The sequence below is a fragment of the Platichthys flesus genome, chromosome 2 (assembly GCF_949316205.1).
Source record: "Platichthys flesus chromosome 2, fPlaFle2.1, whole genome shotgun sequence".
NCBI lineage: Eukaryota > Metazoa > Chordata > Actinopteri > Pleuronectiformes > Pleuronectidae > Platichthys > Platichthys flesus.
In genome coordinates this window covers 14,333,462-14,587,936 of record NC_084946.1, presented here as the reverse complement: position 1 = coordinate 14,587,936, position 254,475 = coordinate 14,333,462, and the positions used below count along the sequence as shown (strand labels likewise).

Below are 254,475 nucleotides of genomic sequence, written 5' to 3'. Positions count from 1 at the left end.
CACAGTCTTTGTGAAATTTTAGATGTTCAAATTTCTCTTTATACTGATGTCCTGGTCTCCCCAGCTCATCCTGTATATTCTACAATTATAGTTTGACTGAAAAATGGAATTGAATATTTCCCATCTTCACAATAAAGATCTGCACTGAAAAGCTCAAGGGAAATCATAGCACAATAATTAAAACTGTATGGTGTACTTCTAAAGGTGCAGTTCTTCAAAGCACCACCAGGTAGAGACATTGTTGTGTCATATTCATATTCCCCTATCACAAAACCCTCCAAACCTATATTTTGAAGGGTGATGGGTATAGACTAAGGGTTAATAATAATATTTTACACGATTGTTCCAGTAATTAATTCACTGACTGAGTGAGAGTAGTGATGTTATTATTTTTGATCTACTCTGCACAGAAAACCCAGCAAAGAATCAGAAACAAATAGACAAACAGAGCCTCCTGCTGCTACAGACATTACAAAACATTTCTGGTACACCAAAAAGATATTCAAACAGTTGCTAACCCACTCTCTGAAAAGAGCCATATTCATCTCTATTGTCTTGTCTGTTGAAGACAACATGATGTTGTGTGAACTATTGAAGTGAAGTAATTTGAACGAGCTCCAGTGTCAGTCACTGGTTAAACTTCCTTCGCACTTAACTGAGAAAGCAGATTCCCCCTTGGCTTTAAATTTAGAACTATTGCAACCAAAGCACGGGTTGTGTCACTGTGGAACCATTGATCGTACTTAAGATAAAATCAGAAACTTATTAGAAATTCAATAGGTTTATAAAAAATTGCTTCATAGCATCAATTTGCCACTGAATAACCATCTGTGTGGATTGATTGATAGCCCATGCATTATCCTGCTTCATGTGTATTCAAATATTTGATTGCATAGTATGCAAATTCGTTTAGGATGGATATGTTTGAGACTGGGCTCATAAACTCTATGTAATGCTGTATTTTTAGGCTTAGAAATTGAACCTCTTGATGGCAGGGGCTTACAGAGATTCTACTGATTCCTGGCAAGGTTTCTGATACATACTTCAGATGCAAACTTTAAAACCTAATATTTGCACATCGGCACCGGCTGCAGTCCTTATCACCGAAAGTGTTCAGAACTCATTGTCTTTGTTTTCTTCGTGTATCTTTTTCATCCTGAGACGTTTCTGGTTTATTTATTTTTAAAATTTTGCGGTTGAAGCAGGTTTGCAGATGGCAAATACACCCTTTTCATTGATACACATTTTAGCAGGTATGAATATTTAAATTGACAATGGATGAATTCCATTCAGCATCTTTGGTATTAGGGTGCTTTTAAGGGTCCTTGGCTCGCTGGGACACCTTGAATAGGGCAGAACAAACGGTAATGTTGGTACCATGTGCTTTTAACTGTAACAAGTCAAAATATATATTTAAAACTTAAAAACTGCCATTCATTTTATAGTCTTTCATTTCTTACATAAACACTCATAATTATGAGCTCCACATTTCTTTATTGTGGAAGCTTCCAGATATAATTAAAAAAAGTATGGACCTTTTTTATATTCCTATATTTCCTATTTTCATGGATGCAAACAAAAATGCTGCCAAGCAGAATATCAACGAGTCGACTATAATAACATGTATAGGGAACGGTGTGTTTTTTTTCTGCTTACGATGCTGCGGTCTCTTGTCCGTTATTGAGACTAAAGGCATTTACCGACACTCCCTAACAATTTGCTGAGAGTCATCAATTATGCAGGGTAGCCGCACGCACTGGGAAGGAAGATAGCAGCAACAATATGGCGACAGCCGCAGTTACTCCCGACTCTTTCCTACATCTGCAGTCCACTGACAGCTGTCCGGGCCGCTGTTGATGCGAGAAAAAGTAAGTAGCCTGTGTTTTCTGCTTTGTCTGGACATTTTGGCCGTGGGATGGATCGCAGTGCTACTTTGTCGACTGACTGCATGATCCCAGTGCCGCAGAGCGGTCCCTCTCCTCTCGGCACCGTGTAGCGTCTGTGCAGCAGCAGCAGCAGCGGGAGGAGGAGGAGGAGGAGGGCTGCGTGCCAGTAGCATGGAGCAGATAGGAACATGCGAGGCCGGGAGTGCGGGGAAGATGCAGGGGTTTTCTACAGGGCGCAGGGGGAGACGTGCACTTTGCGATGCGGCGCTGTGGCGGAGGGGGGGAAAGGAGGCAGACAGCGGGTTATTTGGGGTGTTGGCCTGCGCGCCGCTGGACGGAATGACACTCCACTGTGGCAGAATGCGAAACATACGCATAGAGGATGGGGGGGAAAAGTGAGATCAGGGTAAAACTTCTCCGAGCGGCCGCTCTGGAACTACAGTGCACGCTCCCCGCAGCCGCCTCTTCATGCGTAATGCGTTGCAGTGCAGACTCATCCCCCTAGCAGTTTTCTCGCTGCCATTATTTTATAGCTATGATAGTTTTATACCCCCCACCACCCCACCCCAACATACCACCTCTGTGCACCACCTCCCTCTCGCCATGTCTTTGGAGACTGTATTGCGTGAGGAGGAAGGTGCGTCTTTAGTTTGGCACATCCTCTCACCCTTTTCCCCTGCGCTTTTCACGCATTGGAAATCAGATTTCCCCCGTCATGTTTTTGCTCTATACACCCACATCAAATATGGGGTGTCTGATACCCCCATAAACCATCATATGCGGGTGTGGTACAGCCTTAAGGCCCTTTGTATAGTTTCTCTTCTTCTTCTCTCTCTCTCTCTCTCTCTCTCTCTCTCTCTCTCTCTCTCTCTCTCTCTCTCTCTCTCTCTCTCTCTTAAATCATTTGACTGTTGTCTTTGGTGCGGGACTGGGTTGTGCTGGGATGCATTATGTGGAGGCCAGTGATGATGTGTTGTCAGGATATGGCTCGATGTGTATTCAGCTGACCTACTATGAGTTAGTTAGTTAGAGCCATAGCAGCAATAAACCACACTGCAGTATTTTCGGCTTGGCCCTATAGGCACGCCTCGGTATAAAACAGTGCACTTTTACCTACAGGCTGCAGATCCGCCTCAGTCCATTCTCATGATGTAACATATAATGTGAAGGGGAGCGGGTCTTCATCCCACACTGGGACAAAGTTGTCCCAGAGAAATAAAGGAGAAGTTGTTTATCTCCTCAGTAGCCCTGGGCTACATCATTTAATTCCTCACTCATTTTCTGTCGTCTGGGAAAATAGCTCCTAATACTATTGTAACGCATCAAAATGACCAGTAAGGTCTTAAACTGGTACTAGTGATAACTTAACTTGACCTGAAACTGACCCAGATCAGAAGGTGGCATCCACTCAGGACATGAGAGGTTGTCAGAGGCCTCTTGGACAGTACAGCCGGACTCACTTATAAGGCTTGTGGGTTGTTTTTATAAGAATATCACTGCAGGAAATGAAGGAAGTGTAAGTTCTTTTTTTTTTTTGTTGCCCATGTGACTCTGATGCAAGTGCCCTGTGCACCCCTCCCTCTCTCCCTCCTTACCTCCCTCCTTACCTCCCTCCCTCCCTCCCCCTCCTCGCTGTAGCACCGTGTCTCCGCGGTGTCCGGTGAGTCCCATCAGATGTCATCTCCCCGTCACAGAGCGAACCGCACGATACAGGATTCATTTGATATCTACATGTATCTGGACGGAGGCTTTGTGGATTCTTTTCTCTCCTGACGCAGCGTCACAGCAGTTTTGCCGTTGCGCTGCTGAACCGGGACAAGCTCCCCCCCCCCCCTCACCCCTTCTCCTCCTCCTCCCCACTGGAGGCAACTGAGACAGCGGGAGTTGTTCATTTTCTCAGTTTTTATTTATCTATATTTATATCTTTTTTTGTAATTTCCGGACTCACTTGGCTCGGATGTACCTGTGCGATGTGTTGGCCCGCGCGCTCTCATGCGTCAACAGGATCCAGTCTAATTTTTTGACTGTTTCCTTTTTTAATTAGAGTCTAGTCGTTTTTTACGCAGTGCTTTTTTTCCCATATGACCCAGTAAGTTAGTGGACTTTCCTCTGCTCTGGTCGCCTTTCAGTTCTGCTGCCTGTTTTTAAAAATTTTTTTAGGATTGTGTCCAGCTTCATGTGTCACGCATGCACTGGCCATGTTATTTCATCCTGGTGTGAATCACCTTGGCGGTAGATCAATTGAGGTGGCATTGCCGGAAGGAGACTTGGAGGTTGTGCCGAGGTTGGGTTACCTGAATCGGAATTCATTGCTCCTCTGGTTGGCTGCGCTTTTTTCCCTCTCTTGAAGATAGAAGTTGTTGGATCTCTTTCCTCCTCTCTGCCCGTGGAATTTCCTCCTGCTCACTCCTTCTTTCTGATTCAGTTCCAGGTGTGTACTCTTTTGTCATTGTTTCCTCACTTTGCCCTGAGTTGCCACTTGACTGTTAGATGGGATGTAGCAGACAGCATGGCTATCAGCCAACAGGGGGAGCCTGGAGAAATGCAGTTCATGATGTCAATAGAACCCCACTGCTTATACAATGAGTCAGAGCATCAGAGGTTGTATGACTCCCACTTAAAATTTCCAGTAATTATTTATGAAAATGTCGTGTGACAGCTTAGTCCATGGTTGTCATTGTTTAGGTCAATAGATTTGTATGATTTAAAACATCAGAATCCAGCCGGTGAGGCCTGTGTCAGGTGTGTTGTCACATAAGTGCTTTTTTATTAGGGATCAGATGAATGAGATCGTCACAGAGAACAAGAAAACAAGCAGATGTTACTGTCGGTGTGTTTTAACGACTGCTCATTATAACACCATTCTTTAAAAACTGTCAACATTTGTATTATTCTCATGCCCCACCCATTGCATTCAGCCACAAGTCTTCATTCATTTATCTGCTTCTTCTTTAAATAATATGTGAATGGATGTGATTCGTAAATGGTGGAAGCTCCTAAACAAATTTACAGCAAAGAGCCTTTGCTGCATTGTAAGCAGAAACAAATTCATAGCAGTTAATTGATAATTATTGTGATATATGTAACAGAATTAATTCTTGTAAAGACTCTCCTTAGCGAAGGTTGAGTTTTAAAATCATTTTTTTTATGAGCAGAGAATGACAAACATTTGATAAACACACATCTGAGGTAGAGAACAGTAATTTGTTATACCTCCTCACTGTGATTGAACAAGCAGATTATCGTCACATTGGACCCTTCGTCATACTGCTATCGGTGAAAATTATATCGCGATAATCATTGAAATCTTTTTATTGCCTGGTCCTTTAACTTAACATGCAGCACTAGACTCCTCGACAAAATTGCATGTCAATCAAGCTAATATAAGATTGTTTGACCCTTTGTCATGGTGCAGGATAGTGTAAAGTAACCTTTACACTATGCTATGCTGGGAACCTCTCCCCTCCATGTCAACTGGGGGGGGGGGGGGGGGAGTTGACATGGACAGTTGATTTGTTCTGGACTATAGAGACCCCCGAACCACACCAATGAGCTGATAGCTGCATAGAGCTTTTACAACTCAAACCCAGATCCTTACTGAGACCGGCGATGCTGCCCAAACATTGACATTACACAGGGTCATTGTATTCATTGATAATATCAATTATATGAAAAATATGACTCGGAACGTTGTATTCTGCATGGTTAGAGTATGGATGCAAAATAAACGTCCCTGAGAAATAAATATTGCAAAATGGTGTGTAAAGGGTCAGACATACCGTATACAGGCACGCAGTATATACACTTCACTTTGATTTTGGGGAACATAATAGTGAGAGCAGAAATGTTGTCTTTGTTGAAAACTAAAGCTGAGCTTTTTGGGTTCCAGGATCAGTGCTTTGGTCATTAACGTTGATGAAGAGAGCAGAAATAGTGCCGACTCGTCCATGTTTCATATGTTTGCACTTTTCCAGCCTCATTTTGCTTTGTTTGCATTTTGTGGCAGAACTTTAAATCTCTATACGGCTTTAAACAATATAACATGATGTAATAGGATATATTAAATCTACATGTGTATTCTGTGGAATGTTCAGTATTTTTAGTCACAGTTGTAATTATAACTCTTTTTTTTTTAAAACAGGATGAGATGTTATACAATGATTTTTCTCCTTCATTCACATGCCCTACGGCTTCTTTGCCCAGTGCCCTATGCTCACTGTTCCTCATCTCCTCACCTCCTCACTCTGTGTCCCTCTCTCTTCCCCTCAGAGCTGCATGTCTGGGATGGAAAACAAATAAAAGAGGAAATAGCTGCAGGATGAAAACATGGCCGCACCCCTTATGGCACCCCCAGGACCTGACAGCTTCAAGAAATTCACCCCAGAGTCGCTTGCGAACATCGAGAAGCGCATCAATGAAGAGAAGAACAAGAAGCCGCCCAAGCCCCGATCAGACAGTAGTCACCGTGACACATCTGACGAAAATGAGCCCAAGCCAAACAGTGACCTGGAGGCTGGGAAGAGCGTGCCGTTCATCTACGGTGACGTTCCTAGTGGAATGTTTTCCACGCCGCTGGAGGATTTGGACCCCTACTACTTGAACAAGAAAGTGAGTTAGCCCCACAGGGCACATGCACCTGCTTTTCTTCCTCTCATCATATAAACGTCCAAATGAAGAAGCTAAATATTGGTGAGAGAAATTGAAATTCTGTACAGACGATGTTTTGCAGCTGGTGTGATGAAGCCGCAAATGAGCTAAAACTTTACTCCAACTCGTGTGAAACAGCGACACTGTAAACCAACAGCACATTTCTGATATATATTATGAAACTCACTTGCATAACAGATTCAGGTCTCATACCAGTTTAGTCAAATGGAAGGTACTGTATTCAGTACAGGGATAGGGTTAGCATAATAGCAAAGATGACCTTGAAGCATTGAGGAGCTTATCACTTCTATTCAGTCACTGACGCCTCAGAGATGGTCACTGCATCATTCAGATGCACGGTGAGATCCCACAATACCTGTGAGTATATTCTTAGTGACACACAACTGGGGTAGAGTCACATTTTGTTACTCTGCTCCCGCAACACTGCAGGGCTGCTGTGGAGCAGTTTTTAGACTCAGTTACCTTCACATAACTTTCTGCAGTCTAGATTGATAGTCTGTGATAATCCATGGTGGTAACCCATCAGTGCTGTCAGATGGCAGGTGCTCTGTCCAACAAATTGTCAGAGGGAATAACATTTTCATCAGTGCAGTCGAGTAATAATTCAGCTTTAAAGTGTGTGCATGCATGTGTGAGAAAGGTGTTTAATAGGCTGCAGCCATGTTACGATAATTGACTCGCCTAATATTTCTGTCTGACCTTTTGAGTTTGGCGTTTCACTATCTGATTTTGTTTGGAGATTTAAAACAGATAAGCACATCTGAAAATGGATTGAAGGTCGGGCCAGTCGTACATCAGTATCAGTGTTTCACCTCAAATATGTCATAAAGTAGCATCATTTCTGCTGGATTAATGTAATGTTTGGCAGCTGACACAAACAGGATGCATTTCAAACATATGAAGTAGAAAAGTATAGGGGGGAAGAGAAAGCAGAATAAGAAGCAAGTACTGAACTTTAAGGAGTAATGTAAAGGCAATATCCTAAAGTAACAGAGCAAGAAGTGAAGAGCTTAGAGAATATATTAAAGAATACATAAAAAGGATCACATAAAACAGATACAAATATGTGCAGTATTTTAAAGATTGTTCAGATTATCAACATCTTAATGCTTCACTGTCACATCACTTAAACTCCAGCTTGGTCCAACCCTGCACTATCAAAAGAGGAATGGTGAGTGTATGCAGAAGATGCAGGAGGGGACAGGAAGTGGCGAGGAAAGGGCAGCAGCATGCTATAGTACCTTCGGCTGTTTCTAGCTGAGGAGGAGCCGGTCTCCTGTGTGGTGGCAGTGATAATGTGTAAGTGAACCTGCGACCTGTACGGTAGCGAGAAGCCCAGTCAGCAGGACTGCTCGTCTCTACCAGCAGCTCTCCCTCCAAGCTGGGATGAAACTATCAAGTGTATGAGCCTTTTGTGATCTATTGATCCACAGCTCTTTAGTTCAGTGGTGGCCAGAGTGAGGGTTGTATTCTCCTCTTATTATCCTCCCCCACTTTGCTTATTTCCCAATGCATACATCTTTCCCTCCCCTCACTCTCCTCTGTGGTGCCGCACTTTGGTGACTGAAGGGAAGCAGAGTTTTTCTCACACACCTCTTTGACCGGATACCTTTATATTTCAGCCAAATGTGAGCAAGACATTGTATGGTGTCAACATAAGGAGACTTTGCTGATTTCATGAAATTGTTTTAATTTTTAATTCCTGCATAGTTGATGGTTGAATGGCCGGCTGAATGTGAAATATTAAGAATTATAGTGCTGTCAAAGTGCTGTCAGGAAGTTCAAAAAAATGATTCTGTCTCAAGGCAATTTGGTGGAGTGGTTTTATTCCTGAAAAAGTTAAGTGGTGACCCCACACGGCTCAAACCAAATCTCCATCTACACATTATTACCATTCCATAGATATTTCATAGTCTCATAATATTGGGGGTGTTTAAACTTGTGAAAACCTCATGAAGTTTAAAAGCAGTGTTTCCTATGCTGACTGTAGGAAACAATGCAATGAACATTAACAAACCTTCAGACTCTCTGAATGCGCCTCTTCATTTAATGCTCTGATTATTGTAAATCACATTTGTTTCCTTAAACTCTGTAGTCACTGTGATGAACAATGAACTGTGGAGTGACCAAAGAACTAGAATTACTCTGTTAACTTAAAAAACTTACTGTAATTAAAGTTAACAGATGATTAAACCCTTAACTTGAAAATGCTATGCATCTTCACTTTGCAAATATTATTCAATTTGGTTATTCAGATTTGTTAAATTGTAATATATTTATGGTGTGGAAAAAATATACAATATAATTGTTTGAAATATTAATTTAATATTAAATTCAGTAATATAGATTTACCTACAAAATAAATGTTATATCTGAACTGCTATTGGGTGTAAATCTGTACCAGTGAACACACAAAACCTGCAGGTACCCTCAGGGATGTTGTGCCCACACACATATCTAATCTTAGGAATTTTAGGGCTGGGTTCTTGAGAAATATAAACATATAGCTCATTGGCATTTAAGAGTTTTCAAATTATTCTCATCGTGATGTTGTTAACCTTTAGATTGAAATTAAATGAAAAAAGCATTTGCAGTGTAACAGTATGGACTTAAAGGGAACGTTGTTAAGGGGCTTTTAAATGGCTGTAAGGTTTACTGGGCTTTTAGACTGCTTACCCCTTGTGTTTCTGCTTGTACGGGTTCTTGCTCCTCATTTTGCTTAGTCAAGATCTGCTGACTTCAACATATACTGCAGACCCCTGTGTTGTATCAGTTCAATGAGAGTCACGGGCTAAGACCCCATCATCCCATGCTCATCAGTCACATCAGTCATTTTCCTAATCTACTAATGTCTCTGTCCTTTATCCCGGCTGAGGAAGTCCCTTTTAGTATATTCATGGTTAATGGCCATTCCTCCTCTAGCTGTTCACGGCCTCACCTTTTCAGGCTGCTCGTCTCCTCTACTCGACCGACAGCCATCCTAATGCTCACCATAGCACTGTATGTCAATGAGTGTGTGTGTGTGTGTGTGTTTGTGCCTGTGTGAGTGTGTGCGTGAGTGTGTGAGTGTGTTACCGTCAGCTGCAGGAAACCTGATCACAGCACTCATGCATCAAAGGGAGGAAGAGGGGGCAGTGGTGAGGTAGAGAAATGCAGCGTTGCAGTTCTTGTTTTCCCCTGTGATGGGGAGAGGACTGCCTGGGCTGTTCAAATGTCTGATGTGATTAGGCAATGTTAAAGGTGCTGTAGTCACACAGGAAGAGCAGGCCGGGATGGACAGATGGATGGATGGATGGATGGATGGATGGATGGATGGAAGGAAGGCATTCTTGTGTTTTAGCTGCTGCAGCGTTTGAGTATGATATACAGTGCAATGAAATAGTGCTAAGATGATTCAGCTTGAATAGGCTGTTGTTCAACCGTATGGTGGTAAAAGGAAGTATGAACAACGAAGCAAAAGCTTCTTCCTCCTCCTGACGGAGGCATTTCGCTTCTTGTATCAGGAATGTGCAGAAAACCAGGCTGTTGTTTTCAGGCTCCTGCAGCTGTTAGCGGGTGCACCAGGGGAGCTCATGGCTAATGCAGAAGTCAAATCTGGTTCTCGGCGTGTAGCACTGCACATACCATTACATTATGTCCCCATCCCACCATCTCTGTCTCTCTGTTCCCCCCCTTCCTTTCCGGCACTCATTTTTTTTCTGGTGGTAGTAAATTAGAGCAAGGGCCAGGCTTTAGTGCTCTGTCTGAGTCCTCAGTCTATGATGACACAGCATCCTCCTGCACTGAGGCTGAATGAGGGAGGGACAGGTTGGAGGGGGTTGAGTGTGCTTTCACTGCTGGAGCCAGGTTGGTGTAAAGAATGAGGGGTGGGGAAAGCAGGGTTTTGCAGCACAACATACAGGTCGGAAAAAAAAGTGGTGATGATGCATTTATTTTCACTTAGTGTGGCATAATTTGCAGGGACATTAGTTTGCAGTGTTTTAGGTGAGACATTAGTGAACATTTCTTACTGCAGAAGGTTATACATTTATGTTTGAGGTACAGATATTAAAACTAAAGCTACTGCTATTTAGTATTTTTTACAAACCATAATTTTTGCTTTGCACCCAGTCCAAAACCAGCTGCTCATAACAAAACAGGCGGAAATCCAGCTAATCTGTGTCTAGAGTTGTCTATTGTTGTGCAAAGAGACATTTAAATCCAAATAAGATTTCATTTAAAATCATATGTTAAGATGTTATGAAGGTCATTTAAAGTGCTGCAGCCTGCTCTTGCCAGATTTCCCAGGATCACCAACCCTAGATTTAACAACTGGTCATTCATTTATTTATTGTTGATAGTGTATTTTTTAGTTCATCCACTAGTTCAAAAACATACAATATTAAATTTGCAACCATATAGGAAATCTGAGAAAAGACAGATTCTTCCTCATAAAAAAATAATCTAATCTCTTAATCAACTCATTGTTAAAACAAGTCTCCTAATAGGTCTGCAGCTTAGAATGACCAGATAGAGAGTCAGTTATGTGCAGTATCAGACCTGTGTGTGTCAGTCTGGGGTCCTGCAAGGAGTATTAGGGGAAGAGAACCCCCCCCCCCATGATTACAGCCTGTTTACCTACTTACATCTCCCTCATCATCTCATTCTCAGTTTCTCTCTCTCTCGGCTGCTGCATGCCTCCCCAGTCCTCCCACCATCCATCTCAGGTTTGGCTCCCTCCCTCTCCTCTGCAGCTCTCTGGCTCTCTGTTCTGCATCACTCCCCCTCCACCCCCTCATCTCTCTCTTCGCCTCCCTCTGCTGCTGTCCCATACCACTGCAAGCCCCTCTTCATATCAGCTGCTACTACACACACATACACACACACATACTGTCCTTGGAGCTGCATTCTGCGACCAGATTTCTTGCATATGTGCCTTTTTCTTGAAAGCTCTGTGGAGAATTAGGAACATTTCTCCTGCTTTGCAGCAAACAAGGCTTGAAGCTTGCTCTGCTGAGTTGTGTAGGTGTAGTTATAGGGAGGAGTGTAGCTGTGCATCTTTATGCACTGTGTGTGAAGGCCTTTAACATCCTTTGTGTTACATATAGAGTGTCTTGTGATCCATCAATTCAATGTGATTATATTCATGCCGTTCCTCAAAGTGAGCTTCCCAAACATGGTCGATATGCCATCGAAAGGTGTTGTGGAAATTAAGACCTTGAATTCAAAGATTTGTTGTCACCAATTCACTGTCTGTCAAACATTTTACATTGTGTCTCTGGGAGATGAATTAGTTTGGGGAAGTTATTTGTGGAAGAATGTATTAAGCAACAATATTATGTTTGATTTGTGTTCCTGTGGGTGTTTGATCATGTGATTGGAGTGAGTGGTTTTCTATACAACAGCAAAGATGCTGCTTACATCCATTACATGGAGTTTTGAGTTCATCCAAATTACAATAAGCACGTACTGCCTGCAGCTCCTCATTAATCCAACTCACTGTAGCTTCCTCTTCCATTATTCTGTTAAGTCATTCATATTTTTAGCAATATTACATCTTGTTTTAAGTTATTTTATTTACCTTATTATTAAAAAGATGCCTCCTTGTTGTTAAATTAAGAATCTTTGAGAAAAATTTAGGGAATATCCATTTGGTGAAGATAATGACCGACCTCAAAAGCCAGACTCAATAGGCACAAAGCACACATATGCAGGAATGCCATTTCTTGATCTCTGAAGTTTTTATAAACCTTTACAAATCCATATAAGGAGCTTATGACATATGTGGATACCAACATTTAGATATTAACCAGATTAAGACAATAATCAGAATAAGTGTGATGTAAACAGCTTTTTTCTTATTAACTTTACACAAATAAGAGCATACTCATAATAAGCAATAATTAAATTAAGACATGTGGAGTATTCTGACCTTGGTCTCATTAGTCTCATTATGTATGTATATCTATGTATGGGTCTTAATCACATTATGAAATCCTGTTACAGTTATCAAGAAAATGATTTTCTCTGAGCGATAGGAAAACAGGGAGAGAATATTTCAAGTAGATGCTCTTTATGCAGAAAGAAACAAAGAGGGAGGGAGAGTGAGAGGAGTCCTCTGGTGGAGAGAATACATTTTGTCTTCCCCCACATTGTGGACGCAATTTTTACTTTAATTAGATTTCAGGACACCACTTGTCTCTGGACACTGATGGTCGCCTCAACAATTCTTTCTAGTGTTTCCCGTGTTGAGAATGGCAAACTTGTGGAGTGTGTCTTTTTCTCGTTGTCATGTGCATACTAAAGACCAAATGGCTTTATTATAAGTGTGTTCTCTGCACCATCAAGTTGTCGCTCATCATTTTCAGTCAGTTGTTATTGTTTTCATTTATCAATGCTTAAATGCACATAATGCATATGTTTCTTTGTCAGTTCACAGAACATCAACATCTACACAAACTGTGTATCACTTAAAATTGAATCCAAAAGATGTAAATGCAATTTTGCATTTTAAATTCAAGGTTTTATACATTTTTGTAATACCAGATATGAATTTGATATGTCATATCAAGTGATGTTTGACATTATAACCTTAAATACAGGACATAATATCTTTTCTGTTAATACTTACTGTGTGTGAGGAGAGGATGGGGTGAGGAAGGACTCAAGCACGGATTCTCATCCAAACCACACATTTATCACCTGTCTGTGAATCAGCTTTTAACCAAGATGCTTTTAAAGAAATTGGGAGCAACAGAGGTTGTGAATGTAAAGTAACCCGCTTGTGCGTTTGTAAAATGCTTATACTTCCCATTCTGACCCTGCATTGTTTGTGTCCATAATCGTGCACAAACATCCACAAGAGCCTATAGGTGTGCACAAAGAAAACATGCTGCTGCCTCACCCCAGTGCCCAGCCTCACTTGGCCCGGCGCTGTTTATGTGTGGGGAGTGGTTGTTGAGAGCCTGAGAGTCAGCAGATCTGCCCCTGATCGATGTCAGCATTTGCGGTTCTCTTCCAGTAAGAGCCTTTAACTTGGGGAGAAGAGAGTCATTTGGCCCACGGAGAGGAGAGAGCTTCCCATGCATGTGCGCCTGTCTGCTGCTCCTGAGGCGGCTCAGGAGCAGCAGACAGGCCGAGGCAGAGGCAGAGGCTCGGTCTGATGCAAGCAGGGCAGAGGTGTTGACTGTGCTCATTAGCGACTGGCCAAACAGGAGGGAGCGATGTCTGTGTCCTTCCTTCCTCTGACTTTGTGCCCTTGTGTAATCCTCTATCTTTTTACTACTGTGCTACTCATATGTGCTGGTTTAAGGTCAGAAGTTCTTTACTCACTAGGGTCTCTTTATTAAATGGATGACAATGCCGTGAGGACTCAAGTCAAAATATAGCATTCTGATGAATTTCAGAATCACCTGTATTGTGAGAACCAGCTTTGTTATATAGCTGAAACCAATGCAGCAATGCCTCATGACTCAGAGGTGAGCTCAGGACTCACAACAGCCAATCAGCAGCCAAGTTACACTCATCTCTTCCTCTGGTTAAAATAAGGAGGCACAAAGGTTTTCAGACCATCTAAGGAACCGTATGTGACGTGTAATTGATTCTTTGAATGATCTAACTGTCTCTCTCTCTTTCTCTCTCTTTCCACAGACATTTATAGTCATAAACAAAGGGAAAACAATCTTCCGCTTCAGTGCCACGCCCTCTGTGTACATCTTAAGCCCTTTTAATCTACTTAGGCGAATAGCTATTATGATTTTGATACATTCATATCCTTTCAAGTGATCTACTTTTCTATGTTTTACTGTGAAAAATATGTTGTAGTATTTACATATTGCTTGTTATTTTCTGTTTCTATCGTGTCCAGTGAATAGTAAGTGAAGCCAATGCTCTGTCAGCACTAAGTCTTGTCTTCTCTCAGCCCTCTTCCTTAGGGCTTTACTTTAGTCTTCAATAGAGCTTGACCGGTACAGATTCCTTTTGGGGCCGATGCCGCTATTAGGGTGTTAAACATTTCTGATATGAGATATTGACCGATAAACAATGGCAGGTCTTAGATCCACCCCAGCAGATATATATATATATATATTTAGATACTTGCCAATGATTATTAAGATGTCCTTATGACACTGAAATGTAGTTGAAGTTTAAAAATTGACAGTTCAACCGTAGACTTTAGTCCAAATAACTATAAATAAAAAGAAAACACAAATAAAACGGCATTGTTTATTTTAATTTTCATATCAGCAAACATAAACACAGTTACTGCTCTTATCGACCGATATCAGCCAACTGCTAAATTGGTCGGGTTCTAGTATTAGAATTTTATTTTAGTTGTTGCTTTGTAAGAATTATTATAAATGTCAGAAAAACTGTTCATACTTTTCCTTAACTTGTCTTCTCACGTTATTCAGCATGATCATCATGTGTACGATTTTGACCAACTGTATATTCATGACATTTAGTGATCCTCCGGAGTGGTCTAAACAAGTAGAGTAAGTATACGTACATACTTCCTCCTCAGATATCTTGTGCTTGTTTAATGTGTCTGTCACTATTTACTGTCTTCTTTCTTTTTTTCAAGGTATACCTTCACAGGTATCTATACGTTTGAGTCACTCACAAAAATTGTGGCGCGAGGCTTCTGTATAGATGGGTTCACCTTCCTCAGGGACCCATGGAACTGGCTGGATTTCATGGTCATCTCAATGGCGTAAGTATTTAACCCCGTTATTAGAATGTACATAGACGCCTTTGGTCAAATGTAAAGAGCACAGCAGTCAGAGCAATAAATGAACATGACAAATACAAATATGACATTTAACACTTCATTGAGATTTAGAACAGACTAATCTCACATGCGAACTGAGCTTCCTCACTGCATAAAAACCCATGGACTCCATTTAGGTGTGTCAATAACACCTGCTGGCTTATCAGACGCATCAGTGAAACAAAGTCATCATAAAACTACTGTGACAGCTGTGCTCATACTAATATGGTGAATTAAATGATCTGCTGTCAGATGAGTCTGACGTCAAGATCACTCCCTCATTCACTCATTCACTTCTTCCTTATTATAGACAGGTCATTTTTGCATCTATTAAAAGTGCTGTGGTGCATTGTGGGATTGTTTGAGGAAATCAGAGTACATGAACACTTATTTATTCTCAGAATTCAGAAGGCAATTAATCTTCTGACATTAAACATTTTAGTAATAGTCAGTTTAGTCAGTTTAATGACTAACGTGTATATTTCATTATGGAGTGGGTATCATAACACAACTTTAAGATCAAATGTATCCCATTAGATTTAATCTTTAAGTACAAACTGCAGTGTGTTATCTGCAGTCAGCTGCGATTGTTTTAACACGTGATGGTTCTATTTGATCGGAACAAAGACAAAGACAGAAAATTACTATCGTATAGCTGCTGTGGGCAAATCTAGAGATATATACAATATATAAATGATATACAGCAACAAATATAAACGGTGAAGAGGCAACTCTGTCTTATCTCCACTCAGCAGTTGGGGGCAACTATTGACAAACTAATTTTTACCTTTGGCCCAACTTTGTGAGCTCAGATTCACTGATTTGTCACATATATTTAGGCTTTCAAGTCTCTTATCCAAATAGGCTATAAGTAAGTCCTTGTTATCACTTGCTATTAAGATCTTTGACATTTTGACTTGAGAACAGTGAATTTAATAATATGTGAAATGTTGCAAAAGCTTGGAAACACGAATTGCCCACAGCACCTTGACTCCACATCAGTTCATTAAAACCACCCTCATGATGCTCATTGAAATACCATGTAACTATCTATTCTCTCTTTCCTGTGTGTGGGACGGCTGCTGAGTAACTGTATCTGATCCACCTTGCAGGTATATAACAGAGTTTGTAAACCTAGGCAATGTGTCAGCCCTGCGTACGTTCAGGGTTCTGAGGGCTTTGAAAACAATTTCAGTTATCCCAGGTAAGACAGTCCAGGTGTTCTGTGTTTGCGGGCGGGCGATGTCACGGGGTTGATGTTGGGTGTGGTTTTGTTTCAGTCCTTCCCTCTTCCTCCTTCGCTCTCTTCCCACTGGTCGGACAGGCGCTCTCTCTCTCACCGTGGTGTCCCCTCCCGGTCTTCGATGGTGGTGCTGGTGTCGTGCTCGTGCGCGCTCTTGCGTGCGTCTGTGCGTGTCGTTACTGTGTGTGTTGTGTGTCATGGGGTTCTGTATTGTGTGTCATCCTACCTTGTTGCAGATATGTAACAGAGTTTGTGGACCTTGGGAATGTCTCGGCGCTGAGAACGTTCAGGGTTCTCCGAGCATTGAAAACAATTTCTGTCATTCCAGGTGAGACTCCCATTTAAACACTAAGGCTGAGCTTACTTTAGCTGTTAGCCGTCTTTATTACTATCACTTTCATATTGTTTTTCTTTTTTATAGACTAAGTTTCAGAATTTCTACCTTTTTACTTTTGTTTAATGGCGATCAAAAATGGTAGCAATACATTTTTGATAGGCTTAGCAGTCTATTGGTAGTGTGGGCTCGCATGACCCATGGACAGCTGGTATGTTAGACAACAACTGTCTTTCTGTACATTTCTAATCAATGTAAAGCATTAATATTATCAATGCTTTACATTGAATAGAAATATTATTTCCAAGGTGCTGACATACAGGGTGAAGTAAAACAAACGTGATCGTGAGAACGATTACAACTGGTTTGCATTCACCTTTATTTCATACACTGATCTAATTTGTCAGTTTATGACACTGCCTTCTTATTTCTTAAGACTTTAAAAATTCCTAAGACTGCCAAGCCTAATGACAACACACTGATGCTGCATGAAGCTTTGAGACAGATGCTTTTACAAGTTTGGCTTTTAAGGGGCTTTTCTCCTGGATTTTGTTTTTCTTTTAGGTGTAAAATGACTCTTTCATGACTTATTTTTCTTATATTTGAGGAGCTTTTTCCATCCTGTGAGAATAAGGGTAACATGATTAGATAAATATCATATATGAGCAAAATTCTGCTCATATATTAGTAGGATTTATAGTAAACACAGTCAAATACGTTAATACATTCGCTTGAACATTAGATAAACTCAAAATGGTTTTCTTGAAACAAGAAACATAACTTAGACAGTTGTATAGAAACTATGAAGTCACTGTAAGTCAGTACAAATACACACATGCTCACACTCAATACATAGTAGTACAGTACACGAGAGTAAAGTCACCCTCCAGCATGTAGTGCTCAGTTGTGCTCTTGGCTGAACCGGCCTGTGGGCTCGCCCAGCACGACAGAGTGAGAGAAAGTGGCGACGGGATGGGAGCGGCCCTTCATGTTAAAGCAAAGTCCCCATCATGGTTTACAGACGAGTGATGCTGACGCAGAGTCACTTCCTTCAGCCTTGGCGTTTAAATGACCTGCATGCCACCTCTCATTGCCCCTCCCGACCTCCTACTCTTCCTCGCCTGTCCTCTCTTTCTCCTCCTCACCTCCCGCTCCCTCGACTGAGCCCAGTTCTGGCTGCTTGCTGTTTGTAAGGCTGTGTGTTTGTTTGATTTGTTGGATTCAGTCAAATTAATCACTGTGGTTATAGTCAGGGATGTTTCCACAGATGGACACAGGGGTTAAAGGGGAAATCTTAATATCATGATACAGTTTATCTTCTTCGGATGGATGCTACATGCAGCTGGAGTAATAATAACTTATATAATAACTTATATAATAAGCACTTACATAAAGTCAACAATTTTCAATTTTGTGAAAATGAAAATGTATCTTTCTGATGGAAACGTCCCGAATAGCTGCAGTGTTGGTTGTGGTCTTTGTTGTGGTGTTGTAAAAATTAACTTTTGTATTGTATTTTTACAGTGACATATAGGCTACTTTCTAAAAATAATATATTCATATCATGTTGTAAAAATAGCTTTTTAGTGTCATAGGCTCAAATCTTGTCATAGGCTCAAATCTTCTTCCAAAACCTATAGAAACAAGATTTAAAATCCGTCTTGATCATGACGAATGACCAACAACAAAATTTAAAGGTATAAGGAAAGGCTCATTTTTAAAACTAATAATTCAATAATATTATTTTTTAGAAGAATTCTGGTGAAACCTCTTCCACGTCATGTTAATAAAAGAGCAAAACAGAAAGACACAACCAAACAAAGAAGTTATATTTATGTGTAGGTCCCTTAGTCCTAGTGAAACTGATTGAGAAAATAGTTTAATGGGCCCTTAAACCACAGTCTCTAGCCATGTCGGATGTCAGTGATGATCTGATCTCTATTGTTCGATTAATGCCCCAAATATCACACAATTGGTTTATGTAAGAAAACACACTAACACTATAGGAGTCCCATTTTTAGCCAGATTCAGTCTCTCACCACATTCGACTCGGACTGGGAAACCCTGCTGATGCAAAGTCCACTTTAATACCAGGAAAACAAGAGCAATTTAAGTGAGAGATGGCTGACATGTGGGTTGGTCCATGTCAGTCAATGGTAAAACTGAAAACAGACAAGTGGTGCTTACAAAAGAAAAAAGAGAAAGATAATTATATTTAGAAAATACTACTGTTGAATGTTCTAGCTTCTAAATTCTAACAATGATCTGCAGCTCTCTTTTGATCCATCCACAATCAATAAACTTTATTTTATTCACAGAGACATTTTTGACTTTCTAATGACACTAGCTATACAGTCATATTTCTTTGACTCTATTACAGTAATTAGGAAAACATAAACACAAGACAGTAGTTTAATGACATGGGAGCACTATGCATTTCAAAAAAGTAGTACTCGAGATTAGTAATATAATAAGACCTATCAAAGTAAGCTGGGAGAGAAGCAATGGAAGTCAACAGAAAGAACATCAGCAAAGGGAAGAAGAGAGAGTTTTTCCTTCCGGGAAACATGGAGATGCGCAACAACATGTTTCTCTACCTCTCAGCATGACAGCAGATATTAAGCCCTAAAGCGCACAAACACACACAAACACACACATACAGAGTTTCTTACAACCTTATAGCAATGGCCGCACTGTTATTACCCAGAGCCTATATTATTTATGTTTAGATGGCACCAAATTCCAAATACCTTTCACAGGGTTTCTTCTCTCTACTGGGGGTTTATCGTGTTACTTCGGTTCAATGGTTGTTTATGTAGCAATGACATAATCCTATAGAAATTAAAAAAAGAGGACTATAGTTTTTAAGATGCGATTTTATAGTTCAGGATACAATACAACCCAATATGATTGGATATGACATATTATGACCATCATCATTGTGACACTGCTTTCATTTTAGTCCACTGCTGTCATTTTTGTGTCTTTTTAAATAGTTCTGACTTGAGTCAGCTCCGAACTGCTGCTGTTAAACAAAACAGTTTTTCAAAATTTTGCAGTGCCACTAGTGGCCAGTCTTTTTATTGGCCTACCTCTGTGTGTGTGTGCGTGCGTGTATGTGAGTTTGCTGTTCTCATATTTGTGCATTTGTGCACATTTGTGTGTGCGTGTTTCTGTGCATGTGTTTATTGTACATTAATTGACAGGCTTGAAGACCATTGTGGGCGCTCTTGTCCAGTCTGTGAAGAAGTTGTCGGACGTGATGATCCTGACAGTATTCTGTCTCGGCGTGTTCGCGTTGATTGGATTGCAGCTGTTCATGGGTAACCTGCGAAACAAATGTGTAAACTGGCCAATCAACATGACCGAGCAGTACCTGCCAAATGGCAGCAGGGGCTTTGACTGGGGCACGTACGTCATGGATAAAAGTGAGAGATTACTTTCCCTTTTAATTAAACTAGTTTCATATAACTACATAAATGTTGTCGTATATGCTTGTGTGCAATTACTTTCCCTTTGTATGATATTGTGTGGTCTCTTTACTTCCCCGCAGAAAATTTCTACTTCCTCCACGGTCAGATCGATGCTCTAATATGTGGAAATAGTTCTGACTCAGGGTAAGCCAGTGCTTCTCTCTTACCATCTTCATGCCTCCATATGTATGGTCTGCAGGTGTCTAAAATGTTTCCGTTGGTCATTCATACACTTACGATGCACTTACACACAATACCAGTAATGTTACCATGGGTTTACAATTTTTTCAACATCAGACAAACTCGCCCAAATGACCATACAAAGGTTCATCAAGTTTCTTGTAAATCCATTCTTTAGTTTTTGCGTAATCCTATTGACAATCAAACCGAACAACTGACAAACAACAGTCCAATGGATAGAGTTGAAAACAGCAGTAAAAAAGAAAATCCCCTTACGACAATGGACCTGAGTATGCGCTTGATTTTTATGTCAACATCAATGAAAACAGTGACTATGATTTTTTGGTGTATCCTGCTAACTAACAGACAAACAAATGCAGATGATGCAGATTAAGTCATTACAGAGGCCAATATTCAGGCATGGAACATTTTAGCACATTTTGGCTTTTTTCTGGCATATAGAAAATCAAAATAATGACATTGTACTGTACTTATTACTATATTGAGACTATTTGCATAAACATACACATACACAGTGTAAGCAGTCAAACTTGCATTCATAATTTATGGGCTACACTCTCTTGCTTTTGAAAGGGTTATGAAATATTAAGGTAAGGCTTATCAATACCCTCCTACTATTAATGTACATGACCTGAAAACATGACTGCATCAGCAAAATAACAACAAAGATAAAACACACTTAGCCCTATCAAGACCCTGTTCAACCTCATTTTAATGTTACTATTTGAACTTACGTAATATGTATACATCTGTCAGTGCTGAAATGACACACCTCAGTAATTTGTTAACATACTGTGTTCCTCTCAGAAATTGCCCAGAGGGATTTACATGTATGAAAGCCGGAGTGAACCCCAACTACGGCTACACCAGCTTTGACAGCTTTGGATGGGCTTTCCTCACCCTTTTTCGACTCATGACCCAGGACTTCTGGGAAAATCTCTACATGCTGGTAAAGCTTGGTTTTCCTGAATTCGAATGTCTCTTCTCTTCAGCCTCAAATATCTCGAGGAAGCAAAATGCAAGGAGTTACTTTTATTACACTTTGACCTCTATGGATGAAGCTTTGACCTTCCTTGCACCTGTTTTAGAAAACCCCCTCTAGTCCTCCACAGCTACCCATAGATTTAAAGCACTAGCTAAGCAGTACTAACGAGTTTTGTCCCCACTTCATCATAAAAAATGTATACATCGTCACTCTAATACCTGAATGAATCAGCAGAAGCGCCCTCCAGCAGCTTCCCCCTCAGTTAATTTTCCCTTCGAATAAAAGCAAAGCAAGGGCAGCTGTTCAGACATACTGTAGCCACAACTGTTTGAGGAGCCACTAGAGCTATGTTCATATTTCATTTGCGGGGGAACTAATTGGGTCAATTGTATTGAATTAAAACATTTTCTTTTTACTATATAGTATTTATTTATTTGATATATATATATATATATATGTCATATTCTCTCTCAAATGTATTTTTAAGAGAATACTGAAACATTATCATTTATTTTAATGTCTTCTTTAACACCTAACCCTAATCCTCTCTGCACACAACACTAGCATTTCATTACTGCTACAGACCTGCACCACCACAGTATATTCACTTTATTTGGGCCAATGGCTGTTCTTGCCTCTCTTCTCTTTCTATGTATCTGTGTGTGTGAGTGTACTCGTACTTATATCTTTGTGAGGACCGTTTTGAGCATGTACCCTTTTGGACGTTTTGGAAAGTAATGACATTTGGCTGGTCCTCACATTTTCAAAGGGCTGTTTGAATGTTGAGACTACTTTAGGGTTAGAGTTAGAATTAGGTTTAGATAAGGGTTAGGATAATGCTTTGGGTCAGGTATTTAGTTATGATGGTTAGAGTAAGGGGGCAGGGAATGCATTATGCCATTGAGTGTCCTCACTAAGATAGATGTAGAAGAATGTGTGCGCGAGAGAATGACTAAGTGTGTGAAAATTGAGAATTCTAGCCTTCATTCCTGGAGATAGCAAAGAAATGGATATCGAAGGACTAGCCTTGCTTATTCAATGCACATATACATACAATCTCTGAATAATTATAAGAAATTACTGTAGATAAAAAAAGTCAGGTTTTATGGAGATGCATTGCAATTATTTTTCAGTTTGACAAATTTCTCTGTAAATCTAAATCATCCGTGTTAAGTTGCTCTAAATCTCTGATTCATGCTCATTGATTTGTCTGTTTCCTGTCAGACTCTGCGAGCCGCAGGGAAGACCTACATGATCTTCTTTGTGCTTGTCATCTTCGTGGGCTCCTTCTACCTGGTGAATCTCATCTTGGCTGTGGTGGCCATGGCTTATGAGGAGCAGAACCAGGCCACGATTGAGGAGGCGGAGCAAAAAGAGGCCGAATTCAAGGCCATGCTTGAGCAGCTGAAGAGGCAGCAGGAGGAAACACAGGTAGGTCTCGTTCTATCTAAGTCATATAAACATTTACCCAATTTTCAAAATGTATGATTGTCATGTGCCACGTTCTTTCCTCAGGCGGCTGCCATGGCGACATCTGCAGGCACTGTGTCCGAGGCTGCGCTAGAGGATGAAGGAGGGGGGCACTTGTCCCGCAGCTCCTCTGAGGTTTCCAAGCTGAGCTCCAAGAGCGCCAAGGAACGTCGCAATCGCAAAAAGAAATGGCGTCAGAAAGAGCAAGAGAAAGAGAAGGGAGACAGTGAAAAGGTTGTTAAGTCTGAGTCCGATGATGGGAGCAAGAAAAGCAGCATTCGTTTCCCTGGAAGCCGGCTGGGGAGAAAGACATCCATCATGAACCAGGTAAAATTAGCAAGAAAATTTAAAATAAATACATAACATTTGACTTAGCATGTGTAAAAACAACGATCCCTGCTCTTGGACATCTTAATAGTGATGTTCCTGGAATCCTGGAGATGCTTCTTGTCTTTCAGCATCGTAGATCCTGTCCAGGTCAGCTGTCGGCTAAATTCTCGCCTTGTCCTTCTCTCTTGAGTCATAGCCATCTTGAGGCTCTTTCTGCTGCTTCAGCGGTGTTGCCAATCGCTCTTATTCTCCTCTCTTTTTCCATGATTAGGGTGTTATGAGTTTAAGATATTGTGCTTCGAAACCCTGAATTCAAATTCTTGCAACATCCTGCCAAAAGGATGACCAGCTTCAGAAAGATCATTTGTTTGGTGGCTTCAGACCAGAGAATGATGTTTGGTCTCTCAGCTGTGATCAAAGAGTGCTGGGGGAACTTAAGCCTACGTCTCCAACATCTGCCAGTCCTTTGCATAGGCCAGGATTCCATTAGAATTTCCAAGGCTCTGAAATGAATGATAGTATGCTTGCAGGCCTTTTTGCTTCAGTCTGTATCCACACTCATAGGTTGGGAAATGATCTTCAAGATTTGGACATAAATTGTAAATCCAACGACGACATTTAATAATGAGAGGAAATTTAGAAGTTCTCAGTTACAAAATGTTTTTTTGGAGATTGTTAGGGTTGCCATCATTAAGGGTTTAAATAACCGGCCACCGATATCCTGATTTTACGGAGGAATAAGACATGCCGCCGTCGTTGGTGTTTACCTACTTCCGGTCACAGTCCTTTAAAGAATAAAGCATAGACTTCAGAATAAGGGCACATAATAATCGTTTGAATTATGCTAATTTGATATTGTCCAAAAATAATTGTGATTATGATTTCTTCCATAATCGAGCAGCCCTAATAAGATGGATGTTGAGGCGCTAAATGGGCAGTCAAAAACCTGACCTATGCTTTTTACTGGCCTCTCAGTTACAGTTGGAATCATGGGGCTTGCAGTGCTGCAGCCCAGCAGAACAACCTCTCAATCATTGGTTTCTTCTGTTTGAAAGATTAGGATATATCTGGTTTTTGAAGCTTATGTAGGTCTGTCCCAACAGCCTCTCGAGTCCCTGCAGAATTAAGGTGCAGCCTGTTATGGGATCTTGAGTGGCTGTCAGGTCCCCAGTAAAACTCCACAAGCTTGTTCATTGCCACAGAGAACAAGGTGTCATTGATGGTGCACCCAGTTATAATGTTGACCTTGATCTTGAACCAGAGTGGTGAAATAAATCAAGAGGCAAGTTCATTCTTAAGCTGGACTCAGCAATTACGCCTTTGGCTCTGCGGATGACACGGTTTTTGTTCAGTGAAACTGGACGAGCTTGTGCGGCATTGAGCTCAAAGCATTCACCTGTGGTTCCCTGATAAGTTGTTACCCTACACGTCTTGGAATCTCTGCATTCTCAACTTGAAATTGGTGGTTAATATCCTCCTCCAAGCCTGCCAGCGTACAGCTGCACTCGTGTCCCAGCAGCTCCTAGGTAAAGTGGCGATGGTAGTGGTAAAGGAAACTTCTTTCTTTTTCTGTTGGATCTGGGGAGCTGCTCACTTTCAGCCTCCTCCTTTTGAATATGGTGAGGTTGATCAGGCCTTAGATTGAGTCTAGATGGTAGGTTTGTTGTGTCAGTCCAATGGCTGTCTTCCCTTGAGTCACAGCTCCTTTTGCTGCATATTTGATGTCTTGAATGGCTCCTCTAGTCCTTCCTCACTCAACGCTCACAATGTTGCACACTTTAGACACTGTTACACATGTTGGGCTGCAGCTTTGCTGTCTCGCTGCCTTGCCTGCCCTCACTTTCCGGCCGCTAGAACATTGCTCTCATGATAAGGAAAATAATACATTTATAAAATCCTTAGAATTTCAATTCTGTTTCATTAAAATGTTTCTATATATATATATATATATAACTTATATTGTTAATATAAGTTAAAATTATATTTTACTTAGTTAAAAGATAATGACATTTAAATTGACTGTTTTTTCTGCCATTATGTGACATATTTTCATATTTACACGACAATGAACTTCTGTTGTTTGTAGTAACTCCTTCTTCTCTTTCTCTGCACCCATCTCTCTCACTTCAGTCACTACTGAGCATCCCAGGCTCGCCCTTCATGTCACGCCACAACAGCCGCAGCAGCATCTTCAGCTTCAAAGGCCGTTCCAAGGACATGGGCTCAGAGAACGAGTTTGCGGATGATGAGCATAGTACAGTTGAGGAGAGCGAAGACCGTCGGGGCTCCCTATTTATCCCTTACCGCCGCAACAGCTATAGTGGTTTCAGTCAAGGCTCATCGCGCATCCACCCACTGGCACCCCACACTGGAGGGAAGAGGAACAGCACAGTGGACTGCAATGGCGTGGTGTCTCTCATAGGACCTGGGCCCGGAAGACGGCTTCTGCCTGAGGTGAAAATAGATAAGGCAGCCACTGATGACAGTGTAAGGACGTCCATGGGACACCAATACAGTATAGGCATGATGGTGGTGGCCCTGGTCTCTGCAGCTTTTCCTTCACAACCTCCTGTTCCGCTTTCCCCTAGACTCTGTAACTCCCTTCTCCTACCCGATATCCAAATTCTTCATATTTTATCTAAAGCTCACACTTCAACCTTGACTCTAATTCCCTGTGTGTGCTGCTCCTTCAGCACTAAGCAGCTGAAACACTATCCACAAACTCACTGCCTCACTAGCATCATGATTATCAGTTCTTGATTAATATCTTATAATAATGCAATATGATTCCAACCTACCTTATCAATCCTGTCACTAGACTATTGAACATTTTACAGGAATAAATACTCACTACTTAGTTCTACCTTTTCCACTCTTAGTGACTTTCCATACTCTTTCAATCTTTTTCTACTTTTTTATTTTCTTATTTCTTTTCTTCTTTTACTTTAACTCCCTTCTTGCCTCCCTATCTTCCCTTCCTGGCCAAATTTATCCCCTTGCTCCTGAGCCCTTGGACGGTGCAGCAACAAATATGAAACTTTTTTATTTTATTTCTATAACAATATTTCTCCTCATTGCAGCTAGCATGGTATATCCCTCTTTAATCCTCAACCAATAAACCTGCTTTTATCTTTTTTACCTCTTAAAATGTAGCATGGTGTAGCGGCAAATTATGTTTTATAGTTCCCTCTGTTTTTGGCATGCATGCCTATGCATGCAATTTAGTGTTGCAGTTATCTTAAAGAGTAAACCATGCAGGGTTTGAAAAGTATATTGTGAATTCTCAAATAAAAGCCAAAATATGTTTAATGTTAATACAATAACAAAAAAAAAATGTAATTTTAATTTGAAAAATGTCTGATCTCAAATATTAGAATTTAGTAAAGAACTCACGAGTGGTACATTAAGGCATCTCTTTGAGAATTTGCAGTATGAGGTTGAAACGTTACACGCACTTTAGAGCTAAAATAGGTGAGATCAGCTGATACGAAGAGCTGTGTTTATCATACAAGGTTTTTTATTTTCTGAGTAAACCAAGGGCATTATCTAACATTTAGAAACCCGGCGAGCATGAGTTTAATGCGTTTTGGTTGAGTTTGTTTTAGTTATGTGAGTACTATCTCTGACTGACAACATGTCTTTCTCTGAGTACAGACTACAGACGTGGAGATTAAGAAGAAGCAGTCTGGCTCTCTCATGGTCTCTGTGGATCAGCTCAACTGCTCGTTCAAAGGAAAGGACCGGGCCAACAGTCAGATGAGTGTGGTCACCAACACACTATTAGAGGGTACATGTTTTCCTTTTCTTCTCTCAACTTTTGTCTGCTTCTTGTTGGTGGATTTATACAAGTTATACGAGTTATCGCAGCTCAGTCAAGCTGAGGTTTTGAGAACACAGTACTTCTTACTGTAAATTCCAACATTTTCTTTATGCAGACAAGACATCCGAGTATAGATCGTGTCTGCCAATCACTAGAAAACATAGGGACACATCTAGAATAGCACTCAGTGAGTGCATACCTCCACAAAGGTCCAATGGTCGCCTTTTGAAACCACACTTAAATTCACGGGAATTTATATGTGGTTTAAATTTTATTTTAGTTGGATCAAATTGTATCCATTTTTTCATATCAAATCAAGATTAAGATGAAATATTCTCCACAAAATCAATGACAACTTTTAAAGACATGCTATCTCACAATGTTAAAGAAAGTGGACAAAATATCCCGGATCCGTCCCCTGATCCGCACACAAGTTTAATGGGTTTGGTCCTCCAAGTTTCCGTTGCATAGTTTTTGTGTAAACAAAGCCACCAACAATCAGACAGGGGGGAAAACATGTCCTCCTTTGATGGAGGTAAAAAAACTAGACAAATATTTTTAATTTGTGACTGTAGAGACTAGCTCAAATTGTTATTTGGTTTTCTCATTCATTTTGGTTTCCTTTCTTCTTCATCTCCTCCTGCAGAGTTGGAGGAATCTCAGAGGAAGTGTCCTCCCTGTTGGTACAAGTTCGCCAACACCTTCCTCATCTGGGAGTGCTTTCCCATGTGGCTGAAGATCAAGCACATCACCTACTTGATTGTCATGGACCCATTTGTGGACCTGGCCATCACCATCTGCATTGTCCTCAATACCCTCTTTATGGCCATGGAGCACTACCCCATGACTGAACAGTTTGAGGGGGTTCTGTCTGTTGGTAACCTGGTGAGAATCCAAAGCTCCTGTTTTGTCGCTCACTGCACCACTGCTGTTGTTTTCGTAAACTTCCATGCCTTGAAGCTCATCATCTCTCTCAGGAGTTACAGAGGCATTGCAGGTTCAGTTAGCCCCACCTACATAACCTCAAACGAATCCATCAATGCATCATTCGGTATGTGCACTTAAGTATACGCACACATAGTGGATATAGGACTCTGATGGGGTCTCATTAAAGATTTAGTTCCATTTCAATGCAGCCAGCCAGCCTGCTCCCCAAACTCCCATCGTCCCTACTCAGGTCAATGTGCTGCTTCCGTTGCATCCCGCTTGCCTCCAGTCAACTGAACTCTTTCCAAATGATGAACACACACGCACACAAAAACATAGCGGTGATGTTAATCAGGTTGGTCCCTGACTGCACAGGACTGTTTTGGCGAGGTACATATTAACCAGATGTGCAGCGGCCATTTGGCTCCACCCTCGCTGTCACACATCTGTGTAGCACAGCTGCCTGAGGTCAGCAGTATTGGCCCAGTGTCAGTGCTGAGACAGGAAATGAGATCACCGATATTGGCATGTAGTCAGGGGTGAACAGGAACTGAAGTCAGAGGAATGATTAGGTGGACAATATGGGAAACGATCACAGCACGACAGCTCCATACAAGCTCTGCTGGAACACGATGCCATTGCTCTGTGACCTTGCACTGTCAAAGGGGCTTTCAGTCAAATCTTTTGTCCTTAATCAGTACTACATCAAACAAAATGCAGCGCAAGCAAACCGCTTTTTGCAATTCCTCCTTTAGAATATTTTTTTATTTTTTATTCTCAGGTTCCTCTATGTTTGTCTTTAGGGCCATTATGCCAGTATTATTGGAAATCTTTATCTTGTCTAGAAGCAATAACGAATTCCAAGGCCCAATATAATCACATTGTTTTGGATAGTTTGTTCTGGTACAGTGTTTATGGGGCTGGAATAATATCATAGGTCTGCAGGGTGGTCCACACTGGATGTACTAGGGGCATGAGAAGGGGCTGGAAATGTTGCCTTGGTCCACATGCAGGGAAGGTGGGGAGTGGGTTATTTGCCAGCCTCCTGCCTTCCTTGGATGTGGTCGCCGTTTCTAAGACTCCCTCTCTAGAAACTGACCCTTGTTACCTGTGCTCACCATGGTCGGCACAAACTGCTCCATCAAAAGTTGGTGGGGTAGAAATTCAAGTGAGATGTCGCCACCGCGAGGTCCAGCAGCTGGTTCAAGTTTATATTCAGTCACAGAGCAGCTGTCACATAATTTCCTTAGATGTTTCATTAGATTGAATTATGTGGGAAAATTTCTAATTGAACCCAAATTGTGGAATTCCACTCAAACTCAATGGGAACTTCTGTGTGGGTCTACAGGTTTTCACAGGCATCTTTGCTGCCGAGATGTTTGCCAAACTGATTGCCATGGATCCTTACTACTACTTTCAAGAAGGCTGGAACTGCTTTGATGGCTTCATCGTGACCCTGAGTTTAGTGGAGCTGGGACTGGCGGATGTGGAAGGTCTGTCAGTGCTCAGGTCCTTCCGATTGGTAAGTGAGAAAGCTTAGAGACAGAATGTTAACATCAGATTACCTATAATATCTGTTAGGCACAGGACATATAATAAATAAGAAATGAAAGCCTCGGCTTTAAAAAAATTAGCATTGTCTATATATATATATATATATATATATTTCTGTGGAAGAGCTCTCATAGCATGTTAACCATCATGAGATTTTTTTGTTTTTCAGTATTTCCCATTAATTATCTAGAATGTTGTGACCCGCCATCTTCTAATTTGACCTGCCACAGTTTCTAAAGTGAACCAAAACGTCTTTTTACACTTCTCATAATAACATAAGAGATTCCTGGACCTGTCCTTTTGTCGGGATCTATGGCCAGATGTAATGTTTTCTCTCCTGGTCCAGGTCCCATTCTCTTACTATGTCCCATGGAAATCCCCCAAAATACAAAAAAATATATAGACAGAGGGAAAAACATAACTTCCTTGTCAGAGATGCTGAAATCAAAGCATTTTGAGTCAATACATAGTCACATAATGTTTGTCGCTTTTCTAATATGAATAACTTTGTAATACTCATGTTTCCTATTTCTGTCATAGTTACGAGTGTTCAAATTGGCCAAATCGTGGCCCACCCTCAACATGCTGATCAAGATCATCGGTAACTCTGTGGGTGCTCTGGGTAATCTGACCCTGGTGCTGGCCATCATCGTCTTCATCTTTGCCGTGGTGGGCATGCAGCTCTTTGGCAAAAGTTACAAGGACTGTGTGTGTAAGATCGCGGAGGACTGTAAGCTGCCTCGCTGGCACATGCATGACTTCTTCCACTCCTTCCTGATTGTGTTCAGAGTGTTGTGTGGGGAGTGGATTGAGACCATGTGGGACTGTATGGAGGTGGCAGGACAGACCATGTGTCTCACTGTCTTCATGATGGTCATGGTCATCGGAAACCTGGTGGTAAGAAAAGACAAATACTTCTAGTAAATTACAGTGTCCCAATTGTGAACCATCTATTTACAGCAACGACTTTATATGAAGATGGACGACAGGGCTCCACTTTCTCCCTTTGTAAAAAAATGAAGCTAAAATATCTTTGATACGGGTGGCGATCGAGTCGCTTTGGCTTCATTTTGGAAGAGCTGTCATGTCGTCCATCTTCAAACTACGAGTGTTTCAGCTTGTTTGGTGGTTTTCCCCAAGGTACTGAACCTGTTCCTGGCCTTGCTGCTGAGTTCATTCAGTGCCGACAACCTCGCCGCTACGGATGATGACGGGGAGCCCAACAACCTCCAGCTCGCAGTCGCCCGCATTAAGATAGGGATTGCCTGGTTCAAGGTCAACATGCGTGTCTTTGTGGCCACAGTGCTTAAGAAGGTACGATATAAGCAAACCTCTTTATGCATAATTCTGTTTTTAAACAAACGTGTCTTTATCAGATAGTGTAGCTCTGTGATGACATTCATGTTTTCTAATGGCCTTTTTTTTTCCCATCACAGCCCATAGAGGATGAACAGAAGCCTCTGGATGACATGTATGAAAAGAAGCTCAACTGCATCGCAAACCACACTGTGGACATCAACCGTGAACTGGACTATGCCAAAAACGGCAATGGCACCACCAGCGGCATTGGAAGCAGCGTGGGGAAGTATATGATTGATGAGGACTACATGTCCTTCATCCACAACCCCAACCTTACTGTTTGTGTTCCCATCGCGGTCGGGGAGTCGGACTTTGAAAATCTGAACACAGAAGACTTCAGCAGTGAATCAGACGTGGAGAACAGCAAAGATGTGAGTAGAAGGACTGGACTGAAGAGTGTGAGAATGGAGGAGAGACGGCAGCAGCGATGTCCTTACTTTAGTGTGGAAGAAGATTGTGGAGTAGGCTGTTTGGACATTGTTTATAGGAGATCTCAGGCAATTCAGAGATGCAACAAACGTGTGGTAATTTAAACATTAAGCTTCAAAATCTGTTTACAGTTATTAGTGTTGATCATTGAGAGGTTCACAACCCCCATGCAAGCTATTGCCTAGCCTCAATCTGCAGCTGTCACTCTGAAAATATTCCGTTTACTTGACATTTCAGAACATCCACTTAGACATGACAGCTTTAACAATTCTGCAAAGTGCTGACCCTGCAGACAGACATAAACCAAAAGTCTGTCCCTCTGAGGGAAACATGTTGTTCGCTGTACAATATGAATGTAGGAGAAAGGATAGCCAGACGCAGAAGCCTGAAGAAGCGTCGGTCACCTTGACCTGGTTTTCAGTAGGAAGAAAGGGGATGAGGCAGCAGCAGCTTCACGACTGCACCTGCACCAGGTTCATACTCCACTGGGCTCCCTCAGCCAACCACAACACTTCCCCCCCTGCACCACAGCCAGCCATGGGCTCCTCTGCAGGGAGAAGACACAGACAGAGCTGCTAACAGCCAATCAGAGAAGCAGGGATCCATCTGGTCTGGTCGAGAGAAAGAGAAAAGGGGGGGAGAGGAAGAGAGTGCAGTCCTTTGCTGACGACTTAAGATTACAAAGTGCAGTATCATTCTCGAGTGAATTGAGTTGGCTGAGTTTCTGTTTGTGTGTGAATGTGTGTGTACTAAATGTGTATAGTTAATTACAACAACACAAGGTTTTGCTGGTGTTTCACTAGTCTGCCCTGAGTCACCTTGACCCATCGTAAAGATATGACTTGATTTATTTGTACAGTTGAACTTAAAGACCTACTGTGAGAGCCCTGTTCAGAGCAATTCTTACTTCTATAGTGTTAATAAACTGTAGGTGTCAACAGAAATTCTATTTTTCATCGCGGCAGATTTTCTTTTGACCCTTTTTATGAATCTGCACATACATGCATTTGTTTCAATACCAAGTAATCTATATTTTTGTATCTATAACCATGATCATCATTACCAGTGTAATCGACCACTGGCAAGTTTAATTAATTCCTTGTGAATCTTTTCATAGCTCTTTTCCTAGCTCTGCAGAGGAGGCAGAGGGAGAATTAGCTGCACTACATGGCTGCAACATACCTGGAGCAATAAATCATGTCATGCATATAAACCCAAAGGGGCGTTAATTTAATGGCTGCAGTGGAACTGTGCCGCATCCGTATGGTATGGCCGTCTCATTGCTGAGCCTATGTTCACGGACACATCGAGGAGGCTCGACTGATCTGGGGGCTCCCCTTGTTTGTCTTAACAGGATGACACCAGTTCGTCGGAGGGCAGCACAATAGACATCAAGCCTGACGTGGAGGAGGTGGCGGTCGTGGAGGTGGTGGAGGAGTACCTTGACCCAGATGCCTGCTGGACAGATGGTAGGCGGTGTTTATTACTATGACTTTGTGGTAGGCGATAACAATGATTACACAGATGTTGTTATTAATGGTGTATGTACATTGCTATGTTAAAGCTGCAGATGTTTCATCGAGCACAGAGGGTCCCCGCATGTTTGATGGCGTTCGTTGTCAGATTCTTTTTGGGATATTTAAATCGTCCCTTTTTTTGGTTGCTTTGCAGTGAAGGCAGTTGTTGCCAAGTCCATTTCCTTTAGGACTCTCCATCATGGATATAGAACAGGCTTACCACCAAAGGGACGTGCACATGGAGCTGCTTAGTAGAACAGCCAATTGCAGTGGCATCTCTCTGAACTGTCCTGTGATTGGTCAAAGTCCCCCATCCCAAGCCAGATTTCCCCAAGGCAGGAAACAGAGTCTAGCGGAAGTGCAGTGGTCTAGTTTTCTCCCAGATCACTTGATTTAAAATAAGCTTTACAGTACAATAATGATACAAAATGTGTGACTTATCCCAGGTTTAAGGCCACCGAGATACATTGTGTTTGTTGGTCTCTATCAACAGTCTTGTTTATGTTTGTCACACAGAATGTGTGGCCAAATACAAGTGCTGTGATGTCCCCATCACTTTCGGCTGGGGGAAACACTGGTGGTTCCTGAGAAAGACCTGCTACCTGATCGTAGAACACAACTGGTTTGAAACCCTCATCATCTTCATGATCCTGCTCAGCAGCGGCGCATTGGTAAGAGTTCACAGACACAGGCTTAACTGCATTTGTTCAAAAACATCATAATACTTCCAATTGTTATTAGGACGCATACACAAAGATACACATTGATGTGCCCTATCTCAATAAATTTAAGAGATGTGAAGAACAAGTGAGGGGGAGATTGACAGAATAATTAAAACAACAGTGGGTCATTCATTTAGAGACAGTGATTCTCATTTCCTTATAAGGATGTGAGCAAGCAAGATCACCTCCTGCTTTTCTTCTGCTGCTTCTCTTGATATGATTGTTGCTAATGGACAGCAAAGTGCTGTAATGCACCAACCTTTCAACCGGCAGAATCCAGCTTAGGTTTGCAGCTTTCTGGAGGGGAAAGGCCTGAGGCAAATCAAAAACACTTATGTGCTTAGGAACAGATACAGACAATACAGAAAAAAAAGAGAGGTTGCAGTTTGACTTGGTGAAAAATTTACTTTGTCAACCAGTTTTTGCTTTTCTCATTCAAATAAAAACCCACAATGGTGAAAAATGGTAAAAACAATTAAAATTAAAAATTAAATAAAAAAATGATCAGAAAGGCGGCCATTCTTTTTATAAATTAAAGACCATATATAAATATGTGCGATGGGTCTCCACTCTCTCTCTCTCTCCTGAAATTAAGTTGAAATATACTGGATATGAATGCTGACATCTTGAGCATTTGGAGTCTGTGCAGCAGACTCCAAATGCAGCTCAACCAATCTGATTTAATCCTAACTTAGTGGAATAATGTGTGAAGTGTTACTGGCCTCATTTATTTTTTCACATATTTCCAGGATCAACATGTGTAATGTATCAGTCATGAAGTGGTAAGTCATGTGTGCTGCTCCTCTGCTGCCCTGTAGGCCTTCGAGGATGTGTACATCGAGCAGAGGAAGACGGTCAAAATCATTCTGGAGTACGCTGATCGTGTTTTCACCTACATCTTCATTCTGGAGATGTTGCTCAAATGGGTGGCCTACGGCTTCGTCAAGTACTTCACTAATGCCTGGTGTTGGTTGGACTTCTTCATTGTGGATGTAAGTACATTTGCACATAGTTTTGTTTTATACCCAATGGTCTAATAATGTAATTTCTTGTGGTTTAACTTCTCATGATGATATTTCTGGACATGTAAGGAACCCATGGATCCGAGAGATCAACGTCACTGGTCAACTCAAACATTAAATAGGATCGATGAATTTCTCTAAGCAACAAAAGTATTCTTTACATTCATGTTACACAAAATTCTAATAATATCTTTTTATCACAATGATGGCCCTTACACTTTGAATACTGTTTATTGTATTATACCGAATACATAGGTAAGAATTCGACTGAGAAAATTAGGATGAATCTTTTTCTTCATACTGCAGAAAATGATCAAATTGTGCTGTTTCTTAAAGTCATGGTTTATTTCTTGACATAAACCTAATGTGTACTTTTCACTACTTCTTGAGTAAATATTATATTTCAATTGTATCTTGTGTAACAAAACAGCTTGAGAGACACATGTGATTTATTGTGTGTGAAATCCAGGCTTGGCTGTAGTGCATAGGGGACCACATTCAGTCTGCAATGGGCTGCAGCTTTAAATACTACCGTTGTGGGGAGCTCAGAATTGGGTATCCATAAGATACACCAGTGTGTACAGAAATATAGACTTTGAAACTCTGCATTTAATGTGATATTACAAGGGAAGGGTGCTGCGTTTTCCTCACAGCGCTCTTCATCATTGTTGTAGTATGCAAATTAATCAGAACATGTCCCTTGTTATCTGAACTTTCTATATAGTCCCCTAACCCCGCTTCTTTGCATTCACGTAATTGATGATGTGTTTTACAGAGTGTCGTGGCTTAAATCATTCAACAACCACCAGTTTTGTGTGAGGTGCTCATCTGTCCACGTTTCAATATTAATATTCTTACCATGTGACGTCGGCACATACTGTCACATGATGAGGATCTATCAATTTATGATGTGCTCCTGCTGTTTATCTAACATCATCGGGCTTATACCACAGTTGGTTGTATTTGGGAGTTATCAAGTGTCTACTTGTGTAATGAATCTCTGGTTGCTGTCCTAGAGCCCAAGTGCACATTAATACCACAAGAATGTGAAAGATCTGATTGATTTCTTTTTCATCTAATGGAACAAATATGTTGAAGCATCCATCATCGACTGTATACTGCTTACCAGTTGAGGATGATTGGGAGCTGGAGGCAAACCCAGCTGATACTGGACGAGAAGCAGGAGACACCCTGGACGGATCATCAGCCCATGCAACCAAATATTTATAATAAATTATTTACTCTTTTACAATGTCAGGCAATATATTTGTAACAATAAGTCCAATTGAGAATGATATATATTTTACCAGATAACTTGGTAATAACATTCTGCCATGATTGTGAAGAATAATGACAATTGGCTGTTGTCACTGGATCCAGCATGTCCCAAACTTAGGTTGTAATCATTACTTATTTCGATCCTAAAAGAGAATTATGTGATCGTGGTGGATCCTGATCAGGATGGCAGCTGTTCTGGGACTATGATTACTACAAGACTACTTGATATACAATATGCCTACTCACATATTCTGCCAATACTGCCAATAACTCCTCAATTCATTTGTCATTGCTGCTCCCTTTATCTCTAGCAGACATTTTCTAATGTATAAATAATTAAAGAGGGACACACTTCTCCATTATGTTACAAGCTGTTTTTTCTAATCAATGTTGTAGATATTTGTATTTTCTTGGTGCGTTCCACTTCACACGGCAGCTATTGCACTTCTGTCCATCCTGGGAGAGGGATCCCTCACATGATGTCCGCCTGCATTTGCGTATGTGACCCTTACCTGACTTTGCTGGGGCCAGACATTGACATTGTCAGTAGTCCGGCCTTTACCTCCATATTATTGCAAAGTGTTCCAGTAGATTCAGAAACAGTGTTTGCAGATCTCTTACATAAACAAAACCCCTTTAACTCACTGGAGGATGGAAATAGGAAAACTGGAATAACATCATATGTCTTCTTATATTCACCAGGGGTGTAGTTTCCCTGGCTCTCCAGATTATGAGATCGGACCCGGTGCCTAATTCTCCAGTATAAAACCTTGCATAAAAGCCAGTATATTCTGAAGTGGCCCACGTGTTATGAAGATGACTTATCCCTAGTTCCATGCAAACCTCTACACTAACAATGACCTGTCCTCTCTCTCACAGCAGGTGCCTCTAACTGTGTCTCTCTTTAAGTTAAGAGAGACGTTGTGCAGCTGTTGGGGGGTCGACGGAATGGTCGGTGTTTAAGGGTCAAGGGTAAGGTTTGTGTGCTGTGTTGGGACTCCTACTTTCACAGGTTATCCTTTCTCTTCTAACCCTGAAAGTTGTCCTCAACCTTCTGCGTTCTTCTCTCCCCCAACCCTCTTTCTATGAGTATACGGTGCTCTCTGGTGTGGAAACTGTGCTGTTGTGTACCGTGGACTTCGTGTATATTATTGTGTCACATTGATTTTGTGTTTGTGAATACATCTCTCCTCTGATTTTTTCCCCTTCGTTTGACTCTTTATCTTCTCTCCCTTTCACTGTGTCAACCACAAGTTTCTTTCCAGGTGTGGTCACTGTGCTGTTAAAGCTGGTTGTCATGCCAGACTGGCTTGCCAAACTAAACCAAACATAAGCCAACTAACACACTGAAAAAGAACCCCCTGCCTACCCTCATGTTATAAAGACACCGACTTGCACATAGAAACTATATATATATGGATGTATATCTGTTTATAACCATTCAGCCATCCTTACAGTATATATAGGGTCCATCTTTCTCTCTATATCTCCTATAACTATGTGGCTCCTCTCTTCTTTTGCCTCTGTCTTTCCCACTCCTTCTGTCCCTATCTGTGTAGGTGTCTATAGTCAGCCTTATAGCTAATGCGTTGGGCTACTCCGATCTAGGCCCGATTAAATCACTAAGGACACTGAGGGCCTTGAGACCCCTCAGGGCCCTGTCACGTTTTGAAGGGATGAGGGTAAGACATAAGATACCAGGCAGCTGGTCCTTCTGCATGCCGATTAAATAAAAGCATCAACGCATGCTAGAGATGGCAATTCAGAAATTCCTTGAACATGTCTCCTGAGGGGACTTTTTTTTGTTGGAGGTAACCCCCCTTTTATCGAAGAGAAGCTTTTTGCATGGATGCAGATCATCTCAGATGGTCATTAATACATTCGATTTGATTTGTCACATTCCATTTTCACATGTTATAAATTGAGTGCTATGAAAAAAAAAGAATTGCAATGAGCTCTGCATTAAAACTAGCAACAAAACATTCTTACGAAAGACTGGACCACAATAGGGATTTTGACCTGAATAATGCAACACATTATTATACTCACTCAGCTCTGAAATGTTAAATATCAGCCGAGAGAACAATAAGAGGTTGATATGAATAATCACAGAGTTAATGTAGTTAATGTAATTCATGCAATCCGAGCATGCAAACCAATTCTTGTTTCTGAGCTACAGAGCCACCCAGACGTCATGTGAAGGGCAAATAAATTGGCTAGGTGCACATTTGTCCCTGAAATGGTGCACTAATTTGTTTATTAGTTTTATATTGTGCACACAATTGATTCATCTGTCCTTAATTGTGTGTAACAGATTCCGCATCAATAGCTCTGAGAACATGTGACCCCCGGAGGGCTCTGTGCAGCATGAGAAAGCTGTCATTTTCTTTGGGGTTCTTCTGATCATCAGTTTAATGTGTGATTGGTTGGACCAGCCTCTGGTTGTTGCTGGGCAGAAGGAAAACTTGTGTCCGTGTGTAGGCTCGGCATCCTCTAACTGTCGCTCTGCCTCAAGTGTCCTGTTATCTGATCTTATCACAGTTTGGCTTTGGCATTGTCACACTGGAAGACCGACAAACTTCTGGTTGCATACCCCCCCTTCCTCGCCATCCTTGCTCACCACCCCCCAGTGAATTTCATCGCCATGATTGTCATGATCACCATTTTGCAGTTTTTTGCAATTATTTATTTATTCATAGTATGTTATGACATTAAGCAGAACACTAGAGTGAAACGAATGTGTTGATGTTTGCCTATCCAGTGTCCTTTTGGTTAATTTGGCTTTGTGTTATCATGCGTGTCGGTAAATGCACATTCATACAGTCCTCCTCCTGAAGTTGTATCTTCTTCCACACAGCCAATCTGCTTTGGTGCAGTAAAGTTGTAAACTCACACTCATATTCCTTTGTACATTTGTAACACTGTACAATGTAATCCTGTGTCAGTAACACGCAGTCATTGTTTACAGTTTCTTATTATTATATTCACAAATCCAACTCAACATAAATACACAGAGTGATTAGCTGGTGACATGTTGGAACATATAGTGTTATACATGAATAATGTAATCTGGAAAATTAGATAAATTATATGATTCTAAGGAGGTGTAACAATAATTCATGCCACAGTAAAATACAATATATTAGTATGCATATGGAGCTGAAAATGGATTGCAAATATTGTATAACAAAATGCCAGAGGGGGCAGTAACATCTCTTGTCATATAGCTATAAATAGTGAAGACATTTAAATCTGGCATCTTGCTAACTTAGGTGGAGAATTTTAGTCCAATCAAATTCAGGCTTTACTCAGACATCTGTCTAAGTATGCTGTTCTTTTTCTCCTTTATTTTTCAGTTAAGTTTTGTGGAGATTATAGTCCTAATTTCTCTTAATCACTAATTTCACCAAAACACAAGAGACATTTTTTTTTAATTACATTCTTATCAGGCAAAACATATATTTGAGTGATTGGAACTATAGGCTGAAAGTATTGTTACACCCCCTGCTATTATTGTTCAGGGCTTCAGCTTTCGCCAATCAGAAAATACAGCTAACATTTTTTTTAATGGAGGAAAAAATGTGCATTTCGGTGTATGTTTGTGTTGATGTTTTTTATGTGTAAACATCTCCATGTAGCTGCTGTGTGACTGCAGCGGCTGCGTTTCCTTGCTCTCCTCTTCAGGTGGTGGTGAACGCCCTGGTGGGTGCGATCCCCTCCATCATGAACGTGCTGCTGGTCTGTCTCATCTTCTGGCTCATCTTTAGCATCATGGGCGTCAACCTGTTCGCTGGGAAGTATTACTACTGTTTCAATGACACAGAGGAGGCGTACTTCCACCCCAATGAAGTTAACAACAAATCAGAGTGCTTTGCCCTTATTGAAGCAAACTTCACGGAAGTCAGATGGAAAAACGTCAAGATCAATTTTGACAATGTGGGTGCTGGATACCTGGCGCTCCTGCAAGTGGTGAGAAACGTTTGCTTGACACGTCTTGTTTCTGTCTTGTTTAATCAGTTTGCTCACACAATGTTTCTGCACACTTTACAGGCAACATTCAAAGGCTGGATGGACATTATGTACGCAGCAATAGATTCTAGAAAGGTACCATTTTTATAGTTTTTTAAGTCTCACATCCACATCAACGTGCCGGAGCATTTCTTCCATATTTTCACTTTTTTAACACTTCACAGGTGGGGCAACAGCCCCTCTACGAGGACAACTTATACATGTACATCTACTTTGTCATCTTCATCATCTTCGGCTCCTTCTTCACACTGAACCTCTTCATCGGTGTCATCATCGACAACTTCAACCAGCAGAAGAAAAAGATAAGATTTATTTTTTTCTATTCTCGGAACATGCTGCCTTGAAGATGACTTGAGGATAAGTTAGCTGTCGATCACAACGTTTGAGCCAACAAACTTAATTAAGACCAAACTTACTGGAAAAAAGAACACTTGGACAAACATCAGTGTGATTAGAACTCAGAAATTAGAGAAACTATCTTTGAGAAAACCTTCCCTTGACTTGGATTTTGACTGTTAAGTTTATTCAATGTCCCCTCCACTAAGATGATTTATGACCCAGAGTGAATCCATCAACCACCATCAAGTGGTAATTGAAAGACTTTGGCTTCACTTTTAAGGGAGCTGTTAAATTTTTCATCCTTAAACAGTCAATGGTCAGAATAGCCAAATGAGATTTTATGCGGAAAGTTTTATTTGAATTAGAATTTGAATAAAGGTTGAAATCCCTGCAGGTTGTAACCAAACTATTGTTGTCCCTTTACTTTGGAGGTCAGGATATCTTCATGACAGAAGAGCAGAAGAAATACTACAATGCCATGAAGAAACTAGGGTCAAAGAAACCACAAAAACCGATACCCAGGCCTCAGGTAAGTAATTGTTTTTCTCTCTTCAAGCTCACCACCATGCAGGTTTGTAACCATACAGTGCTAAGCAACAAGAAAAGTGAATCTTAATATCTATTGCTCTTTCCCTTTCTCCTCAGAACAAAATCCAGGGCATGGTGTTCGACTTTGTGACGCAGCAGGTGTTTGACATCTCCATCATGATGCTCATCTGCCTCAACATGGTCACCATGATGGTGGAAACGGACGATCAATCCGATGAGACTGAGCTTGTGCTCTACTGGGTCAACTTCATCTTCATTGTGGTCTTCACAATCGAGTTTGTACTCAAGCTCTTTGCACTGCGTCACTACTACTTCACCAATGGCTGGAACATCTTTGACGTGGTTGTGGTCATCCTTTCCATTGTGGGCAAGTATTCCAAAGGGTTATTTACGCATGTGTAGCAGTTTGACTGGAAATGGGTCGGATCCTCCTGCCCATATTAACATGTGGAGGGAAGCCAGGCCTTCTATTTTGGTGTAAGTTTCTCACAGGGCAACACATCAAAATTAATGTATAATAATACATTAATCTCTCGATTAATGTATTATTTCTTTAATAAGACAAATGGTTAACTTTGTCTTAAAAACTCAAGAGCTGGGAATAAAATGAGCTGATGAAAGATTAATAGAAATGTAATACTTATTACTTCAACATTTGATGTAATCATTTGAGGTAAAGGAAACATTTTTACCATATTCAAAGAGTACTTGGACCACTTTAAGGTGAACAAGGAGGAAATGTTTGGTAGTGGTGAACTATGAGGTTATCATTGGTTACATCTGTGTGATATTTACCAAGAAACTGTTTAAAATGTTAGATCCAGAAGTAGTGAAACCTCTGGAAACCTTCGTTCTCCTCGTTGCTAATTCCTTACAAAAATATTTTTTTCTGTAATATTATAAAAAGTTTTTTATAAATTATGAATTTATTCTTTTAGTATGTCTACTCAATTACAACTGTATCCTTCTCAGGTTTTTTCTTCAATGTGGCTTGAATATTCACTTGTACAATACATTTCTGTCTTCTATTATTTGACATAATTATCTACAGAATATACTGTATAGAAAAACATAGAATACAACAGACTGTGAATTATTTTGATTACATTACACCAGAATTTTTTTTATTTGCTATGAAAACGGTAACCGTGTCCTGATTTCTTAAAAAATGTACACAAACCTAAAACACAAAAGCAGACAGAGATAAGAGTTTGAATAATATCACCTAAAGCTTAACCAAACATATGTTCTATCTCTTTTTGTCTCTCTTTTAACCTCAGGAATGTTTCTGGCTGACATTATCGAGAAGTACTTTGTGTCGCCGACACTGTTCAGGGTGATTCGTCTGGCTCGTATTGGCAGAATCCTGCGTCTCATCAAGGGCGCCAAGGGAATCAGAACTCTTCTGTTTGCCCTCATGATGTCGCTCCCTGCTTTGTTCAACATCGGCCTGCTACTTTTCCTGGTTATGTTTATCTTCTCCATATTCGGCATGTCCAACTTTGGCTATGTGAGGCACGGGGCTGGAATCGATGACATGTACAACTTCGAGACTTTCGGAAACAGCATGATCATCCTGTTTATGATCACCACGTCAGCTGGCTGGGATGGCCTGCTGCTGCCCATTCTGAACTACCCTCCCGACTGTAACCCGAAATTAGAGAATCCTGGCACGCCCGCTACAGGAGACTGCGGGAACCCATCTGTGGGCATCTTCTTCTTTGTTATGTACATAATCATTTCTTTCCTAATTGTGGTCAACATGTACATCGCCATCATCCTGGAGAACTTCAGTGTAGCCACAGAGGAGAGTGCGGACCCGCTCAGTGAGGACGACTTTGAGACCTTTTATGAGATTTGGGAGAAGTTCGATCCCGATGCCTCTCAGTTCATCACCTATTCCAAGCTTTCTGACTTTGCCGATGCACTTGAACATCCGTTGCGAATCCCCAACCCTAACACCATTGAACTGATCGCCATGGATATGCCAATGGTGAGCGGCGACCGCATCCACTGCCTGGACATCCTGTTCGCCTTCACCAAGCGCGTGCTGGGTGACAGTGGCGAGCTGGACATGTTACGACAGCAAATGGAGGAGCGTTTTGTGGCGGCCAATCCCTCCAAGGTCTCTTACGAGCCCATCACCACCACTCTGAGGCGCAAGCAGGAGGACATGTCCGCCAGAATCATTCAAAGGGCCTACCGCTCCTACCTGGCCAGGCGGGGCTTTATCTGCAAGCGTAGACCAGCCAACAACAAAGTAGAGAATGGCGGAAAGAATGAAGAACAGGAAAAAAAGGAGAGCACACCTTCCACTGCCTCCCTACCCTCTTATGATAGTGTAACCAAACCTGATAAGGAAAAACAGGATGACGACAACAACGAGGGCAAGGGGGGTAGGAAAGAGAAGGGAAGAAACCAAAAAGACATCAGGGAATCTAAATGTTAAGAGTATCGGATTAATAATCACAGTAATGACAATACAAATTATAATGATTTAACTTCAAGCAGAGGAAACTCACCTACACAGATGTACAGATTATTTCATTTGCAAGTCAGAAAAAAAAAAAATATTCAGTAATTTTGTTTACAGACTTCATTCTTATATCGATGCAGAGGGAAGCCGCTTGGTCAGTTCCAGCTTGAAGACTCTTGAACTTCAGTCAAAACCAAACATAATCAGCATACTGTGTGACATTGTTGTATCTACACTACTGATCTTAACAAAAAGGGAATGGAAAAACAGACACGGAACACGTGTGTTGCTCACTTACCACAGGTCTACAGATAAGACTAAGAACTCTACGCCAGGAGGTATAGAGCAGGATGGAGGAAAAAAACACTAAAGGAGTCCGACGCCTGGATGCAAGTCATGGATTCCTCTGGAAGACGGTGTCATAAAGGAAAAAACAAGGAGGCCGCTCGATTCCGAAGGATTGTTCTCTTAAAGCAGCCGACGAGTGGTTCTGTGTCATTAAGAATGAATTGAATTGTAATAGATGAGGAAATGACACTCTCTCTCTTTAAGAGCAAACAGAGGGATGACTGGTGAGTGAAAGACACAAATGACGGAGAGCGTTTGGACGTACTTTTTTTCTTTTATCAAAGCTAGATATTGTTAATTTGAGCAACAAAAATGCAAACAAGATATAAAAAAAGAACAATATTCAACATTTTGCCCATGTCACTTAACTCTTCTACTCATTTTATCTTTGTTATACCCACATAAAAAAAAAAAAAAAAAAAAAAAATACTTTTTTTTTTACATGGGCTTTCACACCAATTGGTTAAGGGGTCTGTTTATTATGGGGTCAACTCGGGCCAAGGGCTTACATTTACTCCGAAAGATTTCCAAACAAATACATTAATAATTGTGCTTGTTCAATGCATAGAAATGACTTGCATGATGGCATGTTTTGATCAGAAATCTTGCATGAATTATCATAGTCCACAAGACACTAATACTCAGACCACAGCGGTGGCTCGACTGTACGATCGAGGCATTGTCAAAATTTGAAAGTTCAGAGATACGAGTAATTTGTTTAACAAAGATATAAGTGATATGGGGGTTGATATAATCTAAAAAAGGTTCCGATGACTTATCTCATTACGCAACACATTTCAGATGACTATGTTTGAACCGTTGCCTCTATAGACAGAAGAATGGTTTTACAACACCACCATGGTGGATCGATGGGTGAAATCCAAACAATTATTTGCTGCTCTGGAGATTTTGAGTGTGTACGATGTAGAAGTGGATGTCTGCGTGTTACCATGGGATTTGAAAATGTTCCGTCATTTGGACTGAAATGTTTTCAAGGGCACAACACTTTGCAATTTAAAGCTTATATTTATCATTTGTACGCACCTATGTAATGTTCCATACCATCTGCCTTTAGTTGTGCGTGAGCGGGCATTTTTTGGGGGTCCTACTGTTGGTTAGAAGTGGTTTTGGGGTAATTTCACAGGTTTGGCAAACTCCTTCATATTTCTGAGTTTTCTCTATGGTTGAGAAGAGTTCTGATTATTGCTCAGTTTACACCATTTGATCCCATGTTTTTAAATGTGTGTTCATTTATTTATTTTCCCCGATGTAAATTTCATGTTTTGGTAAACTTATATTTTACAGTTTTCTACACCACATGTTGATATGATGCCGAGGGAAGAGGTCTCGGGCTGGAACACGTTCGTCGGGTGTTAGCTATGTCCTATTTAAACCAGAAGCAGAAAATGATGAACGGGTGATGATAACATTGTGTGTGGAGAAGCCAAAGAGATCTGCCTTGTTATCCCTTGTTGCCCTTTTGTCAATGGAGTGGGATTGGGTGAAGTGTGCCCTGCCCATTCTGTTTTTTTTCCCGCTGTCATTACTAGACAGAGAGACCCTAGAAATGTATGCAATGCTTGAAAAAAATCATCTGTTTTCTCAGGAGATAATATAGATGTACTATTGTGAGCTCTGCAAACAAAATGCAAGTGAATGTGATGGGAGTATTAATGAAATTATGTTTTACTCTTTTTCTGTTTCATGCCATGTCGATGGACAATGATCTGGGCGGGGCCGCCTAGTCGCGGCAACCGCCCGGTCAGGGGCCACGTTAGCGCTTCCTGCTTATGATGCCTAGAATTATAGGGCTAGATGCATCTCAGTGAAACAGCAACATTTTGCTCGCTTGTAATGACGGATTTATATTGTTAGTGGATTACATTTGTTGTCAGGAATAAAATGTAGTCTGGTCTCAATTAACGTCAGTAAGCAAAATAAAAATAATACAATTGTTCACCCCGATAGCAATCACAGAAACAGGAACCACTGTGAGGAGAGTGTCATGGGAGGGAATTTGGATATGTTGGTTTGAGCGAAACACAGAAGTGGTGACCCTCAGCGGATCGGCCCCATGTTTCATTCGCCACTTTTCTCCACATCGCTCTACTGCATAACAAATACCAAATACCCATCAGGGCACTGGATGCTCTCTTATGGTAGTGTGAGCTTAAGCACCAAACCAGAGCTTTTGCACTTCCTGTTGTGCAGTGATGTCACTTCCTGTTTATGAATAACCTCCGTCATCCGTTTCTCGAGTCCTATACACGGTCCAGCTGCTGCATGAGATCTCCAAAATCAGTGTGGTTGTTAACTTGAACCAAATAAAACTCTGAATGATAAAAGCATAAAAGCTACTGCCGTCCATTTTCTCCGAGATCACCATGGATACCCAGAATGACGCCTAAAAAAAGTAGACACACATTCATACATTTGGGGGGGAAATAAAATAAGTACACTTGTTGTATACGGCACAAACTGCAAAAGCTAAGAATGGACTTTTTAAGAAACTATAAATAATGTAATATATTATTTTTTTTCAACGGCATGTGTAGTTTTTGTAAATACAGGATTACTTAAAAACTACAGCTATTAATCTATCACTAAATATTAATACCTATAAATAGAATGGCTTCCAGCTGACGCCCCTTGTCACACTTGTTAGGCTGTGACACATTTGTTAGATGGAGTAGATTTTTCCTTTATTTTGAGTCACCTGTCATGAAAAAAGAGGGGAGAAAGCTAAAAGAATCTATGTTTAAAAAGCAGAAATTGTATTTAAAAGTGTATAAATTAATACGTATGAATATGGAGCGATATCACATATATATTATATATATTGTTTCATATATATATAGTATATATACATTAGAGCAATGTCTATAACGCAACTCTCCTGTCCACTCCTTGCATTGAGGTGAAACCCGAACCACCGAGTTTGAACTGATCATGCTTTTTGTTTCTTCGTGTGGTATGTTCAGAGAATAACCAAATCTCTGGCCTGCCCAGGATTTCCTGCGTACACCGGGTACCAGCGTACAATGCATGGTGTTGTACCGGCTGCTTTTGAGAATTTTGGAGCCTGCTTTTGGAGAGAGGATTGCACTACCAGCATACCCTTTTGTACATGTGTGACAATGTCTTGCCCCCTAGTTTCCTATATTGTACACAAAGATATACAGATGCAGACACACACATACACACACATGGCATTTTGCAGGCATCGGCTGGTCACCCAGCCTGCCCCAGTACGAGCCACAGCTCCACTTTTGTGTGACAAATGTTTGCTCGTTTCCGCTCTAACCCTGCGCTCCATCTTTCCACTTAACACACTGCTGCAGTCTGGAGTTGATCTTTACTTTGTCGCTGTCACTTTCAGTAAGGGTTAGGTGTATTAACTGTCTGTGTGTTTGTTTATGGTGCAATATCTCTTAACGGCACGTGCCTTTTTAGCTTCCTATATTAGTCTGTCGATAAAATCAGCTACGAGGATCTCGAAAACCCACGGGAGTGAGTCGAAGAAAAACGGGAGCACGATAGAAACGATGTATTGGGTTCAAAAATTAACTTGTAAACCGAAAACTCACCACGTAGATTAGTCTGGACTAACATCTTGTAGAGTCATGTAGTACAAGTGCTCTCTCTCTGTGTGTGCGCGTTCTGTTTTTCCAAACGTTGGTTTTAATAATCGGTATATGAGGCCATTCTTTTGTAGCATGACTGAGATCAATTTCTTTTCTTTGCTGAAAATAGGCAAACTGAGAAATAATAAAGAAATTCAAAAAAAACAAAACAACACCATATGACTGTCATTATCTCCTGCCACAGTCAGAGAGAGAACGTATGTGCACAACCACATGGGACAATGAAATGAGAATCAGTGAAAGAATGTCTTCATTTGAGCACGAATCTATTTCCAAACAATAAAGCAGCCTTCCAGTTACACCTCTGACTGGTGTCGTTTTTATGTATAGAATGAAAGACTGGAATTTCACAATGGATGGTTTAGATGTTGTTGGTCACCCTTATGTATTGTGACGGACATGAGTAAACGATCCTCAGTGATAGGGTTCACTTTGATGCTCTGAAGAAGGAGATTCAGTTTGTGTTTTAAGCTAATCATCATTACCAGAGAGCGTACACATCCACCAAGGACCAACAGTCCCCTTATGAAACCAAGTTTAAATTCACTAGATGCTGATTTTTATTTGGATCTGCACCAAATTTCACACAGATAGATGTCAGTCCCCTAAACATGTTAGATTTGTCTCATCAAAATCAATTATTAATCTCAGAAATCTATGAAAATGTTGAATAACACACCCTCTAATCAGGATCCGCACCCAAATGTAATGGGTTCTCCTGATCCATATCCTTCACCCTGGTTACATGTTAATCCATTAAACACTTTTTGTGTTATCACGCTAACTAACAGACGGACGGACAAACACTTCACCTCCTTTGCGGGGGTAGAAATTGCATAAGTCACAACCATAGAAGAAGAGAACATGTTTGAAGCCCACAGAGGACAGGGAGGAACAGAAAGACCGAGTCTGTCTGAAATCTGTCTGCTCAGTCTTGCAAACAACAACACAGTAGCCTACACTGTTATTTGTTATTTGTACATTACATCACACGCTACACTGGTTTGACAATACTTGAATTACTGAGTTAACGTGGTTGGGTGTGTTATGGTGCAAACAGCACTGAGAGGACTATAAACGTGTGTCTCTCTGTGTGTGTGTGTGTGTGTGTCTGTGTGTGTAGAGAGAGTAAGGTGGCGCTCTGAAAGAGGGAAAGGGGGGCAGGTTGTTGGGAGGAGGTGGGGGAGGGGAGGGGGGGTGTTAGCAGGCAGAGACAGCACTGCAGTGCAGATAGATGGATGCAGTGGCCTGGGCTGAGTCAGCAGCATGCTCCCAACAGGCTCAGACTGTACGGTGCACTGTAGAGCAGCTTCCTGCGAGGGAGCGAGAGAATGAGCCACAGCAAGAAGATGAAGAGTGAACGAGAAACAAAGGGAAACGGGCTCACATGGTAAAAAGCCAGTGTTTGGCTCTGGATTCATCCTTCACCTGCTACCAGCACTGCATGAGATGGAGGTGCAGCATGTAGTTTGAACAGTGTGTTCCTGCATCTTACAGTACACTCACATTACATTTCTAAATGAGGGCAGGATTCTACTGTACTTATATAACATAATGTGTAATAATATTGAATCTGTTGACAATTTTAACTACTGTAAATATCGGGCATTGAATTCTTATGACGTTCACATGTATCTGTTAGACAGTTTGTGTAGAAAAATGTCTGTACACTATCTCTGAATGTGTTTCCTCTATAAACACCATTGAAATGTGTATGTGTTGCACTACATGAGTATGCTGCACCATACACATGCTCCATCTTGTTCCTCCCTCTGTAGGTTTCTGTCCTTGCATCCATATCTGAACAGCAGGATTTAGTTGCAGAGGTGGGACGTGGATTAAGTGGGACGTGTGTGTGTGTGTGTGTGCACGTGCGTGTGTGTGTGGGTGTGTAAAGAATACAGGGGGGAGATTGTATGTCTTTAAGGAATCAATAACATGTAATCCGCAGTATTGCTGAGATCATGTATCTGGATGAGGTCGTGGTTTTCTTTTTCTGGGTCAAGTGTGTTCCATCATGCAGGAGACATCATGAGGGTAAAGGGTGCACTGATCTACACTTTCTCTATTTAGGTGAATGGGATCTCAGAGATCACGCCACATGGTCTCAGTTTTGATAAGGAAGTGCATGAGGCCGGGAAAGACGTGTGTCTGTCTTGGGTTCAACCTCTTCCCTCCTTTTCACAAAGTCCCTCACATAGCTGGAGAGGAATCGCCTGGTTTTCCCTTCTCTGCATGATGATCATTACCCCTTAGATCTGTTGGGCTTCTGTCCACTTCTGTCTCTGAGACTGCCTGATGATAGCAAAGCTGTATGTGGACTGCAACCTCTCCAACAGTGGAGTTCCTCAAATGGCCTCTTAAAGCTATCTAGCACCCTCTATTGGGCCTAAAGGAAACAGCACAACCACGTGGCTTCCGTAAATTAAAGGGATAGGCCACTCTTTTGAAATAAAGTAGTGTGGGTTGTGTTTGTTAATCCACCGGTTTTGGTTCTCCTCTAAAGCCAGCAGCAGGTAACTGGAGTGATTACAAACGTTTTCTGTGGTTTCACAGAGAACACATTGTTTTTATATTAGTTTTAAAGTGGAACATTTGGAAATGATGCAGGATTCCTCATAAAAATGAAGCTTACATTAATCAACAGCATTCTCACCTATAAAAATCTAATTTAACAAGCAGAGTAATTGTAAAACACGGACACAGACCAAAGATTAGTCAACTCTTGGAAAGAAAATAAACCATGATTTTACTTAAAAATCTTATTCAGGCATGTTAAATGTGAAAATATGTATAATTTCAAAAGTTTGTACTACTGAACACAAGATGTCTCCAACATTCATGAAAAACTTCAATTCACCAGATCTCACTGGTTTAAGTTACCTTTTGGAGCAGGGTTGTTTTCCAAACCACAAAAATGATTGAACATAGATGAGAACAGAAACAGAAACTCAACTTATAGTAAAGGAATTTGATGAGCTACATCTAGTGTCAACCTTTAAACATACATCATTATGTACAGTCAAGGTCAATTACAAAGGGAAGTGAGTTAATATGAGTAAGTAAGAAGTACATGTCAAAATAAACACTCAACCGACTCTGGCTTTGCTGCTTGCATCATAATATTTTAAACTTTTATTTGTTATTGTTTTGCGCAGTTACCAAAGAATATGGATAATTGTGATAATAATTGATGTATTGTAACAGTTGTCCTTTTAATGAAAGAAAAATAGACTAAGTAGTTTTTTTTCAGCCTCTTAACTGCTGATTTTATGTATATTAAATATGATATTTTGATATTTTGGAGAGTTTGACTGTTTTCTGACATTTAAGACCAATTGAATAATTAGTTATTGTGCAAAGAAGTGACAGATTAACCTTTAATTAAAGCACATCAATGCTTGTTTCACGTCTTCCTTTCCCCCCCACAAGAGCTGCTACCCACAGTCAGTTGATCCGTTTTTGACTCAAGATCGCGTGGAAATAAATTGCCCTCAGTCAACTCTCCTCTCAGCCCGAAGGAAACCCTCTGCAGAACATATCTATTACCAGTACAACGTCACCACCACTGGACATGGACCTGAAAAAAAACAGTGAGATGCTACAATGAAGTGAACGGAAATATGAAGTACAAAAGTTACAGTGCTATGTTTTTTTACCAGTCTAGAATTAACAAGATGAAAACTGAAAGTTAACGATATAAACTGAGAAATCTTTCTCTACTGTAATGTGTTTTAACCACATACTGAAGATTAAACTAATTTATACTCCATCAGAAGCCCTATGATTTTAGCATTTGTATTCATGCTAGTACTTTTTTTTAAATTTTTGTAAATAATACGTGACACAAGTCTTCACCCTATGCATAATTATTATCAGTTATTCAATAAAATAATGTACTTCTCAAGACAAGCCTGTAGGTGTCACTGCTACATTCTGTATGTCACACTGCTGCTTGAGCTTTGAAAGAGTTTTAAAGGGGCAAAGACACAGCAATAAGAGATTAAGTTATTTATGAAGTTTATGAAGATAAAAACTGAGAGGCTCCTGATGAGGTCAGCATTTAGGAATAGAGGCTCAACATTGTTTTTGATAATTTGGCTGGTCTGATGTTTGATGCCACATTATTTGAGGTGTGCGCAGAACACCCGAAAAGATAGAGATAAATTGAATGTAAAAGTGGGTTTTGCTGTGACCTTTGCATGTCGCTGAGGGGTGAGAGTTACTGTGACTGAAAACACCTCAGTTTCAGATGTGTGTCTCATGCCAGCACACGCCCTAGGCCCTCCGGACAATGAGGCTGTGGTCAGGGGCCTCCAGAGGAAGAGGGTCAGAATCTTCTCCACTCATCCAGACCTTTTATTCTATATGCTTCTAGCTGGCTCTTCGGCCAACATGATATAAGTGACTCTGTGGTTCCTGAACAATTTCACAAGTGAAAATAACTAAATAAAACTTATTCAAAAGATCACTGAATTATCAGAGTGTTTTCACCGCCACTGTTGAAGTCGTTTTCACCAGTGTTTGTATCTGTTAGTATTTAGGTATCTTAATGGCAAAAAGTCAAACATGTTGAGGGGACTGATATTCATTGTGTGTGTACTTTGGTGCAGTGAATTTCAATGTGGTTTCATAAATGGACTGTGCCAGATGTGTGTACGCTACTCAGTGCTTTTATGGTTTCTTCATAATGTCTAGTGAGAGCATCATAATCATAAAGTGACTGCATTCTTAGATTAGTTTAAAGGCACTGGTTGATTTCTAGAGTAATTATTCACATAAAATATATGTTTAGAAAAATTATTCAACTCTACAATTACAAGTTCATTTACTCTATGAACTAATTAGAAGCGTTCCCTCCAGCAGACTTTATAATTATTATTAATATGTGGAATAAGTAAGGGTACAGTCATGATTTAAAGTTTGCCATTAAAAAAACATACCTCAGGATTGTCACAGAGGAGCAGAGTAAATACAAATATTTGCAGGTGATTTAAAGTGCGGTAAACTGCTTTGTTAGTGTCATGGTGATGTTGTAATATCAAGTGAAGTAGAGGGAAGACTTGTATTTCCTCAGAGCTGACATTCATATAATCCTCGTCACTTCTCCAGAGAAATACAGGCCTGTCAAACTGCAGAATGGACCTGGAGAGTGTGTTTGTGAGGAAACGGCAGCAGTGAAACAAACGTCAGGGTCTCGTTATACCTGAGTGTATTTCAGTGAAAATTCAAACACTCAAGGATTTCACAGACAAAAAGACAAAGTCAGATTATTTTTTTGGTATATCTTCATTTCCATGACACAACAGTCTTTAGTGAGGTAGACTAGAACAGGTCAAGTATTCGAAACATTGCTCCTTAAAACTGGTTAGTGAAATGACATGAAATAAATATTTCAATGTTCGTCTTCAGAATGAGGTAGAAGTGGTTACAGAAAATGAACAAGATACAACAAAAGAACAACTGAATCACAAAAGTCATAACACTGAAATCCCATTTCTTGATCTTGTGGACAAACTCAACTCCACATACTTCCATGAATAAACAGTGAATAGTCCATCGTCTGTCGCAGCGTGTGGGTTAATGTAGAGCAAATTCTCTGTGTGGTATTGAAGAGCATTCAATTGTTGAAGCTAAGCGCTTAAACACTTTTAAAATCTTGGGGTAAGAATACACCATTAAATGCTTTACATCAATTTATTCATTTTCTTCCTCAGCATAATTTGAAGCAAAATCAGTTTAACCCTCTGATTAAGTTTACATTTTTTTAATGAATGTGCTTTTTTTCCCCAAAAAGAGGCATTAAAGTACTTGTTTGGCCACACTGGATTTCAGACTAAAATCTGAAGTTGCATCTTGGCCTAAAAAAATCTTACTATTAAAAGGGGATCATGCGTTTAGGCAGGAGTTTGGTTTTGTTTCAGCCTCCAAGCGGCTTCTCTTTGCACAAAATACAACGGTATGGCACAATTCATGATGGGATGAAACATCACAGCCGCAAAAAAAGGATTTAAAGTTGTGACTGTACTTTTTACAGTGCACATCCGTCACAATTCACTTGGTGTCAATTCATGTTAAAGCTAAGTTCCAGCTGATTGACCGGTGACGTGCCGTGAAGTAGTTTTGCAATACTGACATGGGAAATGGAAGCTGGACACTGTATTAAGACAATTAATGAAAATACCTGTTATGGAGCATGGTACATACTGTGTGTCTTGATATGTCGAATGTCATCTATCAGGAGTGCTTTGCTTTGACTTTTTATTTTTGTCCACAAAACCGTTGCCCCACTGCTAACTACACTAACACTTAACATGTCATTCATTGCTCCATCACAAACCTAGAAGAGAATTACATCTATTCAAGAAGAAAATATGTTTCATATATCTAAAAACATAAATCGATGTACATTATGGCATGTATTGTCCTTTTTAAAAAAAATATCTGAATTACATTCAACATTTCAGGCCTTGGTACAAAAACCTCAAGTTTAATTCCCCCAGAGCTAAGAAGCAGCGTGTGCGTGTGCATGTGTTTGTGTGTGTATATATGTCTGTGTGTGTATATGTGTGTGTCTGTGTGTGTGTATTCTACGGTTTGTATCAAAGGCCTTGTGAGTTCATTATTTCCCTGAAGTGTTCAGAGTATCTTTTTCTCTTTGACAAAGCCATGGCTCCATTTTCATCTTGCTCCATAAAGCTCCTTACAAACACCCAAAGGTAATAACATACATTCTTTTTTTTTTTTTATCATTCTGAGGTAACAATATTCTTCCTGAGTATTCAATAACACAACTATAAATCATCCTTTCAGAGGCAAAGGTAAAGACAATGCATATTTAGAAAAAAGAAGAAGCAAATCCTAGAGGACAAGCAGGTCTTCATAAAGAAATTTATGTTGACGTTGTTGGATGTTCTCACCCAGACGCATTTATAGAAATCTGCAGGTCACTCATTCACTGGTCTGTGCATCCAAACAGGCTCATTCACCTTCAACAAGTTGGCTCTGCGTGAATTTGAGCAGAAAGAAAACTCAAGCGTGGTAATTACCTCCACCAAGAAGATTACATTTTCCCCTTTGTCTGCTTGTTGGCTTATTTGTTAGCAGGATTATGCAAAAACTGCTAAATCGATGGGATTGGTGAAGATATGGATTAAAGCCAGGTTTGGTGATTTGTTCCTGAAACAACAAAGTTTGCTAGCTTTTCCAGGATTACCACCTGAGCTTTAAGACATTTTTTTCCTTACCGCTTCCTTTTTTCTTTTTATATTTCTACTAGAGGAACAAGACAATCGTGTGTGTACAGCGTGCCCTATTTGTTTGTTTTTTGGTTAAGTAGATGCATAAACTGGAACAGGTATTATCATTGAGACAACACACGGTCTGCATAAATCTGTATAATGTCATTTTGTGAATGCAAAAAAAAAAAAAACGTTTTAAATGAACATTTACATTTAGATTATTTCTCCACACTTTCCTGAGGTGAAAACATTCTGAAGGGCGGCTTCATGTATACTATCATGTGATCGTTTGATTAGCAGCTTGGTGTGCTTGAACTGGAAACAGACAAAAGCCGCTGAGGCGGCAAAACAGAGAAGAAAGAAAGGTTAAGAATATGTTCACGGGAAAAAGCAGGGAAACATTCATTTCTCGAGTGACACAGGTTGTGTAGTGAGCTGTGTAAAGTAGCAGTGATTGTGCTGAAGAAGTGTGGCAATCTCACCGTTTCAGTTATTGCTCTCCTTACTTTTTTTGGTCAGTAATGATTTTTGTTTTCTGTGGTGTGGTAGAACATATTGCAGTCAAAGGCCTGTCACACACAGAACGGCCACAAATAATTACACTGACTTCAAACAACTGCAACATTGCAGTGCTGTTACCACAGCAGCAGAAAGGAAATAAATAGGATCCTGAGAGAAACAGACACTCAAACATATAGACTGTCTTAATAATATCCATATAAGAATGCCTCGACCTCACCCCTAAGACTTACCTCCACCTTACGGGGGCTAAAGGCCCCTGTGAATCTTTGGAAAAAACATGAGTGATGAAAAAAAAAGACGCACGGAAAATACCAGTCTTGTGCCATCTTGTGTTTGTAGTGAAATTAAATCTTTCGGTGATAAATCTAATACCATTCCCCCAAATCTGCCTGGATTAAAAACTCTGGTTGCTTCATAAGAGCGAGGGAATCCTCTCCATTAGTGGCAGAGAGTGTCAGCGGCCTCCAGCTGGGTCCTCAGACCGTGTTTGCGGGGCAGGTATCTTCATGGACATTCTCTGCTGCTGCTGCTGAGGAAAGTTGTGCTCCCCTGATACACTCTCTCCTGAAAGGCCCGATTGTGGGCTGTATTCCCCTGCCCCGCCATACGGGGGCGACATCAGAGGCTTTCCAGATTTATAGGCATGTGGATCTGGGGCAGGGCAGCCAATATCATAGCCGTTGGCGTGCAGGTTGCCGTGGCTCTTGCTATGACTGTTTCCGTTGCCGTACTTTCTGTAGCGTGATCCCTCCACCTCAGCTCCCTCTTGTCCTTCCTCCACCATCTCGAAAGCCTTGCGTTTCAGTGGCGCCCCTGCCTCGGAGCTCCCCCCAAGACTGTGAGAAACATAGCTGTAACTCCCCCCCAACATGGTGGGCCGAGGGGCCAGAGGAGTCGGGGCACTAATGCCAGAGGGCAGGTAGGAGGCACTTGGGTGGCTGTATCCAGAGGACAGGCTGGTTTGGGGGTAGCACCCAGGAGGGTAGTTGTAGACAGGAGTGCTTGCGCTGTAGCTGGGCACTAGAGTGGGTGTGGCCTGCAGCGAGTGTAGCGTGGAGGGGGGAAGTGCTGCGCTTGGCTGAGGGCAGTATCCTGAGGACAGGTAGGTGCTGTTGTAGGCAGGAGGGTATTCCTGAGCTGACGGGGCATTACAGGAGCTAGCGTTACTGTAGCTGGGCTCAGACGCCAAGTGGCTACTTATGACTGTTACACTTCCTGTGGCTGGGATGCCCCCAGAGGCAGAACCCGACTTGGTGCCAGTTAATGCCTCTAGTCCAGGGTAACACTCCATGCTCTGACCCAGAGCCCAGACCTCGGGCTCTGTTTTCAGGAAAGGTCCAGGCTCTGAGTAGGCTCCAGCAGGGGGGCGGTCGTAGGACAGCTCCAGGCCAGAGTATTTATCTGCATAGCGTTTCAGCAGAGAAGAAGCAGTGAGGGCTGATATGTCATCACTGGCCCAGGGGTAACCCGTTGGGCCAAAGCCACGGCGAGCAGCGGTAGAGTAGGGGTCGTGTTTGTGGGCAGACGGGGGCGAGGTGGTGGAGGTGACATCAAGGTGCTGCTCAGGCCACTGAGATAAGGGGGCAGCGTGCTCCGGAGACCAGTGCATCTTCAACAGACCTAAGGAAAAGACCAAAGTATTATTATACCATCAAACCATAACATGATGGTTGGAATGTTCTAAATGACATGTTTGCACCATTTTGTCTTTTCAATTAGCGATATTTTGCCTCCTCCTTCTTCCAAAACTCAACCAAGCTATAAGTCTGCCTTCATGAATATTTGCCCTCATAATCACCTTGACAAACTGACTCTCTCCCGGAATCATGTCAGCGCTTAGCCAGTGCTCTTCCCCACAGTCTCATCCAGGCGGGGGGGCAACTGTTCTAATCTTTATACGAAGCCGCCAACATAGCCCATAGCCTGGTCTCCACGGCGATAAGCCTCTATCAGCCAGCACACTGCCCTCTGCCTTTGCCTCGCTCACATTGGGGCCATTGTTGTCTCTCTATGAGACTCTTAGTCCACAAAGCCACCCCCACCGAGCGTGTGATCTAATTCGGCCGAAACCTCAGGGGTCTGCTGGACAGGGGGAATGGGGGGGCGGGGTCGCTGTGTAGAGGGTGGAGGGGGGCTGGGGTGGGTGGGAGTAGTTGTTTGAAAATCTTACACACAGACACTGGACTGACGCAGGAACACTATTACAAGTGAACCGATTAAAAAAAAGGGTCTGATTTTGTGATTCTACATGCACATTTACACAGGCAGGGTAATCCACTGGTTTAGTGGTAGTGGGCTTGTCTTTTTGAACTGGCATTAGGCTGACATTCCAGGCATTGCAGAGTATTATTAAACTGTCTTGACCCCAGGCCTGAGCCAGAGGAAGAAACCACGGCCTCGATTTCACCAGAAATGGTAGATAAATAATTCCAATGGAAGGATATATTAAGACATGGTACTGATACATAATGATTTATTCTCTCCGTAGTTGGGTGGTAAACTTATCCTTCTGTTTTAACAGACAAACGGTTTGATTAATGATTAATTCAATTAATTAAATCTTTTTTGGGGGGAAATTATCTTTTAGGAATGTTTTTCATCTTATTTTAAACAGATAAAAGGATGTATAATTGAAGATCATGACAAAAATGCGATTGCTTTATGAGTTTAGCTATGATTCAGAACAACTATTTATTTTCATTATAAACAAGAATGACTCTCAGTAGAGCACACACCTCCATCAAGGCCCAACTGATGAGTTTTTAATGATCTGCACCAAATTGTCCACATTTTTAAAAAATCTGCCTCTAAACATTCCTGTATTTATTTTCATCAGATCAAAATCCATGAATTGTTCAACGAAAATGTTTGATGGTAAAAATAATTTCTGGATCCGCATCAAAATATATTGGGTTCTTTCCTGACCCATACCACATCCTTCCACCAGGTTTCAGGGAAATTGGTTGTGTAGTTCTTGCTAGTTCTGCTAACTGAGGTATAAATAAATACATTAATAAAAAAACATGAACTGGAGGAGGTAGAAGTAATGAATTCAGCAATTGGTTTATTGATTGGTATGATAGTTAATTGACATTGCAGTGGAATATGCCCACTAACTTAATCCTGGAAATCAGAGTGTTTTATTTTATCCACTTTACTATCTACTTACTCGACTCAATTCAAGACCCTAATGATGATAGTTCTATTTATCCGTCCAGAAAAAAAACAGCAAACTATTAGCAGCGGAGGGAGGTGTTGGGATTTATTCCATTATCCCACATATGCACACTTGACTACTCACACGTCTGCTCTGAAACTGTCTATATGTGGATTATTATCAGGTCACAAGTCCACTTGGACCACCAGATGGGCCTCTAAACGGTCCACATGTTGATCCCTAAATTAAATGATCCTTCAGCCCAATAATCCCGCTCATCCAATCCAGGGATCGCAGCGCTCGTGACCGCCACCGGCTCCACCAAGGATCTGAGAAATCCCTGCGCTCTGGGGAATTCTACCCGATCGCGGTGCCCAGCCCGCAAGAGGAAACACTTTGTAGCACAGACATGGAGATTGGATTTACAATATATATTTCCACCACACTCATATTAGATTACAAAATATTATCTAGAGTATTTTATGGAACCCTGACAGGGGGTGTTGATGGATGCATTAAGCTGCTCACTTCTTACTGGAAGGTTTAATGGTTCAGTCATTCATGTCAATTTCAGAGCCCCTAAAAACTGAGGTCCAACTGGATGTGTTGGGAGACCTGTACCGAGCAGCCCCTAGTAAACCAGTCTGTCCATATACAAGACAGACATGAAAACAAAGGAAGAAACACTGATGACGTGAAAAGATGAATTCACAAAAAAAATTCGATTTTAGTTTTATCCTACGAAATGCAGACATTCAAATGATTCGGGGTAAACTGGTTGCTATGGATACTCTTACAGGTACACTATGATGCAGAATTGGCGTATGGATATCACTTGAGCAATTTTCTGCTGTAACAGTGAAAACGTGGATGATACAAACAAAGAAATAGGAGTCGAGCTGCATCTTTTTTGTCAGATCTATAGTTTTTTTTCAAAGTATATAACTATGATCCAATTGGACCAGGATAAGGTTTTAGTTTTGGTTTTGACAATATTGTGAATTAGAACGTTTAGAAGTTGTGTTCATCTGATGTTTGTTTTCCACTTTCTACAAACTGAATTATGCGTCCCTGTATCGAGGCTCCAAATATAGAGGATTTTGTTTTTTGGATCACATCGAAAAAGGCAAACGTGTGACCTGTCATTAGGCGCTATATAGTTAACTCAGTACATTAAACTCAGTACTGAAGATCAGCTTTTCTGCAACAACATAGTGTATCTGTGAGCATAATTTTAAGTTCAATGATTCACCCTTTGATATTCTTGATATAGAAATTAGAATCATTACTTTTAGCCTTTTGAAATTGTTGCTTTTTTCTGCCTGTGCAGTTCTACAAATTTTTCAGATCAATACGAAACATACAATCATACCATTTCTCTACCCGGCATGATACACAAGTCTTTCACCCACTGGTTGGCTGCAATAACAACACTGACAGATCTGAACATTAATCAGTATCTGAAGAATCAAACAGTGTTACACAATCCTCTGGCTTGTGGCCGTATTTGCACATCCAATGAAATCTAGGTGTCGTACACACACACGCACACAGACTCGATACTCAGGGTCATCAGAGTGATACTCACTGGTCATGCTGATTGTAGGCATGAGCCAATCGCTTGGCGCTTTACCTTTAATCTACTCCTCACACCCCAGATGGTCTCTAATCTATCCGAGACATATTTGTTGGCAGGAATCTAATGCATCTTGAATCCTCATCAAAACTCAGTGCAGGAATGTGAAAAAAAAAGACCCTGAGTAGGATCACTCTGAGATCAGATGGCGGAGGAGTGAAGCAGGGTCTGGATGGTTTAAGTACCAGACTGAGAAAACCAGACTAATGAAGGATTAGAGCACACGGGACTTATGGGAGTGTCAGTGCTTGGTGACAATCTGACAAGAATTAAAGAAGCATCACTGCCCATTCTTACTTCTTATCCCTCCAGTAAGCCTGTAGCGTTCAGGAAGCCTGTATTCCAAGATGATCTTACAACTTCATAAAAAAGAAACCTTTCTTGATCATTATTGTCCAATAACCTAAGAAAATAAAAGTCAAACCATTGCAAATATATGGCTACAGATATATTTGTTTCAATACCAGCAACGGAAATACCTCCGATACTGACAAAAAATGTCAGGTCAGGCATCAGCGAGTACGCAAATCTATGTAAAAACAGCTATTTTGTTTTGCAGGAAATCCCTTATTCCTCACTACTCCAAAACAGCTGTTATTTTGTACTGCCATAGGTGAGTACTGCTTTTAGAGTGGTGAGTAAGTTTATCGTTAGTCGCACAAGTAAAATGACAGACTTCAGTTTCTGAGCTATTTGAAGTTAGTAATTGCTGTGTTTTCATAGATTTTTGCATTAGTGTTCTAAATACTTTAAAAAGTTGGTTTATGTTTATGTTTATTTCTGTTTAAAGGTTTTAACCTAAAACAGCTCATGCAACAATGACAGCAATCCTCACTGTACATAGTTAGTAGCTTACAGCTGTTAAAATATTTATTAATAAAATATATATTTGTTTAATGCAATGGTTTCAGATCTGTATTCGATATCGAGCAATACGCAAAGTCTTAATCGGGGAAATGGTATTGGAAAATCTCTTCCAATGCCTATGGAATTAATATCCAGATTTTGGAGTTGGTATTTTTGTGATTTATTTTCTAGGATTAAGTCACTTAATCCATTTGTCAATCTGTCACTTGTCAACTCTGTATCACAAAGTCTCGGAATCAGTATCAGCAAGTAAAAAGGGTTTAGGAACATCTCTCATTTAGAGTCAATAGTGACTGGTTTGTTGTGCTGATGATGGTTTGACACCTCCGGTCAAACCATCACCTTGTCTCTTTTTTTAAAGTAAAAATAACACCCCGCTAAAATATATAGGTACATCTACTTCATATTATTATTATGATTCAAAATAATAAATGACTTGAGTGGAGAAAAGTATGGTTTCTAACATAATTTCTCTCTTCTAGATCTGAAAATTCCTGATGTGTTTTCACGCTCCGTACACAGTAGCATAGTCTTAGTTCCAATTTTATAGCATTACAGTTTTGATTCCATTGTGCTATTTTCAAGGAGATGTCCATTTCTGGGATTTTGGGGGATGATTAAAACCTCTTATGGCTCCTGAGCGCTGCAGCGTCAGACATCTGTGTTGAAATGAGGATATTAGGGAGCAGGGTTTGGGTCTTAAGAAGGATGACCGAGGGAGCCCCTAACCCTAATCTAGAATCTCATGTTGGCTTGGGGCTTGAAAACACCCCTTCATTCTTGGCCGTGCTTGGCTTACCAAGAGACAAAGATGAGCACTAAGCCGGCTTGCAACTATGACAGTTTTCCTTAATCATTGTGATTATCATTCTGCCGAGCAGTAAACCAGTAGCTCCTTTGGTTCTGTCCTCCAGCAGTTTGGCTACTGGACACCATGGAAAGATAAAACCATGGAAACGGGAATATGAAAGGAGGTCAAACCCTTGAGACCACTCGGCTTACAGAATATCAGCAATCGAGAACAAACATATTACATATGCTGTGTTGTTGCAACGCTGTTCCTACACATGTCTGTTTAAGTCCTTCATCTCCCTGTTTTCAACTCAAAAATGACGTCACCTCTAATGCTCAGTGACCAATGTGATTAAGACTCAATTATTGTTGAATGCGTCGGTGATGTGTTGCTACATATAATTGCAGAACGTTCACAAACAGGGCTTTCTTTGCAGTCCAGACAAGCAGGAAAGTAATTTAAAGTCACATTCCTCACATTCTCCAGTCATACACAAGAATCACCCTTCTCGGACATCCTCCACCACTCCAACATTCCCGTCGCTTTACATTTAATACCGTTTTACTTCCACTGAGCGTCTGCATATTAAGCCTGGGGTACGGCTTTACCCACTTTGTATTACTCCTCTATCCAGCACTTTGGCATAGAATATATCTGATATTATTGTATGTTGTCTATATCTTAATTTAGTGCTTTTTCCAGACAGGAGAAGCCATCAAACCAGAGATCAAACCACCGCATTTAGAATTAGTGGACAACTGCTGTGGCCTCACCCAGTTTAGACGAGCCTGACACATCAATCTTTTATTTCGATGATATCCTTAAAGTTAGCTGTAAATGCTGTTTATTATTTAAATTGACAGGGCAACATGATGACATATTTGTTGTTATCTACTCCTATGCTCATTAAGTTCCGATCATAATCTCAATCACATTGATCTATTACTTTCAGACAACCAGTAATAGAAGCAGGGTATCTTGGGAAAACAGATGCCTGACGGTTCAATCTTTTTCTCTTTGAAATGAATAATATTATTGTATATGTTATATATTATTATTTCTTCAGGACCCTAAAGTGACCGCCCAGTAGAAAGCAGCCAGTGTGAAGGTGTCCCTGAATGTTTATCTCACATTGATTTCATCACACTGACCAGTAACAATTGTGGTGTAGGGAATGTCTGAAGTGCAAATGGCCTCACCATCACGTAATTGAAAAGAGCAAGATTACATAAGAGGAGTAGATGGAAGGGAAGGAAACGAGAAAATCTGGAGCAGACTAATCAGAATCTTTTACAAGTGCATGTTTTTAATGGCCAAACCAGTTACACAGATATAGTTACATATTTGAAGAGGTGCAAATAAGCCAATCTCTTGACCAATCTGACCAGAGCAGGAGGCTACATTTAATTACAGCGATAAACACAGCTCTTTTTCCTCTCCTGGCCATTTCAAGACTGAAACCTACATACAACATGGAAACGAGGGTGACCATTCAGCAAGATACACACTACATATGCGTGTGTGTGCATCTGTGTGTAAAGCAGGGAGTAGGGTGCTTGTAAACAGCAGCCGGTTCAATCCAGTAAAGAGATGGACAATATGTGCCCCCCCCCCCAGCTCTCGATCAGGCCGACAACAGCTTCCTCTAAAACCCGTTTCAGCGCTAGAGTTTTCCTTCTTCATCAGTTACAAAACACGTATCTTGTCTAAATAATAAATAATAAATTATATATTATATATTATATATTATATATTATATATTATATATTATATATTATATATTATATATTATATATTATATATTATATATTGCCTTGCCTGACCATGTTGTGGTTTGCTTTCAAGAAAACACAATGATGCCAAGTCATGGCTGTTTTCTGTGCATCAGTGGAGGCTGGTCCGACTCGTGGTCCACTGCATGGTCAGTATGAGTAATTAGAGGTTAATTAGATGAAAGTACATGTGGGGGAAGGGGCTGCCTGGAATGGGATTTGGGGGTTGTGAAGCATCAGAGCTGCTGCCTGGCCGGACGGCTGGTTTGGTTGGGGAGTGGAAACAAAACTCGCCCTTACTGAGAGCTCCTCTGTTAGTGCTTTTACTCCACTCACAATAAACAAAAGGCTTACATTTCCTGAGGACGGACAGACTCACAACCACACACACACACACACACCTAGATGCACTCCTGCGTTGCGGGTTTACGGTGCAGCAGGCCAACAGGCTGAGGGACTTCTTGGTCATCTATCGGATGAGTCAGGTTGCTGGAATGCCAGGAATCTAACCTGAGATCTATTTACAAAGCACATATCCTCTCCATACGCTACACACACACACTGTCCACTCCCAGGCTGAAGGAAGACAGGGAGAAGAGGGAGAGAGAGAGTGTGCTTTCTTACAATGCTGATAAATGAATCCTCTCAGCTGTTTGCACATTACAGGCTAATTTGTATTAGTCAAGAGTTAGTTCACACCAGTGACCTGAAGATCAATACAGAACACATCAGAACAGAAATGGTGTGTTAGCCTGTCACGGCTCCTGTTGCACTGAACGATGGACTACACACACACAAATCAACCAGCTATCTCTGTGCTTCTAGTGTACAGAGTAAATGAGGGTCAGATTGTTATGTAAGCAGAGACCACAGTCCGAAGCATGAAGGAGGAGCCCCCCCCCCTCGCCACACACACACAATTTCCCCCTTCCCCCTTATCCCCAACAGGCCTGCACGCCTCACCAGGCCACGCTGCTGACAGCCAATCAGCTACTGTACCATATCTGAATGAACTTCCACACTTATCCCTTCTTACACGAGTAGTTTCTGACAACAAATCACAGGGCGGTGACACATGGCAATGAGTGTGCAAATGGATTTTTTCCGCGCCACTCACATCCAATTGATTTATCTCTGAAGCAGCGCTGAGAAATGAGTCCGCTTTAGAATTATGCTGCTCGTCTTGTTTCACTTTTCTTTCCCTCTGATTGTAGCCACAGTCTTCCCCTTGTGCTTCACTCTGTCTTTTACTGCTGTAGTAAAAGACAGGGCCGTGTGTTCGACCCTGTGTGGTCAGTTGTCCCCCTCCCCCACTCTTTCAGCTCACACACATGTGGCAGAGGCTGGCCTGGCCCCCTCTCTGCTTATTGTGTCCACTCATATATCAGGCTGCAGCTGACCAGTCCCCTCGGCGCGTCCTCTCCATCTGCCCTTCACTTTGCTCTTTCTCTGTCCGTCCTTGTCCACCCCCAGCACCAGCGCAGCTCTTTATTATGACACCTAATGAGAATCTGAGGTGTGCTGCAATTTGCCTAACAAGCTTTCATGATTACTGTGGCGGACTAATGAGCGTGTGTGTGTGTGTGTGTGTGTAAAGGTGGAGGGCGATGTGTTTTTATGAGTCACTCAATGCGGGACTAATGAGAGGCTGTTGACACCAGGTTACTAAGAATCTGGCTTTTATTCACAGGATGGCTTCACCCTGGAGACTGACAAGTGAGAAATGAGCAGAAACTGCTCATTCCCTTTCTTCCTGTCACACACTGCCGTCATTATGGACAGAGCCTATAATGAGATGTCGCTAACTGTGATTACTTGTTTGTGTTTGGTAAGTAATGTGTGAGACCTGACAAGAAAATGTTGTAATTAAAGGCCAGTGTAGTACTCAGTCCCAGTTTCCATGGGGAGAAATCTAAAGTGACACCGACTGAGACTTTTTGAGGGAGGAATGTGACACGCGCACGCTACTAAAACTTCTGTCTTCTCCAAAAACTCTCATTCTCACGTCGACCATTTTGTCTCTGTCTCTCGTTGTGTTGCCCTTTGGAATACAAAATGCACGTAGAAGAAAATCCCTGTTGCATTATTCCAATCATGTTAGCGTTGTAATCCTGTTAAAGCTCGGCCTAATCAATAAGCCCAGGCAATCAATATAAGCATATTCATCAGCCTGGAAAGCAACCTCTCATGATTAGCATATATACAAACTGACACCGTTTTCTCGATGTGTCAATGAGATCTATGTGATTTCATCCTCAGAACATATTGAGGTCTGCCAAGTGAGATAACACTCAGTCAAACACTCAACACAAAACGTTGCTAAGTTGTTGAGGTCATTGCTGAAGGAAAAAATCTGACAGTTCATGTAAGCAGTTTTTATGAATAATTAGAAATATAAACAGGCTTTTAGTTTGAGAATTGAGTCATTGCTCATCTTACATGAAGATGTAATACAGGTGTGACTGTGCATTTGTTGTTATAAACAACATTGTATGCATCCCGAGTTCTTAAAGAAAAGCTTGAACTACACAGGCGGCTCCTCTGAGCTCATTCAAAATGTTTTTCATAAAGGCTGTAGGTGTCTAATCGCAATTTTCTTTTAATATTCATATGGACACGCTGGAAAAACAGACAATTTCTGTTAAATTCCTCATTGCAAAGCCTGGAGCTTCAGCTGCTAAGGCCATTAGCATATCTGCCTTCTCAACATGACTTCTGGAGGACACCCCCCCTCCCTTCAGCCCCTTGCTTCCCTCTACACAGCCACAGGAGATGAGTCCTGGACAAAAGAGGGGTCAAAAGATAAAGTTGTGCAGGAAAACACACTCAAGTCAAGCTGGGACACAGGATTCAATAAAATCAGTGCAAACTTACTGTATGGGGTGACAGGACTGAGCATTCTGCAGCCCTGGCCCCCAGGTGAAGAGGAGAGGACCGGGTCCACTTGGTGCTATTGAGAGCCCAGCTGCATGCTCCGGGGCCGATCTGTGCTACTGCTTCTCCTGCTGCTGGTGGTTGTGAGGCTGCTGCTGGCTCGGCTAGTGACTGGCCTCCTGCACCCCTCCATGGTTCATCTCACACTTCAACACTGCCCCAACACGCTGCCACCTGAAGAACGCACACATGTCAGCGTCAGGGCCAACAGACACCACAAGTATGACTTGGTTGAATATTTGGATTGACGTCACTCAAAGCGAGCCTCTTTGGACATTGAAGCAGTGTACAAGATAATAAAAAATGCACTTTATTTTAATAATTCCTCGTGACACATGCTTTGGGGAATTACTTGCAGAAAGCATCTAATATTGACCTGATTGTTTCTCATGCACTCTGAGTGATCTTGCTTTTGCTTTTTCCTTCCCATGTGTCTATCTGTACATGCACATTTGCATGTGTGAGGGGGGGGGGGGGGGGGGGGTATTTACCCTCTGACCACTAAACCGCACGGCCAGCGGAGACAAGTTTCTAATTCTTTGAAGCCACACACGTTTCAACACAAACACCACAAACCACAACAGCCAAAAAGAACTTTGTACTCTGTTCAGGACATGGGGGTTCTCCAACACGAGGAAACAACATGAAGAATGAATGTGTGAGGTAACGTGTGGAGGACTACCTGATGAGAATGTCATGCGCGTGTGAAGAGAGAATAAACTATAGCATGTAGAATGGGAAAATACATAGAAGAGGTCATACATTAGGAAGAGAGAATGGAGAGCAGTGGAAAAAGACAGGAATGTGCAAGAAGCAGCAGAATCATTGTCATTACTCCTGAACGGAGATAAACACAATCTTTTTTTAACAAGTGAGTAAATGGTTACTGACCTGATCATGCTTGGATCTACTCAGTGAGTGGCTCAGTTTGGAAAGTAATCCACTACTATTCCACAAAGTAAAACAGAGGGAGCTGACATGAGCGTCTCTGTGAGTGTGTGTATGTGTGTGTGAGGCTCCTACTCTCTTCTGGGACCCTATCCTTTGCTCCTACACTCCCTCGCTCGCCCTCCAGCTCCCTTCTCCCTCCCCCCTCTCGCTCTCTCTCCGGCCTAGTGACAACAGAGCAGCACACACATCCCCTCCCCCAACCACGCCACCCCTCCCCCTGCCTTCTCCCTCTCTTTTGTTAAAACTATTTCAGCAGGAAGGGAGAGAGAGGGAAAAAGTGACCTATCATGCAGTGTCAGAGAAGAGCCTGTATCCCCCTGCTCTCTGTGTGTGTGCATGGAATTCTGCATGCGTGCTCCTGAATGCATTTGTGTATGATCTTATTTGCACGGGTTTTTGACTGTTTACTTTCAGTGGGCTGAACGAGCGTGCAGGACACGTGCGTGTGCAAAACGGGGAATTTTCTCCTTCAGTGATCACATGAGAAGTTCAGTTATTATCAATGACTTGTATTGATCTGGTACATTGATCTTAGTGTTTTTTGGGAGGGTGGGGTTGAAACGACCAATTCCTTTGGTACCCCATCCCCCTACCTACACACACATGCAAACACACACACACACACACACCAGCCTGCACACATGCATGGGCAGCAGCCAATGACCTCCACATTGGCCTCCAACCTTAAGTGGGTTAATTTCTTTACCTGTGATTTATCAATCAATCTATTAATAACTTTTATTCAATCACATGCTGCTTTCCTTTCCTTAAATACGCCATTAAATGTGCAGCGTATTTAACATCTTCCCTCAAGCACCTATTTTTTCCTCCAACCCGGGTCCCTCGTATGTATAGAAACACAGCTGTGGTTCTGCATTTAGAGTTATGGTGTAGGCGGGACAAGCTGATCTGCTCCTCATGTTACTCTGCTGTAAACACTCAAGGCAATGCAGCACACACACACACACACACACGCACGCACACACACGCACACACACACACACACACACACACACACACACACACACACACACACACACACACACACACACACACACACACACACACACACACACACACACACACACACACACACACACACACACACACACGTTTGACACTTGCTCAGAAAGTGGTTGTTCCCAGGACGAACTGCCTTTAATTTAGTCTTATTAGCCAATAATAACACCACTGTGATTACACAGCACAGTTTGAACAGAAACGACCACCTCCCTGCTCCGTTCACTGTACAGCACTGTGTAGTTGAGACAAAGCTCACCTGAGCCCCCAGTGAACTATTATTATTGAGCGCTATAAGTACAAATGTTTGCTAATAAGGGAGGTGCAGGCTTGCTGAAAGAACTTCCATCAGGTGACTCAGAGGAGAAATGGCTAATGCAGCTCTCAGCTCTTTCACCCCAACATGCTTTGCTGACGGACACTGAAAAAAGAAAACAGCCACGCTGTTATTTTGCAGGCGAGGAAACAATACATCTAAACAATCCCAAATGTGCTGCGGGGGGCTGTTCTTTTTTCAGCGTGGAAAAAAAGGTAGGCTGCTTGATACGCTCTCATTGCAGAGTCCGAGCCCCCCAGATGTGGTCTCTTGTTATGTCAGAAACACCTCTGCATGTAAAAGCAGGTCAATGGGACAAGCGGAGGGACAAAGGGCAGCGTGTGTGTTAATGACAGTCGGACAGAGAGGTGCGGCTATTAGCAGGTTGGAGCGCACGTTTCCTGGCAGAGACCCAAATTTCCTTTACAAGTCAACTACTGGAAAAGACGTAGCACAAATACACACAGGAAGGCGAATTTACACACACACACACACAAACACGCACCAATGGATACGCTGGAAATTGGACATGGTAACTCTAAGCCTGGGTCCCTGTGGCCCTGTGGGTGGGATGGGTCACATGATAGCACCCCAGAGAAGCTCAGCTGTTTGTCACTCTAATTCTGTCTCAAGCAGCTGAGCACTGGCCACGCTGCTCCACTGAACTGTCCCAGTACCCGTGTGTGTGTGTGTGTGTACGTGCATGAGTGGGCCGGAACAGAGATTGGGTTAAATTATGGAAAAAAAGTGCATATCTTAAAGAGAGAAATAGCTGGAATACAAATCAAATTCCCACAAGCCCCAGCATGTTCACGAATGATTTGAGGTATGAATGAGACGGAGAGAGAAACATACATACAGAGGGAGAGAGAGAGAGAGAGAGAGAGAGAGAGAGAGAGAGAGAGAGTAGGGACAAAACAGGAACAGGAAATCTTTGGAAAAAGCAGAGGAAACATGGGTATTGTCTCTCACAGGCAATGTCAGTGTCAGTGCTCTACTGTGTTTGTATTTAAAGGATGAGGCTGGAGATGTCCTGTATTTTTCTTTTTGTCAAATAATCCCATTTAAAGATAGTGTAGTCTGTGAATCATTACCGGGATATAGCTTATTCTTATCATTTGTGCCAACGAGCTCCATAGAGATGTCCCATAAAAAAGGTGCCATAGTTGCACTGGATGGCGTGTTACTGTTTTATAATGAACATGGTTACTAGTTTAATTTTATTTAGTCCAAAATACACATATGTGCTAGCTGGGACACCAAATGTGCATTAATCCAGAGCTGAAGGTGTAGTCGTCAACACACTTGATTAAGAAACACTCACTCACAAGTGCACAGTTCATCTGGGAAATGACAGAAGCTTTATAAAATATATATATGGGTGAGTCATTTTTTAATGATTAACATTTTCTGAAGGAACCAGTAGGTCTGTGGCTGACACGCTTACTCAAGCAACTCATGCATTGTTGGTATCAGTTAACATTTTCTTTGTGTGATTCTTAAAATTCATTAGTGTACTGGAGACAAGCTAATGCTATAGTGAATTAATATTCATCATGATGATTATTTTGTATTTTCATGGTCGTCTTCTCTGCGAAACGATATTCACTCCAATTCACCAGCTTTATTCAATCAATAAAGAGCAGTAGAATAGCACATTGGTACACACACACACGTGTATGTACGCTAACTCCTGTGTTTACATCTCATCAAGTGCAGAACGTCAATTAGCCAGCCTCACATTCAGAATACCGTGTCTCTTCAAGGTTGAATGGCAGCTTCGTCCCAGTGCTTTCCAATGACAGCAGAGGGTCAATGTCCACAAGAGGCTCTAACTGTTGAAAGTAAAACAAGTAAAACAAGAGAGTGTATAACACTGAGCAGACATTGTTTTCTATGTAATGAATGAAACAGTTGAAACCACTACACGCACACACACGCACGCATGCACTCTCCCACTAACAAACACACACACATGATTGCACACCACACACATAGAGCGCAGTGCTCCATGTTGGAGTGGCTTATTGTTCTCTCTGGTATAGAGGACACAATATCCAAGTCTGCTAATAGAGGTTAGATTAATTGCTGACAAATCTGTATTCAGCAGTTCCCTTTCTCTCTGCTTGACAGATTTATGACAGAGATGGATGGAGGGGAGGGAAGAGCCGAGAGCCGTCTGTGTTCGGTGAGAAAAGAGGACAACAGCTCACCGAGTCAAAGAGAAACGAAGAAAACAAAAAAGGAGAGAATAAAAGACCAACAGGGATTGTTGTGGTTGGATCTTGCGCACATCCAACAATTTTGTCTTTGAGCTTGTAGGAGGGAGACACACTCATATTCCATGCTGTTTTATCTAGAGTAAATAGCTCCAAAAAACTGTTGGAGATTTACTCTTTAAGAGAAATAGGCTTTTTTCACGGCAGACATTTTGACCAAGTGCTAAAACACTGTCTCTTTTACGACATTTTTATATCATTATTTATTGTTTGATTTACTTCCATCTGCATACTTGTATTGTAGTCGTCTCAACTCGTGTAAGCGCATGCATTGTTACTTGCATTAAATATAAAATCCTATTTTTCTATTTGTTGGTAAAGCGTATAAGAGTTGAAAAAAAAGGAAAAGCACTGGTTTCCTTAATAATGGCCAAATTTAGAAAAATGGGACCCTGACACAGAAGCAGCTAAATGGAATTAAGCCAACGTTCAAATTATTATTTACAACTGAGTCTGTTTGAATATCTTTTGTGAAAGTGCATGATTGGGCGTCAACATTATCTTGAGCTGAACAAAGGGAAACCACAAGCTTCTAGTGTTTTGCCTTTTAGCCCCAATTAGCACAAGGACTAGCTCTTGGATATGAACAGTTAAAAGGCTTCAGTAGAGAATGTGTTTCCTAGACCAAGCTAATCTAAGCTAAAGTGCAGCTAACATTACTGTGTTTACAGATGAAACACAAGAACATAGATCTTCTCATCAAAGTCTAAACTATCGTGTTACTTTAGGACAGATGTTTACATTATTGTGCATGCAACTAATAACACAACTCTCCTAACCAGTTGATGGGCTAAAAGGTGTTTACTTAAATCCTGCAGCTCTTTGTAAACAACACTATCAAAGCTAGATGTGCAGTGAACACAAAATGCCTGTAAATACATTGACATTTTATTGTTTTTATTTTTTGATAAAAATAAAAGCTAAAAATAAGAATGCAGCATATTTGTGCCTAAACGTGTTACCAATAATTGTATCAGCACATCTTGAAGACACAACACGAAGAACACTCACATTTCCTCTCGCGGACCCTCGTAGGAGCAGGTTTTTGACCCAAAGTTTCGTCACGTGACTGTTGGTGTCACCTGACTTCATTTCGCTCGTTGCGTCTAGAAGGATGTTTCTCTCTTTCTAACGGATTCTGGACGGTGCAAAGTTTACAACACAATTTAGATGAGAAATGTAGAACAGAGTGATCTGAAGAAATATCAAACTTTTGACTCTTTTCACTTATTTCAGGCGGAAGCGTGCGCTACTCATGACGGGTTCAAGGACTGTTGGAAAGGTGAAACTACATTCTTCTGTTTTGATGAGTTGGAAATTTCGGGGGGGCACTAATAATGACTGCACTCCATTTCGGGTGGGTCACCTGCTGGTGCATGTATGAAACAGATCACATCATTGATATGCATTCAAATGATTATCGGTAAACAATATTTGGCCTTATAAGGTAATCTCTTACACAGATCAAGTACTACCACGTGGTTGTGGATTAAACTCAGATAGTAGACGAATAATAAAATTAATGGACACATCTTTAATGCTGGCTAATGATAAAAAAAAATGAATTGTTTTATTCATTCAGACGTTTGTAGCGGGTCTAAGAAATCAACCAGCTACAGTTTGATGATAAACCCTGCTTCACAAAAAGCACAGGACCTTCACATGAGCACAAACGATTTCTTTGAGTGTTTGAATCTAAGACATTGGGGCCAGTGTTCCTCCTCAGATGATTGGACCTTAATGCCACTGGACCCACACAAGCACAAAGTGAAAATGAGGCATAGATTGACAGTAGAAAAACATTCAATCATCTATTGGGAATCAAATGCAGATTAATGGAGCTGTCTGCAGATTGGAGAATATCTTTTAATAATTTTCCTCTTTATTAATATAAATAAAATACTATATATATTGAAAATTTTTAATTTCTTACCAGCTGGTATATTTTGAATGCTTTTTGTTTAGTAGAACGTCAAATTGAATCAACTTATTATCTGAACTTCCTGCTAATTAAAGCAAAACACGACGATTTTGATTAACAAATAATATATTTAGCTATTTTAATTAAATTAATCACTTTTGTCTTCCTCTGTCAATCTTCAATTAATCTTTGCTCAGTAATAACTTTATTAACAGAGCAGGTTTAAACACAGATTACAAAGTGCTGCTCAACAAGAAAACAAATGGTTGAAATACAGATGGAACTACATAAATAGTAATGATAATCATCATCATCATCAGTCATCATCATCATCATAGAGACCAAACAACACATTTGCCCCAAACAAGACAAAAACATCGTCAATATATGCAAGTAAAAAACATATAAGTCTTAACAAGGTCCCTAAAATGTCCTGTCAACCTTCCCCTCTTCCACATGATGTCACGGCCCCCAGCTCACCTGATTGGTTGATTCCACAGCCTTCCAGCTGTTTGTAATCAGGAGCATTTTTGGGGAGTAAGGGTCACATGACACCCTCAGGGCACGCACACACACATGCACACATACATGTATACACACACACACACAGAGCGCAGTGCATCTTTAACCTCACTCCCCTTCCCACAGGCTACCCCTTTGCAGCCAGGATCACCTCCAGATGTGCCCACTGTGTTTTCACCTCAGGATAAAGAGCTGGGGGAGGGGGTGCAGCACAAATACAAATGGAAACAGAATCAAGATGCTGGGAGGACAGTAGAGGAGTTGATGTATATATGTTCTTGTGCGGTTACCTCTCAGGTCGAGGCATGTGGTATATCTGCCTTCAAATGATGAAACCATTAGATAAATACCAGGAGGCCACACTTAAGATTGGGACTCTGCTGCCTCCTAGTGGGGCAACTCATAACAAACATCAACATACATGATGCACATAACAACAAGTAATCTATCACTTACGACTTTAACATTAAAAAATATCCAAACAATATGACGTTGTATTAGCAATCCTAGTGTCTAAGCTTTATGCTATAAATCTCTAACTTATTCATTTTCCTACAAGGTAAATTATCTTTTATTATTTACCCTTTACCCCATTCATTTACAATCTCTGAGTGACACACTTGTGAAAGCACCAACGTCCAAGGACACCACCACCAAAATACTATTTCTGTACTCAGTGTTGACAATGCATGACTCGGTGTGAGACAATGTGTGACCCATCTAGCAGCTACAGATTACTGACCTTCTTTACTTTGCTCATTTCCACTGCTCATGTACGTGATGTGTTGTGAATCCGTCTGCAGCAGCTGAAATTGAAAGTCACCAAGACTTCGACTGTCGATCCAAAGAAAATGTCCACCAATATATAATAAATAAATGAAACAGTCATTTTCATTTAAACAGTATAGTTATTTATTTTTCCATTAATCAAAACTTAAATGTCACATACATATAAAACATGTATAATTCTTTTGAGCTGGTCTTGTCGTTCAGTGGTTGGTCGAACCTTTGCTCTTGCTATGGCTCCAAGACTGTAGGAATCAGTTTACAGCAGTCCAGATGTTCTTCTTCACCCGGACATAACATCTGCTCTCTCTCGCTCTCTCTCTCTCTCTCTCTCTCTCTCTCTCTCTCTCTCTCTCTCTCTCTCTCTCTCTCTCACAGATACAGGTTTTAGTTCATTGGGACACAGCCTCACACAATGCACAATTTTCAGTTATATCAACACATAAAAATGAAGTAGGCAGGTGAGGAGGACATTTGCAACACAGGTGTCTTGCTTAATTTGGTGTAACAAAGACATTTGTCCAAAATGAGACACAGTAAGTATTCAAAGTTCTTTTCCCCGACAGCATGTGCCTCATTACTGACGTTTCAAATGTCTGTTTTTGGTGAGATGTAAGGTCAAAGGTTAAAATTATCAGCACTACAGGAAATGGTTACGTTTTCTGCGACAGGCACACATGTACAGCACATATATGTAAACCCACATATGTCTAACTGTATGACTGCTTGTGGTCACGTGTAGATACTGAAGGCATTTTACTGTATTTTTATCATACATTCACGTATAGATTAATGAGTTGAAACACAACGTTAAGACACATGTTGCTCATTATTTTAACAATCCCTAAATAGATGATGTATTCTATTACAGCACATTCATGGTCATAGACACGAGATGTTACGTTTTTTTTTTTTTTACAATTTGGTCAACTCCATTGTCGTTGATTTCAGTTAATTCCTCAATTTACAGTATTTGCAGTATTTTAGGCTTTGTATGTATATTTACACAATGGATAATATTTAGTCATGCTGTTTAGTGATGGGTCCTCAGACACATGATGAGCATTCACATTCAGAACTCTGTCAGAGTCAAAGCACATGTGTGACAGCAAACACACTGTATGAAACTTTCATTCATGTATTGGTCAAGGTTTTACTGCACATTGCTTGAAAGTCCCTTGAATGGAAATGATGGGGACTATATTTGGAAGCCTTGAGAATGATTACATTGTAAACAAAACAATTCACTAATTGATATCTCACTAGACAGTACAACAAGGACATTAAAGATTTGAAACATGAGTTAATATTGCTAGCAGTGGTGGATAGGATTTTTCGTAATCAGGGACCATGGAGGGGCCACAGTCTACAGAGGGGACAATTATATGTGAACATCTATGTAGATTTTCTGATTCAGTAAGATAGACTTTTATGTCATTCCTTGTTAACTGTTAAATGATTCCTTGTTTAAGAACAATTTGTTCTTATAGTAAGTTTATTTAAAAATGACTACTGAGAGGATGGGGCACTTCAGGGGCCAATTATACTTCAGCTGGGGCCAGCGGCCCTATTACTTTTTAGAATTATTGAAAATTTAGTTGAAAGTTTGATTTTAAGGGGATTTTCTTTTAGTTTCATGTTATTTCAAAGTAAACTATGTAATCTCTATAAGAAAAAACAAATTGATTTCGTTGTGAATTGAGAAATTGTGGAATTCATTAGCAATAAAACAAACTGTTAGAAGTGAACAGCCTCACTTGGTCTTGAATGTTGAGTGAAAGCAAACCCTTTGATAGACATTACTGTGTAACTAACAGTCTACGATAATTCTTTAAAACTTATGCAATTGTTAATAATCAATTTAGTTTATTAAATTGTTAAAATCATGTAATTGTTTTATGATCAGCTCCTGGATTCTCCAGTTCCTCCATCAACAATAAAATGATGTGACAATCACTTTATTAGACAAACTACTCCTGTCTGCCTGGCTCTCCATGTAAGATCAACCTGTGGTGGTTCATTCCTATTATTTGTGTGCTGCATTCTTCAGCGTCTCCCTCAGCTCCCTTTGCTCATTACAGTATATTCAGAAAGTGAAGAGGACATGACATTTTGAATATCGAAAAATAAATAACTATAATAAATTATTGTAAAATCCTTTCATTGCTTAACATATCTTTGGAAAATAAAATATATCACAAAGTCTTTATCTACAGAAAGTGCTACTGCAAATAAAGTTATTTTAATTATGAGGATCATTCTCTCTGCTCCCTTTAGCTCCACACCGAACTAAATCAATACAGAACAACTGTCATGTGATGCTGATAGTAGAAAATTAGAACGCATTAGGGTGAAACCTTATGCTGAGACATTTGGACGCATAAGGGATAATGTCAAAATATCACTTTTCAGTAGTGTGTAATTTTCGGCAAACATAAGTAAAGTGATAATTTTTTTGTTACAAATATCACATTTTCCTGAACAGACATTATTCCACCCAGGGATGGATAAACAAGGTTACACTTAAGAAAAGGACCCGGATAATAAAAAGAAAGACATGTTGTAAGGTCAATATATAGGTTTTCTGTGGGGGAAATTATTGCTTGAAAGAAAATGCTCTACCATCCCACACTTAAAGGCACACACGCACACACACACGCACACACACACACACACAAACACAAGTTGGCGTCATCAACAGTGCCTTGCATTAGCATTCACGACCTTGTCTGAGGTAAAGAAATAAGAGCCACTTTACTAAAACATGACAAACATTTGGCTGGACAACCTCCATCCTACACAATCAAGATCCATAAATGAACCTTAAAAAAACCACATCATTATTATTGATGCCACTGCTTCAACTGAAGTGGTTCTTCTAACATTTACAGATTTCAGTTTACACCATCACACAATACTGACAACAGAGTTTTACGCCCCAAAATGAGGATTTTTCTACTGAACCTGCAATGTTTTCATAAAAGCTACTAAATATCTGATCGTATCACTATTTAAAAAAAGTGAAGAACATACGCATGTCCCATGAAATAAATAGGCTAGTAGATTTAAGAAATGGTGACTGGTAGACCTACTACATTATTAAAAAGAACTTGGTTTTTATTTGAAGGAGCATTTGCACTCTGTTATGAAGCCCAGCTAAATGTACAGTCGAGAGGAGGAACCTGGGTAGAGGTTGAGGTGTGTGCATGTGTGTGTCTGTTTGTGTGTGTGTGTGTGTGTGTGTGTGTGTGTGTGTGCCTGCAGGCTCTTATATCTTTGCGAGGACCAAAAATGAAAATACTGATATCATCATAAACATCATAAGCTTCGCCGCCAGTTTATTAGCAACACCTAAATAAATCTAACCAGTATTTGGTCTGTTCCCATCACACAAATAGGCTACACAAAATATAAGGAACGCTTCTATCAATGCAGCTCAACAGCATCACAAACTACATCCTCCATATATATTTGAAGAAAAACAGAAAATTAGAAACTTCCTCAAGGTATGATCAGGGCTATTGAATTGGATTTTTGTGTTGTTAGACTGGATCCGTTTTAGCTTGGTATATACTCAGTCCTCACAAAGGTAAAAGAATGTGAATGTCTCTCTGGACGCAAGTGTAATGCACCCGTTTCTCCGAGTGTTTGTTGTCTGTGTTGCAGGAGGCTGGTACGAATCATTGAGACCTGCTTCTCTAAGCACTGAAGGGGCCGACGGTCAATGCAGCCAAATCGCAGCAGCATCCTGATGTCCAGAACTACAGTCAAGTGACACAGTCAAGCCTGTCAGGACTCTGGACATCCTTTAATCATCTATGAACGTGATCCCTTCAATCCTGCAGCGGAAAAATACAGACAAATACAACAGGTAAGAGAACAAAGAGGACAGTTTCCAACACAAATCAATCTGGAGAACGACGCTTCTCCATTTCCTCCAAATATTCAGAAATTAGGCCAAAAAAGAGACTGTGTGATCAGGGATGGAGCAGCAGTAGCATACATACATACATCAGTCTCAGCTGTCAACCATTATGCTTCACCCTAAAACTAAACGTCATCAGTGTGATAACAACTACCTAAAATGGTAGAAACGATCTTTGAGAAAAATCTATTTAAGGTGCTAGCTTGCTGGATGTCCCATCCACTAACGCTGAGGAGGCTCGGTTTATGACCAGCATACAGCCAGCTCGAGAAACTTTGGATTGACTTTTGGGGAGCCGTCATGTTGTCCATCTTTTAATAAATCCATGCACTGCAACAACTGGAAACAAAACATGGTCCAAAGCAAGGGTGATGCGGAGGAGAGAGAGAGAGAGAGAGAGAGGGTGTGGCCTTGCCTTCTTAGCAGCCACAGGACGAGAGTCCCTTGGATTGGAGTTGAGGGATTTCCACACGGTGGTTTTAGACATTTCGTCGGATATATTAATTTCAGAGGGGTCACACCTGAGGAGCGGGGAGATGGATGGAAAAATCAGAGAGCAGAGAGGGGAGGAAGGAGGGTGAGGTGGGGTTTAGGGAGAGCTCTCAGGGTGTTAGTAATCACAGGGGAAGGGGAAGGAAGCATTTCTCTATTCCTACCATCATCTGGTGCAAGCGCTGTCCATTTCATTCTGTGTAGGTGTGCATGTACTTTGTGTGTACTCACCTGGGGTCATGTGCTTTTATGGTCTGGTCAGACTTGGTGCTCTCCATTGGAATCTGAACTGGAGCTGCATCTTCCGGGTTTGTAGTGAGCATCACCTGCGATTCCTGAGAGACACACATGCAATAAAAAAGTGAAGTCATTATGTGCATATTTGTATTTCAGGATTTTGAAAAGATTTCCACTACCTCGTCTATCTTTTTGGAGGCATCGTCAAGATTCTTTTTTTTCCATTCGGGCATTAAATCATCCAGGTAACTCAGCTCTCGCTTAGAGAAGCACAAGTCCAGCAGTTTGCGAATAAAAACCAGCGCCAGCACCTGGAGGAGAAGCGGTGAAAAAAAACTGTTATTTAGATGTAAGAGATGGGGAGGGAGCAGTGAATTGAAACAGGATGTTGGTGGCGGTCAGCTCGCCATCATGGGGAAGACGATAGCAGCGGGCGAAGTCTTGATGAACCAGAGCAGCCCCAGACAGGTGAGCTGGGTGATCGTGAACAGGTGAACCTTCCTCAGGGGGACGTGGCGCAGGTAGATAAAGTCTGGCTGGTGCTTTGCCGGCATGCCGAACAGCTTCAGGCGGTCAAAGAGCTGAGAGGTGAAGAAGGCGAAGGCAGGTGGGGGGGATTTGGAGAGAGGGAGAGGGTAAGGAGAGAAATGTATTAAAAGGAACAGAGCCAGCAGAGAGGCAGATGGTGAATATGGCAAGAAAAAGGAAGTGATTATGAATGACAGATTAATTTAAATAGTTCGGACAATTAACTGTGAGGCCTCATTGAATTGCAACAGAATTAATGAGATAAAAAAAGAGCTTAACAGAGACAGACAAAGTAGTAAGAAGCTGGGATAGAGAGAACAGCTCAGAACATTTTGGGTTTGAATTAATCCCAGCTGAAGTAATAGGTATAAATAGAAATATAATAAAAGTCTATAATATACATACACACATCCCCACTTCTATGCCAAATGTAAACATGTACGTCTCAAATATAATGTTACCTGGATGCCTTTTAATGAAGAGACTCCCATGTAGAGGAAAACCCCGTACAACACTGGCATAGGAATGAACTGAAAAAAAGAGCAAAACACATCAGTAGACTTCAGCACCATTTCATGCTCTCTAAATGTCCCATCCAGACGGGGCAGCGTTGCACAGCTTGTCTGGACTAACCTGCAGGGCTCCGGTAAAGAACACAGAGCAGCCCATGAGCAGGAAGATGAGGAGGCCTGTGAGTCTCTGCTCTCTAATGCCCAGGAAACGAGGCTGCTCCCCGGGAGCCGAGCTCTCCGACTCCAGCTTCAGGCTGTTGACGTGAGAAATGGACAGGACGGTGGCCGCTACAAACCAGGGCAAGCCCATGATGGAGCACACTGCCAGCATCACCCCCACAATCGTCAGGTCCAGGTGGTACCCACAGCCCTTCTACAAAACACAAGGACAGGTTCAGGTTCACAGGTCAGCTACACTCAACCTGGAAATAAAAGCCAAAGAATATACACTTTCAAAAGGTTCCTTGCCACTAGTTTGTGCTCTTTGCGGTTGATGATGACAGCAGTGATCTGCTGGTCCATGAAGATGAGGATGGTGCAAAGGAGAGCAGGAATGAAAGCAGCCAGGACCGTCCACCATGGGTTACTTCCTATTGGATTAATCAGCCAACCTCGATCATCTCTGGTGGGCTTGAGGGACACATCACAGAGGAGTCAGGCCATGACTCCACAGAGTATTTACATTACATAAACGTTATCCTAAGTTTTTCTGTATACCTGGAATTTGCTGGGAACATTCAACTTCTGGGACGGTATTCCAATGAAATAGTCAAGCAGAACCATGAAGACAATGGTGAGGAACACTGCAAAGTCACTGATCATGGACCGCACCTGGGCACAAGTTATAACAACAATCACAAATCAGTGGTGGCTAATGTGGCATGTCAGTATTTGTAGAGATCAGAAAGAGTTTAATTACCTTGGTGGGGAAATAACGACTTGTCTTGAATTGTTTGAGAAAGGCCGACATGAGGAAGGTTGAGAAGAACAAAATGGTGGACCAGAAGAGAACATCTGGGGTGTAGGGGCCATGGTGGCCACACGCTGTCCCAACAAAGTGACCCTGCAGATTGCTACACTCCTGTAGGGATTCACAAAGATAATTTTAGAAGAAAGATGCACCAGATGAATCAAAAGAAAATAGATTGTATATCTTATCGATCAGGAAGGTCTATAAATAGTGGAAACACATAATGGCTGACAAATAAATAAAACCAGACCAGCCCTGTGTGTACTCAGTTATACACAGCAGCAAACAGTTAATTGATTGAATGCCACAGTTTTTGTTTGCAAAGGCCCTAAAGAGAGGGAAGCTGCTCAAAGGAAGGAGGGGGGTCAGTTAAATGTTAACTATCTGGTGAATGCTAGCATGTGTATGTTATACAGACATTAGGTGTCCTAAGGAGCGTGTTTGTTTCCACATAGTTAGGTTACCGTGACAGTGAGGTTGGCCCAAGGTACAGCAGACGACGTGATGTTTTTCTCACTCCACAGCTCTAATGTTCTATTACTGGGATTATCAGGTTCGGCACACCTACAGCTACAGAGACAGAGACACATACAGAGAGAATTCAGTGCAATGGTTTTATCCCTTAAATTATGCCAGACATACTGGGGAACACCATGCTAAAATATGAACTTAGAAGAGAGGACAGAGACAGAACTAAAATAATGAAAGAATGTAGTGCAGTTTCAGTATACATTTTTCAGCGTCACCTTTGAACACTGAATCGTAATATATATAAAATGCTCAAGAAGCCAAAATCTAGAGGCCCAAAACATGTTTTGTGAGGCCACCTTGACTTTGACCACCAAAATCGAGCCAATCGTTGATGAGTTGAGTCCATGTGAATGTTTGTGCCAAATTTGAAGAGGTCGAAGTCTTCCTGAGATGATGAGCTCACAAGATCAAAAACATGTTTTGTAAGGTCACAGCATCTTGGCGGTTGGCTGCCAAATTCACAAAAAATCATAATTGAGTCCCAGTTAATGTTTGTACCAAATTAAAAGGATTTTGTTCCTTAGATATCATGTAACCCTAAACACGCCAAATAATGTGTTTATGACGTTGCCGCGATCTTGACCTTTGAACTATGACCACCAAAATATAATCACTATCCTCAAGAAGTTTGTGAGATATCATGTATGGGACATGTATGGGACAAACGAACAGAAACCCGAAAACCTAATGCCTCCTGTCTGTTTCACAGAGGCATACAAGTCTACCATGCTAACATTCGGGGGGGAGCAGGAGGGAACCAGCCGAGCAAAACATGAAGCTACTCACTATGCCAGTGTGAGTTGGTCCAGATCGCTGTGTGTGTTGAATGGGTAGACTTCTCCCAGGTGGACTAGCTTCTCCAAGGCTTCGTAGATGAAGATTAGGCAGATGAGGGCGGCGAAGGCCTCCTCTGTGAAACGAGTGATGTAGCACACCAGAGAGCTAGCATCCGTGGCAACCAACGTCAAGCACATCAGGGCCGTCCACAGGCCGATACAGGTCCTCAGTGACAGATAGGACAGATGGTAGTCCCTGAATTGACGACACAAGATGAGACAAGATATAACTGTTAAGCAGAATAAATCTCAAGGAGGGTGGTGATTAAAAAGGTTGTCAGGTTGTTGCAATAGTGAACATACTTGCAGAACTTGTAGAGGATTTTCTCAAACACCAGTACCGGACCTGTGCTGCCCAGAATGGTGAGAGGCTGACCAGCAAACAATGAGTAGGCCACTCCAGTCATAGATGCACCAAGTAAGGATTCTATTGCACTCTATAAGAGAAATAATGGAAATACAGTAAGTGGGTCCTGTTTGCTCTACAGGATTAAATACCAAACAATGAATAGGGTGTGTTCATGATGCTCTTATCACACTACAGAATGGGAGTGCAGTATTCCATAGTGATTGTACTCTTACAATGCGTCCCTCTGTCGCCTCCCCCAACAGTCCTCCAAAGGTGATCACAGGAGACATGCAGGCACAGTAGAGGAAGAGAAAAGAGGCCACACACTGGAGGTTCAGTCCATCCCAATAGTCGCTCAGGTAGAAAGGAGCTTTTCTCTTGATGTCCAGGATCAGACCGCCAAACAACCTGGCCACACCAAACGAGTAACAAAGAGGTAACTAGTGAGTTACATAGAGCACAACTATTAGATCAGTTAAAAAGACTTAGAAGTCATTAAAAATAAGCTATATCTATCTCTAATATTCAGTGAGCAAATTTCAGAAAATAAGCAGATAAAGATTCTAAACAGAGTTTGGTGCATTTGTTACAGCAACAGCTCTTCAGGTCCAGTAAGCTGCGGATCATGGCTAATATCCACCATTAGGTTGTGCTTCAGTTCAGTGAGACAACACGCAGACAGAGCTCCACGCAAACGCACTGACAGGCTTTGTTTATTCTCTACATGAAAACCTCTTTATCGCTCACACACGGAGCCAACCAGAATGAATCACAACATTTGGCTGCAGAGGGCGCTGTTGCTCGGTTAAACCTACATTGTGTTGCTTTAAAGAAGTAATCTTTAGAGAATTACTTTATTGTTTTTGTGGTTATGTTGACTTTTTAAGATTACTGTTGCATTAAGGTGTGTCACCTAATATTACCAAGTATTAACTGCTCCTCTGTGTGGGTGTGTTTGATTGACATCTCCCTTACCTCATTTGGTATCTGTTTTATGATCTATTTAATTCCTGGTATATCTACACCTCCTTCAACCTGATTGCAGGTGTAATTTGCCCAAATACATAAAACACATGCACATATTAACAGGGTCTTTAAAAAGTAACTTAACAGGATGGAATGACCTGTTTCACTGTTGCCTTTAGCTGAGAGTTTCAAAACTGTTGACCACTGAGCGTCAGTATGAACTGGAGATTCTTTTGAGGCTGTTACAGAAACCTACTCTTATAGGAATCTTTAAGAAATGAAAAAACATTTCCGAGCTGTCACACTTGTGTGCTGTGGTGGTTGTCACCTGCTTGTCCCAGCTTATCTCTTGACAAATCCAAATTAAAATTGTATGGCCCTGAGCAACTGGCAAATGTGCTGTGTGCCCTTCAGAAGCCCAAAGCCTCCGCAAAGTTTTTTACAGTGGCTCTTTTTATGATGCGTATCCTGGTATTTTATAACCAATTGTGGAATTTTGCATTCTCAAATCGACTGATGTGTTTTTTCTTTAAATAAATTTGTAACCACTGAGGCAAAAACCCTGTGCAAACCCAAATGTCAGTTTACCTTCCAGTTCTCTGCAGCTCTGGCCCATGCTGCTCAGCATGTAGTTCTTCATCTTCCTGGCAGGCTGAACCGTTAGGGACTCCTGGCATCTTTCTCTTCTCCTGCAGACACAAAGTCCAGCACAGTCCAGTAGCAGACACAAATCAGACACTTTACCTGTTGGCCTTCACTGCTAATCAAAGTTGTAGCAAGACTTGATAAGCGAATATCTGTGACATCGTAGCTGCATACCTGAGAGGGGACATTCTTAGGTGGTTCGATGCGGATAGTGGGGTCCCACTCTCCTGGCGGCAGGACAGTCGACTGGTCCAGGAACTCGTCTATCCCAGCAAGCAGGTCTTCTCTGTCCTTCGCCTTGAACGCTACTTGGTGGAAGATCTGAAGCAGAGAGAATTGAAGGATAAAGGAAACATAAGTCCCCCTTTGCACGACAGATGTTGATATTCAACTTGTACTCTGGAGGTTTCTGAAGCTACATCTTATTTGACAGAGCTCTGACCTCGTCTGTCATGATGGTCGCCATTGAGCGTCCAATTTCATGGTATTGCTGAGCCTTTCCCTCCGGGCCCAGGAGAATGAAGAGGAACCTGTTTTTTGTCAGCAGAAAATACACAGTATGTAAATGGTTTCTGGATAAATAAATTTACATAATTACAACTTTCACATTTGTGGCTTTCTACCTGGTAGCTATGGGCACCTCAGTGAGGCCGTTGAGCAGCACAGCAGGAGAGAGGCGGACAAAGGCCACGATGGACCTCTCGAGGTATTCCAGCTCTCCCACCAACACATTGGAGGCCTCTGCCCCCACTGGGATCTTCTTCATGAAGTGCATGTCCACCTGGTGATGAGACAAGGCAGAAGTTACCATTGAGTAAGATTACAAAAACTGTCCCTCACTGAATTACCTAAGTCTTCAGTCTAATAGTTGTAGGTAAACCTCTACCACTACAGGTGCAGCCTAATGCCAGAGAATCTTGCTTTTCAGTGTGAGGTACATAATTGCACATGGATGCGCTTGTATTCCCAGATGGAAGTTAACATTTGGTTTAAATAGAAGCTTTCATCTGTGCTCTGAGGTGGAGCACAGACGATGAAGAAGATGCAGTTCCCCTGTCGTTTCCTAGGGGGCAGACTATGACCTAGTTGATTCTGTAGACAAATATTGACAACACATCTGAACTGAGTGCAACAGCTTCATGTGTAAAGCTGATTGCTCTGTACAACCAAAACACTTCTTCCACTACTATTGTTTGATGTCTTGCCCTCATTAAAATCTAAAACTCTATTTTGATTCTCATACTGTATTGTAGCCTGCACAGCATCAACGTATACACGTGGACAGTGTGCACGGATAAACTGCCCAAGTCTCTGTTTGCTCACCTTGCTGAGGGGGACCGGTTGAGCGCTGTCGTGTCCAGCTGTGTTCTTAGCTGGTTCTGCAGCTGGAGTTGGCTGTGGAGACGTGGCTGTGAAAGCACCGACAGAAAAAAACAAGTCAGTATAGACTTTTTATGCCAACTTGAGAAATTATAAAGGTCGGTAATTGTCAATTCATACTTACAATTATATGATTTGACACTGATTTTATGTATCGAACACACTTAAGATTAAAATTTATAACACTGGTTTGAAATATATATCTTTAGAAATTATTACTGGAATGTAATAGAGTGAAGATTAAAGATGTCATGTGGCTTATTTGGAGACAGAGTCTGTGCAGTAGTGATCAGGTGATGGCTTGGCTTGACTTTCAGGGAGCTTTGTCGCATCTACAAACATGGAGGATTATTGAGATGGAGATTAAGGTGTATGTATATTAGGAAACCCACCTGTCAGCTGGGGCTCTGACTGTTTGCGGGTTCCCTCTGTGATGGCGCGAACGCTAGGAATCATGTTCTTCTTCTTATCGCTCTGGTGGTGGTGTTTCTTCAGCAGAGCCTCACGCACCTTTATTCTAACGCTTTCATCCAGCTCGTGGGAGGCTTCCTGGTGGTCCAGCACCATGTCTGCAACATACACCACAAAAACCGACCATATAAACTGACATCAGAGTATATTCAGAATGTGTAATTTCAGTGGATTCAGACTGAAATTTTGGCTCTGACTGGAGCTTTAATCCATTTATAATAAAATAACCTACATCCATAAAAAAAAAACAATACAACAACAATAAAACCTCCCTTGCTCTATGAAATACATATTTTCCGTTCATTTAAGATGAATTTTCAATATCTGCTCAGACGCTTAATGTAAAAAGCTCAGTGCAGAACAGTTTAAGTCAATATGTGTCCAGCATATCAGCTCATGTGGGACTGCAGAGGGTAATCTGCATCTCTCTGTCACCACCCCCTGCTCTCCTCCTTCCCCCACTCGCTTCCTTTTTGTACCGACTTGCTGAGTCAGCACTAGATCTTTACCTCTTTCCTCCCTTTCCTCCATGACAGTCAATCAGACACACACATACACATACAGACACACAAAAACATGCACACTGCAGTGGCTGCGTGCATTCCAGACTCTCTTCAAGGCCATGCAGCACTGATGTACTGAGCTTGGTATAAGTATAATCAGACATTTTAACTGGGACAGAGACAAAAAGGAGCCCGAAACTGAATTGAAACGCAAAAATGTAAATGTGATGTAGCCTCAAGTCTTCAAATGGATCCAATTATTTATAGTTTGATTCTCTGACAGCAGCTCGGTCTCCTCCACACTCTCATCTGACAGATCACCATTAGTTACTCATTTCGAAGCAAGACCCATTTATTAATATAATTTCATGCTCAACGAGCCGGTGTACGCAGTCATTGTTTTTCACACACACACTTTGTTGTTTTTAATTAACAATTAATGGAACTTTGAGTCTAGTTTCATTATAGTAGAACTGTATTAGTCAGACGTGATAGGAGCATGCTGCATGCTATTGAATTGTTAGGACACAAGGTGGACATATAGAACAGGGTGAGCCAACTTCCACCACAGAATAAATTAAATGTATATATTCTATCATATTCCTTTATCCCAAAATATGGACATTTTGGAATAAACTAGATTTGATTAAATTAGACTGGTAATCAAACCTCGTTTGAGGCTACGAGGCTCATTCTTGTGTTTAAATTTCAAGGTTTTGTTCATATAATGTGGATGATAAAGATCAGAAAATATTCTCTTTGGGTAAGTTTAATTAATCTCCAATCACAAACAAAATACAAATAAATAGACAACCAAATAAAAACATAAATAAAATCTTTGCTCTTGTTTTCTAACCATGTTGATTTACCAGGTGGTGCTGGCAGGAGTCACATGGAGAAGAGAGGGAAGAGGGTGTGTGTGTGTGCGTGTGTGTATGTGTGTGTGTGTGTGTGTGTGTGTGTGTGTGTGTGCGTGTGTGTCCAGGCTGTGGTCATTTTAGCATGCATGGTCGTGCACAGACAGGGCTTATCCAGTCATGTGCTTGCATGCAAATTCAAGGGTGTAGTGTTCTTTCAAACAAATGATTCTGCCCTTTATCTAATTGTCGATTTTATGCAAATCGACTTCAACAGATGTTCAGCAAAGGTTTAGTCCCATTATTCAACGAGTGTAAAGACACACAACTATAAGGTTTGTTCACCTTCACAGTGCAAGCAGACCCTAAACATAAGGCAACAGTGTGTTAACAATTAAAATGGTTGTTGTACAATGTTAACATCACAAGAGATGATCAAATACTCAGTGAGAAGGTTTCTGTAAGTTTTTGTGTGTCTGTGTTTTTGAATCTGTCCCATTGATGATGCCCCCCCCCCCCCCCCGGGCCTGTTTAGTATGTGTGTTTTTTCTCTGAGGAGGTTAAATGGATTTGTAATAGACATCTAAGGGGAGATGCAGCTAAGATATTGGGTCTGTTTTATATCATGAATTTAAATTCAAAGACAGGAGCAAGAAATGACTGGAGAGAGCAAGAGAGCAAGAGAGCAAGAGCCAGGAAAATAAATTGTTTAAATACTGTAAGGAGCGACACCAGGCTCTTACACAATGAGAGAAACTAATTTCTTGCAAGTTTGATTAATTATTGGGAACTTTCCATCACAAATGTGAGCAATGAAATCCTGGGATTCTGAGGTCCCTTTCTTTTTCCGCTAACACACGCTCCTCAGCACGCTGGTACTGAGACGTTTACTACGTTAACGGCACAAATACTCACCGGCGATCTCCTCGATGCAGTCGGCATGCATGTCAAGCAACACGGTGCCTTTGGCGAGGCAACTGCGGAGCTCTAACAGGCTGTGGAAGGGCAGAGTCGCGACATGGGGCTTGCTCCACCTCTCGCCGCCGTCCTCCACGTCTTCCTCAAACTTCAGCCACCTGCAAGACATCGGTGTACGTCAGACTTGTCACACTGGATGTTGGAACTAACATGGAGTGCTATTACATTTAATTTTCATCTACTGGTAAATAATAATAATAGAAATAAAGAAAGGCTGCAGAATTGATATTTAAACATGTTTGTTTTTGAAATATAAAAATAAAAGCGAGCTCTCAATTGTTTTTTTTAAAGTTTAAAGTTTTAAGTTAAGTTTTTTAAGCTTTTATTTTTGATGTTGTGAATTTAATGCTTTCGATGGAATTGATTGTATGGATTGGGTTTAGTTATGTACCAGTAGAGACAGAGGTGAACTCAGACAACCTCTGAGCTATAGTGAAAAAGTAGCATTGATCATAATTAATAAAAAATAAATAAGGAATGATGCAGAATTCAAGGGGTTTCGTCATTGGATTATTTAATAGGATGTTACACTTTTATTTTTAACAATTATTTTTTTAATTTGTCTTTTTGCAATCTTCTGCTAAACCCTCTTAAGTATATGTTTTCTCTGATGTGCCTCGTCCAATCTGAATTTATTTCCTGCTCCACCTTAAGTTCTTTGTCTCTAGTCCAATCAAATTGACTGTTCTCAAAGTCCTTGCATGACATTAATCATGTGCTCGCTTGAGTCGTGCTTAAAATGTTACACCTACACTTCAGTGGGTTGCACAACTCTTCCACTTCTGCTCTACATCTCTAGATTAAATATTGGTCTTAGAAATATGACTGACGCAGGCTCAGATCAGCTCAGCACACATTGGAACTGTGGAGCACTGAACTTGAAACAGAAATAGTTTTTTATACACACATAAATCCTTGGGGTTTAGATCGTCAGAAATGTGACGTTTGAGGGACATGAACGAGGTCACAGCAGCTTTTTCTTTTTCGAAGTCTTTGAAGCTTTTTGCCTTAAGCAAATCCAATCCACAGAAACCATCCCCTTAGCTCCTCTAAAATGTAACTCTATTACAGTATATACACTGTGAAATCCCTACTTTCTTATCAGAGCAACGGTGGAGCCGCCCGGTTGACAGGAACTTTATTGACAAACAATGTGGCTAACTGCTCCCAGAGGAGGGCCTGACCTGGCTGTTTCATTCCAGTCGGTTTCCTTGCCATCCCTCACGCTGATCTCATCCAGCTCGGTGAACAGTTCGTGAGCCACATGTTCAGGGTCCTCCTCTGTGCCCAGGATGAACTGGACCCTCTGGGACGGTGTGTCTGATGAAGCCAGACGGTGTAAGGGAGGGATGGAGGGAGGAAGGAAGGAGAGGTAAAGTGGGGGCGTCAGATTGTTACAAACAAAATGCCGCCCCCTTTATATGCCTTTTACATGTCTCCTAGTTTCAGACAAGGCCAAGCAAACATGCACACACTCTCACACAAACAAACACACACATACACACACACACATACACACACACACACACACACACACACACATGCAATATGCTGACTAGTTCCTGCTCTTCGGTAGCTAATTAGTGTGCATGTCAATTTGCGCATGGAGAGCTGTCTGTGTGCTGGTGCATGTGGGAGGGGCCTGCAATATTGATGAAATTTGTGTAACGACCAATAACTCCCATGTGGGAGCTGGATGAGCTAATACGCATGTTCTGCCCATGCAAATGTTTCTCTCTGATGAATAAATGACTGTATGAGACTCAATTTGAAAAGTAAATGAGACTTTCGGTATATTCCTGTCTGTGTCCAGTACCATAGCTGGACGGGGGTGTATCAGATTCCTGGCTTTGCTGGTTTGAGCTAGTTCCTGCCCGTCTTTCTTTCCTTCGGTGGCGGGATCCATGGGTCTTGTGGTGACGATGGCTCTGCTTGGGCATCCGCACCCCCACAAACAGGGTCCTGTGGCCTGGAAAAGAAAAGAGAGGAGTCATTTACTTGTATTATACACTCGTGGTCATCTTCATGATTCTGTCACAATTTATTATAGTGAATTGGGGTGATCTGGGACACTTTTTGCAATTTTTACTTCTGTGACTTTTTTCCGATTTCTGTTTTAAACATTAGGTCAACATATTGTTCCCTTCTGCAATCCTAATGGTGTTTACTAAAGTTTTGGTCTGAAGCTCCACAGGGAGAATTTGGGAATAACACTCTGCTTTCTGTCTCACATTGACCTCAACCACGGCTATCTGCAATTATCATTAGTGAATTCAAACTGGAAGGCAACATGCTGCAAAAACAAGAGGCTGAATCTCAAAGAAGAAGCTTTTAGAATGAACCGTTGAAAATCTGACGTGTGTGGCACAACTGATCTGCAGTGTTCCGACACTAAACATGTTATTATCCCTGCAGGAAAGCAAAATGGTCCAAGTCACACACATACACACCTGTTACCCGACTGTATTATATATAAATATACTGGAAATGGGTTAGGGTTAGGGATTAGTGAAAACTTTCCTCCATCACGTTTGGTTTCATGAATTATTAACAAAATCTTAAGTGGTCCTGGGAGAGGGACTGAAGGCTGTCAGGGCAGGTCACCTGTGGCGTAAGATAATTAGATGGAATACAGTATATCGAAGTACAGCTTTTAAGAAAATGTATATCCATTCGTTTTCAGCATACTTCTACTCAATTACAGTTCAGAATAATATGATGCCTCTTTTTATTTCACTTTTTTCAAGTAAAAGGTCTTACATGCAAAACATCTGCCGAGCTCATTAAGAACCATTCATGATTAGAGTGTGAGGTGCTATTGTGAAGAATGCAGGAGTGAAGGTCATTGGCTGAAGATTGCACTGAGTGCAACGTGCACAATTCATTATACACATGTTGTTACCAAGACACTGTTTGTAATAAATGAAGTGCAATTTGTCAAAGCTGAAAATCTGAGTTATCACTGCTGGTTCATTTGGTAAAGGAGACAAATACCAACAGAGAACATAGTTAAAGTAAACCAAACTGCACAGTCGTTAAGAAGCACACCCCTTCTCCAGCCATCCAGAATGACTAACTGATCATCAGTAACGATAACAGCACATAGAGCACAATAATTGAATATATATATATATATATATTGAATATATTTATTCAATAAGCGGTTTTAGGGAAAGATTTCTGTCTAATAGAAGTGATTCAGAAAATGTCTACTTGGATAAAGACTTATAGAATAAAGAATACTACAATATACACTATAATAGTTTAGTATTTTAATTTATCATTCTATAAATAGCATAGAATAATCACGTATTCAAGGGCAACATTTCCTTAAGCTGTAAATAGTGAAACATCTGCAGTTACATCACTAATTTAGCCAGATGTGAAGCAAGGCAAAGCAGCAGCTTCAGTGATGATGAATTATGATTTGAGGTAATAGGTTTGTCCCGGCAGTCGCTCCCTTTCATTTTCTGTGCGGCAGGGACAGTAAACAGCATCATTCAGCACCAAGAAACACGTCTTCAATGTAAAGTGAATTAATGGAAGAATGTGAGCAAACAATAAAACAGGGAAAATGCACAAAAAATGTATTATTCTGCCTATAAAACAACCGTTATAGAAAATGTAAAAAGGACCCATTCTTCAAAAGTGAAAATTAAAATGAATGCCGGCATAAGAATGAAAGAAGACCTATATTGATAATGTGATTAAGCAGCATGGGATCATGGGAGTTGTTGTGTTTACCACGATTAGATCAAATGTCCCGTGCCTGGAATAATATTGTGGATTTCTCAGGGTTTTGGATTGTTGTAAACATTTTGGATAATGCAAGTGCACAAGTCAACAAGATATAAAACCTTTTGAGACATTTCAATGAAGAATTGTTACAAATCTTTAAGTAAAAGCTTCGACTACGTTTTCCAGCTGTGCAGGTTACTCACTTTCTATTTCCTCCCTCTCGTAGTGGAAGTTCAGCACAGAGCTCGTTCCTCCCTGGTCGAGCACCACCTCCTCATCCGGCCTCTGACAAACACACACAGAAAAAGACATGTGTAAGGAAAAGGTCACTGCTCTTGCTAGAGAAAGCCACTGCAGACAGCCCAGCTATTTCAATGGCCTCACATTTGTTTTTAATGAAAAGTTCACCTCTGTAGGACACCTCCAGCCCTTCAGGATCACCCCGAGAAACAAAACATGAAAGGCTGTTTGGTCCTGAGGTCTCCCGCTTCCGACAAATCATGCCACTGTAATAGAGCTGCTAATTGGCCGAACCGACAAGAGCTTCTCAACAATGAGCTTCAAATTCCAGACAGTCTATTCTCAGTCTGTCTGGCACAGATGCAGAGAGGAGGACACACACAGCCGGAGGTAAGTAAACACAGTATCTGACAGTTGGAGGACGTGCTAGGCTGTCCTATCCCGGGGAAATCAAATCAAATCAAATTAGCAGAGCGCCACATCCATCAGTGGTGCTGCTATTGGCACGCTGATGCAGGATATTACCAGGTGTTGGTGTCACTGTATCCGGAAACAAGGCTTTCTAGCTGTTCGCTCATGTGCAGCAGTGTATAATATTCACGGCCATCTATCAGTCCTGTGATAATGAGGGAAGAGGACTGCAGGAACCTCCACTGTGGCACTGGAATCACTGTGCTGCTGCTCTGTCTCTGTTAAGCTCTCTTCCTCAGCAGGAATTCACACAAGAGTAAAGAGTCTTTAGTTTCTAATTCCTAAGAGCCTCCCACATGCTGATAGGAACAATGAGCAAAAACCACCACTGCAGCAAAAATAAAAACAAGTTCATTTCGCCCGTGGTTTTTGGACAGAAATGTAATCTCTAGGTAGGATAATGGGCACACTGCTGTATGCTACATATGTGAGCGTGTAGGAAGCCAGTTAGAGCTGCTTCAAAAAAATAAGTTGCTAAAATGTATAAATAAATGCAAACAGTTGAGGGTTCCTGCCTCCCAGCAACATGCAATACACTGGCTAACCTTTACCTGCACACAAACATGCACACACAGACATAAATGCAGCTTCCTACATGATAGATGCCTCCGCCCACTCATATGATCTGTGTGTATTACATATGTTTCTTTGAGGGTTTGAGGGAGCGTGGATGCAGAAATGGCTCGTATACATCTTGGTTAAACTGGCGCCCACTCTTTATAAAAAAGACACACAGCGTACAATGTTGAGAAGAAATCCGTTTTGGAGTTTGAATATGTGACACGCCTAAAGTGACTGATAAAGAAACACGGCACAGAAGAGAAGCACATTAATAGAGTTGCTTAGTCATATTAGTTCTTAAGTAACTCAGTTAAAGCGTATTTAGTGCCTCACTTCATCGGGAGTGACTTCAATTGGAAGAGGAACAAATTCTATTGCCTTTCACAATAAGAGAAGAAAGAGATGTAACATGAACGAGAATGTGTTTGGGTGTTCAGAGCCCTCCTTGAGGTTGGGGGGGGGGGGGGGGGTCTACACACTGGTGGTGGTTGACAGGGTGTAGAGAATGTAAGGGATCTGAATGACTTGAGTGGACACTGGAGACTGGAGGTGACTGGGGAGGTGGATGGCCCTAGAGCATCACTGAAATGACAGCTGACAGCGACAGAGAGGAGGACAGATTTAAGGTTGATTGGATTACCATGAAAACCCAACACTTGGCTGATTAGGGGAGGCGGGGGGTGTGAGCGAGAATTATGAATGAATGGAACATAGAGAAAGTCTTTCTGATTGAACTTAAGCTAAGCTTCATTTAACATGATATTTCTCCGTGTGTTCAACTAAAGATGTATGATTGAATGACAACCGGCCAATATAGGGTGAAAAACTCTACAGTAATTGTTCTTTCCAATGTCCAGTGGCTGCAGCACGCACTGAGGCTCGGGCTGCTACATGACGACTACACAGAGGAAAAAAAGAAGTAATTGAAATTCTTCTTCCTGAAGCGCTGCTGCAAAGAGTTGAAAGTTGTATTCGGTGGAGTGGAAATGAAAAGGGCTCGGTCTGTCAGAGCGGCTGGGAGGAGTGAGATCATCATTGTTTATCTTTTGAGAAACATAAAACTATATATTTGCTATTAATGAAAAGGACTGGTCCCTTTATTGAGGCTTTTCAGAACATAAAACTGCATTAAAGAACCCTGTGTATATAACTGTGTGTATGACTGTATATCAAGTTGTGTGTATAATAGTTCTCCCGGGGTCAGGCTGTTTAAACAACACTTTTATTGACATAAAGAAATCCCACTTTTGAATCAGGCTGGTTTCTCAATGCAGTTAGGAAATGTGATCAATTGTGATAGTAGTGTGTGTGTACAAGAGTGTGTATCCCTATCAGACTGTATTTACGTGCACCCTGAAGACCCTAAGCTGTATTCTCATCTTCTGTCTACTGCCCCTCGCGCTGCTACAAACTGAGCAGCTAAGCATATTAGCGCAAGATTGTGATAAGCAAAGACTCATTAACATGCAGTACAGCGAGATAAATTACTTACCTGATTAAATTCAAAAGTTCAAATCCAACTCTGAAAGGCTTTATTTTTTATTTGCATGCCACTCCTGATATTGGCACCGAAAAGCCACTTACGATTTACACAATAGCTGAATAACGGACATCCCAAGACATCCACTTAAGTCACAGGTGTGGGTGGCCTGGCACTGCTTCCCTTGCTCTCCTTTCACCCTCTCTCCAACACCGATTCAGTGCCGAGGGATTCCTCTCTGTCTCCATGACTGAGCACGTCTTTCTCCCAAGACACTTCTGTCCGTTTGAAGAATAAGGCCACTTAATTTGGAAGTCATGCTTGGGCCGAGTACTGAATGTGACTCATGGTTTTATAATTACGTTTGTATAGAGGGTGAAAGTGTGGGGAGAACTAAACGTCTTGAGACTATGTGAAGACTATGTCCCCCCGAGCAAGGCACTAAACCAGTGTCAGTGGTTGTTACCTAGTCAGTTTTACCGTGGGAGATTGAGAGCAATTAAACATCAAAAGCAGCTGTGGATTTGTGCAATGATAACAATATAATCTTAAGCATACATATATATATATATATATATAAGAATGTTTCCTATTTAAAAAATTACTCACATTTATTTATTAATGACAATGGATCACGTAAGATGACAGACCAACCACCACAGTGTCCAAGACATTACTATAGACACAAGTCTTCATGTTGTGTCAAAAGTGCTGACAGCAATGTGTCAGTTGTCCAGGGGTGCAAGATGTTTTATGTCAAAAAGGGAAATTAATATTTGTTTAATATTGTGAAGAAATAACTTGCAAAGGTTCAAGGCAATTTAAACTCAAACTTCAGAGAATTCAGCTCTGAGACCTTGAACGTTCCTGCAGTTCCTCTATTTGGACTCCATGGACACTTCAGCATGTGGACTGGAGGATGCTGATGTGTCAGTGGAGTGTGTGTGTCCTTGGAGTCCAAATACAGCCGGGGATCAAACCATCAACCACCTGGTTATTGAGGACAAACCTGCTCTACCCCCTGAACCACAGCTGCCTCTCGATAGATGACAGGTGTCTGCAGAACTGATCGGTAGAGCCCAGTAACTTTGAAAACCCCATGCAGAATTGTTCCGTAGACCCCGTGTTGAACTTGCTTTGCCTCCACTCTGGCCAAAACAATTTATTTTGTGATTTGCCTCACTATAAATTAAGTTGTGAGAACAATTTAAAAAAAGTAAGTTGAAACTAATACTTTGCTAAGTTTACAAAGACATGAAATACTCTGTATTCACAGCAAATGCCCACTGGCCTCTACAATCTCATGATACACACACACACACACACACACACACACACACACACACACTCAGTGTTATCAGTCAGTGCAGCTGTGGCCTCGGTGCAGTGTGTGGGTTTGGGCCCAGGCTGGAGGCGGTCGGATCCATTAGAGCTGGAGCTTTACGACACACGCAGGCACACACACAAACACACACACAATGGAGGAATGGAGGAGAGAGAGGGAGAGGAAGAGGGAGAGAGAAAGCTCTTTGCTCCGGTAGACCATCAGATCATCAATTAGTTTTCATCCATTTGATGCACACATACACACACACTTAGAGAGAGAGAGAGAGAGAGAGAGAGAGAGAGAGAGAGAGAGAGAGAGAGAGAGAGAGAGAGAGAACTCAATAATCATAGAGTGGGTGAAATTGTGTTTCAGAGAATGTCATGATGAGAAAAGAATCTTCTTTTTGTGTCATCTATTGTGGGCGAGATCAGATTACCATACTGTGTGCCACCACAGCCATGATCATGATGTTCTCTGTCCTGAGTGCCCATCTCCATAACTCCATGTGACTCAGCCAGTAGTCTCCCTGATCACAGTTAGCTCAGGACCTGCTCTTATGGCAAATTCAAGCAGGTATGTTTTTTTACAACCGGTAAATGGTTCCCTGTCATTCACAACTCACTTCCCGTGAGCCACATTAAGTGCCTCTGCTCATTAAAAAGCTCACACGGCACTGGCAGTTTTCTCTGTGGGTGAGCACATCTGTGACCCTTAACGCGTGCACGTGATCTGGGTGATTTTCCACTGACAGGGCGAACCATTCGTTTTTTTGCCGCGTGCGTCTACATCCTGGCACAGTCCCTCGTTAACTCTCGTCCTCTGAACAGCTTCGAATCCGTCACAGCGCTGGGAAGGGTTTATGACTCATAAATAATGTTGCCGCGCAGATTACTGCCTCCACACTAGAGAAGCGGTTCATTGCTAGCCCCAAAATGGCTGCCTGTCCTTGAGTTTCTGTCCTTTACTAGCAGATTAGTGGTATGAAAGAAGAAGCACATAATTGATGCCAAATCGAGGATACCGTCTGCTATATGAATTCAAACAGGTTTGACTCATATTAACTGGCACAGAACAAAGACAGAGCTCAACTGTGTGGTTCTGGAGGTAAAAATCCTGTTCATTTTCTAAATCGGGACTTGGATTATCAGCAATAATGTAACCATCCAAGCCGTCCAACCCATCACAAGAAGCAAGATTGTGAAACAATGTTGTATGTTTGTTTAATTGCAATTTCAAGTTGGAGTACTACACTACCCACAATCCTCAGGTGCAAAAGCAATGTCTGTGCTTGGCAGAGCTCGTTGTCACCGTGGAAATGTTCACCACAACCTCGAAAATCACGTCTGCTACTATCAGATTGTTCTAAATTACGCAACCAGTCTTTCTGACTTGCCGCAGTTTTTCAGAAATAAGGAAAAGAGGCTTAAAACTCTTTTTTAATGGATTTTCTGTAACATCAATGGAGAAGATGGACGGGTGCCTTACTTCCAGAATCAGAGCCAGACGTTCCCTCTCATTCTCTACTTGCAGACCACAACTGTTTGTTCTCAAGATTATCCCAACGTGATGTTGCTGAATGTTCTGTGCATAATGAAGTTTTCTATTTTTATTTTGCTATTGACAGTTAAGTCGCCTTACATAAAGTAATCCCTCGATTTTTTTGGCAGTTCTTCTTCTTCGCAGAGTCACACAATGATGACTTGAGACACCCTTGTCTGGTGTCTCAGCATGTGATAGCCTAAAATAGAGAGACGCTATCGCTCGCCTACGTTTGAGCATTAAATAAAATACAAATGCAAGTGGTTGCTGGCAGTGCAGGTTGTCCCAGAAAGATGTGAGATTCCCAGAGCAGAGCGGAACGGTTCAGTTTCACAGTGTCCTACTTGTGATGCTGATAAACCTCCCTCTGATGCAGAACATTTGCAAAAGGGAATAATCATACATCAGGCTGCGGCTTTACCACCACATCAATTTCTTTCCTGCAGTGAAGGATTAATGTCCCTTCCTTCACTCGCTGAGTTCAGGACTTGGGCGACCAGGAAGCCAATCAAGGGTGTGTTGTTAGTGAGAGGTTAGAGGGGTTTTGTTATTCTTGCACTTGGAGATAAAACAAGTTTACTAGGGCAACAACTCCGAAATCAGAAGGTATTATCAAAAGTGAATCCCCAGTGAAAATCATTGAGCTGATCGCCGTCCCGAACAAATAGAGCAGCAATGATTTCAATCCCAGCCTCCCTACTGAGCGGGCCAATCAATGCGCTTCGCCAAAATGCCCTCTGACTCCATCAGGACTGTGAGTGTGGCTTCAGAGGAGCGAGGCCTGCTGGTTACTGGAAAGAGGCTCTGAAATCCAGGGGGGATCGCTGAGAACTAAACACATCACAGACACTTTTCTTTGTGTGGAAGCACATGTTGTTGATATAGAGCAAGTTTATCACGGGAGACCTGCGCTCTGTGTGAATATAATAATCACCAGTGATAAAGTCTGGTGGATTCATAGAGGTGCGTCCGTGATTCAGCATCACAGCGTGGGCTTTCAGGTCTTATGATATCTCTCACACTGCTGACTTGATTCAATGACGTCTCCCTTGAACCAAACACTTGTTGAACATTTCTCTTGAGACGACTTATTCCTCTTCTTTTATCTGCCTACAACGCCACCATTCCCCCCCTCTGTCTGTCCTCTCCAATAGGAGCACCCTGACCTGACAGCAGGGACACAGACAACTATGGGCCTGTCACCTCCAGACTGTCCGTGAGCCGGGTCTGATCACAGCCACAGCCGAACACTGCCCCCTCATAGCATCACAACGCCACTAATCTTTTGTAGAAACGCCAGAGACGGTGCTTCAGTCAAATGAGGGGTCGACATGAATGGTTCTAAGGATGAGTGAAGAAGTGAGAAGGAGAGGAGAGAGCTGAGGGAGAGGGGTTGAGAGTAGAGGGGTGGCTGCCTGGATGGCTTCAGCCCACGGGTAGCATGAGTCACAAACACCTTCTTCAACAGCACACACATAAATATGCCTCTCCACAGGCGTCCCGGTCTAATTGTTTTCTGTCTAGGAAGAATACTGTGGCATGAGCTGGCTTTGTGGGTAAAAGTGACATATATTGTAATTGAAACGTGTGAGAAATTATTGTGATTATAAAATCATATGGCCAATGTGACTGTGTGTGTTGAGATGATTCCCAGTGTTCGTAGAAGAGGATCTGAACCTGCTGTTGCTTGAGGTATTTCTGCCACTCACTCATTCTGCTGATTTTGGGGGATTTAATTAAATGAATCCCATTATGTGACTTTGGGTTCACTGCGTTCCTGTAACAGTTCTCAAACAAGATGTGGTACATTGAGTACTTTTCACAGGTCAGAGCTTTTCTTTCGATTGGTGCAGAAGTGTCATTCTTTAATATATTCCTTCACTCGCCAGCTCGGTGGCTGTGGGTTGTGCTCACTTACGGGACTCTGCCGCCAAGCTGATAGAAGTGAAAGGTCGGGAGGGAGGCCAGTAGCTGGAAAGGGGCAAATGTGACCGACGTGTGTTCATGGTACATAAAGCTGCGTCATAGATTTATGATGCAGACTGGCATAAATTATACCACAACTACAGCCACAGGCTTAGCGCTGATTGAAAGTTGCGGTTCGAGTGCAATAATATTTTTTCGCATCAGTCTGTTTTTGACAGCAACATTTACACAGGAAGCTCTTCACACTTGATTAGTTTGGTTCAGTGACAGGATGTCATGCATTGTATGTGACTTTATTGTGCGCTTAGTTCTGTCGCCTGTTTTACCAGAGGTCATTGATCTCCAAGCATCCCCACATGGCCCTAAACATGAAGAGAAATATGTGGTATTGATATTCCATCAATAAAGGGCTTTTCTGTCACCCAGTTATCAATCCAAAGCATTATATTGACTGTTGGCTACATGGTGGAGCACTTTAGCCTTAGATGTATAATCGTTATTTCTCTTTGGTTTTGTTTAACATCCTCAGATTTCATAAATGAAACAACAGCATAGTGTTCTCATCCCGTAGCTTTAAATTTACTTATTAAAGTGTGTTTTCTTTCAACAGGGCTTTCAGTCACTCAGATGCCAACTTTATAAAGTTGTATTACTATGATATTTGAATTAAATTTCAAATATAAATTCCACACTTTTGCCACTACATCTACAGTATCCCTGCATGTACAAGCATAGATGCAAGACATATAATTTACCCAGAAAGTTGAGCGTCTGTTTACCAGTATATAATGTAATAGAGTTGAAACAGCCAACAGAACAGTGGCAAATATTTATGATTAACAATACATATATTTCCTAGCAAAAAGGCCTAACATAGTTTAGTTTCCAGCTTCTAAGTTGTGTGGATTTTATCTTTATCTTAATATCATGCAATTGAAAATGTTTATTTTGGGGGGGCTCTAGAAATGTGAGAGGGGCATTTCACATTTAACAGCTCAAACACAATATCGTGCATATATCTCAACTTCTGTAACTTACATTTCCCTAACTTTTCAAAAAACATAGAATGCAGAGACTTTCTCTCAGCTAACTGAGACCCTGAAAACCTCTTTGAATGCGTGAGACACTTGCTCTGGTAAACATTCAAGCAGATAACAAACAGCGAGAATAACTGGCCACATTGCCACAGATAATTGGGGGGGGGGGGGGGGGGGGGGGGTTCGTGACAGGAAACCGGTATGAGTAACTATGTTTGAGGAATAAGGTTCCTGGGCAATTTCCCCCGCCATGAGTGCAAGCTGTCTAATCATATCAGAGACTTCCCAGCTCACCTCTGGTCCTCCTCCATCTGTCTCCTGAACTCAGATGCTAGAATTCACCATGGTGGCATGAGTGTGTTAGGGTAAAGTCATGTCATCTAAACTGCACACCGTGGTTGCTTTAGTCAAACTACGTGTAAAAACATTGCTAAACTCTGTTGTGTCCAAGGCTCCAATTGTCCTGACTGCTCTCCTCGTTCAGCTCAGTGTCATCAGCTGACCCAGACTCCAATGGATCAACCATCAACAGCACAACAAGCATCAACCTTGCAGACCTTGCAGACACACACGTAGCCAGGATTGCCTATAATGAAAAACACGTATAGACTTGCCCAGCACTGAATGCTGCATGGCGTCAAGGTCGTTTGAGGGTAACAGAGGAAATAACGCATCTTCTTAGCGGGGCTGAAAAACACATCAAACCTCCACAGTCATGTTGCACACACCTCACTGCAAACCTCAGGGGAAGCAGCAGGCGTTTTGATGAGCGACTTTAAAATGTGTCAACAATCTCACAATAATCGACGTGCGCAAGAGGAACACTCTCAATAACCAACATCCTTCAGTGCACTGTGATGTGACGTCCCCACCGGAATGGCTGCACGTGTTTGTACCTCAGAATAACAGTATCAACAACAGTCTGCACACAGCAGCAGCAGCATCCTGCAGAGTAGGAACCCTAACACAACTCAGTATCACTCACCGAATCCTATCCTTAAAATGTGCACACACACTGTTGTATTTTACGCAAGGTCTGCACGGAGAACTACAACTGTGCCGATCCTCCCCTGACATCAGACCGTGCTCAACTATCAAAGTGTTATTCCTGCAGCAGATGACGAGTTTCTAGTCAAGCAAAGAAGGTCTCACAGTTGTTGGAGCTTGTGAATAGCCTGGTCTGTTCCTTGCGCGCCACAGCAGCGCGCCATGGATGAGGTATTGAAAGCACGCTTTACCTGGTAGCTCAATTTGCTCTCTGGATCGTCGACGGGCATGCTGGTGGTCTCCGGGTTAACGGGCTCGGTCTCTGCGGGGTGTAAAGGTGAGGACATGGTGTGATCCGGCTCTTTGCTTCGCTGAGGACGTTTCTCTTTCAGAAGAAGCGGTCACGAGTTGGCCACAGCAGCTCCTTCTGTTCCTGTGAACATGTTGAAGGTAAACATCTTATTCCAGCTGGGGACAGACGGTGACAGGGCTAATTATGGACGCCTGTGTTATCATGATTTCTCGGCCGCACTTGCAGCTCCTCTCCCTCCCTCCCTCCTCCTGTCCTGGCTGTGGGAGCAGGATGCAGAGAGCATCACTGCAGCCTCAGCCAATCAGAGCGCAGAGGTACACGACGCACTGCTGCTGCTGCTATCCAGCACAACAGAGCCAAGACCATCCGGATCTGATAGACATACTGAATGTCCACTTTGGTAGCTTTTCACATTTCTGCAGCTGGACTGTGAACTTTGTCCTCAGAAATTAGTCCAGTTCATTTTCTCACAATAAACACAAAACTATGTGTTGTAGTAATATCACCATTCAAAAATACTCAATTCCAGTCCTGCATTGTTTTGCTAGAGACTGGGCGTATTAAATACATATCTTAATCACACATACAAATATGTAATTCGCATATAATCACACATTAATGCAGTAATGAAGTTATGAGGGGTTTATATATATGTATATATAAAATATAATATACTGATACTTTAAATGTTTAGTATTTAGATAATGCTATGGTTTTTATTACAAAAAATCTGTAAATTTAGTCAAAAAATGTATGTACCAGAGAAAAAAAGTAAATTTTGTCTTTGTATAAAGTGAATCAGGAGGTTATATGTATGAAGCAATTATAGTTTCTGTTTCCCACATTATCAAGGTCTACGCTATCATATACAGAAATTTGTATCTATCTATGCCCACTGACACTGTCTTTAAAGCAAACTTACAACAAGGAATCCTTTTCTGAATGATTCCTTTGAAGTGTTCATTTATAGCAGAGGTGTCCAAGCTACGGCCCGCGGGCCAACTGCAGCCCGCCATTTATTTTTAATTGGAACGCATCAAAGTCTAAAATTATAATATATAAAAAAAAATGTTTTCTGTATGTAGCCCTTAGGACAAAAATTACCCTGATTTATATAAAGCCTGAGTGGAATTAAAAGAGAGTCACAACCAAGTGTTATTCTTTCAGCATTCAGTATTTCAGGTAATTAATTTGTTTTTAATCAACACAAATTCCAATTTAAATTTGTCCTTCTTTACTTTTTGAATAAAATCTTGTATCGGTGATCCTCTTAATCCTCAACATGGTTCAAATATTATTTGTATTTATTTCCTGTGTTATTTCATGCATGAGTGTTTCTTTGCTTTATGTTTGAAATAAATGAAATTAATTAAATGTCCAATTGTGCAGTAATTTACTAAATAAGGTTTTCAATAAAAAAAATCTGACTACAACAGTAAGTCTATGACAGTGCTCAGTACTCTCCACACTGATTTTACATTAATTCAGTTTAGACGTATGAGCGGCTTCAAAAGACAAACTCTGCTTATGGCTCTTACTGTATCAAGGTGAAACTGAGTTATTATTGACATATCGAAACGTAGAAATTTGACGCCACATCACTAACACAGTGTTCGATCAAAACTCACAATTTCCACAAGACTTTATCATCAATGTCTTGTCGCCCTTCTGACAAAGTTTGACATGGTTGTGGTTAATGGACGAGGAGGAGTACGTCGAAGAGTTAAACTTGCAAATAACGAGACATTTTCTGTTGCCACCAGGGCGCTCTGTGATGTAGGCGTCCCCAGGCAGGGTCTTCTCATACATGTCCGGTTTGGAGTAAATTGGACCATGCAAGCCTGAGATACAACAACCTTGTGTTTTGATGGTGCTTCATCACAATTTTAAGTAATGCCAAGATCACGCCGTGTGACAAAAACCCACAATTCCAGTATGGTTTAATCTCTAGCTTGTTAAGATGATCCTAACCTAATTTGAAGTTTCATCTGCTGCAAGCTCTAGAAGAAGTATGTTAAAATACACAACATGTAAAACGACCAAATAGCCACAAAATCCAAAATGGCCGACTTCCTGTTGCCTTAACTTTTTTTCCCGTCTGGTCATGATATGATTTATATTTACAGTCTATGATCACGATACAGGGGTGTACCAATTTTTTTGATGATCGGTTAAACCAGATGGAAAAACTGCGTTTTAGGGGGTGGCCATGTTGCCACAACCATTTCCAAATAGGCCTACTCCAGAATAAATACATTTTCATCAGGTCTGACGGGCCGCAAAGTTTGGTGAGTTTTTTAGGTATGTCGGTGCTCGGGTCCTGACAGGACATGGATGTAAATGTGTTTAGTGGTTTAACGTGAAGATGTAGTCAGTAGGGAGCTCATAGGTTGAAAGAGAAAACAAGGACACAGTAACATGATGGATCCGATTGATCCTGCAGCACGATATTAGAAGGCCTTGGACGCCATCTGGTGGAAAGATAAGACATTGCACATAGTGTGATATATTTGAACGTTGAATATAATCCAAACACACACACTAACAAACCTACACGTACACAAACACACACTTACAAACACGCACGCACGCACACACACACGAACACACACACATACACACGTGGCTGCAGGTTAAATTGTTCTTGTGCATGTCGCGTGCACGCGTTTAAGCCTCACTGCAGCTGATGGCGTCAGGTTACTGATCCACTTTCCTCAGCGCATCGGTCCAGTGTGGTGGATTTGAAATCCCCCTGCTTGGCGTCCTGTTTCTCCTAGGTACAGTCGTTATGGCAACTATAAACATCATGGGGGAGCATGCGTGGTTGTTATGGAAACTTTCTGCGGGTACGTGAAGGAAGCGAGGACCGAGGGAATGGACAGAGGGGACAGGTCTCTGCACAGGGAATTGACACCATTAGGTTTGTGTATGTCAGTATTTCATGTGAACTATCAGCTGCTTTATAGCTGTTATTGCTGACCACTGTTATAGATAGAGAGATGATCAAATCAGCTCCATGTTTGTGTATGTATACGTGCACTGCCTGCGCGTGTGAGTGCATGCACGCATCTGTGCGCATGGGTATGTGTGTATAAGTCGCTGTAGTGTGACAGTCAGCTCTGTCCAGATTTAGAGACCTGCTTGACCCTACTTATCTACTTCCTCTGTTGTGACAAAGTGGGCTCCACCTTAACTTTCTATCAATCTACCTATCTGTCTGTCTATCTATTTATTTATTTATTTATTTATTTATTTATCTATCTATCTATCTATCTATCTATCTATCTATCTATCTATCTATCTATCTATCTATCTATCTATCTATCTATCTATCTATCTATCTATCTATCTATCTATCTTTCTATCTATCTATCTATCTATCTATCTATCTATCTATCTATCTATCTATCTATCTATCATAATAGTATTATAATAATAACAATGAACTGAACCTATTGCACTGATTACCTGAGACATACAGACAAGGTGCAATGCAAGAAATGCCAGGTGAGATCAAATGGACCTCTGAATATTCACATATATAAAAACATTTTTGGACACATTCATATATTTATTTAAATGTTTTTATCAGTCTTTCAGTCCAGTGTGCCTCAAGTGGAGGGGAGGTTAAGCCGCAGTGTTCCCAGCCTGCCTGCGATCAGACTTGACAGGTTGAAAACCGCTAAGGCATTGGCTGAGAAAGCAGTCAAGGTGATTATATTTACAAATCAGATTTCACTCAGAATAATTGTCCCATTTCTCTATGGATTTAATCTACACGCTTCCTAAATTTCCAATTTTACTAGTTGAGAAAAGTGTTTTCAGTGCAAGGGCCCTATCCTGTGATCCGTGCTGCCTTGTGGGCCAGAGGGTGGGTGGAACGTGGTCTGCCTCCTCAAGTTCAGAGAGCATCTCATTGCCATGGCGATGAGGAGGAGGATGGAGATGATGCTGATGTTACTGGTGAGACATTGAGTTAAGGAGAAAGACAGTTTCTGGATCGAGCAAACATAGCAAATTATAAAGCCTCTAATTAGTATCCTTACCAGTTACAATTAAATATTTATTTGAATCATCCACATTCAGTTTGTTTGTCTGTTCAATAATGTTAAATTTGTCTAAAAGAAAGGTCAGTATGTTCTTGTGTAGCTTCTAAAGTTCAAAGTGCAGAAGTAACCAACAGAGTTTGTAATTGGAGCACGAGTTACCCACTCACCTGTTAAATGATACAATGGTTACCATATTAAATAGACCGCTGCCCTTTACACACACACACACACACACACACACACACACACACACACACACACACACAAACACACACACACACACAAACACACACACACACACACTTCTTTACTTATCTGTTTTCAGAGAGAGTTGATGGAGGGGAGAAAGAGGAGAACCTTGATGACACGTATGACCTCATGGTAAGAGTCATACAAACTACTTGACACTGACATTGCACCACTGAAAGCAGTCGAACATGCGTTACATGTCTTACCTCCATGTAACTTATCCTAGTCTCGCCTGGTCCGAAACGAAACAGCACATTTCTACTGGACAACACGACGGGATTGCATCGACCGCCGCTCCCTGCGGAATGACCAAATGACCAATCACTTTGCAAATGCGGGAACTTTCACCACGAAGGTCTCATTCTTCAAGAGTTTCTAATGATTTACTGACAAAAATACAAAGTTACCGAACTTTTCGCCAAAGGTAACTTGTTCTGCTCGTCTCCTCCCATGTGTATGATGTTTCTTTCAGGTGGGGCTCTGTCTGAACCTGCGAAACCTTCAGTGGTTTGATAAAGCAGATCCTGACACCTTCTTTCCAAGATGCTACATGCTTGGAGCAGAGGATGAGAAGCACTCATTTATAGGTTTGCTTCATGACATCCATTAATATGAAGCCAAAAAGGCCTTTTGTGTGTTTCAGTGTACATGGAACATGGATTTTCTTTTTTTACTTACCCGATGAATGGAATAGCATGTGTAAATGTCCCTGCATGTCCCATCTGTCTCTCGCTCTGCGCTGTGAAAACCAAGAGGACTTTAGGAGGACCGCCTGCACCAGTTTGCTGCAGCATGTGGTCGAAACAAAGGGACGGAGGAGAGTGGGAGCAGAGGTCGGGGACCAAAAAGCCAGAAACAGCATCTCTGAAAGTAAAACTAATAAAAGCACAGGGGAAACTTAATGATATGAAATGCAGGACAAGGATAGTGTAACAAATCATTCTTACTTTTTTAAGAGTCAGATAACGTGGAGCATCGATCCGTGGGTCCGGAGACGATCGACACAGCCTTACACGTGTGTGAAGAGTTTCTCAGTGTTTTAGAGCACGGCGACATTGATGTGAAACCCCCCCCGGCAGTGGAGGAGCAGCAGTGGGCAGAGTTCCTGCAAGACTACTACATGGTTGTGCAGTGAGTATGTTTTTTTTCTCAGAGCCTCTAGTGTGTGCCGGCAAAACCCCTCTATACCCTCCTGATGGCAATTTGGTCTAAGCAACTTAAAGAGGACCAAAAAAAACAAAGATACAGACATGCAATGATAAATCTATTAAGTCAATAGCACACTGTAAAATATCTGCTCATTTGAGTATAGCTATGTAATTAGTTTAAATATAACAATAAGTTGTAATAAATAAAAAGCTTCAAACTGCAGATTCGCATTTAAGAGCATGAGCAGTTCATATCAGATTAAATGTAATGTGTAGCACAGTAAATCTCAACATGATATGTGTGTGAGTTCTTGTCAGGTAAGTTACAGTTGATGTCCTAGAGGTCATGTTAGGACTCAGGTTAAATATAGTGTCAAAGTTAAATGGTACAGTATGTTCCAGTTCCTTAATAGTAGGCACATACCTCCGTCAAGGCCCAACAGTCCCCGTATGAAACCACATTTAGATTCACTAGATCCAGATAATTTGTTTAATCTGCACTATATTGCCGATAGTTATAAATATCTGTCCCTTAAACTTCCCTGATTCCTTTTATCAAGATCCACTTGTTATTATCTGAGAAATCAAGGAAACTGTTGCAATGTTAAAGAAAGTGAAAAAAATCTGCCCAATATTGAGTGAGTTCTTCCCTGACCCACATCCCTCCACTAATTTGTAATCCATCCTACAAACATCCTACAAACCAAGAAAGTAAAGTAGAAGTACAGTAAAAAAAAAACTAAAATAATAACATTCAATGACCCTTTTAGTTAATAAATTCCATCTGCTCTTCTAATAAAATGTTTGTCTGCAGTGAAGGTGCACTGATCAGGGGTAGCGGTGTGTTAGTGGAGCGCTGCCAGGCCATGTTGACCCGTCTGCAGGCGGCTTGTCCTCAGCTCGACACAGACGGACTCAATAACATCTGGATCATCAAACCAGGAGCCATGTCTAGAGGACGAGGTGAGGCTCTCTGTCTCACCAGCATAACATAGAGTCACAGAGTGATGCTAAAATGTAATCATTAACTTCTGCTTCATTAAGGGGGCACAATACTTACATGTTGAAAATAACAATTCTTACTCTCTTTCTTATTAATGTTACGGAAAGTGACATGTAGATGTTACTATTGCTTTGTTTTCGTTTATCTGATTGGAACAAAGGGGATGATAAGGATGAAATGAAAATAGGAATAGGGAAAACTGACCTGCAATCCTATACACAACCACAATACTGGTAGTTAGATTTAAAGGCTATTGTTTTATTGGCTTTCTTTTCTTTTCCATGTTATTTACCAACCACCACCATGCAGGCATTATGTGTATGAACCGGCTAGAAGAGATTTTGGCCCACGTGGACACAAACAGAATCTTTACCAGGGGGAGTAAGTGGGTGGTGCAGAAATACCTGGAACGTCCTCTGCTGGTCCACGGCACCAAATTCGACCTCCGCCAGTGGTTCCTGGTGACCGACTGGAACCCTCTGACCGTGTGGTTTTACAGAGAGTGCTACCTGCGGTTCTCCACTCAGCCCTACACAACAAACACTCTGGACAGGTCAGACAGGATCGCACAAACAAAATGAAACAATCATATACTTGTGGTTTGGCTAAATGTAGCTGCAGTTACTTTCAGGGACAAACCTTATTCAATTTCCTCAGCTCAATCCACCTGTGCAACAACTCTATCCAGAAGCACTTCCAGCCATCTCATGATCGCCATCCAGGCGTGCCCCCGGACAACATGTGGTCCTGCTCCCAGTTCAAGGCTTTTCTGCAGCAGCAGGGCTGTGGGGCGCAGTGGGAGATGGTGGTGGTCCCCGGCATGCAGCAGGCAGTGATTCATGCCCTGCAGACTGCCCAGGACCTGGTGGAGCCCCGCAAGGCGAGCTTTGAGCTCTACGGAGCCGACTTCATGTTGGGCCGAGATCTGAGGCCCTGGCTCCTGGAGATCAATGCCAGTCCGACCATGTCCTGTTCCACTGCTGTGACCGCCCGCCTCTGCCCCGCTGTGCAACTGGACACACTCAGGGTCGTGCTGGACTGGCGCTCTGATTCCAGTGCTTACACAGGAGGCTTCAAGCTAATCTACAAACAGGTGGGAAAACTGTATATGTGAACGCGATGGTTGGGGAATAATAGTTGCTATACTAAAATAATTAATCTGTTTGAATCTTTCTCGCCCCCCCAGGCTGCAGTAGATGTTCCTCACTATGTTGGCATGAACCTGTTGGTGGAAGGAACCGCAGTTAGGCAACTCAGACCTCTCCTACAGAGGCAATGTTTTATTTCTAATGCTCCTCTCTCTACCCAGCCCCCGTCGGACCACTCATCTTCAGAGGAGGCTGAAACATCACATAGTAATCCATCACCTCACAAGCCCCACATGATTTCTGCTTTTCGCCGTTCAGACAAAGAGAACAGCGCTATTGAAGAGAAAAAGAGGCAGCTGACGTCCACAACCCCAAAGAGGGTACGTGAGGCGAGAACAGACATTCAGAATACCCAGAATGCCTCCTGTGTTCGCGGGTTCTGCCAAAGTCTGGGGTCTGAACAGCCTTTAACGGCACACACCAAACGTCAGAGGAAAGTGCAACGTTTGGGTTTGCGTCTTGGTGCCATCGGTCCAGCTCTTGTCCCACGGAGTGTCTCTTTTTCGCTGAGCCCTCCTCACGACACGCTACATGGTAAATCTCAGCCCATTCGAGGCCACGGATCACACATCTCTAGATCCTTCCTTCCCCAGACAGCTATGGAGCCCCAGCACCAGGCGTCCACCCGGGTCTTACCGTCACTCCAGGTTCCTCTCCCTACCCTGGAGGTCTTCAGCTTGCGGCCAAACATTGTGGCAGGAGCTGTTGGCTTTCATAATACAAATTCTGGCATCCACAGGCATCACTCATTCCTCCGTCCCCATAGACAAACCAGGCCCAAATATATTGGAGACTGTGGAGGGAAACATTAACACTAATGCTGCTATGAAGAGAAATGATGATGAATATTATTACTAATTGTTATTCATTTCTATAAGAATTTACTCCCTGATAAATATTATGTTACTTTCTGGTATCAGGGATTAAACATTAGAGCGTCTATGTGTTTATAATTTGTAAGTGATTATAGCATTATATTCATGGTAAGATAGTAAGATTCTACTTGTTGAGGGGATTACCTTGAAAAAAAGGGATTTTAAAATGCAACATCAAGATAAATATGAGTAAATTGTTACACATACATTATTCTTGAGTAATGTTTTATTTTGAAATTTAAATTATCATTATGGTTAGATATATTTAATCAATATGATACTAGGAACTATGCTTTTGCCCACTCAATACTCATATACAACATGATGTTATGTGGCGTTGTTACAAAAAAATACCTTCATGGGACAAATTTAATTTTATTTACAAATACGAGTTATATTTTGTGATATCGCTGATGGTGTCAAACCATCATCCACAGGGTTTGACATACATGGGGTATAATGGTTACGATTGGAGTCTTGACAACTGATCGGAGAGGTACATATTAAAAATAGATGGACAGTATTAATGGGTCATATTCATCTTTCGGGGGAACTAACAGTTTGCTCAAAATTGGATGTAGGTGTTACATGTCTCCAGCAGGTGGCAGTAGATTCCCAATAATCCAGTAGTATGTTTATGTTAAAGCCTTGATCGAAGAGAGAATAAAAGGTCTTCGATCTTTATTTTGAAGTTGGTTTTTCAACATTTATCAGATATTTCGCCCCTTTTCATAAATACAAAGTCCAAATAAAGGTAAAATATCTTTTTCAACTTAAAAAATCTTTCCTGTCACAGTCGGATCATGAAAAGTTGCCCTTTGATAGATCAACAGACCTTTCCAGACACCAGTATGAATGTAACTGCCACATGTTTGTTGGATCTGCACCAAATTGTTCACACTAAAAAATACATGAAAAGATTGAAAAACGCAATCCTGGATTTTCCACTTGATCCAGATCCTCACCAAAACCGATGGGCTCTTCCTCGGGTCAAGCCCCACCCCTCAACAAAATTACATAGAAATCGGATGCGAGTTGTTTTTGCGTTATCCTGCCAACTAACAGACACACAAATAAACTAAAGTAGACAAAAACATAAGTTGGAGGTAATAAACCTAAGGATTCCCGACAGATTAACGGAGAATAAAAGATGAGGAGGGAGCAGCGGGTATGACGTGCAGCAAAGGTCAAACTTGAGATGTTGTTACATGGTGTGCATCTTCACCTTGAGTCTTTCAGGATACAAGCACTGAGAGATCTATAAGGACTTATTCAACTATAATAAGCAGTTAAACAGGCAGATATAATAGGCATCACTAAAAATCAGATTGCAAATTTCATTTCATTAAAGCAATAAAAACATGCAACCATCTTCAACAAGTGCTTCTAATCTGTGCTTAGAAGGAGCCAATTAGTCTGTGTTAGGCCTCAGACTGTGGTTAGCAGCAACTTACATTATGTGTAGCAGGACAGGCACGTGCACAGATCGACCCCTAGTGGTGCTGAAGCACTGGCCCTTTTGCCCTGGATGAGAAAAGTGCCCTTCTGCTGGAGCCGAATTTTCTCTTCACTCAACAATATTTAAGAATAAAAATTACTCTCTCTGTCATCAATTGATGATTGCTGGTTGTACATCAAATTGCCCTTGAAGGATATTAAAGATTTTCTTTTATGGACAACTTTGGTTAATCACAAGCTGCACTAACCAAGCTAGAGCAGCAGAGGAACCCAGCAGCCAGCAGGGGGCAGCCTCAGGACATCACAGCAGACTGATTCTTGTAAGGCGTCTGAAGACAAGGTTGGAAAACGTACTGGGTTATTCTCTAACAATAGGTTTTTAAAGTATGTTAAATCATCCAGTATCTAAAAGCCAAAAATATAAAAGTAACTTTTAAGGAAGGCTGTCAAACATATGTCGTAAAGTAGAAAATATTTTCTCCGAATTTTTTACTGTGCTTAATTCCTTGTGATGTTCAGGCGGTGTGGCCTAGTTGGCAGTGGGTCCGCCCTCCAACAATAGAGACCAGGTTCAAATCCCACTCCTTCCCACATTCTAGCTGGCAACATACTGAAATCTTAAGATTGGCAGGATTTCCTCTAATAATTGCAAAATATATTACACTATGTAAAACATTAACATATTATTTGGTTATTTGATATGGCCTTGTTTTGTCTGTTATACATGTATTTATTCAAATTGATAATTTGAGTTAGTTCACAAAAATAAATATATAAGTAGAAAATATCCCACTGTGTTTTGTATTTATTTATTATTATTACTTTTAATTTCATAAACAATTTTGGCGATGGGTGCCCTTTTTTGGGTTTGAGCACCTGCCCCCCAAAATGTCTGTGCACGTGCCTGTAACAGGACAACATTCATACAGCTCAGAGACAACAACAATGTGTTTGAAGAGTTTATGATGTTGAGCAGCAGATGCTGGTGTTAAAATGCAACTGTGTTGATAATTGCAACAGGAGATGAGGCTATATCTGTACACACTCTGACAGCTTAGAAATATGATTGCACAACACAGATCGTGGTGATATGTAGCGTACGTGCTTTTGATCCACTGTCTGCAGCCTGTAGAGTGCAGAGCAGAGAACCCTTCTGGGGTTTTGTACAACTAGTATAGGAATCATGGAAAAGTCTCCCTGTCATGCAGATGGATCCTGATTATTTCCTCAAGAGATGAATTGAAACTGTTTACATTCATGTGTTTGCTTGTTTTAGCGGACACAGACGGTTCAGCAGCAGGAGGGCCCGGCTGCAGCTCCGCCATTACGTAAGGGTTCCCTGTGACATGAATGTTTTGGTGCCGCATAAGAACACAATCTGGACAGATTACAATAATTCCAGCCTGGCTGTTTCTCTCTCTCTCTCTCTCTCTCTCTCTCTCTCTCTCTCTCTCTCTCTCTCTCTCTCTCTCTCTCTCTCTCTCTCTCTCTCTCTCTCTCTCTCTCTCTCTCTCTCTCTCTCTCTCTCTCTCTCTCTCTCTCTCTCTCTCTCTCTCTCTCTCTCTCTCTCTCTCACACACACACACACACACACGTTTGTACTTTTATCTTAGTGAGGACATTCATTATCCATTCCCTATCCCCTTGCCATGACTTCAACCATCCAAAGTAAATGCCTAACCCTAAACTAATTTTAACTCTTATCCTAAAGCCAAGTCTTAACCCTCAAACAGCCCTTTCAAAAGGTATATGCATAAAATGGTCCTGACAAAGATAAAACTACAGGAACACAAGCAGCCGACTTACATGGACTTCCCTAGATACTCCTTTAAACATGTCTTCAGCTTAAAATGGAATGATTTACATTATGGGGACTTGCTGTTTTTGTACCCTTAAGGAGGACGAGTAAACCGATTTAGTACCCCATAGCACGAGTAATACCTGGACCACTCACACACACGTGCACACAGTTTCCTTTCATACACACAGAGTCAAAGCAAATTTCCACGGGAAAAAAAATACTTTATTAATACACTTATATAATGTATATCAACATTTATAGACAAAATATGTACATCAAACATCTTTCGTGTAGGTCCCAAAATATAAAATCTCAAGTACCTCTTTCTATAGAAAACTAGTCCTCTGGTAAAACGTGTACATTCACTTCTCTCCTCCTCGCTCATTTGGACTCCAGTATTCATACTATGCAGTACAGAGAATGAACATCTGAGATTTATCAGCTTTTTCACAAGTAAAAGGCAACAGCAAGAACAAACACCAGGTTTGACTTGAGCGGAAACAGATGTTGAGTATGCAGACCTGGTCCAGCACAGTGCTACAGTATGTACACAGTTTCTGAGTACACCACGTACAATTGTCCACACACAGCTCCTCCCCCCCTCCTGTCTGGCAAGAGTGCGTGAACAGGTGTCAAAAAACAGAAATGTACACAAAGTATATGAACAGTAATTTACAGAAACTCCATCTCAACGGTCTGCTTGTCAATGAGAAACAAGTCGGCTCATTCGGTGTGGTCACGTGGCGACCATCCCTTCGTCCGTGAAGTGGGTGCAGCCGCGAGCTCGTCTGTACACACGGAAAGGAAACCCTCGGATCTACGCCACCTTCTCGTCACAATGTGTGGTACAAAGGGCTTTTTTCCTCTTTGAGAATGGTGACTTACAGGACACGGGCGACAAACTTTGGGTGTTGTTTTGGTGCAAGGATTTCTAGATGGCATGTCTCTACCGCAACGGCTACAAGTGAAATGCATCAGTGTCATCGGCATTTGTACTTCAACAGCAGCATCTAAAACATTTCTCTCTTTACATTCAACCAAGTGTGTGTGTGTGTGTGTGTGTGTGTGTGTGTGCAGGGCAGGTCCAGTTTATACGATACATTTGCACTGAGTTATATCACTGAGCATTTAACATTCAACCAGAGCTCTGCGTCCTCCATGTGTGGACGGATGCAGCTCCGCCCTCCCCCTCTACTTGATCATTTCAACAAGTCCTCTCGTTTGCTGTTTGACCTCCCGGCTGAGGAGCGGAGGGGAGGAATGAGGATGAATTGGATAATGGAACAGCTCAGTTTCCCTCTGCTTCCGACTACTGTCTCTGCTCCAGGGGTCACCGCAAAACAGGATTTCTCAGTCTTTGGTTTCAAAGTTGATGGGTGGTACCTGCTTTAACGCCTGAAGGAGGGCAGGGGAGTCCATGGGGGTCTGAGATATGGCTGGGGCTGGAGAGCCTCCCCTGGGAGACATCACTAACTGAGGTGGTGACAGTCTTTCGCTGGACATGGCTGGTGCGGAGGCTCCCACGCCAGGGTAGAGCATGGGCACGGCCCCGGGGTACCAGCATTTCTCCAGCATTGGCAGGTAGGCTGCAGCGGAGGGTGGAATGAGGTAGAAAGGCATGCAGAGGGGATGTGGATGGGGTGGTGGATGGTTGGGGGAGACGCTCATGTAGCTACTGTAGCCACTTGAGGACGATGAAGTTGTGGACTCCCCACCCGAGAGCAGCTCATCTTCCGACGACTCCACCCGGGGCCGTTTGTGACGCGGCTCGTCATCCTCCTGCTTGATGCCGGAGCTCTGCCTCTCCGCCAGCGCTCGCTTCAGCTGGCTCTCGTGGCCGTAGTTCTTCTCCAGCTCTCCCCCATAGCCGCTGTCTGTGTCGGTATCGCTGCCACTCTGCTCGCTGCTCGTCGGAGCGTATGCTCGCTGGATGACAGGCACACAGTTCCTCCCGTAGCCCTCACTGGGTTTGGGCGGTAGGCTGGTGTGCATCTCCTTGTGAGGTTGGTGCTGGTGGTAGGTGGGGATCTCCTCGCGGCGGGGGCTGACGGGGGTCCGGGGTCGGCTTGGACCTTGCAGCACCTCTGCAGCCAACTTGTGAAGATGATTGATCACATGAGATGGCGTGAAGTCTCCATCGGTCTCGTGGTTGGCTAGAAACTGAAGAATCTCCTTGGCACACATGTGGAAACCGGAGCAGAACATCTCCTCTGACTTCTCCTGGCTGACAGAAGGCTGCTCTGTAAACACAGAAAGGAAAACCACACAGTGAGAAACTCTGTAACTTGACATTTGCTATTGTTTTTGCCTTGTTTCCAACAGCCATGGCTATATCTGAATTTACTCATTTGCCTTCAACTCCAGCGTATTCCTTTCATTATGTGTTCTGCAGCCTGTCCTGTAAAAACATCTTGTTCTATATGTGCATATTTGCTTGTGTTTGTGATCCGCCGCTCACCGATTTGCATGCCATTCTGCAGAGCGAGGATCTTCTGCTGCTGCTGCTCCAGAAGAGACGTGAGTGCTTTCACATGCTTGAGGGTGAGCTCCAAAACCACAGCCTTCTCCAGATGTCCCAGAGTCTGCAGGAGACACACACAGTCAGCACATCCTCGCGTTTTACATAACACACAGCAACCAATGCATTTCACCCTTCTTATGCATGATCTCTAAAAATTCTCATGAACAGCAGAAGCACAATTTATGATTACCATATGTTTGTAACGATACAGAATAATATACATTTCATAACTAAACATTATAATTGGGTTTGAGCTGATTTTGGATGAAAAGAATGAAACATGTCAGGAGACACCCTGCACTGATGACGCACAGAGGATGCACTGCCCCTGATCAGCCACTCGGTGGTGCATGCCCCACAGTGCAAGTGAATCCCATCAACCCTCCCCAGCTCCCGCATGAACTCACCGTGAGCTTCAGGTGCTCCGGTAATAAATCTTTCAGCTGCGCGATGCACTCGTTTATCCGATCACGTCTCTTCTTCTCGATGAGTCTGTGCGGCAGCTTGTAGGTTTCCTGCGGGAACAAACAGCTTGGTTTAGAGGGGAACTTCAGCTGATCAGCCGCCAGATCCTCCTGGCCAGAGGCAGGCGCGAGGGAGGGAGGTCTCCAGCAGTTATGTCATAGCAGAAATGAGGTCAGCCGTTTATGGGAATATGCAGGACTTCTTCTAGCAGACAGTTATTTCCGCGGCACAGGGTTCAATAAAAGCGCAGCAGTTAACGATTCACTCGTTACGTTTGGCAATAAAAAGATAAAAACGAACCTTGCTATCCTCTCCTCTCTTCATCCCCCGCCTGGGTTTATAAACATACATCGGGAAGTCCATCCTGAATGGGAGAAAAGGGGAACAGGACATAATGAGACGTGCGCGCATGGTTTGGCTCAGTGTTTGAGACACATTGGATATTAAACATTAAAATCAAACATGTTTAAAAGTGTGACTTACCCTTGCATGTCTGACAGCTCAGCCTGGTGTTTGGACAGAGGTGGTGGCTGCGCGCTTGGAATTCGCTCCATTCTGTTTTACTCCCAATTACGCACAGTCAACGGTTCTTTTCCAAAACAAGTCACAAACAAACACGCGTGTATTGTCGCGCTTCAAAAAAAAACGCTGAACAGCGGTTTGTGAAATGCACCACAAGGATTTAAGTTGCAATTATTCAACAAGAGTCTAACTCGTGTAAATGTTGGTCTGGGTGTGGAAGTCTTCTCTGAAGTTAGTCCTGGCGGCGCAGGAGCAAGGCAGCCGTGTTGGTGGCGCGTTGGGAAAGTGGGGGAGGACGAAGCGACGAGTTAAATAAACCCTCTGACTCCGCGCAGCCTGACCTACCTCCGTCACATGAGGCTCACGTGTTAAACGGCGCTGTATCCTCGGCGGAGGGACGGCCCACTTGTCTGCCGATAACGAGCCTCAGTGGGCGGAAGGGCTGCGTACGTCAGCGAGGAGGGAGGCGCTTGTCGTGTCCCGTGTACCACCATGCTGAAGTGTATGGAAACAAGCCTGCTGCGCGCGCCCCGTGCGCAACGGCGCGGGGAACGTGCAGCCACCTGAGCGGAGCGGTGCAGTGGCTGGGATGGCCTGATGGTGCACGAGAGCTGATGGCAATGAAAGCGAAAATCTACTGCTGATGACAACATGTATAATAACACAGTTAAAGCAAAATAGGGATTCATTTGAACCTGCAGGATTATTAGGCTGCACAGTTTGGGCACAGGTTTGGCATTTGAGTTGCTAGTTAGTGTTTATAAAGAGTGTTTGTTATGTGGAGGTAGGTACGTTTTAGATACATAAGCTCGTCACTAAGAGGAAAACATTTTGCAGCTGCTTTTATACTTTAACGTTTTATATTAAAAGTGCAGTAACCGTGCCAAATTAGTCCAAATGAAACAAATATGATCTAAATAGAGTTATTATACATCTTATTAATAATAATAACAATAACAACAACGATACTGATGATGACGATAATGTTGATGAACAGTATTCTATTCTATTATATGGATTTATATGTCTGCAGCATGCAGGTCCAGTGGCCCCAATATAAACAGTAGTGCCACAGCGGGAGAACCACGTGCACTTGTGCGTGGATGACTGTGTGGAGCCCGCGCTTGTCGTTAGGAGGCGGTGCCGCCTGTCACGTTGATCTCCTCATGGCCCCGGGAGCCCGCTGAGCGCACAGGGCACATCCAGCACATCCATCCAGCTCAGCCTGCACACGGCGGCTGCACCTGTCTGCTGCAGGGCCACGACCACAGATCACAACAGTGCACCAGTCTGAAAGCGCAGACTTACAGGAAACATGTGTCCTGGTGCAATAACAGCTGTGTTCAAATGTCCTTTGTTATGATCATGATTTATTTAATCTGAGCCTACGAGATAATATAAAATAACAGTAAATCAATGTAAAAGCACAAAGACTTATTTATCTCCTATGGGGTTTGAACCCTAATGTATTAATGTTAACACAGCGATCACAGTGGAAATTATGATGTGATGAGAGGAACACTTTTCCTATTCAGCCTCATGATCCTCAGGACTTTCATATGGAAATCACTTTCACCAAAATTCTCCCAATCACATGAAGTTTTGTTTGGGATACATATGTATTCATTGGGATTCTCAATCTTTCTCTGATAAAAATAAGGTCAGAAAGTAGCAGCTGTCACACTTGCTTTTATCATCAACCTTGAAACTCTGACGGTCCAAACACAAATTATTAGGAAACCTGATTAACATAACTTGTGTTAAGAACTGTGGTCATTCCTCCTGAAAGCTTCAAAAGGTTCATGTCATTGGCCTTAAGTGACAGGAGGAAATTCCTCGAGTGTAGAAAATTGAATAGAAGTGGCTACAAGAGACAATGATACGAGATGACCATAACAGAGGCCACAGTGATTTAGATTTTATTAAATAACCCCAGCAATGATGGAAAGCCCCATAATGGGGGCAAATTAACTTTGAATTATACTTAATTAGATTTTATTAGATTTTCTTAATTCCCTGACAAGTCCCCTCAGTTCAGTTGTAGATCATATAGCTTCATGCAGAACATCGAGTATAAAACATGTTAAATATTTTAGAAAGAATTCTTGGCTAAGTTAATAACGTTGTAACGGATGCTGTTAGATTGGTTTAAACTATTTAAGTATTGCATTAATTTATGTGATACATACATCCACCGACAAGTGGAGGGATGTTTGTTTGGGCTATATTTATAATAATCTGAGTAAAAAGAACAGTATAGATCTTAAAAAACATACATGCATGTTTAAAGACTTACAATTGCATTGAATTAAAACTAAATATGGTCACCTCTGTACGCAGCGTATTAAAATACTCCGTTTCCTCATACAACATGGCTACAAGATATGTGCACTTCCTCATATGTAGAGGATCCCTGTTCATCTGAAATGTAATTGTCAAAATTACTTCCTATTTATTAATCTGTCTGCTGCACTTTAGATAAATGGCTTCCAAACTTGAATTAGTTACACAGGTAACAGGATACACACATAGATATGAACAATGTGATAATTTATTTTCTCATCTGCTCTTTGTCCAGTGCCGTTAAACACACACAGTAATATAGTTGTTTTTACACACTTGTTTATTTAAATATATACTCCAAGTATGGAATGTACAATTCAGACACAGTTCGGTCAGGCAACACTTCAAATGACATATTTGAGACTTCATCTTACACACACACACACACACACACACACACACACACACACACACACACACACACACACACACACACACACACACACACACACACACACACACACACACACACACACACACACACACACACACACACACACACACACACACACACACACACACACACACACACACACACACACACGTGACCAACTGAAAAGTAACAGTTGTGTGTGCTACAGAAAACATCAGTGCTTCAGGACTAAATGAAATAAAGGAGGAGTAAATAATTTAGTGCACAAAGTAATAATAATCAACCTAATTCACCGTTGGCTCCCAAAAATCCTTTAAGTTTGGTTTTATGCTTCTACTGTGACTCCAACGGCATTGACCTGCAGACCCTCTACTTCCCACCAGTATGTTCATATAGGTCATTATTCAAAAATCACAGTTAAAAAAATAGTGTCCTGGTAAAAGTAGAACCTTCATTTTAGATTATAGAAATATTACGAAAGTAAATTGTTGTCTTCATGAACTAGCAACACTGTAGAAACATTGGAAAATGAGTTGAATTCTTCAGTTTGTACAGAGGAGCTGTCTCCTTATTCTAAATGTATGATGTTATAATTTCATTTATTTAGTTAGACTTTGCATATTATTGTTTTCTTCTGCTGTCAGCCCCCCCCAAAAAATCTCCAAAAATGCGTTGTAGAGTTCAAACAAACCGTCAAATCCACGTGACCTGAGTTTGGTGGTGCAACGCTGAGGATTGAAACCTCAGCACAAGGCCACTCGAGAGGAAGACTCCCTCGGGAACAATGGCTGGACTTTGGCATGCAGTCAGTGTGGTACAACGCAGAAGGCATCCAGGGTAGTAAAGCTCAAGTCAGTGTTTTCATCTCCTAAAACCTACAAGACCGGCTTCTCGGGTCCCAAGGCACATGGTGCACATACTCCACCCACACATCTGCCCTTGAGGGCAGATGTGTAACATACGAGTAACATACTCAGATAACTTTCACTTCATAGACATTCAGAAACACTTATTGTAGGAATGTCTGCCGAAGCGTACGGTCGGACATAAGTACATTCAGTGCTGGAGAAAGACACATCTTTTGGCATTCTCCATTTTTTGCACTTGGCACCCAATCAGGAGCACTCAGGCACTAGTGACCCCCGGGGAATCCTCAGGCAGGCTGCTGGGGGTTGATGTTCATGTGAGGGGGATGCCCCAGGAGGCCGATTCGCTGCTTCTGCTTCCTCTGCTCCGTCATCTGTGAGGAAACAAGGATCTATTTATACCCCATGGAGTTTTTAAACCAATAGTATTGCTAAAATCTAATTGTAAGTGGTGGTATTGTATTGACTCAAAAGAGTATAAGCATGCACTCGCTATCCAACTGTGGCAATGGAGGAATGAAATACTGTGCCAACGCGGGTAAGGAAAAAGTAGACCTTGATGTAAACAAGGCATGACTTAAAATAGATGAAAACTAGTGTGTAAAATGACCAGTTGTTTAAACGTGTGCACTTTTTCTAACTCCAGGAAGTTACCGTGCCAGACCATAGCAATATTATGACTCACAATTACCATAAACAGCCTGTAAAAACTGGAGGATAGGAGAGCTGTCCTTCTCAAATGGAGGCAGATGAGTAAGAAACTACAATGACACTCAGTGGACCTCCACCAAGGCTCAACGTTCCCCTAATGGAACTACATTTAAATTCAATAGATCCAGATTTTTTATTTGGATCTGCACTAAATTGCACACTCACAAATATTAGTCCTCCATGATCCATCAATCAATAAAAATGTATACAATTTTAAAGAAAGCAATGTTTGAGAAAGTGAAAGTCTTGGATCCGGCCCCTGATCCGGATCTGATAATTAGGTGGGTTTTTTCCTTGGACCCCGCCCCTCAACAAAATTTCATGGAAATCAGCTGTTTAGTTGTTGCAAAATCCTTCTAAAAAAAAAAAAACATCCTTGGAGGAGGCCATCAAAGGCTATGTTCTACCAAAGCAGAGCGAGTGCACGATGCACAGTCGCAGTCTACCTGCTCCTTGAGCTCAGTCAGCTGTCCGGACAGGTTGGCCACCAGCCTCATGGTCGACTCCAGCTTCTCCTGCAGGTTCCTGATTTCGTTCTGCTCGCCCTCCGCGTCGCTGCTCACCAGCGACATGGCGCGCATCCGTGGAAACCAGTCCAGGTTGTGCTCCTGTGGTCGAACAAGAACATCATCCTCTGACTCATTTTATGAAAACTTTTGAAGTAGATTTACTAGGGGTTAATAAACTAAAGGTTTTAATGTTTGGCAATACTGTTATTAATTGTGAAGTCTACGTGACACTCGTCTATAATCAGTTTTTCAGAGGAACAAGCTGAGACGGCATTATTGCCGCACAACAAGAACAAACCATACCAGAAATAGAAAAACCCTGTGAACGGACCAGTTATTTCTTATCATGCTTTAACCTGTTTAGTTGGAGTACGTGACTGCAGCTCGTGTCTCGTTCCACTGACTTCCTGTTTATCTGTTTGTACCACTGAATGTGCATGACTGGTATGACTGTCAGATGAAATCAGAATAGAGGAACAGATTACTAATGTGTGTGCGACTGGTTCAGTGACCGCGGCTGATGAAGCTGCACAACCCGATGGACTCTGCTCGATCATAGCGAACATGTTACAACGTGAACATGTAAAGTAAATGGGAAATGATGAAGGTTAAGAGCAAGAGAGAAACAGTCATTAAGCAGCGAAGTAACTTTCTCTGAACAATACATTTCCCTTTATGTTCCATTTAGCAGCTCAGCGATGTCATGCACCGTGCGCTTGTCTTCAGGGTGTGGCCGCGCGTGTTGTTTACCTTGATCATCTCAGCCACGTAGCTCTCAGGGCCCGTGTACTCAGTGGAATCTTTCACTTTCACCAGTACAATAAAGAACAGGTAGTGCCACATGTTGTGCTCCTCTTTGATGTGCTCCTCGAAGGTCACCGTTTTGTTGTCAAACTTGTCCCGCTCCAGACCTGGATACAAACAAAAAAAAAGAGGAAGTTTTATTTTAATTCAAACTTCCTGATTCAACAGTTTTGCATCAATGGGCATTTGGGGGAAACATTTTAACCAAAAAACTGAAACTTGTCCTCCAAAGAATGGAAAACATCTCCTTGAACAAATGAATTAATTGAAAAGTAGCGATGTAATGGGAAATAGATCACTAAGTAAGATAGGCTTCATTTATTTTGTCAGGAAAGATCATAAAGTCAGGCAAGGAATGAGTGTTTCTGCAAACCAGGCCTTCCCAGTTCAGAGCAGGAATGGAGAATTTATACAGCTAATATGTCCTGTGGTCTCATTTGGAATTATTGCATTTTAACTATTTGGTTAAATGAAGATAGAAAATAAAAGTAAGTAATGGTGTATTTAACATCCACAATGCATGAAAGCAGATTATATTGTGCTCTGACAGCACATATATACTAATAATGCCTAATCTCCTTTCTCTTAAAATGGTTCTTCCTTTGCCCATATCACGCACTTACACCAATCTTCAATAAACTCAGTTCAGTAGTTTAACAGACAGGCAAACAGCAGTGACAACACAACCTCCTCTGTGGTATATTAGAACCAAATACAGGTCTAGAAAGAGTCACTTCCCCTATAAGAGAGGCGATCAGACGAGTGGTGCTCATGTTGTGGGGGTGAAACAGCACAGGGGAGTTTTTTAGGTGGATTTCCAAAGAAAAATAAATGCTTAATGGGGCCTGACCGCTACAGTTCAGAAACTGGAGCGGTGTTTTCTTTACACATTGAAAGTGAACTCTAAATTCATATAAAATCAAAGAAAAATAATTGTTATATTGCAATATTATAGATGATATATATCTATTAAAAACAGAACTTTAGCTCTCCACTAATTTCAAGTCATCAATAAACATGCACATTTCTGAAAAGACCCGGGGATAGAACCTTCCTGGGCTTGTATTAAACAAGCAGAGGCTGACTCAATATTCAGACCCATGTCACAGTATACCAACAGTAGGACAATCAAAATAGCACAGTAAATTATTAGCAAGATTAAGCAAGGATGACATGTTTGTTGATCCAAAAATGATTTCTTAATATATACCGACAAGAAGAGAGAATATCAACTAAGCTCTAATTTGACTTTTTCCTCAGAGGATGTGGCGGATGCTGTTTTACTGTGGGATTGATCCTGATGCACAGAATGAAAATAAATTCAACCACAGGTATGGATCCTGTGCAGGAAGATCCTGACGTACATCAATCAATGTCGTCGGACCCCCAAGATCTCAAAACTAATCTGAATGCTGCGGGAAAGAAAGATTGGTGGCTTATTAAACCGAGCTGGAGGATGGAGAGCCACTTAAGCCTGTTGAGATCGGATCCTAATCTCCGCATCTTCTGTTCCCTCGGGGTCCTGCTGGAAACCATAGAGACGGCAGCTCCCCCTGTGGCCTGGCCTTATTTAATATGAGTGAGTCAGAGCTGACGGCTGCCTGGGCGACATATACTGTTCTCATTCCATATGCTTACCAGCCGCCCACACTGCATGACCCAAGCCGACCCAACACACACACACACACACACACACACACACACACACACACACACACACACACACACACACACACACACACACACACACACACACACACACACACACACACACACACACACACACACACACACACACACACACACACACACACACACACACACACACACACACACACACACAATATGATGCTGAAGCACCTAGCAAACCCACACATTTAGAAACATGCCCTGTAGTTATTTAGGCACTCACACACATAATTTACAGAAGAAAGAAAAAGGGGGTTGTCCATGAAGTTGCACAAAACATATGTTATGAAAATCAAGTGCGTATGATTAAGTGTGTGTCTGTCCTCTGTGTGTCTGTGTGTGTGTGCGTGTGTGTATGTGAGTGGGAGAAATTATCCGTACGTGCGAGACAGACATGAACTATGGAGGCGAGCACAGCGGTGGCAGGAAGCCCTCATGACTCAGCCTTCTCTGGAACGACAGCGAAGTGAGAGAAGGGGGGAGGAGGAGAAGAAGGGGAGTGCAACTAAGTAAATACACCTTCACAGAAATATTTTTTACCGGAAACCACAACCACGCAGAGAAATCAGAGGTTTCATGAGTATTGACTAAGAGGAAGAGACCCTCTTTGACTCACAGACCCCGTCCTGCCCAGATTATTAGAGGTCATACCGTCACTGGAAAGCTAGAGCTTTGATCCCATGATAATATCCTTAGGAAAATATTTCATCATGTGTTAACTGAGCAGGGAAGGGAGAAAAAAAAACACCACATCTGGGAGACTTCAACTTTTCCAACAAGTGATCAGCTGAGTAGTCTCACCACAGATGAAGCAGGTCGTCTTCAGCACCTCTTCTTTCTTCTGCTTTTCACTCCTCAGGTCAGCGAAGGTGTCGATGATGACACCAAAGATGAGGTTGAGGACAATGATGATGACCATGAAGAAGAACAGCAAGTCGTAAATGACTCTGGCAGCAAACAGCGGCTCCTGCGAAAGGAACAGGAAACAGAGTTAAATGTAGACGAGGGTCGGCACCAAATCTTGTGTAGTTGTGCCGCTGCTTATTTAGAGCTAGAGACAAGAAAAGTATTCGATTTAATAGTAATTATTAACTTTAATAAGGCAACAAAATATGTATATGATTTCATATTGAGGGGGACTGATGCTCTCTGTACATGTACGACCCGAAGGGCAGGTGTTTACGTAAGCATGTGCTGGGGACGATGTGATGGGTCGAAAAAACCAGGTCAACCTTGGTCATCATGGATGTTAATGGTAACTCAAGCCCACGGGGGTAACCTGCCAGATGCTTCAGTAACAGAGACAGCAGAGGGCCGGTCAACCCATGCAGCCTGTGTTTAGCACATTGCATGCACAGATAGGTAGATTCAAGGGGCCGTACAACAGGGACATACAAATAAACAACACAGAGACAAATGAAAAGGAAACAATTCAAATCTGAAAGCTCAGTTTCAAACAATTTTTGAGTAAAATGAAAGAGTAGAGTAAAAGTTAAACATAATAAAAGAGAAAATAATAAAAGAGAAAATAAAATGAAGAACAATGATGCTATGACCTTTTATAATAGCTTATGACTAAAAAAGGTCAAGCTGTTTCTCCGTGTGTAGATTTGACCCTGGGCACCACTAGCAGACCACTGCCCAGTGATCTCAGAGGTCTTGCAGGCTTGTATTGGACCAACATGTCTATTGTGTGTTTGGGAGCAGCTTCATTAAAAGATTCAGGAGATATTTCACTTTATAAACCGATTGCTCTCTGCTGTGGACCTCAGTTCTTATTCTTTGGTGATTTTACATTAAGATGTTAGTTAATCCTCTTCAAAAGTTATGGAGTGAGCCTGAAGGGATTTACCCTGGATGGGTCAGCAGCTTCAAGCAGTCACACACTCACAATGGTTTAGGCCCAGCTTGTTCCGCACGACATCTTGCCTAACGTGCACTGTGTTGAAAACATGTGTGGGAGACATTAACATCCTCTTTTGACATCATTAGTGGCCTAGCCTGAATTCAGTGGAAATCTATTTTGAGGTTTGATTCTCAAACAAGGCGGGGGGAGGGCTGACGCAGCTGTAAGACCGTAAATACTGTGCAACCTCCACGCTGGTGAGACAAAAACAAGTTCAATGCACGGCGGGCTCACAGCCAGCTCACATGACCCACGCCTGCAGCTGCCGGTGCCTCACCCTCTCAGCCCTCGCACACTTTCACAGGCCTGATCACAGCTGCACGAACCTCTTTGGAAGGCTTGCGGAGAACGTCCCCGACACCCCCACCGCTCCGCAGGCCGTGACTCAGCACGGTGACGATGCACATGAGCAAAGAGTCGCAGGTCCGCTCCTTATTGCTTTGCTCCTCACTGCCATTGCCAAAGTCTGTGGAAGCACAAAGGAATGGGAAGATGTCATCTGAGTTGATTGGGCACAGTCGATTTAGCTCTAGCAGGTGCATTTGTCTACGGACGTGGAAACTGCAATGAAAAGTGTCAAATACTGATGTCACTGCTGCATCAGAAGTCCCCATGACCCTGGTGTAGGAGGAAAAAGAGTTCCTATTCATTTTACTTTATGTAACATTAGGAAACCACTGTGAATGAATATTATTAAATCCACTTATGAGCCTGACTACTCACAATATGCAGATACATTTTCATATTCCATCTTTTTAGCGTGATAACATATTTGATGCACAGCTTCAGAAGTGCTCAGTCTCACAGATCAAACTTCACATCCTGTGAGAAAGTTAATTGTGGCGAACTTGTGGTGACCTGCGATATGTGCTTTGCGTTTGAGTGTGTAACCAAAACCTTTACATTAAGACATTATTACTGTGACTGTGTGACACATACAAACACACATTTAGTGTTGTGATGTCCTGTTGTAACGTTTTTCGTCAGTGTTAGCACAAAAACCATGCAACAAATTTCCACTTAACTGGGTGGAGGAAGTGGTGCGGATCAGGGAAGAAGCATTTCTTCACATTCTTTAACATTTGGTCAATGAAGGTTTTTTATCCGTGGATTTTCTCAGAAAATAATTCGATGATCTTGATTTAAAAAAATCAGCCATATAGGGACTGCTTTTTATGAGGGTGTGTCATTAAGTGCAGATCATGAGAAAAATTCAGATCTAGTAAATTAAGAGTGGTTTCATCAGGGCACTGTTGGGCCTTGGCAGAGGTATGAACTTGTGTTACAATGAACTTTCTTATGCCAACATTCAACTGAGTTATGATAACAAACAACACAAGTATTGCCTTGCTTTTAAACATCTCCCTTGATAATAATAAAGAACCACAAGTAATCGGTATGAGAGCAGGGCTGTGAGTTGCTATCTGCTGTTTGGTCCTAAATATCCTTGGTTTTGTTACAAAACTGGATATCTGCTAAAACCTTGTTCACATGTTTGGGCTCGCAGTGTGAAAGCGGTTAGTCAAAGCAACAAGTGTTATTGTTTAGATGGATTGTGGCCGTGGCTTTGGTTACACTTACACATAAATATGAACATTTCTGAATAGTTTATCCAGTCTGGTAGAGGTTATAGGTCCTGACCGGCACAGTAGCTAAGTCTGTACACAGTCAACTGATAGAAGCTACAGTATCATGAGTCCCGAACTGAATGTGTTAGTTCTTCGTATTATTTTATACTAAATTTTAGAACAAATGGAACAAAAAGAACCACACAACCGGACTGAGAGGAAGTTCCCCTGCATTAAACTGTTTTTTTAGGGCGTGCATTTGGGACGGTCTCATGTTTCTGTCACATGATGGGGCGATGAGGTCACATGGGAGATATTCTGGTCAACAGGCCGTCGACTTGAGTCACATGAATGAAATGTGAAATGAATTAGAGTTAAATTGCAGAACAAAAAAAGAAACAGTGCACTTTATTGACAAATATATCAAACAGTCTCACTTATGTGGTTGGAAAAAGGACATGGGTGATTTCCCAGGATTTTAAACAGCTTCTACATAAAATAATTTGAACTTGTTGGATTTCATAATAAATCTTTTCTTTTTGCATATATATTTAGTCTTCCTCAATCCTCATCAACTTAAAAATTAGTTTTAAAGCCAAGTGTTGGTCCCGACAATTTCCACAGTTTCAAACCTCTCACAAAAATTAACCACATTACAAATTAAACTTGTTATTAAGATAGATTCACACTTTCCAAAGGTTTAGTTCGTGAAATGAAACTCACATAAGAACAGTGAATATTTAAGTACTACTCAACTGTTCTTAATGATTCAAATATCTAACAAAATTTGGATTTCTCCAGCTAAATCCAGGTGAAAACCAAGTGAAGTTGGAAACATTACCTTCCTGCAGAGTCCCTGTGGTGCAGTTCTCATCAGTCCCTCCGTGACACATTCCCTCAGACAGAAACTCGCCGGCCAGACTGGCTCCACTTTCTAGAGAGTACAAACAGGTAGTTCATGCATGGTCATTTGTAAACGAAGCCCCCCATGGTGTGTAATTGTGTGAGCGTCTCCTCACTCATGGTGGTGTTGGGAATCCGATCCACCTCCAGGATGAAGTCGTCTTTGAAAAAAATGTAGCCAACGATGGAGAACAGGTAGACGAGGATGAGCGCCAGCACGGCGGTGAGCACGATGGAGCGGCCGTTACGTGTCACACTCTTGATCACGTTCAGCAAGGTCTCTTCTCTGTAGACCAAGTCAAACAGCTGCAGAGAGGCAACACATTTAGAAGACCAAAGACGTGCCATGAAATTCATTGTAAAATGACTTAATGCTTCTCAAAACACAAACTAAGAAACTGACAATTCAGTATTAAGTGTATTTGAGCTAACATACAGTTATCATAGCATAGTGACTAGGAAATGTTTAATGTGAAGCTACAAAAACGAATAATTGCTTTAAATGTTTCCTTCTTGAATCCAAAGTGTCCTTCAGTATTTTTTTGGATGAAGTGAAAAAAATAAGGAAACATGTCGAGTGAAAGTAAAACATCTTCAAATGCTGACATATTAAATCTGACATGTTGTAAAGCAAACCTGAGGCACCAGCACATAGCACTTCATATAACAACAACAACAACACCACAGCAGCAACGAATAAGGTGATTTGTGTGTTGCCACCAGGACACGTCCTCAGATGCACCCAAAGAAAAAGGAAAGGAAAATCTCGGGCTCCATTCAGAGAGAGCAAAAGTATTTTCCACATGCTCTCACTCAAAAAACCTGCAGACATCACATTTCAGCCTACACCTATGTCTGGAGGAGGTGTGTGTAAAGGGCTTCACTCACCAACAGACTGTAGAAGAAGACGTGGACAAACACCCCCAGGGAGCAGATGATGAGGTACATGAGGTGGTAGAGGAACTCAAAGTCCAGCACCATGACTTGGTATCCTCTCGTGAAGGTTCCTCGATTCCCCACAAAACTTATGAGGAAGATGATTTTATTACAAACCTGGAAGACAAAGTTGATCGCTTTAATAATGATAATAAATAAAGATACAAGCATTTGCTTTTGCTGGGGACTGTGTGGCAGAAACTGCCGGAGTTGGGCGATTTTTACGACAAATGAGGACACATTAATTGTGTTCACGTGTCATGTCATGCAAATGTGAAACCAGGGTGCAGGGATGAACTGAAACCCAGCTCGGTCATGTACACGCTGAACCGAGTCTCGTGGGGTTTTAACAAGAGCAACTGTTACAGACATTTCACTGTATCAGCAGTGGGGAGGGATGAATGGGAAGGTCATCAGCAGTGCATCCTTTTATTGTGAAGTTTAAGAATGAAACTGATGCAAAAAACAAGTCACTTTTGAGTTAAACCAATTTTCAGCGGTTAATTGAACACTTGGTTCGAAAATGTCGAAACACATTCAGCGAGACAGTCGACCTCTGCTCAGCTGTGGGTAAACTAGATTTTGAAGTAACCCGGTTACTGCAGTCCAGGGTTACACGTTCTCAGGTTTCGTGCCTTAACCTGATTTCTCTCAATAACCTGGTTTTTGTGTTTGTGTGTGTGTACATGTGAACGCAGCACACTGAGGGGAGAGGGGAGACCACAGCGGTGCGTGCAACACTCTATTTTGCGTGTGTGTATAATGAGTCGAAAGAGCACATCTAGTTTCCCTCTCTCAAGGGTCCAGTGACGCACTTCACACCCCATAACCCAGCCAGGCGCTGGCAGGCAGAGCTGCGTTGGGCAGCGATCTGCCAAGTGGGCATGAGTGTGAGGGAGAGTTGACAAAAGAACTGGAACTAGTGAGGCAGTGGTTTCTGAGGTTACAGTAGTAATGTGTTATTGACCGGGTTGGTCACCCAAACAATGAAAAAAAGGAAAGTGGGATGCGTCCATGCAGAGAGTAGATTATTCCATATTTGTGTTGCATTTATCTTAGATTTCTGCCTTTACTCAGACACAATGCAGGTAAATAAATGATTTGAGGAGCTAATGCACTCTCTGCAGGCATCATAGGGACAATCACAAACTGTTTATATAGTAACTTCATCTGTGGATTGAACATAATAACATTGATGATTTTTTTCTGAAATACTTGGAGCACAACAAACAACATTCTCACACAGCAACTGACAATTTTTCATTGTCATTTAATCTGCAGATTTAGTTGATTAATTGTTTAGTCAAAGAAATAAAAGAAACAAACCATCATGATTTCCTGGAGCCCAATCTGACATCTTCAATCTGATCACTTAATCCAATCAACGTTTAAAAACCCTAGAACGCTTATTTCAAATAATGAACTCACATTAGAGAAATATATGCTTGAAAACCCCAGAAATAATGTATAATCAAAGTGGTATAATCTTGCTTACAAGCAAACATACAAACCAATGCCTAGGGCTGAAAACATAACGTCTTTGGTTGAGGTAACTAACTTCCTAAATGGACACCCGACTTGTGATTTGACTCTTTAAGGTGGACCACTCACATTGAAGGCACCCAGAAGGAAGAGGGTGGGCTCCAGGCCGACAGAGAAGATGAGGCGGAGGATTGTGACAATGACCAGGGCGCGGATGCCCAGCGGTTGTGGCATGATGATCACGATGGCCAGTGTCGCCAAGACCCCCATCCACAGCAGCGCCGACAGGTGGGAGTCGAGCATTCCTGCAGCAACAAACACACAAAAGGAGAGCAGCTGCATTACCGCACTGGTAAGATTTACTGATTAACTGTTATATAATGAATGACATTTATTCCAGCTCAACCAAAACAAAAAAAAGGAAGTCATGTCATTGGTTCAAAGGCTCAGAGAGAGAAATTGAACTCAAAACCAAATATACTCAAGCTCAACTTGAGCAAACAAGCACCAAACTTGACTGAATTTGAATTTGAAGGCTCATGTCCACTAAGTCATAAAAACTGCTTTTCATCGTTTGAAGAACATCGGCAAAGTGAGGCCACTTCTAAAGCAGGCTTTTATAACTAGACGACTGTGACGCTCTCCTCTCTGGTTGACCAAAGAACAAAATCCATCAGTGGCAATTCATTCTGCTGCATGAGTGTTGACTAAGACCAAAAGGAGAACAAACATAACACTGGTTACGGGGCCACAATTCACACAGGGGGGCCGATAACATTATATGTCCAACATAACTTACAAATGATTTACTGTTAGCTCTATAACTTTGAGCAAAGCCACACATTAATTGATATATTTTGAAAAATGTCACATGCTCAAGCACATTGTGTACTTCAAAAAACATTTGAAAAAAAAAGTTATTTGTATTGTTAGAGTGGCTTGTAAGTGACTTCAGAGGTGCCCCACTGGCCCCACCCCTGGAGCCATCCCTGTATCACACATATTAAAAAATCTTAACACTGCTTACCTGATGGTTAATAATTCTGTTATTAGTTCATAAATCTCGAAATAGCACCAGATTACTTTTCAGAAATGCTTGTGGTATATGACGTGGGAGAGGCCCTAAGGTCCTCTGGTTATTTTTGTCTAGCAGAACCAGTTCCAGATGATCTGAGAGCAGCTGACAATACCGACATTTTTAAACATAAACCCAGCTATTAGGTCTTAATTTGATGCATAAATACAGATTGATGGATGGATAGATGGAATATGGAGTCAAAAATGCCAAAAGGATGACGGTGCAGTTTGCAGTTGGACGAGGGACTTTTTAACAGGCTTCCACTAACTTCTGCCTCTCAGGGATGCCGTGGGCCTTCATTAGTGAGACTTTGAACTCAGAGAGAGCCACTTACGTAACACAAACTATTTAACATACTTTCTGTGTGTGCACACACTGAGCTTCAGTAGAAGCCTACCTGACGCTTGTCCTGTTTCTGGGGTAAATCCAGGATTAGTGTCCTTGTCAGGGGGCTTCATGTGATAACGTGTTACTCGGGGGTAAAAGCCTTGACCAGGTTTGACCAGGAAAAAAAGAACTAGTCAACACCCGACCTGCTGCCTGTGTAACTCCCCCACACACCTTTTTGTAAAGCAAAGGACTAAAGTTGTAGTGTTTGTTGTCAATGAGGACTGGACACAGAGTGATTTCACAACTGTGTTGCTGCTAAAGACATCAAGGGAAAACAGTTTAGGTGAAAGAGAAAGAAAAAGCAAAATAGGGGCAGAATGTCAAGGATATTAAAAAAAACGAGGGAATTGTGTGAAATGAAATAGCAGAAGGGGAGCACTGGGGGTAAGTGAGGCCTCCTGCCCTCCCCTCCCCTCCTTCCTTCCTTTCCTCCCACCTCGCCTCCCTCCGTCTCCTTCCCTCTCTCCCTCCCAATCCCTGTGGAGATCACATGACAGGTGCCACTTACATAACAACCGCCTCTAAAAATACCTCAGCTGAAAGATTCATGAGGAGCGAGCGGGGAGAAGCAACACACACACACACACACACACACACACACACACAAAGACACACACACAGACACACACATACACACACAAGTAATAGAATGAAGGCAGCGACCCAAAGCCATAAAACTTCCTGTTTAAGCAGGCCAAAGGTTTGCTAGAGTCTCACGTGACTAAGTCTGTCACACAAAACAACTTCCAGAGAACAGTACATTTAGTTCTCACTCAGACCGTGAGCTCATTTTCATTTGTACAATCATCACCGACACACAAAATGGAATTTTTTGTTTTGTCACTAAGTTAAGACAATGATTAACTATTTAAAAAATGGATAATTATTTCAAAGCACCATCTTTATCTTTCTGTAATGCACTACAAAATTAAAATAGTGCATTTGTTGTTACTTCAGTCATTGATGAATATCTTGTTATCCTAACAGATGATTTAAGAAGATGTAACACAACTATACGATGAATGTGAGCTTATAGTTTAGCACAAATTTATTTAATCATTCATTTTAAAGTTTTGATTATAAATAACTGACACATAAGAAACTTGAAATTGGATTGTTCACTTATTTTTTGGGTTGTTCTTGGTTTAATTCTGTGAATAAATGTAAATTCATTGTCACCACAGCCAAGGAAGTAACAATGACTTCACATTTATTATCATCACAGTTTGTCAGTTTGTTAGTTAACTGGATTACACAAACACCAACTGACTGATTTCTTTAACAAAGCAAGATAGGGCGGCAGCTTTAGCGAAGGTATGTGTATCTTTGTGTTCCCTTCTAATTATTTGGTTGTTCTCCCTTTTGATTACCAAGTACTCATCTGATTCTGAGCAACCGGACATTAGGACTGAAAACTGAACCACTGACAGAATAAACCAAAGTAACCAACAACAGTAAGAGGGAATTGGCCAACTGAACAGGTCACAGTGTTTGAAAAGTAGGGCATGATGTAGGACTTGTTTTGATCACCTGTGCTGTCATGAATGTTCACATGTGTGTGGGCCCACGCAAGCTGAGTTTACGGGACTCATGAATTGCACAAGGCCTTCCTGTGTTGTCTGTTGTCTCCATAGTACTAAAAGTCAGACATGAGTTCCCGCTCCAAGGCGTGGGTGGAAGTCAGTCTGTGTTTGTGTGTGTGTGTGAGGGTGTGTCCTGCTCCTAATCCCAGTCAGGCGATAACAAGTCAGGAGATCAGAGCATTGTGGTAATAAGGAGATCAGTGTGTCAGCGGCGAGGACTTGAAGAAGGATCGGTGTCGGCTCTTCAAAGTCTATCTGTCTGTGGGTGGTTGCACCATATCGCAGGTTGAAGTCCAGGTTAAGCCACGGTGCAACTTGCCTCAGCACGTGAAGTGAATGTCTAATTCGCCTTCTACCTCGCACTCTTTGTGTATTAATATACCAGTGTCTGTATCAACTATATGAACGGTATCAGTCGAGAAACGGATGTAAATAAGCATTCTTGCTAACTTCGGCATATATCCATCTAGCATTTGATGGTAATTTTCATTAATTGGCTCTGTCTGCATCAAATAAACAAATACATAAAATAAAATTCACTCTATTCACATTAATTTAACACATGCTTCATTTGTAAAAGGTTGTAAAGTGTAAGAAGAGCAGTTTGTAGCAGAAACTCTTGTGTCCTTCTTGCTTTGCATATTCAAGCACTTTACCTTTGCCTGACCCCCGTTTCCGGGTCAGACTGAACACAGGAACAGTAACACACACAATTATGCATGAAAGAATTCACAGTAGAAGGAGCTGTAACAGGAACAGCCTCACCACAACTGTTACAACACAGCTCGTGAGAGACAAAACAGTAGTAACATAAACCAGGTGTTTTTGCTAAAAATGCCAAAAGTTATTTATTTACAAGAATAATTATTTCCAATAAATCTTACGACAAAACAGGGTGATGAAAGGGGGTGCTGCTAAAATAAAATAAATATTTATACAGTATAACCGAAAGAGGACTCTTAAATACGAGCTAAAATTCTTGACTAATTAAAAACAAAAAATGGAACATCAGAAAGCCCTCAAAATTTAAAGTAGTCTATTAAAATAGAAGAAACAGCATCCCTTACTAATGCGCTAAACAACATAATTCTGAGTGTATGTGTGTGTCCTCAAGCTACTTCACAACGAAATGTGTAAAATAATTCTCACATTACAATCAATGAGTGACTGGAAATGTAAAGTGAGACTTTATAGTAATATTAGAGACAGGACAAGAGTGAAGGGCCAGGCACATCACTTATTATTTGAAACGCTGTTCTCACTCTCGGGTGTCGACTCGTGTGTGACTGACCTGCGTGCACCCCCTCCAGGGGGTAGAAGAAGCAGACCAGCAGGTTCATGAGCACAGCCAGGTTGAAGGAGACGTTACTCCACACCGACATGTTTCTGGAGCACCAGTACAGCACCTGCTGGGCTGGAGGGAGACACTCACAGTAAGACATTGCACATCTTCACATCTACCTGCCCTGGAGGCTATGTTCTCCCCTGTATCTGTTGGTGGGCTTGTTCATTTGTTTGAGGAAAGTTAATGGAGGGATGAAATATGGGCAGTAGCCAGAGGAAAACCCATTAAATTATGGTGCAGATTTGTTAACAGGAGCAGAGCAAGTTTTTTCAATAACTTTTTTAATTTAAATTTTTCTCCTTTCTACACAGTGAGAGACATTTTTCAACATTTGTGTTAATTTCTCAGGAAATAATGGACAAAGACTTTATGTGAACACCAATATTCTGACTATTGACCTTATGTGTTGCTAATATAATATTCCATTCATGTTTCAGCTTGATGTAGATTTTGACGGATTGAAATTAAAAAAAGGTAAAATGCTTTGCTTAAACCAAGCTCTTGAGGTCTAAACAGCTAAAAGATATTCAATTAAAATCATACAAAATAAAGGAAAGCAGACATAATCTGGATTTTGATTTATTATTTTCTGTTCCTGAAGCAGAGGAACATAACAAAACACAAGACAGACGCAGGGACTTTTCTCTGTCCATTCACTTCTCTGACTGAGAGAAGAAAAATGGCTGTGTGTGGGTACGCAGTCTTGTTTGTGTCTGAGCAAGTGTGTTCTCAGTTGTGATTCATATGGTAACTGTACAAATGTTTCACGGCCCAGAGAACGTGGAAAGCCCCTGTCTGCTTTTAGACAGTGGAAACACACACACACACACACACACACACACACACACACACACACACACACACACACACACACACACACACACACACACACACACACACACACACACACACACACACACACACACACACACACACACACACACACACACACACACACACACACACACACACACACACACACACACACACACACACACACACACACACACACACACACACACACACGATACCACAATTAGCTCTGCTGTTGAGTAGGGGACACGCATCATTCATTTTTTGCATGTCTGCTCGTCCTGCTGAGGTTTGGAAGTCTATCCCAGCATGCACAGGACATAGAGCAGGTTTTACTGGTAACATTAATAAAACCTCTGATCAGATCATGACTATGTCACACTGACCCGGCCAGTTACAAAAAAAGACACCATGTAGTGCACACAATCAGATCAGCTGATCAGCTTGACAAATCAAGCAATTTTCTTGTGAGGGCGATTCTTTTTAAAGGTTTTATTATGACATTTTTTAAGAAAAAAAAACACCGGTCTGCCTATTCAAATACAAAATAAAAAATGTCAATGGTCTGGATCCTATATCCCTGGTGTGATAAAATCTAAGTGTCATGTGTCTTATTGGGTCCAATGTGTTGACGTTCTGTGTCACAGTGAAAAATGGTCTGGTCAAATAGGCAGTGTTTGACCAGACCATTTTTGTTTTTACCAAATATTGGCAAGGAAATCATTTTGCGTATGACTAATAAAAAAGGGGAACAGAAAGGCATGCTACATGTTATGGTTCTGTTCTTCACAGCAATAGTTACCATTGGACGGGTTGTCGCCCCTTCTTCTATCAGGTTTATAACCATTTCTATTTGCATGAGTGGCCCCTGTCATATCTGATAAAACTTAAAAAAATATACATCAGTCATGTGTATTGAAATGTGAGCATGCTACTTCCTGACCGTACCTCTGAGTTTCTTCTGCCAGTTCATCTCGTTGAAGAGGTCCTCTGCTCGCAGGAAGAAGTCGTTGATCTTGCTGCCCTGCTCGTCTCTCTCGGTGGTGTAGTAGATCCGCAGCTTGGACTCCGAGGTCAGGAACTCGCAGATGTTGGGCACGGGGAACACGATCTCCTCCATTGTTCGGTCATGACGCACAATCTGAGCAGAGGAACACGCAGTCACCTCAAAAGTTCTCCAAGGAGCCCAAACGTGTTGACCCCTGCTGGCCCATATGGACTTATTTACATAAAACATCCTCTTTTATGGATCATTCCTTTACTTTGTTTTACTTGGGATATTCTATTACGAAAGATGTTGATATTATGTGACAAGGGTTATATGACCTCTATCTGAGCCGTGTGTTTGGCGTAGAACTCCAAGGCCTCATCTCCCTCTCCGCCGGCCCCTCCTGGCCGCAACATCATGGACAGCTCCTTGTTATGACGCGCCAACTGCATTGAGGACACAGCCAACAAGTGAGCTTGTCAGAGAAAAAACAACACATGGATGTGTTTCTCATCACATTGGAGCCGAGAAAGGAGCTCTTCTTCCATTATTTTTCCCGTTACACAATATTGTGCGTCATGCTGTGCATCAACATGCGGGTCTGCACAAAATGTTGCAGGGATGAGGAGCAGACCTGGTGAGCTAAAATGTAAATGTTGTGTCCAACGTTTCTGGGGGAGGCGGCATCATGTTCCTCCTCTTCCTCGTTTTCCTCCTCCTCCTTTGCGTCCTCGAACTCCACCTCTCCCTGCAGATAGGCCTTCTTTATCACCTCCACCTACACGCACACATACAGCCAAAGCTCAGAAGGTCTTTCACTGTAGATGTTAAAAGGAATGACGAAAGAAAAGGTGAACGCCATCTTCTCACCAGCTCTTTGGGTCTCATGTTGTACAGGATCCTCTCAGCATTCTCGCTGTCATGGCGGCTCTCCATGATGGCGAGCAGCAGCTTGGATGCATTGTTCTGCGAAGAGAAAAGGGAGGCAGAGGAGAAGAGCGCTCTGAGATAAGAACTTCAGCTCCGCCAGTTTCTTTGTCCAAGGAAAACATCCAGAAACCCTGGTGCTTTAGGAAAATGCACTCGTCTGCTATTTGTCTTGGCAGAGCTGCACAAACGCAAACTCAGCTCAGACGCATGAATGTCCTGCTCTTACGCTTGTAGCCTGTTAGTCAAGTTTCCATCCGGCTGTGAAGGGAAACTACAGCAATTTTTGTGTTTTTGTGGGTTTGAGAATCCAGATTTAAACCATTATCAAAAAGTGTAAGTTCCTTCCTCAACTCCACTTACAAAAGGCCCAGCCAACTCACCTTGAGCTCCAGCACCAGGTCCATTCGCTTTTTCCCAAGTGGGTTGATGTCATTGAGGATCAGAGCGATGATGATATCAATACCATTCGACTCATGGGTGGCAATGCAATTCTGAATGAACGGGAGAATAGAACATTTATAAGAGAGGCCAGAGGTGACTTAGTCCTGGATTTCACCAGTGGCATAGTGGCCCGTTTACCTGATTTTCATGGCAGGGGCCCTGGCAGTACTCTGTAAGGCTCTCCAGAGTTTGGTTGATGAGGGCCACGTTCTTCTCATTGATGTAGAGTCCCAGCAGGCCGAGGCCCCCCGTGGTGCTGCCACAGATACAGTCTAAGAACTGCAGAGTCTCACACACAAGATTGTAGTTGTTCTTGTTGTTCTGACAGCGAAGGAAGTTCTGGGAAGGTAAAAAGATTGGGGTCGTATGAGTGTGATAAGTCTCAATGGAGTGAACTAGATATAAGCGACGAGTAATCAACCATTCAAAACTACACATAAACAAGTACAGAGCATTAAAGGAATAGTTTGCCTGAACAGCAATGGAGAAGCCAAGCCCAAGAGAAAATGAGCCGACCCAATCCGTACATGAATTCTGTTTTGTCTGAACCTGACCAGAGCCCGATGTTTCATAAACTGAGATCCTTCAGTCTTCATATGAAAGTTAGCCCAGGAGACCAAGAGATACAGCTCAAATAACCAGATCACAATCAGCTGTCTGATTACAAAATGCACTATTGCATAATTTCCTTATCCAGTAAAACATCTGCAGGCGTCACTCTAAGGTTTGCACAACACTCTTAATGCAGCGGTTTTCTCTCTGAAGTTGATCCTAAGTAACTGAAAGTCACTCTTCCCAGGTTCAGTGAAACAGAGGAAACAGGCTGTGTGAACACAATACTAAAGAAGAGAAGTTGTTACCTTCATGTCTCTATAAATAAAGACGTCAAGTCGGGGATGACCCCTCATGCAAAAGTTGATCAAGGAATTTGCATTTTGTTATAAAACTGACTAGAGCCTGATGTAAAGAAGCTGGAGACCCTTTCCACCAAAAAGACTGAACCAATGTCTCAGTCTTTGTTACATTGTTTAAATTCGAGTTGCTTAGTTTTGTGTCACATTGTAATTTAGGGACCAGACATGTAACTCGTCCAAATGAGCTTAATTTTCGTCCTCGTCGGAGGTGAACACTGCAAATCCTTCGAGTTGCTTCTGCTTCTAATGGTTCTTTAATTGTTTAATGCTCAACTTCCTGCAATTGGTCAGAAAGTCTGAGCTATCCCAAAAGGCTGCAAATCAACCAAACAGGGGTTCAGCTCCATCTGGACCAACACCACCTCTTTCGATCAGACTACATTTCAGTCCTTTGGCCTGAGGCACCTTTCTCACCTGTTATTTTCAGTTTGGATTAAACAGAAAAGTCAAAAGGTCCGGCCCAAAAAAGCTCCTACATCTATCATCAGTCAGAGGAATACAGATCCAGTTGCAAACTGTGATCCACTGTAATAGGTGTCTATAAAACCAGCAGTGTGTGATGCTCAGTCTGTGTCACCTGCAGGTCACGGTTGTGATTCTCACACAGAAGCTGGAGGAAGCGGAGTATCGGCTGCATGATGACGATGACGAAGCTCATCTCTCCGTCGTCCTGGTTCTTGTCTCCTGTGCTGGCTTGGCCGTCTGCTGAGGTGAAGTGTTCATCGGCGTCGGCCTCGCGCCGGTAGGAGGTGAAGGCCTTCTTGGTGGCGGACGAGGCCTCTATTAGCTGCTCTCTCACATCCTCCGTCATGACCACGCTGGAGTCTCTGGCTACACAGACAGAAGAACAGACTGAGGACCCGGTGCAATCCCTCATTACGTGCGATCCATAAATCCTCTTTCTGTTCTGCCTGAATCGCTTGCCTTAGTAATTTGCGCTGTCAACACCTTTATAAAGACAATACATTTGGTTTGACAGGTGACCTCTGACCTTTTTTGCGAACAGGGACGTCTTTATCTTGGCTTTCATCGTCCCTCTTCCTGTTCCCCAGGTCGCTGGTATTTACCGACACAGTGGCTTTGATTTCCAGCTGGGCCAATTTCATACGATCGTAGAAAACCCGGAAGAACTTTTCAGATTTCTTGTCCTCCGTCAGGCGGCAAAAGAAGGAATGCTGGATACACAGGAGGAGGAAAGAAAGGAGGGATATCATTTATTTATTCTTTAAAAGATATTTCAAGCATGAAATGGTGAGAGAGACTGGGCGATGACAAGCAGCAAAGGGCTGGGTCAGAACCAATCCTGCAGCCGCTGCAGGATAACTCAATCCTACGTATGTGAATGGAGAACACTGGATTTGTAAAATGGCAAATACTATGAAGGCAATCATGTGATGCTATACGGCAAACACTTGAATAATCAATATCCACAATATTAATCATCATTTCACTCCCTTTCCAAGAATGGTTGTAGCTTTTCAAATATTGGAATTTGCTGCTTTCTATATGTTAAGTAATTAAGATTTCCATAGTGTTGGTTTTGAGACTGTTTGTCAAGTTGAAAAAAAAAACATCACTCAGGTAACTGGAAAACTATGGAAGGAATTTCTTGGAAATCTTATTTTTTAATTTTAATTTTTATACACAAAACAAGGGTTAGGGTTAATTTAATTCATGGCCTAGTGTTCAGCTCTGTAAGACAAACATGCAACACGCCTGCCACATGTGCAACAAAGTAAGAACTTTATGTTCCCAAGCCAAGATTGTATTATGCAACTGTTTACTTGTTGAGTGCAGTGAGCTGAGGGTGAAACCAGGAAACATGAGGACATGGACTTGGCCTTAAATGGCTCAACCGATCCAGCTTCAAGATCTAGTTTTAAATTGTTCCTACGCTTATAAATTCCATAAAATCTTTACTCTGAATGTTCCCAGCCGACTGGTAAAACATTAATCTTCACCCGATATAAACAAATTGGTCTCGACTGGAGCCACACAAACATTATATAACTAAGTCTGGATTTACTGTGATGTGAGAGGCTTAAACGCTGCAGTTATGGCTGTGGATTGGGGTCATGAGGTATTAGAACATTTTCGAGCCCGCAAGAAAAATGCATACATGGTGTCCCGTCCCACAGGCCTGTTGTGATTGTGTAAGAGCTGTTATCTGCTGCAGCCTATAGAAAGACTTTGACCAGCCGGGGCTGCCTCACAAAAAATGACGGGAGAGGGAGAAGCCCGGCCTCCTTACAGAGACACATAGGGACGGGGATGGCAGGGAGTGGAGAGAGAAAAGCAATAGGGCCGTTAGACAGACAACAAAGAGAGATTAAGGGAGTAAACGGGAGAAAAGTGAAATGATTGAGGGAGGTGAAACACGAGTAAGAGATAGGGCGGGACAGATTTTTATCAGTCAGTATCTAGGCCACTTCTCTTCTGTTACATAACATTCTGTCTTTGCAGATTAGATGTAAAACTAGGCTACTAGAGGAAACAAATAAATGATAGTCACAAGGAAATTCGTACGCAAAATGGACAAAAAAAGCCTTGTTTTTCCTGCTCAAAGGAGACTGTTTAAGGGTGTATTTTCCAAATGCTTTACATGGATTGGCATTTAGGGTGAAAGCACAGCTAAGTCTTTTCATCGAAAACAAAAAAATCTTGACCAACCAATTAAGTTGTCAAAAACCAGAGCGAGAGAGAGCGTGCAGCATAACTCGGAGGCCAAGTTTCTTCCAGAGAGACAATGACATAACTGCACCCTGAAGCAGAATTCCAGAGCACTTGTGCCGTACCCCAGTCCTCCACCACTGAGCAGCAGCCCTCCAGCACGTACACACTCTGCCAACGCTCAGGGACGAGGAGATAGCGAGGGTGAGGAGGGGCCGCCGCAGGGCAAGGCCATCACGCAATAAACATGATGACAGAGAGAAGAGGGCAAGGGAGAGAGGATAAGCTGTAACCACACTCACAACTCACAGAGTGCTTGAGATGGGGAGGGACAGGGGGGGGTAGCAATGGTCATGCCTGTCTGTGCTCACAGAAGTCTGTCCTGAAGCGAGGGCCCACAGAGAGGGAGGGAGGGGGCGCAGGAGGTGAGGCGTGAGGCCCAGGGCCAGGATAACACACGTCAATGAGACCAGAGCAAACAGAGAGAGGAGCTTTTACCATCACACTCCCCCACCCTGTACCATTACATAACTTGCGCACACACAAAGACAGATAGACACACAGACACACACACGCACACACGCACTTCACTTACAGTCCTAGCACGTGAAAGCCAGAGAGTTCAGACGGTCACACACCCAATGACTTTTTACACTCACAAAACTGGGTCAGCAATCTCCAGCATAGGCACATGCCAATTTGGAGAGGACACACCCACATGCTCCGCAATAGGGTATTCTCTCCAAAACTCTGAGTTTGCCAACTTTATTCTTATGTAATCATCCATTTCCCAGAGCCTCTCCTTTTTAATAATGTCGTATCCCCCCTTTCTGGGATATCCCGGGGTTAGAGGTACTGCGCTGTGGTCTCAGGGTGCAGTCAAGCTCAGGGTGCAGGGCCGGGCAGGACCGAGCACCGACGGCTGTATTTCATCTCATGGATCGGCGTTAGCTGCAGCAGGTATTATATTTCACTGTGGTAGAGGTAAGTTGCTTGATTGATGGTGTGTGAAGGGGAACTCATCGGTCATGTTGGAGTTATTCATGATTTATTCCTGCAGGGAAAGTTCTCACTTGCAGCAGCAGACTGAACGTGTCATTTCATTTTACAGCCCGTTTCTAAGAACTGGGCTGAGCGGAGTGGGTCGAGCATGTCACTGAAACCAAGCCCGTGTATAAAGAAGAAAAAACACTGCAGCACACTTTCATTGTGTTGTATAGCTGCGTCTTACCGACATTGAATCAGAGGCAAAACAACAAAACGTTCATGTCTAACCCTGCCTATGCCTCAGCAGTGTTTCGGAGCTGCTCTATACACACTCTGCTGTCGCATCGAGACACCATCTGTGTTTTGACCGCACTTGAAAAGCAAGGGCGCGACTGGCACGATGAGGGATGACTCTACGGATGGCGTGTCGACACGGTGGTCAAGGAGAGAACGGAGTGATAGTAGCAGCGGAGGAAGGAGGAGGGAGGTGGGAGAGGGAGAAGCATCGCACGGGCTCCCTGCAGGTTTGGGTAAACACAGAGCCCTGTCTGTATCCATGGAGACGAGCCCTGAGTGGAATGAGACGGGATGAGGTGGGGGCGGACAACACAGAAAAACAAGGTCATAGCGCTTTCCCTTCTCTTCTTCCGTTCTGCCACTTGGCATCAACAAAGGGATGTTATGCAACAGCTATTTATACCCTGGCTCCCTCTCACCCTCCCTCTCAGGCCGGGCAGCACCACATGCAAACCAAATGGAGCTGCTGCTCTGCTCCGAGTCGCTTTCCCCTCATCGCTCCGCCTGCTCCTCGTCTCTCAGACCAGACACTTCTCTTGCCATTTTTCCAACTTTATACGAATGCTGTTTTCTTTTTCTTTTTTTACAATACCGATTGTTTGCAGCTGCAGCGCATGTGTGTTCCGGAGGCAAACAGGAGAGCACGCCACACGGTTGCACGCCAGATGGATGAGGAGTGAAAAGTCACAAGTCGCCATGTCACAACACAATTTACAGCTGCCTGAGGTCTTCCACAGAGAAAGGAATGTGACAGGGATGAAGGAGAGTGGTGGCGGCTGAGCGAGCTGCAAATACACTGACTGTCAAATGTCTGAGTTCCTAGAACATGCATGTTATTGCTTCGCATGGCAGCAACGGCAGAGTGCGTGTGTACGTGTGTGAGGGAGTAAGTGTGCATGCAATCTTCAGTAATTCTGTGTGGTATGTGGGTCATGAGTCAATAGTTAACTGTGTTACACGAGAACAAGATCAAACAGGTGCTCGGCTTCACATGACAAATAAAAGATGCTCGTATTATTCCTGAAGAGGCAAGTAAAAGTGCTCAATCCGGTGTTTAGGAATTGAAGCCAAGCTAATTAAAAAGTCCCGAAAACAAAATGTGCAGATGACTGTGATGAAAGCCAGGATTTGTTCACACGCAAACAGGAAGTCACATTTGAACACAAATATTTGCACTATATGCTAAATTTCTAGCGCTGCATGCAGAGTAGGACCCTCACGGTTCCAGAAGAAACTTAAGAATGCTGGGGTTGAGAGGAGCTCCAGTTTCCCTTCAATCCCCTCTGTGCCCCCCCCCCCCCCCCCCCCCCCCCCCCCCCCCGTCCCTCTACCCTCTCTCTCCCCACTGCCCCAGTTCCGGAGGCCCAGCATGACCCAGTTTGGGCCGAGCGAGAGAGCGAGAGGAGCGGTAGGGAGGCTGGAATGTTTTGAAGGCTGAGACATTCCTCATTGTTCATTCACACAGGCCTTATGTAACTCGGGCTGACGATCACGTGACGTGGCTCTGCAGCAGCCGTGGGAAGCCAAAGTATTATCACCACAGTGGTTTCCTAGCTGTGGTCTGATTACGCAAGCTTCGTGCTTACACAACAACCTACAGATGGACGGATGGACGGACAGAAAGACGGAGGAGTCGACAGACAGAAGACACATGAAAAAGACAATCAGAGAGACAGAGAGACAGAGAGAGAGCTAGAGACAGACAGGTTGATTAGCTAACGTTAAAGCAAAGAAGGAAATGCATAAAATTGTGTTCGCTGATTCGCACCCAAAATAAGAAATACGTAAAAACATGTTTATAATAAATCGATCATAGCACTGATGATATCATTAGCAGCTGCCCTCTGAGCCACATGATGACCTGGTAGATATGAGGGGAAGAAGAGACGCCGTGGCTCACTGACCTATATACTGTAGATCCTCTAGTAATGAGAACCTGCATCCATGACACCGTGTGTTGTTTTCAGTGATCATATTGGAGCAGGTCATCTACAGATTCTCTGACGGGTAAGCTGACCCTCTAAACAGATAACAGGCCATTCAATTAAAACTCTGCAGATCAGTTGCAGTTTCCCTGGGAGAAATTTAGTCTTAACTGACCTGAATGGTGGTGTTTCCACCTTCCAGCAACGCTATGGCCAGGAGGATGCTTTCCTGGAAGACTCGGTCACTGGTGGTGTTCATGATGAGGTCAATAACCAGGTCAGACGCTCCTTCTTTGTCCAGGTGACACTGCACCTCCGCCAGGCTCATTTCAGCACGACTCAGGCCCCCGGGGCCCCCTAAGGCTGCATGACAGAGACAAATCAGAAGCCAGTATTTAAGGTTTATGACATAGATGAACACTTTTAAATATGTATTCCAGTCTTGGCAAATTTAATCAAAATTGTAAAAAAAAAAAAGAAAAATTAAATAAAAACAGCACTATACAAAGTAAATTGCAGGTGATCAGCAATGACCATGTCCAAAGGAAACATGACAGCAAGAAAAAACTGGAAACAGTAACTATCGCCTCCTCTTACAATATCCTTGAATGCAGTCTCGTAAACTTTTCTATTTATCTGGACATTATAGAAGTCTGTTATTTTGATTCTCAGTTTTAAATTGGGATACCTTCATTTCAAGATATCGTTCCTTTCATTATTTAGAGCCGGACATTCCCTGACTCAGGTTGACGTACTTTATTATTACAATGATCCACTTAAACAGACCCCAGGCTCAGTGACTGTGACACTGGGCCCGTGCTGGCCAGTTTAACTGCACACTTGTGTAATTAAGATTAAGATTAAGATTAAGATGAAACATTTATTTATACCAAATACATGCAAGACACACTCATGCAATGGTAGGTAAATTTATCCTCTGCATTTAACCCATCTGGTGCAGGACACACAGAGCAGTGAGCAGCCATGTCCAGCGCCCGGGGAGCAGATGTGTTGGGAGAGTAAGGTGCCTTGCTCAGGGGCACTAGACAGGGTAAGGAGAATTCTCTTGGATTTTTGGACAGATCAATCCAGGTTCATCTTTTGTTGTCTCTCCGTGGAGTCGAACCAGAGACGAACCAGAGACCTTTTCTGCCCATAGTCCAAGTTTCTGCCACTAGACCACCGCCTTCATTGTACATGACTCTGCCTGCACGTCCCCCCGAGACCCCAGCTTCTGGGTACATATGGAATTCTAAGCTCGGCTCTTGTTTCGGCAACAGGTGCAAAGGCTGTTTCCACAGGAAGTAGCAGCCTGTCACCTAGCAACAGTGAAAAGTGGATCACGCAGGGGAGGGGTATACTTCCTGTGGTCTGGACTTTTGCCAACATCTCGGTGCACATAGAAGAGAAGGTGACCTGAAGGAACAAGGGGGGGCTTCTCTCTGTGTTTTTGATTTCAGAAGAAATACTGTTTGAACTTGACAACATCTGGGCCATTTACCACAACTGTATAATATACATAATAAATACATTATGGTGTCACAGCCATGTTACAGGGATAGAACAATTTGTGCGGGAGCATACAGAAGTCATTCTTGTTACTAGGTCAGTACTAAGTTGGCAGCACTCAATTTATATTCAAAAACAAACAACCACGAATGGCACCAATATGTCGCACGACCACTGAACAGATACGTCGCTTCAGTATTTTGACTGTAGATAGAAACACAATGACCATGTTATCAGGTGGTGATAAGCGTGTTGTGCTCTGCGTGCTCAAAGGGCAGCGCGCAGCACAACTCTGATAACCGGCTCAGGGCCAGACAGAGGCCCGTCCTTATGTAACTCCATCTGAGAGGAGCCTTGCTCTGCTGCGACTTCAGGGTCAGGGTTTCCTTCCCCTTGTTGAGGGAAAGGGCAAAGGATGTCGCACCCTGTTAAGCCCTATCAGACAAATTGTGACTGTGAATATGGGACCAAATAAATTTGGATTGATTGATTTTTTGATTAACAAAAAGTAAAGTTGTAGACTTTGCCCCCCGATGGTAGCTCGAGTCAGTGCTGGCACCAGAGTCATGCCTCTCTCTGTCAGAGGCTGCTGGTTAATGTTTCTCTGAAGCATCAGCTCACACAGAGATGCTGTGTTCATGGCCTCGTGTGAACCGGCTCAGCTGCACTTCCTGCTGGAAAAGAAATGAACGGCAAACTTCTGTGATCTGTGTCGGAGATGCGCAACAACTGTCACGCTGTCCCACCTGATTGGCTTTTGCTCGGTCCTACCGGACTGAGGGGGCCATTCGCGAATGACGTCAGGCTGTCCCTCCGCCCACCACTCCGATGGAAGTTGCCATAGTAACGGTTCACCAGAATCTGTCTCAGCGCTTCGCCCTAAGAGAGGAGAAGAAATGGAGGGATGTGATGACGTTATGTCAGCAGCGGGGAGAGAGGGGTTGTTGTATAACAGGGAGACATTCATCCTCAGTGATACACTGCGTATTTTAGATTTCTTTAAAGACACCTAAACACACAATGATAGCCTGCCATCACGGCCACGCTCTGTAATCCACAGGAACGGAGCGTGAACACAAACTTTCCGATTTAAATATTTAATTAAAAGACTTCCTAAATTTCTTTGCATTAAAAAGAGTCAACTGAAGTATATGTCATTTAACACCCACGCAGCCGCTGTTATCACCAGCAGCAGGGACTCTGTGCAGCGACACTGTGAGGTCCTGGTTTTCACCTAGACAGACCTGGGGCCAGCCCTCCCACACCGTGACTCATCCTCTGTCGAGCAGCCAGCGGCACGACTTTGACGTTGTTATGGCAACCGCAGCCCAAAGCTACCTGAGAGACCTCCCATGGGATCAAGTGAAAGAAATGAGAGAGAATGGGGGCTTTTTGTGTGCGTGCGTGTGTTTTTTTTTGCGTTATTATGTGAAAATCATTGTCAACTGTGGGTGGTCCTTGATAGACGACAGTGGCTTTATGTAAGCTCTGCTGCCGTAGTTATGCTCTGGAGGTCAGGATTGGTTTAAGTGGGAGGTGTGATGAACATTATTCTCATCTTTTATTGGCAGGAAGGAAAAGGAGAGTAACAGCAAGGGCACGATCAGCTGTAGTCACAAGACGACCCCCTGGTGTCATTGCTCTTTTTCATGAGCCGAACCCTCGTGCTCTCCTGTCTGGATGCTATCTATCTGTCCTCACAAGACCCACACATCTCATCAACAGCTGAATAGTTGCAGAAAATACCTGCTTACAAATTACTTCTCTTCTATCAGAGATCTTGATCTGTGATCAATATTGCTTGTGTGGAAGATATATAAATCTGAGAGCCCGTCTCTTTAATAGATCCACCTGAGGCTGGTAAACACCATTGGAGAAAATATAGTGCCCGAAGGTTATGTCATGCATTGTTAACCTAGGCCTGTGTATGTGTGTGTGTTTGTGTGTGTTTGTGTGTGTGACAGTTTGGGATTGAGAGTCAGGTGGTTTGATCTTACTACATTCGAACCAGTGAAGAGTGACCAGAAACACAAAAAGCGGGGAGAGAAAATACATTTTGTGTATTGTGTTAGTTTGAATCTTGATATCTCAACTTGAACCTCTATAGAATTAGAGGTTCAATAAGCCGCCATGCTGTTGTAAGTACCTACCCGCTTCTGATCCTCCAACAGCTTCTCCGGCTGGTTCTGATCCAGCTGCTGGGTGCAGTGAGGCAAGTGAGCACAGCCGTCCAACAGATACAAACACAAGGTTAGTATTCATGCAGCACGGAGTTAAAAGGCAGTTCTCAGGTTAATAACAGCATCTCGTGTCTACTCAGCAGTTTACCATGCAGCCATGCAAAAGGAAATTCCTGAAGGTGAGTTGTCATGCAGTCACTGCCATGTTTAGAAACTAAGAAAATATAATGGTTGTTGAGGGATAAGAGAGCAGAGACAGGGGATGTGCACAGTGTTGACTATTAATACTAATAAAAAAAATGTTAAAAGACATGTCCAGGGTGAGTTGATAATTTTCTGAATTCCCTTAAACTTACATAAAAGCTTTTTTATTTCATTATGACCTAATCTATTTGCTCTCATTTCAATATAATTTAAATGATCAAGTTGTTGTTTTAAAGGAGTAGCGAGACATCTTGGGAACAGGCTGATTTGTTTAAGTATAAAGTATGAAAAGACTTTGATATACATAGACTGTAGATAAAGATGGACGACATGACAGCTCTCTCAAAGTGAAGCCATGACCGTGACCTTTGACCACTCAGTGCTAGTCAGGTCATCTCTGAGTCCAAGTGAATGTTTGTGCCAAATGTAATGAAGTTCCTTTTGGCTGTTCATGACATATCACGTCAGGTGGAGATGGACTGGCACTTAGTTAAAAAAAGACAGATGTCAAGTGGGACACTTTCTGCTCGTGGTTCGGCTTTTTAAGTTAATGTACTCGCATGGTTGTTGGTGTTCTGGGTTTTTACCCTCATAGTTGAATGCACTTATTGTAAGTTGCCTAGGATAAAAGCGTCCGCTAAATGAAATGTAATTTAATGTACTTCTCTTAGCATGAGTGAGACCAGAACGGTCCGTCTCATGGCATTTACTTTTTTCATTGCAGACAATTGCAGGAAATCCCCAGGTTTTTCAATACAATTTTGACTGAGATCTTTCTTTCAGCTGAAACTGTAATTAGATAAAACTATAATGAAGTGGCGTGTGACATGTGTAAGACAGAAGATGAAATTCCTCACATCCTATATGGAGAGAAATAAACCCTGATTTCTCTTCTGTATTAATCACCACATTAGAAACATAAAATAAGACACATGAAATAACACAACATAAACAAACAGATACACTGCCAGTGGTTATATAGCTTCACACAATTATATATATATCTATATATCTATATATAAAATCATAAAATGGAAATCACACTGGAGTTGCCATTTAAAGTCAAGGATGAATAATAGGAGCGGTTCACACTTTGAGCAACTAGATGAAACGCATACAAATCAAATGTGGACAAATGACACATGACCCACGTTAGGTTTTTTGTGCCCCGAGAAGCTTTTTACGGTATTTAAATACAGTACGTGTATGTACAGTGTGTGCACATATCGAGGTGAAAGGAAACAGGTAAAAGATACATCAATTGTTATGTAAAAGACACACAAGGAGGGGCAGGAGTGGGGAGGGGAGAGGGGTGATGGGGTTAGAGTTATATAATCACCCCTAAAGGAACCAGGCCAGTAAACCAGGGACCCAGAGCTGTTTACAGTGGCCATCTGTCACCAAAACACACTGAGGGCAAGAGAGGGAGAAGAGAGGAACACACACACACACACACACACACACACACACACACACACACACACACACACACACACACACACACACACACACACACACACACACACACACACACACACACACACACACACACACACACACACACACACACACACACAAACACAAACACACACACACACACAAACACACACACACACACACACACACACACACACACACACACACACCTATGTTTCAAGATACTGTGTTCACCAAATATATTATGATACCAGGTGCTATCCTGGCTTCACATCTCGATCAAGCCTCCATGATGACGCTGATTAAACATGATGATGGCGGTTTCTCCTTTAAGTCTGTCCTACACAACAGAAGCTTAGTTACAAGCTCCATCCGAGAACAGAGTATCAGTAGCTTCACGTAAAGTAGACACAGGATGTCCTTGCACTAAAGAAAACTGTAGAAAACCAAAAGTTTCCAAACATTTACCCTCAACTTACAGTTAAAGTTATTGTCAAAGAGATCTTTTAAAATAGAGATACAAATAACATTAACTGAATAATCCTGTAAATATCTGTTATTTCCAACTAAGTACATTTTATAGTTTTATTGTATGGTTAATATAAACATTTTTTATTAGTTGTTATTCCATGAAATACCTTTTTTTTAACCTTTGGGATTATATATAGTTGTTTTCAGCTTGTGACCACACTTTTTCCAATCCTAAACAGAACTTAAGTCAATTTATTCATTTGTAAGATTATTTGGTATGGCATCTTTCACAGATGCAAGGTGCAAAAATTAATATATATCAGAACTAAAACTAAAAGATTTTTGCTTCTTTGGCATTAAAAAGTATGGGAATGATTTTCGAGGGGATAGAATGAGACAGAAAACGAAAGAGAATGCGACAGACAGACAGATGTGAAAGAAGAAAACAGAAAGCAGAGAATATAGTCATACAAATACTTTGTGGTACACAAAGTGCAAATGATGTCATTTAACTTTATTATTTAAAGGCTACACTATGTCTGCCACAGCCCATGTGCACCGGGTACTCTGTGATTATTCTTGTATTGTACTTGTGCTTTTTAATTTGCATTTCAAACTCACTTTTGACAAACTGAAGACGACACAGTGAGGCACAGTTCAGGAAAAGGTCAGGGTGGGGCTGAGCAGCATCTTCCACTAGTCTGTGGACACTGCCTCACCGTCGCCACAACAAACCGAGGGACCGCAGAGACATGCTGCTGATGATCAGTGAGGATATGTGCAGCCATTCGCCCCCCCACGCCTGACCACAGACACCACGGAGCAACCCATCACAACTGCCACATCCGCCCTGAAGACAGCGCATTCCACCAAACTGGAAACTCCCGGGGGCAAACCCCTGATCTCACATCTCTTGCTTCGACAATAAAGGAAATGATTTTGCGCACGCAGGGTTCATTCTACTCCAGGCTTCGGGAGTTTTTTAGAGTGAGTAAATAAACATGTCTATACAGACTGAAACTCAGTCATGTTAGCGGTGAATGACCTTTAACCACTCGCCAGAAAAGCAGACTGACTGTCAAATCAATCCTGTCTTGACCATACATGAGGGTGGGAGAACATTTTTGAAGAAATAAAATATAAAAAAGAACCAGATGCTGATCTGGAAATCTAACAGTGGAGAGGAATATTTTTTTTCTTCCTCATCCGTCTACTCAGAGAGTTGCCAAGTGAGCAAACAGGGAGGTAAGAGGGATGACTTTTTCCATCACGGAGGGCTTGCATAACTGCTTGGACCAGACCACACGCACACGAGACGCCAGGTATCAGAGAGGAGAACCCGGGAGCGAACGGCTTTGTATCCTGAACTGCTCCGGCTCTAAAATAACTCTGATCAACGAAAAGCAGCGAATCGGGCCGATAATCAACGCTGACATTTAGCAGAGCCCACGTCAGGGAAGGTCAAAATCCACCTCATGCTGTAAAGCTGCCTCGCCTGTTGTGCAGAACACTACAGTATAAAACCGCACACCTCTCGTGACCCTTATAAGTTATTCTGCTGAGTTCAGCAGAGGACACAAGAGCCTCTAGACTATAAAACTAGAACTAACACTCACTGACAACTTGATTAAGCAAGCTGACGTGTGCATGTGCTTGTTTGCAGCCAGGTGAGAAATAATGGGTGTGAGTGGAAGTGGTGAGTATTTGTCATGCAGCCAGATGACGGATTGTGTCACAATATTTTAATTGGGCCTAAAAGGAAGACAAAGAGAGAGAGAGAGGACAACAAATACGAAGACTGGCACGCGGTGGCGAGGAGCAGGTTTCCCCCCCGAGCGCCACTCTTACATCAGAGCTGCTTTTCGTGTGTGGACGGACAGAGATACAACACTTAACAGGTGCGTGCAGGGATCATGTCTCTCTCACGCGCTCGTGCAAATAGCCCCTCGCCACACACACAGACACACACACACACACACACACACACACACACACACACACAAAGCAGTGTGGGTAAACAGCTCCTCTACACAGTGCGCTCAACAATTTTATTGGCAATTATGGCTGAAGGTCACACATCAGAGGAGGGGCTGAGTTCCAGGAAAAAAAGCCTGGTTCTTATGTAACCTCAGCCCGGGATTGGCAGGGGCCCAGGAATCGTGCAGTTTGCAGGCAAGGGAAACTAGGACACAGCCTCAATGAATGCCACAGCCCCACACCTTCATTTTAAATTCTCTAACACACTGACAGCCCACACACAGCCACAGTGCCCCCTATTGGTGTCGAAAGGAGATACAGGGGAAACACCCTTGGAAAAGAGCTGCACATTGCCAGACACACTATAAAACCTGCATGAGAGAACAAAGGCGATTTTATGGCTTTATTATCTTGATGTTTTTTTTTTTTATCAAACCATGCATAGATATGGAACACCGACCTGTCATTGATATTGTGATAGCTACTTTCTGATATTTGTATTTGTATGGTTATTACGGTCTCTCCTTCATCCTGTTTGCAACCATGTTTTCTTTTATTTAAAAACATATGATCTGGGTCACCTGCACTGACCTTTTTATTTTATGTTTTATACCGGCCTCTGCTTGTTGCATCTTTTCAGATCTGGGATCTGTTTGAATTCAGCTTGTGAGTTTCAAACAAAACGCCAAATCGATTTCTGACCCGAATAAATGTTATTGTATGTCCCGACGTGACTTTTACTTGATCTGCTGAGCACAGAAGTAGGGCATGTAAATATCCGGCGTGAGGACAGCGAGCAGACACACGCAGCACTGGCAGCCGGCCCAGACTGTGAGTGAATCACCTTGGGAACTTGGAAAACCACATCTCTGTAGAGCAATATGTAGGAAAGCCACAGCACCAGCACACATCCCCCCCTTCTATCTCCTCGCCTCTCTGCCTCTTACCCTTTTTAATTCATCCCCACTGCCTGTTTTACAGCAGACTGTGCAGCAGGTGTGGAAGGGAGAACCAGCCTACTACTACTTGTTACCAGCTGTGCCTAGAGCCCCTGCTAACTACAACAAGAGGCCACGGCAGCTGCTACAACACGAGACAAATACTAGTGCAGCTACGAGTGTTACACAGACATAACAGACAGGAGCTCAAGGGAACAAGGGCATAAATACAAGAAAAGGAGAAACAACCTTAGGCAAATCCATCTCATCATCAAAGGCCCTGAGCTGAAAGAGAGCACAGGGTTTAGAGGGTTAGATAACTTCACAAGGAGGAAGATTCAGTATGTAAGTTCAGTGAGTTCCGCCTGTGGATGTACTTATTTATTTCCAGAGTTAAGTATAAATAGGACTTATGAATGGAGTGAGCAGAGTTAGTGCATTCTCATACAGTGGTGACGGTGGCTGGAAGCATCTCAAAGAAGTGACTGCAGAGGAGAAAGGGAATGTATCTATATGTGCCTGTGTGTGTGTGTGTGTGTGTGTGTGTGTGTGTGTGTGTGTGTGTGTTCTAGCGCCTATAAAACGACATTATTAAATAGACACTATTAAATGTTGCTGTTTTTGTGTTAAGATGTTATCATCACAAATTGATGGGCATATTTCATTTATAGTTCCTTAACGGTTTACATCGTTCCCTTTATGGAACATATGTCTCATATAGTATAATCAGTTAGAAACAAATATACCATGTCAAGGTTACTCGAGTGTATCATCCCACTGGAGGAATACCGAGATGTCTGCACTTGGCAGCTCCTCCTACCTTCTCTCCATAACCTCGGTCTTTAGTCATCATCTCTCGCAGCGTCTGCAGAACTTTGATGCACAGTCGCTCCTCGTTTTCCTCCAGCAGCTGCTTGGTATGTTTGATCAGTCTGTGCAAGCACATTAGTTCATTAGGCCTCATTTCTAGGTACATTTACATACAATCAAGGACATATTTGTGTGTTGTGCCCCTTACTTGCATATGAAACCCCCGCTCTCACACTTCTTGCGCGAGTCTGTGTTTTCGGGGAAGAGCAGCTCTGGCCTGTGCAGCACGTCCACCAGAACCGACAACTCAGCCTGGACCAGCGGGCGCAGACGGTCCTCCAGAGCCGACACAATGTCCTAGAGCGCGGACGAAGAAACACACCTAATGCTTGCATGAATGTTAAAATCGTGCATGAGTCATGACGCACAAACACGCATACACACACATGCATAGTGTACCTGCAGCCTCTCGATGATGTTCCTGTAGTCCCGTGAGGCCGTCACCACAGAGTCTCTGCGTGTGGCGTTGCGAGCAGAAAGTCTCCAGCTCATGGCGGTCTTCTGCACGATGTTGTTGGACTTGACAAACAGATTGTTCACTTGATTGTCCAGGTCCACTGGGATGGCTATAGCTCTGCCTTTCGCTGTAGGTACACGCACATACACACACAGTGATTCAGATTAGTATGTGCTTGTGAGATTTGTAAAGTTGCATTTGGGTAGTGTGTTGTTCTTACCAACATCAGAGAGCACCTTTATACAGTTCTCCACAGAGCCCTTCTGGACTGGGACCAGCCAGTTACAGTGGTAGACCCGGAACACAGCCTGCAACAGCTGCACAAAGACTGGCTGCCTGGTCTGAGAGGACGATGAGAGAAAAAGGCAGAGGGGATGTAGATTCTTATTTTTTTTAACATTATTAACATTATTATTTGTCATTACATTTATCTGACTGGAAGTAACTTATCTAATCAGAAAAGACAGAACGTATGTGTGTGTGTGTGTGTGTGTGTGTGTGTTACAGGTGACAGCACCTGCAGTGTGAGAAACAGTGGGGCTTTGTTACTTTTTTACAGAGACCCATCAATCCCCAAGCAGGCATGTGCCCCAATCCCCCCCAGTGTAGAAATCTATAACACCCTGCTAGATTAAATCACAATAAATACCTGAAATATTTTCCCCAGAGACGCCTCCGGCAGAGGAAGCAAGCAGTGAGAAAATGAAACATGCACAGGAAATAATCAATACGCCGCTTCATGCACATACTTCCAGAAACATTCCGATGCATTTCAGAGACTAAACATGCCTCTGCAGTGACTGACAGCGTAATGACTGTTAGAGCAAATGATAGATTATATCACCAGAGCACTGAAAATACTTTACATAAGCAAACGACTAGAAGTTTGCTTATGTAACGAAGAGGGGCATTTTTATGCATCGAGAAAGGAGCAAACAATCATAATCAACTACAGGACTTAAATTGTTAGTAGCTCTATTACTGGATCATTAGAGACACAACTCTGATCAATACAAATGGGAAAAGCGGGGGGGATGGTTAATAAGGAAGGAGGTCACATGCAGATATTAGGAGTAATGAGCCCCTGATTTTCAACCATCTATCCTCTGTCTTGTGTCCCAATTCTTCCTAACACCCTAATTAATTTACTCTTAAATTATATACATTTCAAGGTATATTCTAAGAAAGACGACCTTTTACCAAGAGAGTAAACTGGCCATATTAGACACGGGGCAAACTTGTGAGTCAAGACAGACGAGGAGTTGGTTCAGAGTTCACAGCAACATGTTGAGTTGAACGCCTGTTTTTACAGACAAACACTAAACACAACTCTTTTCTGTTGTATCGAAACAAAACTATTTTTCAATGCAAACATGCAACAGGCACTTTTTGTAGTAAATACATCTGCTGTGAATGAACAGCACTTGTCACAAATTTACTTCAGGTGCAATTAGCCACAAAGTATTTACACTGCAAATTCTCTTTTACACTCTTCTAGTTTAAACTCCATCACACACACACACACACACACACCGCAGGTAATATCCTATCTACCCTGTGACTTTTTGACTGCATACTTAAATGTTGTGTGCCTATGTGTTGCCTGTGTACTTGTATACTGTGTTACTTATATGTTGTGTACTTATATCTCTAAATATGTGTTTGCACCAGGGATTAGATAGAGACTGCATTTCAATCAATGTGAACTGTGTATTTGGCAGAATTGACAATAAAGTTGACTTTGAGATATGGTTTGTGTCTTGGAGGCTTGTTCTTATATTTAATTTGATTTTAGTCTCTTCTAATCTATCCTCCTTTACCTGTATTTATTCTGTACCTGGTCTACAATAATATCCAGTTTTCCCCCGAGGGGATAGATGGAGGATTGTCTTATATTTCCATTATATTTAGCACATTCAGAGTTACTGCACATGCTTTTAAACTCTCTTGTCTATTATCTCATACAGCAGTTGTTCCTGTCATGTAGTTGCAGTTATCTACCTGCAGGCTGGTGCTCTGGTCCGAAAAAGGCGAGCTGAAAAATGTTGTCACGATGCTCATGATGGTCTCCGTCACATAGCTCTCCAGAACCGTGTCCGCATGTTTACGATCGCTTGTATTGTTGCAGACCTGGAAAAAGCCCAAAACACAACCGATATTAGCGTTATTACAATTTCCTGCATGGTGTCATTGTTTCCATAGAAAGCCCACTTGTTCCTTACCCTGCAAATGTCAACCAGGAAGTTCTCAAAGAGTTTCCACATGTGGTTTGAGGTGTAGATCTCCTTCATTTCCACCTCAGTGTCCACGTAGCAGTGGTTCAGGAAGTTGATGTAGGCGATCTTCACCTGAAACGTAGTAAAGAGGGTTTAAATGAAAACATGGTTCCAGTACAGGATTGTTGATGTTCAAATGGCTAAGGAAGTAAAATAAGTTGAAGAATCTATCATTTCAATAGTGCTTTATCAATACAACTCTTGCACAGTGCAGAAGTTTAAAGAGAAAGAGGACAAAACAGCGGATCAGGGGGCGGGATCCAGGATTTAAATGTTGTGTGCCAGGATTTAGTTTTCTAACCATCTTAAACATTGAGAGACTGTGTTTTTCCACAATTTCGTTGATTTCTCAGAGAATAATTCATTGATGTTGATGAAAACAAAATCTGACAGGTTTAAATATTTATATCTGGTTTAATAAGGGAACTGATGGGCCTTGGCAGAGGTATAAATTTGTAGTTACCGTTCTTAAACTGAGATACAACAAGAACCTCTTTGAAGGCCTCTTATCACTGCTAAACTCCTCATCATATCTTTGTCCGCGGTTGCTCTCACCTCAGGGATGCAGTCCTCGTGCGTCACCACACGCACTATGTCATCCAGTGGTAACAGAGAGTTACACTTGATCTCTGTGTAGACGTTTTTGCCCTCGGTGCAGACGGCCAAGAGCTCCACCAGGTGAATGTGGTACATCAAAGGACTGTTCTCATCCATGCGGTCACGCTCAGACCGCATCATCTGGACCAATGTGTGGAAGGAGGCACGGTCATTGTAGAAGACCAACACGTCTTCGCCGGCATTCACCAGCTGTAGGGAAGAAACATGGACCATTGCATCAGGCTGAAACTGCAGCACAGACATACAGGTAGAAATGAAGTGTGGAAACCCGAGATGACCTCTGCCATGACGATGTCCTGGCACTTCTTGATGAACTTGTTCTCTGCTTTGACAATAGTCTGCAGGAATTTGAGATACTGGACGTTGCGGCCGTGTGTCTCGATGCAGTGGACAAAATGCTGCACCACGCGCTCGTTGATCTCACTACACAGCTGGAAGTTGTTCATGAAGATGTGCTGCATGGTGATGGCTTCCAAAATCTGGTCAAAAGGAAAAGGGGAGAAGCTTCAGAACAGATAAGCTGCTGAGTAAAGTCAAGACCAGTGATTACGAGTATCTATTGGTGCATGACCGAGCATGACCTCTCACCCCTGGGTTGAGGAACAGATTGATGTGCTTGTGCAGCAGGGCTTGGTTCTGCTGGTTTCCTGCACAGAAGTTCTGCAGGAACTGATGGGCGAGCTTCATGATGTCCTGCATACGTAAATCTTCTCCCTGGAGGTGAACAAGGCCGATGTGAATATATTTCCTAAAAAGCACATCAGAGAGCATCGTTTCCCTGAAAGCTGCTCACATACCTTCTCATAGGGGATCTGTAGGAGCTCTAGGACCACGGCATGAGCTCCCATGTTCCTCAAAAGTCTCTGCTGCTGTTTCCTGCTCTTCCTACCTGACAGACCTTCTTGGACACACAACCTGCTGAGCCGCAGCAGGATCTGAGCAGGAAATAAGGAGCCAAACAAAATGTAAGGAGGTGAAATGAAATAAACATAATGTGCGACTCCTGCAGATTGAAGCTTGTCAGATGAAGTAAGACAGTGACCTCTTTCACCACCCTGTAGTTGTAACTGCTCGTGCTTTCTGGTTTCTTCGGTTTGTCTGTGCCCCCAGAGTCTCCCTACGGAAAATCAGAAGCTGTGTTAAGAGTTTTTACTGTCGCGGATATTCTGCAGTATAGTTTGAAATTTCTGACATAGAGCATACTGAACCTTTTTATTTTGTGACTCAGCGGACAGTCCCTCTCCTGTGTCCATGCCTTCATCAGGCCCCTGCCTCTTGTACACCCACAGCTCAGACTTCTCTACGATGGAGCGCAGCTGGTCCAGGTCCGACTTTATTTGCTTGTAATTTTCCACATCTTGGCTGGTGACCAACAACTGGACCTATTAACACAAACACTCAGCTACCAGGCTTTTCAGGCAACACCTGCTAAAACTAATGTGGTCTAGTAAAAAAAGGGCTGCAATAAATCCTCCCTTTATAAAGGTGACACTTTCAGTTCAGTTGGTTCTGTTAATGCTTTAAGGCTTTTCTACGTCAATGAGCATTTACACCACTGTTTATGAGGGATGGCTCCATCCCCTTTATAGTTTACAAGCTTATTCTGCGAGTCTTGTGTTTTAAAAAGAATCAAAACCACCTTAAGCAATAACAAATGGTATTCTCCGTGTATATGAGGTGTCAGGATACCTGCTTGAACGCCTGCAGAACCTCCTGCCGTTGGCTGAAGTGCCTGAAGAGCAGATGGAGAGCTCTGGACACCAGAGGAGGATAATCATGCATGGTTAAATGGAGGAGGACCCTCAGGAAGGTCCGACCACCGTGATCGTCAAGGTCCAGCGGGGTGTTCTCTTCACTGAAATCACACAAAAAAGAAACACGCTAACAATGAAAACATGTCATCTTTTGTGTATTTTGTGATTCTTTCTGAATAGACTCTGTGATACCTTCCACCAAAAATCCCCTCTGCCTGCTCCTCTATGTGTTCGAAATCCAAAGCACCTGGAATCAAAGTGACTTTTGTAACTTGCACAGTTCTTCTTATTAGCCACATCATTTGTGTAAAACACAGCTGTACATGAATCTGACCTGGCATGTTGCTTGGTCCCTCCACTGCTCCAGTTACAGATAATTCACTCTGAGTGTTACTCTCATCAAACTCCCTCTTAAATATGGACAGCAGACAGGAGATCCTGTAGTCCAGACGGACATTCAGGATAAACTACAGGACAGGACAGAAAATAACAGAGAAGTGAATATACATTTTTATAGTATATGCTTGTACCTGCATCTAAGTATACTTGGGTGTCCTTTAACCTGCAGGATCTCTATGATTTTAAGTTTGGTGTCCATGACCAGTATGTCCTGCTTCTCTGGCTCAGTCTGAGTCTTGACTGTGTCTCCATTCGAGGTATTGGCGGACGTTGCTGGAAGGAAGCCTCCTCCTCTCAGAACTACTTGGGACATCAGCTCCCCGACTCCATGAATAGACCTCATCACATTACTGCCTAGAAACACACAATCACACACACACAAACACAGCTCAACTTCATGTCCATTGAACGTTTGCTCCTCCAGCAGCCACCAAGGGCGTTCATACCTTTACCCTCATCTCCTTTGTCCAGTTTGTTGAAAGGGAAACTGGTGCTGACGTGGACACAGTCTAGAATAGCCAGCAGGATCTTTGTTAGTCTCAACAGGTCACTAAAGTTGTAGAAACCAAAATAAATCAGGTTCCTGGCCAGATTCACCACCTGAACGAGACAGATACATGTGTTAAACTGATGTGCGACATGTCTATGTTGTGTGTGAATATACAAACAGATTGTGTGTGACTCACCTCGAATGTGAGCTTGTTCTTTTCCTTATCTGCAAACGGGAAGCTCTGATCCACGACATCCCGCAGGTAGTTCTCAACAAACTCCATCGTCTGCGAGAATCTCTCTTTGATTTCATCTTTAGATGTTCCATCATTGTCATAGCTGCAACACAACATAACAACCACACATTTATCAACAACTAATTTCAAAGAGAAATATCCTAAAATGAACATCGCCTAAATTGGCTCACTCGTCAATGGCGATCTCTGATGGGATCTCCGACCAGAGTCGTGCGTATTTGACAGGCGTGACCTGCTCCTGAGGGTCACGGTCCACGTGCATGTGCAGCATCATGCGACAGAAGGAGGCCCGCAGGTCATAGGGCAGGTCCTCGTCCGACATGCATCGTAAGATCAGGTCCACGTCCAGCTGGCCCGAGATCTTGTTGATGGCTAAATACTGACGGTCCAAACACATCCTGGCAAACAGGTTCAGCTGGTACCTGCAGTGGATATACACACAGTCTTAGACTCACTTTAAAAACTGGGAAATGATGATCACACAGTCATCATCGGCTCAACCTCAAGTCAGATAGTCAGATCCTGTGTCTACCTGTAGTAGCTGATCACCTCCTGGTCCTCCTTCTGGCCCTCCTTGGCATCCTGCGCCAGCTCCCTGATGCTTTTACTGCGGATCTCTTTAATGCTGTCCTTCCAGAACAACCACACCTCCTCCTCATCTTCCTCCGACTCCACAGAGCTCTCCCCGAGAGGCGCACCCTCGATCTCAAATCTGGACAGGACCAGTCTGCAGAGAGAGCGGGTAATGGAGACAAATATGACATATCAGTTTTTAATATGCTGATAAGAGCATTAGGATTAGATACAACGACTTGCTACATCGTTATAACTTGTTGGAAAGGATGTGATGAGTCTAATATTCACACTGTCAGAAGAGAGCAATGAAGATAAATTAAAAGACTTACTTAACAAAACAGTGTATATCTATATGACTAAGTACAGTAGTTGTAGCACACAATTTTATTTTTGGATTGTAAATTGATTAGTGAGATAATTGATATAAATTACATTTTACACCTGCTGTAGACGTTGTTTTTAGAAGTGAAGAGGAGAAGACAGGCATAGAGGAAGGTGGAGGGAGGAGCACTCACTTGGTTTCTATGAGGATGTCTGCGTTAGCTGGGTCCAGCACCGCGTTACAGATGAGCTCCTGTGTCACAGGGATGGACTTATTCATTGACACACACAAGTCTGACAGGTAGTCCAGGAACCTGGACACACACGCACATACACACACACACAACACACATATTCAAAATTCAACAAGGATTTCAAGAAATATACTAAAGTATTCTTAAGATTTGAAGTTAAAATCAAATGCTGAATACTCTTATTGGTCAGTTACTGGTGATGGTAGTTCCCTGCGATGTGTGCACAGCTTGCATTGGATTACAAAGATTGTGTACATTCATGTTAAGAGGATATACTGTGTGATCATACTCAGATTACGATCAGGGTATAAATTTGCACTTTTGGATTTTTTGCAAACAAAAGAGAGAGAGAGACAACTGAGAACATATCAGACCAGAACTAGAATCCCTTTACTGGTTGCTAATAACATAGAGAGCTCCTTTTTAAAGCCAAAAATGTCTTACACCATCTTCAAATCAAGATTTTTCTATTCAATTGTGCTCCCATGTGCTCTTGTAGGTCACTTAGTGTTAGCTGGCTGAAGGTGCCAAACTACAAAAATGTAATATACTTTTACTGTAGTCTTACACGTTTTTTTTGTTTTAACATCTTTTACTGTCTTAAAATGTTCTGTTTTTAAGCTCATTTGTGCAAATGATCAATCATGATTTAATCATTTCCTCTTTGAGTCTGTCATGTGGATCGCCCTGTACGTGGTGCACAGACGGGCGGACGCACACACAAACCTTGGCTCTCGGTTCTTGCGGACCAGACTAACAAATGTGTCTATCTCTGCAGCCGTGATGTGTTTCTCCAGCAGCTTGCGGTTGTTGTGGAGCAGAGCCGTGATCGTGTCCTCGGCCAGGACGTCATAGCCGATCTGTTTCTGCATGAAGCGGAACTGTTTGGCGATATACTCCTGCAGGAACAAAGACACCACCGGTCAGAACATATGTGCACCAACTAAAGCCGGATTTAGGCTGTAATGTGGTTAAGGAGAAATAGACTGTTCCTAGAAAAGGGGAATGTGGTATTTCACAATAATGCTCATTTGTCAAAGCTTGAGGTTGTATCACACTGTGGTTCTCTGTCCTCTTATCTGTAGACAATTTAAATGTTCTTATACAGCACAGCAAATTAGATTTAGAGTATTTTTTTGTTTTTGTCAGTCAGTCTTTCGACTTCTATTCAATTTACTGAAAGAAATGTGGAATGCAGCTTTATACGAACTCCATGAGCACGAACGCCCACCTCACACTGTGCCAGGACTGACAAGCCGTACCTGGTTCTTGCGGTAGTCCTGCTGAGAGTGACGCAAAACCCGGTAGCACAGGCGGCAGATATGTCTGAAGGGGGCATGACGCTGGTCAGCCAGCTCCTCCAGTCGCAGCATGGGCCCATCGCCACTGTCTGTGAAGGGAGCCTGCAGCAGCTTAAAGATCTGAATAGACAAGTGAGGTTGAGAGAATCGTATAACCACACTGAAGTAAAGGCGGAAAAGACTTTCACACAGGCAGATGGCCGGACAACCCTGCCACTCCGGGTTACGATACAGAGGAAGTGGGGAGTGTGTGTTTAAAATGAATTCTGTATTCACACATCACCTGTTTGAGAATGTTCTGTTCCCTCATGAGTTTCTGTCGCTCTCTGTTCGGTTTGTTGACCATGATCTCTAGGACATCCTGTCCGTTGTTGGGAATGTCCACAACGAAGAACACCAGATCCTCCAGGAGCTTAGTGACCGCTCTGGTTTTATATAAAAAAAAAAAAAAAAAAAAAAACACACAAAGAAGTTACTCTTCACCATCTTGTTCCTGTTTAATAAAAGTTCACAGAGTGGAACCACCGTGCAATTTATACCTCCTCTCATTCTGGGTGATGGTGCCTTTTTCCAGCTTTCCAGCAATAGAGGCCAACACTTTACTGGCATCGTTGGCAAAGTCCAGGTCTCTCACCTCAGCCGGAGAGACGGGCACAATGGCAAATGCCTCTTTGTCCTCTTTCAGTGAAGATGTGCCAATCTTGAATTTAAAACAGAAATGCACAACAGAGACATATGTGGTATTTTTGTTAATTATATTATTCCCCCTGAAAAAACCCACTAAATATTGTGTAAAAAAAACATGTGCATAGACGCAGCAACTTGCACATGATATTCAGAATATTCTAGAACCCTTCCATCAGGTTGGAGGGGCAGCAGGGAGGCTTTTTATCTGGCAACAGTTGGTTTAGATTTTTACTACCAGTGACTCATGAAATCATAAAATCCCAGACAGCATTTCACTTCAGCACCGTGAGGGTGAGAGTCGAGACAAAAGCTGTGTACTGGTGATATACACATGAGGGCAAATGACTTGTCACTTACACGCAGCATGACGGGTTTCTCCTCCTCCTTATCGATTGGTTGGTTGGTGCTGTGAACCCACGTGTTGGTGCACAGGTGTCTGAGGCGCACATACGAGTTCCTGCAGACAGATTTTTATACAGATATTTATGTTTGCATGTTGGGTTAATACGTAGACTACACAAACACATACTCATTTATTAAATACACAGATGCCTTGCTACAACTCTTTGGACACAACTGATTCAAATATAAAGCAAAAACATAAATTATGTGTTGTGGGGTAGGTGGCGGCAGAATAAGCATTTAGATCTCCTATTCAAGTAACAGCACTCATATTCTTTAACAAGTACAAATCTAAATTTGACTAGGAATTTAAGTAAAAGGTTTAATAGAAAGATTCATGTATTATTATTGTATATTTCATATCATTGGATTCTTCAATCATGAATACAGTAAGCAGTCCTCTATGCTGTAACTGTATAAAGAAGAGATGTGTTTCTGGCAGGGTAAACTTATTGTGATTATTTCATGGCAGAGGATTATCTTATCATTTATAAAAAGAGACAACTTTAGTTAAAATAACGACAATTATTATAAATCGTTATCTTTGTGACCCATTGATATAGTAAAGGTTCTCAGTTACACAAGCAGCACAACAGCAACATGTTAAAGCTGCAACAGGACCAAACCTACGTGCTGACATAAACTTCACGTCAACAAACAGCTTCCTCTTCTAGGGAAAGTCTGGTGAAAGTATTTCTAGTGAAATTCAGTGAGTCTGTGGTTTTCTTCATTTGTAACAGATACTAAAGAAATCCTCCTACGCCACACACACACACATGCACACATACAGGCACACACGCACACAATTATTTCTTACTTCTCCTTACTACACAGGACAATGATAATTCATGTTGGAAGTCCCCTGTTTCTAACGTGTATGCTGTATGGTTTTCAGTGGAAAGAGCGACAGACCAGACAACTGACAGTTCCTGCTTTTCTACACATTCATATCTGCAGTAACACGGGTACGAGCTGGTTGGAAGCACTTCACAACGTTATTACCCAGTTTCCTTATGGTCTTCTTACCTTGGTACGAGCGAGTCTCCCCCTCTCAAGGTGGTGGGGTCCAGTTCAAATATGGAGGAAATGTCATTTCCATCAGGAACGGACACGAGAGTGTACATGACTTTGTCCTGGACGTTTCTCAAACGGGCTCTCAAGGCTTCTTGATCTGAGTCCAGCTAAAGAGTTAGGGTTAGGGTTAGAACTGAGAAGTCACGTATTATAACAACACAATCAGCGACTGAGGTTATCTGAGATGTGAGTCAAAACCAAGAAAAGTTAAAAGATGTATTTTTTCTTCATTAGTGGATTTTTCCAAATATAATGTCACAATTGTCTTGATGACAGGATTACACAAAATCCAATGAAGTGATTTCCATGAAACCCAGTGGAGGGATGGGACATAGACCAAGAAAGAACTGATTTTGGGGCAGGGTGTTTTGATACTTTCCCAGAAACTAAAGCATAGATCTTGATTTTTAAAAGTCGGCCATATTTAGGGAGCTGATATCTCTGAGTGTGTGCAACCTGGTGCAGCTTGACTGAAATCAAGGGGCCTTGACGGAGGTGCGTGATCTACTGAGAGCCATCCTACATCCTAAGAGAGGCACAATGACTTACCTCAACCAAGTCACAGCTATATTTTCGATTAAATTGGTTGGATCAGATTATTTTTCCAATTTTTGCGTCATATCTGCAAAAGGATTCACGATTAACGAACATTTTCTTAATCTCAATGCCGTTTTCTTTTCTTTTTGCAGATGTGAACACCTTCATGTTGAAAGTCACAGCCGCTTCATTGAGTGCTGTGGCAGAGAGACACATTCACAATGCAAGGCTGCCACCTGCTGTTTACTGGCATGTACTACCTCAGCAAGAGTTGGTTTATGAGAAGTTCTATTCTCAGTTTATTGCATCAATGAGTTCACCTGTAAAATTGTGTTAAGTCTCCGTATTGAACAGCATTGTCGTCGTATTTGAGATAATGAATGAATTGAAAATAATAAACTGTGATTTATTGGTGACTGTAACAGTAATAATCTGCAGAGCAGTCTATCAACATGATTTACTTACTGAGGAGCGGGACTCCAGGCACTCCTCTTCATAGTCTGGATTCACCTGCAGAAATACAGTAGAGTGGTTCAGCAGCTGGAAGCGGAAGCAAGTGTAGATACCATCATTTAGTCTAAATCACTACTTTATAGGTCTTTAAAGCTGTGTCCCAGTTAGGTAACTAAGTGAAAAGTGTAAAAGAATATTTTACTCTACAACTGCTGCTATTTACTACATCCTGTGGATGTGCATTACTTCCCTTGAAGTATTTTTGCACTCTCAATAAATTTTTGCACTATTCCGATTTGCACTGCTCTTATCCTATCCACCGTGTGCGTTATGAATGCATACTATGTGGTACTGTGTTTTGAGTACATAGTAAGTTGCATACTTATATGTTCTGTCTACTTATACGTTCACTTTTGGGATCAGAGAGAAAACAGCATTTGAACCCTGTCTATGTCCTGTACATGTGGCAGAATTGACACTAAAGTTGACTTGACTTATTCTTTTGTGCCAATGTTTTTTCTGAAAATACGACCATAATATGTCAATATAGTAACGTAAAGGGTCCTTTATTATTTAAATTCAGTGGAAATTCCGTGCTTTGTTCTTATCCCAGTAAACATAGTGTCCGTGGTGGACAGACCTCGGCAGCCAGGTAGTGTCCGGTGGCCAGGTGTTTGAACCTGAACAGGCTGTTCCAGTAGCCTGCCCCCCCTCTGCACGGGTCATGCTGCACAACCTATAACCGGAGCAAAAAGTAGTAATAACTAAACCATACAATCCAAAGAATTCAAAGAGCCAGACTCAAAAGTCTGGGTTTATATTAACTGCTGGCATTGAGAAAACAGCTAAACTACCAAAACACAATTAGCAAAACCAACTCTAAAAATACACTCCCTCACCTCGATCTCCCACAGGGCTTTGCTGCTGGTTGCCGAGGTAGCTGACTGCCGTCCAGTAGTGCGTAGGAAGACATATTGTTTTCTTCTGTGATCATCACATGTGAGGAATTTCTCTTGCTCTGCATGAAATAACCGAACCACATCTCCCTGGACAGAAGACAAATATTTGTTACCGTCAAAAGAATTTAGCCTAAATTTAAAACGTATTACAGTGTTCATATCCAGGATATTTCTGGATAGTGGGAGGAAGTGGAGCCACATTGTCCATCTTTATGGACAGTTTCATTTCTAATTTACATCCACTCAGCTCTTAGGATGGAAATAATTTAAAAGGAAAAAAAACAAAAAAACAAGTTCTAAGCATATCTGAGAAAAAGCTATACTTATTTAGTAACTGGTATAAAATATGTTTTGTCCTGAAGCCCTAATAAACAATTTGTGGGGAAAAAACTTAATGACATGCGTTTGTTTGTTAGCTGCTGTGAGACAAACCCCTTTTAGGATGATCTCCTGATTGTCACCCCACTTCATGAACAAGACAATCTTCCAGCTGGTGTTACAGTTGACCGAGTTAACCTGAAAAAAACAACACACACAGTTTGAATATAGCTGTAATGTCGTGTAGGGCTAGTTGGTCATGACTTTTTTTAGTTATCTGATAAAAGCATCAAGATATCCATTCAACCAATTGATAATTTGACAATTTAATACAGCAAATTTAAATATATATTTATCATATTTATAAAACACATTCCTTAAAATATGAGTTTTTACATGTACCACAGTCAAGGAAGCAGAAATACTTCAACATTCAATTGTGGTGCTTATCCAGATCAGGGGACGGATCCATCAAATGTTTATTCAAAAATGAGGCATGTTCTGGGAACTAATATTAAGGAATGTGTTCACTGTACTAAATATCGGGCTATAGCTAATTTAAATGTGGTTTTAGGTTTGTGCTCTACTGAGTGTCATTCTACTTCACAGATATACATTTTTTTTATAGCATCTCAAAGCAAAACTGAAATCGTCTTCCTTACTCTGGTAACCGTCATTTGCACTTTAATTCTCAGAATGTCGCACATCTCTGAGCTTCTTGCTGACTCATAAATAAGGACTAATTGAGTTTGTTTCTCTCTTGGTAAACAGGAAAAAAATCTGGCCCTGAAGCTTAAACTGTCTGAGGGATCTGATGAATCAACAGAGGAAACGTTCAGTCGAGCGTAACAAGAGAGAAACGGCCCAGCCCTCCGAGTGCTCAGCTAGCGGACGCCTACGGCTTCACTGTTCTGAATCAGGAGGAACAATCCTGCACTGTTTCACGTCAGGCAGCTAATAACCGAGTAGCGGTTATGAGGAAAAGGCTAATATTAGACTCAGAGGAGCAGAAACTCCCACAGAAACATCTGAGGAGGGAAGATGAGGCGCAGCGGCTCAACCAGACCTCGTTGCATCCTGGATTATCCACAAGCTGGTGTGTGCTGGCATGCAGCGGCTGGCCAGCGTTCACAGGGTTCAGAACCACTTTGTCCCCGATCACCACCTGCAGTCACACAAACAGCACACACACAATAAAATGCAAAAACGGGAAATTATAAAACAAATAAAAGGTAATATATTCAAATCCTTGCTGCCAAAGAATCTAGATTCTAGGCATTTCAGAAGGTGTAAATCGATGTTTCATCCAAACACTCGTCATGATGTACATACTGAGCTCGTTCTGGGCTCCACAAATTTAAAAACTTTATTTGATGAGGTTTAACTCAAAAGGTATGATTAAGTCCAGGAGGATTTCCTGCACTCTGCAACACAAAAGGAGTTTATATTACTTAACCTTTAATCTCCAACATGCAAAGATAAGAGCGCCTCACTCTCCATTTGCATGTCATTGTATTCGTACTACTATTTTCAGCAGGCATGGACTATTTCCAACTTTCTTTTTGTCCACGGCATGCTGCTGCTGCTGCTTAGGCCTTGAGCCATGTCTACTTAAAGAGGAGCTTAGCAGAGAGGACCGGGGACTCTGCCGTGGCCCATTTTGTCCTTGGGCATGAGTCCGCTCACTTCCTGCTGCAGGAAAGAAGAGTGGCTGCCAAACAGAGCTTTGTGATCAGGCAAACACCAATTAGTCTCTGGCACAGGTCCACACAGGGTGAGATGTGATGGGACTGATCGAGTACTAGGATGGTTAATCAGACCTGTGGCCGTGAGGTTGATTCTGCAGTCTTGGCCTTATAATAGCAATTTATGTGCAAGTAATTAACTCCATTATCAACCATTAAAGTTTTGAGTATTAGAGAAGAGCATTTCCAAAAACTGATAGAAGCGATGACTCACAGTGTCCCCTATGGAGCGTAGTTTGTAGAAAGGTTGTATATAAAACCAGGAGCCCTCATTTCCTGCCGTGTCTAGCATCACCCTCATGGCGTTCTTCTCTAACAGCGCAGGCAGACGCTTGTTCACCGTCAGGTACTTGTTGCTCTTCAGGTGGAGGAGCTGTGCGGAGGCAATAAACAGAAAGACACCAGACATGATGATATGTGATGTGAGGAAGAAGTGGTGCTAACGGTGAACGTTAGCACTGCCCTTACTGCCAACTTTTTCAGAAATTACAACAGGTAAGAATTAGGTCGAATTCTAGTCTCTAAAGAATCTTTCGGGTCTAACTGCTCAGGAGCTAGAGATGGTCATCCACTAACCAGAAGGTCGGTAGTTTGAGCCCCAGCAGCTCCAGTCTGCATAGTTAAGTGTCTTTGGGCAAGATATTGAACCGCAGTTTTACCCTGATGGCTGTGCCAACAATGTATGAATGGAGTGTAATAGAAAAAGCTGCATGGATGCTTGCGTGACTGAACAAAGCGACTTGTATTGTAAAGTGTTTTGATTGATAAATACAGTCTTTTTACCATTTTTCATAGCTACACTGAAGATTGTCTTCTTACCATAAACTTATTTAAACAAATGGATTTTTGTTCTTTATATGATGATTTGTATGTGTATAGACTAGCTAAAGGTTTAAGCATCTGATGTGTATTTTATGTATTAAACGGGCTATATAAATGTTATTATTATCATACATGTATTATGTGTGGGTATAATATTAAGTCTGGCTGTTTTTGTTTAATTATCCGGGACCTCTGTTCAGGATGAATTCAATAATATGCTTTATTTTAGAATTTTTCTGTTTGACTTCATTTTTGATGATGGAAATTGAAACTGATGATTTGTTTATTATTGAAGTGGTTATTCATTAATCAAATTCAAGATAGGAAGCTTTGGGCAATCATCTCTATTGCTGGCATGCAAGGGCAATTTCAGTTTGATCAAAAGTTTGTGGAAGTCTCAACAAAGTTGATCTGAATAACATCAAGCAGATGATTTGTCTTTGTGGAGAACAAACCTGAATAACGTTCCCATACTGAATTACAGTTCCAAGAAGTTTTTTGTTTTCAGAGTCATTCTGCTTCTTCTCCAGGTCGGCTGCATGCTGGCAGAGAACACAGAAAATAAGAGTGAAAATCACACACACTCACACAGAGTCATTCTGTAACAAGTTATCTCATTGGTTAGCTGATGGGCAAAGAGTTGCAATACAAATGTTGTTGGGCAAAAAATGTTCACTTTTGCAGAGGGGCTTTAACCTTAAACTCACAACTCCAGAGAAACAACCGTGAGATTGTAATCTTCTGTTTTATGACTGTGTCGCGAGATAGCATATTGCTTTAAATGGTATTGTAACACAGTAAGACAGAAGCTTGTAGAGGGCAGAAAGGTAGGACAGTAGGAGTGAAAGGCTTCGGAAATGTCTATAAAAGGAGTTTAAAGGTCTAACTCAGCAAATCTCCTTTGAAACTGCTCTTATACTCTGGTTTGTGAATATTCAGTGAGCTGCCTGGCTTTCAAGTTTCATCCAAATCCCAAATAAAGTTTGCCTTGTGTAACTCTTGTTCTCTCTCTGTGTGCTGTGAGCCCCTGCGGACAGGTCTGTGTGTGTGTTGCACTGGTGTGTGGTGAGGACGGCCGGGGGCTGAACATGTTGTCACTTCACTCACATGGAGCTTGTTGAGCAGCACTGTGTCCGTGTTCCCTCCAGGCTTCGCTGCTTTCCAGAACTGCTTCTGGGCCGAGTAGCGGTTCATAGGACACAGTCTGAAGAGACAGTCTGCACAGAGCGAGAGAGAGAGAGAGAGAGAGAGAGAGAGAGAGAGAGAGAGAGAGGGAGAAAGACAAAGATTTAACTGTAATGGGGAGATATGGTCAGAGACAGAAAAATACAAGTACAGGCTGTCATGTTCATATAAATCTGAGCATGCAGAAACAGACTTATTTGGATCATCTACAGGGACAAATAAGGAGGATGACAACCATGTTTATGGGTAAGAAAGGGACATGGATTTACAAATAAGAGAATACAATGAGTGACAGAGGTCAGCACTGCTGTGTGGGAAACGGGTCCGAGCTAAACACAAGTTAGACATAAACCAACCGAGGCTGAAAAACCTTAGTCACTGAAACAAGTGGAAACAAAACGTACAATAACACAGCATGAAATAAAACAAATGATATTGAAATAACATCAGGCTCAGGCTCATAAACACCTTTTGGAAATGTCTGGTGAAATATTCAGAGAAAAAAACATTATAGACTCATTTTTTAAAGGTTCAGTGTGTACAAGTTAGGTAAAGGGGATCTATTGGCAGGAAGTGAATATAAAATAATCCTTTTTATCAAAAGTATAGTCCACCACAGGTTGTATTTCATGTTTAGAAAGGAGAGGTGAGGTTTGGGGTGTTCAACTGCAACACGCAATTTCACCACTAGATCTCACTAAATTCTGCAGACTGAACCTTAAACCCACTCTGTGATCACACCCTTGCACGTGTGTGTGTTTGTGTCTGTGCTTGGGTCTTGAGTCTCTTTCTAAAGTAAAATTAGGTTGAGGTTCAGGTTAGGTCAAGAGTTAGGCAAGCATGCAGTTGTAACTAAGGTTTGAGTGAATTTTCAGTAAATCATTATATGTCAATGTAATGTTCTCCGTGTGTGTGCCTATGACTGTATGTGCATGCAAGTGTGTATGTGTAGTGTTCCATATACATTTCCTCCTCTAATCCATTTGGAGAATGCTGCTGTTTTGAATCAGTTTGTCCCAAATTGTGTGTTTGTTATGTGACACAGAAACAAGTTGAGGTCAGAGTCGGCGCACGTAACCACAGCAACGGTGAGATGCTGCTGTCGTCAGCAGACCCTGATGTGCTGCTCATTTTCATAGATACTGCACAAGCTCACGAGGAGGAAAAAACGGGCCCTTGATTTGCATGCTGACAAGATTGTAGCATAACAGAGTTCCTCTTTTGTCCCAGAAGAGTTCCTCTTCTCAAACGAGCAGCACAACGACTGATGCTGAGAGGCAGACGGGCTGAAAGCTGTCGAGTTTGACAGCTTTAGTTTGAAGTTGTACAATACACACAAGCTGGGGTTTCTCTGACAGAGTTGAACTTCTGTCCACAAGCGACTTCTTCCTCTGTGTGCTGGATTCACTCTGATTTCACCTCTCCTCAGACCAAAGCTCTCTTCTGAGAAAGCGAAAAAAAAGAGTACAATCTGTCCATCCTTCCCCCTTCTCCCTCTCTTTCTCTTGCTCTCCTCCGGCTATAGCTGCAGTAACATGACCAAATAAGGCCAGTGAAGAGAAGGGGAGTGGGACGACAGAGGGAGAGAGAGGAGGGTGGGGACTCCTTCTCTCCCCCCCCCCAGATATTCTAACATCCCTCCTTTCTGAATTCCTCTAACCATGTCATTCTCTCCTTCGAAGTTAATGGCCTCTATCTTCCAAAAAAATCTTCCTCCCACCCCACCTCCCTCTCACACCCCAGATCAGAAATGGTTTACTTAAGCTTGACCCAAAATACAGTTGGAAAAACTAAGAAAAGGAAGTGAAAGAGAAATGGGGAAGACAGGAAGAGAGTGAAAGAATGTGAAACAGAGAAAGAGAGCACAGAGAGAGAGAGAGGGTGAGACCTGGAGCTATCCCGTGCTGTGAATTGAGTAAATGTGTATTTGTTACGCTCATGGGTTCACACAACGTAGATAAAAACAGAAGACCTTGTTCTCGCCGGAACTGCATCAAGATAGAAAGTGTGAAAGACAAATGAAGACTGACACTGGAGGCTCCTCTGTGACGAGTGAGCTGCAGCATAACTTGACACAGCCATTTTGATCATAATCTACAAACACACACACACACACACACAATTGCAGCATGTGATATATGATCAGCTCAACACTCGACATTTGCCGTTTAAAAACTCAGTCCGCTGGGAAACATGTCCCGTCTGTAATGCTGGGGTGTGAGGTGAGAATTCCTGTAGGGTTCAGTGCACAGGGGAAGTTGTGGGACTGGTCCGGAGGGCAGAAAACTCAGGGATTCATTAACGTCCCTGCAACCTAACACAAGAGTTTACTACTGGCCCTGCCACCCCATAAACCTGACTGCATTTACCACGGACACATCAATTTTCAGGCCATAAACAAAGCTGTGTTCTCTGCTGGCTGTCCCCTGTGCACTGCATACATGATAACCTACTATTATAGCTGCATGCTGATTAGAAAAGATAAACATACACAAGCCTTTATTTGCAAACTGTAAACCCATATAAATTGTTTCAGTGTGTTTATAGTAATTTCAGTACGAAGATCAAGTCCTTTCATTAAAGCCTCGAATGAAGAGGCACGAAACAATAGTTAAAAAGAATAGCACCCATCATTTCAACAATCATTTTAAACACTCATAAGATCCTCCCACTTTGATCAAGATCCATGAATTATTCGCTGTGGGAAGTGGAGAAAAACTTCCTACGATGTTAAAGAAATTGATAAATCCTGGATCTGCTCCCCGATCTTTTACCAGCTCCTACATTAAATTTGTTCTTTAATGACCCATACCAAATCCTTCCACCAAGATCCATGGTAATCCACTCAGGAGGTTTTGCACAATCGTGCATACAAACAAACAAACAAACGCAGAGGGGTGAAAACATAACCTCCTTGGTGGGGGTAATAAAGACTGACAACACTCCATCTGTGTAATTCACAATGGCACACAAGTATGGTGGTCATGGTTTCTTCTGGGCAGAATTAGTTGAGACTATAAAACTTAAATTTCCAATTCTTCTCCTGTGTCATTAAAGCAGCTGGAGCACATCATGTGAGAGAAATCCTTACATGTCCACATCACAAAGAAGTCTTCAGTGTTCAGACACAGGCAGTGAGGACGGCTTGTGCCTCTGGAACCGATCTGACCAACTCGTCCCTGCAGTAACACTGTGGAGCCATAAACACATTATACTGCCCCTATTCTGTTTTAAATCAACAATATCTCCAGTGACCTGGTTTGCACAAAGTCCTAGGTTATTTATCATGTTGGAAAAATTGTACAGGAAGCAACTAATCACTTGTAGTACATCTAAGACAATAAATGGCTCTACCAACAACATGTTCTCCTGATTGTTTCCTGCCAGAGCCCTCGTCACTCTGAAGACAGGAAAGCAATACATGTCGCTATAAGCAGAGGAAGGGACTGAAGACAGAACTGTCTCTGGTGTTTATCTAACATGAACCACCCAGCTAGTCTGCAGTGTGTCTGACAGTAACAGTGGTTGGGGCGGACAGCAGGTAGGTGGTGGCAATGCTGCAGAGCGAGGCATAGTTTCAGTATGAATCTGCACTTAAAGAAACATCTGAGGGGGGCAAACAACCCAATAGTTGCAGATAAGTGAGGACTGGACTATAATGGTTTTCATGTGCTACTGGTTTGGCAATGATAACAATCTGATCTTGATGTTGTAACCATCAGATGAGAAAACTGTTCCCACATTCAATCGCCTAAGAGATACAAGTATAAACTAGAAGGCCTAGGAGTTTAAATTCACTATTTACCACATTTAAATTCACTATGATTTGGTTTTACACCAAATTACACACACTCATAAGTATCAGCCCCTAAACTTTTTTTTTTAATCAAGATCAAAGAATTATTCTGTGAGACATCGAGAAAAATGTCAGAAAAACAATGTTATAGAAAGGGGAAGAAAATATGCTGGATCTGCACCCTGATCTGCACCAGGATTTAAAGGCTCTTATCCTTGAGTCATGCTGCACCCCTCCACCAACTTTCACCGGGATCTGTTTGGTAGTTTTTGCAACATCCTGCTCATACAAGCAAACAGACAGGGGGTGAAAACATAACCTCCTTGGCAGAAGTAGTGACAGACTGTGATGAAAGGGACTGAAAGCAGTGTGCTTCCCCTGCCTCGTGCTCAGCCTCCAGCTCGGAGTGCTCTGCTGAACTGTGCGGAGGTGTGCAATGGTATTTCAAATGCAGTCTGGGGATAGACACTAAGCAAAGCGTCCTGATGTCTCAGCGTGTGCTCTCGAGCGTGAGTGCGATTGTGTGGAGGGTGCTTGTGTTTACATTGGGAGGAAATGTTATGCATACCTCAGCAGTGACAGTATAAGAAGCGGTGGACATGGCTATAGTCTGGCCTTGTGCCCTTACAGCGTCCACTTAGCGGTATTATCTCTGCACAACTGTCGCAGCTGAGGAGCCTCCCCAAGGAGGAGGGACAGGAGAGCTTTTGTGCTGCCAGAGGTTACTCAGTGTCCTCCAATCAGAAGTTCCAAAAGAAGTTTTAAGAAAGAAATACGTATAGATATCTAAGAACAAAGCACACGCAACTGTTTGCAGCTACTTAACCAGGGTAAAACCTGCCTCTTGTTTGGTTTAACAGCGTTTCACACTCCTTCAGACTTATCTATGACAACATCATGTTCTATTCCATACTGATTCTAAGCAGGTCTCTGATATGTCCAGAACAGCAGAGGGTAAATGATGAAATTAGGTGTCTTCAATATGCGTCACAAAAAAAGAAACCTCACTTTTGAGTATGTCGTTGATAGAGGCCGTTGTTCTACATTGCATAAAGGACAGGGGGGGGGGGGGGGGGGGGGGCTACTTTAAAAAGAAAGGTTAAGTTGTTTAAAACCAATGTCTAAAAGTCCTCATTTGATTTACATGTATGTCATTGTTTCCTGTTAGTATGAATCTATTGTCATGTTTTCTTGAATACTAATTGTAAAACAGCACCGATACATTTTCGTTCATGACATTTTGGCATAAAAAGCACAGATTTCACTAAAAAGGGCACAGACAGCGCACACCTCTGCCAAGTCTGATTGGCCACTCAGTGTATCTATTGAAACCAGACACATATTATATCACGTACACAGAAGTTTCCTGCAAGCGTTAAATGCAGGCACAATATCCATTCTCTGATATAGCTGAGAGGAATATTTGTTACTGTATCCGCCTGATTCTTTTCAAAGAGATATCTTCTTTTTTCCTTTATCTATGCAAACAGACAAACAGCAACAACAACCATCACCTCCTTTGCAAAGATAATAATATTAACCATGGCTTCCATTCAAAATAATCACTGCCATTGCAAAAGGGTGCTACAGCATTTAACATCCATGCATGACGCTGTATAGGTCTATAGAGATTTAGAAGAATATGGGTGGAAGCAGGAGCAGCAGGGGCTGAGACATCCCAACTTTGTATAGAACCATCTTCACCTCTTACTGCCTCTTCTAGTCAGGAGCAGCTGACACGTGTGAAGCCACTTCAGCAGTGTGCTGTGTGTTCAAGTGTGCTGTTGAGTCAGCATCGCTTGGACTCAAAGCTTCAGCCACGGCTTCATGTTTTCATGATCATGTTTTGTATATGGATATTGAAAAAAGGTTCAAAAGGTTAAAATGTCTGCTGAATGCAATTATGTGTCATAAAGGAACATTGAGGGGAAGTCATTCGGTGGGTCCGATTGAGAGCAGGACATCTGAGGGGTGAAGATGGAAGAGTACAGGAGGCAAAGCGATTAGTGAAAGTATTTTAATCTGGCTATAAATTGAGCAAGTAGGCAACTCCCTCACTACCTTCACATGTCTGCTGCCAAAATATAGTCCTGCAAAGAATTAAAATCAAATTTACAAACAGTTCTGATGAATGACTTAAACTTAAAGCTAAAACTGCTTTGTTTCTCAATGGTCCTGTATCTTACAGGACAATTCAAAGCTTGGTGACTAGAGCATGAACGATATGTCTGTTTTCTGATATTATCGGCCATTATGATTGTCTTTAACAGGCAGCAAAGTGTGGGACTATACTTCTCTAAAGATGGTGATGCAGTTTCTGCAATACCTGCACAGCAAAATGAAGCAGGGATCTATATCATATCAGCATCTGCGTTTGGGTTTGCAGATAAAAAACATATTTTATTTTGCGCTATAGTTTTTAATTTGACTGAATAAACCACACAGAAAAGATTTGCATTTACATCAAAAATAATTCTCCTGCCCCCAAATATCTATACAGGTCGGGCTCGTCTGTTGATAGCGGAGAGATATGAGCAAACTGATGATGAGTAGACTACAAAAAATACTTCTACGGTTATTGGACAAGTACAAACAATGCTACAATGTTTTTTTGCCATCAGTGAATAAGCTTGACAGTCCTTGAAAGCTACAGTAACAGAGATAGAGACTCATGTTTCATGTTGCTGCAGGCGTGGAGGTATCAGTCTGCACTCTGTGTTTACTGTACTGACAGTAATCGTCTCTGGGGGAAGATAACCTGTCCTGGGACACCAGAGACCCAGTGAAGAGTGAGAAGTGTGGGTCACCGCTCCCATCAAAAGCGTTCTACTTTCTAAATACAGAGTGAACTCCTTTATACCTTTGAAACAGCAGTTAGACGCAGATAATGTTCAAGAGGCCAAAAACTGTTTTTATGAGGCCATTGTGACCTTGACCTTTGACCTTGGGTAACCCACATCTAATCAATTAATCGGTGAGATTAAGTGGACATTTGTGCCAAATTTGAAAGGATTCCCAGCAGTTGTCCCTAATATATCATGGTCACAAGGCAAAAAATATCAGAGCGTCACAGCGACATTGGCCTTTGACAACAAAAATGTAATCAGTTCATCTTTGAGTCCAACGGAGCCTTTGCACCAAATCGGAAGAAATTGACTCAAAGTGTTCTTGAGATATCGTGTTCACAAGAATGACTGCATGGAAAACCCCAAAACATAGCTCCCCCAGCCACTGGCTGTCACCAGCACAGAGGGATGACGACCTGAATGTCCTATAAATAAATCGTAATAGTTAATAATCTTTCTTTCTTCTTGTCAAATGACAAATCGATTATTCAACTAGTTGTTTCAGTTCTTAACTTCTTGAACAAGTTAGTTTATTAAGATCTTAAACTAGTCAAGTTGTTAAAACTATGAAACATAATTGATCTGAAAACATACAAAAATTTTAATTTTGGAAAGAACCTGTAAATAGCAGCATCGTGCTTTTTCTATTTCAAGAACCTGTGACATTTCCCAGATGCACTCAATAGACTATTTTGACACTATACTCTGTGCACAATGTGGAGCGAGGCCTCTCCCCAGAGATATAAACCTCTAGCCTGAGAACTGAGGGTCATGGGTTCTACTTCCTGTATAAGAGCTAATAATAGCGGGTTCACCCGCAGAAGCGTCTCAAGGTTTTGTTTGGGAAGCGGCTTTTTGTGTGTTGTTTTCCATCAAACCAACATCAGAGCTGATTCTCTCCATCTGCCTCTACGTGTACAGGCAAGCACACATACACACAGCCTGGAGGCAGAGGCACACAAACACACACAGACACACACACAAACACAGAACCCATCAACATAGTCAAAGGCAGCCCCTGTTTGAAACACATTCAGCAGTGTCTCTCACGGACCCCACAGTATAAACACAGCAGTCAGAGTGATGAGATCAGGCCTCTGGAGGATGAGGGGGGTCTACTCTCTCCATCTCTTACCTCTGAACTTCTTTGGAGGGTTGTTGAGGTCCCCTGCATCGGGCTGGACGACGCAGCGGTCATCCACCAAGCTGTGGAGATGAACACAGAAAATCACTATTAACTACACCCCCGGCCACCAGTCAGTTCGGGCTCTGGGTTTTGGACATCTCTAACTATATCTGTGCACATTGTTTTGTATAGATTGCGGTGAATCTTTTTCCAAGTACATTAAGTCGATTTCATTTTCTGACAGATTAAAGCCAGTCACTGACGACACATTCAGCTGACAGGTTTTTTAACATTAAAGTACTCTAGGGCTGCATTAATAAATAATGATTACCATTATTTGTTATTTATTCTGGAGCTGAAATGGTACAGAGATAATCAATCATTAAATCAACATAAAATGAATCTATAACCGTTGATCATTTCATTGATTTGATCAAATATATTTTTTTATAATAAATCAGTTGATACAGCCTCAGAAATGTGAGTTTGTTGTTTTCCTTCATCATCCATGATGGTAAACTGAAAATATGTGCGGATTGTTTGTCAGACAAAACCCAAATCTGATTATTCATTAGTGAAAATACTCAAAATAATAGATACAGCTGATTCCTGTCTGTATTAGTTTGTGCATATAGGCAACTGGAATTGCTTGTTTTGTCGCCTATGTACACGTGTACAACTCCAGAAGATAACATGACCTGGATGACCCATAATCTTCACATGAATGTGGCAGAAACTTCAATTTTTGTTCAATCATGAATACGTTTAAAATTAAGAAATATAAAACCAGTAAAGTAATATAAGAAAGCAGCAACACTTGCATTTCCTGTTTGTTAATTAAGAGCTCTGAACTCTGCCTCTCAGTAATTAGTAATTAAATAAATCTGGATTACGTGACCTGTGGGCAAACTGGAATTTCTGGTTACAAATTTAGCTTTAACTGGCTCAGAATAACACTGAGTTGGACTCCGGCCAAATCCCACATCCACTTCAAGCCTTTTTCCCGGGGAATGTCTACAGTTGTCCAAACAGACCTGTCTGCTGCTCCTCTCCGTGCACCTCACAGAGCCGAGCTGCAGACTCAGTTAAAAGCTCAGGCAATATGCGGGGGGAGGAAGAACTTGTACAGTACATGTTTGATGCCCCTGATCCCTGTCAGAGCTGTCGTTGAAGGACAAAAGCTTAATATTGACACATTTGAACAAACTGGACAAGTCATTCTTTGGGATCACTATACAGTTTCTTACATATTTAACCTTTGATTTGCTCAGAGGCCTCTCTCTCTGGGGACCCCAACAGGAGCTGGGAATGCTGCTCATCAGGATGAGTTCATAAGCTCAGAAAGTTATCCTCCTTTTCTTTCCACGCGGTTTCTTTCCGTAATCTAAGATTTGGAGAATGCTGCTGGGTTGGTGGTTGTGTGAGGCTCAAAAGCCAAATACATTTCGTACTCTTGTATAAATTTGTGGGCACCAAAGTGTGTGTGCACGTGTGTGTGTGTTTGTGTGTGGGATACACTGGAGCTCGAGAAAGGCCCCAATGTCTCAATGGTGACTCAGTCTTTGTTGTAGGTCATTCCATTTTTCATGAGCAAGGGGGGGGGAGGAGGAGGCTCTGGACACTGAGCTAAGATGCTGATATCACATACAGCACCTTGTTATATTAATATCTGATGGTTTTTCTACTAGCAAAAATATTATTGCAAGAGAAAAGTGTGAACTGTTTTGGCACTCAGCAGAGCACATACATTCGCCAGGGCCCAACAGTCCCTTTAAATTCAATTAAGCAATTACACAACAGTGAAAAAAAAAGATTTATCCTGCAATGTAAAATAATGTTCTAAAAACATTCATAGATCAGCACCCGAATTTAACCGATTCTTCCCTGTCCCAGACCACATCTCTACACCAAGTTGCACGGTCATTTGTCAAGTAGTTGTTGCGTGATCTTGTTCACAAGCACACAAAATAACCAGCAGAGACATAACCTTCTTGGTGGAGGTAATAGTAACTGCACATCTGATATTTTAGTGATACCATAACACCATTATAATGATATTTGGAGATCATAATCAATGTGCCTCTTTCTTCTAGAAAATCTGGTCTAGAAGAGCAGGTCTGTTGTGTTTCCGGTGTGATGTACACGGAGGGAAACAACACAATTCGGCTGCTACTGTGCAGGTGAATGAATGGCTTTTGAATAGAGTTTTACCATTAGTGTCTAACTCTGCCCTTCACACCAACACCTGCCATGCCATCACAAACACACACACACACTTAATCATTAACTCTGCATTTTCCACCGCATTTCCGTTTCTCACGGCACTGTTAGTGATGTTGTGATCAAAAGCACCTCTTCAGAGGTCGACCCCTATTTTCACTTCAAATTTGCATCCATTAATCTCTTAGTTAATCCCGTTCTGCCACTGACTGTGGGAACAGATGTCTGGGTGATGCATGCTGAATAATGTTCATCAGAAATCACACCGATAAGACCCGGAGGAATAGCTTGCACCAAAAATCTGTGTCTGACTAAAATTTGTTTTTCTAACTTTGCAAAATCTCTGACTTCCTTTCCCTCTGAGTACCGCTCAGCTTGCAGGGAAGTGTAAAGTGGGCCCTCACACACACACAGACACACACACTGTGTGGACGTACCCCAGTGTGCTGATGAAACCGTTGGTGGATCCCTCTGCATACATGGAGCAGATGTCCCCGATGTGAAGGAAGCTGGACATCTTATCCGACATGGTGGACATACACACACACACGGGAACACCTGCAGCAGAGGACAGAAGGGAAAACACGATAAAATATCTCACATCGTGCTCTGCATCCTAAACATGTTACTACCACAACATGCATTCATTCATTCTGTTTATATTGGTCCACATGTTCAATTTCCACAAGAAATTTGGTACAAAATGCAAAGCAAGGCAAATATGTACAGGAAGATCAAAAAAGATGGAGGCTGAAGCAACAGCTTATTGTGCATACCCTTCATACACAGAATGAATTAGGTCGGCTGTCCTATAGAGTCTGAAGCTTAGGATAGGTCAGTAAAGATACAACATTTCTTTTTTGTTTTTAAATGCAATCATCCCAGTTTTGTTAGTTTATCACCGTATCTTAATTTTTTTTAGACTTTGCTGTAGTTCCTTGTCATATTTACTCCGACAATGTACCAGAGACAAATTGAGTTTTTCTTTAAATTTTTCCTTATCCTTGTTTTCACACTCATCAATATGAGTTCAGTACAACGTGTGGCACTTCGACTCTGATGTTGTGTAATATTGAAATGTTGTTAACCACAATGCACTTGCAGGTATGACAGTAATTCTCTTGTGTGGCTGCAGAGCGCCCATGTTATGGGTGGCAGCGCAGGTTTAGAAGAAAGGGTTCCCTGACACTACTGACACTACTGACCCTGTCCTGCTGTGTGGATTTGCATAGCTGCAGGTACTCTCTTCCTCTGTCTGAAGTAACTGTGACCTGGGTGTCCTGTACTGAGGGTTTAGGAGTGTAAGGGTTATGAGCCACAAGCCACAGGAGCTGCTGTGTGATGTGGCCACTGCAGGTTCACCTCACCCCGGTTTATCCTCCTGCTTTTTTTTCAATGTTTTACGCACCGCCTCACACTGGAGCGGTGCGTAAAACACTTTCAAAAACTAATGTTTAGCTTTGACTGCAGTTTGGAAAATAATATTGACCGGTGAGGCTGTTAGAGCAAGACAACATGTGCATCTTCCTCACGGGCCTGCTTAACCTCTAAAACAAACATTTGAAACTTGAGTAAGCAGAGCAGCAGGCTTGGCTGTCAATTTTTTGGGGTTTGTTTGAAAAGTGCATCCGCAATCACGCTGTTCCCAACAGTCCGACATTATGACGCTTATAATAAAGGTGACTATTATGATGAGTGGTCTCGTTGTTTTTTCCCCACACGAGCGATCAGTCAACCATGTAAGGAGAAGTAAGGAGAGAGGAGGATGGCGAACAAGTTGTGCGCTCAACTTTACCTCGGCGGTGGAAGAAGCTCGGCGCTGCGGCTCCTTAGGACAACATGACCGCGGCTCCTCTCTGCGATCACAGCGGCTCTGCGGTTGTTTTGATTTCCTCCTGACAGCTCCGCCACCTCCTCTCACCGCCTGCTGTCGGTGCTCCGCGGCCGTGTTTCACCTCACCGAGGCGGGGAAGCGGCTCACACACTGGCTGCTGAGCTGCTGGGCTGCCTGGCTCACTGCCTGCTACTCCTCCTCCTCCTCCTCCTCTTCCTCTTCTTCCTCTTCTTCTGCTGCAGCTTCTTCTTCTTCCTCTTCTTCTCATGAGGTCCCAGTGTTGAGTGCTGGGAAATGATGTCCATGTGCATGTGGGCCCATCCTGTAGCACCGAGGAGAAAAGAGCTGGTATCACTCCCACTGCAGGGCCTGGCTTTAAGAGCAGCACAAGTAGAAAAGTCACATTTCTGAAATACTATCAGTGTTTTTTTTTGATTGGCATCTGTAAGAAAGTGAGTTATTTTTTTCTTAAAAAGTGGAATCTTATATATTTAGAAGCTTTACTCATCATTTGTGAATGTGTGTGGGTTACAAAAAGTATGCACCGGTGCGTTCACGTGGTGTCAGGATAATCGGAAAAAATATCTTTCGACTTTCAACCTTTCAATTAAATCAAATATACATTTAAAAAAAAATCATATCAGAGAACACATTTGAAGTAACATAAGAATATGTTAAAATGACTTTTACAAGAAAAGGAAATAGAAAAGAAATAAAACAAATTTTCTGCAAATTTTGGTAAGAATAATTTATAATATATAATAATTATAATAATCCTTACAGTTTCAAGGATTATTGTCTGTCTGTCAGTGTCTGTCAGTGCCCGGGCCCTAACAAAATAAATTAAATTAAATTAAATTAAATCAATCCTGTGCAGTCCGCTTCTGCGCAGGAGGCAAATATTTTCTTTTTAAATTACATTAAAAACAAATAAAAAATGTATAATAACAATAAGACAATTCATCTGCCTGTAAAAAATTATAATAATCCTGACAATTTCGATAGGGCCTAACTGTCTGTCAGTGCCTGTCAGTGCTCGGTCCCTAATTAAACATCACTCAAATTAAATGAAATAATAGTCAAAGATAAAAGACAGATAAACAGTTGTATTACCCAAGATCATACATGTGCAATACGCCTACTGTATTACTGTTTATGTCTTGTTAGCATTGTACATGTGTATCTTTTATAATTCCTTGTACTTTTTACTTATTTATTGCATTTCTTGTGTGTGTACTATCTCATCTTATCCTATAAACAAATTAATATGATTTTATAATCAGATCTAAATAGTCGTGATGTGAACTTGTCAAATGCAACCTCTTTGTGACTTGCAAACTGTCCAGCTCTCACAAACACTTTTCGCCAATACAGATGTCTTTATGATAAATCTGCACCTGTTTCAAATCACTGATATACCTGTCAGATTGTTGTGTAAACGCTCTGGACAAATACATACAACACTATTTATTTTGTTTACAGCCTCCATGTTTTTTCTCCATTGAACTTCACAACTCTGGATCTTCCGAGCAGCACCTGAACGCGCAGTGACTACAGTCAGCTGACTGACCATGTGACTTTTGCGGAAGTAAGACCGTCGACAACATGAGTGCATGTTGAGTCGATGTTTAGCAACAATGACGCGCTGCTTCACTTTGTTGCTTCTTGTCTCCGGATGTGTGACCAGAGTCCCGTGGGCTCTGGGGTCGTGCGGGGCAGAGCGAGACCTCAGTGCCGCGCAGGGAGCACCGAGCTGCGGCTGTGAGAACCTGAGGAGAGCCGCTGCTGCTGTGCAGCCTGTGCAGGAGAGGACGTCTTCACCAGCAGACAAGTACTCCAGAGGAGCCAATGAGGAGCCGTCCGAGGCTCGGGGACACGAGAGGGACACGCTGAGTCAGGTAAACCACGTCACGTGACAACACGGCAGCCTCCAGTTCTGCATCTATTGGACAGACTAGATGAGAGAAGGAACTATTGAGTCACTGGGATTTATTTATAAGTAACTTTCTTTACTTGACCTGAAAGATCAAAACTGAATCAGTGTCATGGTTTGTTAAAGCCTGTCAGTGATGTGACTCATTAGATAGTTGCTGAAGTGCCTTTAAGCAAGACATTGCATCCTACTGGCAAAGTGTACAGATCAGATAAGGGCCAACATTTTAGATGCACTTTACCCAAATCCTCCATCTTTAGTTTGGTGCACAACAATCTGCCTGTGGCTCGTGGGTTGAATGTAACATGTAACCTGTTTTTGCAAAACTTGTTCTTCTGCAATGGGGATTATGCTTTCATGGGTTTGTGGGCTCAGCCATTAGGCTTGAGTGAATGTAAAGGTGTCTGTTGGGCCTTGGTGGAGTTATGCACTTACTGAGTGTCATTCAAGTATTTTATTCATTTTTCTTTTAATGTGTTTTCAGCTTTTTGTTGAAGAGGATGTCGTATCTTATTGTACTAATGTCCTCTGTCTGTTTTGTTCAGCCTATTGGTCGGACATCTTGAAAATAGTTAGAATACTTAAATGTGAGGAAGTTTCATGTTTTAAAAACTTTTTTCTTTTTAATTTGTTAACTTCCTCCCCAAGTGTAAGGGGATACAAATAAAAATTCACTCATTATCTACTCACTTCTATGTTGAACACTTCACCCACCTCTCCATCAGCATAGTGTTGGTTAGATAATGAGTGAATATACATTTTTGGGTGAACTATCCCTTTAAGAGATTGCTGTTCACAGCTTATCTGCTCTCACATGCAGATGGTGCTGATTTCTGGAGGAGAGTTCCTGATGGGAACAGACGACCCAGGCATCCCTGCAGATGGAGAGAGCCCTCCGAGGCGGGTGCACCTGGATTCCTTCTACATGGAGATCCAGGAAGTCACCAGCAGGCAGTTCCAGAGTTTTGTCGGTGCCACAGGATATGTCACTGAGGTACGGGATTACATTCAATTTGACAGTGATAATTTAAATATTTGAGGCTTTACGGGCATCAGCTAATGTTCCTTCCCCTTTTCATTTTTCTTTACTTTTAGGCAGAAAAATTTGGAGACTCATTTGTATTTGAGGGAGTTTTGAGTGAGACACTCAAAAACCAGATTACCCAAGCAGTAAGTACTATTAATAAACAGGTCGGTCTGTCTGTCTGTCTGTCTGTCTGTCCTTCCGTCACAGTCCGTCCTTCCTTCCTTCCTTCCTTCCTTCCTATCTGTCTATTGGATGGCTAGGTCGCTGTTGAATTAAATTTTCCACAGATGTGGTCGGGATATATAGCACTGTTTTTTAAGAGTCTTGTCGGGGTTCATAGTTTGGTTGTACAAGGCCTGAGGCCTGACAAAAACCAGACATCAGGGAATGTGCACATGACAGCTTCATCTCTGTGTGCAGCCCCATCCTGTGGCATGTGTGCCCATTAGAGCAGCAATGGTATAAACCATTAGAACCATCACAGTGCACTAAAGGCCATTTTAGATGAATACTGAAGATGGAATGTAAGAGAAACTTTGAACAAGAGTATCAGAGAAGCAGAATATGTGTGTAGCAACTGTTTACTTTTACTTTGTTATTAGGTGGCTGCTGCCCCCTGGTGGCTTCCAGTCAAAGGTGCCAGCTGGAGGCATCCTGAGGGTCCAGACTCAAACATCACTGAAAGGTAGAAACACTATTTGCTTCATATTCTAAAATCAATATGGTGAATGTTGTTTCATTAATGTGACACCTGAAACAGGATTTCAGTGATTCACTTTAAAGCTGTTATTTGTAGACTGGACCATCCAGTTCTACATGTGTCCTGGGCAGATGCTGGCGCCTACTGCTCCTGGGCAAACAGGAGACTTCCTACAGAGGCAGAATGGGAGTACGCCTGCAGGAGCGGCCTGAAAGACAGGTGTGATGCTTACTCATTAGGGGGTACATCAATTATATTGAAACGCCGAAGCATTATCATACAATGTGTCCTTCGTCAATTTCCTCATATGCCTGCTCCTGCTTGCAGACTTTATCCATGGGGAAACAAGTTGACCCCAAAAGGAAAACACTACGCCAACCTGTGGCAGGGGGATTTCCCCAACCATAACTCTGGAGAGGATGGATACATCACAACTTCACCAGTAAGTCAACAAAGAAAGATGGAGAAATGTTTGGGTTTGTTACAAATGTCTTTATTTTGTGGTCAGGGAGAAGAAGGAGTAACTCATGAGTCATGAGCTACTGTTGGAACTGGAAACCGCTTTATAAGGCAGCCACTGCCAATGAAATTGAAAATGCTGAGATAATGGCTAATTTCAGAGGTTGGATAAAGTTATCTTGCAACTTCCAAAAATATAATGAATAACAACATTAGAAATACCAATCATCTAGGTATTCAAATTAATATCCATTACTTTTCTACTAATATGTCTGAATAATATTCTTTAACTAGATTATTTTTTTCTCCCTACCTTCAGGTGATGTCCTTTCCTGCCAATGGCTTTGGTCTGTATGACATGGTGGGGAATGCATGGGAGTGGACATCAGACTGGTGGACTGTGCATCATACCACAGACGAGCAGCACAACCCAGTAAGAAGACATTATTACCTCAAAGCATTTTTAATTTTCAAAAGTTTATTGTGGTGCTGACATTTCCTCATCCTCCTCCCTCTCTATCAGAACGGTCCTCCATCAGGTTCAGACAAGGTGAAGAAGGGAGGATCATACATGTGCCACAAGGTAATTAAATTAAATTAAATTATTTAAATTAAATTAAATAAAAGCTTATTTCTATATATTCTGCAGGGTCTTAAAAAGTCCAAAAGAAGATGAAGGTTTAGATGAAGAAACTGTCGGGCTACAATCTATTCTAATCTCTTTTTTCTGGATGTAGCTTCAAGAAAATTGAAAGATGTCAAATCTGTAGAGTACAAGAGAACTCATACAAACACTTATGGTGCATTTACTTAATCTGCCACAACATCTGAGCCGCCCACTGGGGACTATTAGAGTTTGTCTGCCGCTAGCATTAGTTGCCATGGGAATGCAGCTATTTTCATACAATGAAGGCACAGAGGACTTACACATGTTGGTGTATGTGCTCAAACAAGGAGAAATATAGGATTATTTTCTTTTCTAAGTAACCGTTTCATAAAAGCATTAAGAAGTTAGAGATAATGTTTTGGCTAAAATAAACAGTGTATTTTTTAAACAGAGTACTTTGTCAAACCATTTTCCATTGATAAGAAAATGATTCCACTGAATTTTCTTTCTCCTTCCTCAAGTCTTACTGTTACAGATACAGATGTGCAGCCCGTAGCCAGAACACTCCCGACAGCTCGGCTTCTAATCTTGGGTTTCGCTGCGTCTCTGAGGAGCAACAGTGACCTGATCTGCTTATCTTCAACACACAGTCCCTTATTCCATCTGCTCTCTAACCCCAGTGTTGGAAGTAAAGTCCATGAAAGCGGCATTTGTATTTCAATAGAGAGGCTATTTATCGGAAGATGATTTAAAAGAAAAAGGAAGACAGGGCCTCAAACTGTTTGCAGTGGAGAATGTCCTAAAGGCTTTTTATTTTATTTTAACCATTTTCTTTTTTGTAATTGATTCTAAAACTCTGATGGTTTCTATTTTCCAAGCACAAGTAGCACATTCAATAGCCAAGATCAGTGAGGTCCTGTAAATGTGAAAATAAGTTTTATCAGTTGTCATTATAAGCAAAGATCTGGTTGGAATAAAGGCTGAAATGTATTTCTTTATGTGTAATGACTCTGACATGTTGTAAAATTTATGTAAAATATTTTTGTATAATGTTTTGGGAAGCATAGATTAATTTGTGACAAAAGGGAACCCACAATAATCAATTATTGTCTTGTCTTTCTGTGTGTGACTTGATTGTATGTTTGTGTGTCAGTGTGTGTACATATTTTATCTGATTAGATTCATTTTTTTGCTTTGTAATTCCTCTGTCTGAAATTGACACAATTTTTCCTAAATGACCATAAAGAACGGAAAAGCAAACCAAATGTTGTGTTAATCTATGATAATTTCATCTCATTATGCAAAATCTCTCAGTTTTACTCTGCTATTATTCCTTCCCACTGGTTATTGCCCCACATGATTTTCCAAAGCTTTGTTATGTAGTTTTCCACCAGAGGGCAGTAAAGCCTCAAATATTTGTCCGTCTGTCACTGTAAATAGCACATTCTCATATTTAGATATTAAGCTGACAAAGTAATAGCTCAGTTTGTAAGGATTGTTCAGCAATGAGCTTTGTGATGGTGTAAAATGATGAGATTGTGAGTCGACACAGAACTGTCTGCCTAAATTGAAAGGATTGAATGACCGGTTTGGAATAGGGATTAAAAAAATACCATACATCTGTAAAAGAACCCAAAATCATTTATTTTGACTTTTTAATTATACATATTTAATGTGAAAATAAGCTAAGCACTTAGCAATCAAAACTCTAGCAAAATAAGCAAGTTAATAGGGACAGAGTCAAAACATTTCTAGTGCACCTTAGTTTTAAAAAAAAAAATCAAGATATTTCAAACATTTGTATTTCTAGCATTAACACCATATTTATCAGTAAACTAAAACCCTAGCGTCTTACAAATTAAATCAGAAAGGTCAAAGGTATAGTTGATACAACATTACTGCACAATTGCTAACATTCAGTAGACAGTATAACAAGTCTAAACCCCGCTGTCAGCTTTTATTTGTTTCTATCAGTGCCCAACAGATTACCTGTTTTACAAAACAGAGAAAGAAACACTGATCTCTAGAAGACCGCCAGTCCCAACTGCTAGATTATCAACCCAAACGAAAGTGAGTCAAAAAAGCACCAAGGAACAGAGCATAGCATCTAAGACGACCTGGAAGCTAAATACAGCTGCCATCGAGAGTCCAAAACGTGTAAGAGATAGAAAGAATCAAACAAAGGCGATACGCTATACTAATATAAATCCTGTCCTTAATCACTCTGCCTCTTATCAGCAAAGCTGTGAATACGAAAAACAACATTTTGCAACTTTATTCTACTTTTGCACCAAAATGGCAAAAGTGTGTCTTTTTGTGCTACTGGAGAGGCGGCCAGGCCTCCTCACCAAAACCTCACCACATGTAATAACTGCGTGTGGTGTCCACGGGAGAGGGTTTCCCCTCTGTGCTACCATCTTTGTCCTTTTCACCGTCCGTCTCCCACAGGTTGATGAGGGGAGGGTAGAGCTCGTTAAGGGGGATGGAGGTCTTCAGCATGTACTTCTTCAGAGAGTGGTGGTAGTTTTTTCTCTTCCATCTGCGGGCCATGTAGATGCCTACAGTTGCCAGGCTGATGAAGGCCAGCATGGTTGCCATGACAGCAAGCACCGCCACACTCGGATGCTGCTCTGACAGGTCCAGGGCAAAGGTGGCGCTACGTGTTGTCACATTAACGCAAGACTTGTGCGTCTGCAGGTGGACGTTGGAGACTGTGAGGCACACCTCATACTCAGTGGCAGGCTGAAGGTGTGTGAGGTTGTACTCGTGAACGTCTACAGGGACGCGGGCCGTGTAGGTGATGTGCGGGTTGTCGATCTTCATGGTGGCTGAGGCCCACTTTAGATTGGAGGACATAACATTTGAGTTGACTTTCCAGGAAACCAAGATCGAGTGGGATTCAGTCTGCTTGACAAAGATTTTCATCACTTGCTCGCCGTCAAGAAGGGTGCCGTTTATACGGATGGTGGCGACCCTCGTGTCCGCCCCCTCGGTGTTCTGGGCCACACAGGTGTAACGTCCTGAATCTTCCACCTGCACGTGAGTCAACCGCAAGGTCCCTTCACGGCTCAAGTGGTAACGCTCTGACACTGTGTCTATAGTGATTTTAGTCCCAAGAGGAGTCACCCAGTAGATCTCTGGTTCCGGCTCAGCCATGGCCCTGCAATCAAGACTCACACTCATGCCCAGCTCAAGGTTCAAGTGGCTGGGGAAGGTGTCGTGGGATATGAGGGGGAGGCACTGCTCCAAGGACTCCAAGAGCCTCGCCTCTCGAACCAGTTGGCCCCTTAGTTCAGTTGGGGAGCTGCACAGCATGGCCAGAGGCTCCATGAAGCGTACTGTGGTCCTATTAGAACTCATCCACTCAGTGACACAATCGCAGCGCAATGGGTTGCTGTGCAGACTGATCTCCCGCAGATTAGGCAGCACCTCCACAGTGTGCTGGTAAAGGGCAGTGAGAGCATTGTTGTTTAGCATCAGGCTCTCTAGGGAAGGCATGTCCCTAAAGGCCAGCCTGTGGATATAAGACAGTTTAGGGTTGTTTGTGGCTTCCAGCTTTGTCAGTTCTGGTAGGTTGTCAAGAGCATAGCGGTCAATAGACACTAGCTCCATCATGTTGTTGATGCCCAACTCCTTCAGACGCAGCATGTTCCTGAAGTCTCCTTCCTGGATCTTGTGAACTGGATTTTTGTTTAAATCCAAGAACTTCAGATTGGGGACTTTCTGAAGTGCCAGTTGAGGGATTCTGACCAGTTTGTTGTCATAGAAGGAAATACTTTCCAGGGTATCCAAACCTACAAATGCATTAGCTGGCACATCAATGAGGTCCATGCCAGCCAGAACCAGACTCCTCAGGCTTCCTAGAGGCTTGAAGTTCATGTCCAGGAGGCCAATCACTGGGTTCTCCCCAATCATGAGGATCTCGAGGTTAGGTGTTTCTTCAAACCAGCGGTTGTCTATGACATGCAGTTTGTTGGAGTTAAGATGAAGGCGAAGTAAGCTGTGCAGGCCTGCAAATGCCCGAGGAGAGATGGAATTAATCTGGTTGTGGTTGATGTAGAGCTCCTGGAGATTGGAAAGGTTTCCCAGGCAGTGGTCTGGCAGCTGAATGATCTGGTTCTCCTCTAGATGGAGAGTGGTCAGGTGGTTCATGCTTGTGAGGCCCACTGCTTCCACAGTGCTAAAGTTGTTCTGAGATAGGTCCAACTCTGTCAGGTTTAGCAGTACTTCCAGCTCTCCGTTGGTGTGCGAGATAGCGTTACTTTGAAGCAGCAACACCTGGGTATCTGTTGACAGGTTGGTGGGGATGTGCGTGAGCCTCAAGTCATTGCAGTCCACTGTAATTGCCTCCTTGTAGGTCGACTGGGGGGTGAACCAAGGGCGGATCTCACACACGCACAAACAAGGACATTCTTTGCCATGTATGGACGACAGGAAGCCAAGAATCAATCCCAGGCACAGCCAGAAAAGAGGAGGCCGATGCTGAGAGCTGAGCGCCATTTTTCGGTGCTCTCAACTCACAGAAGTCGTTCGAGGAGAGGCAGTGTTCAGGATGAGGCAATGAAGGGAAGGTTTGTGGGCATTAGTCTTCTTGACTGCTAGCTAGCTGCTGTAGGACCTTTAGCAGGTAACTTCTAATCCAGAATGAGGCAGTATACTCAAAGAACATCTGGTCCAAACTTCACCACCACACCTCACTCCAACGCCTTGAGGATTAAACCTAAAATAACAGACAGAACAAGGCAGTTAGATCAAATAATATTTTGACATTTTGGATTGTGTTTGTAAAAAAACTAAATGATAAGAAAGCCGTACAGCAATGACTATCAAAACAGCAGATAAGAGACAGTGTGATGCGTACATGATATAGTCAGCAAAGACCCCCCCCCCCCCCCCCCCGCCAGCTTTTTAGGGAGACTATGATGACAGGTCTAATGGGAAATTATCCGACCTTGTAGCCCTACAGTTGCTGACAAATACACAGCCCTACACATACCTTTACTTACTTCACCACTGTGGTATTTATGTTGTTATTCTAATGGTTTAAGTCTCATGAGTGAAGGAAACATGTATTGTTGTTTTACATGCAAAAATATTATCTTCCTAACGATTGGTTACCACTCAAAGGGTCTGGGACTTCCATAAAGACATTCTATCAAAGCGAGAGTTTCCTTAAATGGGTTGGTGTCATGTGGCAGTGACAGAAATGTGCTTCACAATAAAGAGAATTGTACAAAGTGGTCGTTCCATCACCAAAAAGTATTTTACTTCAGCATATGAAGACAGAAGGGTACGGCCCGGTACAGTAAGAGCTCTGTTTATCAGTAGCTAAGAAGACGGGGCTGATATTAGCTCTGCTTCCCCGAGTGTTGCATATCTGTCTCCTCAGAGATTACCATCATGTTTTTCTCTCTGGGCTGGGTAGATTATCTGCATGCCAGCTTGATATCAGCGATGCTCTTGAACGACTGTGTGGGGTGGGCACAGCCGGAAACTCTGGCTGAGAGCCCATTACACAACAGGCTTAATACACGGGGATTGTGTGCTCTTCACTGTTAATCATTCACTACTTATGATACAGTCCCATGGGAAGCAGTCATCATGCACACTTCAAGTGAATTCAGCAGTTTTTTTTGAAGAGCCAGCGCTGTGGCTGCAGACCTGAGACACTCATCCGTGTTCGGTAAAGCCAAGACAAGCAGAGATAGACCGAAGTACTGACAGGCAGAGTCGTCAAAGGAAAAGTAATATTTTGCGCCGTTGCTCTAATCCGTCTATTTCATGACTCCATTTTTCAATGTCTGTGTGGATGACACGTGCAGGCTCAATTTCCACAAGCAGATTAGGCAACGTGAGCAATGGAGATGAAGAAGCTGTCACCAGTTTCCAGAAAACGTATCCAAGTATACTAAACTCTTATGTGCTCATGTGTTTTTGCTTTAAGTAAATAGCTATCTTTTGGACATGTTTTGTATTGTGTGAAATGTCCGTGTTAGTATTTGTTTGTGTATCTAAGATGAGTCTTGTGTGTATTCAGGTTTGGGGGGAAGCAAAAGTGACAGCCAAAATAAATAATAAGCTTATATGATAATTTACTTATTCAGGAGAGAGAAAAAACTCACTGTTGAGTTTCACTCACTAAAACTTAACACCACAATGTCGGCTTCTAGTCTGACAGAAGCTCAAATTTATTCTCCTAAAGTGTGTGTGTGTGTGTGTGTGTGTGTGTGTGTTTGTTTGTGTGTGCAACACAAAGAGATTGATGAGTGTATTTTGTTTGACATCAAAACTCTTCCAAGTTCTTCCAATATTAACATAAAACAGACACAGATCGTTTTCTCACTCCTTTCATGTGTTGTTCTGTCTGTTGACACCTTTTCACAGATCTTCTTCCACATTCACATGTAGAATAGTATAAAAGAAACTTAGCAAAATACTAAATGGAACACTAACTATGCAGAAAAACAGCATTATACTGTTGTTTGTAGAAATGTAAACAAGTGTCACTTAAAAGTACATAATCAAATTCAAGGTATGTGCGGTGAAAAGTTCAAGTGACAGAGTTTGAGTGGGAACACATGTGGTGCCTGGTATCAGGTGGCCGGTCTCTACAAGATCTTCCCTCAGTCCCTCAGTGTGACTGAAGTGTGCCAGCAGCGACTTGCACCTTTTCCTGTCTCTATTTATAGATCTGAGGAATAACTGCCAAACATGCTCTACTTCCTCTTGCCCTCAACAATCAATAAGTCTCTGAACAATGAATTGATGTGTCTGACACTTGCTCATCAGTATATTGAGAAATGTTAAGTGTGGTATTAGGTTTGTCTGTCCTCTCTCCTCCTCTGTGTTGTTGGGTATTAAATCGGAGGAGACAGGCGGAGTAATCGCTGCTTTCATGCTGAGGCCATAAAACTCAGACACCTGGCACCAGGTTTCTGGCAGCCTGGCAGCACTATGGGGGTCTGCATCCGTTCCCACCTATGTCTCACTGTGTGTGTGTGTTGACCTTATCGACCCAAAAAAAGCTCTGGTGAGCGTGTATGCTTTTTCACAGATGGCCTGCTTCATAATCACAGTAGTGCCCAAGTTCATACTTGGAAGCTGCCCGCTAAGCCCACATGATACCTTCATAGACACACACTGAATTAAGCATGTCCTTAAAGACACCTTTAAGTTTTAGCGATAAGTCAAACCCATGATCCCTCACTGGCTTCCCACTGAGCAACGACAAACTTTCCTAGAGTTGGTATATTAACACAATATTAAAATATCTGATAAAACTGCACAACAAAATGTTCTTTTTATCTGCTTTCTTTTATTGGTTGGAAATCCCATCCATCCACTATCTATAACAGTTATTCTTTAAGGATCATAGGGGAGCTGGAGCCAATCCCAGCTGACATTGGCCAAAAGGCAGGTACACCCTGGACAGGGACAAACAATCCTTCACACTCAGTTTGGAGTCTCAAATTAACCTGACCCTAATCTCACTGTTTGGGATTGTGAGAAGAAGTCGAAGCGCCTGGAGAGAAAAACCCAAGCAAACCTGGGAAGAGCGAGCCAACTCCACACACAAAGGCCCTGATCAATGCAGTTCTAACCACTGCACTACTGCCCTGGATAGAAAACATGACAACAACTCCATCAGAGGAGAACTGCAGCCCACAGGTTTGATGGGATGATGCCGTACAGAAGCACTTTGTAAAGCTTTCTTCTCTGGAATACGACAGAGATCAGATCTGAGATGAATTCTCTCAGTAGCAGGGCAGGAGCAATTGTGTACCAGCACCTGTATCCTGGAAATCTATTACTAATCTCTTGGCAGATGCAGCAACGATCAACGACACCGGAGGGATCGTAATTAAAAATGCATGCATACAGATGTACCTACACTGCACTCATTTCCACACTGTCACTAAACACACACTCAGTTCTCCCCACTCTTACTTGACTCACACAGTGTGACGTGCCCGCACACACAGACTGGAAGGAGGCAGAGAAATCCCTCAACAGCTTGGCATTCTCCGTCCGACTGTCGGAACTGAAGCCTCCAGCAGGAGGGATTTACTCTCTTTGCTTTGCCATTTAATTTAAGTACACATGGCACGTATAAAAACACACACATCTAAAGATATTCATTTACAGCCACTGATATTGGCACAGGGTTCCTGTAAAGCTCCGGAGCATCCCTGGCCCTCCGGTTCAAAGCAAGACCATCATATTTAATTGCGGAACATAATCAGCTTTGTCTGCTTCATTCTAAGGCCTCATGAATGCCTTTATAAGACAGGGGTGCTGGACAATACAGGGAGCAATGAAGATAAAGAGAACGACTAAGGAAACACAGACCTGCAGTCAGACGCAGGCGGATGTTTCTTTAGATCTAAGCAGTGCAGGGTTTGAGTCGCTGTTTTCGGTGGATGAAGTTAATAGAGACCTCAATTCATTTTATTCTCCACCCTTAGAGTTGAGGTGCAATGGACCTAATACAACAAACGCTGTTGTGTGTCTGTGGTGCAGCCAGGTAGAATCTCACTTGATAGCATGGTGCATCAGTTTCTGAGGAGCCTTTTCACCGGGTGCAAAATGTAAGCGTTTCTAAATCAGGGTCCGCACAACAGTCTCACAGACAAGCCATCGCCATAGCAACGGCTATGCCACAGGCCGTCTGTTTCATGACCAAGTGAAAACATTAGAAGACGGCTATTAGTGACATCGCAGGAGTAACTGTTACAGTATATAATAGAAAGACGGTGCCGCCATCAAATCAGGCACTTATATTCCAATGTTTGAGTCTTCTCCACAGTGGCTTATACAATAATGCATTGCCAGAGGTTTTATCTTTAAAAAAAGAAACCTAAGTAGGGCTTCCTGATGTTTCCTCCATGCCGTCCCTGTGCTGCCCTGCCTGACACACAGCCGGCTCCGACTCCATTAGTATGCAAGCGTCTCCCTTCAGATCACACAAGGCTTTGATGCAGCTGCTGATGGCAGAGGTGTAGAGCAGAGGGGAAGAAGAAGGATGCATGTCCACTCGGTCAGAGAGGGAGGAGTAGGATGAAGGGCTCTGCCACAGGGACAAATGACAAACACAGATAATCCAATACTAAATGGAACTAAAGGAAAGTGTGTTTTTTATTTTTTTTAAACTCAATTAGGATTTAAAAGCCACCGCACGGCAAATTGTCACTGTATTTCTATTTACTGCGAATCGATGTGGTGACTTTATTTCCCCGCGGAACTGAGATGGATCTTGACGCAATTTTTCTCCTCTGACTCTTATTTTTTCGCTGTCGCTCACTCTCTCTCCCTCCACTTCACTTTCCCCTTACAGTTGCAGTATTGGGGAGAAGCCAATATGTTATCACTGGAGCTTCGATCCATCCCTCTGACACTGCCAAAGTCTCCAGTCTCACGGGACCCCCTATTTTAAAACAATGCAGAGGGCAAGGAGGATGAAGCTGCACAGTTCAAATTGACCTCTACACTGACAAAACTGAGCCAAAAATATTGCTTTTAGAAAGGATCTTTACAAACAGGCTGTTAGGTCTCTTTTCCAGATGTTTGAATTCAACTTCAACTGTGCTTTTAGGTTTCATTTGATATAACTCCTGCCTAATTGCAGTTCAAAATGCTTGAACTAACTTTTTTTGAGGTACTACACAGAGTTTCAATTGTATATGGTTACATTTAAATGCATTAACGTCTTATACCACTGTGAAGAGCAAACAACGCAAATTCATTTTCAGTTCATAACAAAGGAGGGGAAAACAGCTGACTCAGTAACAACAAAGCTCACAAAGGGAGAGGGTCAAGCTGTTGCGCCCCTGTCTCCCCACCACATGCTGCAGAGTATAGGCCCTGTATAGATCACAATGGCTCCTCCCCAAACACACACGCGCACACACACACACACTCTAAGAAAAGTCTTTGTTTCAGCATGTTCTCACACTCCATATCACTATAGCTGAGGAGATAAGCCACTGTGCATTGTAGGGTTATGGGAAAGGGCCACAATCGGCTGTACTGTCATCTCATTGGCTCATTAGGTGACATCATGGATCAATTGTCTCCATTCGTCTCTGAGACAAAGTAAAGAACACAAAGTTGCGTGGTTAAAGTTTCTGTGTTGCAAATAATTGACGGCCTGATTTCCCTCCTGCCCTCATCAAAAGAGCAACCTAACTTCCATGCGTTTTGGTTCAAAGTGACTTCCTTTGTGCTGTGACCTCAGTAACAGGTGTGTTATGCAGCCGCTGAAACAAAAGAGCCCACTTGGCAAAGGTGACCCCCAAAGCACACACTTATCCCTGCTCTCTCAAACCCCTGTGGCTGGTGTGTCACGCTCATCTGTGTCTTCACCTCAGACATCTGCCGACCCCCTGACCCTCAGGCATGCAGATATGTTGAACAGGGTATCCCATAATCAGTTTTTTTGAGCTGCACTCTGCTGCTTGCCAGTGATGCTGCAGGTTATGTAAATGTTACACTACATTTCTGGTCGAACCCACTGTCACAGTGCAGTGAATTGTCAGGGCTGCAGCTTGTGACACTGACATAAGTATTTATCAAAGGAAAACCTGAATATTGCAATAAGGTTTTGAATAGTGCACGGATTTGTCTCGTGTTTTTTTCTTTGTTTGCCTCCCTCTAGCTGGTCAGTTCATATTTATACACTTGAGATTGGTTCACAAAAATCATATACTGTGCATATACACTGACTGCAGAGCGCAGTGCCCTTGCAAATCTAATAGCCTACTATATTTTGATAAGATTAACCCAACGCATACGCTGCAGATAGACGCTGAGGAGACAACGATGGGGACAATTTCCAGGATCTATTTTCCGTCTAAATCAGATCTTGAAGCCATAAAAACAGTATTTTATCTTTATAGTCTGTAACACGCGCTGCACGGGGACCCCCAGCAGAGGAGGAATAACATGTTTTTGTTTCATTCCATCTTCAGTGCATATCTAAAAACACACAAAACATGGAATCATCTTTACGACTTTATCCATGCATCGGAACGAAACATATCGATGCAAAAAGGAACAGAGATTATATACAGTGGCTATCAACATTTCAGAACATGCATTGAATAAACACACTGCTCTCACCTATACGAGCACGCGCGGCTGCTGCGGGCTGACCCGGTGTCCGCAGCTCCAAAGACGACGCGCGAGGGGCTTGCACGCGGTGTTTTTAAAGAATAAAAACAATCAGACTCATCAAGCAGAGTAAATCCTGTCAATCTGTAGCAATCGCCCCTCGGTGGGCTGTGACACGCGCTCCGCTCCGGGGCTGCGGGAGGAGGAACAGGGTGCTGCAGCGGCGCACAGGCTCCAGTGAGCAGCAGCTGCCTGGTGCAGGTCAGCTCCACACTGACTCTGACAGCGGTGCAACCTCCCCATCTGTCATCAGCACCATGGGAACTGAAGTCCCACCCCGAGCGACCCACCAGCCACGAGCTGTTAGTTGTGGTGGAGCCGGATACGTATTTTTATTTTATTTGTTATATTTTAATCAAGTGTCTCCATCGTAACTCGTCAGTTTATCCAACATTAGTTAAAAAAGCTGAAAAAAAGAAGCTGGCAAGTCTCTTTAAAGGAGAAGATGTACAAAGACACTTGGGTGCCACATGGACTTAGAGTTGATATAAATTTAATGACTAGATAATAAATAATTCATGATAATTATGAAATGCAATGGGCTTTAAAGTGGATCATAAGAGACTCTCTCTCTCTCTCTCTACCCCCCCCTCCATCTCTGTATATCTATCAAACACAGACACACACACATACACAAACACAAAGTCATCTCTCCATTACTTCAGAAGACTTTACATTAACTTAGTTTGATTCCCTTGAGACTACACCCCTAACCCTAACCCAAACCTAACCCTAACCCTCAACTAACCCTAACCCCAACCCTAGCCCCCTGTACCATAGTTACCATTTGCCTAACCCTTAACCTAGAGGACATTTAGGCTAAAAACACGGTGTAAATGACACATTTTCAAGTTGCATTTTATGTCGGGACTTACAGACACTTGGATGACACCACAGGAGCAGTATGGATGAATTTTACGTTTGTTTTTCTCATGTTGTTTTTTAAGTTTGAAGAAGTAGTCCCCACATACTTCAATTGTATTGGATTTGGCTGCAAATGCTGTTTATCCCTGCAACTCCAAACCTCCCGGACACTTTGAGGACTCAAACACTTCACCCACCCCTCCATCGGCATATAGGGGCGAGTGGATTTGTGTGAACTATCCCTTCAACCAAACCTTAAAACATGTCTTCATCTTAAGATTTAATGATTTATATTATGGGGACTTTCTTTTTGTCCCCATAGGCAAGACAATTCCTTTAATGTAACCCCTAACCCTAGCATAGCCAAAACCTCATGCTTAACCCTATGACCAATTCATGCCTAACCCTAATGTTAACCTAACCACAATTCACATCTTATTACTTATAGGGCGGCTGTGGCTGAGGGGTAGAATGGTCGTCCTCCAACCTGAAGGTCGGCGGTTCGATCCCCAGTCTGAACAATCTGCATGCCGAAGTGTCCTTGGGCAAGATACTGAACCCTGAATGCCCCCCCCCCCCCCCCATTGAATAACAAAGTGCTGGGATAGATGCACTGTATGAATGTGTGTGTGATTGGGTGAATGTGAAACTGTAGTGTAAAGCGCTTTGAGTGGTCATCAAGACTAGAAAAGTGCTTTACAAATCCATTTACAATTTTGTTACCATTTACTAACCTTAACCAGGGCCTTGGAAATTATGCTTTGCCTCAGAACCACGCTTCAGTCCCCATGAGGTCTACTGGTCATTAATTGTTCTGGAAATATCCTTAAGAGGAGACAAAAACAAGAACACGCATACACGCACACACACACACACAAACAACACTTCTAGAGAGCAGTCTTTGTGAGAGAGAGAGAGAAGTATTTTTTCTCTGTCATGTCTTTACATTCTTCCTCTTCTTCTTCCTCTTCCTCTTCCTCTTCCTCTTCCTCTTCCTCTTCCTCTTCCTCTTCCTCCTCCTCCTCCTCCTCCCTAAGGGGCAGTAGTGAAAATGACAACGTTTCATCACTTGTTGTTTGAGCTGCCGCTTTGGGAGTTGTCTGGCTGCTTCTTCATTCACGCTGCAGCTACAGAGAAGAAACGTGCCTCGTCTCTGTGTTGAGACAACAAAGTGGGAGCCAGACAGGCAGATGTCATGTGCAGGTTATAAGTCACAGATGTTCGTACGTTTTTTCCTGAGGATCCACACAGGTCTGACTTAGTCTGTTTGCAATGCAATATTTAAAGTTCAACAATGCAGAATTTCATATGACTGGATCGATAATGTATATAAGTGCCTCAGACTATTTTGAAACTATAGGTAAATGCAGTATGTATTGCATCACCTTGGTGTGATGAGGTCTTTAGGGACCTGCACTCTACACTGAAAGAATATGAGATGATGGGCCCCCGGGGACGGATGCGTCTCCTTCCAGCAGAGCCAGAGAGACCCATGTTGCATGCTGTTAAATATGGAGCAGAGGCCTAACTGTCCTCAGGAAGGCCACAAGGCACATACATTCCCTCTGAGGGGGATTGTTGGAAGTCTTCAACATGAACATTTAGGTTGTTTGTTGTCTTAGTCTTTCCAAAAGACTTGAGCTGCCTTCACACCAGCCCTAGACTATAGGTCAATCTCTATGGTTAAGTTTCCAGTGGGCTGTCTGTGAAGAAAACAAATGACCGATCTAGAAAACACAATACATTTTTTCCTACCAGCCCACTAATAAAAAAATGAACATCTGGATGTGCGAAAACAGCAGGAGATTATCTGAAGAAATTAACCCAAACTGAAAAAATGACGATATTATGTTGTTATCACTTACATCCAACAAGAGCAAAATTCTGCAGGTTGATGAAAAGCACTTGCAGCTTTCGTAACGTCTGCATCAAAGCAGCCTCCCCTGAATCACTACCTCCTTTTCTCACAGAGGTGACAGTGCCAAGCCTCGTACGCGTGGGGCTGCCGCACTAATCATCAACTTGTGTGGGAGTGAAGTCGAGCCATCCGTCCTCCACTGCACCGAGTCTCCTCTAACACGGAGACTCAGTCTTGGAGACCTTCAACCTTTGTCTTGTTGGATCAATCAGGGATTCTCCCACGCTGCTGCTGTGTGTGACTCATGCTACTGTATAGACAGCACAGATGTTAGGGTAACCTTCTACACACGGCAGCCTGAAACTTTTTCATAACAGAGCACACACAGAGTCCAAAGCTTTAGTCGTCCTTAAAAACCACCAGCAAAGTGCTTGTTTACTATTTGAGTTATTTCGAGGCCTTATCCCCGTAGCCGGAAAAGTGATTTTAGAATAACTTGTAACAAGTGTTGAGTAAAACCTCTCAAAATACAAATTTATCAGTGAGGTTTAATTCGTTTTAGCCAAGGGCCAACTGGATCCTGTTTAATGGCCTGTGTGGTGTTTAAAAGCTGCTCTGTGGGAACCGCTAGTATCTTCCCCCCACCACGGAGAGCTGAAGGTTTATTCAGCAGTCACCCTGTGTGTGTTGGTTGCATCCAGCAAATCATAATTTCCCACCATTAACCTGCAGTGCTTGTGGTGCGGTTGCCATGGCAACAGTTCCCTCCCAGGAAAGGCGCTGCAGCATATCCACCGGTTTATTAGATCTCTGATCACACAGCTCCCTCCACATGGCCATCTGGGAGAACCAGTAACATGCCCCCCGCTTTACCTTTCGCAGGTCTTCTCATCATTCTGCCGCATTACACTGAGCCGAGGAGGAGGCAAGGTGTCATTTTTCTTGTCAGCGCTTGTTTTCGGTCATAGATGGGTCGAATCTTAAATACAAAGTGTCAAGGAGTGATGGGATGAAGGTTTGCGGAAAATAAAGTGGATGCTGAGAAGACACACACAAACACACACAGACAAGAGATCACTGCAAGTGAACGGCTAATGCCTCACAAGCCTTTGTCACAGATTTTTAACACAGGAGGGACAGACAGTTTCATTTGTGAGATAAATGTATAAGTACCTCAGATTTTCTCGATTACACCTGATCTCGAGGAGAACAGCTTGATGCCTTCCTTAGCTGTAACTGGAACAGATGCCTGCCTCTAAACATTTAACACAGTTGCCACCTTGTTGTGACATAATGTCACCATCACACCATTGTCATGCCAAGATCACAAATGTGTGTGTACATGCAAATGCATAAGAAAAACACTATCACTTTTCAGGGAAAAGTGCTAATTCAACTAATACTGATAATTCACACATTTATAGGTACAAGGTACATTTTGAGAAATACACTTATTTCCTTTCTTGCCAAGAGATACAAGATTGATACCACTCTCACATCTATATCGTTTATCATACCGTCTATCATCTGTATCCTGCATAGAACCAAGAGACAAAGACTAGCCTCTATATCTACAAAGTCTGTATTAGAATAATGATTGGCCAACGCATCTCCACTTCCTCTCCCTATTTATTTCTCGACCAAATATCAAAAGCACGATCACTTCCCCTCTACTTTAACTGTCCTTCACTCGCTGCCGGTGTTTTTTTAATTGATTTCAAAATATTGCTCTTGACTAGCGAGGCACTGCATGGTTTTGCACCGAGCTACTTGACTGAGCTTCTAAATCAGTACCCACCAGCCCGTTGCCTGAGATCTTCTGATAAGGACCTGTTTGCTTATTCCTTATTCAAGGCTGAGGGGGCCCTGTCCCGAGGGCCTCTGCTGTTAGGAACCAAACCCTCTGGTTTACTTTACCTGATAATAATGAGTATTCAATTTTAATATAACTGTAATTATTATTGTTGTTTTTGATGTTGTTGTTATTGTCATATTATTGTCAAGGTTATAATAACATACTGTCTGAATGAGCTTACTTCACCAGGGCAGTTTAGATGTGACAATAACTCACTAAGTGATATGATAACAGAAATAGAAACTAAACTACAGTTAACCTTGTTGTTGCTTGTGTTCTAAAATAGAATTATAAATGGATATTCAGCTGCAGAAGTTAGATAATGTGACACAAAGATAAATTGAAACACACAGAGACAGTTTAAGCTACTGGCCAGGTTTAGACAGTTGGAACTCAAGGCTGTATATTGCATACTGCATGTGTGACATAAAATCTACACGTCAGACATTTCTGGAGTGGTGTGCAGTGTTGTTTTCATGCTGTCTACAAACTATTCCACTCTGTAGAAACGTAGGACAGTCCTCTTCCAGCGCTGGCAATGAATGTTTACGCCCACCTTTATAGCCAAGGCTCAAGGTGAGCGCCAGTGTGAAACGCCTCATCGGAATCGGTCTTAATAGCCACTGAGGTGATGAGGTCCTGTCTCCCGTTACACATGTCACTTTGCATTAGTGTCCACATTAGTGCCTGCCACTCCTCAACCAATAAGAGACACTTAACAACAAAATCAACAGATCCCTTTATAATTGCTCCTGAGCAAAGCAATTTAGCCGAGGCTCTGGAGGATTGACTTTCATTTGGGTTTGTCAAACACAGGCCCTGCTTGATTTGTTTTGGCCCAATGGAAAAATTTAAATAGTTTCTGAAGAGTGTGCATGTGTGTGAGTGTGTGTGTGTGATAGCTGTTTGCATTAATTTGCTTTATGCAAAAAATTATTAATTAAGGAAATTGTTCGTGGGCGCGCTGCATTGTGATAGAATATAATAGTGTAGTAGAATAATACCTTCATGTTAATTGATTTTATTTATCATCTTTATAATTCCTGTCAGAGAAAAATATTAACCAGCCGTTTTTTTTTTCTTCCACTTAATCCATCCCAACAAAATAAAACACATTAATATTTAATTGGCATGTGGCATCGCCATCTTTTACATCACTGATGTTTTTCCAAGGAGGAGAAAACTGCTTTGACTACTGAAAGCTGACATTTTGGAAACGTCACATTTTAGAATCAGCAGGGAAAGTGCAATCAAGTATTTCTGAGTAAATTCTCGTCCTTGAGATCCATTGCAAAGTCAGACAGCTCAGAGTTAAAGATGTCTGCCATCTGCCTCTCATCATTAAATGATGATCTACAGTATGTTAAGATCATGATACCACACAGGCTGTGTTGTGTCTCCAGAGATGAGCAAGAAACTGTTCTGATTCAAAAAAGCAATATGTTTACTTTGTGAGGTCTCTGTAGGTCACAACCAAACAGCTTGTCCTTGTACTACACACAGCACAGATGAGGTGACCTACAGCCTTTTCACAGGATTGTGGGGCAGGGTGGGATCATGCTGGTTGTTGTTTTCAACACCATTTCTTGTCCAAACAGACGAAGCATTAAACCGCAAAGAGTAATCCAGATCCATTACGACTGACCAATACAAACAATTGGGGGAAAAAAAATCCATATAAATAGTAAGGATACCATTTTTTAATCCTATTGCTTTTAGTGAAATTGGGAGATTTCTCTCAACGCTCTCAACACGTCAGTCAGCTGTTCTGTCATGGGACAGATGCACTGGGGCGAAACTCTAAAGAGCAACAAAAGCCCTTGTTATGGCTGAGGAGTGAGGACAAGCGGTGGGGGTCCAATGAATAAGAAAGGGCAGCTGAAGGGGGTGACAGGGAGATGTCCCTGCCACTGCTCCGTCACCAGGAGATGTTCTGAGGTACGAAGGAGCCAAGCATCAGTGACCAGTGGATCCCAGCTGATGAACCTGCACCTGAACCCCATGGGGCCGTGGAAAGCATAACAGGCAGGTAATTACATCGACCTGTGCAGTCTCAAAGCTCGAAGCACCGCAGCTTCAGAGAACTGCTAACTATGTACTCTGGCGAAACCCAGCGGACTGGCGGACATAAAAATCATAAATCCGCCTTTAGCTGTGTCCCGATTCAGGGTTAGGGTTTAAGGCGTGGCCTCCACAGACCAAGTACTCCACGAAGGCTGTCACTGGTATCCAATGAATCATGGGATAGTCGGGCCCAATTAAGATCCACCCGTTGGATCATTACTTGCTCAGGGGATGAAATGGAGCCTTCGAAGGATGCGACCCCTGAATTGAAACACAGTTTTTGTCTTATTTAAAAACATTTATTGCTTTAGGCTGAACTGGACATGTGCTATGTATCCTTGAACACAATAGGATGTTGAGTATATTACATAATATGATACTCTGTACTGTTAGCATTATTTGTTGTCTGTCAGGCATATTGTTCCAGTAATTTTTGAAGAACATGCAGTCCAGGACTCCAGGGCTCAGGGGGTAGAGTTTTGCATGTGTGTGCAGAAATGTTGCATCTGGGCTCTTTGTGTGTTCACACTGAGAAAAGGGAAAGTCGCTGTCTCTCCCCATCCTCCATCCTCATCCCTCCTTGTTCACCCCTCCCTCTCCTGAGCCAGCTGAACAAAGACAACTGCTCTTTGTTAGCTACATGGCCCGTCTGAGATCTGGAGTCAGAAATGAGTCTTTCCACAGATGCTGGTGGCAGCGATAGTGGCACTGGTGCTAATGTGTGCATATCTATGAGCAGCAGGGATGGAGGAGGGACGGAGGAAATATTCCTGAAGATAATATTAGTCCTTGTGCCCACTAGGTCTCAGTTTAGAGCATCAGCTTTTTTCAGAGGTTTTTCAATAGAGCTGGGAGAGTGTGTGAAGAGCTGAGCAGCTGCCTCTGTGAAAGCACTCTACCCAGCACCTTTTCTTGCTCAAAACATTCCACCTCTTTGTCCTGCTGCTCTGGATGCTTCAACTTGAGGAAAATCTCAGCTTTTCAAAGGAGCGATGCACTTTTCCTGTCAAGAGGATGAGGTGTTGTCAATGATACAGCAACCACACTCAACACTTCTTATTCTCCCTCACCACACCAAGACACTTTATTCAAGCGGCCAGCCAATGCAAAGGTTTTGGCTTTAAATGACAGGCCTGGCTGTCCCGCTTGAGAAGAGGTAAGGTGAATAAAAACCTAGCAGAGTGATTAAGACCAGAGGGGGTGAGGATTTGCATGAGGAGGAGAAGTGGAAGGGAGTGATGGAATTTTCTATCCCCACTGCCTCACCCACTTTTGTCCATATATGGCAGCAGGGATGTGCTGGAGGCTGATGAAGTGCTTTACCCGTCTGCTCGGTGAGGGTATTATTTGGGTGAGGTGGTGGGGAGAGATGGGGGTTGGGACGCCTCATTTGCTCCTCGGTTGTCTGTGAAATATGAAATACTTCTTTGTCTGCCTCTCCCCTCTATTTCTCACCTTATCCTCGCCTATCACCACCCTCACATATCTCTCCTCTTATCTGGAGAGCGCTGACATTCTCTCAGTGTTTATGCGTTTGTGTTTATTTACACCACATTCTGCAGGAAGAGAAACAGCTCAATCGTAGTCGCATATTATCATGTAGCATAATTAATGTGCATAAGCATTTGTCGGAGGCAACTGACGATCTGTCAGTTTCTGTGTGCACACTGCAGAACGGTTACAGTGAGCAGGAGTCTCTCTTGGAGGGTAAATCCTATGGACTGTTAAAGTCAGCCGCTGAATGGGATAATTTAGCTCCATTTCCTGGCTGGCTAATATCAATGGATGGAGAGTTAAAGAGCGTGGAGAAAGTGGGCAGTTATTAGCCTATATAAATCATGCAGTAAGAGAGAGGGAGGGAGAACTGGATAGCGGGGAGGAAATGGTGGGGGCGGTGTTGCCAAGGACAAGAAGACTCCAAAAAAATACTTTAACTCATAATGAGAAACTTTCTCATACGCGGAGTGGTTATGGAAACAACCTGAGACACGAGAAGGTGTTCATTACTTAATCAATATAACTCTGCTCTCATCCACGCAAAGATGCCTCAAGCCGTTTCCTTAAAGGAAAAAACCTTATCAGATCGAATGTTCTAATGTGTTAGTATATATGTTGAGCTCCACCTCCGCAGATGATCCCCGCACATCTCCAAACTGTGGCTCTAATTAAAGCTGCTGTAAGAGTGGAAAGCTTTTTTTAAGAGCTTCATTAGGTAAAATCAATAAAAACTGCTCTTCAAAGAAGCTCAGGGAAGCAGGGCTGAAGCCTCATTAGATTGGAATAATTATTAAATATAATCTGGAGTAAACACACAAATTGGCCCTGCCTCTATAACTTTCAGTTTTGCATATTTTCATGTAACTTTTCATAACAACCCTGCACATATTTACTGTTAATCTGTCAGGAAATGTATTGTTCACTCAGTTGAACAAATGCTGATGCTTTAAAAAACTTGAAAAACTATTATTAACCCCCTGCAGGTACAAGCTTCTAGCTGCTTCAGTCCACGACTCATATTAGGTCGCCATGACCTTTGACCACCGAAATCGAATCAGCTGCTGTTTGAGTCCAAGTGAACATTTGTACAAAATTTGATGAAATTCACTCCAGGTGTATCTGAGATGTTAGGTTCACAATAGTAAATCATGTCATCTAATGTCCATAATCCAAAAACATTATGCCACTGGCTACTCACTATCAGAAACTGGTCAGTGAGAGGCAGCTATCCTTCATGTTTTTTCATTGGTGTCATTTAGGACCATTCATTATGTTTGTGTAACTACAGAGGAGCACACACTTCATTTAAACCCACTCAAAAATCAATAAAGTTTTATTTGTATAGCCCATTTTCATAAATTAAAAAGGTCTCATAGGGCTTAACAAAGTGTGTCACCCTCTTTCCCTTAACCCTCAACAAGAGTCAGGGTAAAACCACGCAGAAACCTCAGAGAGAGCCTCATGTGAGGAATCCCTCTCCCAGGACGGACAGAAGTGCAATAGATGCCGGATGTAACTGATAAAAATCTACAAAATTACAATATTTGCAGCACTGATTACACTGTTTTCAGAGTAATAGAAAGGTATGTCAATGTTTAAAGTATTTATACATTAAAAATGTCTGATGGAAGGAAGCAGCAATGACAATTGAAAAGGAGGAGTTATTGCCAGTGATGTGCTTGTGTGGTGTATTCTTCTGTTCCTTGCTCTGTAACCATGCTGTCCATCACTTACTAGAATACTATTATGCAGACTGCAGCAGTATTCCCTGGTGCCATCTTTTTTGTGGCACCCACTTCAGAGCTAGTCAAATTGATTTCCTCTGTCGGTGCTGTCATATGGTGTTTACTTGTTGTCAGATATCGTTTTACACCAGCCAATGGGTGATTCCAGTTAATCATTGTTCTCAACACGTAATATTCCCCGGAAATACTAACGCAAATACAACACAATGGATTTTGTAGGTGTCACCAGTCCTTGTTCTTCGGGGGTATGTCCAACAATCCCACTAATGGCCTTGTCAGTCCAGTGCTGCTTCCACCATATCCAACAGCACAGGTACAGCAGAACTACATCACTCACCTCCGCCAAGCTCCATCAGTCCCCTTAAATTCAATCAAGCTGCTCCAAAACACACACACTCAAAGATGAAAGTTATCTAAATGAGACAGATTTTTTTGTGAACATTTTGATGGGTTCTTTCTTGAACCATACTGCATCCTTCCAGCAGGTTTCATGGAAATCCATCCATTATATTTTGCAGCATCTTGTTTACAAACCAGCAACCGAACACACAGCGGTGACAACATAAATTTGTCACAGGTGAGATTTATTTGTTCCAGCTTCCAACCAGTGAAACTCTTGTGACCCAGCCCCGGCTGCCACAGTTCTGTCACCCATCTTCCTCCCTCTCTGCACATTTCGAATCGTATCCAGACAAACATGGAACCTTTTAATATTAAACAGCTGCTCAGACAAGAAACGACACACACTCTGGGACAGCCAGACAGATGGTTGCGGTGGAAACCAGCTCAGGGAAACTCTGTACATCTACAGTGGTCAACCCACTCAACTCATTAGAGACTGTGGTGTGATTGGAGTTGTAAATTGGATAATGAGAATTCCATAAATTGGCGCACACGGATGACTGTCAGATATGAAAATCTTGGACCCTCAGGAGGATGAAGAGATTCCTCAGCGTACAAATCAAAGAATCCAGGTCCACACATTTAACTGAATAATTGATGGGGTTTTTGGCTTACATAAATGTGATGAGGTTGGCTTACAAACATGTCCTGGTTTGATCATAGTGGAGTTAACCAGAGCCGTCCACGGCTCATAATAACTCCTTATAAGCTGGAGGAGGAGGCATGAGGGTTTCTCTAAGGGCCTTAGAAATGCTGAACAAGCAGAAAGTCACGACTGAGAGTTTTCCTTCAGATGTGAAACGTTGAGTTCACATCAGGGTTGCAGTATCATTAGATCCCTCTGCTATCATCCTCCTCAGGCGGAGACATCTCTCTTCGTTTGACCCAGAGCCAAAGGCAATGCAGTAATGCCAGAAGTCATTTTTTAGGACCGCTGCATAATGCTGCTCTCCCACTGTCTACCAGTGGCATCTCGCTTCCATCATGGAAATGAGCCAGTGTGTTCAAACATGCCTGTCGTCCCCCGATGGAGAGGTTGGTTCCATTTGGTATTTAAATGGGTCAAACTGTAGTGATTTATTCATGCCCAGAGTCTTTAGAGCCACTCAGCCTGACAGGAAAGCTCCAGGCTGACTCCCTGGGAACACAACATATCTTTTACCACACATCTATGTACAGTTCGTATTCGATAAACTGTCTTTAAAGGTATTTTTTTCTTTTATATGTTAACGTGTAAATTCATTTCAAACGTGTTAATGCAGAACTTAAGCTACATATCAATACACAATAAACATAAACTATTTTATTACTACACCCATTGCAAAGTTTTCTGGGCACATTTAAAGCCCTTCCAAAACATATTTAACTTATAATGAATCAAATAATAATTTATAGTTACTGCTTAAATAAAAACCAATACAATAATTTCCAATATGGTGCAGACAAGATGGGTCACTATTTGAGTACAAACGGAAAATAAAATTAGTAATTATTTTAATTATTTATTAATTGTTTCCGTCACTTTATATTATTAATTAAATGCCTATACCTTCTGGTTTTTATAGTAGTATTATTGTTTTCATTCTGGTATTTCGGTCTTATTTATGCTCATTTTGGGTTTGGGGATTTTTGCACTAGTGATCTGTGAAGGATAATATTTTTTACTGTAGCTTGTCATTTATAGAACAAAAAATGAACTGTTTAACCCAGAATTTTATGTAGACTATTAATAAATAAAGAAAATAAAGACTAATAATTGTTTTCTGTAGCTCCAATATAATGTGCTGGACATATCCTTTGGAATATTAACAAAAAAGATATAATCTAACATATCTAAATATGATGTTGATTCTGCAGCTTTGATTCTTACGGAGCACTTAGATCGTGATGGAAAGAGAACATCACTACACCTCCTCTTATTCCACCTTAGCTCAGTGTGTGTATGTGCTACATCAACAAGCTTTCATTCAGCACCGTGTCAGATGAGACAGGTATCCAAGCCCCCCAATCTCCCCTTGAAATCTGCAGAATGCTGCTTCTGCTTTCACTGACTCCTGGTCACCTTTATCCGAGAGCAGCACAAAAGAATATCTGCATTGTTCACTGCACTCACACTTTGATTTCAGTTCAGACAAACACAGGCACTGACACACATGGAGATGCATTTTGGCTGCTCACTCCTGGGAGGTGTGAAGGATGGAGAAAGGGAGAGCGGAGAGCGGAATGACAGCGAGAGGTGGTTGGCCTCTGAGAGTGCTCACAGAGACACACTCACATGGTGACAAACAGGATGAGATCCTTATCAAGGTCACTAGGCGGCTGCACTCGATTCAATTTCTTACACATGCATAGCCTATAGAAAGGTCATGTCGCACAAAAGGTGTGAAGCTGCACACATTAAAAGACACACAGGATTCTGTCCGTGCTAAATGGGCTTTGTCTTTTAGGCATGGTCTCATTTTTGTGATTTTGCTTTCTGTTATCTGTATTCGGCAATAAATAAATATAGTGCCAAATAACAACATGAGTTACCTTCTTGGTTGAGCTCATACAAAGTTATGAAGCAGCCCGACAGTTCCCACAGTGAGTAAACACTTGGCGACTGTGGAGAGAAAAAACCTCTCAGAATCGGACTCAGTGTGGGCGGCCATCTGCCTCGGCCGGATGGGGTGAGGGGATAAAAATAGGGGTGAGAGGAGCGGGGGGTGGTAAAGAGGGAAGAAAGAAGAGAAAGAGAGAGACCAGGAAGAGTTCTGTAACAGAGGAGGGGTGACGTAAGTAACAAAAGGGAGAAGAGATGAACTGCAACAAATGTCCTCAACCAGATTCCTTCAGTAAACAGCAGAAATATTAGAATGGCATCGATTAGAGAAGCCTTTACCTCCGCCAAAGCCCAACAGTCCCCTTATGAAACAACATTTAGATTCACTAGATCAGGATTTTTATTTGTAACTGCAGAAAATCACACACACTGTGTAAAGTGTGTGTGTGTGTGTGTGGGGGGGGGGGGAATCCTTGATCCACCCCCTCATCCAGAAAATTGAATCTTCTTTGAGTTCTCCCCCACCCCTCTACAAAAAAATTAATGGAGATTGGTTGTGTCGTTTCTTCACAATCCTGCACACAAACAAAGAAATGAAGAATAAATCATAACCTCCCTTGAGAATTATCTTGACAGTATCATGATTATTGTTTTCAATGAAAATTACGTTTAATTACAACATGTCAGCTCAGTAATACTGTGAGCACATTATCAACAGTAGGGGTTTAAGCTTTAATGAAATTGGTCATACCCCTCTATAACTAGATTACTGAATCGTCAGTTAATTTCTCTAAATGTGGGAATTATGAGCCTTTTTCTTCTTAGTTCCAGTTTACTCTAAACCACCTGGCAATGCTGGGTGCACGGGGGGACCAAACAAGTACTGCCACTGTTTTTCAGGCCTGGGAAATCCACAGCAAATTGCACTAATACGGCACCGTCTCAGCAGGCTCATTTGTTCAGTGTCCAATAGAGCCGACCAGATGGTCCCCTGGGCCTGCTGTTCCTACATATTCATGAGCTGAGGTTTGACCCCACCACCTCTGAAGGGCTGACCTCTAACCTGCACTCTTTGGGACATTAATGGGATATGGAAGAGGGCAGAGGGAGAAGCATCACACCAGGCTCGCCAACCCCCCACCTACAGTCCCATGGGTGAGTGCCCAACCCCTTTGCGTGAAGGCATTAGGCACCACAGTGAGGCCGAGCTGGAGAGGCAAGCCTTCACACAAGTTCCCAGGCTCTGACGGGCTGTCGTCTCTGGTAGGGAACATCTGCCCCAGCCACCGGCGGTCCTATACACTGAGAGAAGGTGGACTGGGGTGCAAAGACAAAGCCAGGGGCTCAGACGGATGATGTCAGCAATGCTCAACAGCTTGGCAGTGGACTCTGACCTTCCTGTAGCAGGTTTTCAGGAGCATGCCCAACCTCTAGGAACTGTCAGAGGGATTGTCAGTCAAAGAGAATGATAACCTGTAAATCGATGGATTGCTTGATCAATGAATGACAAAGCTGGTGTGATAAAAGTCTCAGAGGAGACCAATTGATAAGGTCCATTTCCACTCTTTCACGTTCTATGCTATTTTGAAAGACTTTATTTTCAATCAAACTCTGGTTCTGTCTGAACTCACAGTAAGTACCTAAAAGTTAGGGAGTTTTCTTTTGCTGCAGCACTTTCACAGTTCTAAAATCTGTCCCCTGAATTCCCCCAATGTTATAAATTTGTAATATGCTACTAGATCGCTTGAGTACCCCTTTAAGATATGCTTTCTAGGATGTTCTCCTTTTATACCACGTGTGTATGTGAAATTCTTTACTAAATCTTGAAGTCGAGGTACCAGATAAAAAAGTATGTATTTTTTACCACAGTGTGAAAGAAAGAGTGTGGCGTGTCTAGAGGCAGTTTATTGCCTATTCAATAATGTTCCGGTTTTGAATAGTATTAAGTGATAAGATAAAATGAGAGTATATAAGGCATCGCGCAACGGTTACTTTTGCTTTTTCTTCTTTAGCTGCTGTGATAGCAGAAACATCGCCGTGGTTGTTCTTTATTACTGATCCTATCTGGGCCCTGTATTCAACCACAGCAGTTTACACAGGGCCAGTGGGCCTGTGTGGTGAAGATGAACCAGAGTGGAGATAACGCTGCACATCCATCTGACTAATTGGCTGTTCAGTGCAGGCGGAGGAAATACAGCTCTGATTTATAAGGCTCGAGGATGCAGATTCCGACTTAAATATGCATCCTACTCTATTAGCTTACAATCAGGTCTGTGTTTAGAGCGTATTTACCAATGATAAAAAGAACTGGTCCATGATCTCATTGAGGACGTTCTTCCTGTAACGTCCAATTAGTACACGATAGAGACATCTAATGTTTGAGCTCACTGTTGCTTGCTGAGTGTGCATTGTTAGGCGACCACCTCTTGCTAGAGACGGCTGGAACAAGAGATTCCTACATATGAGCCGGTTATTCTCCCTCCAGACACGATCATGTTGCATTCAACTCTGGGTGGCCATGAATTATGCACCAATTATGTTCATAATTTCATTCATAATTTGCAGCCTCTCTCTGTTCTTGTCCCGACATTCGACACAGGCTTTAGCGGGGACATCGGTTAGTTTTAGCGTCTCTTTCACACAACTGTGCCTCTGGGGGGGGGGGGATGTCACAGACAGTGGTGACATATTATCTCATGGCCCGAGATAGACAGTCCTGTCTGAGGCTGTCACATCCCTCTGCACTGCCGGCGTGGATACATGTTGCTGTTTCCGCCATCGCTCTTGTCACAGGGATTCCTGCCACTGTCTAGCCAATCCTTGTCACGGCAGATACAGAAAGCAACACTACTTCCCACAGATTTGTGGGAAGTAAAATTTGATAGCAGTGATGTATGTTTGCCAGCGAGGGGACAAGATCCTGTAACACTTAACTGTGTTCATCACATGAATCAGAGGGAAAAACAACAAGAATATGTGTACATCTATGTAAACATATACAAACATATACCTTATTATTGAGGGAAAAAAACACTTCTTTCATGACCTTGTCCATCTGTCTTTTATAGAGCTGAGACGTGAGCCTCGCAGTGAGCAACAAGCTGTTTCCAGAGAGAACTTCAGACAAACGATGCTTTAGCCGTGAAGTAGGCAGCTGTAGTGGCACATAATATTGTTATATCCTGAACACACAGCATGACAAACGTTTATTGTATAACAGTAGGAAGGATGATTTTTTTTGTGTGTACAGGTTTACACAATTCAGCAACTGTCCCTCATCTTCTCAACATGTACTTTCACATAAAACTTTATTTGACTTGGACATTTGGACTTTTCAGTGTAGAGCAAATCAAAATCAAAGCTGTGGAAGGTGCCTCAGACTATGTTGTTGGAGCAATGGACCAACATCAAGTCTGATCAAATCAGGTGGTCCGGGTCCAGATCAAACGTAACCATAGCTCGGTTCGTTTGCAGTGTGAAATTATTTTTATTTTGGTGGAGACTTCTAACCAATTGCAGGAATGCGAGACATCATTACACAACAGAAGAAGAAGAAGAGGAAGCGGAAGCAGCTCACCAGATTAATGTAGATGGATCTTCATTGTGTTAGCAGTAATAAATAATACAGTGGCAAGGAAATGTACGTAGTAAGTGGGTTCATTCATTTTCTTCATCCAAATGGAAAAACTATTTTCCATTCACTTATTCAAACGATTTTTTTGAATACAACTGACAAAATTAACAGCACACTGACTTTTGAAGCACGGCCACCTACAAAGCAATCAATTTCAAGTAATAAGAAAGTCTTAACTGCATTCCCAAAATTACAAAGTAATACTTCATACATTTTGACGGTCACAGGGGACCTGGAGGAATCCCAGCTGACATTGAGTACGAGGCAGGGTACATGTATATCCTGGTCAGGTAAACAATACATCACAGGGCCGATACAGAGAGGTACTCACATTATGTAACAGCTGTAGCAAAGTGTCTACCGATAGTTCTAAATCTCACAGGTAAACATAGCATGCCTTGGGTTTTCATTCACACAAAACAATGTAAAGACGACCAGCTGTGACTAGTTTAATTTAACTGTGAACAATACATTGTTTTCACACTCTACAGATTGAACAAGCAAGATAGACAATGTTTATAGATGACTTATAGAGGTGCTAAATTGGTGATTTGGAATGTCCAATTTTTCAGCCATTCTCTGATGTCTGTTTCTGATGTCTACATTTGAATTGCAGCTTGCAATGCAACTATGGCTGTTGGTCATTATATTACATTACATGACATTTAGCTGATGCTTTTATACAAAGCCACTTACAATGAGTGCATCTTTGGGAGCCATTACTGGGGTTCAGCATCCTGCCCATGGCCACTTGAGCATGGGCTGAGATTCAAGCTGCCGACCAACTGGTTGGAGGACAACTGCTCCACCCCGTCAGCCACAGCTGCCCATCCTCCTCAAGCACCAGGGCAGAATCAGTAAATTCAGCCTCCTCCAGGAGCAGCTATCTACCTCAGCCCCCTAATGATGAGCCCTTGAACTCACCGTGACTCTACAGTAATGCAATAAGGTGAGGGTGTCCGTGCAGACACTTCAGCTCTGACTAAGACTCACTTCCCTCTTGCAGGGATCAAGGACTGCACAGTCAATATCCCACAGATGGTGGGGGAACAACATGAGCCGAGCAGCCATTGGAGCCTCTTGACTCATTACTAGGAAGGGGAGGCCTGGGGTATATGGGGAGAAGCACAAGGTAAAGAGGTGGTAAATGATCCCAGGGCTGCAGGAACAGGAAACGCTGCATTAGGCCAGTAATGACGCACTGAGAGGTTACAGCCGGTGGGAAGCTTCTCATTTCAGAGGCAGGTTACAGCCGAGGGGACGGCGTGGAGAGCGACACTGAAAAATCAACGCAGTGTCAGCGCTGTGCACTATCAAGGATATGTTGCTTTAGGGTAATTCAATCATTAGGTCAATACGAAATTTTGACCCTTGAACTCACCTAATAGATTCCATCAATTCCTCTGCCATCTGACTGGCACGCCTCATTGAGCTCTGGAGGTAGCTTAATCAGTTTAATGACAGGGAAACCATTACAGAAAATACATGTGCTTGTTCTGTGTGTAAATTATCATCCCGGCAAACATCCCATTGTGATGCCGTTAGTTTATCAGAGTAGATGCATTAATTACATTTTTTTTAGCACAGCTTCAAATATACCAGCACATCTCCTCAGTGCAAAGTTACAAGTGTTTCAAATGCATCTGAGACAAGGGCGGACTCTGGGGTGGGACCAGGGGGACACTGGCCACAACTGAAACATGATGGGCCCCTGAGGTGCTACTGTCCTCTCAGTAGTTTTTTTTTTTTTTTTAATCAAGTCACTTACAAAACAATATTAACAATAAATATGAAAACTTTATCTAAAGAACACAATGCTTGAACAAGGAACAGTTTTCCAAATATAGTCAATGATGTTAGGCTTCGAATCAAAGCCAAAGAGCAGTAAAGAAAAAATGACTTAGATTGGAATCTTACTGAATCAGTAATCATGCTTGTGATGATGACCGTGACCATCGCGTTGTGACACCGTGCACACGTCTCGCAAGCCTAACAAAAGTCCTCCCTGTCTCATGCTTCAAAATAAGAGCCTTGGGCCTTGAACGGGATCGTTTATCTACAATAAGTCGCTTTGGAATCTGGACACAGCTTAGAAACATCGGTATTAAGCATCCCATCCCTGCTCATGTTGTGTATGATCATTTCCCTCACTTTTAACTTTCTGGTATGATACTCCAAAATTTCCCATCTGGCAGCGCTGACACACAAACCCTGAGGTGGTACTGTAACAGAACCGATGGACCTGTCTGCCAATCATGGGCCTGCTCTGTGATGATTGATAGGCTCCACTCAATGCCCCCTACTATCAGTCAGAGGGAGGAGAAGCTGTCTTCATCAATATTCATTTTCTTCTCATCTGTATTTATCTCCTCATTCATATTCATCTCATGGCTACACGGAGCAGATTAGGCAGCTCTGTGTGTGTTTCTGCAGATCATCGTGTGAGATGATGAGGCTGAGGACGCCCATGGTCCAGGTGACACTGACAATGACACGCTGCGTCTACAGGCTACATCAATTTGATCCTGAATCGAAACTGGACAAAAATAACTCCAGGGATTTTAATATAACTAATATTGATAGTTTATGTAAACAACAACAAACAGTACAACAGAACATTTTCTTGTTTCAACATTGATCTTGTGATCAACGCTAACGTGCTGCTATTCAGTAGGTTTACAATTTGGCACATGGATCTTGCATCATAGTTTAGCACATTAGCATGCTAACATTTGTTCATTAGCTCACAGACCAAAGTACAGCTGGCTGTCTAATGTACATTTCTACGTAAAGGACTGAATGAATTTTAGAGTGATAATCCAAAGGATGAGACATCGATGTTCGCCCCTGAGGGCCTTGTCTGGATTCCTCTCTTCGGCTCAGAGCCAATAATGTGAAACACTAGTGAACCAGAGTTACGTAACCGCAGCCTCTCGCCTGCAGTCCTAATCAATCCCATTCAAACCTGCACAAAGTCTGGTGTTGACAGAACAGAAGACTGCTCCTTCTTTCCAATCTGGTATCGCTTATATGTAAATATTACATGTGCCCCCCTAGGCTGAATTTCTTCAAGCATCACATTAATAACAAGGGTTTTCATGTTGCTTTAGATGACGTGTTTAAAAACAGAATGTTCTCAGTATTGGATTTTAATATTTCATTTGACCAATTAAAAAAGCAGAACTCATCTTTGATTATATTACGTAAACCCAATTACAGAGATTCATCACACACACTGGTTCTTAAAACCAGACATCTGTCCCTAACCTTCACAAGGTGCAGACATGTTGGTGCAAAACAAACCTGTTGTCAGTGAACAATTTATTCAAAATTGTGTTTTCACTGAATACGTCACTGAATACTACAGATCTTCTTGATATCAATAACAAATTCAAATCAATCACAATTATTTTTCCCACAATGTGTCGGGCTTTTATTGTTTTGCATTTTAAGGTGCATAGACACGGTTGGTTGCTCATTAGTTTCGCTGGTCTTTGGTCCACAATATGGACAAAATCCGTTTTGACATGGATGTCTGTGCCAAATGTCATGGTAAATCATACAAAAGTTCTTAATATAACTTATACTATGATATCATATACATCATACTACATATACAATATAATGATATTTCACTAAAAGGGCAAACATTGTGGTAGTTTTAATGTCAGGGGAACAACAGTAACAAGTAAATATTGTCTATGGAACATGAGTGTCTGCCATGCATGTATTTGCCAGTTCATCAAATCGTTATCGCTGAGAAATTTCTGGATTAAAGTGGTGGATCAAGCTAAAATGGCACAGAGGAAAAACCATTCACTCAAGACCAGACACACGCTCCCTCATTATTCATTATCTCTCCCAGAGAATAATTCACCCAGCTGTTTGACTATGATTAACAACACCACAGCCGCGTAGAAAGAAAGATCTGGATTCTTTAAAGATTGTCCCATTAATTTCCCCCTCTCCGGTGTGCATGTGCGTGTGTGTGCACGTGTCGTTTTCTTGGCTGTTCCTACATGTTCCTAATCATCGTCGTCTCTTCCCTTCTCTTTCTTCCCCATCATCTGACAACCTGTCCTCTGATTTCCCCACGTTTCCTCCACCTGTACTGTTCATCTTCCTGCAGTCAGCCTCTAATTGGCTGCTACATATGTGAAAGATGGAGGTAGAGCAGTGTGTTGTACACGCACTCACGTCAACAGACACGGGAAATGGTGGAAAAGAATCAGCAGCATGGCTGTGGTAAAGCTTGTTAGTGTGGGCTCACGACTTGTTTCCTCTCTGCACATGCTTTGCAAGTTGCTCTGTTGTAGCCCATGTCATTTGTTTAACATGCCTCTCCTGCTGCAGTACATGCTCTGCTTGTGTGGGTCCTTATTGTGTTTTTGTGTGTGTGTGTGTGTTTATTCAGGTGTCAAATGTTTTTTTCCATTGACAGTAGATCTAATGAGACAACTGAATAAGTCTTGTGTCCTTTCGTCTTTCTCAGCTACACCTCCCCCTGTAAATGCTACAATGAATATAAGGCTGGGCTATAAAACAAAAACTATATCAATTACTATTGCAATATAACTTTCATCAACAGCAATGTAACAAAGGTTCAATAAATCAATATGTTGCTTAATTGCTCAACCTTTCTGTTTAAATCATGCCATTCATTGCCCATAGAGTTTATAACAACTGTTTATGAACACAACATTCACTCAGGAGAGAAAAATCTTTCTTTATACAAAATGAAATGATAACAAATAATAACAGATTTTTATTGTGATGTTATCTTTTGGGGTAGCATAAAATGACAATATTTCTAAGCTTTCGAGCGTAATCATCAGTTACATCTGCGTGACATTCAAAAGGGTTTCGTAGTTTCTCCCAAAAAAATGAGATTAGTTAAAGAATTTGGATCCAGAAGGAAACTCTCGCGACCAAAGGATATTTCCTTAAGAAAATATTTAATTTTAATTATATATCTATGTTTTGTTTTCTTGTTAAACTACAGCGTTATTTTCTAAATCTCTATATTTTCTTCCTTCAATATGTTTCTAACACTTTTATATCAAAATGTTTTTCATTGTCTTCTCATATAAAGCCCTTTGTTCTCCTATTGGTGCAGCTGAACGAGACAAAGAGGAATCACTGCTCGGGCAGCAGGTGAGAGAAGCAGCTCACGTGCTCTACAGACATGAACAGTACACGATACAGCGCTGGGAACAGGCTCCTCCTCTGAGGCTGTCATATCCTTTTCTCTGGTTTCATATGTACTAACCTTCATGAGAAAAGTCAAGTTTGTTCAAGATACTAAATAATTATAAAGAAGAACAAATGTGACCATGTTTCTGCAGTTTCAGTTGACCAGTAATGGCTTTCACTTCATGCTGCATATTTTTCACATAAAGTAGAAGATTAGCTTGCCCTGCCAGTCTTCAAAATCTTGTAACCTCAATATTCATTTGCATGCAATAAGCGCTCTGCAGACATTTCTTCACTTTTAAGAGCTTAGAAATCCTCTGGAAAAAAAAGAGCCTCTTTATTTTTATATAAACTCCCACCTGCTGACAAGGAAGCTCTACTCAAATCCAGAATTAAACCCATTTATTCAAGCTGTCTTAAAAGAGTGTGCATAACTTTCTAAATTCAAGGGGATTAAACTGTCTCTCTGGTGCAGTTAGAGTTAGCATAGCATAGTCTCTTATAGCCTCAGTAAATCCTTATAATAATATATCAGTCAGAGTTTTGTATTGGGACCATTTTTCACCAGCCATTTACCTCTTCACAAGGGAAAAGTTGGACCCCACAAAAGCTTCTGGCGCCTGAACAGCTTTCTTCACACTCTTTAAACAAAATAACCAGAAAAATGTAAAATTGGACAGAGTGACAAACCTAAACTGACAGAAACTATCTTTGAGAAGTGTTGTTGAACTGGACTTTTTATTTAGTTCCATCTCCCATCCACTGACGTGAAGAATGCAGGATTCCTAGAATGAATTTATCATTACAGATAATTGTACAGCATGTCAGTCGTCCTCTAAATACCTTCTCAGAATAGGTTTGAATAACATTATATTACACAAATACAGGCTGTTGAGTCAACTGAACAAAATGAGCCATTAGTTTATTACACAAGAAATCTTATTATAATGATCAATGTGGTGTTGTGGAGTAACACTGCACCTTTACTTTTGAATGTGCTTAAACAGAAAAACACTGCAAATGCATTAAAATGATAAAAGTCTCTTTCTGCTGGTACATGGGTTTCTTTCTACCTAAAAATCCTTTTCTGCAGAAACACAGTAATAACACTGAGAAATAATTCCATTTAGAGTTCTTTCTCATATACTTTCATCAAGACAAAACAATATACTGGGATTTCACTGCGTCCTTGGAGAGAGAGAGAAATTGTTAGTGCTTGCTCAGCATCTTTTTGCTTTTTTCCCCTCTTAACTCTTGTTTGCTCTGCAGCAGGAAAGGATCTGATTAAAAAACACAATCAGCACGACGGCAGGGCCTGTGTCTTCTAATCAAACCATAATGGGGGTTTACCATGCATTATCTCTGACTTGGATTTAATGAGACTTTAGCATGCATTATCTCAAAGTGAAATTTAATAGCAGCAGCCGGGGGGGCATTCGCAATTCCATCTGTAACTCTTTGCCAAAGTCGGAGTCGGAGAGGAACAACAGCAGGAAAAGGTGAGGGAAGTCTCATCCTGTGCTCCAGAGTGAGTTTGGAAGCATCCCTGCAACAGATGCTCAGCCTCTGTTTGCTCTCGGCCCTGCGATGACTTTCCATCTGGTTGCTTTGCCCTTGTATGTTTGTTTGGGACATGAACATGGAGAGGTGCACGAAAAGCGAATCCTTCATCACCCAGCAAGAACCCCCCCCGCTGTCGTGTCCTTGAACAAAACTATGATTCCTGTGCAGCTGCAGGGACGCAGTAAAGTAACTGAAGGGTAAAAAAAAAAGACCTCTCTTTGCTGATGATTGATTTTCCTAAGCACAATAATATTATCTACAGAAATACATTTAGCAAGCTCTCCTCTCATATTATTAACAGTATTATTATCTTTAGATTATCACTTTTTTTTAGTTCAAATACAATGACAGAAGAAAGACGTAAAGCCTTTTATGATCTTACTGACTTAGTTAGCTATTGACAACAGGAAATGTTTCAAAAACACTGACCTGTTATACTGTACATGCAAAACAACATCGTTATGAAAGCACATGTCATCCCATGTTGCACCCAGTGTGCAGGAGACACATTGTTGACGATGAGGAGGAAAAAGGCCACATGTTGGACACATGTGACAAAGTGACCTCTGGAGGCAAGAGCCTCACTGTGTGCTGGTGCTTGGCTGCTCTGGTCAGAGCTGCGGTGGAAAAATGGATGAATAATGATTTTACTCTAATGGGTGCATTTGTGCTGTGTGTGTTTGTGTGTGTGTGTGTGTGGGTTTGTATGTATGTGTGTGTGTGTGTGAGAGAGAGCGAGAGAGAGAGAGAGAGAGAGAGAGAGAGAGAGAGAGAGAGAGAGAGAGAGAGAGAGTGTGGCCCAGGTATTACGCATGTTGTGGGGGACCTTGGGTCAAATTGCCCCACACGTCCCCGTAATGTAAATCATTAAATACTAAGGTGAAATCATGTTTTAAGGTTAGAGTTAGGTTGGGGTAAGGGTTAGTTACAGCTGGTCAAATACAAGTAACTATGGTTACGGTTAGAGTAAGTCTCGAGGAAATCAATGTAAGTCAATATAATGTCCTGTGAAGTCATGAGCTGAAGGTTTTATATCTCAGTAGTGATATTCACTATACTTTGCGTGACATTTCGAAAATAATTTCTTATGTCTTTGCTTATTTAATATTTAATTGGAGTCATACCATGAAAAATGAAGGGAATGACCCCACCCCCCCCACCCTATCCCAACCCGCCCACCTCAAGTCCATGACTCTCTGCCGCGTATTGAGTTAAGACAGGAGGAGTCATCACCTCAGCGTGTCAGCCTGTCCATAGGTTCACTGCTGACATTATTCCTGCAAACCTAATTAAAAACATCAGCCGCAATCCCTTGCACGCATGACAAGCAGCCAGGAGGGGGGGGGGGGGGGGGGGGTATTAATATTTATGGCTCCATTCAGTAGTGAACAGACAAATGGTGTAAATTAGCAAGTCTAATGCTTTGCGATGCTGTAATCCTCTGCGAGGGGAGAAAATGTATCCCATGCACCGTCCAGATCAGTGGTGGAGAGCTGCCATCGGAGCTGATTTAGAGCTGAGAGCTGTTGTTTTTGTCCTGTTAACTTTGTGCTGCGCAGAGAATGGAATGGGTCTTATGAACCTATAAACAATAAGTATGATTAGGTCCCCTGCATTATATGGCGTTCATCTCATTCTCTCCACCTCATCCCCCTGATTTGATTTAATGACGTGCCAACAACCTTGGGTAGAGCCGAGCTTTGGACTTTGTAACAGACGCACCATGCAGTGAATACAGGATTAAAGCTCTCAGAGTAAGTTTTTATCTCATTCTAAGCCCTGTGTAATTGGCAGGGATGTGGAGTCTCATTTGGCACGTGGTTAAAAGGGGAAACTTTTATATTAGCATTCTGTTGTCAAATTTTGTTCTTGCAACTTCCCAGGAGTCAGAGATTCTCAAAGGAACCAAAGACGTCTGTGAAGATAGAGAGGAGCAATGGTGACGTCTGAAGAGGGAACAGAGGGACCAGTCACAGAGAGAATTACAGATCTTTTCCTGGCGCCATATATAGTTGTGGTATTAAGCATATTATCTCTCTTATCTCACATAAGGTAAATGTATCTCCTCTGCCAAGGAGGTAATGTGGGTTGGTTTCTTTTTCAGCAGGATTAAGCAAAAACTACTTATTGCAACAATTTTTTTTGGTGGAAGGATGCGACAGAGGCAAAGAAAGAACCCAGTAAATTTTGTCCAAACAAAAGACTGGATCAAAAATTTATAAAACTGATATGAGTAGTTTTGTCTGTCACACTACAGTTAAAGTTAAAGTTAAAGTTAAAGTAGCTTTATTGTCAATTTCTTACATGTTCAGAACATACAAGGAATCGATACAACGTTTCCCACTCTCCCACAGTGAGACATATAAAGTGCACAGGCACAACAGATAACACAAGACATTTCCTAATACTATGTAAACATACAGAATTTTTTAAGTACAGCAGCATAAGGTTCTCTAAAACTGTAAACGTAGTGATTTAAGTGATAAAGTGCAAACAGTACAAGAGACTACTAGTGCCACTCTAGTATTATTTATTTGATTTTTGTTTTCAGAGGTCCATAATCAAGAGTTGAAAGGAGATAAATTATCTGCTCCAATAAAATATCTCACAAATTATTATTTTTTTTTTTTTTGTCAGGATAAAATATGCCCACTTCAATTATCTGGACTAGTGTTGCAAGATTTTCATTGGTTTGATTTATTCACTCATCACAGCGACATGTGAACCAATGTGTACTGATATATATTTTTCATTTACATAAAAGAAATGAAAATCAAGAACAGTTAAACACATTCGAGTAGTCTGGCACCATATATTTTTGAAATCATTGAACAGACAGTGATCCAATCACAAGTGGTCACGAGTTCAGATCTGAATGCATCTGAATCATATTGATTTTCAACTTGGTACAATATTTCCTGATAGTAGATGAGGAAGTGATCACATGTGGTCTCAGGATCCATTTTAATACCAAACAAACCTAACGCTGTCCGGTTGGGATAGGATCTCTCAATATTCTGGATTTTACTTGAACGCCTCCTGCCTGTTTCTTGGTTTTTGCCCCTTTTTTTTAATTGTTTGTCCCTCATACCCTAAGCATCTTAGAAACCCCTCAAAAGATGTTAATATCAGGTGTGAACGGATTGAATAGACATACTCATCCAACTGGTGCAGAGCATCTTCACTGGGTTGGATGAGTCATCAGTTCTTGACAAGCTATTGCCTTAACTTCACACTTGACAGAGCAGTCCCTGTTAGGCCATAGGCCGGTGTGCTGGGTGCTGCCTTTCCACCAGTAATGAGCTTCTTTAGCAAAGCAGCTCTAAGTGCACGTTGTCATTGGGACACACACGCACACCCACACACGAAAAAACACACACAGGGAAGGAAAGTTGGCATGATCTCCCCGCCCTTGATCTGTGTCATACTCTCAGCAGTTGATATGAGCTCTCATTAGTGTGTGTGTGTGTGTGTGTGGGTGTGTGTGTGTGTCACTTTGCTTCTGGAGCTCTAGAAATGTGGCTTCTCTGTTGTGAGATTCCTCCGGTATAATGATTCAGTGACAAGCAGCAGCGCTGGAAGCGTCGCAGCTTTGAATAATAGGAGAGAGACTAATGTTGCAATATATAGGAACCTGTCAAAAAGCAGACTCCATCGATTTTTCCATTTGTATTGCTCACTGTAATTACACCATAATGCATTTTGGTCACCATCCCCCACATCGGCTTGTATCCACTGTTGTTTTTCCCAGGTAGATAAAACCTTTTAGATAAAGAGGTAAAACTAGAGAGTTATAAAAAATGGTCCATAAAACTCTTACGTTTAACTTTTACTGCGCCTCATTAAAACCAATAAAGCACAAAAATGAAGTGATAAAATTGCATGGTAATTGCTTAATTTAATGATCAGTACATGTGTCTGCATATGGAGAGTTAATGTCTTTTTGTTACAACCTCACCAGCATAAAATGGAGTTGAAAGAATAGACTGGCAGTTCAGTGAATAGCAGGTGATTTGATTCAGACTTCAACCACAACCTCCATCAACCAGAACACTATGTGCTTCCATACATTCTTTTTCCAGACTCTTGTTATTGTTCACTGACAAGAAATTTAATGAAACCGATTTAGTGTTTCTTGTGAAAGATGAAATGTCACTAATTTACATGTACAATTATAGCTGATAATTATATAGTTATAAAAAAAGGTATTCTTCATGTACCGTGACGTCACAGTAAACTTGTCCTTTGACCTTAGACTAATGAGTTCTTTGAGTACAAGTGAATGTGTGTGTGTTGGATGCTTATGAAGCTGCCTTCAAGTGTCGACATTATGTCATCATGGCCATTGACCTTTAAACCATCATATCTAATCAACGAGTCCAAGTGACAACTGGTCAAAATCTGAAGACATTTTCTTAAGTCAGACTAAATATATCATGTTCAAGAAGCAAAAACATACATCTGAAGGCCACTGTCACGTTGACATTTGACCTCAAAATCCTAATCAGTATATTCATGAGTCCAAGTGAACATTTTCACCCAATATGAAAACATTCCCTCGAGGCTTTCTTGACATTTTGCATGGCTGGGTGTACCTTCAACTTGAAAACATAATCCCTCTGCCCACTGACTGTAACAGAGGCAAAGCAATTAGTTTTTCTGATAAATTGGTATGTGGTGTACTAGGGAGAAAAGGGTAGACTGTGAAATGCTTGTGCTATTCATGTTCAGTTTGAAGTTAATTTGCGGACTTAAAAAGTCAGTTCTTACAAAACTGTCCTTACTTTCTGTCAAACAGTTTTAAACAGATCAATCCGCATTTAATTTGGCTTTTGCTGATTTTTGGAGATCCTGTATGTAGCTCCACTCAGCCCTCCAGCCCCTCCACCAGACACTGACCTCTCAGGTGAAGACTTCACAAAATGGCTGCCATGAGTAAATCAATTCCCCGAGCCACATAACTTAGAGACAACCAATCTCGTCCGGTTAAGGGCACATCACCCCTCATGGTCAGCCTTGGCGTCTCTGCATGGGACCCTGAGCAATGGGGCAAATGGAGCAAATGCATCCTTGAGGTTTTACTCTGTAGCTCTTATATCTTTAAAGCGTCTCATATGAAATACTGTCATGGTAAAAATCTGGATGTAGGCAGGCATAATAATAAACCCTGATGTGAACAAGACATTCTTCAGGGGCTGTGTTTTCTGCCGTAAGCTGCAAATGAACAGCCCTCCTTTGGATCAATAAAGATGTCTGAATCTGAAGGACGCCCTTTAACACTGACTTTGGCCTTTAATTGTATCTTAGCTGATCTTATCACTTATCAACACAAAACAGGCACAAAGGAGGTGGGCCGCGAAAACACCACAGAAACAGATCAAAATGAGACCATCTGGTCTACGTAGGTTAACTGAGATTTACTTGTCCCGTCCTTACTATTGCCGCCTAGCAACAATCTGCCGTTGGACACCACGTGAGACTTTGAATGAACTTTGGGTTTTTAACATGTGGACGTTCAGCTGTTTGTTTCACTTGAAGCCTGATACAATGAATTTACAGGCCACCACAACCAACTGGACAAAAGTCATTAGATGATATGTGGAACAAGTTTGTGTTTGTTTGTAAGCACTGTGGAAGCCCACCTGCTGCAGAGGGGACAGTAGTAATGAGGGCGGAGGATTCAGATGAAGAAATGATAAAAAGTTAACAAAACCATCAGAGAAATGTGCCGTCCATAGAGAAAAGTAAGTGGATTTTGTGGATTGAAAACATATTCTTGACACTTTATGTATTGCCCTTTCATCTACTCATTCACTGTCAAATGAGCTAACCCTTCTCTCCACCCTCTCCTCCTCTGAGACCCTTCATCTGTCTCTCTCAGTCCCATTCCCTCAAACGGGAACCACTCCTCCCTTATTCACCCAGCGGAGAGATTACAGGCCAGAACAGATGAGATGAAGAACACAGCAGAGCAGAAATATGGACGTGCGGTGCTCATCAGACGGAGAGGAGGGGACAACAGCACTGTCTTTATGGGACATGAGCAGAAATCTAAGTGAAGCGTGTCACAATTTTATGTTCACCACTCATTTAAGATTACATACATTTACATGGAAAACAGGATGGTCGTAACAGAGATTATTAAAACTGTTAAAATAGTTTAAAAAAACCAAACAACAAGCCAGAGTAGTGTCCTTGCTGCCATGTTCTTGTGTGTGTGTGTGTGTGCATTTGCGTGTGCGTGTGCGTGCAGCCAAACCAGCTGATTAATGATCCAGGAGAAAGAACCACACACAAAGGCAAGCAGACACTTTGGGAATCAATTCATCACACTTTATTTTGTGTGACCCCAGCTGATGTAGTGGCTTGAGAGCAGCAGCACAATACACTCTCAGCACAAATCTATGAATGTGGCATAGAACGCGTGCTGACACACACAACACACACACACACACACACACACACACACACACACACACACACACACACACACACACACACACACACACACACACACACACACACACACACACACACACACACACACACACACACACACACACACACACACACACACACACACACACACACACACACACACACACACACACACACACACAAATACAAACACGATAGCCTGACCAGACGACAAGGCCACAGCTAGGATCTAAAATCAATCATCTCTGCCAGAGCTTTATTGGTGAGGGTAAGGAAAGATTGGGGGGAAAGTAAGGAAGGAAGGGAGAAAGGAAAAAGATAACTAGAGTTGAGAGTATGCACACATTTTGGGGATCCTGTCTAATTATGAGAAGAGTTTCAAAAATTATTTACACTGGATGCAACTGAATTATAAAAAAAACACCATGCTCCAGTACAAAGGGTGAAGGACGTGTTCATTGTTTTTCCATGCTAAGCTATGTTTGGACATATATTGAGTATGCTTTATGAAGGGGGTGCTAGTGAGGTCACTAGGCCATCCCCCTAAAGCCTTGGAGGCACTGGTTGAACTGGTCAGCACTTTCTCTGGCTGTAAGAAGCTGCTTTTCGCACCACTGAACCAGAGCCTGCTGCAGCATCTGCACACGGGCCGCTTCATACCTCGCAATCTGGGGGACGCACACATCACATGCATGTTAATTCATATACACAGTAGAGCATGTCACCAAACTGGATGCTACACAATTACTTGAGGTGCGAAGGCAGGTGAGACATGTGGGAACTGAGGATTCCAGTTTGAAATCAATGTTTTACCTCCTGTTTAGCAACTCCACAAATGTGATTGAACTCCGTCTCTGCTGCTTTCTTCACCTCCTCCATCTGATGAACATGAAGACCATGAAATTGTCATTATATACTTGTTGTCCATCAGCCTAAACATATTATCTGTATCTAGCATCAGGTTTTTGTCTCAGTGGTCGATCCCCTGACACTGAGAAATATCAGCAGGACGTTAATGACATCTGCTGGTGACAAGAAAGAATGCACATTGCTCCAGGAGTGATACATGGGCACAGACACTCACAGCAGCCTTCTTCACGGGTTTGGCCTTCTCTGCGTTCCTCCTCGCAGCCTCCAACTCTGCCAGTTTACAGGTTCTCCTGAACAGCATTTCCTGCGTTGGACAAATGAATCATGTTACACTTGGTCATATTAATCTCATGGTTCACCCCATAGATAGACTGGGTATAAAGATGGGTAACTTGTCCCCAACTCAACCCATTTAACTAAAATGAAACCGAAATATCCCGGTCAAGGGTTCCGCCATCTTGTGCTTTTTACGTCATTTGGAATAGAAATATTGACCAGGGTGTGATATTGCAGTATGGAGGTCTTGTGGATACATGTGCTTGATCGAGTCAGTCTCAACTGTCAATCATGACATTTTACCCTGTTCAGCTAACTAACTAAAACCAAACTTACTGTAAAAAAATGAGAGAACAACCTTAATTGAAAGAAACCATGACTTATCCATTATTATTATCACCATTATTGTTATTCACTTTATTGTTATTACAAACGTATTGAGCACTTATAAAGTTATAAAGTGCTCTATAAAGTCAGAATGACAAAAGGAATTACAGGTTAATTGTGACGCTATAAATCAATCTTCTTTATATAAGGTCTTAGGTTCACGCTGACTGAAAGCTGAGATTCACAATAGATGTAGTGACGATGGACATGAGATGAAAGCACTCACCTTCTCTGCCTCCTGGTAGCGTGACTCCAGGTCGAGGCCGAGCCCGAGAGTGCTCACATTGTTCTCTGCAGTGCTCATCATGTTTTTCTGCCCACACAGCAGAACATTACGTGTGGATTATTTGGTAAATCAATCAACCCATTAAAATGTGACAACAACAACAACAACAGCAACTTACCTTAATGGATTCAAAGACTTCTGATAATTTCACACAAATACTGTAAGAAAAAGAGGTGATTGTTGACATTTTTAATCAAATGAATAGAATCTGACTTGTGTTCGGAGGTATTAGCTTTAAGTAAATGTGCTATGGACCTAGGACCAACTCTATTATCGTCTCACCTTGAAAAAGCCTGTTTGTCCGGATCCTCCCCAGCTTCCACACAGAGATGCAGAGCAGCGGAGAAGTGCCCACAGGCCACTGCTATTTCTACAAACAAATATATCATCAAACACAGAGTAGCAACAGACCGGGAACAGATTGAATAGTTACTATTTTGGGAATGAATATAAATACACTGCACAGCCTCGTAAAACCTTAATCATTCAATCTGAATACACAAATAAAAGCGAATTGAATCTGATGACTCCTTCGTTCTTATACACTCATTAGTAATGGCTCAGATATAGACTGTACATATAGATGGACAACACATCTTCACTTCCTGCCACTATCCTGAAGTTAAGCTAAAATAACCTGGGGACAACCTCCACCATCTTTGAGTCTGTGGTCCTGTTAACCAATCGTGAAGTCAGTCTCAGCTGTCAATCTCGATGTTTCACCCTGTTTTTGTAGCATCTAATAACTTATTAACACTAAACTTATCAGAAAAATGAACACTTGAAAAACAGCAGAGTGATAAGAATTACCAAAATTGACAAAAAACATCTTTGTGAAAAAATGTGTTTGGTCCACGTCTAATCATCTAACATGGAGGAGGTGGGATTTTTGACCTATTCTGCAGCACACCACCACTTTGACCTCACTTCTGAGGAGCAGTCATGTCGTTCTGTATTTACAGTCTATGGGCTCACACTGCAGCATCACTACTGCTGAATGTCATGGTTTTAAATGTGTACAGATTTAGAAACTTATGACACACTATCATTTGACTGACTGATGGAACCTCACTGAGTTTCTGGTACATTAATCATTGCTTCTGCTTGATTCAGGCTCAGCATCTGCAAGGGCTTTGATGTGCGTGCAAATGTCTTGTTTGTACTTTTACAAGTGAAGCTCTTTTCTTACTTTGCTCAGTTAGCACCACATCCAGGAATCTCTGCAGGAAAAACAAAAGTTCAAAAAGTCCAACAGGGCAGTTTGTATCTGACTATGTGAGCAAAGAACGAAGGGAGGAAAACAAAACAAGTAAGAGATTCGCCCCACCTCTGTCGCGCTCTTGGTGTAGCCGGTTATAATGAGATTCTGGTCCCGAGCCGCTTGAAAGTACTCATCCACATCCTGTTGATACAAATCCTGGGTGTAAGAACTTCACATGCATGTTTAGAGTCTGTGGATTCTGTCTGTCTGGGTCCAGGTCGTTACCTTGCCTTCTTTCCTCATCTCTCCCACAGCCTGACTCAGCCGGTTGAAAATGTTCTTCCTCACTCTTTGTCGACCTGGAGGCTGCACACATACGCTCGAATAACTTCAAGGTCAATTTGTTTTAATTAAATCACAGTATAGCATGACTACGCAAGAAAGATACAAAACTAAAGATATCTGGTATGAAATTGATGGATATTGTCTCAGCATTAATTAGAGATGAACTTATCCCACCAGTGCTTGCTGATGTGTTGAAAAGTGTGAGTACACAATGTTAAAATATCCTCACACCAGTTGTTTCGAATGCAAATGTCCTCTATCCACAGAAATCATAGATGGACACGTACTATCATAGTATTCCTGTGTCACTTCAGAACTGCCTCAGCTCGACATGCAGCATTCCTGACCCGATGAGGCTGATGCAGTCAAACAGGAAATAAAAGAGTCATCAACGGGACTTAAAAACACGCCCAACGCTGACTCACACACTTTGATTTCAACACAGCAAAGAATATCCAAATGCGTTTTTGAAATGGCCTCTGACCAAATCTCACAGTGCTTGGCTAACAATGTGCAATACACTAAATAACTTAAAAAACATGGTGGTCCCTTTAAAAAAGGGGACTATGTCGAATTCTTTTGCAATTCCAAGCCCCTCCACCAATTATTATGTAAATACCCAAAAATTAAAGTCGAAAGTCTGCACTTTAGTAGCATCCCGATTAATTAATTTTGAATCGATTGTGGTAGCTTACAGGTCCAAATTGATGTCGCTTTCCAAATATCCGAACCTCTATATATGTAGAAGGTGAAGGTAAACTATTTTTCCATATGAATCTCTCCTCTTCAGAGACACGACAGTGAAAGTTTAACCATTTACTATCGTTAGCTGTCATAAAAAAACGATCACGTTGCGTTCTAACATCTTTCTCTTTACTCTGACCAGAGAGAAAGCCTTTTTGTGTCCACTTACATCTGCACTGGTGAGGAAGGTCTCCACAGCTTTACTCTTCTTCAGCACGCTGTGTGAAGCAACCTGCCGCAGGAAGGACTCCAGTGCTTTACAGTACGGCTGCCACTCTCCCAAACCAAGGAAACCTGCAGGAACACATTCAGCCCTTTGGTGAGGACACAGAATAGACCGTTTTTTTTTCTTCATTTATTTGATCAAGTATATTATTGTGCAGAGGTGGTCTTCGGGTTTACTCACCAAGCTGTTTCATAACCTTGGCAGATGCATTCACCTGAGGTTTTGCAGGAATAGGAGGAAACTTGAAGAAAGAAAAGAAAGTATGATTCTATTCAAGCCAGTATTGTTTTTAACAAACTTTGTAACTGTATCAGTAGAGGAAGAAGAGGAGGAAGCATTTGAAGATAAACAAAGTGCCGAACATAACTTGGACGCCATCCCCTTTATAGTCTGTGTAGGAAACATTCTAGTTTTTGATCTTAACCATCACAAAAGCACTGTGTTACAACAACATAAGGTTTTAAGTTATCGCTTGTAGTTTTCTGAGAAGCCATTTCCACCATGAAAACAGATAAGATATATCTTAACAGTAAAAGCCGCCAACAGCTTCACAATCTTCACTGACAGAGCAACTGTCAGTGAAGATCTGACAGTTTAGTCAAATAAATGCTTCAGCGCGGATGAAAAGTACTCACTATGACCCCCTGTATCCCGGGCACGTCCTCCTGAGAGAACAGGTGGTGCTGCAGCCATTCCAAATCCTCATAGATCCGGTACACATGGTACTCCCCCGTCCCAGAAAGCTGGCACACAGAGACCACCATTTTTTAAAGCACATCAACTGAATGATCTTTCAGGTATTCATTTAGATTTACTCAAGTATTAAAGTACATGAATCACTTCTCACCTTTTGAGAAACTATCAGAAAGGTGAGTGTGTCCCCTTCTATCACCACCTCTGTCACCTTGATGTTATGACCATGGACACTAGGAGCAGAAGCCCCTTCTTGCACCTCTTCCTGTGTTAAGAATGTAGCTGTTAATACTATCAATACAAAGGGCAGTGAAATCTAGTACGCATTCAAACTTACAAAACTTCACATTACGCACACTGCCTGGAGTAAAAAGCTGTCACATGATACCCAGAGATAAAAACAACATTTTCAGACACACTTACCATCATCGTCAAAGCCTGATAGTTTTCTGTCTCCTGTTTTTGGCTTGTAGAAATCTTAAATCTCTATAAAAGTGCTGAAAGTCCCAAAGCTCTTTCTGTCTTGTGTCGGCTTTGGAGCGCTTACGTTCCAACTGCTGAGACAGCACAGGATATCCTCCGGGTCAAGGTGCACGCTGAGTCCTGAGAGAAATTGGGTAAAAAAACAGTGCAAAATCTAAAGTGCTGATGCAGGGAAAGATAAGTAAATGGTGCGTTAGTCAGTAACTCTGTGCCCTAGACACACCCACACAGGGAGTAAAAATGTCTTTAACCGTCCAATCAGTGACTCAGCTGTTGGCCTTATGACCTCAGAAAATCCACAAACATTAAAAACAACCACTGAACTCAGAAGCCAACCCATAAAAGACGCAGAATACAGGGCAAGGATAAGAATAAACAATTTAATATGGAGACTTTGTTATCAATAAACGAAAACACATTAAAACGTAACAGTCATACACAGGACAGAGATCTCAGACTACATAGTAGTAGTCGTCCTCCTCATTTTCTTCCATATCCTCGAATAAAAAATGGAAGCCTGCAGGTCCCTCAAAGCTGGGATGTTCAAATGGACCATTCTCGTCTTCCCAGTCCTGAGGAAAGGTCCAGACGAACTGGGGCTCCTCCTCCCCAAAGGGACTACCATTGAAGTCATGGAAGGAGTCGGAGAAACTGAAGTGTGCACCTGTGTCATCCTCAGCGTCAGTAAACACCTGATTCTCCAGATACATCTCATGGCCCAGGCTGTCGTAGAGTCTCCTCTTCTCCTTGTTGGAGAGCACGGAGTAGGCTGGAGGAGGGGGGGACAAAGCTGGTACTTTAACTTCAGGGAATCTACAATTAGGTACAAATTCATTAGATACACCAAGTTAAAACAATCAATCGATAGATAAAATGATAAGTAGATTCCTTTATTGTCATTGCAAAGAGTAAAATGGAATGTGTGGCAATCTACAGGCGCACTAACACAGAGTAGACAATGGTTAAAAGAGCTCAAGTGATTGTTAAAATGCATTTTCCAAATAAAATTTTTTTTAAGAGGTTGAAACTAATTGAAACACCTCATGGTGTAATGCATAGAAAGTACACAAAGATGCACCACTCTTCTCCATTCCCTCCCACTATTCAGGAATTAACCCATAATATCCTGCCTCATTTTATAGCCTCAAATGAGGATAATAGTGAGATGGACACTTGAACAAACATCTCTGGGATAAGAACTAACTAAAATGACAGAAATCCTCTTTGAGAAAAACGTGCAAATTAACTTTCTTGTATGGTTCATGTTCCATTTATTAACATGGAGGCAGGGTTTATGACCTATACTGCAGCCAGCCACCAGGTGGCGATCAAGGCACTTTGACTTCACTTTTGTGTACCTGTCACCTGTAAGTGAATATTCAGCTTTGGGTGAACTATCCTTGTAACTGACCCTCGACAGAGTGACACAAGGTTTTCCTTTTGTTTCTAGACACACTGGAACAAATGCACGCATGTGTTTTAACAACAACCTAATAACCTTAGATTTGTGAGCTGCTATGATTGTCTTTATATGTTGTTGTTTGTATTCTATTTTTATATATAGATATGGACCTTTTGTGTCTGTACTTATATTTAATTAGATAATAAGCAGTTGTAGTGCAGCGTGTTTTACCTTCTACAATCTCTCTGAAGGTCTTCTCTGCATCTGCAGTCTTGCTCTTATCAGGGTGGTACTTTAACGCCAGTTTGCGGAAAGCCTTCTTTATCTGACCGTCGGTGGTTGTCGGCTCCACACTTAGGGTGTCATAGTAACTTCGGTCCCTCTCAGAGGAGGCGGCTGCAGATAAACAGAGCAGCAGGACCACGAAGGCTTGAATCCTCCCCAGGTGGTGGTGGACACCTTGCACGGCCATGATGATGAACAGCCACCACAAACCCTCACGGAGTAGTTTATCTGGAAGTTTGATGAGGAACTGGCACCATAAACCCTCACAGGTTAGTTTATCTGGACTTGTGATGAAGAATAGCCACTATAGAACCTCACATGGTAGTTTATCTGAAAGTTTGATGAGGAACAGCCACAACAGACCCTCACATAATAGTTTATCTAGAAGTGTAATGAAGAACAGCCACTACAGACCCTCACATAATAGTTTATCTGGAAGTCTGATGAAGAACAGCAAATACAGAACCTGACAGAGTAGATTATCTAGAAGTGTGATGAAGAAAAGCCACTACAGACCCTCACATAATAGTTTATCTGGAAGTCTGATGAAGAACAGCAAATACAGACCCTCACAGAGTAGATTATCTAGAAGTGTGATGAAGAAAAGCCACTACAGACCATCACAGAGTAGTTTATCTGGAAGTTTGATGTAGAACAGCCACTACAGACCCTCACAGAGTAGTTTATCCAGAAGTGTGATGAAGAACAGCCAATACAGACCCTCACAGAGTAGTTTATCTAGAAGTGGGATGAAGAACAGCCACTACAGACCCTCACAGAGTAGTTTATCTTGAAGTGTGATGAAGATATGCCACTACAGACCCTCACAGGTTAGTTTATCTAGAGGTGTGATGAAGAACAGCCACTACAGACCCTCACAGAGTAGTTTATCTAGAAGTGGGATGAAGAACAGCCACTACAGACCCTCACAGAGTAGTTTATCCAGAAGCGTGATGAAGAACAGCCAATACAGACCCTGACAGGGAGGTTTATCTGGAAGTTTGATGAAGAACAGCCACTACAGACCCTCACAGGTTAGTTTATCTAGAAGTGTGATGAAGAACAGCCACTACAGACCCTCACAGAGTAGTTTATCTAGAAGTGGGATGAAGAACAGACACTACAGACCCTCACAGAGTAGTTTATCTTGAAGTGTGATGAAGAACAGCCACTACAGACCCTCACAGAGTAGATTATCTAGAAGTGTGATGAAGAAAAGCCACTACAGACCCTCACAGAGTAGTTTATCTTGAAGTGTGATGAAGAATAGCCACTACAGACCCTCACAGAGTAGTTTATCTAGAAGTGGGATGAAGAACAGCCACTACAGACCCTCACAGAGTAGATTATCTAGAAGTGTGATGACGAAAATCCACTACAGACCATCACAGAGTAGTTTATCTGGACGTTTGTGTAGAACAGCCACTACAGACCCTGACAGGGAAGTTTATCTGGAAGTTTGATGAAGAACAGCCACTACAGACCCTCACAGAGTAGTTTATCTTGAAGTGTGATGAAGAACAGCCACTACAGACCCTCACAGGTTAGTTTATCTAGAAGTGTGATGAAGATATGCCACTACAGACCATCACAGAGCAGTTTATCTAGACTCTCAGTTTCCACAGGTTTATCCCCACACCTATGACTGCCCGCTGGCTTCTCCACACGTCAGCAACAACACCCACCGGGGCGGAAGGCTTTGAAACCCCCAGGTGCACTTATTTTAGGATGTTACGCACAGGTTCAGACAAACAAGCTAAACTCAGCTTCAACTCACCGTGTCGTAACGCCACTGCAGCTCCTGCGCTCACGTGAACGTCTCAATTATTTCCTCATAAACAAGACAACGAAACCCAACTTCAGACTCACTTCCCAAATTCGCTACTCTCGCCGCAAGATGGCACCCGAACAACTCGAGGAAAAGCGAACGAAGAAGAGCGCCTTCTTCTTCGTCGGTCGTGAGAGGTAGATGAGGAAATGTGGTAAACACACAGGGTAAACATCGCCGGGGGGGCCCGACATTAACAACAAGGGCCTGGTTGGTGTCGTAGACAGACATACCTGTCGATACTTCGGTGAATCGGAACGAGGTGTTCCGTGGCTCGGCTGGATCCTGCCCCTGGTTTCTGTTGGTGAGACAACGTTAGCATTTAGCCAGTTAGCTAAGTCACCTCTGCTAGCTGGTGTTAGCTCCAGAGTCCGACGGGGGATTATTTAGGAACATGCAACAACAATGTGGGCTTTAGTTCCCCTCAGTCAACGCGTGTGTGCATTGTAAATGTCATGCGTTGTGAATATTATAGTGATTTTATTAAAACCTTGCCTGCGGTTTGTTCTCCGCTAACAACAACATCAGCAGCTGTTGTCACACGTTAACACTGTGACACTGTACGTTTCATGTTTAACGTAACGTCACTGGCATCTGTCATGTCGGTCATATATTTCACTAACATGTATTCACCTGGGCTTTGTGTTTGTGTTTCTCCTGCAGGACATTAAACAGCAGATTTCACTACCACAAGGATAAAAACATGCATGATTTCTCTGCCTGTGTGTGTGAATGTTTCCCAGGTCACGTCAGCCCCCTTCAGACACATGAGTGCTACTTTCTCCTCGAGCTGGGCCGAGCAACATGCCTGACCGGGACAGCTCCTACCGGTCAGGTGGCGGTGGTGGTAGTCTAAGTGAGGAAGGGTCCGGTCTGCCAGGGGGCTCTGGAGAGGGCAGAGGGGGCTCAGGAGGAAGCATTGGAGGCAACGTCTCTGGTTCTGGGAGCATGGGGGGTGGAGGCGCGCTTGGAAACGGTTGTGGGAACGGGGCAGGTGGAGGCCAAGGTGCAGGCCTGGTGGATGGTGTCTGCAGGGACTTCATACGCAATGTCTGCAAGAGGGGGAAACGCTGCCGCTTCAGACACCCAGACTTCAATGAGGTACCAGACCTGGGAGTTCAGAAGAACGAGTTTGTCTTTTGTCATGACTACCAGAATAAGGAGTGTATGCGCGCCAACTGCCGCTTTGTCCACGGATCTAAAGAGGATGAGGACTATTACAAGAAAACAGGAGAGCTGCCTCTCAGGCTAAGAGGGAACGTTGCAGCACGACTGGGCCTGTCCCCCATGGATCTCCCCCATAGCCGTGGGGAGGTCCCCATCTGCAGGGACTTCCTGACTGGAGAGTGCCAGAGGGGCAACAAATGTAAATTTCGCCATGTCAAAAAAGACTTTGAATATGAGACTTCCAGGGTTGGAGTGGGGGGTGTTATGGGGCCAGGTGCCAGTGGAATGGTGACTGCAGGCGGAGGGATAGGTGTTGGAGGAGGAGTCACCTGTGGAGGAATGCAAGGACTTGTGGGAGGCGGAGGTGTGAGTAACATGATGGGGATAGGATGTCCCAGCCTGGGGGGTTGCAGAGACCCAGGTATCTCAGGAGTCGGGGGAGTAGGTGTAGGTGGGATGAGTGGTTGTCTGTCCATCAGTTCTGCAGGACAGCGGCGGTTTGACAGGAGTTCTTGCTCGTTATATGATCCTCTGCTTGAGAATGGTCTGTTTGACGCCGGCTCCCTGGAGGCTTCAATGGACCACACTGCTCTTCAGCTGAAGAGGCGGCGGTTGGAGGGGCTGCGCCTGGCAGACGGGAGCATAGCTGGACACTATGAGCTGGGGATCCAAGCCGCCCTGCCACCACGTCCTCTTGAGTACAGATTCCTGGAGGAAGAAAACTGCTTGCTGAGGAAGAGAGTGGAAGAGTTAAAGAAGCAGGTTAGAATGAGAGACGAATAAACCAGCATTATTCTAGACCTTGGACAAAACTAAATGTTTAGCTCTCTAATGCAGCATTTCCCACATCAATAGTAGCTTATGTACTGAAATATTAGTACAACATTCAGATGTTAACATGTTTGTATTTATAAAAAGACTTGGACGGCAGTATTTTCTTGTAGGAATTACCTTTCTGGTGAATATGTAATATATTATATATTTCCACACTTTTTCACAAAAGGAATAATAGACTGTTGGAAGATTGAGGTAAAATAACCAGTACAAAATAAAGTTGTATGGTGGACCGTCAATTCTTAAAAAAGGTTTTGAAATGATGGCTGTCTGACAAATAATTGTTTTTTTCTCTGCTAACCCATTTCTCGTGTGTTTCTCAGGTTTCAAATCTCATCGCCACAAATGAGGTTCTTCTGGACCAGAACGCCCAGTTCCGGAACCAGGCCAAGGTGATGACACTCTCCACTCCTGCGCACACTGAGCAGTCTTTGGTTCCCCCTGTGGGTTCAGTGAGTTCCTACAATCACAGCATTGCACAGACTCACACCACCCTGAGCAGCGCTGGAATGCAGCCTCGGCCTGTCACTCAGCAGGACCTGGTGGTGTCCACCTGTGCCTCTGTAGTGCCCCAAACCAATTCAGCCCAACCTTCGGCTCCTCCACCTCACCTCAACCCCGACATCACCCCCCTCTCGGCTGCCCTTGTACAGACCATTGCCCAAGGAATGGCACCGCCTGTTTCCATGGCTTCGGTGGCTGTATCTGTGGCACCCGTGTCAGTGTCCATGTCTATGGCGCAGCCTCTGCCCTGCATTACCATGAGTCATGCCACCAGCCCGATGGTGGCGTATCCCATCGTAAGTCAAAGCATGAGGATCAACACTCTCCCTCACTAACTGGTTTATGGACAAGACTGCAACTCACAAAGGTCCGACTGTAGCGTGAGGATTTTTATCAGAGAACTTCAGGACAAATGACAGAACAGTGAAAAGAAAAGTTTCTGCTTTTCTCCACCAGAGGGCAGGATAAAGACTCGTCTGTTCCGCCTCCCTCACGCTGTCCTGTGGCACTGCAGGGACATGTTTCATACTGACTGACTGACCTGTGAACTCTGGCCTGAGTTGTGTAAAGGATTTTTTCAAACATAGGCACTTAACATGTGAGGTTATCCATAGTGTTTAAAGCGTTTCTGCAAGACTGCTCTGCCATCCTTGGAGACTTTCCAGTTAGTTTGTGTCCATATTTTTGTGGTTTGCTCTTGTACAAATTAAGTTTGGTACTTTGCAAATAAAAAAAAAAGACAAAAATGCATCTTGTGATATCTCTTCCTTGTTTACGGCTGATTTGTTCTGTTCACAGTGATATAAACACAGGCAGGTGAAGTCATGCTGAGAAAGATTTGTACTGGTAAATGCTCATGTTACCGTCCCATTGCTTGAGCTGTCTGGGTGGGGTCATATTGTGTAAACTTAAGTATAATCGCTTGTCTCTACAGTAGCTTCACATCCGTGTGACTCTTCAAACAAGTGGAGCATTTGGTGTTTGTTTGCCACAAGCACTGGGTATGATTTCATCCTGCAGGGGCCTGTTCGCTCACACCGGATTAAGGGAGAGAGGAGAGTGCACACTCTGCTGTTTTCAAGACGACTGAGGCAGCAGAACAAGTTTGACCAAGCAGTAGCTACATGGCTATTTCACAGTATTGTCCCATCCGAATAAAGCTGTTCTGCGCACCACCAGACAGGTAAATGTACCTTTTGATAGACAATGACATCCACATTTGAAGTTGGAAATTCTTATATTGCAGTGTGAACGCTGTAGTGCTTTGTTGAGTCATGTTGAAAATGCATGAAAGCTTTGCCTGAGACAGCTGAGCATAAATTGAATTTGCAGAAAATAAGAATATGTGGTTGCTTGCTTGCGTCAAGAAGCACATTGTGTGAAAGAGAACACATTTCTTTTTTGTGTGTGTGAGGTGAAAGATGTGTGAGAGAAAAGAGAAGTACAAATATTTGCTGAAAAGCAGAGCAGATGATACCTTATTAGAACAGAAAATATGAGTGGAAAAAGCTAAACATTTTAGCTACAATTATTTCAAAATCAGTTTGATATCAAAATAGTTGGATAATATTTGAGGGGTTTTGGGACTTTTAAAAGGGACTTTGTGTTTCTACCACAACGTATGAAGAGGATAAATGAGCAGAGTATGATATTTTTTTTAATTGCATTTATTGCAAAAAATTTGAAATACTCCAGTTTTCCCACTGTGAGAAAAGTGGGTACTCCTTCCATCGCTATAGCTGAGGGGAAGTTTGCAGCCATCTCCATGTGTTTGTTTCTTTGTCTGCAGGATCACACAAAATCTGCAGAAAGAACTCCCACGGAACTCGGTGGAAGGACGTGTCGAGCACCAAGAAAGAACCCACTCAAGTTTGACATGGATCCAGTAATTTTTTGTATCACTTTCATAACACTGAAAGATAAGTTTTCTAAATGCCTTTTCTTTTTTACTAGTTTGGGATTTTGAGTTGAACACTTTCCACAGTCATTTTGAATGAGTGAAAGATCACAGGAGAAGTTGCTCTGAACAACATTTTGATAGTGCAATGGTAGATGTAGTTTATGTATGGGGGAGTTGCAGAGGACAGGGTTAGCAATGTTCAGGAACAAATGTATTTCTTGCAGAGAATACATGATGAATCCACATGATGAATGTTGGGTTTAACAACATCCAGCCTTATAAAGCCCCCTCGCAGTGGAACATCAGAGTACAGTCATGCTGCGGTGGATCGTCTCAGGCTATTGGATGACTTGCCTCAGCAGTGAAAGAGTCAAAGATGCAGCTATTTTAGTGGCAGTGGGCGTGTTCTCATCAGATAACGGGACAGGCTGAGGAGACTCGAGCTGGGATCAGTCTGTGAAAACTACCGAAACTCACAACAACAATAAAACCACTTCTAAACCCCGTTAGAAGAAGATGCGACTCGCGGGGGCGGTGATCTGAGTTACCGGGAGAACTCGTGTTCCTACGGTGGGTGGCCGACGTTAGGGATGTGACGGTGGAGTGAGCGTAAAGTCCGCTTTTTAAAGTCAGGATTCACAACAACACAGAAGCGCTTTCGTTAGGTTCGGGGGTTTCTTAATTTTTTTAATCCATAATGCAAAGCGACAAACCAGAGTCGAGCGAACCCAAGGGCGCCGAGGGTCCGAGCCACACCGAGGAGAAGGCACCGAGCACGGTTGCCACGCTCGACGCTCCGGCTTCGAAGGGGATCAGCGCCGTCGCGGTTCTCTGGACCTTCGGGAAATGCCTCGGGGCCCTGCTGCCCGTCTACCTGGCCGGGTACTACCGGGTCAGCACCAGCCTGCTGGTGTTCGGCATGATGGTCTACACCGGGTGGAAGCACGCCCGAGAGGCCAAGGAGGCGCGCCTGAAGTGCGCCATCCAGCTGCAGGACCACGAGCAGGAGTACACGTCCATGAAAGTGTCCAGGATCAAGAGGGACCTCCCTGCGTGGGTGAGACACGAGCACACAACAACAGAGTGTTTTTAACCTGACAGCACAGCCACCACCCTGAGCCAACCGTGACCCGACCCCACCTCACATAAACACCCTTAAACCACAGCGTCACAGACACATGTGCCTGATCAACATAGGTTCCCAGTGGATTCTCAGCCAAGGGCCCCCAGGAGATAGAAAACAATCTAGGGACCCCCCTAATGTGCGTCCCTTGGAATAATTAGACATAACTTGTTCTTACACTTCTACTTAGTTGTGTGTAAGTACAATATAATAGAAAATATTTTCAACTTGTCAAAACAGAAGTGGAAATCGCCGGGTAACTCTTGATATGATACAATACATGGCCCGCGATCAAGAATTTATAACGATACATCTGCTCAGCAATAATTGACATATTATAAGACAATAATATAACAATGCATCTTGATATCCATCTAACTGAAGTAGTATACAAAATGCCCCTTCAGAGGTAAAGTGCATTGGAAGATATATCGTCCCACTCCTAATCCTGATCATTTCAATAGAATTCTCCAAGGGCCCCTAATTGAGAACAACTATGATAAAGAATGGTTTCCAGTAACTCAGCTATTTTTAGCTGCTATGGAATCACATAATTGTCCAGGGTCTCCAGAGAAAACAGTAACATCCTTAAATAACATCCCCACATACAGTGAGATTCAGTCTTTCAGAAATGCTCTTCCTGCTGGAATTTAGGTCCTCATTCAAACGTGCACACACGCAGTAGTTCCTTTTTGTCACATAGTACTTTGTTCTCCCAGGATTTCCTCTAATACGTGAGTGTGAGTGTGTATTTTGTGACTAAACTTCTCTAAAAGTAAATTGGAGCAGTTCAGGGACAATTAAAGGATCAAATTCTTTTTAATTAAAGATCGCTGGAAAATTAGTAAGACATGCACCAATCATGGAAATGCTGGAACCCACATGGGTCTGCTTTTCACTCTGTGTTATGGCCACACCCAAACAAGGTTCCTGTGTTGGTTCAGTAATTGCTTACATAACCAGACAGCATGCACACTCAGTCAATTATGAAAAATGGGTCCTCTCCATGTTGTTGTCCAGTACTGCACAACAAATGCCCTCTGTTAGCATTATGAATAAAATATAAAAAGAGATTGGAAGCACTCATACTGGAGAAGTGACTTGCAAAGATAAACAATGTAATAGCACCTCCATCATTCAAAGAGATGTTTAAAATGACAGATGCTGCACCTCTTCGCTTTTTCCTATTGGAAATATTTACACCTGGTGCACAAGGCAATGGGCTCTTGATAACTTTCCAGATGTGCATCAGGTATCGCTGAATCATTTCCTGAAAGTGTTGTGATGGTAATGATTATCATGCTCTATTCTTAATGGTTGTATCCTCTTTGTATGTCTTCCTGTTACTGTAGGTCAACTTCCCAGACGTTGAGAAAGTTGAGTGGCTGAATAAGGTAAAATATTATCAGTTTCCTATTTCACGACATCTTTTTAGCCAATGACGTTACACAAAGATAATGTTTATCCCTCCTTTGTTAAGCCTACAGCACAGACACACGTCTGCCCATTCGATAGCTCAGCTGTCGTGCTGAATGACATGAGGTAGTGTGTGTTTGGTTAATAGCTGATGCTAGCTGAGGGTAGCGTTCCCTCTGTTGCTTCCACATTCCCAGAAAAAAGGCCCATCCCCCCTGATTCGTGTAGCCATTCTGTCTGTGCTGCAGAGAGAAGGCCCAGTGCCAGGGCGCCCTCTCAACATTTCCATTTCATTACAGACTAGCATACAGGAAGGGGGAGGAGCTGCCCAGTCCCTGTAAAACTAAATAAAACCTGCAGCTATTGTTCCTGCCTCCAACCTTCTCGATCTCTCAGACAGACAAGGGTGATGTAGAGATTCAGAGATATACGTTTTCGTGGTGACAGGACCACGAGATCTGACTAGATGAAGCAGAGGTTTGAGACTTTTCCCTGGAGGGGGAGGTCAGCAGATTCCACTGTTGCTCAGGCTTCGTCCTACTCAGGAGCAGGCGGCTGATGACTCACTCTCTGCTTATGCCAGACAGTAACCAACTCTGCTTTTTTATTTTTTCCACAGTCACACAAGCACCCAAACTAAACACTGTCCCTGCTTTGTTCTATCCCCTGTAGAAATGGAAAATAGCAGCTTCATTCAGATAGCATCATTAATATCTTGCACACACATTTGCACATTAGAAGACAAACAGCTGAGGAAACTCAACTGGCCACAGCTGTCTCTGTCTTTCCTCTGTTATTGCCTGAGGAAGCCAAAGTCTCTGACAATTAGTTTTGTTGCAACGTACATGGCTAAAATTACTAAGTGTACTTACTGGTTGAAAACAACAGGGATGTATATTATATATCTTCTCTCTTACAACCTTGTGCTTGGCGACCTGACCAGGTGCTGCAGCAGGTGTGGCCTTTCGTCGGCCAGTACCTGGAGAAGCTGCTGGTGGAAACCATCGCTCCATCCATCCGGGCTTCAAGCTCCCACCTGCAGACCCTCAGCTTCACAAAAGTGGACATGGGAGACAAGGTGAGAGCTTTACTATAATATGAGGCAGACTTAAGATTCACACAAATGCTGCATGTTCTTTACAGCACTTAATGTGCAAACAAATGTTCTCTCTGTCTTCTGCAGGCCATGAAGGTTGTAGGGATCAAGGCACACACAGAGAACGACAAGGGTCAAGTCCTGCTAGATCTGTATATCAGGTGAAGGGTCATGCTTTGCTCTTTGTGTTTGTCTGACCCCAGTCAGAACTGAAATTATCTGACTTGCTACAGTCTCACAATTAATCAATATCATTTTGTTTGTGGTTACACACATACACAATCACACACACACACACACACACACACACACACACACACACACACACACACACACAAACACACTCAAATACCCAAGGACAATAGATACATCTGTAAAATCAGACTTGGTTAAAACATTATTATACACAAATTAAATACCTGCTTATTTACATATAGAGCGGGGAAGTGAGATCCTGGAGACACATTCAGGTCGATTTTAAAACCACACGTTGTTAGAGCTGATCACTTGTGATTGGATCTCTCAGAGTGGTTTACAATATCAGGTCTGAACAGGGCCTTAGTCACCGTCTCTCCTGTTTTACAGCTTCCAGAAGGTTCTACGATATGTGACACTTTGCTTCTTTTATCTTCAGCTATGTTGGTAATGTGGAGATCAATGTTGAGGTGAAAAGATACTTCTGCAAGGCTGGAGTCAAAGGAATACAGGTATGTCTTATTGAGCTGTATTATTATTTAAGAAGATGTTCACATAAAGCTCATGGGTTTACTTAGCAGACATTTCAAAAGCATCTTCTCCGCCTCTAGCTTCATGGGATGATGAGGGTGATTCTGGAGCCTCTGATTGGAGATGTGCCCATAGTGGGCGCCGTCACCATGTTTTTCATCCGCAGACCCGTAAGTCCATTTTACAAGCACCTCTATGTGTACTTTTCTTGTTGTGGACTTAAACCCAGATTCCTGTCCCCATCACATTTCTCAGTTTAGCCTCATATACATTTCCTGCCATTGATTTCTTATCAGTCGTGATTGATTTGCTGCAGAGTCAATCCTTCTGTCTAAATCTCTTCCTAGAAACTGGACATTAATTGGACGGGAATGACTAATTTGTTGGACGTCCCTGGACTGAAGTGAGTCATGCTGAAAAAACGTAACTTAGGTTTACACATTAGTAACTTAACAGTAAGTATTTGATTTCCCTGTGGATTGTATTACACAGGGATGAATAAATTATGCAGGCAGTTTTCATTGACACTACTTCCTCCTTGGTCTCAGTGTCATGTCAGACAGCATGATTATGGATGCCATTGCCTCCTTCTTGGTTTTGCCCAACCGCCTGGTTGTCCCCCTGGTTCCTGGCCTGCATGTGGCCCAACTACGCTCTCCTTTACCAAGGGTAAAGCCTGAACGTGCACCTTTGAGATATAGATTTTATTTCACATCTCAGCAACACCAATATATTATACTTTACACCCTCTTTTTCTTTCTCAGGGTGTGGTACGCATCCACCTGGTGGAGGCACAGAATCTCGCAGCAAAGGACAACTATGTGAAAGGGGTCATGGCCGGCTTGTCTGACCCTTACGCCATATTGAGAGTCGGCCCTCAGACCTTTACCTCCCCTCACGTTGACAACACAGACTCTCCCAAGTGGGGGGAGATGTATGAGGTAAGGAGAATGAAGAGTTTTAATTAGGAAAGGCTGGAATCTGTGTTGGTATTATTCTGCGCACACAGGGGTGGAAATATTCTTAGTTTTTCATGGATTTCATGTGTCATTTCACCTTGTTCTGTATTTGAGTTTTGAGACTGTTCATTTACATTCATTAGGCCGTAGCCAGCATCCACTCAGTCCGTTCTGTGCGTCTTCATGTCCTTATGTGTGTCTGGTGCATCAGGTTATTGTCCATGAAGTGCCTGGTCAAGAGTTGGAGGTGGAGGTATATGACAAAGACCCAGACCAGGATGATTTCCTGGGCAGGTACATATACATCGTTCATGTCTTCTGTGCGCCAATGTTGAATCTGACATTGCCACATTTCATCTGCCACTTTTCATGGTCAATGGGGAAATGTTTAATTTTGTAACAATCAATTAATTTATAAAAATGTATGCTATGATCATTGTGTCTTCAGCATAACATTTGTCTTTTAGTAATTCCGCCTTACACTCTTCCTTCATACAGGGCCAAACTGGATTTGGGGATTGTGAAGAAATCCATATTTGTTGATGATGTGAGTAAAGAAGGTTTTCATATCGTTCACAATATTCTTTTGTATAAGCAAAGTCTTGAAATGTATTTATTAGTAGTTCGTTTAATATAGAGAAACATAGTAACAGGTTGCAGGTGCAGGATAAACATGATTTCTAGCTCAGGCTAATTCGCAATCCCTGTCCCTTGTTAGGCTTTTCTTATGTAGGAAGATCACAACGCATGGTTATAATAGAATTATTTATTAATCTAATACACACACACACACACGCACACAGAGAAAGGGACATGATCAAATGGGCAAAGTAATTATATCAAATTACAAAAACATAAAACATAAGCATAGCTGCATGAACAGTGATTGCTGTTTTGGTTTGGTTTTAGCATCGCGATCAAATATCTTCAGATTAGCTAGTTTTTTTTTATATTTCTGTAGGTAAGAATTCTAAAAATGTTTTCTCACTACTAAAAAAGATGAGGGACTGAAAGTGTTTTTTTTGCTGTGCCACGCTGAATTTACTGTGTGGATAGTAAATGTGTGTCTGTGTCTGTTTCCCCAGTGGTTCACTCTGAAGGACACCACGTCAGGACGGGTTCATTTCCGACTCGAGTGGTTGACCTTGTTGCCCAGCAGCGAACGACTAGAGCAGGTTTGAGTCACTTCTTTCCAGTGATACTGTTAATTCCCCTTAGGTGATTACCCTCTGTACCCACAGTGGATCTTTGTATGCCACTCATCCCCTCTTTTATTTTCTCACACAATTACACTTTATACAAATCTCTGTTCAATTCCCTCCCAGATCCTAAAGAGAAACGAGAGTGTGACTAGTAAGACTGCCGATCCACCGTCTTCTGCCATCTTGGTTGTGTATCTGGACAAGGCTGAGGCACTTCCTGTGAGTCAAATGTCTCTGTGTGTGCCACCGTGTGCATGCTCAGCTCTGAGCGGCTTCCTGTGTGTGGTCACACTTGAAGCAGTGCAGTAACTGCCATCTGTTAAACATTCCACATTGTTGGTGCCTTGTCCTCTAACCCTGTTCCCCTCCAGTGCAGTGCGGAGTGGGGCTAACTTTATCCAGGACTGTCGAACACATAGTTCCTGCTGTGCTCATTTCTGCATTCATATCTCATACTAAAGGCAGAAGCATTGACTGAATCCTCGGAATGTAGCTCACGCTTTGTGGTTTCTCTCGGGGCAAATCTTTACTTCCTGATTATGCCAAGCAGCACGGGGCTCTTATTATTACTGCTGTTACTATGGCAGCCTGTGAAACACTATTATTCACATAAATCATGTGTTGTCAGAAGGGCTGAGGTCATTTTAGCTCTGCTCTTGGAAACAGAGGAAGTCTTTGTTCACATGCCTCACTGTGTTTTCATATTTGTCTATTAAGAGATGTTCTGGTACCATTTCCCCCTTTTAAATACAGATTCTGATACCTGGACATATCAGCCAATACCGAGTATCAGTCAGATACAGGTGCATTAAAAAACATATATAATGCATTTTAACCGCTCAAGGATAATAACACTGTATAGAAGTGATGGTTGCTATCATTGTATTGCCTAGCCCAGGAGAATGAATGTCATTGGATGTATTTTATTTTCTAGGTTTACAGTCAGAACTGGAAAAAAAACAGGAATACATAATAAATTCCTTTAAATAGTAATAGTTAAGGGGAAGCCAGAGTTAATAGACATTAAAGACAATAAATTAACAGTAGGATACAGAGTAACTCCAACTTATACTTAATAAATCTAGAAATAAATTGGCTACACACTAGTGCCACCCCTTGCATACGGGGTAGTATTGCATATGGTTCTTGTCGCCTTTTTACTTGCTAGACTTCTGACATTATAGTTAGCTGTGGCTAATGCTACACGGCCTACTCCAGTGGCAGAACAGTGCAAATGCCGATTTGAAGCAGCAAACAAGAAGTGATTTCCTGGCAAAAAAATCTGCACTTTAACCTGATTGGGGGAAAAAATGTATTTAAAGATGAGGTTTTGGATTGGTATATAGATGTGTGAGCTCTATCAGTATATATCAATATCAGAGGAATATCTGATGCTGGTGACTGTAAAGGAACATTTCTATGTCTAATACTGTGCATCTTTTAGATGAAGAAGGGAAATAAAGAGCCCAATCCCATGGTGCAGTTGTCTGTGGAGGATGTCACGAGAGAGAGCAAGGTATTTCTAATGAGAAAATACAATTGTGCTGTTTTTATTTTGATTTGATGTGAATCTTGAACGTCTAATTATAATCCCCCCTACGGTCTCTTCCTGCCTTTAGACTTGTTACACAACTGTTAATCCAGATTGGGAGGAAGCGTTTACCTTCTTCATCCACAATCCACTCAAGCAGGACATAGACATTCAGGTAACAGCTCAAAAGCTCACTAACTGATCTGGAATAAACTTTTAAGTCAGGCATTCTGATAGACATACTGGTTGTTGTCTTATTTTGGATTTTCTCTTCATTTAAAATGCACCAGGTGAAGGACGCCGACCGTGTGCAGACCTTGGGGAGTCTGACCATCCCTTTGTCCCGTTTGCTGTCCAACGCCAATCTTTCTCTGGACCAGTGGTTCCAGTTGGACAATTCTGGATCAGCCAGTCGCATCTATATCAATACAGTTCTCAGGGTAAATCACAAATAGACCAAATGACCAATCCTTCACTGCATTACACGAAGAAATTAAGAAAGTAAATACACAAAAGTGAAAGCACAAAGTAGAAGTGTTAACTGGGGTCACAACTGGAAATGAATTCTGTGATTTTAGTCGCACTTTATCTCTTATTTTTTCCACTGCACAATAGCTCCTGTGGTTTGATGAGGAACATATTGGAGCAGATGTGTCATCTGGTCTGGCAGCTGGACTTTCCAAACAGCTGCCACAACAGAGCTCCCCTCATCCGAGCTTTGCCACAGAGGTAACAGATGACAGTGTATATATGTACATGTTGGAACAGTCTATTGCACATGTACATATTTTAAAGTTGGTCATTGTTTTCAGGGAGTGCTCAGGATTCACCTGTTGGCAGGTCAGAATCTTGTTCCGAAAGACAACCTGATGGGAGGAATGGTGAAAGGGAAAAGTGATCCTTACGTCAAGATCAACGTTGGGGGCGAAACCTTCACGAGTCATGTCATCAAGGGCAATCTGAACCCCACATGGAATGAGATGTACGAGGTAAATCACGGGAAGTCATGGAAAGAAAATAGATTTAACGCTCCACTTAATGTTGATTGCTGGGAAAATGTAGTGTTTGCATGCATTTAAAAATGTGTTGTATACTTTGGTTTGAAAGATTGTGACTGTGTTCTCCCTTCAGGTGGTTCTAACACAACTGCCAGGCCAGGACCTGGTTGTGGAAATGTTTGATAAAGACATGGACATGAAGGATGACTTCATGGGAAGGTAGCTGCGTATTATTAATGTGTCACATGCGTTAATTAGATTCAGGAAGATGCATTCATACAGTATGTCATATGTCTTGACACACAGGTTGAAGATTGGTCTGAAGGACATCATTGATTCCCAGTACACTGATCAGGTGAGATACTTCAAACACACCGTTGATGGTTTTAGTCATGTGGTTAGAATGAGGGAAAAGCAGCACAGCAAGTGGACATTGAACCGAAAGTAAACAAAGATTGGTCAGAGACATTTCGAGTTCTAGAAAAACGGGGAAATAACTAGCACAGAGGTGGAATAAAAATAATGTTTAAATCAATGATCTTAACTCAGGCCTTAAAAGGTCTTGAATATGTTAAAGTATTATGTACTAGCGCTTAAAAATATTTAGGTATAGTTCTTTATTATGTTCACATTCATTAAACTTATCTGTCGCTCTTTAAAATTAGTTGTTTTTATAATAAATGTTTTGGTAATATGCAGAGATTCTATTGTTCTGTGTTGCAGTTCTCTCTTAATGATACATATATAAGCATACGGTAATAAAACTGCTCACATGACCAACATAGACACATACTGTAGTTTGTTATGAGCATATCCACGGTTATTCTCCATGTGCCTACTTCTTCAAAAAGGTCTCAGATGAAACTTGTTGAAACCTGCAGAAACTTGATAAGCCACATTAACACGGTTCCTCTTTGTTTCTCAGTGGTACACTCTCAGTGACGTGAAATCTGGTCGACTCCACCTGGTGCTGGAATGGGTGCCAACATCCTCAGAGTCCGACAGGTTGGACCAGGTCAGTACTTTCAGATCAAGTCATTGATGGATTCTCTGTGTTTTGCTCGATTCACATTCACTCTTCTCTTGCCTGTGTCTTCAGGTTCTTCAGTTCCGTTCCAGACAGTCCTACCAGAACAAAGCCGTTCCCTCAGCCGGTCTCCTGTTTGTGTATATCGAGCAAGCAGATGGTTTACCAGTGAGGCCTTAGAGAGTGCCGTACAGGATTAAATGCAGGGTTAAAGCAGTAAAACCACAAAGAACATAATTGTCTGTTCTATCTCTTTGCAGGTGAAGAAGAGTGGAAAAGATCCTAAAGTGGGAGCAGAGGTGACTCTCGGAGAAATGTCTCGCAAAACGACAGTAAGGCACCAGAAATAAATAGACGGAGCACTTCAGTGTATCCCAAAGGGAAATTCCAGAACTCATTCAGATATTACTGAGTTTGAAGGTTCTCCCTTTTTTCTGACACTTGTTCTAAAGGTATGTGAGCGCAGCACATCCCCTCAGTGGAATGAGGCTTTCTGTTACCTGGTTCAAGATCCCAGAAAAGATGTTCTTGTTATCAAGGTGGGACGGCTTCACTGCTTATTCATCACAACACCGATGCAAATATTGAAATGTCTGATTACAAACATTCCCACTTTGTTATGTTTCTCCAGTTCTCTCACAGCTGGACCATGCCCATTGGTTCCCTGGTGGTTCCTATTAAAGAGCTGCTGTCGGAACCGGAGCTGGTCCTGGACCAGTGGTTCAATCTGGATGGAGCCTCACCAGACAGTCGGGTTCTCCTGAGGGCTGAACTTAAGGTGGGAGAACTCAAGTCATGTCTGCTTAAGTTTCTTTTTCTTCATATCTTTATCCCTTACAGTAATTTGCACAGTTTATTTTGCTCTCTATGTAATTGTAACATATTAATCTTTGTATTTGTATTTGTTTAGCTCTATGTAACTCCATATAATATTTGTCTTTGTTTATGTCTGTATCTTTGGAGTTTGTGGCTTTAGAGTCAGTTCTCAGATTTTATACTTGATCTACAGATATTGATATTTACAGTCAGGATTGTTACAATGCCGATTAACAGAGTGAAATAATTTATATCCAATTCAATTACAGATGCTGATTCCCACCAAATGTCCTGGTGCCACTGATAAAGCCAAGTTCACTTCTGCATCAGACCCCTCTCCTGCTCAGCGAAAACCTGAGATAGAGACAGTGCTGAGGTGAGACCATCCATTCGTCCATCCGTCCATCCATTTGTCAATCCATCCATTCGTCCATCCATTCATCTGTCCATCTCACACTTTCTCGATTCTCTCTTAAATTTCCCTCATAACTACATTCAAGGTCCAGTTCAGTGGACACTCCTCCTGTGGAGACCATTGTCTCTTCAGTCACTACACATGAAGACGTTGACGTAAAGGAAACAGCAGCTGAGGTGATTGAAGAGAAGGTGGAAGAACCACCGAGCCCTGCCATGGCACAACCTCCCCATACTTCTCCAGACCTCAGCTTTGCCAGTGAGGTACATTGCTTAATCGTGATCTACAGCACCAGATACAAGCAGGAGGATGTGACACCATCACGTTTAATTAAG

General features: G+C 42.2%; 12 protein-coding genes across 16 annotated transcripts in view; 5 read left to right on the top strand and 7 right to left on the bottom strand.

Moving 5' to 3' along the window:
• Positions 1-1,768: 1,768 nt before the first annotated feature.
• On the top strand, positions 1,769-48,505 carry scn8ab (sodium channel, voltage gated, type VIII, alpha subunit b). Of its 2 annotated transcripts, XM_062400074.1 has the most exons (28): positions 1,769-1,868; positions 6,156-6,494; positions 14,184-14,302; positions 14,939-15,028; positions 15,118-15,246; positions 16,783-16,874; positions 20,087-20,308; positions 20,434-20,497; positions 21,362-21,503; positions 22,764-22,970; positions 23,055-23,336; positions 25,470-25,793; positions 26,994-27,126; positions 27,806-28,044; positions 29,435-29,608; positions 30,181-30,537; positions 30,781-30,954; positions 31,077-31,370; positions 32,783-32,897; positions 33,462-33,616; positions 34,486-34,659; positions 37,527-37,649; positions 39,652-39,936; positions 40,018-40,071; positions 40,161-40,298; positions 40,760-40,864; positions 40,981-41,251; positions 42,165-48,505. In XM_062400074.1, exons 2-28 carry the CDS (start codon positions 6,213-6,215, stop codon positions 43,331-43,333), a joined length of 5,913 nt encoding a protein of 1,970 aa, XP_062256058.1. In that variant the 5' UTR covers positions 1,769-1,868; positions 6,156-6,212; the 3' UTR covers positions 43,334-48,505. The 2 variants fall into 2 exon arrangements, with proteins under 2 accessions (XP_062256058.1, XP_062256052.1); XM_062400068.1 differs by lacking the exons at positions 1,769-1,868; positions 6,156-6,494; positions 14,184-14,302; ... (1 more) ...; positions 15,118-15,246; positions 16,783-16,874 and having other exon boundaries at positions 19,629-20,308.
• A 4,107-nt stretch (positions 48,506-52,612) lies between these two features.
• si:dkey-195m11.8 (fidgetin-like protein 2) lies at positions 52,613-67,311 on the bottom strand. Its single transcript, XM_062400056.1, has 3 exons — positions 67,166-67,311; positions 66,215-66,448; positions 52,613-56,735 (listed from the first exon to the last, which is right to left on the bottom strand). The coding sequence occupies exons 2-3, from the start codon at positions 66,237-66,239 to the stop codon at positions 55,570-55,572; spliced, it is 1,191 nt and encodes a 396-aa protein (XP_062256040.1). The 5' UTR covers positions 66,240-66,448; positions 67,166-67,311; the 3' UTR covers positions 52,613-55,569.
• A 6,888-nt stretch (positions 67,312-74,199) lies between these two features.
• slc4a8 (solute carrier family 4 member 8) lies at positions 74,200-102,494 on the bottom strand. Its single transcript, XM_062400042.1, has 25 exons — positions 101,807-102,494; positions 92,191-92,272; positions 90,066-90,218; positions 89,434-89,569; positions 88,187-88,347; positions 85,833-86,009; positions 85,384-85,469; positions 84,684-84,841; positions 84,503-84,590; positions 84,235-84,381; positions 84,004-84,104; positions 82,683-82,857; positions 82,404-82,537; positions 82,051-82,296; positions 81,198-81,303; positions 80,683-80,844; positions 80,481-80,594; positions 80,232-80,393; positions 79,885-80,136; positions 79,713-79,781; positions 79,131-79,304; positions 78,903-79,034; positions 78,718-78,821; positions 78,410-78,515; positions 74,200-77,908 (listed from the first exon to the last, which is right to left on the bottom strand). The coding sequence occupies exons 1-25, from the start codon at positions 101,900-101,902 to the stop codon at positions 77,903-77,905; spliced, it is 3,327 nt and encodes a 1,108-aa protein (XP_062256026.1). The 5' UTR covers positions 101,903-102,494; the 3' UTR covers positions 74,200-77,902.
• A 2,718-nt stretch (positions 102,495-105,212) lies between these two features.
• ttll3 (tubulin tyrosine ligase-like family, member 3) lies at positions 105,213-112,585 on the top strand. The gene is made up of 12 exons (XM_062400030.1): positions 105,213-105,375; positions 105,461-105,579; positions 105,675-105,831; positions 106,249-106,298; positions 106,393-106,521; positions 106,639-106,753; positions 106,920-107,036; positions 107,123-107,297; positions 108,129-108,277; positions 108,627-108,870; positions 108,975-109,410; positions 109,504-112,585. The coding sequence occupies exons 1-12, from the start codon at positions 105,360-105,362 to the stop codon at positions 110,275-110,277; spliced, it is 2,481 nt and encodes an 826-aa protein (XP_062256014.1). The 5' UTR covers positions 105,213-105,359; the 3' UTR covers positions 110,278-112,585.
• A 1,214-nt stretch (positions 112,586-113,799) lies between these two features.
• LOC133965448 (class E basic helix-loop-helix protein 40-like) lies at positions 113,800-117,464 on the bottom strand. The gene is made up of 5 exons (XM_062400018.1): positions 117,069-117,464; positions 116,886-116,949; positions 116,528-116,635; positions 116,058-116,181; positions 113,800-115,839 (listed from the first exon to the last, which is right to left on the bottom strand). Exons 1-5 carry the CDS (start codon positions 117,137-117,139, stop codon positions 114,950-114,952), a joined length of 1,257 nt encoding a protein of 418 aa, XP_062256002.1. The 5' UTR covers positions 117,140-117,464; the 3' UTR covers positions 113,800-114,949.
• Positions 117,465-119,712: 2,248 nt separating this feature from the next.
• Positions 119,713-184,247, bottom strand: itpr1a (inositol 1,4,5-trisphosphate receptor, type 1a). Its single transcript, XM_062399971.1, has 60 exons — positions 183,812-184,247; positions 182,454-182,574; positions 179,806-179,876; positions 171,951-172,060; positions 171,299-171,385; positions 170,236-170,394; positions 169,343-169,441; positions 168,391-168,474; positions 167,899-168,045; positions 167,640-167,735; positions 167,012-167,056; positions 165,962-166,116; positions 164,891-164,990; positions 164,386-164,546; positions 164,130-164,271; positions 163,808-163,966; positions 163,272-163,444; positions 162,486-162,605; positions 161,927-162,121; positions 161,565-161,816; positions 161,335-161,476; positions 161,095-161,248; positions 160,812-161,002; positions 160,584-160,716; positions 160,442-160,496; positions 160,185-160,350; positions 159,704-159,877; positions 159,538-159,612; positions 159,293-159,430; positions 159,084-159,209; positions 158,774-158,974; positions 158,433-158,684; positions 157,824-157,949; positions 157,603-157,731; positions 155,822-155,942; positions 155,544-155,728; positions 155,293-155,441; positions 155,095-155,206; positions 154,524-154,559; positions 149,218-149,265; positions 147,814-147,946; positions 145,734-145,921; positions 140,671-140,854; positions 140,257-140,510; positions 138,904-139,104; positions 138,705-138,815; positions 138,265-138,360; positions 138,029-138,172; positions 137,733-137,840; positions 137,355-137,547; positions 135,540-135,662; positions 131,327-131,502; positions 129,668-129,832; positions 128,896-129,085; positions 128,718-128,810; positions 126,635-126,774; positions 125,204-125,369; positions 122,660-122,820; positions 121,847-122,008; positions 119,713-121,063 (listed from the first exon to the last, which is right to left on the bottom strand). Exons 2-60 carry the CDS (start codon positions 182,552-182,554, stop codon positions 120,977-120,979), a joined length of 8,244 nt encoding a protein of 2,747 aa, XP_062255955.1. The 5' UTR covers positions 182,555-182,574; positions 183,812-184,247; the 3' UTR covers positions 119,713-120,976.
• A 1,090-nt stretch (positions 184,248-185,337) lies between these two features.
• sumf1 (sulfatase modifying factor 1) lies at positions 185,338-189,993 on the top strand. Of its 2 annotated transcripts, XM_062400007.1 has the most exons (10): positions 185,338-185,438; positions 185,538-185,748; positions 186,604-186,777; positions 186,879-186,953; positions 187,413-187,495; positions 187,607-187,729; positions 187,838-187,952; positions 188,289-188,402; positions 188,493-188,552; positions 189,098-189,993. In XM_062400007.1, the coding sequence occupies exons 3-10, from the start codon at positions 186,604-186,606 to the stop codon at positions 189,197-189,199; spliced, it is 846 nt and encodes a 281-aa protein (XP_062255991.1). In that variant the 5' UTR covers positions 185,338-185,438; positions 185,538-185,748; the 3' UTR covers positions 189,200-189,993. The 2 variants fall into 2 exon arrangements, with proteins under 2 accessions (XP_062255991.1, XP_062255982.1); XM_062399998.1 differs by having other exon boundaries at positions 185,411-185,748.
• Positions 189,994-190,205: 212 nt separating this feature from the next.
• LOC133965425 (leucine-rich repeat neuronal protein 1-like) lies at positions 190,206-199,869 on the bottom strand. Its single transcript, XM_062399986.1, has 2 exons — positions 199,695-199,869; positions 190,206-193,296 (listed from the first exon to the last, which is right to left on the bottom strand). Exon 2 carries the CDS (start codon positions 193,074-193,076, stop codon positions 190,932-190,934), a length of 2,145 nt encoding a protein of 714 aa, XP_062255970.1. The 5' UTR covers positions 193,077-193,296; positions 199,695-199,869; the 3' UTR covers positions 190,206-190,931.
• A 29,401-nt stretch (positions 199,870-229,270) lies between these two features.
• On the bottom strand, positions 229,271-238,501 carry si:dkey-28n18.9 (sorting nexin-32). The gene is made up of 15 exons (XM_062399946.1): positions 238,376-238,501; positions 234,852-235,031; positions 234,583-234,693; positions 234,371-234,478; positions 233,916-233,976; positions 233,679-233,803; positions 232,706-232,786; positions 232,547-232,621; positions 232,409-232,439; positions 231,502-231,589; positions 231,338-231,377; positions 231,160-231,246; positions 230,485-230,574; positions 230,214-230,279; positions 229,271-230,068 (listed from the first exon to the last, which is right to left on the bottom strand). Exons 2-15 carry the CDS (start codon positions 234,855-234,857, stop codon positions 229,931-229,933), a joined length of 1,107 nt encoding a protein of 368 aa, XP_062255930.1. The 5' UTR covers positions 234,858-235,031; positions 238,376-238,501; the 3' UTR covers positions 229,271-229,930.
• Positions 235,364-236,785, bottom strand: LOC133960752 (dnaJ homolog subfamily B member 9-like). Its single transcript, XM_062395589.1, has 2 exons — positions 236,545-236,785; positions 235,364-235,680 (listed from the first exon to the last, which is right to left on the bottom strand). Exons 1-2 carry the CDS (start codon positions 236,783-236,785, stop codon positions 235,364-235,366), a joined length of 558 nt encoding a protein of 185 aa, XP_062251573.1.
• A 28-nt stretch (positions 238,502-238,529) lies between the features above and the next one.
• zc3h10 (zinc finger CCCH-type containing 10) lies at positions 238,530-241,679 on the top strand. Of its 3 annotated transcripts, none has more exons than XM_062399933.1 (3): positions 238,530-238,730; positions 239,170-240,355; positions 240,751-241,679. In XM_062399933.1, the coding sequence occupies exons 2-3, from the start codon at positions 239,231-239,233 to the stop codon at positions 241,264-241,266; spliced, it is 1,641 nt and encodes a 546-aa protein (XP_062255917.1). In that variant the 5' UTR covers positions 238,530-238,730; positions 239,170-239,230; the 3' UTR covers positions 241,267-241,679. The 3 variants fall into 3 exon arrangements, with proteins under 3 accessions (XP_062255917.1, XP_062255908.1, XP_062255898.1); XM_062399924.1 differs by having other exon boundaries at positions 239,090-240,355; XM_062399914.1 differs by having other exon boundaries at positions 238,530-240,355.
• A 1,561-nt stretch (positions 241,680-243,240) lies between these two features.
• The window catches only part of esyt1b (extended synaptotagmin-like protein 1b), a 20,005-nt gene continuing 8,770 nt past the window's right edge, over positions 243,241-254,475 (top strand). Inside the window, exons 1-27 of the mRNA XM_062399902.1 lie at positions 243,241-243,888; positions 245,307-245,348; positions 246,314-246,448; positions 246,554-246,627; positions 247,101-247,173; positions 247,273-247,362; positions 247,540-247,595; positions 247,741-247,861; positions 247,957-248,133; positions 248,363-248,445; positions 248,650-248,698; positions 249,237-249,326; positions 249,477-249,572; positions 250,798-250,869; positions 250,973-251,059; positions 251,175-251,324; positions 251,500-251,613; positions 251,697-251,873; positions 252,016-252,101; positions 252,189-252,237; positions 252,808-252,897; positions 252,982-253,077; positions 253,170-253,241; positions 253,362-253,448; positions 253,541-253,687; positions 253,995-254,101; positions 254,226-254,403. Of these exons, the coding sequence (XP_062255886.1) occupies positions 243,529-243,888; positions 245,307-245,348; positions 246,314-246,448; positions 246,554-246,627; positions 247,101-247,173; positions 247,273-247,362; positions 247,540-247,595; positions 247,741-247,861; positions 247,957-248,133; positions 248,363-248,445; positions 248,650-248,698; positions 249,237-249,326; positions 249,477-249,572; positions 250,798-250,869; positions 250,973-251,059; positions 251,175-251,324; positions 251,500-251,613; positions 251,697-251,873; positions 252,016-252,101; positions 252,189-252,237; positions 252,808-252,897; positions 252,982-253,077; positions 253,170-253,241; positions 253,362-253,448; positions 253,541-253,687; positions 253,995-254,101; positions 254,226-254,403 (2,958 nt within the window). The 5' untranslated portion in view covers positions 243,241-243,528. The remainder of the gene's footprint in view (positions 243,889-245,306; positions 245,349-246,313; positions 246,449-246,553; positions 246,628-247,100; positions 247,174-247,272; positions 247,363-247,539; positions 247,596-247,740; positions 247,862-247,956; positions 248,134-248,362; positions 248,446-248,649; positions 248,699-249,236; positions 249,327-249,476; positions 249,573-250,797; positions 250,870-250,972; positions 251,060-251,174; positions 251,325-251,499; positions 251,614-251,696; positions 251,874-252,015; positions 252,102-252,188; positions 252,238-252,807; positions 252,898-252,981; positions 253,078-253,169; positions 253,242-253,361; positions 253,449-253,540; positions 253,688-253,994; positions 254,102-254,225; positions 254,404-254,475) is intronic.

Excerpts from the sequence above, each read along its gene's own strand:
- scn8ab (XM_062400074.1), top strand. The coding sequence starts at position 6,213 with ATGGCCGCACCCCTTATGGCACCCCCAGGACCTGACAGCTTCAAGAAA. Across the intron at positions 21,504-22,763 it reads GGGAAAATCTCTACATGCTG|ACTCTGCGAGCCGCAGGGAA; the intron begins GTAAAGCTTGGT and ends GTTTCCTGTCAG. Across the intron at positions 39,937-40,017 it reads ACCTGGCGCTCCTGCAAGTG|GCAACATTCAAAGGCTGGAT; the intron begins GTGAGAAACGTT and ends CACACTTTACAG.
- si:dkey-195m11.8 (XM_062400056.1), bottom strand. The coding sequence starts at position 66,239 with ATGCTCAGTCCTGTCACCCCATACA. Across the intron at positions 56,736-66,214 it reads CAGTCCTGTCACCCCATACA|GTCTGTTGAAGATGCACTGG; the intron begins GTAAGTTTGCAC and ends TCTTTTCCTTAG.
- slc4a8 (XM_062400042.1), bottom strand. The coding sequence starts at position 101,902 with ATGTCCTCACCTTTACACCCCGCAGAGACCGAGCCCGTTAACCCGGAG. Across the intron at positions 81,304-82,050 it reads GACCAACTCACACTGGCATA|CTGTAGGTGTGCCGAACCTG; the intron begins GTGAGTAGCTTC and ends CTGTCTCTGTAG. Across the intron at positions 80,595-80,682 it reads GTCGTTATTTCCCCACCAAG|GTGCGGTCCATGATCAGTGA; the intron begins GTAATTAAACTC and ends ACTTGTGCCCAG.
- ttll3 (XM_062400030.1), top strand. Across the intron at positions 106,522-106,638 it reads CGGGAACTTTCACCACGAAG|GTGGGGCTCTGTCTGAACCT; the intron begins GTCTCATTCTTC and ends TGTTTCTTTCAG. Across the intron at positions 109,411-109,503 it reads TCAAGCTAATCTACAAACAG|GCTGCAGTAGATGTTCCTCA; the intron begins GTGGGAAAACTG and ends TCGCCCCCCCAG.
- LOC133965448 (XM_062400018.1), bottom strand. The coding sequence starts at position 117,139 with ATGGAGCGAATTCCAAGCGCGCAGCCACCACCTCTGTCCAAACACCAG. Across the intron at positions 116,950-117,068 it reads GAGCTGTCAGACATGCAAGG|GATGGACTTCCCGATGTATG; the intron begins GTAAGTCACACT and ends TCTCCCATTCAG. Across the intron at positions 116,636-116,885 it reads AGAGAGGAGAGGATAGCAAG|GAAACCTACAAGCTGCCGCA; the intron begins GTTCGTTTTTAT and ends TTGTTCCCGCAG.
- itpr1a (XM_062399971.1), bottom strand. The coding sequence starts at position 182,554 with ATGTCCACCATGTCGGATAAGATGTCCAGCTTCCTTCACATCGGGGAC. Across the intron at positions 138,173-138,264 it reads ACATGAGACCCAAAGAGCTG|GTGGAGGTGATAAAGAAGGC; the intron begins GTGAGAAGATGG and ends GTGTGCGTGTAG. Across the intron at positions 131,503-135,539 it reads CCTGGAGGGGGTGCACGCAG|GAATGCTCGACTCCCACCTG; the intron begins GTCAGTCACACA and ends TTGTTGCTGCAG.
- sumf1 (XM_062399998.1), top strand. The coding sequence starts at position 185,464 with ATGTTGAGTCGATGTTTAGCAACAATGACGCGCTGCTTCACTTTGTTG. Across the intron at positions 188,403-188,492 it reads CAGACGAGCAGCACAACCCA|AACGGTCCTCCATCAGGTTC; the intron begins GTAAGAAGACAT and ends CCTCTCTATCAG. Across the intron at positions 188,553-189,097 it reads GATCATACATGTGCCACAAG|TCTTACTGTTACAGATACAG; the intron begins GTAATTAAATTA and ends TCCTTCCTCAAG.
- LOC133965425 (XM_062399986.1), bottom strand. The coding sequence starts at position 193,076 with ATGGCGCTCAGCTCTCAGCATCGGCCTCCTCTTTTCTGGCTGTGCCTG.
- si:dkey-28n18.9 (XM_062399946.1), bottom strand. Across the intron at positions 232,787-233,678 it reads CCTTCCTCACCAGTGCAGAT|CCTCCAGGTCGACAAAGAGT; the intron begins GTAAGTGGACAC and ends GTATGTGTGCAG. Across the intron at positions 230,069-230,213 it reads GTGGAGTTGCTAAACAGGAG|ATTGCGAGGTATGAAGCGGC; the intron begins GTAAAACATTGA and ends TGCGTCCCCCAG.
- LOC133960752 (XM_062395589.1), bottom strand. The coding sequence starts at position 236,785 with ATGGCCGTGCAAGGTGTCCACCACCACCTGGGGAGGATTCAAGCCTTC. Across the intron at positions 235,681-236,544 it reads CTTCAGAGAGATTGTAGAAG|CCTACTCCGTGCTCTCCAAC; the intron begins GTAAAACACGCT and ends CCCCTCCTCCAG.
- zc3h10 (XM_062399933.1), top strand. The coding sequence starts at position 239,231 with ATGCCTGACCGGGACAGCTCCTACCGGTCAGGTGGCGGTGGTGGTAGT. Across the intron at positions 240,356-240,750 it reads TGGAAGAGTTAAAGAAGCAG|GTTTCAAATCTCATCGCCAC; the intron begins GTTAGAATGAGA and ends TGTGTTTCTCAG.